We start from the raw sequence: 288,358 nt of genomic DNA on the forward strand, positions 1-288,358 counted from the left end.
CCAGTGGCATTTCTTTGCTCGTTTATCCATCTAAGTACTGACAGTGCTGCAGAGGATGATTGCTGCCTCCTATGTGGTTTATGTGCTGTCATTTGCTGAGGTTTTGTTCACTTTAATTTACAGGGAAGTTCTCTCTCTCTCTTTTCTTGTCTTTCATTCTGTTTACAGTCGATAAATGACTCTCTTATAGAACTTTTGGGTTGACTATGTCCAGAGTGGAACAGGATTGGTGATGACACTGCGATTTGGTAGCTCTTGACACTGAATTGCAGCAGTTGTTTATGGCTCAACGCCCAGCAAAGAATTAGTGTCAGTTTCACTCTAACACATACCTTGGTGGTTTGAACACAAGCACATTGCATCATGCTTCAGTCAGCTTCACGTGCATGTGTATGATGGTTAATGATGATTAATTTTATGTAAGTAATACACCTAGTTACGGTTCTAAGAGGAACTGTGGTCTAGTGGGTAAAGCAGGGGACTGGGAGCCACGAGTGGGACTCCATTATTCTCTTCCTGATTTTGCCACTTACTTACTGTGTGAACTTGGACAATTAAGCCAAGATTCATTAGAAACCAGAATGCATAGTTAGGTAGCTAAATAAGTAACCTGATTTTCAGAAGTGCTAGGCAATGAGCAGTTCCCACGGATTTCAGTGGAAGATGTTCAAATAGATGCTCAGTATTTTTGAAAATCAGTCTTAACTATAGGCTTCAGTTTCTGAAATTCTTGGCATCGCTGTTCAGACTATCCCTGGGTGTCTCTTCACTGGGGGAGTTGGGAGGGGAAATGTGAACTAGCTAAATCAGTTAAAATAGCAGAGACGAAACAGAAACTCAAATTTTAACTAGGGTTAGCAGCTCAAATTAAGCAAACTGTTTATTATTGCATAACAAAAATAGACTATACATCACAGCTCATCATGAATAAGGGACAATACATTAAGACATTCATTTGTGATGCACTTTTCTCCCAGTTGGAATACTGTTAAGGTCAAATTCATCCTGGTCTAATTCCATTTCACAGATTAAACTACGTCTCTGCACAGAATAAAACAAATGTTTTTTAAAAGTTGGTATCAAGTTTGAGACCTAGGCATTGAGCGTTCCCTATAGTAACTAGGTATTGGTTCCACTTTGTAGTTCTTACCAAAAGGGATCCATCAAATTATGGTTTAAAAATCTGGGGAGTTTGTGCTAAAAAACACATGCTACAAGTATGAAACACTCCTATTTGCTATTCATGCATCTGCAGGGCTCAGACACCATGGTGATGGGTGTATGGTGTAAGAATCTGAATGAAACAGAACAGGACATACTGATTTCTCCGTTGGCACTCTACTGCTATAATTGGCTACTCAGGGGGAGAGGGGAGGGTGTCTCACACTTTTTCTATTGTAGACTACATCTCAGTACAGAGATGGTCTCATGACCAGCTCCTCACAAATTCACATTTGCACAGACCACTTCCTTCCATTCATAGTCACTTAACATCTCCGCAACAACCACAGCAATTGCTGATGCAGCAGAGTAATATTAGGGAAGTCTCTACTGCAATTTTTGCTGTCCTTTTATGCCATTTGGGAGCAGGAACTAAAGAGGAAAAACCAGCACAATGGCTAGGATTTTCAAAGGAGACTAAGAGCACTTGCATCCCATTGGAAAGTCTCTGAGAAGTTATGGTCTATATGTACCTTTCTTATTCTCTCACTCACAAAACATTAAATTGTGCTAAAATCAGCAGCAACTTGGTCAAAAATGTGATCAGATTTTTCTATTTCATTTGATCGCTTGCTATCTTGGGTATCACAGGCGTCACTGTTTGCAACCGAAGAAAACCTGCCATTGGCAAGACTTCCCTCATGGTCTCCTCGTAGAGCTCACAATGACACTCTATTGGTGGAGGGCCAAACTGTCCCTCCAGCTCCTAGCTACCTTCCAAGGTACGCTCATCTAAAGGTAAACGAATGGTTAGGGAAATCCAAAGAAGGCGTCTTCTTAAAGACTCACACTGACTCAGTTCACTCTCGGCCAAATGAGTTATGAATATACTTTCTGCTCACTTGTTGTGTCACAGTGGACTTGAAACTATTAGCCCATTTCTGAAAAATGGGCTCTTTTACATCTGCAATAATTGCTCCAATAATTAACTATTGGCACATATTATAATATTTAGACTTCTAACTGAGCTCAACACTTTCTGAAAATCAGGCCCTTTCAAGGTATCAAGAGAGGCACCTGAAAACACTCATCACTTTTGAAAAACCTTAGACGTGCAATCTAACATGTAGACAAGATGAATGGGAGTAAGTTGGGTGTGTGTTCTTATCATGCAGACCTGGTCCTGATCTTTGCTTTGTTTCATCCATCCCAAATAAAGTCAGCAATTTTCTTGAAATTGTGCTCTGGAGTTTTTAAGGGGAGCATGGTGATTACATCCTGAAGAACACTATGCCCAGGGTAAGCCATTTAGTTAACCCATCCTGACAGTGAAAGATGCATTTGCTTCCACCTATCAGTGTTTGGATTTTGTGAAGAAGCATGAAGAAATTATCCAGTATAGCGAGCCAATCAGTTGTTAACCATATTCCATGGTTTTTCATTCTTTCCACTTGCCATTGGCAGAGGAAGAACTGTGGGCAGAAACAGGATATTGACAATGCTCATTTATGTTCAGTGATGGCAACAAAGTTTAACTTTTATACCTGACAATATTCGCCTTCCTTAAAGTTTAAGTCCCTTGTTTTTTTTATGAAGCTATATACTCTGGACACTAATTCAAATAAACAACTGTATGGTTACTGGTGAGCCTGGGACTACCATTTAAAAATCCAAGAACAAACATACTGCATTTACAAAACAGTCTGTCATTTTTCTCTTCAACATATCAGCAAGTTTACACTTCAGAGGTTAAAGATATTACATGCGTGACTAGAGTGGGAGATATGTAAATATAACTAAATAAAGCACATAAATGAATAGATTGGTAGGTATATGAACTCAGTGTAGATTCACTTTTAATAACTGTACTGAAAATTGAAGAAGAAGAAGAAATAGTTTAAAGTTGGAAACCTCTGCAGATGGTGGGTGTTAAGTTACAGTCTCAGGACTCTTTGGATAAGTAACGTCTTGAATTCACAGACAGGGCTTGTTAAAAGTATGACTTGAACCTTGCCAAATGCAAATTAAGTGTCTCTTGGGCCTGGTCTACACCTGAATGTTAGGTCAATCTAGCTCCATCTCTCAGGACTGGGGAAAATTTCATGTCCTGTACAATGTGATTATGTCAACCTAACCTCTGCTGTAGCTGCAGCTAGCTAGGTAGCACCTCTCAGGGTGAAGGATTTACTACAGCAATGGAAAAGCCCCTTCCATCACTGTGGAAGGTGTCTACGCGAGAGCACTACAGCCATGTAGCAGCAGCTGTGCCAAGGTAGCACTTATAGCGTAGACATACCCTTAGTGTTGCTCTACCCTGAAACTGGAGCTGTGAGTGCAGTGTGGGTAGGCTTGCCCGAGGCATAGGTGTGCGTCTCAGCTAAAAACGGAGGGGTCCCTAGAACACAGTGTCACAAGGGGCAGTAGAGCACATTACATTTAATGATGAGCCGTACCCTTTTCACTTGCAGCAGAACCTCAGAGTTACAAACACCTCGGGAATGGAGGGTGTTCATAACTCTGAAACGTTCGTAACGCTGAACAAAACATTATGGTTCTTTCAAAAATTTACAACTGAACGTTGGCTTAATACACTTTGAAACTTTATTATACAGAAGAAAAATGCTGCTTTTAACCATCTTAATTTAAATGAAACAAGCACAGAAACACTTTCCTTCCCTTGTCAAATTTTTTTGTAAAACTTTCCCTTAATTTTTTTAGTAGTTTATGTTTAACACAGTTCTGTGCTGTATTTGCCTTTGTGTGTGTGTGTGTGTGTGTGTGTGATTGTGAACTTCCAGTTCCAAATGAGGTGTGGGGTTGACTGGTCAGTTTGTAACTGTGGTGTTTGTATCTCTGAGGTTCTACTGTACCTTTACTCCAGCTACTCTTCTGTGTGGAAAGAGAAGGATTTTGGTATTGGGCCTCAGTAACTGAGCCACTGAGTCCAGTTTATTAATCTTAATTTTTCAGGGTTCAGTTTTTGCAATTGAACCTCACACAAGTGGAGCAACTAACATGAATGGCACAGTACTCACGAGTAAGTGCTACGAACAAGACAGTTGCAGAATCAGGCCCTCGGTTTTATTTTTAGTACAACACCCCAGTGCCTTTTTGCAAAGGGTTTTCAATACATTACATTTCATTTAAACAAATTGCTCACTTCTCCCTTCAGTATGATATTTAGTCCTTCTCAAAATGTCTGCAACAGATCTAGTGTTGAGAAGCTGTGGGCTTATAATGAATGCCTCATTTTTTCCTCTCTCTCACATAAATCCACAGTTCAGTGAACTCAAATTTTACAGCCTTTCCTTTCCCCAAAGTGGCCGGACTAGATTGCTTATACTTCTGTAGATTTTGTCTTTAACATGTTAACAAGCTTCAAGAGCCTATTGCCAGTGCAAGCCGTATTGCTTTAAGGCTTTATCCACCATGTCACCAGGGAAAATACCTTCAAGTAGCAATTCTGTTTAAAGGGGGAAATACTTCAAATCTCAAGCTCTGAGACAATTAAACTTTCTTTCAAAGTAGAGGTCAGTGTGGTTTTATGTTGTTTGCTGTCCAAGGTAAAAGATTAGTGATTGCAGGTTTCTGTTTTGAAGAGAGTTTCATCTGGACCAATGTGTTTAACAGAATTTGTTCAGCTATTTAGTTTCTTTAGATCTCTTGGATGTGGGGTGACCAGGTGTCTGGTTTCTGACTGGATCACCTGGTTGAAAAGGTATCCTGGCAGCTCCGGTCAGCACCACTGACCGGGCCGTTAACTGTCTGGTTGGCAGCGCCTCACAACAGGGCTGGCAGGCTCCCAGCTAGCCTCCGCACCCCGTGGCTCCCAGGGAAGCAGCCGGCATGTCCCCCCTCTGGTTCCTACGTGTAGGGGAAGCCAGGGGGCTCTGCACCCTGCCCCTGCCCCTGCCCCAAGCATCGCCTCCACAGCTCCCAATGGCCAGGAACCATGGCCAATGGGAGCTGCAGGGGCAGTGCCTGAGGATGGGGCAGCACGCAGAGCCACCTGGCCACGCCTCCAGTAGGAGCTGGAAGGGGGACATGCTGCGGCTTCCGGGAGCTGTTTGAGGTAAGCACTGCCCGGAGCCTGCATCCCTGACTCCCACCCGGGCCCCAGCCCCAGCCCAGAGCCCCCTCCCATACTTCTAACTCCTCAGCCCCAGCCCAGAGCCCTCTCCTGCACCCCAAATCCGTCATCCCTGGCCCCACATCAGACCCCGCACCCACAATCAGAGCCCTCACCCCCCCAGAACCCCAAAATGAGCGAGTAATCAAGGGTTGGGAAATCGAGTGAACAGGGGGCAGAGTCTCAGAGAAAGGGCAGGGCATGGGTGTTCAGTTTTGTGGGAGTAGAAAAGTTGGCAACCCTACTTGGAAGTGACCAAAAGCACAAGCAGTGGCTAGGTTTCTCCTATTTTCTCCATCATCAAAACTCACTTTACAATGAACCCTCCCTCACCAATTCACAATCCACCGACCATTCCAGATGCTTGCATACATTTGAATATAGCACAAAAACAAAAATAATTAAAAAAATTACATTTGTTCTTAGTTTAACAGGGCTTTCAAACCTCAGAAAAGTTTTTTGCATGCAACCTTGGCGATTGCAGGTTCAGATGTGATTTGAAGCAGGAGTGCCAAAATACCAGAATAAGTTATGCTCATACTATGCCACTTTAACCAAAAATTAGGAAGCACTGGGTATTACTAAAGAGAGACTAAACTTGATGGATTTAGACCCCCAGTACCTAGACACATACAGGTAAACTTGAACATTTTGGAGAAACAATAATTGCTATTAATAAAGACTCCGCTCAAAAACAAAAACATTAATGGTAGATACACTTTTAGGAGAATGAGGCCAAGTATTATTGTGGTACAGTAGAACTTCAGAGTTACAAACTGAGCGGTCAATCATACACCTCATTTGAAACCAAGTACACAATGAAGCAGCAGAGACAAAAACAAGAAGCAAATACTGTACAGTACTGTGTTAAACATAAGCGACTAAAAAATAAAGGGAAAGTTTATAAAAAGATTTGACAAGGGAAGGAAATTGTTTCTGTGCTTGTTTCATTTAAATCAAGCTGGTTAAAAGCAGCATAAAGTTTCAAAGCTGTATTAAGTCAATGTTCAGTTGTAAACTTTTGAGAGAACAACCATAATCTTTTGCTCAGAGTTACAAACATTTCAGAGTTATGAACAACTTCCCTTCCCAAGGTGTTCGTAACTCTGAGGTTCTACTGTACTGGATAGCGTTACACCATCATAGAGGAGGACTCCAACACAAGGACTGTCACAGAAAGGACAATGAAGAGTGAAGAGCATTACTGAGGTTCACCGGCTCAATAGTAAGGACAGTCTTCTTTTCTTAATTTCTTCTCCCACTATTAAGTGGCTATTTAAAGTGCCTGCTGGGATTATAGGCATCTATTATAATGGCAATGTTTTTACAGTTCATTGTGACTAAATTCAAAATTTAATTCAACCAACAAAAATTATTTAAGGACCAATATAAACTTCTGTCTTAATTACCTGATGTAGCTGTTAGAAAATAATTTGTAGGCCCATATCAGGGTAGCATTAAGCAGTGGAATTATGCACTCACCATGTCCCTGTTTCTACTGCAAGTGACCCAGCTGATGATGTTGATACAGCTACACCAGAAAGTACATATATTGTTCCAGATACTGTTCTGAGGCCTATGACATTATTCAGTGAGACATCATTTAGTGATAGTAGTATGTTTGTTAGAAGTCCTATAGTATACAGAGATTGTACAGAGTATTTTAGTGTGTACTGACTTCACGTGTGCTTTTTATGTAGCCTATTGTAAAACTGGTTAAATATCTAGAGGAGCTGACTTACCCCCAGAAGATGTCTACATACCCCCAAGGGTACGTGTACCCCTGGTTGAGAACCACTGATTTCATTAAAGGAGGAGTATGTCTTATATAAAAACAAGGTTGCATCCCTTTAAATAATTTGTGAACTTTCTAGAAGTGCTCACCATGTTCTCTGTTTGAGAAGTTGCCGGAACCCAAGTGGAAGCTGTGGCTACATATGCAAAGGAATCGTGTCATAGGACAGGGACACCATGCTAAATGGTTCTGTTACGACTGCATACAGAATATTCTCTGCAGTACCATCACCTCATTTGTGGAAAGTTTTTGACAAACTGAAATAGGTCAAGAAAGAACAACAAAATTAGTTGGGGGCTGGCAGTCCTAGAAGGAAAGATTTTAAAATTTATAACATGGCTCAGTGACGAGATAAGCCTACAGATATTTGAAACAGCTAAACACCAAGGAAGTAGTAGAATTATTTAACACAAAAATTGCTTTAAATCCTGGGATGAAATTCAGAAAGGGAAAACTAAACATGAATATTTGAAGACTTCCTGATCTTGGAATATTCTCTCAAGACGAGTGGTAGAAACCCTACTGCTCAGAGTCAGAACTAAGTTGGAAAACATACTAGTAAATATTTTATAAAGAGAACAGTCCTGCACTGACAGGCAGATAAACAAGATGACCTAATAAGTGTTTTTAAATTTCTAGATTCTTTGACAATCTATCATCTGATGCCTTTGTACCTTTTTCATTTTCTCAAACAGATGAAATTTTGTGCTAATAAGTGCAAAGTAATGCACACTGGAAAAAATAATCCCATCTATACATACAAAATGGGTTCTAAACTAGCTGTTACCACTCAAAAAAGAGGAGATCTTGGAGTTATTGTGGATAATTCTCTGAAAACTTCCACTTAATATGCAGCCACAGTCAAAAATGCTCACAGAAACCAATAGGAAATGGATAGATAATAAAACAGAAAATATAATGGCATTATATAAATCCATGGTGCGCCCACATCTTGAATATTGTGTGCAGTTCTAATCGCCCCACCTCAAAAAGAGATATTAGAACTGGAAAAGATATGAAGAATGGCATAGAACCGCTTCTTATAAAGGAGAGATTAAAAAGATGGACTGTTCAGTTTAGAAAAGACGTGGCTAAGTGAGGGAATATGACAGAGGTCTGTAAAATCATGAATGATGTGGAGAAAGTAAATGGGGAAGTATTATTTACCCCTTCATGTAACACAAGAACTAGAGGTCACCGATGCAATTAATAGGCCACAGGTTTAAAAATCAAGCAAAAAGAACTTCACACAATGCCCAGTCAACCTGTAGAACTTATAGCCATAGAATACTGTGAAGCCCAAAAAGTATAAACTGGGTTCAAAAACAGAAAAGAGAACCACTAGATAAGTTCCTGGAGGATAGGTCCATCAATGACTTTTAGCCAAGAGGGTTGGGGATGCAACCCCCTGCTCTGGGTGACCCTAAACCTCCAACTGCAAGAAGCTGGGACTGGATGACGGGGATGGATCACTCAAAATTGCCCCATTCTGTTCGTTCCCTCTGAAGCATCTAGCACTGGCCACCATCAGCAGACAGGACACTGGGCTAGATGGACCATTGGTCTGACTCATTATGGCTGTTCTTCTGTTGTTTATGACAACGGAACATGTTAAGGCCCAAGTGGTAGCCTGGAATTTTTGCCTTAACTCTCAGATTCCTTACTTTTTTTTCATTTCACCTTCAGTATAGCCTTTTCTTTGTGTGTGTGTGTGAGGGGGGGGGGAGGTTGTAGCTGCGTTGCCCTGGTGATTCAGAAGACCAAATCATACTGAAGACATTGAGGAGAGCATACTTCACTCCAGGAATCCTTACAAATGTTGTAGTCTACCTTATGTCGATGAAAATGAAGGAGAAGGATCTGAGGAGCTCTGTAAAAGGTGAGCTGGGGAAAGCACAAATTCAACAGTTAATTCTACCACCACCGGGGGGCGGGGTGAAGTTGTGCATTAGGAATAAATTAAAAACAAAACAAAACCCAGAACACTGATTTCTAAAGTTCTTCAGCTTTAAGCACTCCACTGTCTTGTTCAGATCAGCTTTCATAATACCGTACTAGAGACTAGAGAAGCAATAACAGCATAGTTCCCTGTGCAAACAGCAATCTTAGGAGCTAATTGGGCTAATTTTCTAGGCTTTTAATACAATTAAAAAAATTCTATCATATGGCATCATGTTGATACCTACCTGGGTCACTAAGAGGGTTGGAACCTTTAGATCCACCATTCAGACATCTGCCACTTGAGTTAACGGCAGAAATGATAGGCGTTGTAGGTTGTATCCCTTTGCAAATCAATGCTAGAGGGACAGACACTGCCAGAGGATTTCACATAATCTGACCGCAGAGGAACGTGAAACAAAGGAATCTTGGGTTCCATTCCAGGCTCTGAAGCAGAGTACAGAAGGTACAGAGACTTTCCTGTCCAGTTCCCACAAGTATGACCTCTTCCTCTCTAACATGTCCTTGATCCAATCCTGTCTCCTCCCCGCAACTGGCTCCTTGTCCCAATCCCATTCTCCTCACCTGGCCAATCCCAGTCTCCATTCCTCAGGCTTCTCATCCTAGCCCCAGTCTTCTTGCCCAGCCAGTCCTAGTCATCCCCTTCAGATTCCTCAACCCAGTCCCAGTCTCCCACCACCACACCCAGTCCTAGTGTCTGCCCCCTGCCCCCAGTCCCAGTCACCCTGCCCAGCGATTCCCAGGTCTCCCCACATCCCACTCCTGGATCCTTGACTCCAGTTTCTTTGTCCAGCCAATCCTGGTCGTCCCCCCTCCCCCGCTGCCAGCTGCTCAATCCAATCAGGCCCTCTCCCTCCCCCCACCCCACCCGCATCCAACTTCAGTGGTTCTCAGTCCCAGTCTCCTCCCTGAGCAATTTGTCCAATCTCAAGGCCCCCCTCCACCTGGCTTGTTGTCTCATTCTCTTTACCCCACAAGCTCTAGTTCTCCCCCTAACCCTTCCCCTGCTTTCTTACCCACACCTCATTCTTTGCCCAGCCATTTCCAGTCTCCCCCTCCAATCTCAGTCTGCTCTCCATGCATTTGCTCCCAGTCTCCCACATCATTTCCCTCCCTCCCTTACTCCAAGTCCCAGTCACCTTGTCCAACTAATCCCCATCTCCTCTGATGCCCCAACTCCCAGTCTCCTTCTCTCCCCCCACCTCAAATCTCCCTCCCCCACAGGCACCTGAACCCAAATCCAACTCATCCTCTGCATTTGATTCATGTGACTTCATCCAGGCAGCATAGACAACTGGTGTCTCCTCATACTGGCACAAGCTACAGGAGAAGACACGTGACCACCCCACATGTCTCCCCTGCCCACTGTGCCCTCCCTCCCTGCACCTAGCCTGGGGCCGCAGCGCTCTCCCCACCCCACGTTACCGTCAGTGGGGCTCTGTCCTTTTCTCCCTGCACCTCCCTACGCACGTTTGGCACCTCACTCTGTAACTTATTCGGACAAAAAAAATCTCTATGAAAGGTCTGTAAGAAGTAGGGCTGCTGATTAATCACAGTTAACCCACACGATTAACTAAAAAAAAATAATCACGATTAATCACAGTTTTAATCGCACTGTTAAACAATAGAATGCCAACTGAAAATGTATTTAATATTTTGGATTTTTTTTATATTTTCAAATATATTGATTACAATTACGACACAGAATACAGGGTGTACAGTGCTCACTTTATATTATTTTAATTACAAATATTTGCATTGTAAAAATGATTAAACAAAAGAAATAGTATTTTTCAATTCACCTCATGCAAGTAGTGTAGTGCAATCTCATTGTCATGAAAGTGCAACTTACAAATGTAGATTTTTTTTAACATATGAACTCAAAAATAAAACGTAAAACTTTAGAGCCTACAAGTCCACTCAGTCCTCCTTCTTATTCAGCCAATCACTCAGACAAACAAGTTTGCTTACATTTATGTGAGATAATGCTGCCGCTTCTTATTTACAATGTCACCAGAAAGTGAAACCAGGCATTCACATGGCACTTTCTTAGCTGGCATTGCAAGGTATTGTGACAGACCCAGACCAGTGCAGTACAGGAGTCTGGTCGAAGCAAATATACTGGCCACTGGATAAACAGTTTTCTGTTCCCTGAGTGACCAGAGCAGGGGCTGCCCTAGAGCAATCAGGAACCTGCTAGAACCAATTAAGACAGGCACGCTAATCAAGACACCTGGAGCCAATTAAGAATTTTCTGGAATCAATTATGGCAGGCAGGCTAATCTGGACACCTGGTTTAAAAAGGACCTCCCATCAGTTAGTAGGGGTGTGTGCAAGGAGTGAGAAGGCGTGCTGCTGGAGGAGTGAAGATTTCAAGCGTGATCAGGCTTCAGGAGGAAGATCTTGCAGTGAGGATAAAGAAGGAGCTGGGGGAAGGCCAGAGGGAAGTAGCCCAGGGAGTTGTAGCTGTCACGCAGCTGATACAGGGAACATTGTAGACAGCTGCTATCCAAAGGGCCCTGGGCTGGAACCCGGTGTAGAGGGTAGGCCCGGGTTTCCCCCATCCCCCCAACTCCTGATCGGGCATAGGAGGAGTTGACCGGGTCCGTGAGAAACACCGGAAGGGAAGGTCTAAATTGGAAAAGGATCTGGCCTGTCCCTGACCTTCTAGGTGGGATGCAGTGACTGCGGGGATTGTTCTCTGTTTCCCCCATGCTGGCCAGTGATGAGGTTCGCTGAGTGGATGGCAGGTTTGACCCACTAGCAAATGTGGCCAAACTGAGGGCTGCTGTGAATCTCTGGGGCAAGCAAATCCACCAATAAGCGCAGGACCCATCAAGGCAGAGGAGGAACTTTGTCACAGTATTTACATACCAGATATGCTAAACAGTCATATGCCCCTTCATGTTTCAGCCACCATTCCAGAGGACATGCTTCCATGCTGATGACGCTCATTAATAAAATAATCTGTTAATTAAAATTGTGACTGAACTCCTTGGGGAGAAAATTGTATGCTTCCTGCTCTGTTTTACCTGCATTCTGCCATATAATTCATGTTATAGCAGTCTCGGATGATGACCCAGCACATGTTATTCCTTTTAAGAACACTTTCACTGCAGATTTGACAAAACGCAAAGGAGGTACCAAAGTGAGTTTCCTAAAGATAGCTACAGCACTTGACCCAAGGTTTAAGAATCTGAAGTGCCTTCCAAAATCTGAGAGGGACAAGGTGTGGAGCATACTTTCAGAAGCCTTAAAAGAGCAACACTCCAATGCGGAAACTACAGAACCCAGACAACCAAAAAAGAAAATCAACCTTCTGTTGGTGACATCTGTCTCAGATGATTAAAATTAACATGCGTCAGTCTGCATTGCTTTGGATCAGAGGCGTCGACTCCATGGGTACTCCGGGGCTGGAGCACCCACGGGGAAAAATTAGTGGGTACTCTGCACCCACCAGCAGCCTAGCTCCCCGCCCCGTCTCACCTCCTCCGCTGAGCACGTCGTGTCCCCGCTCCTCCGCCTACCTCCCAGCGCTTGCCCCCGCCAAACAGCTGTAGCAAGCTCCGGGAGGGAGAGGGGAGGAGGGGGAACGTGGCACGCTCAGGGGAAGAGGTGGGGCTGGGGATTTGGGGAAGGGGTTGGAAGGAGGGGCAGGAGGGAGCAGGGAAGGGCTGGGGGCAAAGGGAGGTCGAACACTGACCGGTGCCTGTAGAAGTCGGCGCCTATGCTTTGCATCATTATTGAACAGAACCCATCATCAGCATGGACGCATGTCCTCTGGAATGGTGGTTGAAGCATAAAAGGACATGTGAATCTTTAGCGCATCTGGCACATAAATATCTTGCGACACCAGCTTCAACAGTGCCATGTGAATGCCTGATCTCACTTTCAGGTAACATTGTAAACAAGAAGTGGGCAGCATTATCTCCTGCAAATATAAACAAACTTGTTTGTCTGAGCAATTGGCTGAAGAAGAAGTAGGACTGAGTGGACTTGTAGGCTCTAAATTTTTACATTGCTTTAGTATTGAATGCAGTTTTTTATACATAATTCTACATTTGTGAGTTCAACTTTCATGATAAAGAGATTGCACTCCAGTACTTGTATTAGGTGATTTGAAAAATACAATTTCTTTTGTTTTTTTACAGTGCAAATATTTGTAATAAAAAATAAATATAAAGAGCACTTTACACTTTGTATTCTGTGTTGTAATTTACATCAGTCTATTTGAAAATGTAGAAAACATCCAAAACTATTTAAATAAATTGTATTCTATTATAGTTTAACAATTCAATTAATAGCAACTATTTTAAAAATCAGTTGACAGCCCTAGTAAGAAGACAATATTTTCTCAGTCTAAGGAGATCAATTATTTTTGTGCATACATTTACTTGTAAAACTGTTTCAAAACCCTAGAATTCTCTTTTCTTAGCAGTTTTTCACTCTTCTAATAGGGTCTCCAAATTTTAAATTTATTGTTGTATAACAGAAAGCCCATTTATTTGTATCACATTTCAGTTACTGGGTAAGATCAGGCATCAACAGCCTCAAAAAATGAATTTTGCAAGCGGGAATAAAGTTATTGAATGGCATTCCCGGCAGGATGCTCATCTACAATAATGATGCAAACATTTTCATCAGAAATTGTTTGTGACAACACGTATTCACACAGTGTTTGCAATTATTACAAGGGTGAAAGTGGAAGATTTACAAGCCAGAATTGACGCAGGAGAGAGTCATTTTCAATGACTATCAAGTCATCCCTAGACCTTGCCTACAGTTCTAACAAAGTAATAAAATAAAAAAATGCAGTTGAAGCAAAGTTTGTTTATGAGAGGAGGAGAGTTCTCTGTTCAGTTCCTCCTGCAAGACGGCTTCTGACGAAATAACTCCAGATCACGGAGGACTGCCTAGAACAATCCAGATTAGATTAGATTAGATAGATTAGAGGAGAAGCAGCAGTCTGAAACATAACTGATTGTAAAAGATGTTGGTGTACAAGCTCTGAACCAATGTCAAACTGGAAAGAAAAAAAAAAGTCTCCCTGGACCCAATTCACCATTACTACTCCAGTTTTACACAGGCGTAACTCCACTGAAGTCTAACACAACAGTGAATCAAGCCCTTTCATTCGGACCATTCTTTGGAACAATCCACTGGCAAATGTTTTTCACCTATCACAAACCACAGCCCCAAATTTGAACTGTCAATTACTGTCTTATTAGCCAAGAGGTAGGGAACTGGCCTTCAGTCTAAAGCACAACACCCTTCTAGCAGGAGAGAAAATCCTTCCAACATCATCAAGAACTAAAGGCCATGGCTCTCTAAGAACTCTTTGGTAACCTCAGTGAAGTTACTGGGTGGTCTTACCTACCCATGAGAAATTGGGTGTCATCACAAGAACCACTATTCCAATTGGTAACTTGTTAGAACAGTAGAGACTGCTATCTTTAGAGACTGCTATCAAGCCCTACCTTATCTCATTGAGAAGAAGTACTCCTTTTGAGGCTCGGTTTGAGAAACATTGGCGAGCTTACATTGTTACTGTCTATGCTGCTCGTGTTTCTAGGACTTCACTTTCCTGAGTTATCAATCTGACTCCTTCCCCTCACTTAGCATTAAAAATGAAGACCGTCAGCCTGCATTTGGAGCTAAAAGGCTCTGCTGAAAGGCAGTCCATGCCAATGACCAGAAGGATACATTGTTGGAAGGAATAGGACTTAATTCTCCACTTATGTCCACCAGTGTAAACCAGGAGTAACCACATTGAAAACAGTGGCCTTATATTGGTACACAACTGGTGTGAGAGGAGAATCAGGCCCACTCTGATGTCAATATACAACCAACCCTGCAGTTCTGAATTAAAACGCTATGAGTTTTTTCAACCAATTCAAAACACCTGCACAGTATGTTAAATTTATAAAAATTATGGATACAGCTCTACCAAGTAACAATAGAATATTGCATACCATTAACTCAGATGCCAAACACAGAGTAGTAAACTGCTGAATGGCCTAGCTACACAGCTATTGATGAAATAGAAAAGCAGACACACATGGATAAATAAGTCATGTCATATAGACAATTATCATATCAAAGGCAATCCTGTGTTTTCTAAAGGGAGCACAGATAGAGGCAAATGGAGAGAAACCACCCTACTCCATAGTAGCATTTTAGATCCTGCCTATAGTCAAGCCAAAGAAACATAAAAGAAACTTTATAATTCAACGCAGAGTTGTACTTTATAAAGAACTGCGAAAAGAAATAGGGTGAAATTCTGTCCCCATTGAAGTCAATAGCAAAACTTCCATTGATTTCGATGGGGTTAGGATTTCACCGATAATATCTAGTCCATATGTGCATCTGCCAACAGTTGTTTCAGATTTGTTTGTGTACCTTACAGAAGTCCCAGTCTACTCTCCTTTGGCTACACAATGCCCCAAAAAGGGGTAAGGATGGGCATGGACTTCCTTGCATTGGCCAATCACGTGATGGAGGAGTCACCTCTGTGACTTTTCATGTCTTTCAACAAAGACAAGTGCAGAGTCCTGCAGTTAGAAAGGAAGAATCCCATGCGCTGCCACAGACTAGGCAGCAGTTCTGCAGAAAAGGACCTAGGGGTTACAGTGGACAAGAAGCTGGATATGAGTCAACAGTGTGCCCTTGTTGCCAAGAAGGCTAATGGCATTTTGGGCTGTATAAGTAGGGGCATTGCCAGCAGATCAAGGGACGTGATCATTTCCCTCTATTGGACATTGGTGAGGCTTCATCTGGAGTACTGTGTCCAGTTTTGGGCCCCACACTACAAGAAGGATGTGGGAAAATTGGAAAGCATCCAGCAGAGGGCAACAAAAACGATTAGGGGACTGGAACACATGACTTATGAGGCGAGGCTGAGGGAACTGAGATTGTTTAGTCTGAAGAAGAGAAGAATGAGGGGGGATTTGATAGCTGCTTTCAACTACCTGAAAGGGGGTTCCAAAGAGGATGGCTCTAGACTGTTCTCAGTGGTAGCAGATGACAGAACAAGGAGTAATGGTCTCAAGTTGCAGTGGGGGAGGTTTAGGTTGGATATTAGGAAAAACTTTTTCACTAGGAGGGTGGTGAAACACTGGAATGCGTTACCTAGGGAAGTAGTGGAATCTCCTTCCTTTGAGGTTTTTAAGGTCAGGCTTGACAAAGCCCTGGCTGGGATGATTTAGTTGGGGATTGGTCCTGCTTTGAGCAGGGGGTTGGACGAGATGACCTCTTGAGGTCCCTTCCAACCCAGATATTCTATGATTCTATGTATGTGTGGGTTGGTCCTCCATGCTGTTTCAATGGTGGTCTCATAAAATTCCAGTGATGCCAAACCTGTAAGCCCAAAATGATCTAAAAATGCCAAATTAAAGGTCCAATCTAAACTCCCATTGAAGTCAAGGGGAGACTTTTCTTTCATTGGCATATGGTCCTGATGCAATTCTAGACCTCAGAGGAGCCAAGGCCAGAGGTATACTCCTCCTTTTGTCTCTAGCCCTTTAAGATTTTATCATACTTACTGCAAAATTCATTAAACTTGAACAACTTTCAATTGGCTAGAGGGCAATTAGGATTTGATAGTCCCTTTTTTGTAATGTTTGACAAGTATTCCCTTATTGTTTAATGTTTAATGCACTGTTTAATATAAATGTTAAGTATTAAAGTAGTGCTTCCTCACTCAAAGGAATGGAAAGCCAGTAAACATATGCCACAAGACTTTGGGGTTTTTTTAATATATGCAGAGACTGTCTGAGCTAATGAGCTTTCAGAGGTAACCCAGTAATTTTCAAGATGCTATCAGTAGATAGTTCATGAATGGAAGGTCAGAGCATTAATTAACCTTCCCATAATATATACCAGAACTTTGTATCTTCCTGGCTTTCCTTTTTTGCAGAAACTCCCTGCAGATAATCCTATTCTGAGAAATGGGTATGAGAGCTTTTTCCTTTTTATATTCATTTGCTTTGAGTCATACAATAGTGATGCACACATTGAGGGGCAAACTTCATAAGGTTCAGCATTTCAGTTCAGCGAAGCCTTAATAGTGAAAGCTATTGGAAAAATAAGCTTTTTTGTTTGAAGGTTACGTTCCGAATAACAGAAACTCTTGATTTATTCACAGGCCAGATGATACAACTCATACCATAATGCAACCAACTGCACAATCACTTGCAATCCTAATAAAATTACAAAAGCACCTGGTGCTAAGAGAAGATTCAGGGTGCATGCTCACTAGTTTGTGTGTTTCTAGCATCAAATTAATAGTGTTCCAATGAATGCATAAAATGTCAGAGGAGACTAATGCAAACAAATGTGAAGTTGAGTCATGTAAAGGAATATATATATTTATATATACCAGGCTTGATTTCTGAACTGTTCATTGGTGTCCCGGCCTCTAACATGTTAGACACTGAGTTGATCTATTAAGTGCACCAATATTCACACAGGCCTGGTTTAAAGTTATTAAATAAACCCCCTTGGGGCCACAAAGTGATCTGAACTGGACATGAAATAATGCACCATTAGTGATGACTTTATACCCAGTAACTCAGACAGCCCCTCCAAATATATAATGTAAGGGTTGATCATTTGTCTTCTCCTTCAAGGGTAAACAAGACATGCTAGGAAAGATTCTCTTGCTGAATATCCACACTTTGAATAGCTGGTGTCTTCTTTTGAAGTGTTTCTGAGCTACATGCAGCTAGCCTGTCATACAAGCAAGATACCACTTTGTGAACTAGGAACAAAGCTATCAATATTAGAACAGGTTTCAGAGTAACAGCCGTGTTAGTCTGTATTCGTAAAAAGAAAAGGAGTACTTGTGGCACCTTAGAGACTAACCAGTTTATTTGAGCATGAGCTTTCGTGAGCTACAGCTCACTTCATCGGATGCATCCGATGAAGTGAGCTGTAGCTCACGAAAGCTCATGCTCAAATAAACTGGTTAGTCTCTAAGGTGCCACAAGTACTCCTTTTCTTTTTACGAATATTAGAACAGCAACTAATTGTTCCTAGAGACATGTCTGCACTTTACTGGCAAGGAGTGTAGCTTTCTTTATGTTTCACACAGAAACTGGGAGTGTTGAACAAATTCATTGTTGTTAGGATGGGGATGGACTGAGAGCAAGTGTGTGGATTTATTAAGAAAACATACAAAAACTCACAGTGAGAAGTTGCCTTTTGACTGTTTATTACGGGGTGGGCAAAATACAGCCCGCAGGTGGGATCCGGCCAGTCTAAAATTTCTGTCCTGCCCACCATGACTAACATTTCTGTCTGGCCTCCTCTGCCCCCTCACGATCTCTGGGACGCTAAAAGTCCCGCAGTACAGCAGGGCTCAGGCAGGCTGCCTGCCTGCCATGGCCCCACGCTGCTCCCGGAAGTGGCTGCAGCCAGCTGCTGCTGCTGGCATGTCTCTGCATGCCCCTGGCGGGGGGCGAGGTGGCTCCACACACTGCCCCTGCACCCAGCACCGTCCTCACAGCTCCCATTGGCTGGAAAGCGGTCAATGGGAGCTGCGGGGGCAGTGCTTGCGGGTGCAGGCAGTACATGGAGACCCGCTGCCCGGCTACCGCCAAGGGACACACAGAGACGTGCCAGCAGCAGCCGGCCACAACCGCTTCCAGGAGCAGCATGGGGCCATGGCATGGAGGCAGGCAGCCTGCCTGAGCCCTGCTGCATCGCTGGCTGGGAGACACCTGTGGTAAGGGTCTCCTGGCCAGAGCCTGCACCTCGCACCCCCTCCTGCAGCCCAACCCCCTGCCCCAGGTCAGAACCCCCTCCTGCACCCAAACTCCCTCCAAGACCCTGCGCCCCAATCCACTGCCCCAGCCTGGAGCCCCCTCTTGCACCAAACTCCCTTCCAGAGCCCACACCCCTCACCTACACCCCAACACTCTGCTCCAGCCCAGTGCTCCTTTCTGCACCCGAACTCCCTCCAAGACCCCGCACCCCCTTCATTAATATAGTAGAAATGTGTGGCCCATGATGACTTACCAAAATTCGTGGAGTGGCCGCCCCTGTGAAAATTATTGCCCACCCCTGGTTTAATATGTGCTGTTTTTCCCTCAGCCACAGCTACGAGCTGCACTTATCTGGCAGGTCACAATTTGGCCAACACTTACATAAAGAACTAGCTAGTGCCTGCTCTGCAATAGGTCAGATGGTGAAGTGGGGCAGCATGACCTTCCTTAGCTGCACATGTGCCAAGAATGTAAAACTGCCTCTCAGGGCTTCCTTTTTGTCCAGGGCTTGTCCAGACTTTGGCTACCTCTCCTGGCATGTTCCTATGTGCCTGTGCAGTCTGGGTCATAAGAACGAGCACTGGAATTAGCCACAATTCCCTTTCGATCACCACGGCAGTTAAAAGGGACAAGGACGGACGAAGTAGGAACAGCATTCCTCAAATGTGGGATAGGCAATAACATCCTTGTTAATGTTCAAGAACAGGTGAGAGAGAGGTAAGAATATTAGAGAGTAATAAATCTGCCAAACACAGTGGGTCCTATTAGATAGTGATGACCACATAGTATCGAACTACCACTTCCTTTTAATTAGCAGTGTTTGATTGTCAAGTCATCTTTTACTCTTCATTGTAGACCAAATCCTGAAAGGTACTAAGCACCTGCTACCCCCATTAAGTTAATTGGCCAAGGACTGGGGTGCTTATTTGCATCTTTGCCCTCATTTAGGCAAACTCCCAGGATTAGATAGAAAACAAATAAGTATCTTTGGATTTGAAAATGCAGGTGCTGGAGGGGTTTCAGGGTTGGGCTCTGGATTAGTACCATTGCCAACAAGCAGCATAGAAGTTATTGAAAAAATCTGAATGGAATTTATAAAGAAGCAAGTGGGACTTCAACATTGACAGCTGTAATTTTTATTTTAGCGGCAGCAAGTGTCTGTCATGGACATTCTGTATTGAGATTATATACGTGGTGTTGTCATCATGGACTGTTGTTTGGTGCGGCTGCACATATGTTTCCATTTCTATAAAAATGATGTAGTTAGTGTCTGCCCGGGGATCAATTAGTTTGTGTTCCAAAAGAGAAAGGATGCCTATCAAATGAGCCTGACGTCAGCTGTTGTTCTAGGACAGCGTTTCTCAACGACTGGTCTGTGGACCGGTGCCGGTCCTTGAGACCTCCCTGCACGGTTTAGGAAGGCAGCAAGCCAGTCCCTGATATCAAAAAAGGTTGAGAAACACTGCTCTGGGACAGAGGTTCTCAACCAGGGGAATTCACATACCGCTGGGGGTTCTCGACTCATCTAGAAATTTGCCTAGTTTTACAACAGGCTACATAAAAAGCATTAGCAAAGTCAGTACAAACTAAAATTTCATACAGACAGTGACTTCTTTATACTGCTCTATATACTATACAGTGAAATGTAAGAATAATATTTATATTCCAACTGATTTATTTTGTAATTATCTGATAAAAATGAGAAAGTAAGCCATTTCAGTGATAATATGCTGTGACACTTGCATTTTTATGTCAGATTTTGTAAGCAAGTAGTTTTCAAGGGAGGTGAAACTGCGGGTACACAAGACAAATCGGACTCCTGAAAGGGGTACAGTAGTCTGGAAAGGTTAAAAGCCACTGCTCTAGGAGTCTGAGAATGGAAAGCTGTTCCCTTCCCCTCCCTGCCACCAGCTTCACTTCAGGAGAGCATCCAGGCAGCCAGAAACCTTTATTAGCATCTCCCTTAGTTCTGGTTAGAGATGGGCTTGACTTGGAATGAACATCTCCAAGTGGAATGGTGCAGAGGGCCTGTTGGTGTGTGCATTGGTTATTTGGGTACTGCAATATAAGTACAGAGATAAAATGGATTAGAAAAATAGAACCAAGAACTAAGTAAGCAGAACTAAGCCCATAGCACAATAATATTTTTATCTTGATCCGGATGCGAACATCCCTAAATGTAAAGGATGTTGATATCAGTGATTTAGATCTGGCCCATTTCTATTTTCACATAATGCACCATTCAGACTCACCACACATTATGAAAAAATGAATAGTTAATAGAATCAATGTCTTCTACCACTATCAAGTCATACAGTACAATATAATATGAGTGTTTTCTCTTTAGAGTTCTATTTATAAAGAGTTAATAAATTATTAATAGATTTTTAATAAATGTTAATTGTAGATTGAGTCCAACAAGCCAATGAATTGCTTATAACCTTGGCTCATATCCTTCTTCTGATGTGCTTATGACCATAACACATACCACTCAGGTTTGTAACATGCATAGAATATCAATTTATTAGCTCTTTATAAACACCTTTATATATAATGTATCTGAAACACTTTATCATATACAGCAGGGGTGGGCAAACTTTTTGGCCCGAGGGCCACATCAGGGTTGCAAACGGTATGGAGGGCTGGCTAGGGAAGACTGTCTCTCCCCAAACAGCCTGGCCCCTGCCCCATCTGCCCACTCCCACTTCCTGCCCCTGACTGCCCCCCTCACACACCTGGACCCATCCAACGCTCCTTGTCCCCTGACCACCCCCTCCCAGGACCCCTGACCCTAACCACCCCTTGGGATCCCACCCCCTAACCCCCACTGCTCCCTGTCCCCCTGACAGCCCCCCAGGGATTCCCACGCCCTATCCAACGCCCCCTGTTCCCCATCCCCTGACTTCCCCCCCCCAGAACCTCCACCCCATCCAACCGCCCCCACTCCCTGTTCCCTGACTTCCCCCCAGGACCTCCTGACCCTTATCCAAACCCCCCCCCGGCCGCCCCGCTTACCATGCTGCTCAGAGCAGCGGGAGCTCTCAGCAGCGATGCCCGCGCTGCCCGGAAGGAGTGGAGGGCCAGAGTGCTGGCAGCGTGGCGCACTGAGGCTGCAGGGGAGGGGGGGACAGCAGGGGTGGGGCCGGGGACTAGCCTCCCTGGCCGGGAGTTCAGGGGCCAGGCAGGACGGTCCCCCGGGCCGGATGTGGCCCGCAGGCCATAATTTGCCCACCTCTGATATACAGGTTTTCATACTGACCTCATCACTGGAATATCTACGTGCACTAAGCAATGCAACTAACATCAGTTCCATAGAGTTCATTTTCTCTCTCACCCTCTCCCTGTGGGAAGACTTGTATATGCAGTGTAGTGTTTTGAGGTGGTCTCTCTTGCCCCATTCCCCATGTGTTTATTCAATTTCACACTAGCAAATCTTAACATTAAAAGCAAGCACTTTCTAGGCTGGCCATTTCCATTGTCCCCTGCACAATCCCTTGATCACAGCTTTTCACAGTGTGATTCTTCAACAAAGTTGAACTCCTGGATTTGTGACAATCGGTTGCCATGAAAAAGAGAGAGAGAGAGAGAACCACCACTTAAACATTATGAGCCAAATTCTGCCACTGCATGTGCAAACACAGCTCCCATTGGGAGATACAAGAGCACATATGAAGGCAGTGTGATAACAATTGGTAAATTCATGCTTTTTAAATGATAACCATGATAACCTCACTCCCTTAAACTTTCTCATCTGTAAATTGAGGATAATGATTAGCCTGGTCCAGAAGGGTGTTGTTAGGATTATTTAGACAGATGGCGCAAGATTCAAGATTTGGGCTCAGTGCCAGACTATCCCAAAGTTCAGAGGCATTCTAACTGGTGATTTTGTCTGGCTCCATGCCTAGTTATTCAAACAAACCTAATTTTATTCTTTGGATGACGTTACATGTTTGGCTGATAAAGGTAATGGTGTCAAGTTCAATATATGTAATATACTTAGGCTTTTGTAAAGCATTTATATACAAGCATGACATTCCGATTAAAAAATTAAGACTATCCAATATGAATGGACACATTAAATGGATTAAGAGCTGGGTAACAGAGAGATCTCAAAGTAGCTCTCAATGGGGAATAGTCACTGAATGAGGGCATTTCTAATGGGGTTCTACAGGGATTTATACTAGACCCAACGCTATTCAATATTTCCAGATAAATGATGAAAATGAATGTAGAATCTCAGCTGACAAAATGTTCAGATGACACAAAGATTGGTGCAGTGGTAAACAATGAGGAGGACTGTGCAGTCATACAGAATGATCTAGATCACTTGGTAAGCGGGGCCCAGGCAAACAAAACTGGGTTTAAATACAGTCAAATGCCAACTTATACATCTAGGAAAAAGGAACACATGCTATACTTACAGAAGGGAGGACAGAATCCTGGAAAGTATGGCCTCTTAACCAATGTTCCCTCTAATTTTTGACAGGCCGTGTGTGCAAAAAAATTTCTTTTGTGCAAATTTTTGAAGCAGAGTTCAAATTTGTGAGCCATGAGGCAAATGCACCCAAGTGAGTAAAATGCTTACATTTAAAAAGTTTTGATTTGCAATTTGTGATAATAATAGTTTTACACCATGTTATTTTATAAATGTCATTTTTAAATACTTAGAAAAAGGAAATTTAACCATTCTTCATGAAGCAGAAGTTAGTTTTAAGCATTACACTTTATGAACTTTTTTATAGACAATCACGAGCATATATCAAACACATATTAACCATGATCATTATCAGTCCATAGGCTTCTGCCCGTTGGTGTCCACTTTCACCTTTCATTCTATACACATGTCCAAAAAGATTTTGATGAACATATAATAAAGACAATTTAATAAGCATGCCATTATGTCAATTTATATGGGTTTTCAGATAGAGACATCATAAGTAAAAAAAGAAAAACAAGAGTTTGTGTTTTAAATTTAAAATTTTCCTAAAAAATATCAATAAATGATTATCAGCCAAGAATAAGATATGTAATTACAAATGCATTTTAATTTCCTTATTGGTTGAAATGTCAAAGACTGCTAAACTAACCTTACTGTTTTTCCCTGCGATCTTTTTCATTTGCCCATTCAATATAAACTCTGTCCAGATCTATCAGTCCTCCATCCAGCTGGTAATTCTTAATATACATCAGCATTTCCAAATGATCTACTTGTAAACGATTCCGTAGTTTGTTTTTTAGAGTGTTCATTAAACTAAAGCCACGCTCACAGTCTGCACTTGACGTTGGGAATGTTCCTCCAATATCCATCAACTTTGCAAGATCCTGAAACTGTTCGTTCTGGTGAGCAAATGTCACCATATCCAGGGAACTTAAAACCAATTGGCTTTTGTAGTAGCTGAAAGAATCAAACTTGAAGTCATTATACTGACTGACGATAACAATCTCTTCAGCAAGAAAGTCTTTGTATTTTGAACATAGGAATTTGACCTGATGAATTCCAAAATTGAAGTCACACTTAACTATTGCTGCACAATCAAAAGCGGACCACTCCTGGACTTCATCCTCTGGAAACCTGTCTGCCAAATGTGCACACAAGTTGTTTATGAAAGTTATTATGGAACTGGTATCAATTTCATTATTTTCTTGAGAGCTCATATCTAAGAGAGCCTTAACTTTGTCACTCCATAAGACTGAATCTCCAAGGTACTGTCTTCTGATCTTGTTCAGTTTACCTCGGGCAAGGTGAAATGCTTCAAGAGGTGTAAGGCCCCGTTTCTGGAGCAGCGTGGATAATGAAGCCAGCTCTGACAAAACATCATTCAAAACTTCTAATGTTATTCGGTATTCCATGGTATTCAGCTTTTTGTGGCAGTATTTAGAAACTGGATCAGTATCTTTGTCTTGCTCAAAATATTCCAAAAGAGGATTATAGTTGCAAATAATTGTTCAAAGTGCAAAGTGCCTAGATAACCAGCGCACTTCATTGAGTGGCCTGAAAGCCACTGACTCACATTCATAAGCATCCACTAGTTCCTGAAATTTGCATTTTCTCCTGGATGACCAACAGAACACCGTGTAGACAGTTCTCATTAAGGTTTCGATGTCTCTTATCAGCTTGATCTCTTTCCATGCATCAGAAATCCCCAAGTCTTCCCGGTGTGCAACGCTATGTTGCTGGACTTAGTGTGGAATATCACGTTTCAGCTGAGCCGCCACACCATTGAGTTTGCCCAACATCACGGAGGCACCATCAGATGTGAACATCACCATTTTCATTAGATCAAGTTGGTGTTTTTTATAAAACTCTTTGATTGCAGACACTTTTGAAACAGCATCACATTCTTGCAATCGTAATAGTCCAAAAGAAGATTTATTGTCTGCAGAATTTATGGATCTACATTTAAAGTAGAGTATCAAGTATCTGTTAATGGATATATCAGTGCTTTCATCAACAGCTATTGCCGATGCTATTTCATGCATGAGGTCATTATGGACAATGCAGTTGATAATTTCAAGAAATCCAAAAGCATAATTTTTACTTCTCCAGCTCTCTAGTATGTGCACATACTTTTCCATGTGGTCATTAATATCCTGAACAGAAAGCATTGAGCTGTTCATTTTAATAGCCAACACCACACTGTCTATAAGTACCTTGATTTCTTCTGGGTTTGAGCGCTTGCATTCAAGATTAATTTGCCTCCTCTGCTTTCAGGCTGGACTTTCAAGAATCGTGCTAACCAATCCCCTCCATAAGGAAGGGTTTTTGTTTCTAAGTCTTGTTACACCATCTATATGAGACTTACTTGATAGATAACGCTTTAAGAAATCCAACGTCCATACATCGTTCCACATTCTTCCTATTGAAAATTCTCCCGAAGCTCTGGCATCTCGACAATATACACAAACCACTCCATTGTCCTAATCATAGGTGACTATTTCACGAAGTTTAACAAGCATTACACTATGTGACTTCGGTGTAACCGTCTCTCTAGTCTCATCCAGCCATCCAGATTTAAATGAAGTCGTTGTTCTTTTATGCTTTAGACCTCAAGACAGTGACATTTTGGGATTGATTTTTTACCAGATTGGTTTATTTAAAATTAATAATTTTATTATATGGCTACAATTTCAATGCACATAACAGCGTGACTCAACAAAAGGGCAAACGGGAGATCATTCAGATCAGGATACCAGAAGTTTGTGCATAGCTTCGATCACATCCATGCATCTGAGGCAAAAAAAAACGGAAAAATGGTAAAACATCATGAGTAAATGTATGAAGTCCAATGCCTTTGAAAGATTTCAACCACAAAAACAACACTTACCTTTGTTCATTTCTGGGAAATCTTTGCAGTTCCCTAGCAACTACAGCCAGGCATTTTGACTTATTCGCACATACTTGAGTTTGTACACAGCCAAATGAACAGACTACAAGGAGATGTGTGGGTCCTGACCGTCCCGACATGACCAACGTTCCACATTCGAAATGCTGGCGGGGAGAGGTACGATTCATTGCCCTCCTTTCCCTTCCCCACCCTTGCCAGCTAATAGAATCTGGCTGTGTTGACAGATGGTGGGCGAACAATGTCAAAAGTCCCCCATAAATGATATTTCGGCCTGGCTCTGATGTAGTATTTCATTTTTTGTGCGCGCAGTGTTTCGCCGTGTGTGCGGGGTTTAGGATTGCACGTGCACAGCTTAGAGGGAACAGTGCTCTTAACAGGATTAGAGATCATAGTGAACAAGCAACTGACCTTGAGCTCCCAATGCAGTTCTGTGGCAAATAGGGCTAATGTGATTCTTGGACGTATAGACCAGGAGTAATGAATAGGGAGGTGATTTTACCTCTATATACGGTATTGGCGAGACAGATACTGAAATATTATGTACAGTTCTGGTGTCTACATTTTTAAAAGGACAATGAAAAATTGGAGAAAGTGCAGAAAAGAGCCAAGAAAATGATTTGAGGGCTGGACAAAATGCCTTCCAGCGAGAGACTTAAAGAACTAAATCTGTTTAGTTTATCAAAGAGAGAGATGATTGGATTTCAGTGTATGAGCACCTTCAGAGAGAAAATACTGAGTATTAAAGGGCTCTTTAATCTGGCAGAAAAAGGCTTAGCAAGAACCAATGGCTAGAAACTGAAGCCAGAAAAACTGAAATTAGACAGAAGGCACAAATTTCTAGCAGTGAGAGTAACTAACCACTGGAGAAACATCCGAAGGGAAGTGATGGATTCTCCATATCTTGATGTCTTCAGATTAATACTGCATACCTGGAAGATTCACATTATACACAACACAAGTTATTCGGCTCAATACAGGGAGTAACTGGGTCGAATTTAATGGCCTGTGAGATACAGGAGGTCAGACAACATGACCTAATGGTCCCTTCTGGCCTTCAACTCTATGAATCTATTAGTTCTTTTTTGTACTGCTCTTTCAAGGATGGGTGTGTGTGTGGAGAATCACACTGGGCTAGATTGTCACAATTCTTATTCAGACATGCAGGGGGCTACAGCCTCTGTCCCTTGTTCCTCTAACCCACATGGTAGGGTCCCAATCTGGGCAGAGCAAGAGCTGCTCATCCATGGACAGAGAAGGAGCAAGGAGCAGCGCTGGGTTTTTCTCCCCACTTGCAAGCAAGAGTAGATGGACTGGACAGAGAGGGCAGAAAGCTGCTCCTCAAAAAGGAAGGCAAGAATTTAAGTTGTCTCCTGAATTGGGGCCTGACTCCTCCCAGAGGAAGGGGGGCTGTGCATGGAAGGGATTGGGATGCTGTGGGCTTGTCTACACTGCCCAGCAGTTTGGACTACTAGAGCGTAAATAGCAGCATGCACCAAAATGCTGGGCTGTAACTGGACCACGTGGATGCTGCAGCCACAAATTAAAAAGCTCCTAGTTGGCTTGAATGTAACCCACTTTAAACAGGATTGCTATAGAAATTATATAACATTGCTATTCCTGGAAAATTTTCAGCATCTGCAATTCTTTGACCTTCGGAAAAGAGCCTGAGTCATAGATCCCATTAGTCTCCATTTTGGAAAACTACAAGTTTTCTTACAATTTAGAACCAAAAATGAAGTGCATTCTCTACAACTAATCAAGAGGATGTTTTCCAGGCACTGGTAATGAAAGAAAATAAGCCAAAAAAACTCTTTAAAAGGACTGTAAATGAAAGGAATTTCTTTTAAGACTAATGTGGCATCTGAGACAAGCAAGCATGACACTTGGAAGTTGGAAGTTAAACTAATTTAATTTGCAAAGGTGTCAGGTTTTGCTTTGAGACGGATTATGTTGTTCTGACTAGTTAAAGGTGATGTCAGTTCAATAAGAGTATTATTATCTACTTTACTCTTCTCAATGAGTTACTTTGGAACGCTGATCTTTTTATATGCCTTCCCCAGGAAGGTTGTGTCTTATATGGACTGTAAACCTAGAATTCAGAGTTTAAATTGTCCCCAAATGAAAGTATTTTATGAATCATCTTATGATTCTCTTCACCTTAAGATAATAGGAGTCTGCCAATTAAATCCCCTGACATTGTTTGGCTGGATAGATACCTATAAATATGTTTTTATATTCTATATTGTTCCTTGTATGAAAAAAGCTGTGGAATAGATGCTGATCCCTGCCCGCCACTCCATGCCTGTTCAATTTTGGATCCGAGCCATCTAGCTACAACCAGGATTAAACACCATTGGTACTAGCAGGCTCTCTCCTTTTACTGTGTTTGCTTCAGTATCCAAGCACCTCAGAATTCTAAAAACAAAACATTATTTTCTTGGATTTTTTTTTCCTGTTCTCACTCTCCTGCCTGTTTTTTTGTAATTTCCACCTACAGGAAATAGCTAGCTCTCTCTGTTCACCTCTTCCCCCCCACCCTTCCTTTTCGTTTTAAACCTTTCCTCTCCCTCCCCTTTTTCCACTGGAAAAACAAAAGGGAGAGAAAGGGGTGGAAGAGAGGGAATGAAAATCCAAATATCAAAATGAAAAAAAAAAACCTGAAACTAAGCAACAAAATTTGTTATATTAATTTGGCTTCTTGGAGGGCTCTGGAGATCATTGTCTTTGATTATTCCTGGGGATTCTTACATCTCATGATTAAACAAATGCATATTTCCAACTTCCATTGCTAATCATAGAATCATTGGACTGGAAGAGACCTTCAGAGGTCTTCTAGTCTAGTCCCCTGAGCACAAAGCAGGACTAACTATTATCTAGACCATCCCTGACAGGAGTCTGTCTAACCTGCTCTTAAAATTCCACAACCTCCCTAGGCAATTTATTCCAGTGCTTAACTACCCTGATAGTTAGGAAGTTTTTCCTAATGTCCAACCTAAACCATCCTTGCTGCAATTTAAGACCATTGCTTCTAGTCCGATCTTCAAAGATTAACAAGAACAATTTACCTCTCTTCCCCTTGTAACAAATAGTTTTTAAGTACATAAAAGGTATTATGTCCCCCCTCAGTCTTCTCTTCTCCAGACTAAACAAACCCAGTTTTTAAAATCTTCCCTGCGAGGTCATGTTTTCTAGACCTTTAATCATTTTTGTTGCTCTTCTCTGGACTCTCTCCAGTTCATCCCCATCTTTCCTGAAGTGTGGCGGCCAGAACACAATACTCCAGTTGAGGCCCAATCGGCGCAGAGTAGAGCGGAAAATTTACTCCTTGTGTCTTGCTTACAAGACTCCTCCTGATGCAAAAAAAGCAAACATTTTGTCAGTGTTACCCTGCTGACTCATATTTAGCTTGTGATCCACTATGATCCAGAGATCCCTTTCCGCAGTACTCCTTCCTAAGCAGTCATTTCGATTTTGTATGAGTGCAACTGATTGTTCTTGCCTAAGTGGAGTACTTTGAATTTGTCCCTACTGAATTTCATCCTATTTATTTCAGACCATTTCTCCCATTTGTCCAGATCATTTTGAATTTTAATCCTATCCTCCAAACCACTTGCAACCCCTCCCAACTTGGTATCATCCACAAACTTTATAAAAATATACTCTCTCTGCCATTATCTAAATCACTGATGAATACATTTAACAGAACCAGACCCAGAACTGACCCCTGCAGGACCCCACGTGATATGCCCTTCCAACTTGACCGTGAACCACTGATAACTACTCTCTGGGAATGGTTTTTCCAATCAGTTATTCACCCATCTTATAGTAGCTCCATCTGGTTTGTATTTCCCTAGTTTGTTTATGAGAGGCTCATGCAAAAGAGTATCAAAAGCCTTACTGAAGTCAAGATACAACACATCTACCGCTTCCGCCCCATCCACAAGGCTCGTTATCCTGTCAGAGAAAGCTATTATGTTAGTTTGACATGGTTTGTTCTTGACAAATCCATGCTGACTGTTACATATCACTTTCTCTTCTAGGTGTCTGCAAATTGATTATTTATTTGCTCCATTATCTTTCCAGGTACTGAAGTTAAACTGACTGGCCTGCAACTACTAGTTATCCTTATTCCCCTTTTTATAGTGGGCAAATACAGTGCCATTTTCCAGAGCTCTCCAGTCTTCCATGACTTTTCAAAGACAATCGCTAATGGGTCAGATATCTCTTCAGTCAGCTCCTTGAGTATTGTAGGATGTATTTCATCAGGCCCTGGTGACTTGAAGACATCTAACCTGTCTAAGTAATTTTTAACTTGGTCTTTTCCTATTTTAGCCTCTGAATCTACCTCATTTTCACTGGCATTCGTTAAGTTAGATACCCAATTGCTACTGAACTTTGTTTTTCACCAAAACAGTCATTTAGCACTTCTGCCATTTTCACATTTTCTGTTATTGTTCCCTCCCACCCCCCTTGAGTAATAGGCCTACCCCGTCCTTGGTCGTCCTCTTGCTTCTAGTGTATTTGTAGAATGTCTTCTTGTTACCCCTTATTTCTCTAGCTAGTTTAATCTCATTTTGTGCCTTGGCCTTTCTAAATTTGTCCCTATATACTTGTGTTATTTGTCTATATTCATCCTTTGCCATTTGACCTACTTTCCATTTTTTGTAGAACTCTTTTTTGAGTTTCAGATCTTTGACGATTTCCTGGTTAAGCCAGGGTGGTTTCTTGCCATACTTCCTATCTTTCCTACACAGTGGGATAGTTTGCTTTTGTGCCCTTAATAATAAAAATAAATGCCTATTTCCAAATTCCATTGCATTGATATCTCACTTTGAAGATTTCTTGATAAGTGAGGGATGCAGCACATTCATAACTCACTGAAATTAGTTTTGATTATAATTTAGATTTGGGATTTAACAGAGTTGATCAACCCTTAAGTAGCATTTTGGCTGCATGCACATAACCTATTTTAAAGGAGATGGGTGTAACTCTCTAACAAAGGTTGTTATGTACCTGGGACAATAAAAATCAACAACATACTAGTCAGATTAATCCAGTGTAGTAACTTTCTTGATGAAGGCACTTTCCCTCAAGGCAAAAAACAAAATTGTTTTCTCCTTACTGCTTTCTCCTGCTAAAATGACCATGGAACGCAATCAAAGTATTGGCTATTATTAAAGTGGCTACATCCAGATGGGCACACAGCTGTCTTCTATAAAGCTTTCAGTTCCCTTTGTTCTAAACCTTTGTGCAATATGCTCAGTCTTCTGCTCACCAGAACCTCTGCCAAATCATTCTGTCACAGAGGGTGGGGGGATCTTGAAAATTGCACATCAGAGCCATATCTCAGCAATACAGTGCTCAAGAAGGTCTTTTGCCAAGAGCTACACAAATGGATAGCAAGCAAGCTTTACTCCATAAACCAGTTCATTCAAACCAGTCAAGTTTCAACAGAAAGCTCCAGATAACTTTCAAAAGCAAGAATGGAGAATTGCATGCTAGAAAACTTATCCATGGAAATAGGGCATTTGAAAGAGTTAAGAGCTATATGTTCCTGCCAAGCCAGGTTTTAAAAGTCAACATGTAATAGAATATAAAAATATTTTTATATATATATTCTTCCCATACTCCCCTTTGACACTTGCATATGCATTTGTATGGTGACACAAAGGGACTCATTTTATATATATTGTAAGGAATCTTGTTTACAATCTAGATTACAAATCACATTGGCATAAGTGTCAAGGACTGAATGATTGAAAGGTGCTTTCTCCAGAACAGACTGAGGCATATTGCTCTTCCAGTGTGAGAAAGCTTGCCTCTTCTATGGGCAAGGAGATTTCATTCTCTAGAGCCTTAATTTTCAAAAGCAACTAGTGATTTTTGACAGGTACCTTAGACAGGCGGCCAGTTTCAGAAAGTGCCAACCCCCCATCCTCTGAAAACCAGGACCCTCTACAGCAGTGCTACTCAAAGTGGTGGTCCACGGACCAGTGCCAGTCCGCGAGCCATCGGCTGATGGTCCGCAGCGCCTGGGACCGGAGGCAGCGCGTTCTGCTCGCACCGGCTCCGCTCCGCTCCTCCTCCACCCCACTCCAAAAAAACAAAGTAGTCCCTTGATGCTGGAAGACAGTTTCGTGCAAGTCTGGGGAGAGGAGGATTCATTACTATTGGTGGTGTTGTTGCGCCGTGAACTTTGACAGCATCTGCACTGATCAGCGGAGCTGGTGGAGGAAAAAGACACTGCAGCAGGTTGTTGGGTGGGAGCGGATAAGCCCCCTAAAAAATGTCCGCCAACTTTTATTATATTCATTATATTGTTTCCGATATAAATTAATATTCCTATGAATGTTCAAATAATATTTTCTTGGATCGTAAATGAATAATACTCATTTAATACTATCCGCACAGACACACAGCCTTTCAGTCAGTCTTCAGTGTGTTTGAATGGGAACATCTCCGCGAGTAGGCCACACTCCCATTCCAATTAATACAGTGAAGAATGTTAGCTTTAACATTTTTTGGAGTGGGGTGGAGGGGTGAGGAAAGGAGAGGGGGCGGAGGAAAAGAGAGGGGTGGCAGCCACGCCCAAGAAATTGCCAGAGATTAATGAGCCTTCTCTTTATTAGTGTGTCCGTGGGCTTTGTCTGCTTGGGGCTGGGCAGGGGGCAGCGTGAATGGATGGCACAATGTCAGGAAACACACACATACATTACACACGCTGCAGCTTGAGCAGCACCTCTCCCTCTCCGTGGCATAAGGGTGAAGGGAGGGGGGGCGACCCGGCCAATGGCAGCGGCCGTGGCAGAGTCGCTGGCAGCTGCTGCTGCGGCGTCCAGGGTCAAGCCTGGATGAGCCAGGGCAGCGCAGTGGAGCCGGCACCAGCAGAACGCGCTGCCTCAGGTCCCAGGTGCCACGGACCGCCACCGGTCCGCGGACCACCACTTTGAGTAGCACTGCTCTACGGTGTCTAAACTGAACACCCAAAAACTGAGCCAACCAAGATTAAGAGTAACTTTGGAAAATTAAGCCTCAATTGGACACCTTTCACCAGCATTCAAAATAAGTTTTAATATTCCTCAGCTCCATTGTGTAGTCAGACATCAGAACTAGGCCACGAGGCATGGTGTTATGCAAACAAAGCTGCCAAATAGGGGCCAATTCTCTCACGAACCTGAGTGAGACTCAGCAGCAGTTCCACTGAAGTCAGTGAGTTGCACTGACATAAGACTGATGTGACAGGAGAATCAGGCCTAGCAGGTGTATTAGTATATTCTAAAAGCAAAATGAGGAGCGTTAAGACAACATTAACTTCTCTATCCTTGTGTTTATGCTGACATAGTTAAAGGACTGAAGCAGAATTCCTTTCCATGCGAAGTTACCTGTGATTACCCACGAAAGCTTGTGCCCAAATAGATCTGTTAGTCTTTAAGGGGGAGTCCAGTGGCACCTTATTAGAGAGCTTCTCCAGAACTGCTTCCTCCAATAAGAATTTTATTTTCAATGAGGTCCACTAAAAGAAACTCATTTTAAAACAACAACTCTTATTAGATGAGTAGTTGCATGGTTATTTCTCAATCCTAAACAATATTTAAAACCTGTGGTTCATGACTGTGATGCTTTTGTTTTTAAGCACTGCAACTTTACATATCTTTAACCCTCACTGGGCATAGTTCCACAGCCATCTTGTTGCTGCAGCCTGTTACTAAAGAGAGACAGACTTTGTGCTTTCTCCTGGAAACTGTACTTGTATTCTTTCCTATTGTTGTCAGACACCACACAGAGGCAGGGAGAAGGCTCTTTGCCAGGAGCGGCAATTCAAAGTCTCCAGGATTGTGCATGAACAGGGATATATTTTCCACACTGTTGGTGTGCCATTGACACTAACATTGCCACTTACTCCACAGTTTACATCAACAAATTTGACCCAGACTTTTCAAGGGAGCCGCACGTCTTTTGACATGGGCCTTGGTGTGGTGTTTGAAACACACTAACCCCCTTGCCACCGCAAGGATGATGTTTCTCTAGTTTGTAAAATAGTGAATAGAACTGGAGAAAGAGGATCAGGTTTCAGGAAGGACCTAGATTGGTGAAGGACTGGAAGCTCAGCAATTTGACCCTGGTGGTGGTGATGTAACCCATCCCTACTCAGTGTGGTACTCTGTCTTCTAGTGATAAGTGGGGTACATCTAGTAGATCTGAGTTTGCTACAGCATGGCCAGCAAACATGGGTCATTTAGCCTAGGCAGAAGAAGTTCATGCTTTAACATCCACAGGTAAGGTTCAGTTCCTGCTGCCAACAAACCACTCAGGAGCACAACATTACACTGGCAGCTGGGATATGAACAGCACAGCCTCAGCATGTTACACCAGCCTCTCACTATGTTTAATAGAGCAGTCTCTCTTACAACTCCTCTTGTCTGTTGCATCACTTGTTGCTGTTCGTTCTCATTCTCGCTCACACACAAACTCTACTGCCAGGTCAATTGGGAAGAAAAATTTGTGTATACATTAAGCTATAGGATCACAGGGCCCCTATCACGTAAATATTCTCCATTCTTTAAAAACAAGTTTGCCATTTCAATACTCAAGCCCTGGCAGAGAGACGAGCTTGACAGGAGCGCCTCATGCTTCAGTGAGAATTGTTATAAGCCTGTAGATTTGCATGTCAGAGGAGAAGCTCTGTTGCACTGTTATTTAATCACAGGAAGATCATAGTTCAAGCATGTAATTTATTCAGAGCAAAGGGTTGACCTACCCAAATATTTTATTAAACACAATTATACGAAAACAATACTGACACCATGGTACAAACTGACACAAGGAAATAGGTCTGGTCCTCACCCTCTCAAGAAAACATCAGATGGGAATTTCCCTTACCTACACTGAGAGTTTTTTCTATGTGCAAACTGCAGGATCAGGCCAAGCAAGGACGGTGTTAAAACTACCATTGTGTCCTTAGCTCACCATATTGTACTTGTTTAGGGTTACAGACAAAATGAAACCTAGGGCCTGATTTTCAGAGATGCTGAGCACCTGCAACTTCATTGACTTCAACTGAAGAGAAGGACCACAGGCCAGATAACGCTCTCTCTTATTCCTGACTGAGACAGGTGGGACTCCGATGGAGTCATTCTGATTTTTTAACATCAGAGTAAGTGACAGAAGAATCTAGCTGCTGGAAAGCAGATGATTACATTTGGCTGTGGAGAGATGAGGCTATGTTGACGCCCCTTTACCAAGAAAAGGTTAAAGAAACTGCACTGTTCCCTTGAAGTCACTACAAGCCAAATCCTGTTTGTGAGTCAAGGGCAAAATTCACAATGACTTTGATGGGATCAGGATTTGGCTTATAAAGGATTTAAAGAAAATGTGAGAAACTTCGGATTTTCTCTCTTGTAAGAGGGATATGTACATTGGACCCCAAGAGTAATCTAACATTATATGGGTGGAACAGTACCTCCATCCCCGCTTGGTTCACTTGCCTGCATCATGCCATAATTAAGTATATTTTTTTGACTATCTCACTGGCTGGGAACATGATGAGCCAAAAGTCATTCCTGACTTAATAATTAAATATTTAACATTTAATAGCATTAATATTGAAATTATTATTATTATTTAATATTTAAATGTGCTTTTATTACTTATTGAAACAGTGGTTTAAGGCAATTTTAATGATCCCAAATTATGAAATATTTGTATCAAATATTGGTCAAATACCATCAAATAGCAAACAAATTTGTAAAAATTAAAATCTTTTTTCAGACAAAGGGAGCCTAATTCAAATTTAAATATTAATACATTAAATATTTAATTATTAAATTATTATGATTAAAATTACTACAAATATTTAATCCCACTGAAGATGGACCAGGGATAAAATTTTCACATTAAGGCCCAGATCCCGCAAACGTTTCCCTCACATGTATTAACTTTATTTACATGAATGATTCCATTAAGTTCAATGGGATTGCTCACATCGAATTACTCAGGTGTTATTAAAAAAAATTTTTTACAAGTGTTTGGAAGACCTGGGATAGTATGTTTCCTCATCCATCTCCAGGACCACCAGGGCTAGTGTTTGCAGTTCATGTGTATCTAAGTAAATTTTTAAAAGTTATTTAGGGAAAATAAAATGTATTCATTCAACAACTCCCAATGACATCAGCAAGTTTTGGATCAGGCTCTTGATTTACAGAGCACATATAAAAATTGTAACTGTCCATTTTTTGTATTGTCAGGAAATGCCTAGAGCTAGAGAATGCCAACTTTCACTTTCCTTTTCCTTTTAGCTTTACATGCAAAACCCATTTCTCTAGAAGGCAGCCACTAGCTAATGGATCTAGTTATGGGGCTCTTGGGCCTTGTCTACACTTAAGAGTTTGCTGGCATAGGTAGAGTGGCAAGAAACCCTTTGCGTAGATGCAATTAATCACTTTTATACCTGTACAACTTATTCCAGCTTGGTGAAGCAAAATAAGCGATACCAGTGTAACTACATCCGCATTAGGGTTTTTACCAGCAAAGCTGTCCATTAGAAACCACACCCCTTGCTGACATGGCTTTGCCAGTAAAACTGTGTATACCAGACCTTTATCCAAGGTGAAAACCTGGCACATGATTTACTAGCACCACCCAGCAATGGGAAGTTGAAGTCACAGTTCTATGGACACTCAGCAGGTCCAGATCTAGCCCCTAATGTTGACATCTCAGCTGAAAGACTGCAAGGCTAGCAGCAATGGCATTGGTGTGCTAGGCAGACAACGCGGCAACTGACTGCTCCACACTTCCTGTAACATCTGAGTCTTCCCTCCGAGGGCCCTCGGCCAAGCACGGACAGGCCATATCCCGTTTAGCTTTAAGGTCAAACAAGAACGAAATCTAAGGTGAAGCCGATCACCCACGGTTACACGTTGTCAGTTTATTGCAGAACAGCACATGTTTTGCCATAAGCATTACAGAACAGATACAATAACTTCACTGGCATTGGCTGGTTACTCAGGCGGCTTATCCCATTCTAATTTGGGAACATCTGTAGTCTGAATCAGGGCAAACATATCCACAGAACGAAGGCAGGCATTTTTTTCTAACAGATGGTTAAATAGTTAATTATGAGGATCAAACAATTACAGATGTCTGGCCAGCAGAATGTTTAACTTGGGGAATAGAAAGTGAAAGTTGTCATGGTCTCCACCTTCGTGGAGCTAGAGCATTTGTTAAACGAACGAGTTTGGGGTTGTAGGGTGGGGGGGGTTGTTTTTTAAACACACACACACACACACCCCCTTGACAGCCACCTGGCAGTGAACAAATCAAAGCCTGCTCCAAGACACAGCATGCCACTCTGTTCTGAGCAGCATTCCAGAACCCTATGAAGAATAATCTTAATTTTCAACTCTCCAGCCACACCCTAAACCCTTGCCAGAACAGCAGCAGCTGCTCCATGCTGTGGCTTAACTACTCCCAATAACACTCTAGAATAACTGCATCAGTACATCTTCTGACTGCCCTTGAAAGCCACGTCGCCCTTCCTAGTCAGCATCACTCACACTTTCGGCGGTTACTGGCTGGCTCCGGGCCCTCAGGCGGAGTTGGAGCTGGAGTTACAAATGCTTTGTGTGTTTTTAATACACCACACTCCCACCCTGTCAGTAATTTGAGAGAGATGTTTATACTTTATGTAACCCTTCTGCCCATCAGAGTTGGCAGCAACAAGGGCCGGGTTCAATATCTAGGGGATTCATTCCAATAACACAATGCAAACCGGCTCGAGCCCCCACCCAGTGACCTGGGACAAATATATACCACCCCCGCTGGGCGCCTCCAAGAGGCAATACTTCCCCTCTCGCAAGCACATAGTCAGAGTGTAGCAAAAGCCTTTTAATAACAGAGAGAAACAATGTGGCCTTATGTTGGGGAAACACCACCAACAGGATTCGTAACACAACCCATGAGCAAAAACCCACCCCAAGCAAATTGTGGCATGCTCTTTCCCTTTGGTTCTTGAGTCCAGCAACCCCAAATCACCCAAAGTCCCAAAAGTCCAATGACCCAAAAGTCTCTTTCCCTGGTCAGGGGAGCCCCAGAGTTCGAAAGTTTATCTGCAGAGCTTTACCTCCCGAGATGGGGGAGGGGGGGGAGAGAGGTAAGGGGCAACTTACATGATCTGAAGCTGACCACCCCACAGCTCCATAGGCCTTCGCTCCGCTCCGCCAGCCGCCCCACGAACTGCTTCGCTCGGCTCCGCTTGGCTCCGCTGCCCACCAGCAGCTCCCGCCGTCCCACAAACTGCTCCACCAGCCGGTCCACAAACTGCTCAGCTCCACGTCCCACAAGCAGCTCCCACCGTCCCACGAACTGCTCCACCAGCCTGTCCACAAGGCACTCCAGCCGTCCCGCAAACTGCTCCACAATATATCTTCAGGCTCCCCCACTACTTAACACAACACTCAGTGATTTCAGCTCTTAGCCAGTTCAGCTCTTTGGTGAATTCAGCTTGTAGTATGGGAGCCTCAGTGCTGGTACACCATTAGCCCAAAGCGAGCTCAGCAGCCTGTAACTAGACTCCTAATGGAATCAAAATTAGCTCTGATATTCCACACTGGAGAGAGGAGGAAGTGCAATTAGCATGTAAGGCCCTCACCAAGGGGCCCATGCCACCAAGTATTAATACTTGTCCCCAGCCTCTCTCAATTCACAGAATTTTGGAACCCATGACCCTTGCCTAGCGAGTGCTACTTAGTTGATGGTGAATCCCTCCATCATAACAAAAGGCCCAGCACAATTCCCATAATCAGGGTAATAACAATTTATTCTTCCTGCCCCAATAACAGAGACACTGGGGATCCCACAGCAGCCAAAGTGACCATTTGGGCAGCTATGGCCTCATTCTAGGCGGGGTGGGTGTGCCTATGCAAATGAGATCGGCCCCTGAAGTTCTTTTCCACAACTTGCCATACCTTACCACCAGATGTCAGGGTGGAGCTCATCCTGACACTGCTTACATCTACACACACATTTTATCCACAAAATGTGCTCTTCACAGATTTTCAAATTATAGGAAGTAATAGAGACACCACACTCCACAGTGACTACTGGATCTGTCAGGATTACTCATTAGGACTTCATTACTCTTACTGCATTGAGACAGCAGCTGACTTTGTCAGGATCATGCACTCTCCCAACTCCTTCTTTTATGGATGTTGCCTGTCACCCTTTTCCCCCCCCTAGTTGTAGATTCAAAAGATGACCAATCATCTCTGTGATGACACAGTGTTCTTAAAAATAAATGGGATTTAAAATAGTAAACACAAATGATCTGATTTCCCCCTCACTTACACTTAGTGGTCAGTTCACTTACAATGGCAGCCAAAGGAAAAGAGAACTTCAAATCTCTCCTCTTTTGGTATTATTACTAAGCTCAGAAAAGAGAAACCTTATACACGACAAGGATGGGATTTTCCAGAGTGCTCAATGTTTGGCCTACCTCTGCTCCCAGCAAAGGGAGTTTTCAAAGGAGTGATGCACCCAAATCCCATTGACATTCTAAAGCAAATGAAAAACTGAAATTTCATGGTGTTTGGGGGCCTCTCTGTTCCAGCCTTCGCCATTGGCTGTAGGAGCAGTTCGGCATTTTTGAAAATCTCAGAACACATCTTTGGTATAAAATGGTCACCCTTCTGTGTCCATCTTTGGGTGACGTCTGTGACTGTTCTCTCACTCACTCTCAGAAGTAGCATTGTGAAAACCAGCTAAGCACCTCTGCTATTTCCAGTTCCCTTTTAGCAGTCCTGAGGGCAGAGGATATCACAGACTCAGAAGTGAGCTGTTGTCTCTACTGCTGCTCTGTCTACCACAGACTGTCATTCTCTTCTTTTCTAGAAGAGATTAACTTTGGCTCCTTTTTTAAAAAAAGCAACTGATTGATATTTTATTAAAATTTCATGTAAACTAACTTATAGCCACTTCTTCTGTTCTTTCCTGTGGGGTTACATACACACACACACACTTACCCCTGCCATCCACCTTCCTGAAAATGCTTCTTGCAGCAAATTTTCCTCAGCTGAGGAGTACTGTCGCATGACCAGAAATGTTTTAAGGAACAGTGGAAAGTGCTGGGCTTTCTGGAGCCATCTAAAATTCTTTTCTGAAGGAAACACCAAGCAAAAAACAGACAGAAAAACCACACGCTCACGCTTGAGTCCCAAATGGGGAATGTTTGGAAAGAGGGACTCTTCCTTCGTCTTCTTTGATTTCTGTACATACTGTGTATTTGATTTCCTTTTTTTAAACACACACACAGTTTGCCTGACTTTTGTTAAGCTGCCAGACCCTGAAGACCCAGTTCTTCTATTGATCCGCAGATAGAGGTCATGAGTTTCCCTACACTGCCCTGCTAATATGTTTAGACTCTGGCTTACTATGCCCCTTTCTATGGACAAGAGGCTAATTTGGTCTTTGACTCTTGTGTTGAGAGAGCCAACAAATGCCATGTACAATGGTGGTTTTGTGATATGGACAGCTCTCCATTGGTCACTTCTAGGTTATATGGGCCACATAGAATCATATAAGTATAGGACTGGAAGGGACCTCAAGAGGTCTACTATTCTAGTCCCCTGCACTCAAGGCAGGACTAAATATTATCTAGACCATCCCTGACAGGTGTTTGTCTAACCTGCTCTTAAAAATCTCCAATGATGGAGATCCCCCAACCTCCCTAGGCAATTTATTAAACTGCTTAACTACCCTGACAGTTAGGAAGTTTTTCCTAATGTCCAACCTAAGCCACCCTTGCTGCAATTTAAGCCCATTGCTTCTTGTCTGATCCTCAGAGGTTAGCAAGAACCATTTTTCCTCCCATCTCTATGTAATCATCATAATATACAAGTAGCTGGACTGAGACTATTCCCTTAAGAATCCCCAAGGTAGACAGTATTGAAATAAAATGTCCATGTTTCATTAGTTTAAACTGTTCACACTTTCTGTCCTAAAAAGTATTACGAAGTGTTCTGTGTTCCGCTAAAGAGTTACATGTCACTACAGAAGTGGCCATGTTTCAGTAATCTGTGAAGTCTCTCACTCACACATACACACGCACGCAGCATAGAAATCAGTTAGTAAAATGCCTAGGGATCCTTCTGGATGAAAGGTGCCATCCATAAACATAAGCCATCATTAATTACACTTTGGCCAATGGTTGCATAGCATTTAAAGTTAAATCAAATAAAACTATTTTTTATGATAAGTGTCAGAAATAATGCAAATAATGATTAAACATTACCTGCTGCAGACTCATTTCTTAATGAATGACCCTCTAGCAAAGTCTAGTAAACTGAAGAGAATTCTCTTGTAAGTCATGTAGCTGAGGATATTTTATTAAAGGATGCTTTCTGTGCTAGCTAAATTCACAGTATCTTCCAGTTTAGGTTATCAAAGATAACGATTTGTAAAATTTAATGAATTTATTCTTGGGATTAAGCGTGGCCTTTCATATTAATTAGGTGAAGCAGACAGCTTGTAGAATTTGAATTCCCTAAAGGGCTACAAAGGATGCCAGTTTGTTTTGGATAGGCCATTATAATCAAGTCATTTGGGAGAAAGATCGAGATTTCAAAACTTCTGCCATAATTTGTGGTGCATAGTACAGACTTCCAGCTATCAACAACATTGCTTTCATGCAAGGCAGCTCTCTTTAACTATCCTTAACTCTTTCCTCACTACCAAAGTGTGCAGCTTCTAAAGCAATTTCCAAATAATGTCTGCTCCAGTGAAGGGAATATCAGAACACGGAAGTTAACTTAATTTAACCTCACAATGTCTTTATAAGGTAATTGATTATAAAGTCCTGAGAGCCTTATATTAAACACCCTGGTTTTTGTTCGATAATTACAATTTTACACTTGTATAAATCCATTGACTTTAATAGTTACTTCTGATTTACACTGTTGAGAGATCAGAATCAGACCCTGAAAACACATTTTCTGCTTGGACTGGATTGGAAATTCCATGAAAAATACCTTTCCTGTGCCATGGTATTGTACTGTTGCTATAGGCAGACACCAGGAAAATAAAGGTACAGCTCAGAGGGAGGAGGAAAAGGTAACCAAAGTTTTCCAAACCTAAAATAAGGTTCAGTGTGTATTTGTTCTGCGTATTGTGTGAAGGCCCAGAGGTGGTTCAGATCCACCAAATTTTCATCAGGACCATTTTCTGTTAATTTGTGCACGCAACGTAAGGGTAGATCTAGAAACTGGCAGCTTTTTCACCTGCACACACACGTTCTGGGCTACCTTTAGGCACAGCCCTGTATGAAGGATGGCGTGAAGCTGCATTGCCCCCAAAGGACACTGGGGGATCAGAGTTCCCTCTGCCCTTTGCTCCCAGCATAAATAATTTACCTTAGCCTTTGAAAGGTGACAGCTCACTTCCCAGCCCCACGCCCCCCACACACACTTGTGACAGCTCTGCATGGCTGGCGGCAAGCTCTGTCCCTCCACATCCTCCTCTCCTCCTTCCTCCGCCACCACCACTTGCTCAAGGGATGGCAAGTAACAGGCAGACAACCCCTGCTTCCCACCCAAGCTGCAAAACAGGGAGCATCAATACAGTCATGCAGCGGGATTGGCTCGTACTCCCCATTATTTCCCTGTGAAGCTGGATAAATAAATATCCAGCCCTCTGTAAATCAAATCTTTTCTCCCAGTGTTCCTTTGGGACAGTCCAGTCGCAGGACCCCGTGTAAAGAATGGTTTAATCAAAGATACTGTTAGCCCAGGAGAGACGGTATCATGGCAAAAGTCTGTCTAGTCAAACTGGGCCGTGTGTGGGCTTAAGAACAGAGATATGCTGAACCTTTATAATGCAACCTGAAACCAGACAAAACTCACCTGGTTTCTGATTTCGTCAGAAGTCCAAAGCTCAAGCCAGCTTCACCACGTTTCACAAGCCTTTCTGTGAGCCTTGGCATTAGTTGAGTGAAACTGGTGTGGTTTATGGTTTCCATGTGGGAGGGAAAAAAAAAAGTGACAATTGCATGTGGTTTGGGCCCAATACATTGAGAGGGTTTAAACAGTTTCACATCATGGGTTTTTTATTTGGTTTATAAATTTGAACATGAAATACAAGCCAAAGTATAGGAAGTGCAGATCCAAGCCCATCAGAGCCAAAGTAGGGCTTCTGCTGATTCACTGCAAACTCAACCCTCCGTGTTTCATACAGTTCTAATGAGGCACCTTCTCAGGATTCATTTCATAAGCGCTTTGTTACTCAAATCACGTTTCATAAGAATAGTCCAAGCCACAATTAAAAGCTTCAGCTACTGATCCAGGAAATGATATGAGCCTAATGATAACTCAGTAACAGAGGTTAATGCAATCCTCCTCATACTTCCCCAGAGAATTTTAGTTACTGATCTAGTGCTGAGAAAGTCTGAAGGATCAGATTCCATTTCCCATAAATAAGCTAACTCATAAAAGCTATGAACAAAATCATAACCAATGTAATGAAAAATTCTCTAGCTAGAAGGAAGAATGGCGGGGGGGGGGGCGGGGGGTCTTGCTGGTAGAGGTTACTTGGTGCTGTCCATTTTCAAGACATCTACTGTGCTGGAGTCAATTATTTTACTGTTGTATTTGGAATTTACTATAAATCAGTGTCCTATTTTAACCTAGGTCACAAACTCTCACGCAACTGTACAACCACAGTCTTATAGGAGTGCTTTGAAAGCGCACACAAAAAAAGAACTCTAACATAGCTTGGTATTTTTCAAGAAATATGGTCAATTGAGTACACACACAACCAGTTTTTGAAGTAAGTTCACAAATCCTGAATAACTTATAGGGCCAAATTGTCAAGATTCAGATCTTGACCTGTGTACACAAGACTCATTGGGAACTATGCCTGACAATGTATTTGTAACTAATGGATATGTGCAGCCATGTTGCAGAAATTGGGTTAATTGTGCATGCTAATAGATATTTGTTTAGGCACTTATGTAACCCACTGGTTCGCTGCGTTAAAGGCCCCCCCACCCAGTGCCTGGTCAATATAAATGGGCAAGAGCCTACTACTGCTACCAGTTAATGGAGTTACTCCATTAACTCAAGTGGCAGGGGAACATGCTTTTAGCAATGCAAATACTGGATCAAGTATGTGCTACTCCTGGGGGAAAGGGTGGGGCAAGAATCTTTACATTCTAGTCTCTGATTTGCAAGTGAAGACACAGAGTTTGCAGGCTCAATTACTTGTGGACAAGTGTATATTCGTTTCAGCAGGAAAAAGTTAGGACTCAGATTTTGCAAAGGAGCAATTTTTTTTTTAAATTGGAATTCCTCCTCCTCCCCACTCCTCCCTCAGAGCCAAGTGCTAGAACATTTGGCATGTGTCCTGTTAACAGTTAAGGCAACAGCAGCAAATGTAGCTCAGCAGTAACAGAAACCCTTATTATATATGTCTATCATCTCATCTAAGAAAACTGCATTGCAAGAGACTGTCTCAGCTGAAAGTAAATGCAAAGTTCTTTAATATTTCAGCAGGCATCTTAACACTTCAATGCCTCACCATGCAATACAGCACTGAAGAACGTGAGAATGTGTAAATTCCAACAGCACTTATTGCCACCTCCTAGAAAGGAGCCTGTAAGAGATGTAAATTAGTTGTCTGCAGAAACGGTTGGTGCTATTAGTTAATTGTGGGGGAGGAGAAAGACCGTGAGCCCTGCTTAAATAGAAGCACAAAACTCTAGAAACAAAGCTTCCCACTACAAAAAACTTGCCATATTTTGTACAGAGATTGACAGGATAGCAAATACAGTAGAATCAGATCCCTACAGTGTTTTAGGATTTTTTAGATGTATGAAAGCCCATCTGGCCACCCGTTCCATATATTAAAATCCATAGCTCAAACGAAAAAACAAACAATGAGACTGCTCATCTTCCCCTTACAAATAAGTATTTGCCAACAAATATAATTGGGATAATAAATCCATATGCCTCCAATACACTCAACCTCCCCAAAAGTAACCTGGGGAAAAGCATGGCCAGAGATCAGTGATGCAGGATGTATGTTGATATAACAAACAGATCTAGAGGAGGTACACTAGATAGCAGTGTTCCTGCATATACAGTCAGAATGCACATATCATGATTAGCACTTTTAAAAAAAAAAGAGGATAAAGATCTTATTGCATGTCAGATTGGTGAACACCCAGAGGGGGCAACGTACGCTAATGCAAACACAAATCAACCTGCAACACAATGAAATGTTCATGTGAATAGACAGAGCGGATGAAGGGAAATAAAATTCCACCTTCTGCGGAACATGAATTTTACAAGACAGAGACAGCCACGAAAGAGAATCATGTTCCCACAACAGTTTGACAAACAAATTAATCCTTAGTTCCAATCAAAGTCTGCACAAACCAACCGAAAAAAGTGTTTATTGCTCAGTATACATGAATGATTCGGTGATGCCCTTACATTGTTAATGCTGTGAAAGTAAAAACCACCAACAGCCCCACTGCAAGTCATTCTTCCCCACTGCAGTAAACTAGATTACTCTTACAAGCAACAGCATGGACCAATGGATAGGGCAATTCGACTGGGAGTCAGGGTTGTAATCCAGGCTGTGCTACTGACCTACTGTGTGATCTTGGGCAAGTCATTTTACCTCCGTTTTCCATTTCACTCTTTGTCTACTTATTGTAAACACCTCAGGTCAGAGATTGTTTGTACAGTGCCTAACACAATGGGGCCTTGATCTCAACGGTAGTTTCCAGGCACTGCCTTAACAATAGTGAAGCAGACAAGACAATGGCACCTTTGATAACCAAAATCATTTACTGTTGTTCTAGCCCCAACATTACTCCTATTATATTACAAAAAAAGTAAGCTTAGATTTTTAAAATCAATAAGTGCCCAACATCAGTTTCACTGACCACACACAGATGAAAAAAATAATATTTCCATCGACAAACAAAATTTCAGATAGATAAAGTCAGAAAAAATGCTGCTTGAGAACTGAGAGTTTAATTGGACAATTTGGTTTAAGCATTATAAATTTTAACTATCAACACCTACTGTCATTAAATTATTGCCTGCCCTACCCCCACAAATTTTCAGTTTCAGGAAATTAAGTGCTTTCAAAAAACACCACACACACACACAGCAGCAGTATCTGTTGAAATGATAAAACAATTAAAACTGAATTCTGCCAAGCCTAAAAATAACTCATTGCATTTACAGTATATTGCTCCTTCAATCTAAATATATTTACAAACCTGTGAGACAGGTCATATAAGCGTTAACAGATCCGTTCCACAGATGGAACCGAGGCACAGATGCAAGGTCAGAGGACTAGGTAAAGAGGTGTAAGTTTACATCCAGTGAGGGCCCGATACAAGTCCCACTGAAATCAATGGAAAGACTCTGCTGAATCTCATTGATTTACTCACACTGACTCACCTATGTTTTCACAGACTTACTGTATAAACTCTGCTGGGATGAATAAACTGTCAAGTTTAAGGGCAGTTACATGCCCAATGTCCATTGAAAGTGAAGGGAGAGACAGGCCAGTCCTTGCTTACAGACAGCCCCCCCAACCTGAAGCAAATACTCACCAGCAACTACACACCACACAACAAAAACGCCAACCCAGGAACCAAACCCTGCAACAAACCCCAGTGCCAACTCTGTCCACATATCTATTCAAGGGACACCATCAGAGGACCCAACCACATCAGCCACACCATCAGGGGCTCATACACCTGCACACCTACCAATGTGATATATGCCATCATGTGCCGGCAATGCCCCTCTGCCATGTACATTGGCCAAACCAGACAATCTCTATGCAAAAGAATAAATGGACAGAAATCTGACATCAGGAATTATAACATTCAAAAACCAGTCGGAGAACACTTCAGTCTCCCTGGTCACTCAATAACATACCTAAAAGTGGCAATTCTTCAACAAAAAAACTTCAAAAACAGACTCCAACGAGAGACTGCTGAATTGGAATTAATTTGAAACTGGACACCATCACATTAGGCCTGAATAAAGACTGGGAGTGGTTGGGTCATTACAAACCTAAACCTAATTTCTGCAATACTAATTTCCCCCTACTGTTACTCACACCTTCTTGTCAACTGTCTGAAATTGGCTACTCTCATTACCACTTCAAATGTTATTTTTCCTCCCTTGGCATCCTGCTGTTAATTGAATTGTCTCGTTAGACTGTCCTCATACTTGGTAAGGCAACTCACATCTGTTCATGTATTTATACCTGCTCCTGTATTTTCCACTCCATGCATCTGATGAAGTGGGTTCTAACCCACGAAAGCTTATGCCCAAATAAATTTGTTAGTCTAAGGTGCTAAAAGGACTCCTCGTTGTTTCTGGAGAGGATTCGAGTGCCTAACTGCCCTTTGAAAATCATCCCCTAAGTGGACAAACATTACTTTTAATGCTGCAAACATTTGTACAAAAAATTAAGGATTTCAAACAACATTGATACAACTTGTATCAGTACGGAACAAAGGAGCCAGTGCTCAAGTAATATGAAGGATGTTTATACCTGGTAATTCTTAAACACTGGGCAGCAATGGAAGGCTGCATCTGACATATTTCTTTACCAATTTTATTCCATTCATTTCCTTTGCAAGATGTATGAGAATTACAGAATGGCATTTCCAAGAACTCGATATTTCTGCTTGGTTTCACACTATGTTACTTTATTATGAGCACAATAAGAGGAGTCAGTGTTATTGAGTTAGCACCTGAAGCATGCAATAAATCATTAGATATTATCCTCAAATCATATAATGCATAATTCATGTAAAATTAAAATCTTTCATGTCACATACTCAACCCATTGTTAGAAAATACGTAAGAATGGAATATGAACATGCATCTGTCCCAGAAAAACCTCAGTTTAAGGATACAATATGAAGTATGAGGGTTTTCAATTCTGTATAAACAACCTGACTTCTCATGCTTCAGACGCACACACACACACACACACACACAAAAGTTTTGCCTTTCCCAATGGTATCAAAGATGCGAAATTCCCCTGTGGACACAAGGAGAATCAGGTAGATAGTCTTTGGTTAGGAATCCTGAATTTGCTCCCTTCACTAAGAGTGGGATTGTCAAGTGAGCCTAACAAATTTAGGCACCTGAATTCTATTAAAATTCAATTTTATTTGGGTGCCTAACTCTTAGACTCTTTTGAAAGACCCACCGTAAGGACCTTAGTGTGCCTTATGGACATAGGGCCACACTGAGGCAACATGGAGCTGCATTACCCCAGTAAGAGATTTTAAGCAGTACTGGTACTTTTAAAGGCACAATGCAGCTTGGAGGTCCTAAATAGCACAGCTGCTGCACCATCCCTTAAGAGGGTACAGAACTAGAGAAGAATGGTAAAGAATCCAGTCCATGGCTATGGGAAAGGACTAGGCCATATATTTCCTGCCCCCTTTGGGGCACTAGCAGCAGCACTTAGCCTCATGCACTCCTTGCAGTCAAGCAAATGCAAGAAATAGGATCATGACCAGCAGCAACATGTGGGCAAAAAAATGGGGAGAGGAACACCTTGCACCCACCCCCTCCCTTGTGCTCCACTCAGGAATAAGGAGCCATCTTGCCCCCTGTGACACCTGTGAATAGCAGAGACCTTTCCAACATCTGTTGCAAACAAGTTTAAAGTGTTATGCTCAAATGCAAAACCACCCTCAAGAATCCCCTTCAGCTACATTTACAGAGCTCTGAAATTATAAAGAACCAAAGATGGAGCAGCTACTTTATTCAAGCCCATTTAAAGTAATTAGACAAACGTCAGACAACTTACATTCCACTCCAATCAACAAACCCATGTCAGTGCAAGTCGCACTGATGACATGGTGGGACACTTCCAGTATTTTCATAATACTAGTGCTACAACGACCCAAGTAACAGAAATTGTGTTTGATGTGAAAGGACTGCCACAGTCTGCTGCTAAATAGCATCCCAGAGAGAGCGGCACTTCCATCGTGACATAACTTTTACACTCGTATGCAAAAATTCAGTGAATTACCTCGGGATCCTTCAAAATGAACATGTTATAAATGAATCATGCAGAAAAGTGTTAAAGTAGAAGCCTTAGACTAGAGGGTGTGTGTGGCATTAGCTCATGTGCTTTTGGGTACCATTAAAATACCCTTGGGTAATTAGTACATAAACAAATGCTCAGGTCAGGCATTCAGTACCCAAAACGGTTACATGAAAAATAGCTGTCTGAGGTGAGGTGGAGCCCCCCAGGGTTTGTCTGCAGCAGGCTTCCAAAGAAGTGAGTTTAGATTCGTGAGATTGTAAGTGTCTCTTTGCAACACAAACTGCAGAGTCCTTTAACGTAAGAGGAAGATACCCGTAAAAGAACTAGCTGCTGAGGGGATTGGGAAGGGCATACAGAACGCTATGCCTCTGAGTCTCCAGTGGCCAAGAGTCACTGCTTTGCAGCCTATGGAAAGTCACTCCAGAGTCAATTCTGAAGTGATGAGGGGAGTGTAATATAGTGTTCAAAATGCCTGCACAGGGGTGTTCAGTAGGGAAGCAGTGCATTCACAGAATTCTGTAGCTCTCAATTGGGCACGGGTGACTTTTTCTGGGTCACACGACGTACCATAGGGGAGTCCCATGTCTTGTTTAAGTCTTGAAAATGGCTAACGTACACAGTCCAGAACTCATCTATCAAAATTGCTGAAACATTGTTGGCAGTCTCCAAAGAGGCCAAGCACTGAGCAGACACAGGGGCTCAATTCTTAGGGATTGCAGAACAGGGCTGAACTACTGAACTGCTGCTGTACCTGTTCTGTAGATAAACAGAAAATGTTTTCCAAGGCTCTGACATGACACCTTCAAGAGCATTAGATTCACCAAAAATGTTTAAGAGCAGAACAGGTGTGATACACCTCACAAACTGCCTTAAGAGGATTCTAAACTGAATGAGTCTCACTCCAAAAGCATAGCTATTGTGTGCATTGAATTAGCTTTGCAGAGCTCCTGAAAAATCCAGAATAACTACGTTTTACCAAACAGGCAGTAGCAAAACTAGAGCTTCCCTTCCCCAGCGTATTTTTGAAATTCAGAGGGGCACTACCGCGGCTAGCCCCCAGGATGATCATCATTTAGCAGTCTTTGATTAATACATAGCTTTTGGGGGGGGTTAAGCAAAATGTATATGGGGGTACGCCAAGTATACAGATAGCTGGAGGTTGGGGACAAGCAACATCTCACCTGCAGATAGCAATATACTTCAAAGAGAAAGACTTTAAAATAAGTTAATTTGCTAAAGTTTGAACATCTATCCAGCGTTGAGAACACAATTCTGCTCCTCTCCTTGTCAAAGACAAATGGATATCAGTGTTACCAGGAAGTAATAATGAGTTACGTCACATAAGCAATCTCCACTGCCAGCCTGCAATGAGTAATGTGAAATGTGGTGCCAGAGTTATCGGCAGTGGCATTGGAGACAACAGAAGCGAGATGGGAGCCCTGCATCTGATGGAGTCCCTCAAACATTTCTAAATCAACTCAGCCTATGTCCAGTTTAGAGAAGATCTCCCAGGTAGGTCTACTTTCCAAACCCATCTTTATTAGAGAGGCTCTTCTCTGTATTCTTAGGAGAATTCTGCCCATCCAAACTGAAGAATGGCAACAGCAGCAGGAAACAAGGAACGAGTGTAAGAGTTTATAAAAAGGAGCAGAGGTTATTTCAGTGAGAAAATAACAATGCTCCAGATACAACACTCTTGAGCCCCGAAGCATTCAGCACTGTTCTGAAAAGAACCAGTGCCAAGGGCTCAGTGATGATATAGAATAAATGTGTTTCTCAACGAAAGGAAAGCTGTGTGGCAGGAGACAAATGCAAATGTACTGAACAACAAAACTGCGCAAGGCAGTTACCGCAGCTTGCAGAAGAGAGTCTATTTTTCCTGCAGCCAGTATTTTAATCTAAATTCCCCTTATTTTGCAATGTATAAACAGACCTAGGTCTCCCATAGGACAAACATTAGATATTCTTCTGCTCCTTCCCACATCATTCCCTTTTATTTAAAATAAAGACCCCAGCGTTTAACTCATTCCTCTGCTCGTCACTCAGAGTCAATGTTTAAAAGAATGCAAATGCACATACGCAACAAACCAAAAATACACAGTCATATGGTTGCCTCCCCTCCAAAAGGTAGCAGTTCCCTGTGGCTTTGCAATGGATGAGAAATAAGTTACATGGAACTTGGGTATGTTCAAAGTGTAACTTGCTTTGTTTACATACATATATACCAGTCCTGGAACAGAGGTTATTGATCAGTACGTAAGGCTTCTTTCAGGAATCTCACCCCAATTCCACTTCCCCAGATCCCAGCAAGTAACTGTCTTAAAAATTGACTCCAAGACAGATAAGCTCTCCTGTTGCTTGGACAAGTCCTTGCTCCCAGAACCCTGCATAACAAAACTACCACTATCACACAGTACGTCTTCCAAGACTGAACATTTGCTCACACACCAATAAAACATAGGCTTGGAAGACTATGTAATTGTGCCACCTGCCATAACAATATTAATTCTAAAGAATATTTCTCATCCATTTGATCACTTGTCTTCATCTCAACCTTTTTGTGAATAGGAAGAACTCACCACAAACTTTCAGGGGTAGAAATGTGCAGTGAGCCAGAGGTGTCTGTACTATCAGTGTTTAAATATTCAGCAGCAGCAGGATGTCCCACGATCTGCTCTTCAGCAACTCATTTCCACATAACCTGTAGGTCTTATTAACAAAAAATGCGCTATTAAAATAAAGTAGAAAATTAATGGTTGTTTGACCTCTCCAAGTGCAGCTGCAATATCTAACTACTTTAAGAATACAAATAGGCCCATCCTGTTCTGATGGGCATCACCTGTAACACACAGCTCTTTTCATCTCAAACTGAAGGATATCCAGATGATTCCACTCAAGCGTGAGTGAAGTGCTAACCCTCACCTGTGTCTCCACACACATTCTCGTATGAAGACTTGCTCCATTCTAAAGAAGGCCAAACTGGATCCCTGGCCCTACACAGCCCCATTAATTGTGTGCATTTATCACTTGACATTTGCAGTCTCTTGACCACGCCTCTTCTCCCATTCCCGCACGTTATCCTCACCAATCTGAGTGTACAGTAGGTGAAAGGCAGGATGTCCATGAGCTCATAACTGTATTCCCTGTCTTGAACTATTTCCTTTTCCCAATGCCATCCATTAAATCAAATGCAAATTAGAGTTCAGTACTGAGGACTACAGCTAGGTCAGTCACTGATTTTTTGGTTTCTCCAGGAAAGAAAGAAAAAGAAAAAAAAAAAAACAACCCTGAAAAATACCAGTTCAGAATAAATTAAACAGCCCCAGTAGTTCAAGAAGGGGCCTGTAACAAAGCCCATGTTTCCCCATTCTAAAACAGACACCAGACATATTGGTTAACAAAGCCCAACCCTCTTCTCGGGTTGGTCTTTTTATTTAGGCCCTTAATGGGATGGGAGGGTGGAAGCAACACAGCAAGGGCCTTTGTACAGAGGGTCACAACACCAGCTCTCTCTTTTACAGTCATTAAACTGCCGTAAAAAAGAATGAGCCAGAACAAAAACTCCCCTATTGGCTCAAACTCTTTCTTGAAAGTTCTTTGGATTGGCTTTACAGCCTCTCTTCCTAGGCAATGTCAGCAGGTTACACACTTCCTGCTGACAGTGTAATAAGAGTCACCCACCATGCTCACCTATTTGACTCTTTTTGGTCCTTGATACCTTCCTGCAGTAGATACAGAGGTTGCATGATTACTCTCCAGGGATTAGTTTAGGAAAAGGAGTTTTAGTAGTAGTAATAATCCGGGAAATTAGAAGTTAAAGACAAAGCACTGAACAAATGCACCAAATCATGTACTCCTGCGTGAGGCACGAGAGTGTGGTGGGGGCAATTAACCTGCCCCCCAAGCCAAAGGCTTTGTCAAACCAAAGCCAAATCATAGACATACTCTAGCTACAGTAGCTACATATACTGTAGCTGCAATACTTGTCTTCTGGTAACAGATCAATGGAAAGAACTGATCTGCTGCAGAGGACTCTTGGTACCCCCGGGAACCCTTTACTTAAAGCTTGTCACCCAGCTGAAGGGACAGTTGGGTTTCCTTTAAAATTGTGAAGTTCACCCCCCTTCACACCCTCTGTCAGAGATGATTTATTAAGAGACTTCTGAGGAGCAAACAACATGCCTTTAAATTGGAACACATTGCACCAGTGTTTTCAAGGAAGTTTCTCAGCAGATGCTTCCCCTTGCTCCCCTCAAAAGGGTCTTCACCTCAACCTTTCCTCATCCTTTTCCAGGTTATATAAACTGAACACTAGGGGCTGCACAATCAATAGACTCCCGTCCCTAGTCTGTTTAGGCACAAAGATAGAAACTTCTAACAAAGGGCTCTTTGTTGCTTCCCACATGAGTTATCAAGGGAAAAAAAGTGTTTTTCTTTAAACAGGGAAACAAGTGAATAGCAGCCCCAAAACTAAGATACACACATATACGTCTATACGCACCTTTACCCTTGAACACAGGGTTTTTAAATCACAGGCTAAGTGGGACCCCCTTGTTAAAACAGTAGCAACACATCACTATCTAGGTTATTACATAGCTCCCATTGCCAAATTATATTTAACATTGAGATACTTAAAGTACACATTAGGGCTGTCAAGTGATTAATCATGCTGCTAAACAATAATAGAATACCACTTATTTAAACATTTTTGGATGTTTTCTACATTTTCAAATATACTGATTTCAATTACAACACAGAATACAAAATGTACAGTGCTCACTTTATATTTATTTTTGATTACAAATATTTTCACTGTAAAAAACAAAAGAAACAGTATTTTTCAATTCAGCTACTACAATTACTGTAGTGTAATCTCTTTATCATGAAAGTTGAACTTACAAATATATAATTATGTACAAAAATAACTGCATTCAAAAACAACACAATGTAAAACTTTAGAGCCTATCAGTCCACGCAGTCCTACTTCAGCCAATCGCTCAGACAAACAAGTTTAGTTACAATTTGCAGGAGATAATGCTGCCTGCTTCTTGTTTACAATGTCACCTGAAAGTGAGAACAGGCATTCGCCTGGCACTGTTGTAGCCGGTGTCACAAGATATTCACATGCCAGATGCGCTAAGGATTCATATGTCCCTTTATGATGATAGGCTCTGCTTGATAACGATCCAAAGCAGTGCGGACTGATGCATGTTCATTTTCATCAGCTGAGTCAGATGCCACCAGCAGAAGGTTGATTTTCCTTTTGGTGGTTCAGGTTCTGTAGTTTCCGCGTCGGAGTGTTGCTCTTTTAAGACTTCTGAAAGCATGTTCCACACCTTGTCCCGCTCAGATTTTGGATGGCACTTCAGATTCTTAAATCTTGGGTCGAGTGCTGTAGCTATTTTTAGAAATCTCACATTGGTACCTTCTTTGAGTTTTGTCAACTCTGCTGTGAAAGTGTTCTTAAAACGAACATGTGCTGGGTCATCATCCGAGACTGCTAGAACATGAAATATGTGGCAGAATGTGGGTAAAACAGAACAGGAGACATACAATTCTCCCCCAAGGAGTTCAGTTACAAATTTAATTAATGCATTTGTTTAAAAAAAAACAAAAAAAAAATCAAGTATCATCAGCATGGAAGCATGTCCTCTGGAATGGTGGCCGAAGCATGAAGGGGCATACGAATATTTAACATAACATGTGCCTTGCGAACACCCTTTCTCACTTTCAGGTGACACTGTAAATAAGAAGCAGGCAGCGGTATCTCCCGTAAATGTAAACACACTTGTTTGTCTGAACGATTGGCTGAACGAGAAGTAGAACTGAGTGGATTTGTAGGCTCTAAAGTTTTACATTGTTATATAACTGCATTCAAAAATAAAACAAATAAAAAAACAAACCTACACTTTCATGAAAAAGACATTGCACTACAATACTTCTATGAGGTGAATTGAAAAATATGATTTCTTTTGTTTATTTTTATAGTGCAAATATTTGTAATAAAAATAATATAAAGTGAGCACTGTACACTTTGTATTCTGTGTTGTAATAGAAATCAATATATTTGAAAATGTAGAAAAACATCCAAAAATATTTAATAAATTTCAGCTGATATTCTATTGTTTAACAGTGCAATTAATCACGATTAATTTTTTAAAATCACAATTCATTTTTGAGTTAATCATGTGAGATAACTGCAATTAAAATCGACAGCCCTAGTAATAATATATTAGAAATAGTCAAATTTTCCTACCAAAATTTTTTCCTACCCAAAAATGGTGGTTCACTGAAAACAAATTTTTTTAAATGAAAAATGTCATTGGACAATTTCTATTTCAGTTTTTGACTGGGAAGTTCTTAAAAAAACAACAACAACATTGAAAACTGAAATGAAACAAACACTGGAAAATTTTCAACATTGTTGGTTCTCCCCACCTCCTACCCCCATCTCTGAATGCAGTAAAATTAATCATGTCCAGGGGATTTTGGAGGGATTCCAATACCCAAATGCACTCCATTAGAAAACTTCCTCAACTTCAGAAAACATATAGCGTGACAAAAGGAAAACTGAAACAGTGTAACTGTGTCATTCGATAACTTTTCAAGAGTTGATGAAGTTGAAAAAGGGGGAAAGGGATAACCCTGGACATTATTTATTTTATGCATTCAAGGCAAAGGGGAGTGGGAGGGATGAATAAGGGGGATGAAGTCCAAAATTTCTCAAAAAATATTTCACAAAAATTGTAAGAAAGTGTTGTATTTCAAATCCTCTAACATGGAAACAATTTTTCAGAGAGCTCTGATATTCATCTCTGTCTCCTCTCCCTCCTGTCAGCAATGACTGGACCTTGCTCATTTTGTATAGGGGAAAGGGGCATTGTTTGCTGGATTTGAGTTAGTTTGTTTAATATGGAGTTGTTGTGGGAAGGCGATGTCAAAGAAGTAGGTTTTGCATTTTGCTCTGAACGCACTGAGGACTCAGGTTCAATTCTCTCATCTATAAAATGGGGCTAACAGCACTTTCATATCAACAGATGTGTCATGAGGATAAACACATTAAAGTGTGAGAAGTGCTCGGATATTACGGTCATGGAGGCCAGGTGAGTACCTAATATAAGATAGTGAAGGGATCTTGAAGGCACCAGTCAATTTGCTCAGCAATCTTGCAGGTTTCATTGTGTGAGGATCACACTTGTGGAAGGTGTTCCTCTCACTTTCCTTGAAACATCTGATCACACCCAGCTGTATACAGTCCCCCAAAGAGCAAGAGGCAGTTCATGATCTGGTCACTTTGGCCAGTCAGTTTTGTCAGATGTCTGGCTTAGACATGCTCCTCTCTTCTAGCTCCAGCTCACCCTTATTGATAGGCAGTACTCCATGCATTATTCTAGTCTTCCTGTAAGACGCTTCTAGCTCCCATTTTCTCACCTAGAAAACCCAGCTTCCTCTCTGTTCTTAGAATCTCCCAATCTCTGGTCAGTCCTTTCCCTGATGGAAACCAAAAACATAATTATCCACTTGCTGTAATTAGGATTGCCAATTTTGGTGAGACGTATTCCTGGAGGTTTCATCACATGACAATCTTCAATTAAAGATTGTTCTTTAAATCCTGAACGTTCCAGGGCAATCCTGGAGTGCTGGCAACCCTAGCTATAACCCAGGCAGTGAGAGTCTGGGGACTGTTCTGATTTCAGGGTTTTCATATGGAAAACCACCACCACTAGCACCAGATCACCAGTGGGAGCTTTGACGAGAGGACAAATATAAGACACACATTCAGACTCAGTCTTGTTGGCACTAAGTTGTTCTCATATAATCCAGCTAGAGACAGACCATGGGCACGAGTCTAACACAATAATACTCAATACTCTACAGGTCAGGACCTACTAGGAAACCGTTTTTAAAAACATCATCCCAGGAATCACTGACAAGACATATTTGCATCAAATCCATCCAGTAGTAGAAGTGTGGGGTGGCAGTGCAGATATGTGGGTTTGGCCTAGTCACCTTTCTGCCAGCTAAATAAGGGGAAAGCTGGGGGGGTGGGAGGAAAAAAGGATTAAAGAGATGAGAAAAAGTGATGTAAGCCATCACATTTTGAGGGAAAGGGAGTGTGAATATGATATTCCTCTTCTCCCTCTATCTAAGCATAGCTTAAAATCCAAATTTTAACATAATTCAAAGCAAGTCTGGGTTGTAGCTTACACAATCGTTGGAGCAAGTATTATAGGGATAGTTATGCAAAAATATTTTCCCTTATTTTCCCTCTTTCTTCAGTTCTCTTTGTTTTTCCTTTTTTCATTCATCCCTTTTATAGTTTTTCCTTTCTATGCTCTCCCAGCACCAACCTTCTTTCCACATTGCCCTAGCTCCCTCCCTCTCTGTGCAGCTTTTCCTTCCTCTTTTTATCCTTCCTTGTTTGTCCATATTTCTTTTTCCTCCTGAATCTCTTTCCTTTTTCCCCAGGTTCAGGCCAGGGGCTGGGGAGTTGTGGCAGTTGCTGTCTCCCGCAGTGTACCAGTGGCACCTGTTATGAGTGAAATTGACTTGATTGCACATTTGCTGTCAGTGCCACTCACAGCAGGTGCCCAGTGCTAAGTGTTTGAGTGGTGCTACACCTCCCCAGCGACCAGCACACATCAGTTTGCAAAGAAAAGATAGACCCACTTGCACCATACTTTCAGTAAAATCTCTTGAAGATTCCTTATGAGTTACAACCAGCAAGATAGGAACTTTTGGACTAGCGCAGTAAAACTCACTGAGGCATGGACTGCCAGAAGAGATCTAGCAGAGCGACGAGGCAAGATGAAAAGTAGAATGTTTTTAATCTCTAAGTGTGTGAGTGAGTGGGAGAAAATAGAAGGAAAAAGGAGGAGGGAGAGATCTGTAGCCAAAGAAAACCACGCAGGGATTGTTTCATTTCCTCGGCTGAGACCGAAATAGGTGCGAGAGGTTGCGACAGGGAGGGTGTTTTTGTTTTTAAAAGGATGACTCAAAAGGGTAGTGACCCTTCCCCATCTAGAGTGGCCGGTAATCTTGTTAGAGATCTATAGGCCAATCAGCAGCTCTATTTCATTCAGGCACAGTCCTTTGCATCTGGTTCTTTATTCTCTTTAATCTAAAAAAAGTTTCAGGTGTTACTATATTGTCCTTGCTGGAGCTGTCCTAGCACCAAAAAGGACGCTACCCCAAATGCTCTCCTTTAAGTGAGGAAGAAAGCTCTGAAGTACCTCAGAGACACTGAACAAGTTATTTGAAAGAGGTTCCAGAGTCAGTGACAGCTTTGCCAGATGTAAAGTCAGGCTCCAATGCTAAAAGCTCCGTTTTAAAATTTGCTGAATTATTTACTTCACAGAAAGCTTGTTTCATTCAGCTAGCAGAAAGCGTTAGGCTGCTGGTTAACTCGTGGGAAACTTCTAGAAGCTTCTATTATTCTGTTGAGAGAGATATTTTTGTTATTGTTGTGATTACTGAATTATTTCTTTTGTGGAGAGAATAATATAAATCCACGTGGTCTATCAGGAGTTGATCTGCTCTTGCTGTAGATTCGTCAGTTGACATCATTAGCCTTATATGAGGGATTCCTTTTCTCCCCAAGGCCCCTGAAATTACAAAAGGAGGGCTTGAAAGGCAGTGAACTTTTGAAATCAAAAATTTCAATTTGAAACTACTCTTTGTTTGGAAATTTCCATTTTATTAAAAGTATGAACACATTAAAAACCCCTCAATCTACATGAAACTTCTTTTGGGTTAAACGAAATGGTTTGGTTGTAGTGAAATTAAATTATTTTCAATTTGCTGAACATCTAAAAATAACCTCATTTTCAGGTCCATCCAAAACTTTTGTTTGTTTCGTATTGCCAGGCAACCAAAATATCAATTTTTGCTCAACTCCAATCAGGACTTCAGTATGCTAGACGCTACCTATGCATAATAAGAGATAGTCCCTATCCTGAAATGCTTGCAATTGAAATGAACAAGAAAGGGAAAGGGGGGATTTTATAGACAGCAAATGGAAACAGGGACATTAATTGATTTATCAATGGTCACGCATGAAGTCGGTGGCAAAGCTAGAAATTGAACCCAGATCTCCTGAGTCCCAGCCTTGTGCCTCAACAAAAAGACCACCCTTCCCCGCAAAACAGTCATGTTCTCTGTCTACAAATCAAACTCAGGCCATGGTAGAGAGAGCACTGAATCCTTTAACAACTAGACTGCCATGGGGCTCTAAAAGGTCCTATATAATCCCTCCTTGGTACAGCTAGAAAGTCGCAGTACTTCTAGCAAGTTACCACTATGTGTGATTGCTAGAATGCTTGCCTGTTCACACACAACCACAACACAGCCAGCTCCAGCCTCCTCACTCCCTCCCCTCAGCACCCCTTTCTTATTTTGTAAGGATGCAAATGTGGTGTAAAACTTACATCAGTGCAATGTCACATCGTATGGACATCTGAAATTCACAAATGGGAATCTTTCTATTCATTTCAATGGGGGTTGCATCAGGCAGCAAATACAGAAATTTGTATCTTATTTATTTGCATGTCTATTTTTAGAGTAGGGAATTATATATCAAAGCCATGTTGCTTACAAAGACTATAATAATTCATATTTCAGTGTTAACAACTTTAGTATATTGTACTTCAAAAGCATAGCATTACACTTGAGTGCCTTTTGTATTTTTCTTTGGATCTGTATGATGCATTATAACTTAAGTATACTTCTCATATAATGAAAGTAATTACACAGTGAATGCGTTGAAGAATAGACTTGATACAATGTCCCAGAAATTGTGATGGTATAAACAACGCTGTAGTAGATTATTATGCTTTGGGGTTTAAACTGGGTGATATCTCTATTCAGCAACAACTAAAAGTGTACTTAAGACATGAATCCAAAACCCACTAGTCAGTGGGAAAGACACAGGCTTTGGAAAGGATTTTTATTGTACTTTATCTGTAACTGTTTGATATTAATTTTAGGGGAGTTCACTGATTTAACTACATGTTAACAGAGTTTGTGTGACAATGCCAATATTTTTAAGCAAGGGAGTTTTTAAAGTGAATTTAGCACTCCCTGGAAGTTATTAGCCCATTTGACCTCAGTTGAGAGACAAGGCCCTCAAAAGAGACTCAGCCTTGATCATCAGACAGAAAAGAAGGAGCAGAAAGGAACTGGAGCAAACTAAGTACATGGGAGAAAGCAAAGATCCAGGATCCACCCATTTAAGTTCCAGGAAGAGGTGGATCTAAGACCATAAGGAACTAATGGCCTGCCTTCCTCAAACTCAAAGGGGGAGGGGAAAACAGAGCCCAGAAACCAAGTAAATGATGGGAACACCAAATGAAAAAACAGGAATGGGAGTGTAGCACAAAGGTTAAAATGATGGAACCAGAAAGGGACACCAAGTAGAGAACCCCAGTCAGCACCCACTGCTCCACAAAGGAGATTGAGTCAGTGGATGCCATCCAGGAGAATTTGTCCCAGAGGAGTGAAACAGGAAATAGAAGTATGCCCTACCATTGCAGAGAACCACTCCAGCAAGCCTCCTCCTCCTCCTGGTCAGATGAATGGCCACCTGGTCAGATGAATGGCCCCAGGATGAGGTCCTGCAGCTTTGTGGCGCTACAGAGTGGGAGTGCACAAAGGAAGAGATGCAGGGAGAAGCACAGCCAGCAGCTCAGCAGGAAGTTCTGGAGGAGCCGGGGGGGGCTGCAGCCTTGTGCACTGCCGGTGGGCTTGTGCCAGCATGTACCTCTCACCACAGAAGGGTCACGTGTCCAGGAGACATCTCCAGGAATTGCACCAACCAGACTCCTGTGCTTGTAGTTCTGTACAGGAGCTGCCAACTTAGAGAGCCCTTGTTCTTTTTTGCATCATCTCCAGAGCCAATAGAGGGGTGCCATCTTCCACCAGGAGACAGTTGATGTGGGATTTTTGGTGTCCTCTACTCTTCCATGATACAGAAGAAACGGGAGCTGCAATCCATCTCCTGAAGGACTTGGATACATAACTGGATAAAGGTGCCCCCTACTGATGGTTATCAAAGGCCCAGAGTACCTCCCACTGCTTCCAACAGTCTCTGCAAAGGGATGGATCAATCCGCAGGTGAACAGCCAGGTGCTTCTGCAGCTACAACACCTTCTGCTCCATGCCTCCTATGACCGGCCCCTCAGGTATATTAATGGCAAAAGAGCTGTGTGCACAACTTCCCCACACCCTGCCACCTCTGCATAAAGGGGAAAGCACTCCTCTGCCCAGACCACGCCAGCCTGAACTACTGGAAGAATGCCACAAAGGCCACAGGCTGTTATTAAAGTGCCAGGAAGGTCTAGCATCAGCCTGATACACTGAGGACTTCAGTCTTTAGTATTACCAACAGAACAAGTGCCCTATGGACAGCAGCTGTAGTATAATGTGTGGAGCTGGTGAAAGACTGTCAGGTTTCAGGAGGGACCTAGTTCAGCGTGACACCAATGGACTGAGGAATGCAAGCAGGGCTCAAGTCACTATCTCCCAAACTGTATCACCTCAACATAACACATTGGCTACACAGCATGCTTAATAAATATCTCTTTTCTACAACCCTACCTGCCTGCTACATTACTTCTTATTAATGAAATACTCTAGGCTGCCCAGCCAATGTTCGTTCCAAGTCTTGAGAACAACTAAGTCCTGCCTGTCTGTGGTTATTATTCAGATCCAAAAGCCACATTAGGCACTCTGAAGATCATCTTGAAATAGTGCATAGATCCTTTTTTGTTTTGTTTTCTGGAATGGTGGGAAACTAGCCTTCCAGCATTAAATCTGTTGAACGCTTGTCTCTTCACAGGTTCTGCCAATACACATTCCACCACCTCTCCTGAGATGCCTTCCAGTTATCGTTTGAGTGTCAGCAGAAAATTTTCTGGCTAGGCAAAGAACAAGCTCAGCCTCCATTTTGAGCAAATGCGTCTTTAAGTGGCAGCAGCTCCCATGAACTTATGGAAGTTAGATCCCCTTCTCCCACCCTCCTTTTGTGCTCCCAGAAGGTATTTTGAAATCTCCCACATGCTGATGTTTGGGGGGTCTGTGCTTCAGTGGGGAGGAGTGCTAGCGTGGAAGTGAGGCAAAACAGCGCAATTGAAAAAAGAGTGATAGTGTGGAATGTCCACACTGTTACGTTTACACTCATTCATTCGCACTGGTTCAACTCCCAAATAATTCAATTATGTAGTGTAGCCACAGCCACAGAGGGGGAAGAGAGAAGCAACTGGTGATGAAGCCAGAAGTTACCCTTTCAGGGAAAGTGCCTCTCTGGTTCTAGCCTATGCTATGTCCTAGGGATAGAAGAAACCCTCCACCCAAAAGCTAGACTTCGATGGAGTTTCAACCATTTACATCAGCAGTGTTCGAGGGGCAGAGGATAGGCGAGAAGGAGGGCATACAGGGGAAGGTTTGGGCACATACAGGAAGGACCGGGACCTATTTTAGAGTTCAGGAGATGGAATATGGCCTATGGATACTATTCTTCATTAGAATATCTCTGTCTTCTCCCCTCTGACCTTTTTTTCAGCTTATGGCATTTGGTTTTCCCTCTGCCCACTCTGATCCATATTTCATCCTATTTTTTCGTATCTTCCCCTCCCTGCTCCTTCCTCCCCTCACTCCAAGCTAATTTAATCAGACTCTGAACTCAACAAACTGGATTGGGACTCCACGGGCCTGGGATCTATTCCCAGCTCAGCCACTGACATGAGCCAAGTCCCTTCACCACTCCATGCCTTCATTTCTGCTCCCAACCTCTATCTGTTTAGACTATCAGCTCTTTGGTGCATGGGCCGTCTATTACTCTGGCTATGTACAGCCACAGCATAATGGAGCCTTGATATCATTTGGGGCTTCTAGAGTCTACCATAACAGAAATAAGGACAAAAGTTAGTTAAACTTCCAAAACCCAAACTGTTCAAAAATAAACAAAAATGAGCTCACTTCCCTCATGCAAGAGGCCCAGTTGTGAATCTCTTACCCCCAGAGGTAGACACTTTCCAATGCCCGTGGTGTGTGTGAGTGCTCCCTGACAAGAGTAAGGATTCCACAATCAAACCCCAAGTGGTAAAGTGCAAGCATCTAGTAAAAATGAGAGGGTGGAAATTTTCTTATCAACCCAGAAAGGCCTGTCTCTTCCACATGGCACCAATTTTCTGCTAAAATCCTCCAGTTAGTAATGCGCATATTTAAAAAAAAGCAGATGCTAGGACCTATTTAATACCTAAACTCTGAATAAGATGTAAACCTATTTAAAATCTCTCAGAGAATAGATTGTATTTTCTTTACAGCACATGGCAATGTAGCAAATTCAGAGCTATCTGCAGTCTGCATGCCGCTTGCAGGAAAGGGCAAGAGGTCTATATTTTGTCTAATATTGATTTTAGACTTGGCAGCGATTGAATTGAAAAGTAAAGTAGGATGGACGAAAACAGTTGAGGTCTGGTACTTAAGGTCAAGAGTGAAAAGCTAATCAATTTTCCCTCTTTTGATGAAGGACTGAGAGAGTGAGTTCACTTACATCCCATTATCTGTACACATGCAGCATTCCCCATCTGTGCAGCTCTAATGCGACTCTGAAGACACCTCCACACACAATGCAGCCTTTTAGAGAACTTTCAGAAACATCCTTCTCAGTGTTTCTCCGTGTCAATCACTTATGGTGTCCAAATGGCATCTCAGCCCCCCAGTGGAAGTCTACAAATAAAGCTTTAAGTTAATGAGTGGTGCATGCAGAAGCAGGGGAGAATATACCAGAGTTAGGAATCAAATTTGTTTACAAATGGTAAAGGAAGTTAGGGCAAAGGAGAAAAGAACATGGACACAATTATTAACCTAGGTGAGAGAGAGTTTTGTTATTTTCCGGTCCCTGCATAAGCTTTTCTGTGTTACAGTTCACACAAATGAAGATGTAATCAACCCCTGTAAAATGAGTCTTAAAATTTGTAGACCTTATGGTGTGTTTTGATGATTTGTATAAAATGATTCCTTCTTTCCTTTCCTTCCTGCACAAGAATTACACAGCCTCAGATCAGATTTACATGACCTCAACCAAATTATTCACCCAGCCCCAGTATTTGAATAATCATTGTGTTGCAGCTATACATGCTAAAATCATGTTCAGAATGTATGATTTTATCATCTAGTTTCAAATACTATGTCCATCACTGTGGCTTTTTGAGCACTTACAGGAACTTAGATCTCTAATGATCATCTGTAAGTGTCCAGAAATAATTACCCACACCCCTGTGCACAGCACTGCACAGTCAGCAAGATTCATTAAGGAAGGGTGTTTCGTTTCTCCGTAAGTATCAAATATTGGTCATTGTTAGATGAAGGATGTTGTGTTTGATGAACCAGTGATTCCACCAAGTATGGTAAACCCTATGTTCCTGTATAATAACCCACACATGATGTATTAGTCAGATTTTCATGATTGTTCAGACAAACTACTACCATTTTGGGAACGTCTCCTGATTAGTGTAACCCAATTTAGACAACTGGAAACCTAAGCACTTAAGTGACTCAAATGCTTTCAGCTCATCTATCAAATAAGTCAGGAGGGGAGGACTGAAAACCACAACCTACTATTCCTGGATAGTCACAAATATCTAAAATACCTAAGAGACAATTTCCAAGTAACACACACATTCCAATACCTGCTGTAATAGTCCAAAGAATGAAGATGATATTTTCAAAAGCTATGAAAAGGGGACTTGTGCATGCAAAACAGTCAGTTTCAGACACTCTCACATATTTTGCACACAAAACAGCAGCATGGGCTTTTGAAAGATCAACGCTGTTGGCCAGATTCTCAGATCCAAACTTCTAATTTTCCCCTTTGTACTTCCAGGGTTTCACTTTCATGCATGTAGCATGATTGAATACAGGAGGAGTAACAACACAGAAACACAAGCAGAGACTTAACTATATTATGGATTCTCTCTCCCTCTCATGCCCAAGCCCTCACATCAACCTTAAGAAATTGACATTCATGGGACAAGATTTAGTAGATCTCCCAGCCAAGAGAAGAGATTGCTAATTTAGGGTCTCTGCTGTCAGATACATTGGTGTATAAATCCAGAGCAGAACCAAATTGTTCTGGTTTGCAGCAGCATAGCAGAGAGGAGAATTTGGCCCTAAGATTTTACAAGCACAGAGTTTGTATGGCAAGTCATGTACCTGAGACATGGTCTCAGCTCTTCAAAGCAGGGGAGCTGTCTTCTGTTTCAGTGAAGTGTCCAACACGTTTGTGAGCACTAAATAACAATTATACATGAAGGATTGTAGTAAGGGCAAAAATGTGGGGAAATTAAGTTGGAGAAAGATGGGAGTTATAAAAGATAAAAACAGGATTTTTTTCCATTGTATTTCAACAATAACATTCTATTTTTAGTTTAGAAACAACAAATCCTATAAACCCTAATAGTCATGCAAATTATCTGCTCCTAATCATTTATTGCTTGACAATATCAATTGTTCAAGGCTTATCAGAAATTTACTAGCTACTAATGATGAAGTTCTATTCTGTGGAGGTTGTGTTGGGTTTGGTTCTTTCTTTTCTTTTTACTTTTCCCACAAAATGCAAGTATGTTTTCATTTCATTTAGTAAAGTGTTTCTAGCTCCATGGGCGAAATGGCTCTTATTGTGAAGCTCTTGAAAGGAGTGTTTTTTAAGCAGTTGCTGCAATACTGTGCAGATGAAATAGCGTATAAATAACAGGCAATGGATGTGTGCGGCTTTTGTGCTATGGAGAGGTTCTAATGAGGTCTCAAGAACCATAGGAGTTACCAAAACCCCAGGGCTGGGAACACATTCCCTTTGTGCCTGTTTTTACATTATATATATTACTATATGTGGGTCCAAATTTGTTAAAACTCCTTTCCCTCAAGGGACACGAGCCTGGTTTCCCTTGACATGTGTTTAGAAGGAGACGTTTTTACCCCAGCTGTGATTTGGATGCAATTTCTTTAGTTCTGCTATGGAAAATTAATTTCACTACTACACTATAAAGAATATGGGCCAAATCTCCAGTTGGTGTACATCAACATAGTATCAAAAAATCAATGGAGCTATGTTGATTTACGCCAGATGAGGATCTGACCTTATGCTAGGATCTGTCTCAAAGACTGGACAAGGCAAATAATGTGGTATCTTCCTTAACACACACAAGAAATATAAGACATAACTACAAATTAATAGTAATTTGAAAGCATCTCATAAAAAAAAAGTACACTGGGAACTCAACTCCTTATTAAACTTAACAGATTTAGTTAAATCAAGGAGCTGGAAAGTCATCTAGTACTGTATTAATTCCTTCCTTTCATCAAAAATTGTTATAGCCTTAAGGGTAAAATCATTTGTTAGATACCAGTTAATATGTGAATGTAGTTTTCCTCCTTAACTGCTTTGGCCCCCGGTTTGTACTCCTATGGAATACTGAACATGTGCCATCTCAGCCAAATCTATTCTGTACATTAATGCACATTATCACAAGCTGATATATTGTCATCTTGTGCCTTGAAAATCTCTAAATTCCACACTTGAAAATAAATACAAACTGAATCAAAGAATGTGAGAACTTCTAGGGCTAGATCCTGAGCCTTCTTCTAGCAATCCAAAGGGAGGAAAAGCTAGCTTAAATACCCAGCTCTATACTTCTCTTGAAGGGGAAACCCCAGGTGCCATAAAACCAACATAGCTAGCTCTATGCCACAGATTCCTGGTCCTCTAACACAAGGGGCCTTCCGGGGAAGGATGGGGCATGGCCATAGTGTGCTGAGTCCTGGCAATTCCCACTGGCATAACAACACCTAGGGATTGCTCTAGCCTGCACAAGAGCCAGAACCAGACTCCAGCTGCCCTTCTCCTACCACATTGGCCCTTTCTCCACCTCTTTTGTGAGTTATTTGGACTTCAGGATATGAATAAGTTTTTCATCTCACCCATATTGCCCTCTTTTTCTACTGGACCAACTTCTTTCTCTGCACTGCATGCAATCACTCTCAAACTCAGTGTTGCCAACAGTTAACTAACATATGTAGGCTTGAATCTGTATATAGATATAATATGTGTTAGCCACATATTATATGTATACACACACACACATAGTGTGGCTAACACACACACACACACACACACATATAGATTAGATTAAGCACAAATATAGTAACAGTGGTATAGCCAAAACTGGCCTATACCATAATCCTGTTTACTCACCCGAAGTATCCCATAACTCCTTGCATTTGCTGAAGTAAGCATATGACATAAGCAAATAGGAAACTTGTCAAAATCAAGATACATTTGTTCTACGCCTTAGCACAAGCGCTAGAGAAGTATCTTCACTTCAAGTATCTTGAATGCTAGCATCCAAAACAAAGATAGGGAAGGAACAGAACAAATAAATTAGGGAACTGGGACAAACTGATGGGTTGCATGTTATTGACATGTTACGAGATGTGTAACTTGGAACATCATCATATAAATACTACCAGCTGCAGTAATTTTGGGAGCACATCTTCTGCGTACAGTGAATGTACCATCACCGCACGAGACTGCTTCCCGGAGACAGGTATCATATAGAACCTTTTCCCTGTGCTACATTATTATTGGCTTTGAGCAATAAACCTGACTGACATTGGTCATTTGGCCTCTTGAATATATTTCATAACAAACTAATGTAGTCAAACAACTGACTATACAATTTACCAACACAGCTCTCATGGTTTTATTGTGATTCTCACATTATTTGCTGTTTTTCTTAAAGCCCCAGCTCCTGGCAGCATGTGATTTTTACCTAGCAGAGAAATCCACACTTACTTTGCATTTTTCCCAATATATTCCTACTCCATATTGCAATGATTTTTGATATGTATATGAATGCTCAAGAGATGTCAATAATCAACTAAATTTTACAGTGCACATTTCCCCATATATCTTAATTCATTTTAAATACCTGTTGAATTAATTTCCAGATGGCTAGAATTCCCCCAAACCACTTGTTTACTGAAAATCATTTTATATCCAGGGTGATTGATAACTCCTGAATGCGAAGGCCCTAATTCTTATTTACACTAAGGCCTCTTTACACTACTCTGGCAATGTAAGGGAGGTTGAAGTTGATGTAACCTGTACACTGCCAGCACAGTGTAAAATGGCCATAGTGTAAATAAGAATTAGGCCCTCGCTCTATAAAAATTGAAACACATTCATATTATCTTCTTGTTTGTTAACTGTTGCTATAAAATCTCTTTGGAATGCTCACATATTTTGTGCCACAAAATCCTGTCACCGTGTAAATTATGTGGGAGAGTAAAGCAGGTTTCCAAACAGGGGAAGAATCCAATTCATTTTCCGCCACCCATACACATTTTCACAGAAAATGTCTGGTCTTTGTGTCAATCAGAAAATCCACAGTTGCTTCTTGTTTTTCTGTTCACCGTGGAAAATAGTGTGATCTTAAATGGCTATGGGCTGAAGCCATGGGTATAAGAGGGACAGAGTAAAAGCAAACCACTAAACTCTACCAGAGTCTTTGGAGGATTCTGAGAGACAGAGCGTGGCAGTGAATTTGTACACAGCATTTGAAATATTCATGTAAATGCAATTACAACAGATTCCATTATTTATCCGGTCCAGTCATTCATATCCCATTACAGACAATATCACTGAGATTTTTACTGTGTAGCCTATGCCTGTCTTCTGTCACCAACTCAATACACAAACAAAAAAAAACCCATTACTTGTTATGACAGGAGTGTACCCAAAATCCCATTTATCAGTGGCTCCACCCTGGCCTGGCAACACATGCTGACTTGACCCTACTCGCAAAGTCTTTTCCAAAGCTAGTGGCTCCACTACTATCAAATTGCATTATGCAGCAGAGGACAAGTATTTCCCTGTATGTAATATCCATATTACAGAAGATGGAGAAGATGTTTTGAAGAATAATGCTCAAAAACATAATACCCCAGCAGGTAGGTAAAAGCCTGAGTACCAAAATGTTTATTGGTCTATAATATAACGTGATCTGTAATGGACAGCTAGATCCAAAAATATGATCTATTATGTCACACTAAACTTGGAGTCAGTTGTGCCTTAAATTTCATGTGATTTCTAGAGGTATAAACTGTTGGTTACTCAGGGCTTGGCTACACTTGCGAGTTACAGCACATTAAAGCAGCCCTGGGCGCACTAGCTCATGACCTGTCCAGACTGGCAAGGCACGTAGAGCGCTCTGACTCCACAGCTAGAAGGCTCCTGGTGATCCACCTCGGTGACTGGAATAACATTTGATGTGCCCCTGCTGGAGCGCCGGGGCACCAGTGTGGATGCCCTAGTCTGTTAGTGCGCTGTGATCGGCCTCCAGAAGTGTCCCACAGTGCCTGTGCTAGCCACTCTGGTCATCACCTTGAACTCTACTGCCCTGCCCTCAGGTGACCAACTGTCAGACCCGCCCTTTAAATTCTCTGGGAATTTTGAAAATCCCCTTCCTGTTTGCTCAGCCAGGCGTGGAGTGCTCTCAGCGAATCTTTCCAGGTGACCATGCCTCCACGCGAGCCCCAGTATGGAGCAATGGCGAGGTGCTGGACTTCATCAGTGTTTGGGGGGCAGAAGCTGTCCAGTCCCAGCTGCGCTCCAGCCTTAGGAATTACGATGCCTTTGGGCAGATATCAAGGGACGTGATGGAAAGGGGCCATAACCGGGACGCTCTTCAGTGCAGGATTAAAGTGAAGGAGCCGCAGAATGCCGACCAGAAAGTCCACGAGGCAAACCACTGCTCCTGTGCTGTCCCCGTGACCTGCCATTACTACAAAGAGCTGGACGCAATACTTGGGGCCGACCCCACCTCCACTCCGGGGACCACCATGGACACTTCAGAGCCCAGTGCAACAGGGCAGGAGGAGGAGGAGGAGCAAAGCGGGAGCGAGGGTGCTGAGGCGGAGGAATACACCCTGGAGTCCCTAGATGCATGCAGCCAGGAGCTGTTCTCAAGCCAGGAGGAAGGTATCCAGTCGCAGCGGCCGGTGCCTGGGGAAGGACAAACACCAGAGGAGGTTCCCGGTAAGCGGCTTTTATTTTGGGAAGGAAGTTATTCGGTGCGGGCTCTTGGGGCGAGGAGAGTTAGGGCTGCGTGCATGCCTAGATGCGGAATAGGGCGTTGATGTGCTCTCTCACATCGCGGTAATTGGCCTCAGTGATCTCTTCAAAGGTCTCCTCCAGACCTTGGGCAATGTGCTTGCACAGGTTTCGTGAGAGAGCCACTGTGGTCCTTCTCCCAGTCAGGCTAACATGTCCTCACCACTGTGCCGTGAGGGGCGGCGGTGGGGGGGACATTGCTGCACGCAGGCAAGCTGCATATGGGCCAGGGCAGAAGCCACATTGTAGTAAAAGACCCTCCCTTGCTTCCCAGGTCACCCTCAGCAATGAGATAACTTCCAGGACGAACTCCTGTGGAAAATGTGGGGACAGTGTTCAGTATAGGGGCCCCCTGCAGCTGTTGGCTCTCCCCAAGGCACAGAAATCCAGAGGACAGTACAGCCATGAAAGAATCAGTCCACCTTTACCCTGTGCTTACTCACCATTTTGGGACTCCCGGGGGTTATGTGCACTTGCTTTGGGACGGGCAAATTATGCTATTGTATAGACTGTGCTTGCCCTCCTTAAGTATGGGCGAATCATTGCTCTGTCTGGTGTGAACAATGCTGCCTGTTAAGTGTTGCATTTTGCCTTTACAGATGCAACCTTGAGATCTCAACCGTCTGTGTTATCACCGGCCAAGAGGCTGCAAAGAATCAGGAAGAGGCCACATAGAAGCAAAGAGGACATGCTGCATGAAGTCATGCAGCACTCCCTTAATGAAAATCAAAAAATGCAGGAATGGCGGGAGAGTGAAAGGAGAGTCCACCAGCAGAATGCGAATCGCCGGCACCAAAGCACAGAGTGGCTGATAAGCATAATGGAGTGCCAAGCGGACTCGATCCAGGCGCTCTTAGCCATGCAGACGGAGCACTACCGCGCCCACCACCCCCACAGCCCTTGTCCCAAAACTCTTTCACTTGTGCCCCCATGTCACCTCCAACCCACTTTCCCCAACATCTGGGTTCTTACTGCCACCAGCTGCCTTCAACACCCATAGCTTCACCATCCAGCCCTGAAAACTACGACCCTTACCCACTGCACTCAACCTCCATCACCATGCAGTAGAGCCATCCTGAAGTGCAGCATTCATTGCACAGCAGTCCAGACAGGAAGGCTGAGTATGGTAACAGGACATATGCAAACCTGTGATTGTACCGTTCCCCACCCCACCCCCTTGCCCTTTCTGTTTCCCAAGCAGTTGTGTTTCTTTTCAATAAATGCATTTTCTTTTCATTAAATGGATTTTTTTCCTTTGAAAACATTCTTTATTATTGCATAACGTAAAAGATACCTTAGCCCAGGAAAGAGACACTGCAAGTCAGTGTATTATACCTAGCAAACACAGATTCCTACTAACATTGGAACCACTGCACTTCACTCCGTGCAGGGCACCAGACATTACTGGTGGCTTTCAGCCTCAAATTGCTCCCTCAAGGCATCCCTAATCCTTGAAGCCCCATGCTGGGCCCCTCTAATAGCCCTGCTCTCTGGCTGTTCAAATTCAGCCTCCAGGTGTTGAACCTCCGATTTCCATGCCTGAGTGAATCTTTCACCCTTCCCTTCACAAATATTGTAGAGGGTACAGCACGCGGATATAACTGCGGGGATGCTATTATCGGCCAGGTCCAGCTCCCATATAGAGAGCGCCAGCAGCCCTTTAAATGGCCAAAAGCACACTCCACAGTCATTCTGCACTGGCTCAGCCTATTGTTGAACCACTCCTTGCTGCTGTCAAGGCTCCCTGTGTAGGGTTTCATGAGCCACGGCATTAAAGGGTAAGCGGGGTCTCCAAGGATCACAATGGGCATTTCGACTTCCCCTACGGTGATATACTGGTCTGGGAAAAAAGTCCCGGCTTGCAGGTTCCTGAACAGGCCACTGTTCCAAAAGATGCCTGCGTCATGCACCTTTCTGAGCCAGCCTGCGTTAATGTCAATGAAACGCTCACGGTGATCCACAAGCGCCTGGAGAACTATGGAGAAATACCCCTTTCGGTTAACGTACTCGGAGGCTGGGTGGGTTGGTGCCAGAATTGGAATATGCGTGCCATCTATCACCCCTCCGCAGTTAGGGAAACCTATTTGTGCAAAGCCAGCCACAATGTCATGCATGTTACCCAGAGTCACAGTTCTTCTGAGCAGGATGCGATTAATGGCCCTGCAAACTTGCATCAACACGATTCCAACGGTCGACTTCCCCACTCCAAACTGGTTAGCAACCGATCGGTAGCTGTCTGGAGTTGCCAGTTTCAGATTGCAATAGCCACCCCCTTCTCCACCGTCAGGGCAGCTCTCAATCTCGTGTCCTTGTGCCGCAGGGTGGGGGCGAGCTCCTCACACAGTCCCATGAAAGTGGCTTTTCTCATCCAAAAGTCTGCAGCCACTGCTTGTCACCCCAGACTTGCATGACGATGTGATCCCACCACTCAGTGCTTGTTTCCCGAGCCCAAAAGCGGCGTTCCATGGTGGTGAGCATGTCTGTGAATGCCACAAGCAATCTCGTGTCATATGCGTTACTCAAGTCGATATCATCGTCAGAGTCCTCACTGTCCCTTTGGGATCTTAAGGAGTAACTCGACTGCCAAACGTGACGTGCTGGCGAGACTCGTCAGCATATTCTTCAGCAGTTCAGGCTCCATTCCCACAGATGGAAAGGGAAGTCAGAGCGCTCAGTGCAAAAAACGTTGAAAGATGGCGCCAATTGTGGACGGAAGCAGAGGGATTGCTGGGATGCGAACCGATGCATCACGGGGCGTTGGGACAGGACCCAGAATGCCCAGCACCCCTCACCCACTTCCCACAAGCCACAGCACCAGAATGGGAAGAGGTGCTCTGTGGGATAGCTGCCCACAATGCACCACTCCCAATGCCACTGCAAGTGCCGCAAATGTGGACACGCCAGTACGCTTGCAGCTGTCAGTGTGGACCGACGGCAGCTCTTTCCCTACTGCGCTCTACGAAGGCTGGTTTAACTCAAAGCGCTCTACATTTGCAAGTGTAGCCATGCCCTCAGAGTGGACAGAATCCTCATCTTCTCTTTACCCCTTATTTAAAAGAGCGTTACTCATAGCCTGGTAACAAAAGGTGCATTTCCCAAATGCTTTCACAAAGAGTAAATCATGTATTCTCAGTCTAAAATGACTTTGTTTTAGATTAAGGAAACCAAAACCCTGAAAGAACGCAAGTAGAGAGAGCGCACTATGTGTGCCTCCCCTTTAACAAGCTACAACATCTCTGAAAATAAAACAGCAATAAAACAGCATCTATCTATAAAACAGCAATGCAGACAGAGTTCTTAGAAATGCAAAGGTGCACTGCAGCGGGAAAAAAAGTCATACACATTTTATGTTACCTACACCACAGGAATGTATTCTAAATAACGGTGGTGTATTCAATGGCTCCATGTCTAGTTGGCAGCCGGTATCTAGCGGAGTGCCCCAAGGGTCGGTCCTGAAGCCGGTTTTGTTCAATATCTTCATTAATGATCTGGAGGATGGTGTGGATTGCACCCTCAGCAAGTTTGCGGATGACACTAAACTGGGAGGAGTGGTAGATACACTGGAGGGTAGGAATAGGATACAGAGGGACCTAGACAAATTGGAGGATTGGGCAAAAAGAAATCTGATGAGGTTCAACAAGGAGAAGTGCAGAGTCCTGCACTTAGGACGAAAGAATCCAATGCACCGCTGCAGACTAGGGACCGAATGGCTAGGCAGCAGTTCTGCAGAGAAGGACCTAGGGGTGACAGTGAACGAGAAGCTGGATATGAGTCAACAGTGTGCCCTTGTTGCCAAGAAGGCCAATGGCATTTTGGGGTGTATAAGTAGGGGCATTGCCAGCAGATCGAGGGACGTGATCGTTCCCCTCTATTCAACATTGGTGAGGCCTCATCTGGAGTACCGTGTCCAGTTTTGGGCCCCACACTACAAGAAGGATGTGGAGAAATTGGAGAGAGTCCAGTGAAGGGCAACAAATATGATTAGGGGTCTGGAACACATGACTTATGAGGAGAGGCTGAGGGAACTGGGATTGTTTAGTCTACGGAAGAGAAGAATGAGGGGGGATTTGATAGCTGCTTTTAACTACCTGAAAGGTGGATCCAAAGAGGATGGATCTAGACTATTCTCAGTGATAGCAGATGACAGGACAAGGAGTAATGGTCTCAAGTTGCAGTGGGGGAGATTTAGGTTGGATATTAGGAAAACCTTTTTCACTAGGAGTGTGGTGAAACACTGGAACACGTTACCTAGTGAGGTGGTAGAATCCCTTTCCTTAGAAGTTTTTAAGGTCAGGCTTGACAAAGCCCTGGCTGGGATGATTTAGTTGGGGATTGGTCCTGCTCTGGGCAGGGGTTGGACTAGATGACCTCCAGAGGTCCCTTCCAACTCTGATATTCTATGATTCTATTATTCTATTCATTAACATCTGATGGTGACAATGCAAGAGAGTTTTGCAGACAAATGACTATGCAAGACTAGAAAGGGATGACTTATTGCCTTGATGGGAAAGAAAGAGGACACACTGTCTGGATAGGAGATGCTTGAGCTGGTGAGGGAGATTGAACTGACCTTGCAGCTGAGCTGCAGAGCGGGGAGTGGAGGGAAGGGAGAGAGACCTTTCCAACCACTTAATATTATGTTTAGCAATATTAGGTGAGTTTATGTCAAATTATCTTTAATGTTCATCTCTATGGAACTTGATTTTAATTAAGCTATCTGAATGAGATGATCTATATCAGGCAATATGGCTGGGGGGGAGGGGGAGAAGGGGCATCCTGCATTCTGATGCCAGAAGAGGTTGAGTGTCAATAAACATAGAATTCATAGATTATAAAGCCAAAAGGGACCATTGTGATCATCTAGTCTGACCTCCTGTGTAACACCGGCCACAGAACTTCCCCAAAATAATTCCTAGAGCAGATCTTTTTTAAAAATATCCAATCTTGATCTAAAAATGGCCAGTGATGGAGACTCCACCACAACCTTTAGTAAGTTGCTCCAGTGGTTTATTACCCTCACTGTTAAAAATGTGCACAAGTAACAGCCTTATCACTGGGTCAAAAGCAAGGGAATAGTGAGAGCCCCCCCCCCCAAAGTTGCTGTGAGAATACTGGCTGAAGTCAGTGTGAGCACAAAGGGAACTTACAGACCTGGAGGTTGCCAAGTGCAGTTTAAGCCTCCCATATTCAGAGATATCTAAATCTTCCTGGGGTATTTACAACATTGGTGGATTTGAGTGAGTGATTATAGTTTATAGAGTACAGTCCTACAGACAACTAACAGGCTAGGAGATGTGTCTTTTACTCTAAAGATGGCATAGTGAAATACTACATAGATTTCCTACATAGTTATGGAGCCATATATTAGACTAAATACATAATGCATTAAGGTATTTGAACTGTATTTATTTTGACAAGTACACACTGCAGATAGCAGAATGTATTCCAGTCCTCGGCATCTATAGATCTGTCTTCTGAATATCTAATGTTTATTCTTCTTGTGCATTTTATGTGGTAGAAGGAAAACATTCTAATCTATCTTAACCTCATGGGTACTGATGGGTAGCAGAGGAAAGAGACACAGACTGAGGTACGTCCAGCAAAAGGCCCTACAAAAACTCTATAGCAGCAAACCCTAATGAGATGTGACATTATTTAAAAAGGAAGCAGTTAGCATACAGTTGGATTATTTTTCTCCTACTCCTTTTCCACGTACTTACATACTGTGCTTTAGTACAAAATGTTCTTGATTAAGCTACTTGAGCAAGGCATAAAATAGAGCTGACTTCTGGTTTTTTGCTCTTCAAAGTGTTCTCAGCGCTAAAATTGTTTGAACCATTTCATGAATCATTTCAATAAAAGAGTGGTCAAGCTTCAATAAATGTTTCTGTAGCTTTGGAACACATCAAAGATGTGGTGCATTCAGGTTCAGGAGTTCAGTTCAACTCATTATGAAGGTACTTGGAATATTTAGAGCCAACTTTGGATTTCAAAACACCCTCAAAATTCAAGAATGTCTGGATCCAGGGTCTTACTTTGGGTCCATTTCTAATTTCTAGCAGTGTGATAAATCAGGCCAGAGGATAATTTTCAAAGTGCCTCAATAACTTAGGTGACTTAGGAGCCTAAGTTTCATTGAAAGAGAAAGGAGACTTCAGCTCCCAAGTGCCTAAGGGCTAGATTCACAAAGGAACTTAGGTGTTTGATGCTCAACATAACAATGTCTGACTTCTAAGTGCCTAGAAAATCACTGGAATTCACAAACCCTGTCTTAGGGGCTCAGGTTCCTATACAATTAATGGAGGGAGATAGATGCCTAAGAATGGGATTCACAGAAGCCAGCACTGCTCAGCAGCTCCCTACCTAAGCTAGCCAATGGGAGGTGAGTTGCCAAACCAAGAGATATATGCTAAATTCCCTCGCACCCTCCCCCGTGAGTTCAGTGCCTAAGTCAGGGTTCGAGGGAGTCACCTATTCTCAGCTATGAACTGTCTATTGGAGTCAGGCACCTAAGGGGTTTCTTGCAAGAAGTTGATGGGGGGGTCCCTAAGCCTCTCCTGCTGAAGCTGTTCCACGTCATATAACAAAAGAGCCACTGGAGCAGAGTGAGTTGATGCTGGGTCTCCCACCTCCTGGCGAGTGCTCTAACTACCAGGCTATAGAGTCATTCTCATGCTTACTCTCTCTCCTTGGCCCAACGACTCTTTCATTATTTAGTCCAAAGTAGAATAGCTTCCACAGGAGAGTCTGAGGGAGCCCTACATTACAACATCCCATAGCTCAATGAAAAGAGCACTCTTCTGAGAGATGGCAGAGCCTCATTTAAATCCCTTCACCTTATCAGGCAGAGAGGAGACTTGACCCAGGGATCTCCCACATCCCAGGTGATCCCTAGCAACTGGGCTAAAAGTTATGAGGGAAGCTCCCCGCCCCCAGGTGTTTGGTGTGAAGTTAGGGGTGCTCAGAGCATGCCTACTGGATTGGGCCTCACAGGCGAGTTAGGCAGAGGAACACCTATCTTCCCCTGGTTTGTGAATCCATGGAAAAATTAGTTTCTACCAGCTCTGCTGATATGCTTACTTCAGGTTAGTGGCCACTAACTTCAGAACTGCAATGAGACTACTCATGAAGTAAGGTCCTATTCGTTGTGAGTAAAACTACCAGAATCTGGCCCATAGTACTCAGAGAAAGCAATGGAAAGATAATGAAAAACATAGTTTAAAATATACAGCTAGTTATTGCAAAAAGAACTACATTTTGCACTTTTAGCAAGATAGTATGGCACAAGTGAAATGTGGTGGGGAGTTGTTATTCTTAAGGGCATAAGGGCTTTTTCTTTTGTTTTTGTTTGAATATGTTAAAAAAACATATAAAGGAAAATTGCCATCAGATAAATGGCTATTCAAGAGTTACTCTCTCTTCTTTTGAAAACACAAGATGTTTGAAGTCTCTATAGTTGATTGTTTCAGTTCAATTACACACTTAGAGTAATTATCTTTTAAAGGTGTTATTTTAAAAATGCAAAAATTCTGCTTTAAAATAATTTTAGAAGGATGAATCCAACTGACAAGAGTGAGGGCATTCTGAGATGAAACCAACATTGCACCCCTAGTTCACTCCGTGTTAAGGTATCACAAAACTGCCAGAATAGTGGTTGATCTGATGCATGGCCTCTCTTTTGCATGCACAACCCAAGAGTGGGTGCCCAATCCTATTTTAGGATGTTTTAATCAAACAGAATATCACAGTATCATAGATGATTTGGTACCATCGTGTTGGTTTTGAGTTAATAACTGTACATTTCCTGAAGCATTAGAAACCAGCTTTAAATCTTTGGTCCCACAAAACCAAATTATAAAGAGGTTTAATAAACTTTACTGATAGAGATCCAATAACACAGAGACCTGTGGAACTTGTTGCCAGGCAGGAGTGCACGTATGGCAGTACCCTCCAAGAGATTTTTAGCAGGTACGGGGTACCAGAAAGACTTGGGGCTAGCTCCCCCCTCCCCGCACCAGAGGGGAGGGTGGGACTGCGCTCTGCTCCTTAAAGGAGCAGAACGCGGCTAGGGCGGGCATTCATTCTTTAAATGGCTTTAACAGCACAATACATATGCTAACAAACTTAAACAAAGGCTTTAAACCAGCTGCCTAAGGAATCTGCCAAGAATTTTGATGAAAATATGTTCCTCATCTTAACAATGGAGCTGAGACTTATCACACATCTGCCCACCTGTATTCGAATGAAGCTCCTTCTGATCTGACAGCTCAGGCATTGTCAGTTTCATCCAGAACAATTTACAAACTTGGAACCTAATCCTGTAAACCCTTAATCATTTGATCAATCCCATTGAAGACAATGGGACTATTTGCATGTCTATGGACCACTTTTGTGGACTGGTAAGAGTTTCAGGAGTCTGGTCCTATAAAGGAAGTTGAATCCCCCATTGAAATGCAATGTTCTAGGTACAATACCACAAAGCAGTTTAGGATGCATTTCTACTTAAACTTTGTCTTTTAATAAGTCATACATATGCTGAAATGGCTCCTCACCCAACTCCCATATTCCATATAAACAGACTGAATACTGCATATCTGGAGGACGACGTGAGTAGTTAGGCATGTTGATGTTTGTATATACAAAGGGGGGCGTCGGAAGGGATGGGGAGAGCATGGGGGTCCCAGGCTGGGCAGGGAGGAGTCACATGGAGGGTCACATGAGGAGATCACGTGCCCCCCTTGTGTCTCTCCCATGAGTACAGTACTGGCAAGAAATTATTTCTACTTGCACCACTGTTGCCAGGGGATGTTATGAAGGCCAAAACTATAACGGAATTAAAAAAAGAATTAGGTAAGTTCATGGAGGATAGGTCCATCAGTGGCTATTAGCCAAGACGCAACCCCATGCTCTGGGTGTCCTTAGCCTCTGACAGTCAGAAGCTGGGAATGGATGACAGGGAATGGACCACTTGATGATTGCCTGTTCTGTTCATTCCCTCTGAAGCATCTGGCATGGGCCACTGTCAGAAGACAGGATACGGGACTAGATGGATCATTGGTCTGACCCAGTATGGCCGTTCTTATCTTGGTCAGGACCTGAATGATGTAATGCTTTCCGAGTGTGTTACAATATGCAAGTCTTGTACGGGGAGAAATTCACAGAGTGACAACCCATTTATTACAATTAGTGATAGGCTAACAAGAGCATCACTGGATCCTATGGTGAAAAAGCCAACAGCATATGAGCACAGATGAATATTTCAGATCTGGTGTAGTCAGATCATATTGTTTTCTGAATGGCTAATAGTAAGTAAGGTGGTCAACAGCTAGTTAGCAGCACCTACATAGATCCCAGCAGCTGATATTCTATTATACTGGCAGAACAAGAGGATAAAGTCATTAGTGAAATATATCTGTTATGTTGTCCTCCCACAGGTGTTCCCTCCTGAAGACGATTTCAGCATTACTAGTTGGATTGTCTCCCCACACAGCTCAGGCTGGACATATTTATGAGGATTAGACTACTATGAGTGGGTCCTGGCAAAGATGTTATCTGGGGGTCAATAATGTCAAGTGCTGCACAAGTCCCACAGCCCAAGCACACTGCTGGTTAGTTTTCCCCATCTATGTCATTCTGGGAAAAGACAGGATGTAGGTTGTGCTGCAGGTTAATAATGTAGCTCTTTCTATTTACCATACACAAATGGCAGATACATACTTTCAGCCTGGATGGCTTACATCAGACTAAGGAAAAAAACTAAAATAAGTCTTCATGAGAAAGAGAGAGAAGCAGTGTGTATTATGCTCTAACAGCCATCTTGAATTGCCTCACTGCACCACTGCCAAGCAGACAGGCAGGAAGAGAAAATGGAGTCTCGGCAACTTCCCTTCATTTGCATGTCTACATACACACCACAATTGGTTTTCACTACTGGATTTAAATCCTGATTAGGTTGTAAATGAATATGGGCTTGATCCTGCACCGCTGAAGTCAGTGGTAGTCTTACCATTGATTTTAGCTAAAGCAGAATCAAACCCTGTCAGCTTTGGCAGTCTCAGCATAGTCCCTTTAGTGTTTATCCAACTCAAATCACCACAACTTTCAGAAACAGTGAAGTGTGGCTAGGAGACTCCATTTGGAGGTAGCCTCCTACCTAGCTAGCTCCTTCCAGTGTTTTTTGGTGCACTTTATTAATTTTTACTAATATGATATTAAATAAAGGGTTATGTAATATATTAACAATTTCAAACAGTGAGCATGAGACAATACCCCCATAGATCAAAACACCACAAACTCAAGAGATTCGTTGAATTTAAGAAACTAACATACAAACACACTCACTTTACTCTAAACTTCTCATAAAATTTCGTGCCACACAACTTTAGGAGCAGAGCCAGGAAGTTTAACTCATTCAAGAATCTACTCTGAACAGTAAATGTTGTTGATAGAAACCTCTTCTTTAGAGGCAAACAGCTGGAGACAATGGAAAGTGAGCAGCAGAAAAACCTGTTTTTCTTCAAAAATCATTCCTGTTAGATTTCACTGCCATCACCTGGCAATGTCTAGTTTCTGTCATTCATGCTTTCAGTTCCCAATGGTCTGCAAACCAAGGGATCAGGATGTTGCCTCAGCTCAAAGGTGTTTTTACAGAAAGCACACCCGCTTAGGAACAACAAAGAGTTATTCAAATAGAGATTTGAGTGAGCAGCCATTCTATTCCCAGTCACTGGATTAATACAGCTGACTCTGACATGTTCTTGGGGAAAAGGTTCACTAGGACCAGGGCTCAAACTGAGAGAGGAGAGGGGCACTGTTCTCCTCATTATGACATTTAAATTTTAAAAAAAGAGTTGTGGAACTCAAAGAAGAGGACAAATAAGTAACAGGGCATTGCCCATACTGCATTTTTTGCCAGTTAACCGCTGCCCAGGATCTCTGTGGAGCACAGCTGTTTCTGCCGGTAATTTCCCTAGAAATTCTATACTGGTCAAGGATACCGTGGTCTTGTGTATCCGTGCAGTGGTGGGTACAATAGAGTAGGGATACGGACACAGGAAGCATTTAATCCCCCATCCCTTCCTTACACCCTTCTTCAGGGGTCAGGCACAATCACAGTGCTTGTGCTCTGCATTTCTCCTTATGAAAAATGTGTGTAGTATTTGATAGGAATTAAACTGATCAAATTCTATTTCTATAAAAATGTAATGGGGTTCTACAAAAAATCCCCTAATTTTCTATAGATTTTAATAGAGAGTGATTTCCTTTCAAAAGGTGCTTTGAATCCTACCACAGCATTCTATAGCAGGGATATCGTTTTCTATTCGGTTCTATAGGGCATGTCCATAAGAGTTAGAGCAGCTGGATTTCCTACTGCCACTTGTGACTCATCCAACATCAGTCTGAAAGATCCTTCCCCAAAATATATATCTTTGCCAAAATATAACACATGAGATAGAGATGATGCCAATACGAAATGCTTTTATCTCATGGAAAACAGCAGCCTGCCTGCCCTGCTAATGAATCCACTCTGCTGGCATAGCACCTCCTGTCAATCAGTGCTATGTTCAAATTCAGTGCAAGAGGCCCTTTCATCATGGCACATCAGTGTGAGAAGTAAGGTAACAAGCTCAATTTGACTTTTTTGAACAAACATAGCAGAGAAGTAGTTTCCCCATAGGAATGTCTATAAAAAATAAATAACTACATTTCAAGAGGAGCCTACATGTCATCATTTCTTAAGGTCTGTGGGTTATCAGGTATCTGTGACATAGTAGGGTACAATCCAGACTAATGAGCAGCTGTGTCACCACTGCCCTGCACCCTTGGGTGCCTTACAATAGCTTGCTGAAGTACCTCCCACCTGGGCATCTCACAAACAGCCTTCCAGCCCCTGAGCATGTGTGTGTAACTGCAGCTTGCCAGCCACGCTAGGGTTACACTCGGGCTCTCACCAGCCTTGATTGTACTGCAAGGTGACCCCAACACAGCCCCAGTCTTAGATTTTCCCCTAGAAATGTATGTCTTGTAGTGCCCAGTCCTCTCCTGGACAATACAAGTTATATTAAGTTCATTATTTCTTTAAAAAGAATAGTATATTGTCACCCCAAATGGAGTTTCCCAGGCACTTCAATTTAAACATACTAGATTAGATAAAACAATAAAATTAGTTTATTAATTACAAAGAGAGAGATTTTAAGTGAGTACAAAGTAATGAGGCATAAAAGTCAGAAATTATTACAAAAAATAAAGAAAAAATGCAACTCGTACCTAACTTAACAAACTGTTAAATTCAAAGCAAAGTTCTCTCACCACATGCTTTCAGCAGACTCATTGACCAAACTTCTTCCAGCAAAGGCTCCGTGTTGCTTTGGGTTCAGAGAATGTAGTGGAAAGGAGAAAAAGAGGGGTCCGTTGGGGTGCTTGTCCCTCCTTTTTATAGTTTCAGTTCCCCTCTTGAAAAACATTTCCATCTAGGCACCAAGAGGCAAAAAATCTACGTGGAAGGATGTTCCCTGCTACTCTTTTCTCACCTATTTGAGGTTCCTGTGTTTCCCTTCCTGCTTGATGGCTTTGTTTAGTGCTCAAAGGCAAATTAAGCAGAGCACAAATTCCTTTGTTTGAGACAGACCTGTATGCCAGTCTCAGTTTGGAACATGTATTAATAACACCATAAAGTGGAATTTTATAACTTCACACACAATGTTGCCACACGTATTTTATCAAGACAGTACAGATCTGCAAATTATGAATTTTCAAATGATAATTTACAAGCCATACTTTGTACAAAGATTATTACAATTGTGTGTAGGATGTGAATACAGGGGTACAATCTGTTACAGTATTCACCAGTGCAGTCACTTGCAGGATCATGTTCTTTACTGTTGTCCATAACTCAAGAGTTTCTTTCCAGTTTTCTTTCATACATTTTTTTTGCTGTCTCCCTCTTCATATACACAATGTGCACAGCTCTAGAGATGAACAATTTTAAGTTTTTACCACCCTGAAAACTGTTCAGGTTTAACCTCCAGCCTCCAAAATGTCACTCTAAACCCACCACACAGAACTGGCTAGTGATTAAACTATTACAGCTAATACGTTACAATAAAAACACTTTCTTTGGCTTCATTGTTTAGTTCCATGCATCGTTGCCAGTAGGTAACAGGTCTAGATGGTTTTAAACAATTCAGAGAAGTTCAGATACTTCTGATCACAGAAATTCTGTGCCACCTAACCACAAAAAGGTCAAATGACAGACTACATGGCCTACCTACCAAACCACTGCTTCTTACCATATTGATAGGTATTGCTGTGGAAAGTATTATACTTGTAATACTTTGGGGACAATTGCCACCTCTGACAATGCTGAGTGATCAATGAAGGAGCAGCCTTTCCAAAAGTATGGTAATATTGAAAATTCAAAATGGCATTCCCAAGTACCCATGTATTTGGAGAGTGCTCATAGCTACAAATAGGACCAGACACCCTATGTCACGCTGTCTGGAGTGGCTCACAACCATGAGTGCCTACCTCAGGGCAGACTGTCAAAAACAGGGCAGACACCCCCAAACTGGTGGTACATTCTATAATTAGATTTCATCAAGCCAGTACCAAATGTGAACTCCTGATTACTATAGTAGTCTTTCCATGGAGTCACAGATAGTCCCCTTACACAATCCAGTCTATCTTGCCACCCAGGCAAGCTGGACTTAGTGATAAATGGTCACTTACTCCAAAAATCATAACAATATTCAGGTTGCTTCCAGTATCAAGAGACCAGTCACTTACCCCAGATCATTTTGGACCTTGGATCTTACATCAAAGATAAACATCTACAGCCAATCCTCTAATAAACTATCTAAAGGTTTATTAATTAGGAAAAAAATAAGAGATTGTTATTTACAGGTTAAAGCAAGCAAACATATATACACAAATGAGTTACCATGTATGGTTTCCAAAGATGACAGAGAGTAGTACTCGGTCAATTCAAAATGTCTTCCAGGGCAGATCCAGGGGTAACCCCTGGAGATCTCTGCCTTAGTTTAGTGTTTCTGGCCTTGTGAGAGTTCAAACGGCAAAGAGATGAAAAATTCTCGTGACCCTATTTTATCTTTTACCTTTAGGCTTTGCCTACACTAGCACTTTTGTTGGCAAAACTTTTGTTGGTCAGGGGTGTGAAAAAACACAGCCCAACTGACATAAGTTTCACCGACAAAAGCGCCAGTGTGGACAGCGCTATGTCAGCAGGAGACACTCTCTTACCAACATAGCTACGGACACTCATTGGGGGAGCTCTCTCTGTCGGCATAGATTGGCTACACAGTAGACCTTATAGCGGCAAAGCTGCGGCGGTACAGTTGTGCAGCTGTAAAGTCCCTAATGTAGACATAGCCCCTAGTCTTCCAGTCTATGAGAAGAGCTCCCTTGCACACAGCATTTACAAGGTATGATAGGGCCATTCACCAATCTTTTGTATCATGATGTTCCTTAATGGCCCATTTAATCTTGATAGGTCTCTTGAACAGGTTGCGGGAGGGGACAATTCCCATGCCTGGGTTCACAAGGTAAGAGCAAACATTTTCAACCTTTTAAAGCAAAACTTACATATTTCCTTATGGCATGGAATACAGACATTATAAGTGAAATTAATGCATTCGGCAATTTACAAGCATTTCAGAGAGCCTAAACACTAAATACATTCTTATAAGACTAATAAATATTTTGAACAAAACTAACACACAGGTGAGCTGGTTTGGTTTCCAGCTATGGGTTTGTCAGTTCTTAGCTAATGCCTATGGCCTTAGTCGTAGCTGGCACTTGGCTTACCAGCATCACATCCCACTTCCTTTACAAGTTTTTGATCCTCTCATTTGTTCCTTTAGTGTCTTCTCTTTAGCCCCAGGAGGTCACCTGTCCTCACCTTCTGTTCAATCCAGGCTTCCATGTCTTGAGATCACTTTTTCTTCTTTATGAAAACTTCTTCCTAAATTCAAATCCCTGCCATGCATGGTCTCTCTCTCTATCTCTATCTCAATCTGCGTTGTCCTTTAAATTTATGTCATCATTATCTTTTCATCCCATCCAGCCATATTAAATAATTATATGGTACCTGTTCCCTTCACAGACCTTTCTGGAAGAATTTCTACCCTCCTGTGCCTCCATTTAAATGGGAATTGTCAGAATTACATTTCATATTTCACACCCAGGTTAATTCAATTTCCTCAGTATTATCAAGTGTCATTGAATGGTGGAAGAGTGACAATATGCTGGCAGTCCAATTCAGTTATGTTTCAAAGAGCCTCTATCCTCTCTGAGGGACACTGAAAAACAATGTTTGTTGGTACACCAGGCGAGTCAATCTCAAATTACCTTGTTCCACAGATCCTAGCAAGGGCCCCCTCATGGGCCACTGACTGGGCTTGTGTGTCACATTTCTGTCACTAACTCTCAGTCTCTTACCCCTTCTCAGAAATGGAGCTCCTCCGCCCACCTGCCTTATGCCCCAGGACTAGCTCTGTCCCCCAAGATGCCCTAGTTACACCCATCTCCCAGAACTCGACCCCCTGCAGTGTGAAGCTTCTGGCAGCAGTTTAACTCTGTCAGGGCATGAAGCAGCTCTGAAGCTGTAAACACACATACACATACACTTTGCACAGAGTCTAACTGTGATGGGGCGGTGCCCCACCCCCAGGCAAGATTGGGCTACAACAGGCCAGAGCGGCTACGCCGAACGGCAGCCAATCAGAGAGGGCCTGTGGGGGAGCCAATCAGTGCCAAGTAGAGGGCAGCCAATCGGGGCCAGGCTAGGCCCTATACAAAGGCTGTCCAGGCGAGATGCAGTCAGTCTCTCCCAGACCTTCGGAGGGGAAGCGCTGTCTCCTGAGTTAAGGAGACCAGCACCTCAGACAGTGCAGTGCTGGGCCGGCTCAGGGGAGCCAGAGGAGAGCTCCAGCCCGATACCTGTCAGACTGCGGGCCCTGACCAGAAGGGCCTATAGGGTGCAACGGGTCAGAGGGGAAGTGATCCAGGGAGGACGGACAGATGAGGGGAGAAAAGGAGGGTGGAGAGGCTGCCACTAGAGGGTCCCTGGGTCAGGACCCAGAGCAGTGAGTGGGCCTGGGTCCCCCGCTTGTACTACACCTGGCCATGGAGAAGTGGCTGTGACAGACTGCAACTGGCCCTTGAGCAGAGGGGCTAGACCTTTGGGGGTTGTGGTTGGCCACTGCGGCTAGAGCAAACTGGAAAGACTGCTATTAAACCCATCCCATCCCCTGGAAGGGGGTGAGGATGGACTATGGGGCACTGTCGGAAGGCAGTGACCAGAAGTGGACGTCGCCGAGCGGGGAGCAACACGAGTCCAGATACCGGCACAGCAGACGACGGATGGGACACCACTAACAGAGGGTGCTCTGCAACGGACAGAGCTAATTCCCACACGTGCCAGTGGGAGGCGCAGAGATGGTGGGTCCTGACCCCGTTACGCTAACACATTAATGCTCTTTTATATTTAATCACAGAAAGTACAAGAGTACAGACCATACAAAACAATCAACATTACACACACATCCCTGCCTCAGTTTCTTCACTACCCCAGGATAGTCTTTGAGCTGGGATCCAAATTTCTTGATTTGCCCAGAATCATTGGAGCCATCTGACCTCAGGAAACCAGGCAGAGCCCTATGCCTCATGACGCTGCTACATGTTGGTTGACCTTGCTCTCTCCTTCCCGACGCATTCCTGAATGGTTCATTATTTAAACCACCCCGGCTTCCTTTGTTCTGTCTTCTGGATAACTTTCCATTGCTCCTTCCCCCCCCCCCCCAGCTCCCCCGCCCTTCACAGGAGTCAGCTAAACTGGTTTTCTAAGGATGCATCTCAACCATTGTCCCAGATATTTGCACCTGAATAGGATTCTTGAATCCTATGCACCCCGCATTGTTTCTGTCTGGTGTGTGCCTGCTACAAGACCTGTCAGTAATGGTGAATCCACATACATAGAGATGCTAATGACAGCAGTTTTCATAATAGAACTTCATATCAACCAGAATTCAGCCGTAGTACAGACAGAGCCCCAGATTGTCACACCTTGCTATTGTTAAATTCTGGTCTCAACGTAAACAAGAATACGCAAATGTATAAGAGATGATAAAATAATTCATTGTGCTTACCGCATATAAGGTTTTCTTTCTGGAGATCTTAAAGTGCGTTAAAAATATTAATGGCCCAGACCTTCCCCTCTTGCAGGAAGGGACTGTGGGGTAGGATATTTCCATGCCGACTCTCCCATTTCCCCACCACCATAGTCAATACAGCTGCCTGGGAAGAACATGGCGACCAAACAGTGCCACCATCACCTGCACAGCTTTCTTGGGGTCAGTAATGGATGAAGAGCAGGTGTCCATTCTGATTTTCTTTGCTCTATCAGCTGCTTTTGATACCATCAGCCACCAACTGGTGCTGATGTGTTGTCAGACCCTAGCAGGAACTGATAAGTGGATCTTTTCCTTCCTTTCCAAGAAGTCTGAAAGGATGGTGCTGTACAGTGAATCTCTACCCTAAGAACAATGTTCAATAGGACTTGTTCCCCTTCTTGTTGGGAGTGTGTCTGGGCCTTTAAGGGAGCTTATCAAAAAGTATGGACGGTGATGTCTTCAACAGAGTGCCTTGACATTTCTGAGCGGGTTTTTAATTATTTATTTAATTTATTTTGCACCGTACCCATAGAATCAGAGGGGATTTTTATAAATATAAACAGACGTTGTGTGTTATATGACGAATAAAGTTTAAATAATTTAAAGTACAGGCTTAGGCCCAGATCCTCAAAGGTATTTAGGCTCCTAACTTCCATGGATTTCAGTTAGGAGCCTAAATACCTTTGAATGTCTGGGCCTTAATGCCATTGGTATATATACTGTGTTGTTGTGATATCCTGGGATTAATATAAAATTGATTCCAGAATCCTACGGAATTAGATTCCCTAATGTCACTAGTTTTCCATACTGAATACACTACTTTGTCATAGATAACAGAGCATTGTTATGGCTGTTCCCCCAGAGAATTGTATGGTGAATTGGGTAACCAACTCTCTGAGTGGTAAACATTGCAAGGGTCTGCCACACAAACTCTCAGCTTCTGAAGGGAAGTCACAATTCCAAGCAGCATTAACAGCATGTGGTATCACACGAGTGATTACAATGAAGTTGAATCTGACAGATTTTCAGACCAAAAATATCATATTCCCTGGGGAACTGAACCTTAGGATCTCAGACTGGCAAATGGTTCAAAGGGCAAATGTTCTTTATTGACAGGATTGATGCCACATTTCAGCAGAGCACTTACCTTTCACCACAAAAAAAATCCCTTCCCTATCCAGCAAACCATTTCTGCACAGCTAATAAATCCCACTGATTTCAGTGGGACTTAAGCATGTGCTTAAGTGCTTTGCTGACTCAGGTTCCGTAGCCACATTACTGTGCAATCTCTGAGGCTGCATTTATTTGCTTGTAGGCAGTGATGAGCTGCCAAAATCTTAACAACGGGTTCCCTCCTCACCCCGCGAGGGGGTTGTTGCCCACCCCCGCCCCCGGGACTCCTGACCCATCCAAACCCCCTGCATTACTTGACTCCCCTCAGGACCCCTGCCCCATTCACCCCCTCCCCTGTCCCCTGACTGCCCCCAGAACCGAGCACTGTAGTGGGTGCCCACCCCACCCCTAAGAGCCAGAGGCACCTGCCGGGGGGCAAGATGGGGAGTCCCAGAGGTGCTTACCAGGGGCAGCTCCCAGGAAGCATCTGGCAGGTGCCTCTGGCTCCTAGGGGCGGAGGAGCAGCTGCTCCCCCACTGATCACATCAAAAGTGGCACCTTAGGCACCGACTCCCTGTCCCGCTCCCGGTCCCAGCTCACCTCACCTCTGCTCTGCCTCCTCCCCTGAATGGGCCACCCCGCTCCGCTTCTCCACAACTACGCCCCTCCCCGGCTTCCCATGAATCAGCTGTTCGGCGGGAAGCCTGGGAGGGCTGAGAAGCAGGCAGCAGCAGCTTCCCTCTCAGGCCGAGGGTGGCGGAGGTGAGCTGGGGCGAGGAGCGGTTCCCTTGCGCCTCCCCCACCCCCAGGTTACCTGCTGCGGCGCAGGCGGCCCTCCTCGCGCCCCCCCTCCCCAGCTCACCTCCGCCTCCCTGGGCCTGAGTGCAAAGCTGCCGCCTGCTTCTCAGCCCGCCCCGGCTTCCCGCGCGAACAGCTGATTCACAGGAAGCCTGGGGGGGCGGAGAAGCAGAGCGGGGCGGCGTGTTCAGGGGAGGAGGCGGAGCAGAGGTGAGCTGGGGCCGGGGGTGGGGCGGGGAGCTGCCGGTGGGTGCTCTGCACCCACCAAATTTTCCCCTTGAGTGCTCCAGGGCTGGAGCACCCATGGAGTCAGCGCCTAAGGCGCCACTTTTGGCCGGTTAAATTTAGAAGCCCTTTTAGAACCAGTTGTCCCTCACGGAACAACCGGTTCTAAAAGGGCTTCTAAATTTAACAACCGGTTCTAGCGAACCGGTGCGAACTAGCTCCAGGTCATCACTGCTTGTAGGCATGGCTACCTTAGGTAATCATGCTCTCCATCTCTCTTCATTGAATTGTAACTGTTTTACTTAGTAAAAAAAAGATACGTTTTGGTTTTGTTTTGACCCTCTTATTGTTGAGTTGCACAAAGTAAAGTAATAAATGGGCACTACAGACAATAAAAGGCAGGGAGACAAGTACTAAAATGCCAAGAGATTCTACAACATAAGCATTACAGAAATTTCTTTCTTCATGAGAGAGGCTAATTACTGCATTTGATGGTTCATTTTGTGCTTGACACAACAAGCTTTTATCTTATTACGTACTAAAGAAAAAAAGGTGAGTTAAAATTGGCTAAAGAAATCAAATACATACAATAAATGTAAAGTTCTTGGTTCAGCCTTGTAGCAGCGATGGAATAAACTGCTGGCTTAAGTCAAGTTTCTGGTTGCTTCCAAATTACTGGAAAGTTCTCAGTCCCTTGGTTAGAATGCTCCTGTTAGTATAAGTCCATAGTCCAGAGGTTTAAGCAGGAAAGAGGCAAAATGGAGATGTTTCTAGGGCCTTTTATAGCTTCTGCCATGTGCAGGGAAACCCATTATTTCAAACAAAGCCCTCAGCACAGCTAGTGAAGAGTTACAGGTAGCAAGATGGTGTTTGGAGTCAGATGGGCATACATGATTTCACTTAGTCACAGCAGGAAAGTCCATTAAGAGTAGACAGGCATCTTCCACTGTAAATTAAATGTTCTTTAATGGGTCATTCTACTTGAATAGTTCCTTCACAATGTGCTGGCTAATGTGGTAGCTTGTTGGTGCTACCCAGAAGCAAATACCTTAGAAATACAGGTACATAGTTAATATTCCTAACTTCAGCTACAAAAATGATACATGCATACAAATATCATAATCATATTCAGCAAATCATAACCTTTCCATAGACATCTTACATGCCATATTTTGTACAAGATTTGTTGCAACTATATAACAGTGGTAGCTACAATGATCTACATGGTCATAGTTTAATCAGATAACATCACAGTCTCTATGTAGGTTTCAGAGTAGCAGCCATGTTAGTCTGTATCCACAAAAAGAAAAGGAATACTAAGTCTCACCTTAGAGACTAACAAATTTATTTTCTCACTAATTTTCTCTAAACCAATATTTAAAAGAAATTCAGAGACCAAAATAAATCTGTGAAGTTGAGGCACTGGCACTGGAAAGAGTTTAGCGGCAGCATATAAATTCTTCTACAGTGTAATCCTGCCTCCATTGTAGTTAATGGCAAAACTCCCATTGACATCATTGGGACCAGATTTCCCACTCATATTCAGGGATGACCCCAAGCAGAGTTTAGCTTCCTGCTAAGTGTGGTGTAAAGAACAAATGTTAACAGACAAGAAGCTATATGGTAGGATTTTGGATGATTTGAGAGCAATTACTGAAATGAAATTAAATGGATTTGAGAAAAGTGAAGAGGAAAATATGTATTGGCCAAATCAGTACCCATGAAAGTGTTAGGGCAACGAGTATTCTCACTTCTGTACTCAATGCCCTTTGTTCCTATAAGTATAGTTATGAAGCCTGTAAAATTATATATTCACTGATTTATCTGTGAAAACGTAGTGCCAGGAAAACGTACAGTTCCACTTATCTGCTATCTACTGCCAGTTCTTGCTACTTTGTTATACACAATGAGCCATATTCATCCCTGGTGCCCTGGTGCCACACAGTAAGGATAAAGTTCCCCCCAGTGTACCTTGTTCTTAAGCAACAGGGTCTCAGTTAAAAAAAATCCACTAATGCAAATCAGAAAAATACAACACTTAAAGAGTTTAAAATGTAGTTTTTGGCTACCCTCCCAAACATGAGGCCTCCTTAGTCCCATACAACAGCCATCTGGCTTTATTCTCTGTGATACACCATCCCCATATGCTTATGCTTAGCAGTACGTAGTTAATTTTCTGATATAGAATGTAAATGCCTTTGAGTCTGAAGCCATGCAATAAATGATAGAGCTGTATGTTCCACTTCTGTCTAAAAAACCATCCAACACAGGCACAATAAATTGATGTGTTGCATTATGCATGAAAACTATGTTGTTGCAAACAACAAGTGATATTGCTAAGAAAATATATTGCAATGAGACAAAACCCACAAGTACTTTGCATGGAATAAAGCATAGCATAGCACACATGTATCTGCTGCTGTAAAAAGGAGGCCGGGTGTGGGTAAGTATGTAGTGAGCATTTCTGAGTTCGTTGCCATCCGAGGTAAAACTCACACCCACACCATTTGTAAATTACCCTCTCCCTATTCCTGGAGAATTACTCTGTGACACAGCAAACTGTCACAAGGAAAAAAGGATGGAAAAACCCAAGCCCTTTAAAAAGCAAGGGTAAACGTTGGATAGTTTGTGACTCTTTCAGGCTAGCAAATGATCCAGCTGGTTTTACTCACTGAGGAAGTGAGGGAGAGGAGACCTGGCTATTAGTACATCTTAAGACCTGGCTTAATGCTTTCATTAAGAATGCTGTGAATGGGAAGAGCCTGGGGCCTCTAAAATAGAGTCTCTTCCTGCTCAGTTGGTAGGAGAAGAGGTAGTACTAGAGAAAGGTGTGTTTCTAAAGGAGGGTTTAAAAGAGCTGCACCTGAGTAGAAAATGCTGTCCGAAGGATGCTGGGAAGATTAAACCTGTAGGTAACATATACTAAACACTAAATACTCCAGGGAACTTGACTCCAGAGTAAAGTCCAAAGAGTCACCAGTGGATGAAAAGTACAGCACATCCTGCTACCATGAAAGGGAACTTTGATCATCTTGTTGTATAGGTCCCAGGTCAGGAAGAGACAAGCTCATGAAAATAATTACTCCATCTCTGTCTTCCTTTTTTCCTACCATACCTGTGGTAGGCAGAACATCCTGACCAAGCAGTGAGTGCCTGGTGGCATACTGACACACATGTTATGTGCCACTGTGATGTAGGTGTTTGCTAGTGGCATGTTACTGATGCCTAAGTTGACAGTAATTTACAATATCTTTCTCTGCATCAAGCTTCTTTTCTCTTAGGGGTATTGCAACCAGCGTGACTTACAGCTGCCCTTATGGACCTAGTGTAATGAGGATCAGGAAGCTGCAAAGGTGGTTTACAGCCTCCTTTGTGCCCCCTCCCCAAGCTATGTTGGGCACCAGCCAGCTTGTCCTAATTATCTCTACTGAAAGGAAAGTTTTACACCAAGAACAAAAGAGTAAAATTTCAGAATATTCATGCAAGGTACAGCGCTCTCAATTTATCATGTGCTATATCATAGTCCTTACTAGGCGTTAACAATTGTTCAAAATATGTGTGACAAAATGTGACTGAGTGAATGTACCCTACAAAGTGAACAGTTAGATCAGATGTTACAAACAAAACAATCCTAGCAGAATGGAAAAGGATCACAGAGTGGTCCTCTGGATTCAGATAGAAATTATTTTAGAAAAGAACCTCACAAATGGATTATTGTTACTTATACTACATATGAGATGCTAGACAAGCTAAAGATTAGGATTATGAAAAGATAAATTCTTTCCAACTCCCATCAAAGTAACAATAGCTGCATATTTGCTGACAGTAGACTCATTCCAGATAACAATGGAGGACATCATTTAAATTAGCTATTGAAGTAATAACGACACTGGATGTGCTATATCCAAGTCCATGAGAACAGTTTAAGATTTGTGAGAACTCATTTAATGCACCCAGACTCATATTCCATCCTATTGGATCCAAAAACTATATTAGTTTCTCCATGAGGATATCATTTTGACCCTCTTAAAAATGCAAAGCTCTCCTCAATTAGTATGCATCTATAGAGCACCAATAGAATGCTTGATGCAGTGCAAAAATTAGATAAAAAAATAAATAAATCAGAATAGGATCTGTAGGAATTCCATACACAAAAATAGATGAAAAGAAAGTTAAGGTTGCAAAATGAAGCATTCAGAAATCTGGAAATGTCAAAATTAAGGTTGCTATTTCCTTTATGCAGTCTGTAATTATATTATCACACACTGTATTCTCACTATTTTTCCTTATTTAGTATGAAGGCTGGATAGCAAATGTGGCAGGGATCTGCATTCAGTATGAGTGAATGAGGCAGAGATAAGACTAAAAAATAAATATTAAATAGTTGCCTCATTAACTGAGTACTGCCCAACCCATGCACAGAACAAGGCAGAGGCTCCACGGGAAAAATCAGTATATGATCATGTAATACTATACATCTGCATAGGTACACATATCTAATATATGCAGATATGATACAAGGGTAAATATACAATGGACATTCATATCTTCTCCATTTGTTTTTGTACAATACTAAGCATACTGCTAGTGTTCTCATTTTATGTATTTTAGACCATCAGTATTAGAACCTTGACTTATACCATATGTTCATTTGTTCAACAGTACACACAGCACTCTCCATTAGTGCAAAATGCCACAATTTATAATTTATAATTAAATTAATATATATTCCACATCATATTGATGTAATTGAACTCATGTAATTATATACTATAGATGAAATTCATGCTGACACAGTACATGTTCACCCAGATCAAGATTTTTAACATTAAATATTTTATATATAAACAGCACAATTGTCTGCCTTTCTCCTCCCTCATTATGTTCTGATTAGCGATAGCAGGTCTTCCCCACGGACTGAGTGTAGTCATTATGGTATGCTCCCTATTAGAATTGTCATTGTATTGCACTTTCCCAGAAAGTTTGTGCTATTTTTTCCAGCTAGCCGCTGGTTGTCTGTTTTGTTTCCGTAATAGTAGTGATCAGTTTAATCAGTAAGCCAAAACATTGAAACCGACTAATGAGGAATGCACTTGACTTGACAGAGGGGACAAACTCTTAGAAAAGGAGACAGCTCCGTTAGCAAATTACTTTGAAGAAAAATGGTGAATCTATTTTAAATGCTGCTCTTCTTTCCCCCTTCCCCTATGTATGCATGTTATTGCCTCTCTCCCCCCCTCTTGCTCTGGGCCCCTTCTAGATCTTATTTTTTAAAAATTTCTTTATGTTCTGTTGACAGCCTCTTTATCCTCTGGCGAGGATGTATGAGACAAAAATCAGTTTTCAGGTCAGTCAGCAACACTGGCAGTCACAAAAAATCTTTATGATTGAAAACCTGAAAATCGTTGCCAGAGAATATGAAGCCCTATAATGTCATCTTTAGAGTCCAGCCACACATGGAAAGAGCAGGCAATAGCGCTCCCATCGAACAGGGACTGTCTCAGGCAGAGGGAAGGCTATTGGGAAGATGCTGTCCAAGGTGCTGCCTTCCCCATGGCTAACTGTAGTCCCATCTCTCTGGGAGCAGTGTGTGATGAAGAATCAAGAGATGGAAAAGGCCTACTAGGTCAGGAAGGGTATGGCTGCACTGCATTGTATACCTGGATCTGTGGGACCCTTGCTTGTGGAGCTGGTGTCTCCAAGCCCTACTTGAGCACCCACGCTATGGCGTAAACCCGGGTTTACAATTGCTGGACCTGGGTCTCACAACCATGCTAACAAATCCATACTGCATGATGCTGATCTTCTGCAAAATGACAGGGCTTGGGACACAGCGGGACTCCAGCTCTGATCCACACCCCTAGGCGGGTCCTAGGACCTGTGTCCTGAATGCTTGCTGACTTGAGTCAGACTGATTTGTGTGTGGACAAAATGGGGGGGGGGGGGGGGAAGGGTGTTCAAACTTGAGTCAGAGCCTGGGGTGAGTGTGTAGACACCCCCCTCGTCCCGCACTTCACCAAGGCGGGATTGTTACCTACAAACTGGGTGCAGGAGAGCTGACTGGGGGGGGGGAGGGGAGTTACAAGGAGGTCACAACGTGCTGTAGGAATCGTGTGAAGTTGTGGCAGAGGATGAAGCGGAGAGATTTTTGGAGGGGGGCGATCACGTCCCCTGTCATTTCCATAGGAGCCCCCTTTCCTCGTTTCTATGGAAGGGCCCCCCTCCTGTTTTCATTTGTGGGGGGGGGGTCCTCGCTTTCCCCTGCTTCACTAAGGTTTCATGGAGGGTCCCCCCACGGCCTCAGTTACCAGAGCTGCGGCTGCTTGTGCAACCCCCCCCCCCCCGGCCCCGCACGACACGTGGGTCTCAGGAGAAGCCCGGGCTCTTGAAAGGAGAGCAGACTGCGCTGACTCCTTTCCGTACCGGGGGGGGGGGGGGGGGGGATCACACTCTTGTAGTCTGTGTCTAGATTAACACGAGGCGAGGCGAGGCCAGGTCGATTTCCAGCAAAGCAGCCCCACGCGGTGGTGGGTGCCTTATTTATAACTAGTGCTGGGAAACCTAATCCGCCCCCCCCCCCCCGCCCCCAGACCCGCTGTCCTCGGAGGCACTCCGGGTCTGAGCTCCGGAGCGGGGGGGAGGGGGAGATTTTTCGTTCCTTCACTCGGGCGGCCCGGAGCTCAGAGCTCCGTCGATCCGGCCGCTGAGGGGAAAGCCGCTCTGGGGTTTCTGAGCCGCCGCTCTCCGGTCCCGCCCCACCCGGAGCCACGCGGCTGAGCCGTGGGCGACCGCGGCCGAGCAGCGGGCCGGGCCGGGCCGAGGCACCCAGAATGTGACCTGTCAATCAACGCGTCAGTCATACTGGCGGGGCAAAGGGCCGCGCGCCTGGTGCTCAGCGCTCACCGCCGCGGTTCGCCAGCGGGGCCCGGGCTCCGGCTCGGATCTTGCTCTGATCCCCCCCCCCGCCCCGCCCCCAAAGAGGAAACATCTGCCTTGGGCGTTTCAGCGGCTTGTACGGGACGCTAGCGAGGGGCAGCCGGTTCTGTGGCGCATGCGGGAGGCTGATGCTAAAAGCTGGGGAGCCAGAGGGGTGCGGGGGGAGCGGGCAGGTGATAAGGGGTAGGAAGAAGGCGCGGGGGGGCGGGGGGGGGGTGCCCTGCTGGGAACGTGACCCCGCCCCAGCGGCACGCAGATCTGCTCCCCGAAGGCAGGCGGTCGGACGGGACAGGAGCCGTGCTGGCTGCACGGGGAAGGCGGGGTGGGGAGAGGGGGTGCAGTGCCAGGTGGGTAGGAAAGCGCCGGGCAAGTCTAGATTTCCATCCCCGCGCCTTCTCCCGGGCTCCGCCGCCTGTTTGCTGGCCGCTCCAGCTCCGCTCGCTCGCGCTGGGCAGGGGGCGCGCAAACACAGCTTCACACTGGCGACGGAGCCGTAACAACGCCCCTCTGCTCTCAACATAAAGCGTTTGGCACATCAGTGGCCTCTGGAGCCCCCCCCCCCCCTCATGCCACCGGAGTAGCAAAGCCCCAGGAGCCCTCGGACTCCGCGCGTGTGAATATTGCAGTTAGAGCGGACCGATCCTACGCCGCTTGTTGTCACATCCATTCCTTCCTTCGAGCAGGACGGTGCCCTTGGGGTGAGGAAACCCTGATCCTGTCCAAGAACCCCTCCCCCCTTCCCCCCCCCCCCCCATTGCGCTGGAAAATGAACACGCGAGGAGCAGGGTGGAGAAGGCCACACACAATCTGTTAAAACCATTGTTTTAGGGATGCAGAGGAGAGAGAAATTATCCCGCACTCCCTCAACTTCCAGCGGGTTTGGAGTGGTCTGGACTGTTCTGTACGGTTCCGATCCAGCATCGCTTCCTTATTCTACATCCTAGAAACGCACGATTTGTAGAATCCAGACATAAATAAATAAAATCAGCCATCGCTAATTAGTGCCCAGAGCTCGGCTAGTCAGCGTTTGCGTTTCGCTGCTCTTCGTGCCCAGGGTTTGCAAGCAGGAACCGCTACTTGAAGTTTTTAAGCATTGGCGGGGGGGGGGGGGGTGTTTGAAAACCACATTTAAAGGAGCCTTATCAGCCAAACAGCCTCTGAACACTTCTTAGGTGTGTTATATCTGGGCTAATTTTAGATAGATGCAAAACAGTCTCTCTCTGGGTTTGTCTCTCTCTTTGGAGGAGGGAAAAAAGTACTCATGTTTCAGAGTCAGAGCGTTATTTCACTGCAAGCGGAAATACAGACACTGCACCCTAATTAAGGTGCTTTCTTTCTGGGCTTTGAAAGGGTAGAGTGGTGAAAAGACGTGAGTGTCCCCACCCAAAGCAAAGTCACTTGCTTAATTAAAACTACAATAGTAGTGAACGAAAACGCTACTGGCACCGATCACGATCAAAGAAGCTCTGGCGAGGAAAGGGTTAAGAACGCAGAGCTTCTTTGTTAGCAGATTTTTTGTCCCCCTTCCCCATCACAGATAAATTAATTTCTTACGAAGTGATAGCATCCAGTTGAGCACGTGATGATCCTTCATCTGCGTCAGACCTTTGTAAACAGATGACACTACAAGCAGCACTGGGCTAGACTATTTAAGGAGCAGCATTTCAGACTGTTAGAACTTATCTAACCTGAACACTAGTCTCTCTGATTTGAACTAGGAAAAAGTATCTTACTTAAAGGTAGGAGATGATGGGTCAGTAACTTTTTAGCCATAGTTTGGGTGAATCTTTGCTTGTAGAAAAATGATGTGACTATTTATTTGTCTACTTATTTTTTAAAATGTGAATTTTCAGGGTATTCTTGTCATGAATATTCTCACAGGCACCTTCACTAATGAAATTTAGATCTTTAATATTCAGGACATAATGTTCAGCTCTTTAATATGTCTTGGCAGGGAATAATACATATTTCTATTGTTCTTTTTACCAACATCATTATGTCATTAAACAAACTATTTTATATCCTTGAAAAAGACCCTGGAAAGCAAAATTATGTTTTAGTTTTGTAACTGAGCATCTAGCTCTCTAGGGTTGCACAGCATTTGTGATGGGAAGTGAAAATTAATTAGGTAAAGAGACATAAAATCATGAAAATGAACTGATATATGTATTTAAATATTGAACTTTATGTTCTGAGTCACTCTCATTAGATGAAGTAGCCAGGTGAGAACACCCATCTCTACATGAAAAGAATATAGAGGATAGGCATTTTATAAGTAGCAAGGATGTACTTGATGCTTCAGTGATAAGGTATTAATTATGTTGGGGCTGTAGAATCCTGAAATGTTACCACTTTGAAACTTTTCTTTCATCTCATAACAGTTGTGATGGAAACCTGTTTGCCTCACATTAAAACATTATTAACTCTAATGTATGTGATGGGTAAATTTGTTTTAACAGTTCATATTTGAGACAAGTTTTTTCATATATATATTTTGTTCAATAACTTGTAAGTTTTAGGGGCTCTTAGCCATGAAATATTTCATATACACATATAAAATAGCATTCTAGCATTAAGAAGTATCCAGTTCAATATTTCCTCTTGAACAATGGTCTGTTTACAAACTGAAGACTTATGTTACATTTCTAGAAGAACTCTATTTCAGTTTATATAATGATTTAATGCAAATCTGTGTATTATAGTTTAAGATATGTAAAGTAAGTCCTATGTTTGGATTTTATAGAAGCAAGAAAATGTCCATAACACTTAAATTCTCTGTTTTACATGAAGACACATATTGTTCCAAATCATTCTAATTCTTAAACAGCTTTGAAAATTCACCTGAGACCCAAGTTTATTCCACAGTTTTTCAATTGTTGGAGTAAGATTTTGTTTTCTTTTCCCTTGGTGATCTTTCCCCCTCTCCCCCTAAGATATGGTAGAACAGCTGGAACAATTAAGCACAAACAAAATACATGTTGCTAAAATAAACATTCTTTACCAGCTTTTCAAAACTGAATATTTGTATCACTTGGATATTTTAACAAGATGGTGAAATACTGAAATGTTTTGTCCTGAGATAGAGGAGGAAATATAACATAGAGAAGGCAGTTCTTCAGCAAAGAGCTTTGCAATGGATTGATTATATCTCTACTTGTACCACTATACAGCCCTATCAGTCTACTGCCTCTTAAATCAAGAAACATTTTACCTACCTGTCAGATATTCTCTTGCCAATCTTCTCCCATTTAACACTGTTCCTTTGTTTCCAGTACACTCTAAAATCTAGTTTGTTCAGAAGTTTTTTAAAAGGGAGGAAAGGGGATAGTATTAAACACAGTGAAGTTCACCATTCTAACAACCTCAAATTTCTTTTCCCTCCAGCTATGTACAGTGGTATCTGCATCTACATGTTCCTTGCTATGCTGTCAACAAGCTCTTTTGGACAGCAGGCTACAGGCTCACACAATGAGAACCCTGTGGCCACTGAGCTTGGGCAGAGCTTGACAGAACATCACCGAAATGTTCGTGTCCCTTCATCAGCTGGCCAGCTGAAACCTATCCAGCGGCTGGATGGAAATGTTGACCAAAAAGCCAACATTGGAGCTTTGTTGGCCAAATATCTCCAGCAAGCCAGAAAAGGTAATAGTCAACTTATTATGCCATGTGTCTGTGTCAAAAGAATTCCTTTTGAGATTCAGTATTTTTATAGATTCATAGATTTTTAAGGACAGAAGGGACTACTATGATCATCTACATTTGTAAAGGAAATATTGAAAAATATTAATAAGGAACTGAGCATTTGCTTTCATACATGTACAGTAAGAATCTATCTTACGTTTCTAGTTTCATGATTGCTTAGAATAGAATAGAATTGTACAACTGCAAACCTCTGTGGTGTTACAGCTAGGTTTGCTGCATACAGTATCAACGGAGTCGTGCAATTTAAGGGCTTGATTCTTCAAACTCTTACATTAGTTGCACTTACCCACCTGAGTAGGTAATGAGACAACCTACATGAGTAAGGATTTGTAGGCCAGAGGCCCACAAAACATGTATTTGCACAAAATAAAGTGGTTTACAGTATATACCTTATAGTATATACCGACACACACACACACACCACACACATAGAATGACTTTCAAAAAGGAATGCTTTCCTTCTGAAAAGCTAGATATTTGTTCTTCCAAAAGAGATACTGGATTTAAAACATTTCCAAATAGTTGTCCATTCAAACTTCCTGGTACGGGGTTCATTCACCCTTTTTTTTTTTTTTTTTTTTTTTTTTTTAATGCTCTGTTCTGAAAAACTGCTCAGTTTTGTATCGGAATACACCAGACTATTGCTCACATATTCTCAGGGGGCAGGCTACTTGCAGAGCATTTCCAGTGAGCAAGATGGCTGCCAAATGCAGCAGAAAGTACTACACATGGTTTCAGAGGTCTTTTCATCTGCTACAGTCTCCCTATATTCTACACCCTGCATTGCAGGAAAGGAGGACATCTTGAAAGTGAAGGGAGTGGGTGTCAGGGCCAACGGGAGATTCTTTGTCTACTATTACACAGCTGTTTTGATGTCAGGCAATTACTTCACGCTCAGACCAGAATTATCTCCCCTCATGCACTTAGGATGAAATTCACTTCACCCAAGCAGTGGCCTGCCCCTTTCATTCCCCTTCACATTGGCCTATGCAGGGCTGACAGAGACCTCTTCTTTGTCACACGTTCGGAGGCCACTTCACTTGTGACCTGTCCCTCCACACAGCCTCATTATGGAGCTTATATTGAGCTGGCCTCCACACTAGGTTGAATTTCTTCCTTACTCCCAATAGGACGCTGGAGTAAGAGATGCCATGTGTGTTATATACAGCATATATATTGTCTGTGTTTTCACACACACATTCATACTTACATACATAAAATGGTCAAGTAATAATAAAGTTATAAGCAACTGGAAAACATATCACTTCTGAGCATGCGCTGAAGGCATCTGAACAGCGCCTACTAATGCCAAATCTAATCCTGTCCATTCTGGAGTCCAGTTTAACAGTAAAAGTAATATAAGGAGGAGAAGATCTGATGTTCATTTAGAAAGATCAGTGCTATAATTAAGTTATTTGTGGGACTAAGCATTATTATTACAGGAGATCTGTGAAACAGAATCTTAATTATATCTCTTGAGTTTTATATTTCCTTCCTTCATTTCCTGAAAATCTGCTGTTTGGAAGTTTATCTATTTATTCTGTTTCAGTATTGTTTCATAGTTTGTGCATTCTCCAAAATACCTGACTGGCATTTCAACTATCTCAATCAGCTATCGTGAAAGAACACTTTGGCTTTATCTTAAATGTTACCTGACAGAAGATATCCTGTATCTTATTGATTTAGCTCAGATTCCTTAATCCCCACCACGCACACACACACACCCCTACCTAAAAAAGCCCACCTATTTTTAGAAGTATGTTCGTAGTCCTTAAAGCCACTGTAGGCATATGATACAATACATTCTTGTGACCTGGTAGAGGTCAAGCTTGATTCTAGCCCATCGCAGACAGATGGTTGGACTTGGACATGTTAATGAACTTGTAACAGGAGAAGATAAAGAATTCAGAGTGAAAGGACAAAAACATGTAACCTTTGTATGGCTGGATCTGATGAAAAGCATATTGTGGCCTCTCATTTACTTCCCCTTCAAGCCCATTATCTACCAATTATATTATCATCCTTTAACAGAAGACCCTTATGGCTCTAGGAGGAGGAGTTGCTCAGTGTTGTAATTTCATCAAGATAATATTGCTTTTAAATTTAAAAAATGGCTGATATGAAGCTTCCATCTGATATATGATGAGAAATCTCAAGACCTCCCCTCAATTCCAGTTTTAGTCACTTTGGGGATGTTCAATCTATACCTACTGGCAAGAAGACACTACACATATTGGGACTTTTGCTGTGCTAATAATGATTAGGGGTGACGTTTGTGGTTATGGTTTGTGGAGAGGCATTGCCAGTTATAACTGTGGGGGAAAATAAGTTATCATCTCATGAGGTTAGGGTTGGGTTCTACCATCTTTCAAAAATGGCTGTAATTTGAAGCTGAAATGTTTGAAGGCCAATGGCTGTGTAGAGAGTCTACAGGCCACCTTCAGAGATTTGAAGGTAATTAAGATGACTTCTATTTTGATGTTAAGAAATTCAGTTTACTGTGCATGACCCACTAGCTCTTTGAATTAAGTTATCCTAAAAGTGTTCGATCATGTATCTGGCAGCTGGGTAAAGGAGACACATTGTGGCCGTCAAGTCAGAGACACATGAATTAAAAATGCTTTGTCAGGGCAGATCACAATGTCTCTAAAAGAGCCAATAGGGCCCAGTGGGTAATCGAGTTTCAAACTCAGAAGTCTTTTAAGTAGAAACCATCGCTCAGATTAGGAACTATCTGTTCCAAAGGTATCAGACTATACTGCCAAGAAACCACATTCTTGTCACCCCTTAATTACATACTTTGAATTATGTATGTGAATTTCTCGGCTTCTGAGCATTTAACAGATATCCTTAATTTGTTAATCAATCAGACTTTTTAGTAGTTAAATTTTTGCCATTTTGTTTTAAGTAAATGTCTAAAGGCTGGAGGAGGGGGATCAATTCAGTTTATATGTAGTGTCCTCTGCAATCATCGATAAAGTGATTACGTTCCTAACCATATGTTCATTATTTTATTCTGAGTCATTTCCATTTGTAAAGAAAACTCCATTCACACAAAAGTACTGTGGCAGCAGGTGTTCCTTTAAAATATACATTCTTATATAGTAAGAATACTCTGTAGATTTGAGGACTTTTTTAATTTTGTAAATTTAAAGACTCACAGATCTGGGTCAAAACTAAATATTAACAATATACTCTATAGTGTTTGTTCCTGTTCCCATTAAAGTTAATGGGACCTTTGTCATTGACTTCAGTCATAGAAGGTTTAAGCTTATTTTTATAATTACAGTATTACTGCACACGAAGTTAAAATGTATCCCTTGAAGTGCAAATTTTCACATTCTTTGGATAGAAGCAGAGTCAATTAACATTTTAAAATTCTTTCAGTTCTAATGATGTAACATGTTAAGACAGATAAAGACCTTTCTTTTTCATCTCTGGGGCTTGATTTACCACAGAAAATGTTGGCCTTACAGCCTATTAATGCTTTAAACATAGATGGACAAAAAACCAAAAGCAATAGCAGAGATCAGCACTCTAATACTATTGCAGAAGGAAGCACGGAAGAACCTTAGCTTGATAGCAGAAGTTATCCAAAAGTAATAGTATTCAGAGTTCCAGCACAGTTGTATCTGTAAGTTCTAGCCAGACCATTCTCACATACAAACATGCCCAACTTCTCTGGAAAACCCACATGTCTGAACTCCATCCCACTCCTAACAAAGGTACATTGTAAGAATATGTATTCTCGTACTCTGCACCATCTGTGGCTCTTCAGGCAACATAGAGGACTGTCATGGAGTCCTCATCCCAGGCATGATCCTCCTCTCAAATAGATTTAGCTCATCACAGAGCATTCCACACACTGCCTGACAAATCCCACTATATTTTCCACTGTATGCATCCCATGAAGTGAGCTGTAGCTCACAAAAGCTTATGCTCTAATGAATTTGTTAGTCTCTAAGGTGCCACAAGTACTCCTTTTCTTTTTACGGATATAGACTAACACAGCTGCTACTCTGAAACCAGAAGGAGACATCATAGAGAACACTGAGCAAATGGGCTGAAGCAACCAGGTCCCTCCTCATCCCTCTAAGTGGCCATGCAATGAGGAAGAAAGAGGAGAAATATGCCCACATTCCCTCCCAGCAGCCAGGAATGGGGATGAGGAGAGGGAGGAAATGACGTGCCAAATGGAGTCACAGAAGAGACCCTCTAAATAGTTAATCCAAGGCTACAGGTTCCACAACATGGGAGAACCCCCATGCGCTGAGAGAAACATGCAGATTATTAATCAGACTTCTCCACAAATCATAATGCACACAATTACAAATGCCTGTAGCAAATCTCCGATGGGTATGCTTTTTATTTTGAATCCAAACAAGTAATTCTGAGGACATTCCCCCCATGTTTACATTATTTTCCAAAAAAGCGCTGTAAACATCGTATGAACATTAATAAGTGACAGATACAAAAATGAGTTTAGGGGAAGCTAAAAACTGAAGTCACTTATTCTTTTCCCCTCATGTCTCATCTGCTAGGTCCTACTGGAAGGATCTCAATTATGGGAAACAGGGTACAGAACCTTGACCCGTCACACAGGATAAATGACAGAGATTACATGGGCTGGATGGATTTTGGACGCCGCAGTGCTGAAGAATACGAGGACTCCTCTTAAAGAACATCAAACTATCTCAAAAAGAAGAATCCTACTCCCTTTTCTGTACAGAAGGAAAAAATTAATTTGTTGTCCTCTACGAATCAGTGTTTAAAAAAATATATTATGTCCTTGATGTAAATTTGTCTGTAAAACTATACAATGCAATATATACATATGCAGAATTTTCCAAAAAAAATGTTCTCTTTCTCCTATGGTTTCTTCTCATACACTGTTGATATTATATTAAAATTATTTCATTTATTCCCTTCTTGTCCTGTCACAGCAAGTTGCTGGGTGTCTTACAATAAACTCAAGCAGGAAAATGCCTTCATTCTACTAGGTAAATATATTACATGTGTTAAGCAAGCATACAGGTGAAAAACCATTTTTAAAATAAACCTTGCAGCATTCTCTTTGGTTGTGGACTCTAGAGGTAACCTGTCCAAGTGTCTATCTAGTAGCACAGTTTTGCCACAGAAGGTCAAGTATCTTCATGGTTACCCCATTTGTAAAGGATTCAGTTATACAACAAAGTCACATGTTTTCAGTGAATGGTCAACAGTGCTAAGTCTTTAGGAAAAACCTTACATCTTCTTGTCTCAGTTATTTTCTGTTGTGAATTAAATGTGAAAATTCTGCTAACAGCTATGAATCATGGAATAAATAGAACATCCCTTGCCTTGTGGTGAATTACACATTTGTTTTGGGTTTGTAAGGTAACCCTGTAGCTACAGCTCTTTCGAGGGAGGTGGAAGGGAAGTGCCATGTAGTCTATATCATAAGAGTTGTAATTATTACACAGTGTATATCACACTGTTTTCTCCTATGAGAGTACTTACATAAAAGTAGGATGAGTCTTTAAATCATAAGTTAGAAAAATACTTCTATTGACTTAAAACAGGAACAAAGTGCACCTCAAATGACTTCAGCCTGAGCCCAACTATTGCCCAGTCCTGCTGTCTTTGTATCAAGTGAAAACTCCCATTGATTTAAATATGATTTTGCCAGAGTAAGGACTTCAGGATTGGGCTCAGTATCATTCTCTGTCCCATTCCATTGAGATAAATCTCAAGCTATGTACAATATTTTTATTATTTATTTAGATATTAAATTATAAAGCCATCTATCTGCAGTTCTAGGTGCCCTGACATTAATAAGCATGCAATAAATACAATTAAATTAATCCTCGGCAGCACCAAAATCAGTTCTACAGAATGTTGGCCAACCAACCCCTCTTCATCATTTAGGAAGTATGGCCTCAGCCTTCTCCAAAGACCTCATCAAACTTTCAGTGGTATCAAAATCTAGTCACCAGGGCATATAAAACTTGTATTTTCAAGGAACAGGCAATGACATGGCGGTGAACTTGGTGAAAAACATTTCAGTACATTTTTACAGAGGAAATAACCTGTTACTCTTAATAACGTTACCATTGCTTCTTTATGAGGAATGAAAATATCAAGTGACATGCAGCAGAGAAATTGAAGCACACAGCTAGGAGCTAGAAGGATTATAATTCTGGCTGAGACAGTGATTTAGACTATAACCTTGGCGGAAGACATTGTGTTTCCTTTTGTCTCACTCAGCCCAGCTAAACCACTGGGTAAAATATAAAACTTTTTAGAAAAACCAGATGTTGCATCTGAACAGAGCTTTACTGGGTAAAAAATGTAAAAATATAACCAGACCATATCATAAACTGCTAACTTCTCTACTGACATACATACAATTGCTGACATTCAACTTGCTACCAACACTGCGCATCGGAGAAAAATGTGGGAATAAGGAACGTTGTCAGAAAGTGCAATGAGAGGATGGTCTGAAATGTACCTGCAAAAATGACATTGTGCTATGCTGTATTTATTGGATGAAACAGTGACATGACTGAAGTCTGTGGCAAAACTCCCCTTGATTTCAATGGTGGGGGGGGGGTGTCAGGATTTCACCCATTATCTCTCCATGATTTTCAGATCAAATTTGTTCAGTTTACAAGCCCTGAGTCCCTGCATGATAATTCAGCTGATGATTTGAAAATAAAGTTGTGTGTTTTCCCTCTTTATCACCCTTTCTACCACAGCTTCTGCAATCAGACCTCAGATGACATGTCATTCATGATACATAAAGTGGAATAAAATCCAGTTTCTGCCTCTGGGCATGTTCTGTTCCACTGTATATTAACTATGCATTGTCCTGGAGAACGTGAGTGAATGAGAATGACTCTATAGTTCAGTGGATAGTATACTCACCTTGAAGGCAAGGCACCACTGTTCATATCCCTTCTCCTCCTCAGGCAGAGGGGGGAATTGAAGTGGAGTATCCCACACCCTGGGTGCATGGGTGGTGGGTATCAAAGCCAGGGGAAGGCTAAGCCTCCCCAAACTGCCGGTGTGGCCCCACCCACACTCCACCGGGTTCCGGCTGGGAAAAGGGGGAGGGGCAGGGCCCCGGGCAGAAGGGGAGGGCTAGCTGGGAGCTAGCCTCCCCAAGGCTGCAGTTCACCCATTGCCCATGCCTGGGTGAATATCCTATCCCCCGAGTTAAAGGTTATAATGGAGGCCTCTTCCTCCTCCCAGTTTGTGTGGCATTAGGCATGTGCCACCATCTCTGTTCTTGCAAGAAAAGACTTAGGTACCTGACTCAAAGAGAGGGTTCTTAGCTGTGGATCCAACCTCCCCCCAGTCTAGGCACCTAATTCCCTGAAAGGGACGGGGCTTAGGACACACCCCTCTCTTCAGCATCTGCTATTGGTTAGCTGAGGCACTCCCCAACAAGCGTACCCTTGCTCCTGTGGATCCCATTCTTATGGATCCCATGTATCGTATAGGCAGCCTCGGTGCCTAACTCAGGCTTTGTGAATTACATGCTTGGGGAGTTGGATGGTTATTTTGTTAACGAGGCTTGGTGGCTGTCAGGGTTCTCTCCCCACTCTGAACTCTAGGGTACAGATGTGGGGACACACATGAAAGACCCCCTAAGCTGATTTCTACCACCACCGAGTTAGACAAAGATTTGGGAAAAGGACCACTTGGAGTTCCACCTGGAGTTTCCCCAGAAATATCCCCCCAAACCCCTTCACCCCCTTTCCTGAGGAGGCTTGAGAATAATATACCAACCAAATAGGTAAACAAAGTGAGCACAGACCAGACCCTTGGGTTTTTAGGACACTAAAAACCAATCAGGTTCTTAAAAACAGAATTTTATTATAAAGAAAAAAGTAAAAGAAGCACCTCTGTAAAAATCAGGATGGAAGGTAATTTTACAGGATAATAAGATTTAAAACAAAGAGGATTCCCCTCTAGGCAAAACTTTGAAGTTACAAAAAACAGGAATAAACTGCCCTCTTAGCATAGGGAAAATTCACAGGCTAAAACAAAAGGTAATCTAACACATTTCCTTGCTATTACTTACAATTTTTGTAATCTTGGATGCTTATTTCAGGTAGGATTTTAGGAGATTTTTTTTCCTGTCCTGGTCCCTCTCTGTCCCAGAGGGAACAACAAAGAGAGCACAAAAAACCCTTCCCCCCACAGATTTGAAAGGATCTTCTTCCCTTATTGGTCCAGTGCCAACCAGGTTATTTGAGCTTCTTAACCCCTTACAGGTAAAGGAGGCATTTTACGGTACCCTTAGCTGTAGTTTATGACAGTGGCCCAGAAGGAAGAGATGTGAAAATGTTCTGTTTCAGCTAGCCTGTTGACTTGACCCGGTTTCCCGACTTAAGGTGATTTTGTTGGTGTACTTTTAGGTGCCCTCTCATACCTAATTGTTGCTATGAGCCTTGGAATTGAGAACTTCTGGGAGTGGAAATGCTCCTGCAGAAGAACCTGAGTCAAGGCACTGGCTGAGAGAGGTGAGGGAAAAGCCTCTCGGAGTTGTAGTCCAGGGGAGTCAGAGGAACTACTTTAGTTCAGTATTTTGCCTAAATTTCTGTTCAGCCAATAAAATCTGCTCTTAGGTAAGGGCCGGAAACAGAGCCTGCCTGGGCTGGCAAGTTAGCTCTCCAGCTTACAATTTCCTTTATCTTTAAAAGCGTCAGCTGTTTCCAAAAGGTAATGGCAGACCTTCTTTCTGACACACATTTATTTCCAGCAACTCCAGGAAAGGATTCAGGTTTTCTTCCCACTTAATTAAAGGCAACCTGCAATGAAGGACAAATTCTATGGCACTCCATCAAGTTAGGCCTTCTGTCTTTTGCAACCCCTTTGAGACAGATTTTTAGCACCTATTCCAAGCACAAGTCTACCTTTTACAACCTCATTGCTCTCCTCAAACTCAAAGTATTCAACCAGTTGCTATAAGTTTCTAAAAAAGACTTCAACTGTGTCCTCCTTCACTTTGGAGCAACTGATGAAAATATGCTCTCTCATGTTATATTCCTCTTATGAACAGGACAGTCATAATGCCTTTGGAAAATATTATCATGATCACCCTCATCTTTTCTGCTGCTAAAGTGGGTTGCCTTAAAAACCAACCTCCTATTTCATTCTTTAGCTTCGTTGCATCTCTCCAAGGCTTTGTAGCTCTCTCTCAGTATCTTTATGAGGCCATGATGGAAAACTCTACAGATTCTTCCCTGGATTAATCAACCTTAGTATTTACATTGAAAGGGGACATCACATTATTGTATTAGGAGGATAGACTTTCCATACATCAGTTAAACACCCAGAGTGAAGCCCTGAAGTAAGAGAGAATCCCAAACCCTGCACTAAAATATGGCTTAAGGGCTTAAAATAGGGTCTCTGTGTTTTAACCCTGTATTTCCCTATTCCATTGTTCTATTTACATTTTAATGAAGATAAATAAAAATCCAAATATGTAATAAAAGCAAAGCAGAATTTCATTACTTTATGGAGATGCATTAACTGAAATGATGGATGGTTAGTGGTTAAGGCATGGGAGGGCCTTTCACTAGCTTTTAGTTCAGTTCCCAGTTCTGCCACAGATTTCCTGTGTGACATTGGGCAAGTCAGTTAATTTCTATGATGCAGTTGCTCATTTGTAAAAAATTAAGCTAATGTGTCTTTTCGCCACATATGAATAGAGAAGACAGGGAACTGATCAAGTACACCTGACCAAATAACTGATTTTTTTGTTTAGTAGCTGAGCCAAAACATTTAAAAAAAAAGTTTCAAACTGAAACTGAATTTTTTCAGGTTTTCTCACCAACGTAATGTCGGTGAGGTTGAATGAAATGTTGTTTTGAATTGATATTTCATTTTCAAAATGTCATTTTTAAAATATCAAAACAGCTGATTTCAAAAATGGCAAACCAAAACCTTTTGACATGTCTGGGGGGAAAAAAATCTGAGTATATTTCATCCAAAACTATTTGCTGAATTTGGTCTGAATTTGCAAATAGTTAAAAATGTACTCTGTTTTGGGGATCAAATTTACCATTTGCCAAAATCTTTTTTGCCCAGCTCTAATTATAAGCTCATTGGGACAGGGAATATCTTATGCCCAGTAATTTGTACCTAGCATAATGGAGGTCGAGTCTTGCTTGGAGTCTTTAGGCACTACTGTAACACAAATAATAAATAAAAGAAAATATACTAATTTTCATGCCCCCCCAAAAAAGACAATAAAATGTTAAACTTAAGACATGTACTAAACCTACAAATTCTGAGTTAAATCTAATACAGATGTCCCCTTTACCAAGTCTCAGACAACCATTAAGAAATATATAGAAAAGTATATTTAAATCCATTTAATGTGTTATATGCTTTTTCTTCTATTTCTCTTCCCATTCGGCCAAACAGAATACTAATGTGTAGAAATCAACAGCTCTGTGGGCAATCTTTGTGCAGAAGGCATGATCCACACTGCTGCCCAGGATTTTGACTATGTGATGACATACATAGAGGGCCTGATCCAAACGGAAAAATTAACATGTCATCATGAGATCACAGGTGATTTGTGCTATATTAACCCATTTTTTCCCAATCCAGCTATCCTATGAACTATAAATGTATAGCTGAGACACAAGCTATAAGGCTACTAATTATTATTAAGGGATTGTGGCATCAATATGGAAGATACGTTTTTATTAATCATGGAAACAGGGGTTCAAGGCAATTTCAGTGATCATTGAGGCTGAGCTATCAGTAAACCAGTTAATTCTGCAAGTGTGTTCTTATGACCCCTTGGGCCACACCTGACTTAATCAGTCCCCCACGTTGCTAAAAAATTCAATCACCCAATCAGGGAGCAGAAGTAACACCACGTGCCCAATCACACAACCCAAACAGCAAATACTTGAAGCAACAGTTGTGGCAAATCATGTACAACACAGAGGGTGAAATCTGTTTGTATCAAATATTGGTCAAATGCTTCAAACAGCAAACAGATTTGTAAAACTTAAAATCTTTTTTCAGACAATGGGAGCTAAATTAATCAAATGTATTGTTTGGTGTGAATAGTCCACTCATGATCTACAGATAGCAGCTACACTAAGAGATCCAAAGAGGAGATTTCTCCCTGCACAAGCCAGTGTGTGCTGCAAAAAGCTTTCCTTAAGCAGATGTCACCATTCTTTGATTGTGAAACATCTTCCAGATGTAGCAGAAAAGAATAGCATCAAAACAGCAGGTACCTACCTAATGGCAAACACTGGTAGCGTGGCCAGGCAGAGGGCTCCAGAGAATTCAGATAACTTGTGTTCAGATGGTTACAATACAGCTAAAGGTTCTGATTCTCCTCTGCATGAGGGCTTTCATGGGCCACTCCACCAGCACAAATCAGCCCTAGAGTGGGCATGGCCAGCTGTTGGAAGAACATCCCTCACTGGGATCCCCAGATGGCCTAGAGCTACTGTAGCAGCTTCTGTGATACCCCTCTGCCTACAGCGGGTGCAGAGGTCATGACTGGTGGAAAGGGGTGGGGCCAGCAAGTCATTGCATATCAGTCTCAGGTGCTGTAATGGCCATTATGGACAGCTTCTGGCAAATGGCATAAACTGAAGAAGTCCTTAGTCTGCTCTAACTTAAATCAAGGCAAACTGGTTTGGAGCCCAGCAGGCTCAAGATTGGAGTCCACAAAGGGGACTTAAAGCCACCTGTGCAGCTCCTCTCCCTGAATGCCAATGTTTGCTCTTCTGCCACTTTACAGGATCTGGGTTGAAAATATTGTGAGAATTTCTGTACGCGCTGTATGTTGGCATCCTTTGGTTTGCATTGGAGAGGCGTTTACTAGCGCTGCCAACCTGCTGATATTGAATTTAGCATCACATAAATTAGGCCTTACGGGAGATTTGAATGAACATTGGTGAAATGGCAGATCAGTCCATTTCACAGATAAAGACACAATCTTTCTTTGTAGACCCGATTCAATGAATTTTATTCCTTGCTTTATTCATTTAATTTCAAAACAGGTACTGTAGAACATGAGAGAGAGAGACACTGGCAACAGTGGATTGAGCCTCTATTCAGCACTCCCACAAAGACAGAGAACATGGAATCCTGGGCCATATTTTAGATCACAACGTTCTATAGCGTATCTGTAATACAATAAAATTACTTTAAAATGCTCAATTATTTAACACAGAAGGGAGGGCATTCTGGGAAGGAGCTGATGGACCTGTGCATTTGTATAAGTCAGTTGCTCTGCCTCAGAGAAACACATCATTAATTCATGGTGTGGGCAGTCTTTTAATACGATCTTTGAAATGAATGAAAAATATTCACCCTTCTCTTAAAATACAGCTCTGCTCTGCAAGATGCCTGAAAAGCAGTGACAAAAGATGGGCTCCCCCGTTGTTCTCTCTTAGTGGTTTCCCCTTTGGATGTGCTTTGCTTTTGCTAAGTTATCGCTTGGCAATCTGCCCCGAGTAAGGAGCAGCACATAGCTGTACTGTATTTTAGGGGGGAACTGGCCTATATCAGTAGCAGATTACATCCACCTCTGCCAAGCTCAGCTGGTCTGAGTGGAGCTTTGCGGATGGGAACAGAACCAAGGCTCTGCACATGCCCGCACCCAGCTCAACGGCTTGTTGTTCGGCATGGACAACTTTCCCCTCCTCCCACCTCACTGGGTCCCACTGGTAACTTACCCAATGCTGAGGACTAAAACCCTCTTGCTTCCCTGTGCAGGTACCTTGCCCTTTGTAAGTATTAAGTCATCTGATCGGCAGCATTGGAAACTAAAGGCACGTTGTCCCCTCCTAGAAAGGGGAAACTGAGTAATTCTCTGCAGGGAGTTTTCGTGTATTACCCTTCCTGGGGTGTGCAGACAATAACCCCAAGCAGAGGGCAGAGGTTATGGCCCTCTGACCGTGTGGATGCCCTTGAACCAATGGGAGGGATATAGCTCTCTGAGCCACTGAGCAGAAAGCTAATCCCTCCAAACTACCTAAGGTCCCCCTTCTGCCGGGCAGCAGCACTTATTCTTAGTTGGCTCAAATCCTAATATGTATTTGAATGGGACATATGATGATGGGCTATCAGATAGTAAACCTTCTTTGTAACATCAGTGCCATATTTTTAATATTACACTCAAAAAACCAGTGCTAAAAGAACAGGAGTACTTGTGGCACCTTAGAGACTAACCAATTTATTTGAGCATAAGTTTTCGTGAGCTACAGCTCACTTCATCGGATGCTCATGAAAGCTTATGCTCAAATAAATTGGTTAGTCTCTAAGGTGCCACAAGTACTCCTTTTCTTTTTGCGAATACAGACTAACACGGCTGTTACTCTGAAACCTGTTAAAAGAACATTATTGAAGTTACAACGTCAAGAACTCAAAAGTTTAGGAGATGCCAGAATTAAGGTTGTCTGTTGAAGGCTGGTGTGTGATTGTCCCACGCCCATCCCCTCACTGTCAGGCTCTTGGAGAGACAGGTTCACTGGTCTCAATTTTGTTGCCTGTCCACAGCACCAACCCAGAACTGGGAAAGTCTTGCCTGCAGGAGCATGTTCAGTGTGGACAGAATCTTCAGAATTTTTGGCTGCAAAACTCTGCTGAGCATGTGCAAAGCATGTGATTTTTTTTCAATAGCTATACCTTGACCAAATTTGGGTGAATATTCACACAGATGGCAAAAGGCTCACCCCTAACACAAAGGACTCCTCCAAAGAAGGGTGTGCTAGAGTTTGTTTTGTTTTGTTTTAAAGAAAAGGTTGTCAGGACTCTCTATCATGGGCAAAGCAGTATATTTTTCCCTAGCCTTGTTCTTGGAAATGGATGACTCGGTTTGGCTGACACTTTCAAAAATATTCACTCGGAGGCAGACACCCAGCACAAACAATTTTAGCCCAAATGGTTAAAATTTGGCAACGTTATAAGCAACCGAAAACCAGGTCATACAGTGTGGACAACCAAATAGGAGGTGCTCCCAGCTCTGCCTATAATAAATATGACCCGTAGCATTTTCTTTAACTTGTTTGGAAGCAAAAATTACCTATGAACACTTTGGAAAAATCTTTTAGGAAAAAAGACAGTTTTAATGGCTTTATACAATATCACAGCCTAACCCTAATTATAAAATTGCAGTCAGATGGAGAGGAAGACTTTCTAACCTAAATTTCTTCTCTCATCTGGATTTGCCTTGCTGCATACTTTACGCACAGTGTGTGCGAACTTATTTAACACATTAGCCTATCACCAGCCTAAGAGCCCATTCATCCTTGTCCCTGTCACACATAATGTCAAGTACGGTCAAAGCTGTCTGTCCATCTTCCTCTCTCCCCCCCACCCTTTTTGCAAGAAAACCTCTGCTTGTGTCTTTCGAATGGTAGAGAAACTTTAGTTGGGAAATGTTTTGTAGAAAATCTTTCTTTATTTCTTAACCATTGAAATGGCAAACCATGTTGAATGGCATATTTGCAAGAATTTTAACTAAATGCAAAGCATCTAATATAATTTCCTAGCATCATTCCTATGTAAATGGTAAAATGCTTTATGTACCCCACATGGAGTCTACTGAGCTTACTAAACTAATTACTAATGTAAGAAGACATTTAAGTATAGAATATTTATATTAATGGGGAAATTAACTAATTACTGGCAATGCTCAAGCAGCTTCCTCTCCAACTCAGGATGAGTTCCTTACATGGCTCTTTCTAACTAACATTTAAATATTTTCTTCAATTTCATAGGATTTAGTTGATTGCTTTCTTTGACCAATTAAAAACTGGCTGATTATTAATAATAACCAGACACCTCTCACCTGCCCTTAAACAACATTCTTTTGCCCACTTGTAAACATTCTTAGCTATCAAAAGATACACTAGCCCTGGACTCTCTATAATTTTGGGAAATAAGACCCTGGTCTCAACTTCCCAAGAGAAAAAGTACCCCACCAAAGGTCAGCCTACTTGCAAAGATATAATCTCTGCTAAATTTTCTCCACAGAGAGGCATGCAGAAGATATTGTAATGGAAGTTTTATCATTTGGGGTCAGTCATTTGTGTAGTTTTATCTAACGTTTTCTTTTCCTTTAACAGGAAAATATCCATGGTTAATTAGTGTTATTCTTTTGCTTGGTTTTAATCATGGTGGCCCCAAAGGTACATAAAAGAACCCCTGTGACTAATATAGCGGGAGTTCAATCCCTGAATTGGCAATAAGGGAAACAACTTGGAAGAGTTTCAGAGTAACAGCCGTGTTAGTCTGTATTCGCAAAAAGAAAAGGAGTACTTGTGGCACCTTAGAGACTAACCAATTTATTTGAGCATAAGCTTTCGTGAGCTACAGCTCACTTCATCGGATGCATACTGTGGAAAGTGTAGAAGATCTTTATATCTTCTACACTTTCCACAGTATGCATCCGATGAAGTGAACTGTAGCTCACGAAAGCTTATGCTCAAATAAATTGGTTAGTCTCTAAGGTGCCACAAGTACTCCTTTTCTTTTTGCAACTTGGAAGAGCTGGCCTATCATTTCTTGTTTCTTTGAACTAAATATTTTAGTAATTTTTAAAATAAAATCACTTGGTGGCCAACATTTTAAAATGATCTCTTGCCATGCTACATGGAGGTCTCCAAAGAAAGGTCAGATGGCCAACCTTTGTGTAATGACATCCATCATGGGAAATAAGTGGGAACTGAACCCAGGACTTTCAGCACTGGTCTCGACCTACTTGAGCTAGTAGCTAATAGCAGTAGTAGGCTATTATCCTCTACATGGGCAGTCCATGGAGGGTCACACAACACACAGCCAGGGTCTTACAGTTGCAACTCAGCCACTGCAGCATTTTGCTTGGGTATAATATTCCAGGTGAAGGAGATATTAATTACAAACCAACTAGCCTAGTTTTGCTGTCTAACTTGAATTTACTAAGCAGACAAAAGTAATTTAGGTGTTTGAATAATCTCAGGGGGGCATTATCAACATAGATAGGAAGTTTTTTAATGTATGATTTTATCTGAACAGAGTCCATTTAAATTCTCTCAAAGAAGACATCCAATCATCATCAGATTTGCAGATATTTTCTGGTTAAGGACTGAATTTTTCATGAATGCCTGTTAGCTGAACAAAAATTAGCATTCAGTACATTAGAGGTACACTTCAAAGAGACTGGAAAGATTGGTGTAATCTAGTCAGTATTTTTTGTTATTTTTTGAATATTCATTTGAATACCAGCATACTGCCAATGTTACAATTGAAGGAACTCTTAACTACCAATATTTTTCGGTACCATTAATTATCCTTTTTGTATTTTATATGTTAATGTATTCAGTGACCAGAATTACAGAAGGTATGAGCTGGGCCCAGTGCATTATCATAGCAAGTCTGATTTGCATTTAAAGGAAGTTTGGGACTTCTGTAAAATCTATTAATATCAGAGTGTCATGTTGTGGTGCCAGATAGTGACTGAGGGATATAGAAATGAAGGGAGAGAACGGATGGTATTGCAGTGAAGGCATTAGAATGGGACTCACTCAGGAGACTTTGGTTCTATTCCTGGCTCTGCAACCAACATTCTCTGTGACCCTGGCCAAGTTTCATCAGGGACTTAATTTCTCTGTGCCTCAGCTCCTCAGCCCCCAGAGACGGATAATAATTCTCCCCTGCTCACAGGGGTGTTATGAAGATGAATTCATTAATGTTTCTGTGATGCTAAGATACTACAGTGATGGAGGGACATATCTATCTAAACCAGTGGTTCTCAACCTTTTTACCATTGTGGGCCACATCCAGTACTACCTGTATGGCCCTGAGGATGTCACATGGGTTGCAGCTCTGTGCTAATTGGGCCACAAGCAACCTGTGGGCAGCAGGTTGAGAACTACTGATCTAAACAGATGGATTTCATGAGGTAATGCAGACAACAGTTTCAACCTGTCCTCCCTACGTTTACCAAATCTGCTTTTAAAACTTAAACAGACCTTGCTCTTGGAGGGGAAGTGGATATCTCCAGAACAACAGAGGCAGCTTGAATGTCAGTCGTTGGAGGAAAAAGACCTGCAGCAGGTCTGGCAGGATTTGAAGCCAAGGGTTTTGTGCATAAACTGTTAATTGAAGCTACAGATTGAGGCCTGTAAAAACACCAGGTTTCAGAGTAGCAGCCGTGTTAGTTTGTATTCGCAAAAAGAAAAGGAGTACTTGTGGCACCTTAGAGACTAACCAATTTATTTGAGCATTAGCTTTCGTCAGATGCATAAAAATGGAAAATGCAGTGAGGATGTTTTTATACACACAGATCATGAAAAAATGGGTGTTTATCACTTCAAAAGGTTTTCTCTCCCCCCACCCCACTCTCCTGCTGGTAATAGCTTATCTAAAGTGATCACTCTCTTTACAATGTGTATGATAATCAAGGTGGGCCATTTCCAGCACAAATCCAGGGTTTAACAAGAACGTCTGAGGAACGGGGATGGGGGCGGGGGATAAACAAGGGGAAATAGGTTACCTTGCATAATGACTTAGCCACTCCCAGTCTCTATTCAAGCCTAAGTTAATTGTATCCAATTTGCAAATGAATTCCAATTCAGCAGTCTCTCGCTGGAGTCTGGTTTTGAAGTTTTTCTGTTGTAATATCGCAACTTTCATGTCTGTAATCGCGTGACCAGAGAGATTGAAGTGTTCTCCAACTGGTTTATGAACGTTATAATTCTTGACATATGATTTGTATCCATTTATTCTTTTATGTAGAGACTGTCCAGTTTGACCAATGTACATGGCAGAGGGGCATTGCTGGCACATGTTGGCATATATCACATTGGTAGATGTGCAGGTGAACGAGCCTCTGATAGTGTGGCTGATGTTATTAGGCCCTGTGATGGTGTCCCCTGAATAGATATGTGGACACAGATGGCAATGGGCTTTGTTGCAAGGATAGGTTCCTGGGTTAGTGGTTCTGTTGTGTAATATGTAGTTGCTGGTGAGTATTTGCTATAAAAACATCCTCACTGCATTTTCCACTTTTATGCATCCGATGAAGTGAGCTGTAGCTCACAAAAGCTTATGCTCAAATAAATCAGTTAGTCTCTAAGGTGCCACAAGTACTCCTGTTCTTTTTGTAAAAACACCAAGGCCCAGACTGGGCAAACAAAGGGAAGGGAAGGGAGGGGGTAGCGCCCAAGTACTAAATAGTGCTAAATAACAAAAAGATTTAAATATAAAAGAAATTTCTAACAAAGAAATATAAGAACAACGACAGAAAAAGCAGTGAACTGTGTGGCTAGCTATAGTGAACACAGCAACGCTTTGTCTCAAGCTGCAGGAGGTTGAAAAGGAACTGGAGTGGTGGCAGGTCAATCCTCCCCAATATATCCTCACACTGGAGCATGAGCTGTGTTGGACACAGGTGCAGACCCACAGACACTGCTGATGAAAATCTCTGATCAAGAGCGCACATCCTCAAGTGAAGCACCCTCAGGGACACTACTCAAAGCCACAGCAGGGATCAACTGCAGGCGCAAAGGAGAGTTCGGACGTTAACAAAATATTACACATTGTTCTTCCTTCTTACTTGGCTTCCATAGCATAGTCCTAGTACAGATACATGCAATTATTATTCCATATATTTCGACCCATCAATCAACATAGTCACCCTGCTGTTCAGGAGTGCACAACTAAGGAGGGGCTGGTTGTGTGCTGGGTTAGTCCCCCAGCATAAGTGAAAGCAGCCTGCAGCTAGTTATAAATTATACTGCCATGGCCCTGAGGGGCTAACCACCAGGGGACCACCAAAGTGCAGGCAAACCCTGGCCACGTCACCTTTTTCTCATTCATGCTCACTACATCTTCCGCAGGGAAGGCGGAGGTGCAGGAGCCAGCTGCAACACTGTCTGTGCCACCAGAGACTCCTCCTGCACCAGTGTTAGAACCACTTTACCACCAGCAGAACAATGCCAAAACGCCCTAATTCAGCCCAAGATTAGGACCAGTGAAGCATACGCGGACCATCAAATGTGTGACTTTTTGCTATTCACTTGACCCCAAAACCTCCACTTGTAACAGCGTGACCAGACTGGCTGAAGAATCAAGCATTACGCTGCACCTGAAGTGCCTTAGCAGACCTGGTGGAAGCATTTCTTTATTTCCAGACATGGACAGGTCTCAGAGTGCCCTCTGGTGGCAATACGAAGGCAGCGGAAAGCACTCTGGCTGCTCTGGTACATCACTGTCTTGAATGGAAACAAACAAGGAGGAAGAGTCTGAAAAATAAATTATTACACCTGTTCGTTTTGAGCTCAAAAGACGGTAGGAACCTCGAGCCTAAAATAAATTCCACTGTGTGTAAATTTTGTAAAACTGGAGACAAATTCCATGAGGAGTATTAAACGTTAATGTTATTGACCCCAAAACCAGCCATGTGGTGTTAGATAGCTAGGTTAGGGGTGCTGAGAACCCAACTTTTTTGTAAACCTTTGGGATTATTTAAGTGCGTGTCTTAAGATCAGTACCTTAAATAGGTATCTTCTCTGAGGATGCTGCAGGAGATTTGTCTTTCTTAAAACCGGCTCCTTAAGGGCCCCAATGGGTAGTTAGTATCTCTCAAAGTGTTATCCAACATGACAGCACAGTTTGACTGGTTTGGAACTGAGGTGGAAACTGCACTATTCCCAGTGAGGCTAATGTTCCTCTCATACGCTGTAGCACATATTATTGATTTTACAAATCCCTTCCTTGAGTGTTATAGTGTAATAATTTTACTTTAATAATTTATACAGTAAGTTCATTTGTTTTGCCTGTCCTGCTTCCTGTGAAGATTACTGAAGCATCATCCCTTGCTTTTTTTTCCTTAGGTCTCTGCAGTAGTATTCTTTGCTCCATCACAGACAGAGGCTACTAACAGAACTCGAAAAATCACACAAATCCACCTGGTCAAGCGGAGAAGTTATCATGGGATGCCAGAAGATCCAGACTTCATCCACTTCAATATCTGGAGAAAACACACAAGGCAATGAAAGAAGAGCTTATCTGGTATACCGTCTTACTACTCATAGTTAATACTTTATTTTGATGGACGCATAAATGCAAAAAAACCCTTTTACAGACAAGTAAAATAAAATGTCCCTTCCCAAAGAGCTTAATGCTTTGATCCTACAAGGAAAGGGATACAGGCTGGTCCCTCTATTTGCACAAAGCCCCATGGACTTAAATGCGGCTCTGCATAAACACCTATCTCTGCACATATTGCAAGATGGGGCGTAGGTGTAACATGGTGAAGGATAGTAAACACTGTAGGGTAGGGAAAAGAAAGCTTATCAATGATTAGATCATGTGGTTGCTTTGCTTAGAGACTGTAAATCTGAAGAGAGAGATGTGGGAGTAGGTATTAATGAAACAGTTAGTAAAAGAGAAAGAGTAGAGTTTACAGGCCACAATGAATTAGTGTTTTAAGGAGTGGGTAACATTGGACAAAATGAACTGGAACCATAAACTCGCTGAACATTAAATCTCACCAAATGAGGGTAAATCCATCCTCATCATCATATCCACTCATTATACTCCACACCTGAACATAGCCATTATATGAACAACATACCCTCATATCTCAGTGTCTGTACTTTGACCCGTTAACCTTTTACCCCCAATCGGGGAGATTGCAGATTATGTATTCCTTACACCATCCGATCCTAAATCGAACTTTGCACCCCTTGATAATCTGTACCTTATTCCCTGATAACCAGAAACTTCTACTCTTAAACTCTGTACCATTTCAACACCTTAATAAAATTATTAAATCTGATACAACTTTTTTATCCCAACAGGAAAATAAGCCAGTTTCGGCATTTGGATTTTTAGATAATCTCTTGAAATGTAGGGATTCACGGGACCATCAACATTAAAATCCAGAAAAAGAAAACAATTTTCACAAATTACACCCTAAAAACTTACATACAATGCTTGCAAATTGAACATTTTTATCTCTTTTTGACCCAAGTGGTTAGCCAATATTTGGATTCTTGCAGGTTGTTTCCAATAAGGGGAGAAATTGATGAGAGCCAGGTATTTTTTTGATGCAACCTTATTTATTTACAAAAAGTGTACACAAGGTCCTGTTTCCCTGAACACAGGCAGAATCAAACAACTGAAGACAGTTTCTTTGCTCATAGTTCCAAACCTCTTTCCAGCCAGCACTTTACCCAAAGCTCTCAGCTTTTTCTCAGGATCATGCTAAAAGTGCTTTTTTGCTGTCTCTGGGCTTCCTTCTCTCAATCTCTCTCTCTCGCTCTCTCTCTCTCACACACATACACACACCAAACAATATGCAGCCTCTTGCATTTGCAATCAGTTCCCAGTGAAACCCTTCTGCCTATATAGCTCAGATTCCTGACTGACCTTGCCAGTAGCCTGCATTTTGGGCAGAGGCGCCTATTGTTTCTGATATCTATTCTATTAAGGAGCTTAATTGCTTTTTACATTTATTCTGAATGAAGGGCAGCTGTTCCACCCACCAGCTTCAATAAATTTTCAACCAACGCCCTGCATAACAATACATTATTTTCTCATTCTGCACCATTTTCTGCTATTGCTTGTGAAACTTCAGCAGCCTTGTTAACACCTTGCTAAACCCACACATGAGTACCACTCTGGAAGCCATGCTTTTCCTCCCACTGCTTAAGGGAATTGCTTTTCATTTATGTCTGCCATGTATATATCATACGCCCTTACAATGTATCAGAGGGGTAGCTGTGTTAGTCTGTATCCTCAAAAACAACAAGGAGTCTGGTGGCACCTTAAAGACTAACAGATTTATTTGGGCATAAGCTTTCATGGGTAAAAAACCCACTTCTTCAGATGCCCTTACAAAGCTTGTCAGCTTCCATGTGCTGAGAAAGTGGGCATGGACAGGCTGTAGGAGAAACAGGGTCCAGCAGAAAAAAAATTAAAAATCTTTCAAGGGACAAGAGGGTTATCCCACAAGGAAGAGCACTGAAATTCCCAGAGTTTTCTGTGAAGATAAAAGAGTTCCAGGCCCTTGTTTCTCTACATGAGCTAAAGGAAACAATTAATTCCATGACATATGAGAAGAGTTCTGGTCCAGGTTTTACAGCCAGGTGTTTCTGGACAATGTTTTTGTTACTGTACAAAATGAATTCAAAGAGAAATTCTTTCTCTGGGAGACTGAGCTCTCTGATTATAAGTAGAAAAGATTTTAACAGAAATTTGAAAGCTTAGCCCTAATGATCCCTCCTAAATCAGAATTGTACCACTCTATGGAAGACTGTTCTGAAATGTCAAAATAATTTCTAGACCATTCACCCATCGTGACCCATTAAGATTCCTAAAAGCTAAGCAGGCTGATGTGAGAAGATTTCTTAGTAGCTTAGCATGAAGCTTGCTTGACTGAGAATCCTGTAGAGGCCTTGGATGCTGAGCGCGCCTTTGACACTGAGGTTTGCAAGGGGGACCTTTGCTATCTTTCAGAAGGATTTGGAGTGAACTTTAGAGCATATTCTAATTTGCATTGTACTTGTGCCAAGAGGCCATAACTAGGTTGGAGCCCCATGGTGCTAGGTGCTGTTTTGACCTCTAGCAAAAGGCAGTCCCAGCCTCAAAGAGAGTTTATAACGTAGTTTAAGACAAAAACATAACACGTAGGAGGAATAAAAACAGTATAGGGGCTATAGTACAGTATACTCCTAGTTATGGACCCCCCTCAAAAACTAAAAATAACTTCCCATTTACACCCTTCAAATGGCTCACTTCTATCCCTCCTCAACACAGTCATCTCTGAGCTGAAGTTGTACGAACTTAACACAATCTGTTCGCATAGGTCGGTCCCTCCAGAACACTCTTCACTGAACTCCTTCCAATTAATCACTCTCTTTGATAATGAGATTCCTAGAACGGAACACAATTTCTGGAGGAGTTGCAATGGAGCAGCAGAGAGGAAATCTATTACCCTCTATTCATTGATAGCATGTCTCTATGTATGCAGCCTGTAATTTCACCCATCTTTTCTTTGCAACTGCCACATCACATTGCAAACTCATGTCTAATTTGATATGATGCAAATCCTCCCAAGTCTCTCTTGGCATTACTTTTCTCCAGGTTTCTTCCTCCCCAAAGAATATCTGGCATTTAGATTGTTTCTTTCCAGATATTTCAGACTGCATTTGTCCAAGTTGAATCACACTCTGATTCTCTGTCCATCTGTCTAATCTAATCTAATGGATCCTTTTGTTTTATTACTCTGCCCTCACTGGTATTTGTACCATCTTTCAATTTAATATTACTTGCAAATTTCATTAATGTAGTGTTTATTTCCTCTTACAAATCAATAATGAAGATACTAAATACGACTAGACCTGACCCAGGTCCCTGCTGGACTCCCCTGGCCTCACACACCATCTCTATACTTGGATGTTTAAACATTACCATTTTTATATAGCCCATAATCAGGGAGAGTTCATGACCTGCTCTGAACAGAATATACACACACTGTATAAAGTCCAAATGTATTATCTTTCTGGGGCTTGGGCTTTACTGGACAAAATGTTGAAATTAAAAAACAAACAAACCAAAAAAAACCCCAACAACCAAAACTTCATCCAGTTCTCTACAGCTGGTTGAAAAATACTGGGAAAAATAATTCCCGTTCCCTTTTTTGGTTCTTTTTAAACCAGTTTTATATTTAGCATACTTTAGTCACCACAAATATTAAAAGCCACATGAGCTTACATTCCTTTTGCTCACTCAAGAAGCAATATGGCATTTTGAGGTGGAAGTATTTATCACCTTAAAAACCCAAGGATAAAACTGAGTAATACACAACAATACCACATTTATTTTATTTTATTGATATTCATTAGTGAAGAAAATTTAAATTTTATCTTTCTGATGTGTTACATCTGCTTTCTGGTGATTGGACAGCTCCTATTGTTTACTTAAAGGCTAAATAATAATATACTTTCCAAATTGCATGATTAGCTTTTACATTTTTAATTCTCATATGGTATTGCTCTCTCTCTCTGGGTACATAAAATGGCCCATAAAAGTCAATGATTTTTCAGATCTAATTGTTATTCTATCTAGTTTTAAAGATACATTCAAATAAAAAGATTTAAAGTTACTTGCAATAAGTGCACGTATACAACAGCAAATGGAGCTGATGACATTTTACTAAAACTTTTTTTAAAGTTCACAGAATAAATAGAAGTCTTCAAACACATGCAGTATTTGGCTCATGTGTTTTCTCTCAAAATATCACTGCACTATTGTAATATCTACTTCATTCAAAGGCATCCTTCTCTTGTAACAAAGACTAAAAGACAGTTCCATTCATACAAGAAATTATCAGTGCTAATGATTTAGTAACAGTCTGGTACACATAGCAATTTGCGGCAATTATATGTAGTGCAGTAGTGGTGGCAATAAATAAACGGGCTGCTTGGTTTTAAACTTCACAGAGACTACAAGGAAAAAAGAAGGTCCTGATTTTTTAAATGAAAGCTCAAAAATAATCTTTTCTTGGCCACGGGAATAAGATCTTTTTTGTCCATTTCTATTTTAAGAGCTAAAAAATATTCCTGCAAGCACCTAGCATAAAATTGGGAGGGACAGGAAAGAAAATTCTAACAAATACTGGGCTTTCCTGATTGAAAGCATATGGGCTTATCATAGCAGGGGGGATAAAAATGTTTTCAAATGGCTGTTACTTCTGGCAAGTTTACAACACCTGGATGGAAACAGGTTTCTATGAAAAATGATGAAAGCTAAGTAGAAAATATTCTCACCCTGTTATAAAACCACTTAGTGGATTGATTTCTTTAGATATATAAAACCTGTAGCGAAAAGGTAAATATAAGATCAAAAGCTTCTTTCCCTTGCTTGTACCATATTCTGTTACTAAATACTTTTGTGGTTCTTCCCTGCATGATATTTCAAGCACACACCTTTTTCAAAGACTGCTTTTGCTAAACAATCTTTTCAAACAAGACTGTTTTCCAATCTATTCAGTGACTCTGGCTCCCAGGAAGTGGTTGCCATGTTATCTTGTGAAGTGTGAAAACTAGTCTCTTTAAGGATAGTTTGTAAGGTGTGATTTTCAGTATCAGCAAGAGAACACAATGTAAAGCATTTTTCCTTCCACAGTCCAGTGCAATATTGAAAATAATAAAGTGAATCACACAGAATACAGATGTGCCAGAAGAAACAGCAGTAGTGGAAATGTGTCATTTTTCCAGGCACGTAGCAGGCCCGTTGACCTCAAAACACAGTACTAGTTCAAGTTTATCATACCAGGAAAAAAACCAAAACAAAAAAATGTCTCATCTATTCAAGCATAACAGCCACACGCTCGGATAACCCACTTCATCCACAATGGCAAAATGAAATTAACACAGATGCTAAGCTGACTACTTTGTTTAGCACTTACCAAAGCACAAATGCTCCCTGCTGCTGTTATTCCAATGTCTCAGGTAACATGGTCAATAACCTTGCTATGCTAGGTCAAGTTAGGCTAGCTACAGAATTCATTTTCTTCTATCCGTGGATTGTTGGGTTCCTCCCCCCCCCCCACACCTTCAGTGCATCTTTAAAAAAAAACAACCACCTTTCAGAAGGTTAGCAAGTTAAACCCTAATACAGCAACTGCAGTGTCAGAACATTTTGCACTCAACTGAACAGTAAAATAAACAAATTTGTTACAATATATCTGGTACATATTTACAAATTGTACAAAGTTTACACACTTCTCCCATTAGGCACAAAGTTGATTTGTCAAACTCAGGAGGCAATGGAAGAAAAAAAAATTGCAGGCGGGTTCTTGGTATCTCTTTAAAAGACTAGCCATAAAAATTAAGTCCTTCATCGTAAGCTAGTTTGCTTAGGGAGCTTGGCTCCCATTAGGATGCCAGAAGTGAGAGTTGCAGGGCCCTTCATCTGCATGCTCGAACCCACCATGGTTGGGAAGCTCCGATTCCTTCGAATGCCAGTGTTCAGCTGAATACCGCCAATGGCACTTGTTGCAGAAGGGCAGCCCAACTGAAGGCCTTCTGGGGCCAAGCCTCGGGGAACAAAGGCCCTTACTGGTCCTTGAGCCCCACAGAGAAGAGGTCCCTCGTCATCAGTTAAGGGAGGCGCTTGCGTTTGCCCCGAGCTAACTACTTTGGCAATTCCAAACCGCTTTACTTTGTCCACAAGGTTAAGGTTGGAGACAGACACATCGGTCTGACTCTCACTGTTCCTGATGTTCTTTTTCTCTCTCACCTCCTTCAAAATGGAACTCGCAGGTTTGGAAGCGAGGAAGTTGTCATAAGGAGGGCTGGTGCACTTGAACTCAAAAGTGGGTGGGGAAGAAGAGGGAGTCTGCATAGGTGAGTTTGGAGGAGTGGAAGGAATCATCGCCATTTTAGGAGAGTACGGGTTCAGGATGGTGCCCCTGCTGGCCCTGTCCCAGCTTTGTGGATTGTACACTGCTGCTGAGATCCCTCGTTCTTTAAGCAGCCACACCAGGCCCAAGGATGTGCTCATCGTAGTTGTGGATTCCCGAAGGTTAGTGAAGGATTCTGCCAAGCTTAGACGCCGAGGGGTGCATGGGGTAGCGACCGGAGTGCCTTTTAAATTGCCAAGGCTGCCGCAAGCTGGAGTAGGTGCCGCATTAAGGCTGAAAACAAAGGAAGAAAAGGTGAATTAATGAGCCCGGGTAAAGATTTTCAACAGGAACAAGTATACCATTTATAAGGGAGCCTGAAAAACTGACGCAAAAGATCCGCCGACTCTTGGGAACGCTGGATACAGGACATTGAGTTCTAAAGATCATCATTTTGAATGTCTGGAGCTCAGCTTTAAACATCATTTTTGTCCAGCATGGCTGGATTAATGATTTCCCAGCACCCCGTGTCAAACATCCTTTGACATAACCACAAATAAATGGTCTTTAATAATTCAGCTGCTAGAGCGTTTCCTCTTCGGCTCAAATGGGATCAGGACTTGGCCCTAACTCCCAATGACTTCAATAGGGCAAGGTTTAAGTAAATTGGAGTTTGACCACTGACTTCAATGAGACCAGGATATGGCTCAGAGCGGCAACTCCCCACCCACCAAACTGCTAATGGTTCCAGTAATGCTGTATCTTGCTATCCCATGAGTAGCAGCAGGTGGGTAGCAGAAACCGTTATGATCAACTGGCTGCAGAAGTGGTTGTAACAGAGAAGCTGGGAGTTGGTATTTTCACCATCTGTCTGATTAAAACCAGCCCTTTTATTAAACTGAGGAAAAAAAAAGGGGGGGGGGGAAAGACTTGTGCCCTGATTTTCAGAGGTGCAGACCACTCGCTACCAGAAAGACTCCCATTAGGTACTCCACACCTTTGAAAAAAGCAGGCCACTGATTATCAATAGTTTGTTAGTTGAGTAATCGATAACTCAGTAGCAAACCAAATACTATATGGGTGAGTTTTATTGTTATGTTTGGTGTCCACAAATTTCATGCTTATTTGCATAGTCTTGAACCAGGGAAAGCATTGAACATCCACTGCCCAACCCTCTCCCATCTAAAGAAACAAAACAATCCCAACAGCAGGTCAGAAGGTGCAGGTCAGGAACACCCAGCACAGTAAATATAAAACACCGGCAACAAACACTGTAAACACACATGCAGGCATATTTCTTGGATCTGACCAATAGCATTTTTGATTCTATTGATTAAAAAAAAGGTATAACCGGTGGCACTAATTTTGAGGAGTTTCCCTCTCCCCAGTGGCTGGTCCTTCTCACATGAATGAGGATTCAGCTTAACTTGCATTTCTGAAGAATTAAAAGTACAGTGGTGACAAGACGTACAATCTGGATCCAGTGTGCCTACGTGCAAATTTTGAGGCCCCACAATTCTTCAGCACCCTGCTGGCACACTGTGGTCACCCTTAAAAAACTTGCTGTCTTACAGAACACCTAACATAACAAAATAACTTTGCCTCTGTAAGAGCCCTATTGAAACCTACTGAAGTCAAAAGGAGGGCTCGTATTATCAATGTATCCTGGGTAATACCCCATTCACAGTGTTCTAGGCATTCCCTACACAAATATAGATAACACTTCAAATACACATCTTCATACAGGTGTGACAAAGTTCCTCGTCTGCCTTGGTGGGTCCTGCACTTATTGGAGGATTGGCTCGCCTCAGAGCTTCACGGCAGCCCTCAGTTTGGCCACTTTTGCTCGTGGCTCAAACCTGCCGTTCACTCAGCTAACCTCATCACTGGCCAGCATGGAGAAAGGGAGGAGAACAATCCCCGCAGTATCTGCTGACCCACCTAGTGGGTCGGGGGATAGGCCGGGACCTTCCTTTCTGGTGGGACCCACACTCCAGGTCACCTCCTCTTGTCTCAAATAGGGAGTTGAGGGGGATGGGTGGAAACGGGGCCCGCCCGCTACTTCGGGTTCCAGCCCATGGCCCTGTAGATTGCAACTGTCTACAGTGTCTCTTGTAACAGCTGCGTGACAGCTACAACTCCCTGAGCTACTTCCCCATGGCCTCCTCCCAATATCTTCTTTATCCTCACCACAGGACCTTCCCCCGGCGTCTGGTAACGCTTGTACTTCACAGTCCTCCAGCAGTATGCCTTCTCACTCTCAGCTCCTAGTGCCTCTTGCTCCCAGCTCCACACACGCGCCTCACTAACTGAAGTGAGGTCCTTTTTAAAACCAGGTACCCTGATTAGCCTGCCTGTCCTAACTGATCCTGGTAGCTTCTTAATTGGCTCCAGGTGTCCTAATTAGCCTGCCTTAATTGCTTCCATCAACTTCCTGATTGTTCTGGAACAGCCCATTATCTTACTCAGGGAAAAGGGACCTGCTTAATCTGGGGCTAATATATCCACCTTCTATCATGCTCCTGTAGCCATCTGGTCTGACCCTGTCACTCAGGTGAATTCCAAAATGCTTTGCAGACTTTAGAGAGTCATTTCCAACTATAGGGATCTCCTCACAGTTTACTGAAATGCAACCTCTTTGGCCATGTCTCAATGAGCAAAAAAATGTTTTTTCAATCCAGTTTAACTCCCCTTAATGGCTGCATAAACAGAGTTTAGTGCCTTTAAGAATGTTTGAAAGGGGTAAGCTGTGTCTACACGGACACTAAGGGGGAGGTTCAACTGAGCTAAGCTAAAGGCTTGTCTACTCTTCTAAATGTACCAAAATAGCTATTCTGGAATGATTATTTTGGTACATATCCAACTGCAGACAAGCCCTAAATCAAAACACGCACCTTTTTCTCCCATGCAGACAATATAGTAGGGTTTGCTGAGACTGGTCCTGTTTTAACTCTAGGGGCAGGTCTACACTTCAAACAGTGCATTGGTGCAGCTGTGTCACTATGGCGGTTTAATGAAGATGCTCTACACCAATGGGAGAGAGTTCTAGTCAGTATAGTTAATCCACCTCCCCAGAGGCGATAGCTATGTCAATGGGAGAAGCTCTCTCGCCATCATAGTGCTGTCTACCCCGGGGGTTAGGTCGGTGTAACTATACTGCACAAGGGTGTGCATTTTTCACACCCCTGAGTGACGTAGTTATACCAATGTAAGTCTGCAGGGTAGACCAGACCTAGGTAATGGATTGCCAATTAACTTAAGTTAATTTACACTACTTCAAATGCAAGTCAACACACTCCACAAATACTTCAACTCAGCCTAATTGGCATTTGGAAATTAATTAACTTGAATGAAGACAGGACCACAAACTCTAGACTAGACATACCCTGAAGGGGTGTAAAATGGTGGCTTTTTATTTATTTATTTATTTATTTAAGACAGTTGTAAAGAACCCATCATTAAAAGCACAGTTTTAAAGCTTATAAGTACCATTTAAGGAAGTCCAAGTCCTTTCCCTTTTCTGTGGCCACGTAAGGCCTCCGCAAGCAGGACCAGCATAGTTCTGCTGTGGAAGATCAGGTAGCAGCCCAGGCCCTGCACTCTGTGCTCTGCTGGGATTCCCTGCACCTCAGCAGTGGACCCATAACAACACAGATCTGTTGACTATTCTAGAAAGAGAACATGTCAGTCCCCAGAGGCTACTCATTTTACTTTGCAGCTGTAGTTTGTCAAAGAGAAACCCAAATAAGGCCAGATATGAAGTGCAGTAAAGCACGGTGTTTGAATAGCTAAAGCAGTTTATCCATCATAATTTGAAAAGCATCCTCTCTCAGCTACTATGGAATGTATTTCCTTGCACCACCTGGTGGCTTTTACCTGTAAGTGCAGCACTTGTCTCCAGTGCCAAATAGCTTGACATGCAGATGTACTGGGTTTAGTCTTTACCTATTACATTTCCTCACTGCTTGTCTGGGCAGTGAGCAATGTTGGGGGAGGACCTCTCATTGTAGCTGGGAAGATAACACATGTCACCAATGTGTACACACACACACACACACACACAGTGCAAGGCTGTGAAAGGGGGGAGGCTAGTGAGGAACTTTTCCTATGGCAATAGATTAAAGCTGAAACTTCATACCTCTGATTAGTTTGGCAACATTAAGAGCAATGGACAACATGACAAACACTATAGTACATCTCCTCAATTGGCTAAGAGTAGGGGTACAAAAGCGTGGGGGCTGGGAATAGAGAAAACAGGAGAAAGTTTACTCTGTGAACTGATTTTTAGTGTGAGACCAAAGAAATGTTGGAAACTAAACTTGGGACACTACAGATAATGGTCAATTTTTAAAGACGTCCTATTTAAAAAACAAACAAACACACACACACACACACACCCCCCACCCCCCACCACTGTCATAGGTATTCTGTTTTGTTTCAAATTATGGACTAAATTGCTTTTGGCCTCCTTAGTGACTACCTTATTGTCAAGTATGCCCTCTCGTCACAGTCCTTCCAACTCCAATTTGATTTTATTTCTAGAAACTCAGGCTCACATTTCTGCTGCGCTGTCATTGCAGATACACATTAAAATGCAACAGAGAGCCAGTGCTGCATGAAAACAGCTTTTATATTGGCATCACTTCCTTAGCATTGCCTTAATTGGGAATACTGTGCCGACCCAACAAAATCACTGCAGGGTAGCCCAAATACAATCACGAAAACAAAAACAAATAAAAACCCAATGGGGCCTAAATGCTTCAAACTAGGGACTGCTTCAGGGTAAGGTCAAGGAAAATCAGCACCTGGCTTTGCTACATGAAATTTAGTCCGATTAGAATGTAACCTGGGTTAGAATGTTAGGTCAGAATGTAACCAAGTGGGTAAATATCTACGCTTTTTGAGTTAGCTGGTGCCACACACACTAGAATTTCTTCTACATGACCCTGCCAGCACAGACACTGCTGTAAGTGTTGCTCACCCCCTGCCACGTTGGGTCATAGTGTCTGCCCTATAGCTCCTCTCAGCATAACGTGACATAATGTAGTTTCATCCTCCTCCTCACATGACCTGTGAAGAATCATTTATAGTTTAAGAAGCTCCTCCTCACCAACAGTTCTGTTGACAGCATCACATATTTCTGAATGAATGGTGCCAGGGCAACCTAAGTCCCTGAGAATTTGCTAAAATGAAGCTGAGTTTAGTTACTGGTTGTAGGAAACTTGTTAAGTTTAGTAACCAATGAATCTCAAGAAGATTGTTAAGGCCATTATTAACAGCGCTTCAACAATGTCCACATTTTAGGAGAGATGTTGAAGCAAAACAAAAGTAACTTATTTAAATGGTGGTGCTGGAAGGGAAAAGCCACTCATAGCACGGTTCTTAATTTATACCACCCAGAAGTGTAAGTGTAAACAGTTCCATTTCCCATAATGAATTTGTACTTCCTTTCCAAACACCCACAATCCAGCAGGTGTTCACATTCCCCGAGTTCTCAGAAGTTCTGCTTTGGCCACCAGTACTCGGAGCCAGTCTGATTTCTAAGCACTGCCTTTCATGAATCTAGATCTCTGAATTGGCTCATGAATGAGGAAAACAGTGGTACTCTCCCTTGACGAGGCTGAAGATGGTGGAAGGGGGAGAAAACTGGGTGTAGTCTTTCTAAATGGAAAAAATACTTTACACACCAGCCTCCAACTAGTTATGGTGGGTCCATCTTTAGGTGTGAAGTCCATTCACTGTCTTTAGTCATCAAATCCTAACGCTCTTGACTAACACTATGCCTATTAGTGCCAATTATTATGAGACGACCTGTTCACTAGGGACTAGATTGAAACCATCAATTCATTTTCAAACAGTCACTCTGATGTGTGGCAGGGGGCCCTCAGCAGCTTAAAATTCCACCATCAAATTGAAGAGAGCGTTTGAACAATTTCTTGGCTTCTTGTTGAGACCTTTCCCTCCCCACATCTAGCCAGCACTGAATCCTCTCTTCAGGAGAGGAGAGTTATCTCTGGAGCTTCTAAAATTACCTCTTTGCTTTATTTATTTATTTGCTCCCCTTGTACCAAGGGCCAGATATTTTCAAATATTTTCCTGAGGAACGTATAATACATTCTTAGTCTCGCCAATGGTTGTTTAAATGAGATAACAAATGAATAGACTCATTAGTCCCTCACTCTTCTCTACAGGTGAAATGTACCCCTGTGCAGAGAGGCAGCACAAAGCCTGTGTGCCACTTAAGTCTTACTTAAAGCATATTTTGAGGGTTTAAGTGGACATAGGGCTCCTTGTGCTGGTGCTCTGTGCTGGGGTGAGTTTCACCCTCAGACCATTCACACGTTTGGTACTTAGGATTTATAACCAGTTCAGGGGGGCAGTGGGTACACTTTTATGGAACACCTTTGTTCAAATACTGGTAGTATACCACTGGGCTAAGAGACTTGCAGCTTTTGACCTGTGCCAGATTTGAATGGCAGAAGGTAGATTCTGCAATATCTCAACTGGCTTGGTAAAGCCAGGCATTACACCTCCTTTCAGAACAGGAGGCGGTTGAGAGATTTGGCAGGGAGCTGGAGAGAACACATTTCAGTTTGTTATTTCCTCTCTCCGCCACCCCCATGCATACCATTACTATTCCCTTGCTTATGCCATTCCTTTGCTTTTCCTCCCCACGGGACTGTGGCATCCCTGAACTGTGTGTGTGTCATTGAAAACCCTTACCTTGGAGTGACTCGTGTGAGCTCATCAGAAGGGTGCAGAATGCGGCAGGTGGTGAAGGTGAAGGTGGAGTTGGTTTGTGACATGCACTTCCCAGGATGATGTACTAAATTAAAAAAAAAAAAAAAGGCAAATTCTTTGCATTTATATATAAAAAGAAAATAAAAAGTTCGGTGTGCTCACAAACAGATGCAAAAAGTGATGTGATACCTTGGACTGGATCGATGCAGGGAAGGTGAAATATACAAGCTTACTGGGTTATTGGAATTGGCACCCATTCTGCAAACCAATCTCCACAAGTCTAAGTTTATTATGACAATATAAAAATAGTTGCTAAATTTTCCCACCATTACTTTCACCAGTCTAGTTTCACTGGTGCTGTCAAATCTTGCTCCAAACAGGTTCAGATGATACGGTACTTAAAATGCCAGCTGCTGCCACCACCAACACCCTTGACAGTAGCAGCAACAGTGGGAAATTACAGGAAAACATTCCCAGTGCAGACAAGTTTTCAGAGCATCTACAACATACTGAACACTCATGCAATTCAGCTTCTGGATTGATCCAGGTAAAGGCATCCCCATTACCTTTCATTTCAGTAATGGATCCAGCTATGCTATGTAGGCTAAAGCTACAGAAACCATTACTAGTAAGTTTCAGAATGTATAGTGACTCCTCTCTATCCAACTTTCACATCCATACAGAGGATACTTTTAAAATTTTGGATCCAGTACTGTACATCTGTGACATTTGTTTTTTTAAGACAGAATATCCTCAGCTGCAAGAGATAGCAATTTTTGATTGTTCATAAGTATATGCTGTGACAAGTATAGAAAAACATTTTGGTACCGCCAATGGTTACTTAATTGTAAAAATGTCAGCTCTTACATTCTGATCACAGTATAGATAATCTGGGAAAGGGGATGATCTGGTTTGTAGGGAAAAGAAACATTAAGTGGTTAAGCTGATGTACTTAAGTTCTTAGCAGAGTGGTGGGGTTTTTTATTTATTTTTTATTTGCTATACAATGCAGCTGTGGAATATATTCTATTGCAAACTAATCAGAAAGTTTAGGAGCCATGCATCTGAAAAGCTTGAGGAACAACCAAAGAAGTTAAATACTATAATAAAAGATATCATGATTGCATAGGTTATTTACTATCTGAGCTTTTAAAAATTAGTGGTGGCCAAAACAACATGCACAATAAACCATGCGTGTGATTTCCTTCCCCACCCCAGTCCTCTGCGGCATTTCCTGACTAGGCCACATTTTACTGTTGCAGTATGTGACTGATTGACAGATTGCCTGGAACAGACACCACACACCATTCAGAACTTCCAGAGAGTCTCAGAAATAAGCAAGGCAGGTTCTGATTGTGGCTGTATTTCCTCTTTCATTTGAAAAATATTACAGCTCAAATACTCATGTGCAGCCAGGCAGTCCTCAAAGAAAGTAGGATATCCACAGGGTATAAGGTGTAAGAAAAAGCATGAGCAAAGTGAAAGGTGAAAACAGAAACACAAGTGTCTAAGCACGTGACAGGTGATTCAATATGAAGCTAGCTTCTCCATCTTTTTAATAATAGGAAACATTGCCATGTATTAATGGAAGTTAATGTTTTTGGTTAAACTCACTGGGGTATCCTGTTAGGAAGTTTGGTTGTTAGTACAGTATTTAAAAAAAAAAAAAAAAAAAAAAGGCCAACCAGCTCTACTTCACCTCCACAGATGATAATTATGACGGTTCAGGAATCCCGTTGCTTTAGAGATTAGTGAGAGCAATGTATTTATCTACTGTATAAGTGAGCACAGCCTAGCAATCATGATTCTCTGCATATCGTTGAAAATTAAAATAAAAGCTGGAGAAAGATCTCAAATAATGGACATGAAAAAAGTTATTTGGTGAAAACATCAAAGGACAGAAAGTTGAGATAAAACAGTTCTTGCTAGATGACGAATAAAAACAGAACAATGCAATGCTGGTTTTAGATTGTGAGCCCAGCCCAATTATGCACATGGCTACAGAAAAGTAATCATATTTCCCTCCCCTATTGATTGCAGTGGTCACTGAAGAATACACCAATTGTGCTTCCCCTCAGATTTGAAATGGGCACATTGAAGATATAGCTGCATTAGCAAAAGCAAAACTTGTAATTAATGAGTCTGTGAGATAGGAAAAGGCTGCTAAAAGTACAGCGTCACTGATCCCAGTAGTAAGGGATACATCAAAATGATTAAAGAGAAATCAATATTCAAAGCCATAGATTTAACCCTCCAAAATACCACTAGGAGAACGTGGACCAGCTTCACCCTCCATCAGTCAACAAAGAAGTCTATCAGATTGCCGTAGTATTTTCCATCCTTTGAACACAATATGAAGAGAGTAAGAACCCATCATTGTGAATGATCAGTACTACCTAAAGTTCAGGAAATGCAAACAAAAGACTTATTCCTAAGCGAACCATCCTACAGAACATGAGTCAGATCCTGAGCTGGTGTAAATTGGTGTGGAACTCAAGGGGACTATGTAGATTTACACTAGTTGAGGATCTGGCCTGTTACATTTAAAATAATACTTTTCTGCAGAAGTCATCAAATTATCAAGATACAACAGCCAACTGCATTTAAGAAGAGGAAAATGCTCTGCTCTCCCCTGCACACTCCACAACAAACATCTGCAATGCTGATGGATGGCAAGGTATCTTCAGAATCCTGCCTCAGTCTGTTTTATATATTTCATTACAGGTTTCAGAGTAGCAGCCATGTTAGTCTGTATCCGCAAAAAGAACAAGAGTACTTGTGGCACCTTAGAGACTAACAAATTTATTAGAGTATAAGCTTTCAAAAGGGACACCTGCTAGAGCCCCTGACCATTTCTGTACTTTTATTAATAATCCTTTTTTAAAAGACAATAATTAGCAACTAAAATTCACAGTAGGATGAAAACAGAGAAATTATGCAAAACACAATTTGTTTAAAAAAAAAAAAAAAGAAAAAATTATCTTGAGGGGTAAAAGTGATTTTATACCAATCAGTGCAGTTTAGAGCAGCTCAGGCCTGTTTCAGGTTCAACCTGGATATCTAAAGCCTCAAGGAGCCATTCTACCAGCTAGATACAGCACAGCCATGCTCCCAGTGCTAGGGTAATACTCAACTGGCCATTTAATCTGGTTTTACGGCCCCTCTGTGCCACCAGAGCCTAGGGCCTGCCTCACCCGCAGAGCACTGGTAGACAAATTTGGTTAGCGGAAGAAATGAAAAAAAAATTACTGAAATTAACAGAAACGCATTAACATATAAAACTGGGTCCAGACTCTTGTGCTCCATTATGCCAAGGATGTTGATTGATCTTGTGAGAGGCTGCACTGAGTGGAATGAATTGTACATCTTTGCACTGCAGAATATTTCTCTCATCAGATCTATAGTTCCCCTGAAATAGGTGGAGGAATTGGAGAGGTGAATCAAAGTCTTAGATGGCCACAAGACATCTAGGAGAACTTAGAAACTAGGTTTGTGTTTTTTAAAAACTGGAGTGAGCCATTCTGTCCAGCATTTCGTATGTGGGCTTGTGCTGAGGAAAGGATCTAGTTCCTTGTTTTTGATTAGACCGTGGGATCACCTCCCTCACCATTCTTCCGCAAAAGGACACTTGCCCTCTTTAGGGCCTGAAGCCACATTCACGTTTGCCTTCTTTAGCAGGGATTGGCTGGAAGCAGGGATGGGAGAGTGAACTGTAATTGGGAGGAACTAGCTGATCTCTTTGGTGTGGTCAGTAGGTGTTTAAAGCATTAAATATTTCTTTTATCACTGCAGTGAAATAAAAGTCATGGCTACTTTAGAGGGGATAGTAAGGAAGGAGGATGACTAGTAATGCAAGATCCCTGCGAGGGCATCTTTTCTTCGATGGTGCTATTTTTATATGAAATATGGAGTCCAAGGGCTCGATATCCATTATTAGTACATCATCATCAACATACCCCACAGGGGAGGGGAAATGCTTGAACCTACACAGCCTGGCAAAAAACATCGTCTGTGTCATCAAGTGGCACATGGCAAAGCAGAATGGATGTTTCAGGTACTTCCTATAACTCAGCATGGCTTATTCTCCTGGACAATGGAAGATGGTAGCTCTGGCACGGAGAGAGAAAGGTCCCCTCCAAGGGGCTTTACCGTCTCTGTTGCTGGTGAACCTACAGCAGACTAATTCTGCTGATAGGAAACAGGGCCAGAAAGGGGAAGTTAATGGCTGAAAGCCTAGTTATGTCTGCTGGAGTCAAAAATCAAACAAGGACAGTCTGCCAGAACCAGCCCGCGTAAAGGGGGCTGAGATCACGTTTTGATTATCTGGGGGTGTCTGCTGTTCGGAGGACATAACCCTGACTGACCCACTGGCAAGTGTCTATATGACATTTTTTCTGTGATAACCCACAAAATTGACCATTTTGTCATCTATTATGCACTTCCATGAGCAAAAAATATTTGGATGGAGAGGAGGGCAAGCAAGGTACTTCTACCTTCATCCCTCTTCAAAAATGATGGTCTGGAGCTTCTTCTCCACCCACCATTCTGTGCTTGAGCAATGAATGGCTCTCTAAACAGCAAGCTTTCTTGAGTTCTCTATCATGAGTTAAAATCCTTAGACACAAGAGGAGGAAGGACAGAATTACCTGGCTTTGGTGGAGAGACTGAGTCAAAGACTCAATATTAGTAATGTTCTTTTACTTGGTTATTATTAATGGGTTTTATAGTAAAAACCCACCAAACAAAAAAAAAAACCCACTCCAACTCACATCTTAACAATGCCTAAGATGGTATATCAATAATTTCTTATTTGTGATACGTAACACATTAATTATACCTTGCATTAGAACCAAAGAATAAAACATAACCGAGCAAGGATGGTTTAATGAGTGAGCAACTGTTCAAAAGAATGGCCTGTAACGGAAGCAGATACATTAGTTCAGCAAGGGTTCTGGTATCAAACACTATTTATGTGGAATCTGTATGATTTTTCTAGGCTGTTATTGACTGAGGTCTGCTTGTCACAAAATATACAACCATACAGTACAGAAATGAAGAAGTTTCACATTTTTTAATCATTAATCTGGCTTCTACCTGACTGTAGGCAGGCTAGGATATTTGAGTCAAACTGTAATACTTTTAACAATAAGCAAAAATTAATATTGACAACTCTTCCTTTTACAAAACTGCCTTTCAAATATTTATACCATCTTAGAAAAGATAATACAAATGTGCATCAGCACTTTGTTTTAAATAGATATTAGTGTATTTTTATTCCTTTTCCATATATTGCTAATAATCTCTTGTAGGCATATATTAGTCTTCCTAAATACAACCAGACTTACGGCATTCATTATGTACTTCCACCCTTTTAGGCACTTGTTTCGAAAATCTCCCCTTCTCTCTACCTTTAAATGCCAAATTTTGAAAAAGAAATGAGTGCATGGGCCTGATCCTGGAATCCTCCTTCACACAAGTAACCTCATGCAAATTAAGAGCTGCAGGATCAATCCCTATGACCCTGAATCAGCCTACAGTTAAATATGCACTTAACTTTAATCATAAGTAGTTCTGTTAACTGCAGTGGGGCTACTCAGATGCTTAAAAGTATATTAAGTCCTTTGCGAGCTTAGGGCCTGTATAAGGAAGTCTCCATCTGAAATTGCCTTCTGTCTCATAAAAGGATTCTGTCAAGTTTTAGACCAAAAATGAGGTTTTTTATAAATATATTTCTGTACATTCTTTAATGTGATTTTGTTGCAAAAGTTACTTATCCCAGGAACTATGCTACATATTCTTGAACGCCACCTACTGGCACTTTTCCTATTAACTAATTATTTACAAATATGAAGAATAGAACACTCCTAATCAGCCTTTATTTCAGTGAAACATTCTTTAGTGGTTCTGAAAACTTCAGCGAAAGAGCATTGTCCGAGTACCTCAACCAGACAATCTGACTACAAACTAGAACTGACTAAGTCTGGTACAATGAAGGTTTTAAAAAAAGGAAAGAAATAGCATAAAAGGTGAAAAAAAATAGACATTTAAGTGCTTTCAGCTTTAATAATCTTAGGTATTATTGGCACAAATAAGGCTATTTTTTAAAATGTATTGGGTTTTAACTTGACAGTACCCCTTTAATATCCTCACTACTTCAATTATGTTGAAAAATCTCCATGTAAGAGAATCTGGATATTGTTTACGGCCCTGATCGTGCAATTTACAATGCCTGGGCAGATGGCTGTTCCCACATGTAACCTGGAGTGCTCTGTGGGCACAGTTCACCCATATATTGCAGGGTCATGGGCTCAACTAGTACTGAAAAATCTTAATACCATGACCGTAAGTATTACTCTGGTCCCATGTGCGGAAGTTATTCAAAGCATTTACATTTGCTGCAGTTCTCAAACCTGGAGAGAAAAATCTAAAAAACAAAGATCAGTCACCCTTTAGTCAGCAGAGATTTATGTCCCAACCCATCATCCAGACAGGAGGCAAATTGCACTGTCCTTCCTTTTTTTGGGCCATAAGACGTCTTCAGCACCCACCCGAAAGCATCAGCCATATTTGCTCTCTTGAACCTAGATATTAGCACTTAAAGAGAATGATCATTGCAAGTGCTTATCAGCAGGCCACACAAAGCAGTCATAGCAGCTCACTTTAGCTGCCCGTAAAGATGTCAACTGGAAATGCTCCTCACAACCATCTGATGGAAGGATGTGGTTCTTGGAGGTAGAAAAGACCTCTCTCATTCTTGCAGGGCAGTATGTAATCCTCAGAAGTAGACATATATGATAAATTGACACGTAGCCAAAATGCTAAGAAGATCCTACTGTTGCATATGATCCTGTAAGGGCTTATTTCCAGGAGTTGTAATATTTTTATAGCCTGCCAAGACTCATTGTAAGGAAGGTATTTTCTTGCTTCAAACGTCTCTTAAAGTGGGTCTTCCACAATGGAAAAAACTTGAGTTTTTCCACAAAATGAAATTTGATCATCCGGATTACTTTCTATATTCCCTTTGCTTTTATGTCAGTCATGTGTTCTTAGAGAAGATTTTATTCCCTGATAGCCTAGCTTCTCCACTTGCTTGATCTTGTAATGAAATCAGCCTTGTTTTTGTGACATTGCTGTACTCTCTGATGGAATGAAAATGAATGGAAGGTCACAAATAAATAAATAAATAAATAAAAATCAGCATTTGATTTCACTGCAAGATCAAACAAGAAGAAAAGATAAGTTGAGAAAAGCAGTTTTGTCAATATTTAAATACAGAATAGCTTTTTAAACTAATCAAAAGTAGAAAAAATATTATGAATCTCTCCCAACAAATCCTTTTGCAGCGACTGTCCCTAAAAGATAAACACTGATTGTGTACCCTAGATTTAAAATGTGCACAGCTGTAAGTAAAGATTTATTTTAAGGACACTTTTCACTATAAACTGATCTGTTTGAGAGTTTCCCCAGCATGGTAGTCTCTTTGTAATTGCTTCAAGTAAGTGAATGTTCATCAGGCCCTTTTCATTAAGGAACCACAGTGCCTGTTATAACCCTTTTGCTTATATGAGCCATTGTTTATCCAGTCTTTCAGGGTTTACTCCTGCCTCTTTGCAGGAGCTTTTCCTCCAGAAATTTCTTTTTCTTGAAAAGGAAAGTGTGGAAGTAGGTGTATAACTCATGACTGCTGAGGTCAGACAGATATGCTCTGAGAAGCATGAGGAGTCATACCAAAGCTTCACCTGATATCAGCTACATGTTTCATCCACATTTGTTAAGAGATGGGAGTGGTTATACAGCTCCATAAAAAAAAAGTACAATAATGACAATGTGTTGGCAACGTAAAGTCTGCATTCCAGTCATCTAACAGCATAAGAGGTGGTTGGTAACTTCCAAAGTGCTGAATTATTCCAATGCAGAAAAAAGGGAGCTGCAATCTCTCATTCCTTCACTTGAATGAGACCCATAGCAACTGCAAATCTGGCTGTGGTTCACTAATGCTGTTAGGTCCTCCACAGTGGGACAGAACAGGCTATACCAAAACCTGTGCCATTTGGAGGAGGAGTTGGAGATGGAAGACAGTTCAAAGTTTTCCATGGATTTCCTTCTTCGACTTATTAAAGTTGTTTCTTCGCCTTCATTCTAAAACATCTGGTAGCTTTCCCCCAATTCAGCAATGTATTTAGGCACATACCTAAACTTTAATGTGAGTAGTCACATTGTGATCAGGGGGACCACTAGTGGGACCCGTCACACATTTAGCATTAGACACTTGCCAATTTCTTTGGCATATTCAACAATTTAGGAAGACTGTTTGAGATGGTGAGAGTCTCCTGGATCGGAAGGGACTGTTCTAATGCCTTTAAACCAAACTGACAAAGAAAGAAAAAATTGCTTTCTTGTCAAGCTTACTTACAGCTAATAATAGTTCCACAGATACTTATTTTCTTCATAATAAATACCAGTCACTAGACAATGGATTTCAAAGAGTAAAGTCCATTTTTGTAATTGCAATAGGAGTTGAAAGCATTTGGCACCTAGCAGATTCCTGCTACAATCTACAGGGAGAACTGCATCTTATATGAAGTTAGGGCACAATACTGAGAGGTGCTGAATTCCCATTCACCTTTATGTGATCTGAAGGTGCTTAGTACCTCATGGCAGGTTCAAAGCACCTTGTAAAATCCAGCCCTTAGAAGCCATCTAATTTCCTATGACTTCACACACAAAGTATAATTTCATCCAAAAGAAAAGTGCCATTCGGAAAAATGACTAGATATAAATGATTTAGTTTCATGGAAACATCAGTTTTGGCTGGGTTTGTCACCGATAAAGAACCATGTTTAATATGAAACCATAAAACCAGTGAATTGTCAGATATAAAACTACTCTTCCCTTCCAAACTTAAATCTATTTTAAGATAAATTTCAACATACCTACATTGCAAGAAAATTTGTAAACTCTGTGTAGCCACAAACTGTGACATGGCTCACAATATCCAGTGTATAAAACACTATTTTGAGTCATTTAACATATTCAGTGATGCTTTGAGTCCTAAGGATAGAATTTGGGAGTGGTTCAGTGGAAGGGAAAAACTAGTGTTTGTAAGGAAAATCAGATGTGATTACTGTATCTTCCACATACAAAATACCTTTAATTCTTAGCTGGATGACAAAAACCTTTATGGGCTAAATTTTAAGAAATGTGTATTTAAGGTAATTGGACACTCAATTTGGAAAATTCCTTTGCTTAATTTTAAGTGAAGACACATTTATTTGTTTCACAAATATAACTTAGAAGCACTTTTTTCAACATTTAGCCTTACAGAATCCAGCTTTTTCTAAACAAGAATTAAAGGAATGTGGCATTATCCTTTTTGAATGTCTAGAAAAATATTATGTAAACACATAGAACGCAGTGTATATATATTATGTATATGTACACACAAACATATCACAAACCCCAGACTCTCTCTCAATCATTTGAACGAACCACTTCCTTTTAGCAGCCTTCTCTTATCAAACTAAAAAGGAAAAATTAACCATGTGCTTTAAAAAATGTAAAACAAATTAGAAAATTTGTTAAAGAAAAACATTTTGAACTAATGTTAGAACGGGCGTATTTTAATTGCCGCCCACACTAATGTGCAGAAGCTACACACAAAGTGACACTATGGTTGATGCTCTGGAGAGATGTGAGAACAGCCCAGTAATCAATATCCTGTAAAGATGTCAATTTTACTGGACTTAATGAGGTTCCCTCACCAGACCCCTCATCATCGGCAGTCGTGGACTCCTGCATCTCCTCTGTGAAAGCCTGAGACTGGCTTGGATTATTCTTGCTGTCTGAAACAGTCACTTGTGCTTGTGACCTCTCACCTGAGGTCTCTGTGTGCTGAATTGGCGTCGAGGTAGTTAGGCCCTTGTAAGAAATGTCACCTGTCTCATCTTCTTCATAATCATTAAGGCAGTACACTTCATCGAGGTCAAGGTCCAGAGTTCTGAAGCCTTTAGTGACAACCCCAGGCCTTGGGTCTAAGATTCCGCCCAGGTGAGGCTGAGCTAGCTGCTGCCAATGATGCAGGGTGGCTGAACCTTTAAGAGGAAGAAAAAAACAAAACAAAAATCAGCAAGCAAGCCTGAGTATTTCTCTCAGCTGAACATCTGGATATTCTCATTTCACTCATCTAGGGTTCAATCCTCGTCCCACTGAAGCTCTGCCATTGGCTCCATGATTCCAGGATTTGGTCTTTAGTTCTTGTATTTATAGGATTGTACACCACCACAGAATTATGGCTTTTAGATTGTCCCAGACCACCATGAAATAAAGCAGTGACAAACACTAGACAAAGCCAGTGGGCCAAATCTTCCTTATTGTAAAGAGGGTAGGTAGTGCCATCCTCTTCTCAGACCATGCACGCTGGGACTAACAATACAGAATTAAAGAGAATATACATTTAAACAGCATACTAATCACCAAAATGGGCAAAGTCAGAAAAATGGGCACCAAAGATTTCTGCCCTAAGAAGGGTGATATCAGCACACACTAGAATTTACTACTGGGGACTAAGGGGAGGAGAACAATTATATAGCGGATGCTAGAAAATTATATCAATTCAAGTTTAAAGGAAGGAGGAAAACACTAATGATTTGTTTATCAATTCTAGGTACTTTTACAGCCTCTATACTACTGGAATGCACTAGTACATAAGCATACTCTACTATACCTGCAATTTCATCCTTGGGAAGTAACATTTTGGGTGTGAAAAAGGTACACTTTTAAGAGAGCAATGAAACATGAGACAATGAGCCAGCAAGAGCAATTCATCAGTGTACACATCAGTCGAGGAGTGCTGGTTACGGACCTGATCCTGCAACCACTGAAATCAGTGGAAGATTTATCATTATTTCATTGGGAGTAGGATTAAACCCTACATCAAAACCCAAGAACTCAGAAATTGCACTCTGATCAGCCCACATCAATTACTCTTTTATAATGTATAGAAAAAATACTGAGGTAATTTGCTTCAAATCCCATGCTGGTGACATACTTGAGAACATTCCTGTTCACACAACCAAGAAAATTATTCAATTCTTTTTACCAGAAAATGGTGTTTATTCAATGTGATACAATGCAATAAATAATGTGTTTGGTTTCAATGTGGTATTTAAGACTATCAATTTTCAGTTACTTGGTCTTCTACATGCAAAACCTAATGGACCATAATATTGTGGAGGGGCTGTCTTAGATGAATTAATGTCATGTGTCTGAAAATACCCACAGAGTAAATTATTACTTTACATCAATAACAACAAACTACATAAAATATATTCTGGATAGTAACTGGACTTTTGGGAATAGTGAATGTAAAAAGAATGGGCCATATTTACTCTCGGTTTAGCACTACTGAAATAAATGAGTTGCCCCAGGAATGAATCTCGCCCACTGTGTTTTGAAATCAACATTTTCAGCTTATATCAGAGAAAAATCAATAATAGAAACCTTCAAGTATTGCAGTACAGACAAAGATACACATTTTGGATTAAACTGACCCTGGTACAGAGGGCCAGCAAAATGCTTATGCTCTAGCTACGTCTCTCGTTTGATGCACTACATCCAATGGAAGTTGCACATTGGCCTTGGGGTGGCCCTCTGCACTAGGGTGAATGTGACCATTTGAAAATAAATAGTTTATGGGCAAAGAAAAGTAACATTTTCTCCCCAATATTTATTACTGTGCTGTTCCACGTAAGTTTTCCTTTGTGCAGACTCTATTGCAAGAGATGGATAATAGAGGTGTTCAGATATTGGTTTGTCTTTTATTAAAAGCCACAAACACCCCACAGGATGTTTCAGAAAGCAAATGACAGAAACCAAAACCTCTCCGTACATGCTATTGTACAATTCTATGCAGGTTGACTCCTTGACTCCTATTCACTCCTTACGTTAAAACTTTTGGAGAAATACCCTTTTCACGTGAGACCTCACCAAAATCCACATCTTGTAGCAACTTTGTAGAAAGAAAGCAGTCAGTGGGCAAAATGAGAGCAAAAAAAGTCAAAGCCAGGTAAACTTCACTGCACACAGGAGGAAGTTTCAGCTACATCTGCATTGTGAGGAGCTACACAGTGGTATGTTATATCTCTTTCATTATAGGTTTTTTTAAAAAGTGAAAAGTAATAATGTTCTGGATTTAATTTTTTTCCTGAAAAATTATTGCAAATGCGGAAGGCAACATAGTTTTTCTCTTACAGTTAGATATAGGGAAAGCAATAAAATGCAGAAAATTGTTTTAAGACCCATCCATCATTCAAAAAACAATGAGAGTGGAAAGCAGTGCTGCTTTAAGAAGCATCTGCTACACGAAATTCTTGTAAATTATTAATTATCAGAAGGAAAATCAGAGAAAGTGGAACTATGGAGTAGAACAATTAGACTTCAGAATCACTGAGGAGAACTGAAATTTTATTTGCTTTATTCGCATGTGTAACTGTTCACGAATTTACTGAGGAAGATCAAAGCTGAGAAGCAATTTGATCTGTGTACTGTGTGGGCCAAGGGAAGCCAGAAAACACCATGAAGGTGCCAACACTGATAGATGGATACTGAATGACTGAGCCAACCTCAAGGCCATATTTCATGAATGTATACTCTCAGTGGATTTGGGGAGTTACACATGGAACTTAAGGTACAAGATGCTATGGATACAGAAAACTAAGGAAATTGGACCAAGAAAAAAAAGATGAACCAAAAATGAACAATCTGATGCAATGCAAAGAGAGAGTCCCACTATCGTCTAAACGTGTAACAAAGCCACTTTTCCCTTTTTAACCAAACCTGATTAAAGGGAAGAGGAGAATGGGAATAATGTCTTCAACACTAAGTGTAATCCACTATTTCTTTTACTATAATTTACAACACTGTTTCAAAGGAATAGAAATCACCTAAATTTGAAGTGGATTAACAAAGCATTGACTGTAATTTGTTCAATTTCTATGGCACATATACCCTTAAGATAAAAACACACTAGTAACTACTGAATAACAAAATTCAGTAAAGATATAGTGAATTACACTTATGTTAGGCAGGGGAAAAATATTCAATACTTATTTGCTCCACAATAGTGATCCATGTTTTTCTAAATTTAAGAAAAAAATGTAATCCTTTCTCCTGAAGAATCTAATCAGAGTGGTACATGGAATCAAAATCACTTATTTTTTAAAAGACAGTAAATATCATTAAAATTAGAAAATGGACAGAGATACAAGCACATGTTACTAATGGACTGTGAAAGACATGCTGAAAATGTTCCAGAAATTTCAAGGAAAAGAGAGTGATCTGGTAAGAACAATACACCTTCCCCGCTCCCTCACAGCATGCCCCGCCCCCAAAGAAGAACCTGGAGCAAATCTGAGAAAATTAAAAAGACAGACAGATAGAAAGATCATGAAGACTGAAAGAGTTTATTGAAGGAAAAAGCAAGGATATAGCTGGATGACAGAAATCTATTACAATGTTAGCAACCAATATATATGTTAAGTGAAGTCTGAACATCCCTTTTCTAAAAGCAATATAAGAACTTCAAATGGTTACTATATGAAAGCAATCATGAAAACAGAAATGATACCACATAAAAAGAGTACTATGGCTATAGAATCATCTGAGTAGGTACAGCATGCCAATTTCTTCATGGAAAAAAAATAAGCTTTATCTCCATTGAAAATAATCATGAGAAATGCTCTGTCTGAGAAACGCTGCTTGAAGATTCATTCATTTTATTTTTAAAGGAAATGCTGCAAGTCACTGGTGAAATTAAAACGTGCATGAACCATTTCACAAAATAGTACAGTTCTGTAAAAAACAAAATCCCCAAAACAAAGAACAAAAACACTAAGCAGAAGGGAAGCTCCTAACAGGATTTACATAATTGCACACATGAAATCACACTATGGCAAAACAGCTGATGAAAACTGAAAGCATTCAATAGAGCCAGGCACACACAACACACCGATGGAAACATGCTTTAAGCTCTGAAAAGCAACAGCACTGATATTCTAGTTCTGAGTACAGACCACCAATTATCTTGCTTTGTTTTGTGATGGGGAGAAATATAAGAAGCTTGGCTGAAATCAAATAAGTCATTTACATGTGAGACCAAAGCCTTCAAAGTTTTCGAACTCAGGTCCAGATGTAAAAAAGTTGAGACCCAATCCTGCAAACACTTACTTATGTCAGTTGTTCCATCAAAACTAACTTCATGAGAATAAAAATATTAACATACATACCCATTTTCAGGATTGGGTCTGATGCTCCCCAGGTCTGCTCTGATAAATTTAGATACTTTCCCCGCCAGCCCTCAATACTCTATGCATATACATGATGTGCATGAAACATTAATAATGGGATTCATTTCAGTTATACAACAGCTCTACTGAAATATTTTTGAACTATGTGTTCTTGACTATACTCTCTATGGTGTGGTTTATTTGTTTTTATGCAATGCACCTTCTTTAAGGCTTATGGAGAAATTTACTTTACTTTTTAAAAGAGTTCAAACCAACAACGAGGATGACTATCTTTAAAGTAAAAAGAGTATGTATTATGGAGGTTTCCTGCTTTCTGGTGATGGATCAGAGACCACAGAGAGTCACTAAGAATAACAAATAAAGGCCGAGGCCCTTTATTATCACCTTCAAGGGGCTTCACAATCTGAAGCTTCTCTGGCAGGTAGGAGCGACTGCTGATGGACATTCCTGAATATCCAGTGAATTCTGAAAACCTGGAGTGAGTTCCCAATGACATGATGCTCTCTGTTGGTGTAATGGAACCACTTCTCCCTTCACTCTTCTCCGCCAGTTCCCGTAACTTCCTGTCTTGTTCTTCTTCAAAGAACCTCCGCTCTGAGAGGTAATTCTCTCGCCGAAGGGACAACCTTCGAAGAGCTGTCTCCAAGTCACTAGAACCAGGTGTCCCCGGAGTTCCAGGCTTCTTATTCTTGTCTTCATTTCTAAACACAACAAGAAAAAAGAAAAAGAAGGAAAACAGCTTAAACTTCATCTATTTCCCAGGCATTCAACCACCAACATGGTTTTACGCTCGTCACATCTCAAAACATGCTAGTCTTACAGTGAAGTCTGAGAGGACACACTTGTCTTGTCTTGAAAATGGTGTCCAATTCTGCATACCAAGGCAAGGACATGAAGTAAAGTTAATTTTTTAGCCTTGGAATGCATCTTCCACTACTTAAACTCATCTGCTTCTGATGTACAGTGGAAACCTCTTCCCTGCCACAAACCACGATGGAAATAGATGTGTCAATTGAAGACCCAATCCTACAAAGAGTTGAGAACCTTCAAAGAGGTGCTGATTTCCCCCCACTTTCCCAATTCCAGTGAAATCAGTGGGGACTGAAGGTACTCAGAGCCTTACAGGAGCACCCAGATTATCAACCACCAAAGGAATACATTTTGCTGGTAAATAGCCACTTGTTTTGTGAACTGTTTAATAATAAGCATTTTACTAGAAAGTATGCTCCGTGTTGTAAAACATACTGGGGAAAAACAAATATTGAATGAAGAGCAAGGCTCTGACTAGTTTTACTTACAGGTTTTTATAAGTCACCTTCACGTTCTTTAGGATCGAGAGAGTTAGCTATAACTGCATGTAGAACAAACCTCTCACATGTTAATTCAAACTGGTGAAATATCATTTGTTAAGAATGTTGGCTTGCATTTTCAAAAGCGACTAGTCATTTTAGATGCCTCATTCCGTTGCACTGAAAATCAGGCTCCCTTTATCACGCTGTCTCAAGTTGAGTGCTCAAACATTGATGCACACTATCTAGCAACTTTATAAAATGTAGGCCATTATGTTAATCTGTGACAAATGATTTAAAGGGAAGAGATAAATATTAAAATGCTTTGCGTGCCTCATATATATTAGAAAACAATTGTGCAGCCTAGCTAGGTAGTACTGACCCAATGTTAGAGGATTCTGTTTCTAGAATGATGCTATTGGTCTTGTTGTCTATCACATTGTTGGAGATGTCTCCCCCATAGAAACTGGAACGTGGAGTGCTGGTACAGCTAGAAATGACTGAGTTCATTGCAGAAGACTGGTTAGATCCTGGGATATTCATTGGAGATGGAGTCAGGGATCTCTGCTTGACAACCTGGTTTATGTTTCTCACAGTCTCAAAGACCCGCTTCTGGTGACTGATAAAATACACATACAGTCAGTAACCACAACACCAAGCAAAATTGTGCCTTCAAACACTGAGTATTAGAGAAACAGGAATGGATCAGTACTGATCAATTATATCACAGTTACACATCCAGTCTTGACACCTTTCCTAACATACTTTCGGTCTGATACTTGCAATAGTCAGGTTTCCAAAACATGATTTGTGCCAAAACAACATTCAAGCCAAACCATGCAACATTCTCTCATAATTCTGAAGTACAGTTCAATTTTGAAACATTAGATGTTGACCTTGTCTTTTTTTTTTTTTAATAGTCAGTTTATTTTATATGCAGGAAGAGGATACAGCAAGTCAGTAGAGACTGTCAAGGTTGGTAAGCTTCAATTCTGACTTACTTTTAAAGTTCTCTCTCTCTTTTCCCACAGTCCTTCTGACTTTATAACTGTTTTCATTCAAGAGTAAAATAAGGGGGGGTAGGAATTTTGACAGAGATTTAAAAAATAAACCTGTTCTACCACAGGTGGCATGTCACAAGAGGCCCCACCGCGTGGTTCAACCAGAACTCAGACTACAGACACTTATCGAGCCCCCTCCCTCATCCCTCCCCCTCCCGCCAGCTTCCATTTTCCACAGCTTTGCAAGGGTATAATAATTAATCAGGAGATTCACACAAGCGCTTTGTTATGATTCATATTTGTTTGTTCAATTGGTGTGTACTGAACAGCTGTGTCCTTAGTGCAGAAGCTCTACAATAACATGCCTTAAGTATCTCAGAAAAGTGTGAGCATCCCTAAAATAGCATGAAGTTGTCCAAGAGGATTTTTTGCCTTTTTTGTTCACTATTAACAAAGGCAAACATACAACAGGGGGAATGTAAAAAGACAAAGTGGATAATAGAGATAATATTTCACTGACAAATAGCTGGATGGGGCTGGTAATAGTAGCACAAAACATTAATTAGATGCAGTAAGAATCTGTGGATGAAAAGGTACATTAAATAAGACGTACAAACTTATTTTGGGGGGGGGGGGGTCTTATCTATACTAACGGAGCTTGATTCTCTTTTCATTCAGACAAACGTAAGTCAGGCCTCAATGGAGTTATATCAGTGTGTGAGGAGAATCAGGTCCCATGCAGTTTGTATGAGAAACACGTGGCTTCATTTTGCTCAAGCTTCATTTGTGCCTATAGGCTCAGACTCAAAGTGCACTTAAACAAAGTACTTGAAGTTAAGTGTTTTGTTGAATCAGGGCTTCATCTTCTACCCTCCCTCCCTTCTTTGGAGAGCTCAGGCTAAGTCAGGATACAGCTCAATCAGGTTCTCCTATTTAACATTAGTTTACTTCAAATTATCTCACCTATTTATAAAAGTGTAGGCTGGTTAGACTTGTTGCAGATTATATACAATTTACATCAGTAGGGAAGGCCCTTTCTTTTCTGTCAAGTGGTCCCAACCTTGGTCTACAATGGATTTAGGCTTTGGAATGAACAACAGTGCTGCACTAACCTCACCTCAAACCAAGATCTTGTTTACAGTAGGGAATTTTAGCTAAACATATTGTCACTGCTGCTACCACTCCTAACAGGTTTAATGGACATGGGAGGAAAAAATGCCAGAATGTGCTGAGGCCTTGTCTGCATGAAGACTCTCACTTGAGATGCACAGTCAGTCAGCACATTGTTGGGAATTTCTGCTATTACTCCCTAGGGAAGAGAGGGGACCAAGTGACTCATCCCAAATCATTACTCAGGCAAGTCTAATAGGGTAACAGTTCAAGATTATCCCTTTCACTCCCTGTTTCAGTATGCACATTTCCATCACATAAGAATTAAAGCAATAATTTCTGGGGGAAATATATAATTAAAAGCTCACATCTTCCTTCAGGGGGACCTACAAAAAAACAAGCAGGCAATTGGTTTCCACTCCTGCCTGTGCCCAATAGATTATGGGCAAGACACCAAACTTTTCCTTCCAAACCTCCAATTTAGCTATTTACTCTCATCTTTCACAAGACCAACACAGAGAAGTTTACAAGAACTCTTAGGGCAAATTTACATAGCAGATTTTACAGTGCCATGTGGTAGTGTTATTAAACACTTTTCTGTAGATGGGACCAAAGAATGTTGCAACCTTTCAACTGATCTGTAGAAATCCGTAAAGTGGTTTTAACACAGTTTAAATCTGGTCTACACAGGCAAGCCCAAACTGTATTATAATGTGACAGGTCACCTAAAGTGTTCTATCAAGAGGCATGGTTGTATTTATTGTATTAAAAAGGCCCTTAGAAAGCAGGACCCTTGTAAACTTTACATTTAGAATGAAACAGGAAAATGAGGAAACATGTTAAAGGAACTCATTCACCCATCAAAATGCATGGCACAACTGACAAGTCATGCTTTCAGCCTGCATCCTTTCTGGAGAAAAAGTGATTTTATGTTTCATTAAAAGACTGCTTTATTTTTAAATTTCTCTTTTTTAAATATGGGTTTAGCACTACTGAAAAATGTAAGACAGCAAAATTGAAGATGAGAGTCCTTTATCCACAACAGTGAAAGCTCCCCCAAACCACGATGTCAATGTTCCTCAACCCTGACCTAGAGGAACCACCTCTAGGGATTAGAGGGCAGCTCAGCTTCCAGGCCTACTGTCTTTTCTTGGAAAAAACAAGTAAGCAACTACAGTGATGACAATTTTTGTGATGTGGGACAGCAGTCCAATAGGAACTGGATTTAGAAAGTCTTCATTTCACTCTGGGGTCACTATTCTTCTGTCAAACAATAATACATTTTGGATACAATCAACTGCAGCAACTTTTTTTTTTTCATACAGAATATAGGAGCCAATTGTATTGATCCTACGTTACGTCAGGAGAGTCTGGCTCATCCAGTTGCAGTTCTTTTCGCATTGATCCTTCTATCTCTGCTGCCAAAGAGTCCTATCAAAAACAAACAAACTCTTGTCATATCATGAAATTAATATTCCCACAATTTAGTAAGATTTCTAGCAAGAAAAGAAGTTCTAAAATTAAAAACAGATTTCAGTGTTGGGAGACTAATCAAAAAATCTGAATGGCCGATGTAATAACAAATAATAATAACTATTTTGTACTTCTATAGTGCCTGCCATCGGATGAGTGCTTTACAAACATTATTGCAAATGGCATCACAACACCCCTGCAAGGTAGAGAAGATGAGACGAGGAAATGGAGGTACAGAGAGGTTAAGTGACTTGCTCAAAGATGCCAAGAAAATGTATGTGTACAGGTGATAACAGAACCTACATCTCCTGACTTTCAGTCCTGTATTTCTGACAAAAAATTATGCTTCCCTTCATGTACAAGTCATTACTTATTTAACAATAGAGTGGGTGAGTTTTCCCCCCACTTTTTCTTTCACACATTAAAACTAGAATATATTCATAGGTTTTCTTTCTTTAATGTACTGCTTATAAAATTGTAATGGCTACCTTGGCACAATGTGTTTCCAAGGTTATTAGTGTCTCAGCAGTGTTTAAAAACTCTGGGCTTCATTTTGGGCCATTAAGTCTTTATAGCTGGACACTAATCCCCTAAAATGGACCAACATTTTATTATTGCTTAGTTAAACACTAGTAAGTCCCCAGGTCCATTAAATGCTTAACAACCAACATCCTAAGTGACTTTCTTTTCCCTAATTAATCATTTGGAAAAAAAAATTGTAACAAAGTATACAACTCCTTCTTAGCTCTTGCATTTCACAAGCAGCTATACGTGTACAATAACCATCCGTACTTGAGGAGACCTGCATCTTAAATGTATTTTAAACTGGCCCATACTTGATATTAAAAAGGGAATGTAAAAAAAGCAAGCTCTAAACTTTACTGGGGATCTACTATATGTGTACAAAGATGCTCTAGTCACAAGAAGTTTTTTATTGCTCTCTCTCAATAGTGGGAAATGGAGAAAATGACAGAGCGCCAGATTCTGCTGCTAAGTTACACTGGTGTAACTAACACATCAACACATCTTCACTGCAGTCACTCGGTAAATCTGTGCTACTGTCATCAATGGGATTACTTCAGAGATCCATACCAGTGTAACAGGGCAAAATTGCTCTGGAAAAGTTTTATGGAGTGTTTTTCATTATTTGTATTGCAGTAGTGCTTTGAGGTTTCATGCTGATCATAAACCCAATACACTGGGCACTGTACATGCACATTTAAACATCTTCTCACCATGGGGAAGAGGCCTAGCGAGTGATAGCGACGTGATATGGCATTTGGCATGGTCTTGTTCCGAAGGTTCTTCAGCTCCTCCTGCGCCTCATGAAGCATTTCCATGCACTCTGCATACTTGTCTTCCAGCTCCCGCAACTGTAACAAGCATAGTCAGAAAGATTCCAACACACTGTGGGCCGCACAATTGCCCTGCAAGTGCCACAATTACTTTAATTATTGGGGGTGGGGAAACTGTTTAAAAAGAGAACAAATGCTGTATTTACACGTAAATTGCAATAACTAGATATTATTATATGTGCATATGGAATGCGCATGCAACAAGTATAGCAACTAGAATGGAAAAAACTATAAGAGATAAAGAACATTTTAATGAGATTTTTAGTGTTCTAAAGTATTTAGACAAAATCTTAAATCAAGGCCATCCTAAGACAGTTTTCCATAACTACTTATATTATATGTTAATCTAATATTTAAATAGTGTCCTTTAGCATAACTTGTGTGTGTGTGTGAGTGTGTGTGAGTGTGTGTGAGAGAGAGAGAGAGAGAGAGAGAGAGAGAGAGAGAGAGAGAGAGAGAGTGTGTGTGTGTGTGTGTGTGTGTGTGTGTGAGAAAGAAAGAATGTAGTGCCCATGAGAGGTAACTGATGGACAATTTTGGATTGTCCTTTGTGAGTACAGTAAATGCAAATTTCCCCACGTTGTCCCCACTCTGCTAATAGGCCTAACCCATAATATAAAACCAACCGTGACAGATACAGAACCGTGACAGATACCTCCTACCCTATTTCAATCCTTGTTTTCCCAAGATGGGCAACAAGATCGCCATTTCATGTCAATTTTGTGTGCTTGGGGGCACACTTGTACACATGAGTATAGGAACAGGGACCTGTCTGAGAGGAATGCACTGGGGCATCGAGAAATGGACTGGGACCAAGAACTCATTTCACATAGACCATTCATGAGGTGCCAACAGCTTTTTTTGTTATTAACAGTCTTGGTTGGATTAAACTAGTAATTTAGAAGTGAAAAGCTGCTGTTCTTTTACCAAATCACTCTAGTATTTTACTTCTTGATACTTACTTCTGCCGTGAGCTGACGCTGGGCATCTTTAGCTGCTCCCAAATGCTGGACAAGTTCTTCATTTTCGACTGCACACTAAAATATACCAAACAATGGTAGACACACTAATACGATTACATAGTTTTTTTTCCACGACAGCTGTTAATTATGTGAATAGTGAAATTCTCCCACCCTCCGCCCTGCAGGACATTTATATTATATATGTATCCACATTGGCTAAAACGTCATGAGACTGCATCTAGTATTAAAATATTTCTCTCCAAATTCACATCTAGGCCCTGGAAATCAATGGATATCTATCTGAAACAGCTGTGGTGAATCCTACCCTGCTGAAATCAATGTCAGAATATCACCTCTAATTACTCAAGATGAATTTAACCATTGTTTTTGATGCATTATATTTAATATGAAATGGGAAAAAATCAGGTATCCATATCTTCCTATAAGAAAAACCTTAAAGGCAGGTCTGCTTTTTACATTAAAAAATGACCATGCAAAAGATTTAAGTCAAACAAGACTGCCACATGTGGGAGAGTAAGGAAAAGTTCCTGAGGGGTGTAATAAACATTATTGCTTACAGATTTTGCCTTTTTCTGCAGATCAACTATCTGAGAAAGGAGATGGGTGATCTCTTCCTGCTGCCTGGCAGCATCTTCAGTTTTCTTTGCTAACTCCTCCGAGATACTGGAAATCTGGATGTTTGCATCCCCTTTTAACAAGAGAGAAGCAATCACAACTCAATGCCCACTGTCTATACAAAGAGGAACTTTGTGCAGAATGTTGCTTAATTCAGTAGAACCTTTTTCCAAAGCACAGAAAGATACTTCCTCAAAGAGACATTAATAAATAAAATAAAATAAAGTAAAATAAAATAAAATAAAATAAAATAGAGAACCAATGCTGCAACGTGGGCTGTATACTTGCTAACAAGATTTCCTATTGTGGGCAAAATTGCCATCTTGCAAATACAGTGAAGATGGTGCGCCCAGGCTGCATATTATACTGTGATAGAAACAGTAAAGTTGAATGGTAAAATTCACTGTAAAATTGTTTGCACATTGAAATGCACTGAAAATTTGAAACTTTCATTCTGTTTCACTGTAACTGGGTTTCACTGTAATATTAAAACATGTTAAAGAGCCAGGCCAAACCTATCTTTCCCAAGAACAGAAAGATGGGTACATTAGCTTAAATTGCAGCAAGAGAGATTTAGGTCAGACATTAGGAAGAACTTCCTAACTGTCAGGGTTGTTAAGCACTGGAACAAATTACCTAGAGAGGTTGTGGAATCTCCATTATTGGAGCTTTTTAAGAACAGATTAGACAAACACCTGCCTGGTAAGTTCCAGATAGTACTTAGTCCTGCCTTAGTGCAAGGCATTGAACTACATGACCTATTGAATCATAGAATCATAGAATATCAGGGTTGGAAGGGACCCCAGAAGGTCATCTAGTCCAACCCCCTGCTCGAAGCAGGACCAATTCCCAGTTAAATCATCCCAGCCAGGGCTTTGTCAAGCCTGACCTTAAAAACCTCTAAGGAAGGAGATTCTACCACCTCCCTAGGTAACGCATTCCAGTGTTTCACCACCCTCTTAGTGAAAAAGTTTTTCCTAATATCCAATCTAAACCTCCCCCATTGCAACTTGAGACCATTACTCCTCGTTCTGTCATCTGCTACCATTGAGAACAGTCTAGAGCCATCCTCTTTGGAACCCCCTTTCAGGTAGTTGAAAGCAGCTATCAAATCCCCCCTCATTCTTCTCTTCTGCAGACTAAACAATCCCAGCTCCCTCAGCCTCTCCTCATAAGTCATGTGCTCTAAACCCCTAATCATTTTTGTTGCCCTTTGCTGGACTCTCTCCAATTTATCCACATCCTTCTTGTAGTGTGGGGCCCAAAACTGGACACAGTACTCCAGATGAGGCTCACCAGTGTCGAATAGAGGGGAACGATCACGTCCCTCGATCTGCTCGCTATGCCCCTACTTATACATCCCAAAATGCCATTGGCCTTCTTGGCAACAAGGGCACACTGCTGACTCATATCCAGCTTCTCGTCCACTGTCACCCCTAGGTCCTTTTCCGCAGAACTGCTGCCTAGCCATTCGGTCCCTAGTCTGTAGCGGTGCATTGGATTCTTCCATTGAGTCCAATCCCATTCTACGTTTCTAAGTTAGAGCATTTTTTTAGTGTCTTGCAGTGGAAATTAATGCAAAATTTTGCTTTATGCCTATCAATAATTTCATGGCTACTTTCCTACTAACTATGTAGTAAATGAGATCCAGTTCAACTTAATACAAGAAGTTTTAGAAGTCTGAAAATAGTTTCATTTCATGCATAAACTTGCGATCCTAATGGTTTAACTCCTGCTGTGTTTTAAACTCTTTTGAGCCTGATGCTTCAACTGATAGAAAAGTAAGAACATATTTAGAGAAGATAGTTCTGTAACACTGGAAGATCCAAACTTTGCCAGTGGGGACCACACTGTCAGCCTGCCAGAAGCCTGAAGGCTGCACTTAATTTAAACTAAATGGAACAACATGCAGCATCTGTCATCTATAATACATAGGTGTGGCCCAGAGAAACTGCAAGTCCCAGCAGACACTGCTCCATCAAGTTCAAGCAGCTACTGTAGAACTGAATGACCTGCACTTTTGCTACCTCTGCATATATCATAATAAAGCTGAACTGGTATTTTTGTGTTAACCACACGGATGAAATGTTAATGTATTTACCTAGCCTCCCTCACTAAAGAAGAAGAAAAGGATCTTCAAATTAAAAATGTTATGCACATTCTCTTTAAGCCTAAATTGTCTGATGTGCATTGGTACCTAATAAGTATGACTGGAAAGATGAGATTTTTATGAGTAAATGTCCATTTCACTGTACACATACAAACCAATGAAAAAATATTTCCATCAGTGATAATCCAAATTTACAGACAGCCAAAGAAAAAAAATGCTGCTTAAGAGTCAGAACCCAATGATTTTGACTTTTGAATTATGTTGGTTACAAATGGACTAGTCAATGAATAGCAAAAACAGGTCTGATTTGTTGATTTAATTGTATTTACTTTTTATATTTTGACGTGATGTTGACAGTTTGTGTTTAATAGTTCATAAAGCTTTATTTTTTTTATCCTCAATGTCATTAAATAATTGTCTGACTCTCCCATATTTACTCCCAACTCTGAACATATAAATAAAAACCCCAAAACTTAAAACCCATAATTTCACACAACAGTGAAAATTTAAAATGGATACAATGCTTAAAAGTAAACATTGATGTTATCAATATTATCCACTGAAACTATATAAACAAAGTCAAATTCTGCCAAGCCTACTAATAAATCATCTGAAAGTTTCTATCTCTTTCAATGCCTGATCATTATGTCTTCATTGATGACCCATATGGATACTCTAGATATATTCTAATGTTACATTTTAGTTCAAGGACTTGTACTTTAAGCTGAATTATCTTGATATTAAATGTGGTCTTAAGTGATGTAATTCCAATATGAAATGTAAAACTGACTGTCTGAAAGATGGCTCTGCCTTTCTCGCACATTATTTCATAAATTAAAGGTACAAAAGTGACAAGAGTGCAGGGACTTTTTAGTCTTTTGTTTCTCTTCCCATGAGCAGTCTTAGAAGAGAGACAGATAATACTTGTAAGGAAATGAAGGATCACACAGTAAATTACTCTTTTAAATGACTCATTTGTGAATTTACAGCTCATTCTAAATGTCCCTGAACACAATAATTACAGAGACAGGGGTGGGTGAGGTAATATCTTTTACAGGACCCACTTCTGTTGGTGATAAGAGGCAAGCTTTTGAGCTACACAGGGCTGTTCCTTAGATTTGGGAAAGGCATCCAGAGTGTCACAGCTAAATACAAAAATAGTGCCTTTTTCAGACCTGAGAAAGAGCTTTGTGTAGCTCAAAAGCTTGCCTCTTATCACCAAAAGAAGTGGGTCCAATAAAAGATATTACCTCACTCACCTTGTCTCTCTAGTATCCCAGGACCGACATGGCTACAACAACACTGAGCACAACAATGTCAGGGGAAAAGGAGGGGGAAAAAAGGACATACTCAGCTCTTTCACACAGTCATTTACAAGCTGCTGTTCTTTCTCTTCGTAAGTAATTGTTTCAGTCTTCAGCTGACAGGCCTGTTCAAAAGGTCCACATCAAAATATGGCACATTAGCATCTTGGTTGTTTTCTAATCTGCTGTAGTGTTTCCCTTTGCTTCAAAAAAGCAAATCCTTTTTTCAAATTGCAACTCCAGGAAGACAGCAAGAAAATCCCCACTCCCCCGGTCTCCCCTCAATCTCTAAAAAAAAAAAAAGGGGGGGGGGCCAAATGAACATTCAGCATCCACAGATTTGATGCAGAAATTTGCACCCACTAGGTGTCACTATTCTAACAGGAATGAAGATGACCGTAACAACATGCATAGAGTGCACAATGTATAAATTGATCACCTGAACAGATACGTTTTGAGATCTTTAAAACAGATGAAGATATTACATGTTTAAATTAAACACTACATTTTACATTTCATCAAAAGCACTGGATACGCAATTGGACTTAAGTGTAAAGTGTTCTTTTATAACCCCTGAAGCCAGAAGACTCACTTCCAGCCCCACCTTAATTACCCTCACAATACCCACATAACATAATATTTACACTACTTATCTTCCCTGAGTGTTTTCATAATAAAGGTGAAGTAGACAGCACTTTGATCAAAACATATTTTATAAAAACATGACTTACATTTGTAATGGAAAGTTAATGAATTTGTGAACCTCAGAATGGTATTTCGTCTAAACTCCAATGAGAGTTTGCAAATTATAACATACCTCCAAATACTGTAAGTTCAAAAACTGAATTGAAAAATCACAAATGTAATTACTTATCTGCTACATGGCCGTCACAGTAAACATATATTAACTCTGACGGACTCCATCAACCCACAAACATGTTTTTTATTCTTTTGAACAGTGCCAAAATAAAAGGAAAAATATGAATCCACAAAAAACAATGTTAAAATAATGTTAAAGACCTGACTTGAAACTCACAAATTAAGGCCATTTGGAGTTTAAGCTAATACTTACTGCCTCTCTCTATATTTAAGTAAGACATTTGTGCCTATTGCTAACACTGGTATGGGTTAAGGACCTATGCCAACCTGCGGGTTCAAAAACACAGCAAGGGTCAGTCATGTTCCAATATCTTTTTTGTTTTTAGTGTGCATCAACCTTTCAGGTTTTAGGCTATAATACTGTCCCCTGACAGTTATAGAACTATGTTGTCTCTTCCACATGAAGCCTTTGCTCTGAATTTCCTGAAATTTATACGTTTCAGTTGGACTCCTAACACTACTTTAAGATCAAAATTGGTGATTTGATATATTACAAGGGGATATGTCATGTAAGATAGCCCTCCCCTGTGAGGGTTTCCATTAAAAATATTTATTTAACAATCATCATCAGAGCACTGGTTTTGAAAGGGAGAGGGAAGCAGGGCTGCAAGTGTTAAAAACGAAGTATACAAGGGAGTGATTTCACCTCTGATCTAAGCACAACATTCTCCTCTTCCAGGTCCTTGAGTTTCTTTTGAAGAGAATCCAAGTGAAAATAGTTCTGGACGGAGGAGGAAGACTCATTCCTCTTCAACCTGGTAACATAACCATTAACATTTATTTTAGGCCCATTTTACTTGAAACCTTGGAAATGACCAATGGGAAAAGGCTTAACAGAGGTTGCAAAACAGCCAGAGCTGTGTGGAATTAAGCCTTTTCACTTTAAGTTATTTGTGACAACACGCATTTTCATCTAATTTTAAAAGCGTACATGACAATTTTCCTCGTTCCTCCCACTTCCTGTGGGAAAGTTATTCATCCACAGATATTAGGAAGAAAGCAACCTTCACATGTAGACTTACAAAAAATAATACAATAGCTTCATGAATCATATTGCACATGCTCCACCGGAATGCTGCAATAACTCTGCAGACAAGTGGACAAGTTGCCATCAAAGTCTGCCGTACTGTGGCATACTGCATCAACCTCAAAGTCTGCCATACTGCTCTGACAGCTAACGGTCTGCAAAAGACTGTAATCCATGTGTTATCTCCTCTCTCTGCTGTCAATAGCGCACAATATTTTAGGAATGCCTCAAGTCTCTGCCAGTCAAAGCAATGTGAGTATGGAAGTTAGCCTTTCATCACTCAGCCAGATTTTCCCCTGCAGACAGAAAGATGGTACTGTGGGGAGGTACATGTCAGGTGGCTCACTGATCCTGTGAGGTGGTCTGTGCCAGCCCCAATGTGAGTTAGAGTAGCCTATGGTGTCATATGCCACTGTCCTCCTTTTTCCTTCCCTCCCCACATTGGAATCAGTCCAGTTGCTTCAATACAAAATGTGCGGCACAAGTTGGAGGTTTAAGTTATTAATGTAACTTCATTCCATTCAGGATTAATTTTGCCACCACCACCAAGGGTATCAACACGGCTCATAAACTTCCTGGTAGTCTCCCTGAAGGTTCAGATTCAGAAAAAGTGAACTGATCTGATAACTTACGGTGTTGAGCAGATGGACTCTGGCTCACTTTCCTCAGCAGCACTGGTATAAAACTGAAGCAGCTCATCCTTCATGGACAGTTCATGGCGCAACTGAGAAACCTGAGCAAAAAAGAGCGTAAATCTATCACTTCACTTCCAAGCACATTAATATTTTTAATAATTAAAATCAATTTGTTTTTCATCTTTCATATGTTTCCTTCAGACTAGTCAAGAGCCCACTGTACCAATCTGACAAATGGACTGGAAACAATTCTTTAACTTCTTGACAGGTTTCAAAGCGGTAGCCGTGTTAGTCTGTATCAGCAAAAAAACCGAGGAGTACTTGTGGCACCTTAGAGACTAACAAATTTATCTGGGCATAAGCTTCTGTGAGCTAAAACCCACTTCATTGGATGCATGCAGTGGAAAATACAGTAGGAAGATATATATATATATACACATACATATACATACACACACACACATACAGAGAACGTGGAAAAATGGGTGTTGCCATACGCACTGTAATGAGATTAATCAATTAAGGTGGGCTATTATCAACAGGAGAAAAAAAAAACTTTTGTAGTGATAATCAGGATGGCCCATTTCAAACAGTTGACAAGAAGGTGTGAGTAACAGTAGCGGAAAAAATTAGCATGGTGAAATAGTTTTTACTTTATGTAATGACCTATCCACTCCCAGTCTTTATTCAAGCCTAATTTAATGGTGTCCAGTTTGCAAATTAATTAATGACAACACCCATTTTTTCACCTTCTCTGTGTATATGTATCTTCCTACTGTATTTTCCACTGCATGCATCCGATGAAGTGGGTTTTATCCCACGAAAGCTTATGCCCAAATAAATTTGTTAGTCTCTAAGGTGCCACAAGTACTCCTCGTTTTTTTTTCAACTTCTTGAAAAATCTTTAAACAGTCATTCGATTTTTTTGTCTTTCTTTTTAAAGAAAGCAAGAATCCAATTACCCACTGCTATTAAAGGAAACAAGAGAGGCAAATGGTCTGTCTCATTTTATTCCATGACCCTGATTCACCATCCCAGGTTTACACCAGCATAACTCCGTTGATTTCAATGGAGTAAAGCAGCGGTAAATCAGGCCTAGCATTTCTTTTCATCTGCATTTGACACAATGATTATAACCATCTCACTTGGACATGGTCCGGCCACCATTATTATCCCTGCCTTTGTGATTTTCAGACTGGATTATCATAATTCTCTTCAGATAGGGTAACTTTTGGACACCACTCTAAAGTTTTAGTTGGTGCAGAATGTAGCAGATCCACCGTTCAGTAGGTTTTGCCATAGGGTGCACATTACATGAATCCTGCATAGACTGCAGAGAACTATTAGCTTCTGATTGCACTCTGAATCTGAAAAGTGATTCTACAGAAGTGGTATCATGGAATCCCATGTTTATTATATCTTACTCTGTATCAAATGTGCTCATTTTAGGAATGAAAAGGTGCCGTTTTTTTCTCCCTAATTGCCAGCTCTGCAGAATCAATCTAAAATCCAAAACCCATTTTATAAATCCTCACTCATGTGAGAGGTCCACTAACCATGAGCAACAGTTTGCAGGATGAAGCCCATTATTTCTCCTACACTGTAGGACTCTAAATATTTATTAACATGAAAACATCAATTCAAAATGAAGACAACTAATTACATCACATATTTTATTCATTAACTAGATAGAGATCATCTTATCTTTCATATGTTACCTTCTGCTCTAGTGGATTAAAAGTTTTTTATTTCAGAGTAGCATTTTCCCCCTTCTGACTGTAACAGAGGAAATGAAAACTAGCTCTGATGAAAAACAGCCTGGAAAGGCTTTCAAATGAGTATGGTGGGCTCAACCCACCAAACAATGAGCTTTAACAAACATCAAACACTAACTCAGGTGCGATATCTAGCAATTAACATGAAGATTACAAAGCTCTACTGTTTAAGAGTGACCATAAACTGCTGGTCCCTGGGCTGACAGTCTCTGCGGAGGATGAGCTAGCTAGCACTGCATTAGCTGCTGCAGGAGCACAGAACAGAGATGACTAGAAGAGGAAAGAAGTTTAGGGTTAAATAAAGTAAGTAGAATAACCCAGAATAACTAGGAAGAGCAAAAACCCAACAATCTCCTTCCACTCTAACCTAGACTGACAGTTCACTTTACTCTGGCTCTTAGATCAGATTTCAAAGCAGACAGGATTAGGTTGTACATGCTAATGTCATATTTCAGCAAAAGGACAGAAATTTTGATCTTGGAGCTGCAGCATCCTTAACTTTTAAACATTGCAACACAGCACTGGGTGGGCAGGCTTTACTTGGGAAGCTACTCTCATTTGTGCTACCTAAAGGTTGAACAGTTATTTCTGCAGTCAAAGCAATTTATAATCAAGAGAATTTTCCCAATACAACATTGAAGACTTTAGTAAAATACTTCCAAAACAGCAGGTACCTGGTGACTAAAGTGCACCAACATACAGTACAGCATTTGCTTCAGTGCACTCACCTTTTGTTCTCTAGTGCCAAACAGTAGGTCTGAGTCTCAGTTTTCATAATTTAGTACTACTGGAAAGAGTTGTACAGGGTAGAAATTAGAAGCAATTAAATAAGACTGGGGAGGGAAGGGCTCTGTCCTCTTGACAGAAGTAAAAATGAAATTCAAACTGTTTTGAAGTGATCACACAAAAGCAGCTTGTTGCAGATGAAGGAGACATTGGTATTTAAGAAGGGCAAAGTAAGAGACAATATAAAGAGAAAAACTGGTCTGAAACGTGGTTTAAAGTCACACTTTTCATCAGAACATGATCAGAGTCTATTCCTCACAATGATATTTAGGTTTGAAAATGTAAAATCTAGATGTTAATGTGAAGGTAACACATGTGTATCAAATGAAGAGTCATGGAATAAACTGATACATGATAGTGTGGCATAAAGACTTTATTAGCATGAATATGGAATGGCTGCACTACTCATGAGTAAAAAAGCCATGGCTGAGTTACACAGGTCATCCCATACATGTGCCAATAAAATCTATATATCATGCTCCACCATCAGGTATGCTGCATGTGTCACATGCTGCACTATTTTAGGAATGTTTTAGAGAGTTAAAAAGAAAATTATAGGGACTATATATTGTATCCCTCTGGCTGCAAGGTCAGTTGCCTTAGTTATTGTGACTACCAACTGAACAGGACTCAGAGGAAATCTCAAAACCTGCTAAAACTAACCTCTGATTTTCTACACACAAGTGTGATGACTTTAACCCCTAATATCATGTGCTAACAGCAAGTTGTTAGTTGCACTGGGAAGCTGGCAATTTCCTAGATGAATCATGACATTCTTTGTTTAAGAAAGCTGTTAATAACGCAGCCAAACTGGCAATGCTGTCAAAGGTGAGTGAGTATTTAATTTGTCACCTGCCTTGGAATTTCTCCCATTGAGATCACCTCCATATATTGGGTGTATTTCCATCCATCATGCACCTGTGACTGCCTCACCCACAACTTGCTCATTATACCACTGCTCAGATTTACCCTAACATCATGAATTCCAGAGAAGCTTCCATAAACCACCATTTTCTAAAAACCAACCTGTTTTCAACCTCTCCCACCAACTGTGGAATTTCTCAACCTTTCTTAATCTTCCCCCAAGAAGTGCACCCTCAAGAGGCCCAGGATGGGCAGGATTCAGCTCAAGGTCACCAAGTGTTTCTAGGAGGGATCCAGCACTCACTTTTAGCTCTTCAAGGCAGCAAGCTAACAGACGTTACGTTGTGACATTTTTAGTTAATCTGGCTCTCTACTCAAGGAGATACAATAAATAATCCTGATGATAATTTTCAGAATTCTCAATGTTTCTCAAAGACATTTATAGTACCCCATATGTAGCACATACAATATACATTATAATGTTCTATGGTGTTTTTATTTATTTTTTTAAATCAGTACTCATTCGGGATGACCTGCACCATGTCATCCTATATACAGATACACAATATGTATACAAAAAACCTACCGCATTACTATTGTTATCCAAAATTGTAATATACACACACATACATATCACAAAAACCTTCATGCATACACATACACCACCAGATTCTTCCATATTTTACTGAAAAATAGCAAAACCACTGCACCATAAGCCAGAAGGTTTTAACAAATCTAGATGGGAATACTAAGTCCCAGACCATTAGTTCTGTTTAATATCTATTTCTTTAAACCAACAAGTCACTTCGCTGCTTTCTGAAGCAGACCGTATGCTGAAGCAGCATCATTCATCATGTCATAGAACCCACACAGTAATTTATCCTGAGCCACCCAAGCAGCTGATGGATATGAAACTGGGTATGTTAAAGAGGCATGATACCGGAGGGGCACAGAAAGTACAATGCACATGACTTCAGTCATCACGGATCACAAAAATCTCACTTTATATGATTACACCTTAAATAGAGTGGCATGATGTTCATGCTCATCTGCAGTAGGGGAGCATGTTCAGCTTTTAAGTGATTTTATTTAAAAACCAAAACTGAAATCAGCTTGAAGACAGAAAACAAGTTGGGGGTGGGGGAATGAAAAACCATCTCTTACAGGTGGGAAAGGAGAGAAACAAACCAAGAAGTGAGAATCATTGAGCTATGTGGGGAGAAGAAACAAAAGGGAAAAAGCTGAAGGTTGTGGAAAGACAAGTGCAAGCAATGAACCCAGGTAAAAAGGGAGCTAGAGACGTGGAAGGAGAGATAAGTGAGAGAGAGATATTAGAAAGAAAGGGGGGGGGAGGAAATGTAGGGAAAGGAGGGGAATACGGTCAAAATGGGGTTTGAGGAAAGTGTGCGGGTGGGGGGAGGGGATGAAGCAAAATAAAATAGGGACAAATATGTCTAAGAAAAGAATTCGGCCTGAGGTGGAGCAAAATCTAATGGCCCATAGTTTTCTTAAAATTTCCCTTTTTTTGAGCTCTGTAGGCCAAATGATTTCATCAATCATATTTGTAGAATGAACTTTGTACAATATCCTACAAGAATCACTATAGTTCAGATTGGCATCCTATACACAAGTCATCAGAAAGTTAACTACACACAAGCTAAAGCTAGAAGGAAGAGTTTTTCTGGACCCGCAGCATCATTATGTGTCGAGACAGTACAAGTATGTATGACCTTACCTCTTCCCTGATATGCTCTACTTGTTCCTCAAGGAATTCATTTCTCTCGGTTAGTGATTTATTCTTCTTTAACAACGACTGGCCAATTCGAGCAGCTAATTCTAAATCCCGCTCTTTCTGTAAAAGGAAAGAAAAGAACATTGATTTCCCATGCTTTTGTTCACTTAGAAAATAACTGGTTCTCCCATGTCAAAAAAGGTTAAATCTGTGCTAGACAAAAGGGAAGAATGAATATTCTTCAAAAACAAAGAAACCAACAATTTTTGCTCATTTTTTTGTCCTATTCCTGCTTAGACTACACCTACATAATCCAGAAAAATTGACATGTACAGTTAATGAACCATACAAATGAAAGCATAACCTTGCTGTCTAATGTAAAAATGTTAATTGAAGCAAATCTAATTCCAGCTCTTTTATTCTATTTGAAAAATTACTGTCACTAACCACTCAATTTTCTCTTTGCACTTTTTGTAGAGAGCTTGTAGGCAGCTTACAGATTATATTTTAAGAGCTTCAAAAGCACAGCAAAGCACAGATATAAGCAGACAGAATACACTTGGATATGTTAATGTGCTTCTCAGTTTCTCCTCTGCTCCACTTGAAAACAAATTCCAGTAAGTGTAAAATTTACGCAGCAGCTGTAAATGTGCACTATACTATCTTTTGATAGCTTCAGAAAGAGAGGTGACTATGTTAAAGTCAGTAGGCCAAACTATAGCTTTAAGTCACTGCCTCCTGCACTCCGATAGGGACACAGGTGGAATACTTAGAGGGAGTTGATCCAGCCAACATGCCTGTGGGAGCTCTGAAGGAACTCCTGGAGATGTTGAGATGAAAGAACTCAGCTGTAGCAGCCATACCACCTTTTGAAAGGGTGCAATGTGCATTACCATCTCCCTGGATTGGGCCAGCTCTGTTAGCATGCCCTTCCCTGCCCCTCCCCAGGGCTGGCTAGCCCATCAGTCACACAAGTCTAAAGACATCCTGCTTCCTCCATCCAAGTGCCCAAGGTAACAGGAAGAGATTCTCTACGCCCTCTCCTTCCTTGCTCACGCACACAGGACCAGCCCTACCCTGTGTGGACAGTAAACCACGCTAAATATACTACAGATTGGGGACATGATCCTGCTAACGAACATGCCTAACATTAAACACAAGTGGTCCCAATTGATGTAAAACACATGCCCAAGTATTACCAGGACCAAGGCATTAGACAGTGAGCCCTTTTGGACAGGGCAATGAATTTAGGGTCTCTCAACTTTGCAGCACTTATTATATGATTTTGAATTAGCAAGATGCATTTTTACTGTGTTATATTTGCAAAAGTCTACGTGCATTAATGGTACAAATTTCCTGGTATATCCTTCTCTCCTCTTGTTCAGTTCCTTCCTCTTATCCCTTTCAGTTTATTTGCTAAAAGTAGCTATTATGTGCTTGTTTATTTTAACTGACAAATGTTGCACTCATTATTACTAAAATTTATTGACTGTAATATGGATGATAAAGACAAAGTCTATCAAAAGAAGCTAGTGATTCATTGTCAGTGACGTGGGTTCACAATAATTTCATGTATTTCAAGTGCCTCCATGCAATAGAAGAGTAGAAAAGTAGATAGCAATTACCAGTACTGATATAATTCTTAAATAATTTAAGATATGTTTTTGATAGTTTGCAGATCTGGTAGTGCTGTCTCTAAGTGATTTCCAATACGTCAAGCTCAGTCTACTTTTGCATTAGAAACCAAGGACCCTATCCAGCCAAAATTATGCATGGAGTTCCAGACCATGAAAGTTCCAGAAGGCCATAGAAAATATGCTAATGGTGTGTAATAGGCCAACATATCCAGCTGGCCCACTGCACAAGGTCAAAATGAAAAAGAAAAATATTTGCAGAAGATAGTACTCAGAGAGGAAGGAAGGCCCAGTGGATCCCCTGCCCAAGCCTGAACATCTACATTGCCATTAAACAGCCCCTTAAGCCTAAGCCACCTGGCACGGGTCAGCCATGGGTTTTTAATAGCAGTGTGCACATACCTTTGGATCTCAATTTGGGACTGTGGAGATAATAGCACTTCCCTACCTCACAGGAGTGAGGATAAATACTTTAAAGATTGTGAAGTGCTTAGATACTGTGACTTGTAAGATCAAATTTGAGGGGTCCCTCCTTACTATCACCATTTGGGGGAGAGGAGTGTACGCCCACGCATGTACGTATGAGAAAAAGAAATTTAACATGAAAATTTGGCTCAATGAGCCTCATATATTCTCTCACTGTGCAACACTAGTGAATTTAGCAAAAGATGCACCATTGTTAGGTCACATGGCCTCTTTAACAGCCAGACAGGGAAGAAAGAACTCCCTCTGCTTTAGACTGTTGGTTCAGTGCATCCCACACTGTTCCCAGGGGCTAGACTGCTACAGCTCTATAGAAATCAAGCTCAGGGAGGAGACAGGCTTGGGCAAATGCAAAATGTCCAGCTCTGCCACTACTAGAAGGGGTGATGGAAGGAACTACCACCTCAGAACAGCCAACAGGCACACAAATGATGTAAATAAACAACCACCACGTGCCTCTGGGGCTATGAGAGAATTTAAGAAATTTTCATATTCAAAGAAAACCAGAGGATATTTGTAAGTTTCCAGATGGATATAATACCTGCTTACAAAACCATGCAAATGAATCTAAGCAAATGAATAAGCAAAAGGAGCATGACCTGAATGCATAATACAAGGGTAATTAGAAGAGTTATCAGTGGCGTGCTACAGATATAATAATTCTAAGTGAAGTATCTGGGGTTTATCATGAATAGTACATAGGAAACTGTTTTTAAAGATTTCAGTTGAAAGCATAACCAAAGGCCTCAATTCTACAACCAAGATACACTAATCCAGGCCCTTGTGCTCATGCTAATCCCTTTGCAGCTTCGCGGTCAAAGAATGCACCAGTTCAGGTACTTCGGGTTAGCACTGCATGAAATGGGTCTGCTGTACTAAGAGAGCTTTGTAGTGCGAAACAAATGCAGCACTACCACAATATGAAGCAGACCAAAATACAAAGGTTTAAGTTCTAAACCAGGGATCGGCAACCTTTGGCATGCAGCCCGCCAGGGTAAGCCCTCTGGCAGGCCGGGCCGGTTTGTTTACCTGCTGCATCTGCAGGTTCGGCCGATCGCGGCTCCCACTGGGCACGGTTTGCCGCTCCAGGCCAATGGGGGCTGCGGGAAGCGGTGGCCAGCACATCCCTCGGCCTGCGCCACTTCCTGCAGCCCCCATTGGCCTGGGACGGTGAACCGCGGCCAGTGGGAACCGCGATTGGCCGAACCTGTGGATGCGGCAAGTATACAAACCGGCCTGACCTGCCGGGGGCTTACCCTGGCGGGCCACGTGCCAAAGGTTGCCGATCCCTGTTCTAAACTGTCAAGAACAAAGACCGCATTGTTAGTCTTCATCTGAATAATGCCTTGCAAACATAATTTCCAAAAAATATTTGCTTACATTTACTTTAAAAATAGAGTTTGTTTTGATCAATTAATATTAAGTTATTAGGCTATTTCGTGAGTACAAAAATTTTATCCTGTAGGTCATTTTTTTCTCTCTGTTATTACTTGAAATGTTTAGCCTCAATCACAATAAATTAATGACCATATATTACAGTGGCTTTATAAATATAAAGGCACCAGAATGCAAGAAAGAAAAACTTGGAGACAGGGCAGAAAAAAGTACATGGGAGAGAGGGAGATGTTTGTTTATCAACTGGTAACTATATATTTTCCTAAAGGTTATAATCATGGAGATATCAATAATAAATATTATATATAATATAAATAATAAATAGACTTGCGAGCTTTATGTGCTTTTTTTTTTTTTAAACAAACCATTTATAATACTGTGCATATTTGGAAAACAAAAACAAAACAAAAATACACTCCCTCTCACTTCCCCTCCTCCTCCCCACAACATCATGATTTCATGTAAGCCTTAACTTCTTTCCTCACATCATTCAGCATGGTATGTCACTTTTTGTATTCTGGCAATAGTGAGATAAATCTGCTTTAGCTATATATGAACATGTGTGGTGAATTTGTACAAATTATGTAAACAAACTAAGCACCTTTTATTAATAAAGTCATGTCCCTTACCAGTGAGATGTAGTGAATGTGCATTTAGAATATTTGTTTCACCATGACTGAAAACAAATGGGGCAATTTCTATCAATACAGATTCTTTCATAATCTATATTATGTCTTTGTCATAAAGTGAACAGCTGTGTAAAAGAATACTTGCCTCTTCTAGAAGTCGTGTAACAGCATCTATGTCATTGTATGTTTTAGTCATCTGGCCCACTCTTTCAGCACATAAAACTGTTGGAAAACAAGACATGTAAAGTCATTTTATCTGCCACTCAAACTAAACAAAATTAAGAATTAATTGCAAAAAATAAGAATCTTAAACCTTAATCCTAAAATTAATCTAAAATTATATCTGTTTACTGAATTATTTTAAGTTTTGGGAAAACATTAAGAACTATGAAAACAATGAATTTAACAAGAAAAAAATTTAATCTTTAGTGTTTCATATTGAACTGAGAAGACTGGCATTTCTGTTTTGTAGCAGGCATTTGCTTTTGTCAATTTTTTTTTCAGGTCCTGTTATGTACTGTAATCGTAGGAATTTTAAAGGCCTTATGATCAATCTGAAGTGTTTTTAAAGTCCAGACATATTCAACTGTTCAACACTAAAACAAATTCAGAGTCTCAAACCTGGAATTTTCTGTGTAAAACAGTAAAATTTACTTTTGATTCAATGCAAATTGAAAAACTTTTTTTTTAAAGGGGGAAGATGGAGTCACGACAAAACTTTATAAATTTCTCAAACCATTAAGAGAGAATCAATGAACAAGTATGCTAAACTCAGTGCAAAAACATTTTAAGTAAAAACTAACAAAAAAAAATGCAGAAACAAAGGCTCATTGTGTCACCTCTACGTTGAGCCATGACTTACTCCATTAGTCCCTACTGGAGTAGAACCAACAGGACAGCTCATAGAAGATACTGCTCTGTGTGAGGTTGGCAAAACTGGGCTCTATCATACAAGACTGCATAGTGCATATAAATATATACACAATTCTGCTTCTGAATGACCTAAATATAATAGCCCTTGTAATGTATCTGGTAACTAAAGCATGTCACAAAGACTGTAGTATTACTAGCTAAAGCAATGCGTAACTGAAATGGATGTGACACACTTAAATAAAACCAGTGTTATTACCCTGCTGAATAATTTGGGAAAATTTTTGTCTGACTGCATGACTTTTTCTTGAAGGACACATAGTGACCTTGGCTGAATCTCAGAGATATTGAGATTTCTAAACAGAACACAAATAAATTTGAAAAAATAAGATCAGCAGCTCCTGTTTTACTCGTATGCATCCTTCTTTTCCCTCCACCATTGTTTTTATGGCTTAAACATGCCATTCTGGAAAAAGGGACTGTTAATATAGAGTTATATTAGTTGGTTACATTGATTTCTGCAGAGGAGACTGCTGTAAGGCAACTTTTGTCACAAGTGGATTTATCTTTGACAGAGTTTCAATTACGGCTGATGCACAGTTTGGGTGATGATGTTCTAAGGTGGTTAATTCTGTAAAAAGAAATCAAGTCCAAATTACTTAAAAATAATTGAATGCTGTGTGGTTAAACCTGACGCCACAGATTAGGTGGCATACAACTGACAACAACTGCTACACACCAATGAATAAAAATAGTAGCTGATTAGGCATCCTGTTGCCTTACCAACCCAGAATGTCAAAGCATTTTAGGACCAAAACCTGTAAATATTTATGTACATGCTTAACTTTTTAGCCTTGCAAGCAATCCCAGTGAATTCCATAGGACTGCCTGCAGAAAGACTGCAGAATTAGGGATTTTAGTTTACACTACTCTAACCTAATTAAAAAGTTAGCAAGTGCTAACTAAAAGCTTATAGCCAGAAATTTACACCCCCAAAAACTGATTAGATAAGAGAATAAAAATGAAATACACAACGAATATATGCTATAGCGTAAACATAAACGTGCTGCATTTACAAACTACATGTTCACAGAAACTGTTTTCTGCCAAGAAACATTTTAACTTGCGAAAATCAGGAGCATAGAGGAAGCAGGAAACTGGGGTAATCATTGCACAGAGAATTTTTTCATGAAAACTTAACCGAAAGAAGAGAGATTTGCATTAACTACGTAACTTTAAAATGTCCATTCATAAAGAAGTTTAATGTAACCATAAAAACAAAGTTTCCAACACAATAATACATAAATCAACACCTAAAATGCCTACTGTAAATACTGACACAGACCAACATTTTATAATCCCAAACAACTATTCACTAGAGTTTCCTTGGCTATAACTTTCCCTCAGCAATGTTGGTAAATTAATGTTTGGGATTGCCATTAGCAAACCCTAACACTGCCACCGTTTCTGACTAAGGCAACATGACACCACCCTAGTGACCGCAAAACTATAATCATCTTGATAAAATCCAAACAAGTAGATAACAGTGTGGTGTTCCCATGGGCTGAGCAAGGTCATCTGATTGTGAGAAAGGTTAACAAAGGCTGGTACGTGCAGTTGCTAACTCAACTATTTCTTCAGAACTTGCTACGCAACCTTTATCAGCACATTCTGCTATTAAGAAGCAATGTCAAGACAATCAAAGTCACACAATGCATGACTGAAACAGTCTTTTGCACACACAAATCAAAATCTATCATCTTCAATAAATGTTTTCACGTGCACAGGGGGTATGAGCTTAACACCCAAAGACATGAGATAGTCAAAGTCCAACCTTCCCTTTGAATTTATACATATATAATATATAATTTTATATATATATATATATATATATATATATATATATATATATATAACTTTGACAGCAGGCAATATGTTCCAGAAGCTAGCACAATGGTCTTATAAAGAACACAGAATGTAAAGAAAAAAAATCAATCAAGAATAAACCTGATCACCAATGTCTTTATGGCCTCATTAAACATGAGCAACCATGAAAATTTAGATGAAGTCTCTGGACAGTTTTAACGGCCTTCAAAGTGCAATTTGAGTTCTCTTAATAGCCAGTCTAAATGAAAATTCAGGCCCGAGACTCCAGTCAAAGACCCAACCTCCAAGGCCGCAGCATTACCGTTTCAGTTAAGCCCCTTCCAAAATCTCACACCCAGCTAAACCACTACGGAGGATAAACCAAAGCCTTTACAGAAATATTGACTAAAACAATAGATTTAACAAGGATTGCTGCTCTGGACAGGAAAATTGACTTTGTATATAACAGCGACGTATCAAATGTACTGATACCCTTCAATGGAGTGGAGACTACAGTCACAAAAGCTAAAGAAATTGGTTTCAACATAGAGGGGAGGAACATTAGAGGATTAATATAAAACTCACTGCTTCAACAAGAGAAAAAGACCAAAGCCATGAATCAAATACAAACAGAAGCCTGATGGGAACAGAAAAAGATATTTTGATTACACAAACTTCTCCTGACTTTATGCTTTAGCCAATGAGATATGTAAATTAAAAGTATATTGCCCTAATGAATATGGTTTCTGGCGTGTACCAGTTCCTGGTGAACACTAGCCTTCTAACACTATTGTAACCACATGGAAAGGGCAAATGAAGGACAGTGCACTGTAGTATAAAACTCACATCGCACAATTACTGACCTCCTCTTCCACACTGGCAAATCAGCAGTATTTTTATTCAGCATGATAGGGAGGGGGTGATGTCTGTGCGTACACAATCATAATATCCAAGTCAAATGCACTTCCGACCTCTCAATTCACATCTAGAGGAATATCAGGCAATAAAATGGTCGCTCAAGTGAGGAAAAAGAAATCACAGGATTCCAAGAACAAAAAGAATTATGTACAAAATTTTGGCAGTTGCTTAGAAAACTGCTTTGGAAGCTGGTGACAACCATTTAATACAACATTATTATATGTCACAAAAAATGTAAATACATGAAGATCGCAGACTTCCTCTTATCAAGTTTTCAACTCAGATTCATGATAATCATTGGGGCTCTGTTTTAGTTTTGGGGATTTTACATGCATATAATGAAATGTACATTTAGTAATGGCAACAGAGATCATGAATTCCTGTCATGCACAGACTCTGAAACACAAACCAAAAACTTCATATTCTCCCACATTTTATATCAATTTAAAAGAGGATGTGGCTGTATGGGTCAATGTTTCTTTCAGGGAGGTTAAAAGACTAAGAAATGGTAAAGTCCCCAAGAGACCAGGTTTTGGACATGCAACAACTCAGAAGGAAGGAGCAATGCCCAGTAAAGACATGGCTTGAATCTTAAATTAGGGTGGGGTACCTGAGGTATTTGCATTCTCAAGAATGTAAGATGTATTCTTTACTCTTTATATCAAAATCTCCATCTAGTACACCATCTGCTAGGGCTTGAAAAAATTTACCAGATTTTAATAGCTTGAGGGAGATTTTAAAAGAAAGGAGAGAGGGAAGAATAAAGGGCTGCTGAGGAAGCCAACCTGCTCTTTCCTCAATCCTCACCTTCCCAATTCCAGTTGCTGGGAAATGGAAGGGGACTAAGATTATGCCCAGGGTAAACTGACTTGGTACCTTTTGTCTTGAATTAGACTTTGGGATAGGTAGCAGCATGCCATCTGACATGGTTTGCACAGAGTCTAACATAATGAGGCTCCAGTTCCATTTGGGGCCTTTAGGCACAGCCCTAATACAATTATTCTTATTAATTATTAACAATAATAGAGTGCTGTCGATCTCTAAACCTCTGGAGACTGGGTGTCTGGTAAATTTGAAGCTACATCTCCTTCTAGTTGCTGGAAAAGAGAAGAAACTTTCTGTCTCTTGTTCTCTCTCACACCCTCCCTCCTCTGATTGCTGGGAGGTAGGATGGTCTACGCTATTCTATTCCTCTTCTTGCCTCTGTTTTTGAGAGATCCTCCCTCACGAATAGCTCCAAAACCACTTTCCGCTGCTGCTCAGAGCTTCTCAAAACAGCAGAAGCTTGAAGGTGATTCCTGACCATTATAAAAGCTACACACGGTGTTTGCATAGCAACAGTCAAACTTACCAGCTGTGTTCAGTTACACACTGCTACTGCTTGGCAGATAAGCAGCAACAGAAGCACTGGAATAAACTCAGAAGCACAAACACTGCATTGGTTTACATTCACTTTACTTTTTAAAGGTTATTTTTTCAAACTGAAGGGTAGAAACACTTTTTAAAATTGAAGCTTAAATTCTACAGTAGTAGACAGCTTAGGTCCCAACAGTGCCCAGAGAAAGCTTCTCATTCTCATGAGGGAGTGGATGTCGGATTTTTCAAGCCCTGCCATGTATATATCCTTTGCAACTCCATCTCAATGATCCTATCTGTGGAATTCACTGTCATCCCCCATTTTGATCCAAAACAGCCATTAAATGCTTTCAACAAGCCTTTAAACACTGCAAGACTAATTTTTTCGGTAGCTTTTAAGGAAGAGGAAAAATGGTGAGGCTGGTTGGCCTGGGGTGGATGCTTAAATTCTGTGGTTGTCAGGGCATGTTTTCAGGGAAGTGACGGAATGAGTATTTACTTGTATAGCTGCATATTTTCAAAGATTGTCATGGGTGCACAGAGCTTTGGATGCACATTTGTGTGTGCTGTTACAAGTCAAAATAAATAGAATATATGCACCTAATAAGTCCTATAGCCTCACTTCTCTCATTTTCTGCATATACTTTTCTGCTTTCTTTCCCTCAACATCCTAATTCACCACCGTTTTTTATTACAAAGTCCTTAGGTTAAGGAATGGTCTTCTTCAGTGTTCGTATAGTATCATGCCTAGTGACAATGTTCAATATATACAACTTAAACCTACAACACAACAAAACTATCTTCTCATTGGACAAAAACACTCCCCATCCCTGAAATGCTGCAAGCCAGTCATTTGCTGTTTAGAAAAACATTATTATTATTAAATATTTGTATTGTGGTAGTCCTTAGAGACATCCATTACTGTTCAGGGTTCCATTGTTCAAGGCACCATGCACCCACATAACAAAGAGAGTAACTGCCTCAAAATGCTTTGAATCAAAGTACAAGACAAGAGGTAATAGGTGGATATAACAGTGGGGGAGATCACCACGTGGCAGTGAAAAAAACTATTAGTGTAATAAAACTGTGGTCACAGCACATCAGCTGCCTACCCAATGTCAAGTCACCATCAGCAAGTAGATACAGAAGCTATTTTTTCCCACTAAGTTACAAATTCTATAAGCAATACCACCAACACACAGGTCAAAATACAACAAAATAATAATCACATTCTATGCTTGCTGACAGTCTAATTGTGCACTTTACAATGCAATTTTATACGAAGGAGCAATTATTTCTTCCTCTGAAATTTGTAGAAGTTCTAATTTTTCCACCTAAGATGTGATTTAAAGGGAGTTTAAGATAAGGAGGATAAATGGGAGAACAAAAGGCGGCTCTGCTTGTACTGCCTTCTCTGTGTGTGGCACTCAGGCCTTGTCTACACTACCGGGGCAAGTCGACCTAAGTTATGCTACTCCAGCTAGGTGAATAACATAGCTGGGGTCGACGTAGCTTAGGTCGACTTACTGCAGTGTCTTCACTGAACCGTGTCGATGGGAGATGGTCTCCGGTCGACTTACCTTACTCTTCTCAGGGAGCTGGAGTCTACTGGGGAGCGCTCTGCCGTCATTTTAGCAGGTCTTCACTAGACCTGCTGAAACGACACCCACTGCATCGATTGCAGCAGCGTTGATCTCCACAATAGTGAAGATAAGCCCCCAGTTTCCAATTGCTCAGGTCTTCAGAACTAGAGTGGAATCCTGTTTATGGAAACTAATTTGGGAAACCTCTAATTTGGACAGTTACATCCAAATGATCCAGGTCCATAAAACAGTGAAACTTCTCAAATCAGACCTGCACAAGAACAGCAAGTTCTGCAAGGCATTTTAATACCAAACAGGTCAGTCAGATGTTTGGTTTTCCAGCCCCATTGATTCCCTCCCAGCCACTTATTTTGCTATTTTTGCCTCCCTTCTACATCTCTCCTCCCTTCCTCTCCATACAAGATTGTACTGACTTTTTCACACTACAGATCAGCTTCCTTCCATGTCTCTTCCAGAAATTTCTCCTCCTTCTCACCCATCACCGACACAGATTTCTGCTCTGCTCTCTACCTATCTCTTAAGCCCATCTCCATGCCTGCTACTACTCTCCCTTGATCCACTTGCTGTCTGACTCTCGCTCCTCTGCATCTTTTATTTTCTTCTGGACTCTTCCCCATCACTGGCATGCCCTAACCTCCCCTCATCCACAAAAACAATTGTGTTCCCTTGATGCCACTTGTCTCTCCAGCTACTGCTCCCATCTCCCTTCACCATTAACCTTACTGGATATACCTGTTACAACCATTCTCATATTCTTCTCCTCTAGCTCCATTCTGGACCTCCTCCACTATACTGAAACTGCTCTCCCAGGTTTTTCCCCGGATAAATCCTTGTACTCCATACTCATCTTTCTCAACTTATGTCTTGTTTGACACTGACAATCATACATTTCTCTCTGAAATCTTGTCCACCCTTGGTTCCTGATTCCATTGATCCAGGTTTATTCTCCTGCCTTTGTGATCACTCCTTCAGTGAATCCTCTTCCTCCCATGCCCCACAATCCATGGGGGTCTTAAGGTCTTGACCCTTTCCTATTCTCCAATCACATCTTCTCTCTGGACCATCTCAGCTACTCCTGGATGATGACACTCAAGTTACCTGTCCACTCATTACCTATCTCCATTCATCCTCTCTCATCTCTCTGATATCTCATCCTGGATACCCCTCACAATTCTCCCTATTCTCAGTTACTTTTGATACCACCACAATGTTCCCTGTCACTCAGACTGGCCAACCTGGGATTCATCACCACCTGACTCTCTCTTACTCCAACATCCAGGTTGTGTCAGTGCTTCCTTGGTAGCATTTGAAACCTATTCTCTTCCTTACACCCAAACAGCCAAAACTCTTGTCCAATGCCTCATCACCTGGGTCTTGACTATCCTAGACTCCTCCTTTCCACCCTTCCTACAGGCCAACCATCCACCTCAGGTCCAGACAAAATGCAGTTGTTAAGATCCTCTTTCTTGCCCACCACTCTGGCCACATCACGTCCACATGAATCCCTTCTACTTGCTAAACCATTTCACTTCATTAAGTGCAGGCTTCTTGTCCTCACCATCAAGGCCCTTCACAATTCTACCCCTCCTTCCTATTTATTTACTCTGGACTCTTTCTGCATTGTCCACAACCTGCTGCTGCTTCTGCTCCCCCAATGCCTCCAGCCTTATCATTAGTTGGTCATGTATGAGCCATATCAGATGGGAAGAAGAACTTACTCAGACACATGTGAATGATAACTGGGAATAATTTAAGAACACCTTACTATAATGCCTAAAAAGCCACAATTTAGGAAGGAGGCTGTGCTGGTTAAAAACCTGGTTTAGAGGGGAAGTGAAGGCAGCTGTAAAAAAACCCAACAATTATGTCTATAGGAAAAAAAAAGGAAGAAAGGGGAAGTTGATAGTAATGAATATAAAAAGCTGAAAGCTGATGTTGTGCCAATTTTTAAAAAGGATAAGCAGGATGTTCCAGGTAATTACAGGCCTGTCAGCCTGTCATTGAACCCAAGCAAGATAATGGAGAGGCTGATAAGGGACCTGATTCATAATAAACTAAAGGAGGATAATGTAATTAAGCCAATCAGTATGGGTTTATGGAAGACAGACAGAATCTTTTTTTGATGTGGTTTAAAGGGAGTTTACAACCACAGTTCACCCACAGAGCGTTCCAACAACTTGGTTCCATGGAGGCTCCAATAGTAAGGTCTCAAATACAGCAAACTAATTATATGTTATATTAGTCATTCTAAAACAGGCGAAAGGGTTTGGGAAACAATTAGGGCATGGGAGGGGGCACAAAAGTGTGAGATGGTAGCCATTTTGTAGAATTCTCCCTAAGGCAGGGTATGCACTGGAAGAGTCTTCCTCTGCTACACTGAGAGAAGTTTTTATTTTTTTTTAAAATGAGATTATAAGTTTGGTTGATAAAAGTAACCGTGTTGATGTAATACACTTGTACTTCTGTAAGGCATTTGACTTGGTGCCACATGACATTCTGAATAAAATACTACAATGATATTAAATTAACATGGCACACACTAAATAGATTAAAACCTGGCTAACTAATAGGTCTCAAAATGTAACTGTAATCAGAGAATTGCCACTGAGGGGGTATATTTCCATTAGGGTCCTGGAGGTACTGGTTCTTGGCTCTATACTATTTAATATTTTTATCAATGGCCTGGAAGAAAAAAAATCACTGATAAAATTTTCGAATGACACAAAAATTGGGGGAGTGATAAAAAATGAATAGGACAGGTCACTGATTCAGAGCGACCTGGATCGCTTGGTAAACTGGGCACAAACAAACGCTATATATTTTAATATGCTAAATATAAATAAATAGATCTAGGACCAAGGAATGTGGGCCATACTTACAGGATGCTGACTCTGTCCTGGGAAGGAGTGACTCTGAAAAAGGTTTGGAGACTGTGGTGAATAATTAGCTGAACATGAGCTCCCAGTGTGATGCTGTGGCCAAAAGAATTAATGCAATCCCGGGAAGCATAAATAAGGAAATCTTGAGTCTGAGTAGAGAGGTTATTTTACCTCTGTATTTGAAACTGAAGAAACTGCTGCTGGAATACTGTGTCCAGTTCTGGGGCCCACATTTCAGGAAGGATGTTGATAGATTGGAGAGGCTTCAGATAAGAGCCATGAAAATGATTAAAGGATTTAAAAACATGCCTTCTAGTGATAGACTCAAAGAGTCGAATCTATTTTGTTTAACAAAGAAAGAGTTAAAGGGTGACTTGATCAGTCTAAGTACCTACAAGGGGAATATTTAATAATGAGCTCTTCAGTCTAGCAGAGAGAGGTATAACATGAGCGGCAAGTTGAAGCTAGACAAATTCAGACTGGAAATAAGGCATACATTTTAAAAGCAAGGGTAATTAAGCACTGGAACAATTTACCAAGGGTTGTGGTGGATTCTCCATCACTGACCATTTTAAAATCAGGATTGGATGATTTCCTAAAAGATCTGTTCTAGGAATTAGTTTGGGAAAGTTCTATGGCCTGTGTTGAACAGGAGGTCAGAGTATATGACCACAGTGGTCCCCTTCTGGCTTTGCAACTTATGAATCTTCTCACAGAACTACATACCTCTTTATACACTGACCCTTATGCATGGATTGCTCTCTGGGAAGTGACCTAAATCTGAAAACCTCCAAATTTCTTCAAAAAACCTATCCCCACTTCAATACCTATAAGAAATTAACCAAAAATGGCTTGAGTGGCATTTATTTTACCTACATATATCTTTGAAAAGATTTAAAATTGAAAATGTATATAAATTTGATTGTATTCCTCCCCCAACTATGTCAATTCTTTTCTTAGATTGTCAGCTCTTTGGGGCAGTGACTACAGCCACATATGATTTTCTGTGCCTGAGTATTTGAGGATCTAACCTGAGACTCCTTAATGGGGCCTGGGTTTTCAGCATATGAGTGTTCAATTTTTGAAAGTCAGGTCCCTTTACAGGGTGTCAACATGGGCCCAACAACATCACTGCCTCCAAAATCACTAGTCATTTTTTAAAACCTTGGCTTGAGTCATGATATGGATTTGTTCAGCATTTATCACAGTGGCCCTGCTACATGCCATGATCCTGACTCAGGCCTCTGGATGTGATTGCTACATAAATAATATACACTGCAGTAATAATAGTAGGCTCTCACTGGCACTCCCAAACAGGTAACAATCTTTATCTGCAGCTAAATGACATGGAAAAGGTTTTGAAATTTTCTCCTATGTTTGAAAATAAGTTTGATCCAGTCTGCCAGACCATTGAATAGCATAAGGTGAGGGGCTCACAGATCAGTAAAAAGAGGGACCAGCTTTTAGAAGTTCGTTTTCTATCAACAAAAGCTGGAATGGTCACTATAAGCCATGTTCATTACATAAAATTCCACTGTAGTCAGCCCACATAAAAGTACTAAAATATTCTCAACCCTTCCCCACTTCCTGAACAATGAACATATGTTGTCCCACAAATAACAGTATACAAATAACATGGTGATGATCATCACTGTACTGTGTCTACATCTAGCTGAAGGTTTTTAGGGAGTACGTAACTAATTGCTCCCAGTACATAAAACAAGACATATCTAACATATAAAACTGGCGCCAAGTTTTAGTCCTTATTAATTATACCAGAAACTGGTATGAGGGCAATTCATCACAACATCTAAAAATTGCTGTATAAACCACATCAGTCACTACACCAAAATTACCTACACAGTCAAACAGAAGCATTCGGCTTGTCATTCTCAATCAGATGGGCAATGGAGCTCTAAAGACCCTTCGCTCAGACACCTATCTCTATAACTCACTGTCCTTAACATACTGAAGGAAATTTGGAGCACACAGCAAACACTCTATGAACGGTTCCCATAGACATAGGCTATTATCTGTCAGATTCCCTTTTCTGCCAGCTTACTAGCAAGAAAGAATTGGATGTTTCTCCTTCGTGGTGTAGAATTTTGTGCTTGTGTCCTCATCTGCCTCCTCTCTAACAAACTACATAGGTACTTTCTGTTCTTTTAAAGCTTCCTTTTTTACCCATGTTTTCTTACACAAACAACCTTTTGTCCACAAGTTTAAGGAATATTGTAGCCTTTTCTTGCAACCTCAGATAATAAATGGGGTGGGTTGTTTTTTCAAGTGGTGGGTAAAGAGAGGTGGTACTGCATCATAAGAGGCATATATTTGATTCAAAAAACAAAAAAATCACATGAAACACACAACAAATGGAAGTCCCATGCAACAGGAGCATTACCATGTTTGCCCTTAAAACATTTCGAGAGAAACTTTTTTTAAAAACTCCTTTTAAACAAACCAGAGAGTTTGACAAGATGGTCTTGCTTTATCCCCCACCCTTGAGGCCATCACGGTTAATATTCTTCTGGCCACGAAATACTCTCTTTGTACTCAATCGACTCTTATTCTTAATCTCTGTTGTTCTCCCCTGCAGTCTCTGGATGGCAGCATGACAGGATAGTGCTCTTTGGAATGCCAGCATTCATCTATAAAGCTGCTGCTTCAGAGGGAATGTTGTAGCATGTAAGATGACACCAATGACATGTTTTGCTCAGTGTATCAAGTACAGTACAGGAGGCAGAGCTTAACTGGCTGGAGGGATCACTTGAGTGACAAAATCTCTCCCTGTCTACCTCCTGTCTCCCATCCCCAGGCAAAATATGCTGTCTCCACAGCAGCCAGGAGACCAAAACTGAAAATGCAATGACAGCACTAACACAATCATCAGCACTCCCTCTCCAAACTACCAGCATGCCTTCTTGTCTTGCATTGCAATGCATGTTCCATCACAAATAACTTTTTAAAATCTTAAGATCACACAATCTTGAGATATGAACACACTACATTTTAGTTTACATACTTAGGATTCCATAATTAAGTCTGAAGTTTGCATTTGTTCTAAAACTGACCCACCGTAAGTAACCATAAAAACAAACACACAACCTCTTCCCCCACCCCTCCAAAACACACACATACACCTGCCATAGGGAAGGGGGGGGAAAGCAAAAATATTTAATCTACAAGTAGTTGAAAATTATTCGAAAAGAAGAATTTCCAAGAAGTCATTTTTATTACTAAAAGCGAATTACTACTTGAGCTAGACAAACTACATTTGTTGAATATATTTACTTTTTTTTTAAACCCACAAAATTAAGACTCATCTTATTCAGATTTAATTTATAGTGCAGCTTCTCTACAATCTTCACTCACAGGAACCAACCAACCAATCACAATCTGTTTCTAGATGTGATTTAAAACCTTGAAAAAAATCTCTAAACTCACTTTACATTAACTATTTCATGTCCTATTTTATTAGCATAAAAAGTTTTAGACTGAACATAAAAAGTACCTTCTTCCAAGATATCAAGGTTTTCATTGTGAAACCTCTGTGGGTTCCCGTGTTCATTTTCACAGTCACATTCAAAGCGTTCCTCTTCATTTACAGATTCGTTCACTGACATTGCTAAAATCATCCCAAGGCAGAAACTGTCCTATACCAAGCCATCTCCTTTAAGGCTACATTTGGAAATGACCCAAGTAAAGTCCCCATGGAAGAGGTACCATCTTCATCAGTTAACATACTTCAACTAAAACTACTAGCTGATTATTTGTGTATGTCGTCATTAATACAACACCTTTCAAAAAATACAGAGAAGAGCTGTGTATGAACCATCTAATAATTACTAAAAATATTATATTGTTCATCATACCAGACTCGAAAGTTGTTACATTTATTAAATAGCTCTATTTGCACATTTCACATAAACAACAATTAGTGTGCTGAAATCTCTCTTTAAGAATCAGTTCATTTGACAAATTTCTATCCCCCTATTCAAAGTGAATGGTAGCTTCCTGAAAGTATCATAGCAACAAGGAAGTACAAACTGATACTTACACTGCTACACCTGTTTGAGGGTGGGGACTTTACTAAGTTAAGTCACCTTTGTAAATTATTGCCTTATGCCATTAGTAACAGGTTTCACAGGGCTGTTGAATGGATAGATCTTGGAAACTTGCTGCTACTGTATATTATATCAAATGTTTGTTTTGCCATAAATCTGACTGCAATATTAGCCTTAGGGTAAAAACAAGGTCAAGAATTCAGCTTTTCATTGATCGCAGAGCAATAAAAAACTTTCAAAAAGCAAAAAAACCAAACCCCACCCCCCAAACCTCCACCGCCATACTACCCTTTAACCAAGCTTTTAACTTGCATGCCATATTAATCCTGCAGTGCCCTATTTTCTACTGTCACCTTTACTCACTGTGTATTCTACAACCTGTCTGGAAATTGAAATATTGCAATATCAGAAATGCATGTGTGGCATCACAGCATATTTTCAAGGACAGGGCCGGTATAAGGAACAAACTAAAATCATACAAGTTCTCAATTCTAACGATAAACAGGAGTTTCCAGGAGTGGACAGGTTTGAATATCTGTGTTTGCAAAACTTTTTATTAAGCACAGAGTCTGTATACAGGTTAACTTTCTTCTCTAGTCTTTCACAAATTGTATTTAATGCTCTCTTAACTGATTCATGAACGTGGGTACCAATCTCAGGGCAGACTGTTACAAAACAGGGCACAAACTCTAAATTGGTTGTCTGTTCTATAATTAAATTTCACCAATCAAGTATCAAATGTGAACTCCTCAAGGTCTATAACAGCCTTAACATTGAGTCACAGACAGTCTTCTTGGGTACTGCGGTCTATCTTGCCACCCAGGCAAGCTTGCCTTTGTGATAAATGGTCCCTTACACCAAAAATCACAATATTCACGTCACTCCCAGTCCCAAAGGACCAATCATTTATCCCAGGTCTATTGTAACTCAGATCTCACACCAAAGTCAATGCCTGTAGCCAATTCTGTAATAAACTAAGTAAAGATTTATTAACTAGGAAAAAGAAATAATACTTAATTACAAGGTTAAAGGAGGTAAACATATACACACACAAAGGAGTTACAGTCTTAGGTTTCAAAAAGTATAGAAGCTGCTGTAACATGCAAGCTCTACCTGTCCTTTAGGTCTAATCCAAGCTAAACAGCTTGGGGATCCCTTGCTTAAGCTTAGAAATATTGACCTCTCCAAATTCCAAGCCAGACAGCGATACAGTTCTTTCTGGTCAGAGATTTTCATTCCCTTCCCCCAGAGTTCAAACTGTGATGGGACGAGCATTTGTGCATTTCCCCTCTTCCTACGGGTGGAGCAGGAGCAATCAACAAAGTCTTTTATGCACTGCTGTTCCACAATGGTTTGTCTGGTGTCTATCGGTAAGGTTAAGATTTTGTCACGGTTATTTTTAGTAAAAGTCAGACAGGTCACGGGCAATAAAAAAAATTTCACGGAAGCCTGTGACCTATCCCTGACTTCAACTAAAAATAACAACTGTGACAAAATGGGGCTGAGCCCCAGCCCTACTGTGGGAAAGGAAGGGGGAGTCCAACACCCGCTGTGGCTGGGAGCTCTGGGTCCCCCGGCATCAGCCTCAGCTGGGAGCTCCAGGGTCCCCCAGTTGCCCACAGCAGCTCGGAGCTGTGGGGCCCTGCCTTGGAGCTCAAGGGTTCCCCCGGGCACCTGCAGCAGCTCAGAGCTGCGGGGTCCCCCCCCCGGCGCCATGCGCAGTGCCTCGGAGCTGCAGGGTCCCTCCCACACCGTGCACAGCGCCTCAAAGCTGCGGGGTCCCCCCACGCCATGTGCAGCGCCTCAGAGCTGCGGGGTCCCCCCAAAACAGCTCAGAGCTTCAGGGCCCCTGCAGGCTGACAGCTCCAGCTCCATTACCCTGGGGCTGAAGTGGAAAATGTCATGGAGGTCACGGGAGTCATGGATTCCATGACCTCCATGACATAATCTTAGCCTTATCTATGGGCCTTCTTTTGTTGGGCAGATGACGACACCTCTTGTGGAAAATCAGTATTTCACACTTGGTAATGCTTCTCTCTTGACTGTGGGTGTTTCCAGTTACAAAGCAAACATTTAAATATTACCTTATAACATGGGGTACAGATATGATAAGTGAGATTAATACGTGCAGCCACTCACAAGCATTTCAAAGTCCAAACACTAAACACATTCTTATAAACTTAACATCTGTTTTAACAACACTAACACACAGGTGAGCCAGACTAGTTTCCAGCTATGTGTGTGTCAGTGTTCAGTAAGCCCTTGAGCCTTAGCATGAGCTGGCACCTGGTCTGCCAGCATCACAAAGCATGCAGTCTATACACAGGATAACTTTCTTTTCTAATCTTTCACAAATGGTATTTAGTGCTTTCTTAATTGTCTCTCTTATTGCTTAATAGCAGGAAGATATCCCATGCTGACTGCAGAAAATATCACTCTCACTCCCCACCCCAGTCAGGGAGGTGGCTCCTCAGCCTAATCAATGGAGAAGTTGTTGTATTGTGGTAGCAAAGCAATTCGTGCAGGTGATGACAGCATATGCATATGACAGCATCAGCATCTTCATTCTCACCAGGGTGTAACAGACAGTACAGTAATTGAGGGAATAAGAAGGGCCCAAATTAATGATCATCTGTCCGGATCCTTTTACTGAAAGCAGAAAGAAGACTGAGTGGGGCCAGAAAATTTTACAAGAGATGTATTTGAAGGGAATAACACCAAAGAGGGTGAGGAATTGCTTACGGTGGTAAAAAGATATATTTAATATAAATGAGATGAAAATAAGCTAAGAAAAATTGAGGTATCTGTATTAGAAAGAACTTTACATATGAACATAAAAATGGTCATATTGGGTCAGACAATGGTCCTTCTAGCTCAGTGTCCTGTCTTTGGACAGTGACCAATGCCAGGTGCTTCAGAGGGAATGAAGGGAACAGGGCAATTTCAAGAGATCCATCCCCTGTCGTCCATTCCCAGCTTTTGGCAGTAGGAGGCCTAGGGACTTCTGGCGCATGGGGTTGCATCCATGACCAACTTGGCTAATTGCCATTGACTAATTGCCATGGGGTTGCCATGACCAACTTACCTAATTCTTTTTTGAACCCACTTACATTTTTGGCCTTATCATCCCATGGCAATGAGTTCCACAGGTTGACTGTGTGTTATGTGAAGAAGTACTTCCTTTTGTTGTTTGTTTTAAACCTGCTGCTTATTAATTTCAGCAGGTGACCCCTAGTTCTTGTATTATGTGAAGGGATAAATAACACTTCCTGCGATAGGGAGTCCATCCCACACAGGACTGACAGATGTTTAGATGGACAAGTAGGCCAATTAACTCCATAGGCTGACCTGGAGGAGAAGCCAGGGAGCTAACTGAAAGCAGGCTCAGCTGGGCAGGAACAGACTGGGCCTATAAAACCAGGTAGCTGGCAATAGAAGTGGGCTACTGGGAAAGGGGCAGTCACTCCCTGGGAAGAGGGAGGAAGCTTTGGAGCTGGTACTCTTAGAGTAGGGGGGAAACCAGGAATAGTAGGAAGCAGTCCAAGGAAGGAGCAATGAGGGCTGGTAGAGGAAAGCCCAGAACTGCTGAGCTGAGGGTCCCTGGGCCACGGTTCCCCTACCGGCCACTGAGGGAGTGGCACTGAGACAGTGGAAGGGAAGACTGACTAGAACTGCTAGGGGAAAGGGTTTTTCCCTCCAGAGGTCCCTTCCAACCCTGATATTCTATGATTCTATTATGCATTTACAGGGCCTTTCAATGTGAGCAGCTAAATAATAACACTATTAAAAAAGTTTTTAAGAAAGAAAGAAAAAAAAACACATTTTCAGAAAACATACTGCTCCTCCCATGCAGGCACATGTATACAACTGGATAAGAAAAACATAGCCATTTGCTTTGCACAGAGCAGCAATTTTTCTTTCAAAAAATGTTAATTATTAACAATTAGTTTATTACCACTTACAGCCTGATCCTGTTAGGGGCTGGACACCTTCAGCTTCCATTAACTTCATTTACAGTTGAGAAAACTTGGCACCACAAACAGTCTAGGCCCCAAATTCAATTTGACCGTTAAGTAATAATTATCAACTACTTTTGTTTAATTAATGGTATAATTCTTTCAAAGCCACTACCTTACATATTGCATAACTAAGCAAGGAAGGATTCAATGTTCTTATGAATTTTGACAGATAATATTAAGGTGTTTTTCCAATTTTTATCCTCAGATCTTTGCACCATTGGGAAATTTAAAAATTCATTAATTCAAATGTATGCGACTGCAGAACATTCATAACAGATTCAGGAATAAAAAACATTTGATAATTATTTTATAATGATGGCATAATATCTTGCCAGGCAGAACAGAGGGGCACAGAATGCACTGGTTATCTTCAAATGCTATGCCCTGTATTACAGTTTTAATCTCTTTTTTTCAGAGTTTACTTAAAAGTTTACATGAATAAGATGGAAAAATATTGCAAGTTTTTGGGTGGAAGAAGGACTCACCTACTGCCATTTACCAAGTCCTGATTCTGCAAAAAACTTACTGTTCTATATTGCAGTACTGGGATAATAAGTGTTCAAAAATTACAAGTCAGATTCCCAGAAAATCATGATTGGCCCCAAAATGATGAGCATGATTTTTAAATAATAAGTTTTGGGTTTATTTTAGTTGCCTTCTGGTTTCTGAACCTTTAGGGTATACTTTCTTCATGTTTTCAAGCTTATCTCAACGAATATGAAGACTAGATTTTTTTTTTCCTTCAAATGAAAGCTAGGATTCTTAAATAATTTGCTTCTGTCAGCTGGTGCATTAAGAAAAAACATCAAATATCATGAGACTCGCAATAAAATTCATGAAAGTTGGTAAGACTGATGTAGTGTTTATTACTGTCAGGATCTCCTTTCATTTCAAAGGGACTACTCACAGACAGAGAACTTTGCTTGCTAGTGTTTTCAGGATAGAGCCAGAAATCAAGCATTCCAAGCCTGCATGTAATATCCTTCTCAGTTAATCTAGGTTGTAGCTGATAAATCATTTACGATGGCTTTTGTTCACTGAAACAGGAGCACGGTGGAGTGTGCGCGTATACAGCAGGGGCTCCATCTTGCAACCCCTCCATATCCATTACTCCCATGGATTTCGGTTATTGTTTCATGCACAGTAGGCTTACAAGCTGGACACTCCGTTCTGATTCTTTAGCAGAGGTTTAGGATATTTGTAGGAGCTCTTTTATGAGAAGGGTTGCACCCACATATTTGAAATACTTGCTGGCACTACCACACCAGAGTATATCGACAGTGTTAATTTACCAGACAGATTTTAATTTTTATCTCTAGATGGAGAATGTTGTTTAAAAAAAGCAGCCAAAACATTAATACTCTTCCAAAAATGGGAATGTCAAAGTGATCTTGTTAAAGTTGTAGGGGGGAAAACCCAACATCATCCTACCCTAACATTTGTCTCATATTTGAGCTTCTACCACCACACCTGCAACCTTGCTGCAAGCAGGAAAAAAAACCACCACACCTGCTCAGCTTCGTGTGCATGTCATTGTGAAAACAAACTGGCGGATGTGATAAGTGCTGGCATGTTTACTTTGAGTCACATAATAAGTCCGATAAAACAAGGGATCCTGAGAGCAAGAAAGAATTTTAACGACTACTAAAATAGCACGACATTGTGTCCTCTTGATAGTATAATTAAAGCAGGACATAATGTTGATGTTGCAAATTCATAAGGGGTAGAGGAATACACTGCACTCTAAGTCTACTGCCTCATTATCAGTGAAGTTCTCCTTCAGTCATTATTAACAGGCATGGGGTAGCTGCACCGTAAACATTAGAGACGTGTTTATATAGGGAAGATGGGACTGAAAGATGTCGAGAGATAGGGTGATCCCCACCCGACAGCATTGCCCAGCAAAGGCACATATGCTTGCTGACCTAAGATGCAATGATAGGATCTTCAAAAGGTAGGTGGCATGTCTGAACACACATACTTATCAGGCAAGGCTGGAGGAGAGGGTTTCAAATACAACAGGTGACCACAGAATCAAAGACATTACAAACAACTATAGGTCAACGTACAAGTACACAGAGCAGATTTATTATGATCAGGTTTGCTCAGTGCAGCACACTGAACAAGCTGACAGAGAGGGAAAACCTGCTGGGAGGTGCAAGAACGTCACAATATATCAAGCTTGCTGGTCACAGAGGCACATATTTCTCTTGTAAAACTGTATCTCTGAACAAACAAACTGTGCCACTAAAGAGAAAGAAATCAGCAGCTACAAACTACGTCTTAAAGGGTTTGATCAAAAGTGATGGCAACATCCTTACCTTGACTCACTGTTCACAAGTAAATCCAAATGTATTAATGACCTAGCAACCTCCTCTTTATCAGCAGCATCTAGTTTTGTGTACACATCACCACCACAATGAACTCTAATGACAACCATGCTATTTTAAAAGCAAAGGATTTCTCCACACACGTACTAGTTTTACAACACCAGCTACAGGTGCAATAATATCCCCTGGGTTTTAAGCCTGTTTCCTTAAAGATGGTGTTTTCTGATTTTCACTCACTCACTCATCGGAGGATTTAAAAAAGAGATCTAGAGTCAAGCAATGAAGACATTGGGCAGTTTAGATCTCTATACATTTCACATACTTTTCAACAGCCACACACAGATTTGTCTGCCTACTGCATTATTGTTATTACTTCCATTATTTTTATGATCGTAGCTCCTAGGAGCCCCAATCAGGGAACCCTTCAGCTAGGGGCTGTACAAACATAGAAGATACAGACAGTCCCTGCCTCAAAGAATTTATAATCTAAGTGTAAGACAAAAGGCAACAGCTATATATATATATATAACAAACAAATGACAGAATACCGGGGGGCGGGGGGGGGGGGGTGAGGGGGGAAATGAGATCATCATAATCAACATGATAAGCAATGGTCTCAGCACATGAGCAGCCTAGCCGTTGTCAATTTTTTTGTAGGCATCATGGTAAAGGAGAGTTTTGATGAGGGATTTGAAGAAGGCTAATGAGCTAGCTTTGTGAATGTTTACAGGGAGTTCCTCCCAAGCATGATGGGCAACGTGGGCGATAGCACGAAGGTGGTATGTTTGAAAATTTAACAAGTGGGTGATGGACGCTGGCATGATGGGCTGATCAGAGACAGGAGTTGACATCTTGATAGTGAATGACAGGTAATAGATAAGGTGGGGAAAGGCCAACAAGGACATTGAAAGAGAATTAGGTTCTGTTTGACGTGATAGAGAAGGGGGAGACTGTGGACGGATGAAAAGAGGGTCACATGGTCAAAGCAACAGGCTCAGAAAAAAAAAATTTTTGCAACAGCATTCTGAATGAGTAAGAGTGGGGCAAGACTGCATTTCTGAAGGCCAGAGAGAACGATGTGGTAATAATCCAGACGCGAGATGATATGAGCCTGGATGAGCATTTTATCTGCATGCCTGGACAGAAAAAGATGCACCTTAGAGATGTTATACAGTAAGAATCAGCAAGATTTACACATAACCTGGATATGAGGTCCTAGAGAGAGGTCCATGTCAAAGATGTCACTCAAGCCTGTACCCTGGATGTCAACAAGGATGGTAGTGTTGTCCACAGTGACCAACAAAGGAAGAAGAGGGAGGCTTAACAGGAGTGGGAGAAGGTGAGAGAGAGATTAGGAGCTCTGTTTCAGCCATGCTGAACTTGAGCTAACAGCTAGATATCCAGAAGGAGATATCAATGACAGGCTGAAATTTTAGTCTGGATAGAGGGAGAGAGGTTTGGAGCAGAGAGGTAGATCTGAGTCATCTGCATAAAGATAGAAGTTGAATTCTTTACATGACGAGATTGCCCAGAGATGAAGTGTACAGAGAGAAGAGAAGGGGACCAAGGACAGAGCCCAGTGGAACTCAAAACTCACTTTTTAACAAGTGAATCCATCTCAATGAACCTTAGTTCTATCTTTCACAATGAAAAGGAATAGTATAAAGATTTGGAAAGGTTTGTAAATCCTTTTTCTCATGTATCTACGATATGTTCTTTTAGAAAAAAAGTCATGAAATAAACAGGTAACTAAGTAAGGTGTGGGTACATGAAGATATCCCTGCCAACCCGCAACTCTGGGTCACCCCCAACATCCTTTTCTTTTGCGCCTGCTCTCTTGCCATGGAATGTCTCTGACAGAAATCCCATAGTCAGGCTAACTTCCTCCACTACAAATTCATTCCCTCCTCTTCAGTTCTTCCTCTACATTCTTAAACTTAGTGAACAACATGCCCACAATCCCAGTGTCTCTCTCTCTCTTTTTTTTTTTTTTGGACTCACTCCTCAAACCCTCCTCTCTCTTGCCTCTATTTCTCTACCTGTGCAGGATCTCACCTATTTCTTCCAACAGAAAATTGAGAAAATACAATGTGACCTTTCCCCCTCCCCTTGGCCTACTTTTCCTTCCCCTCCTACAACACTGTCATCTTTCTCCCCTATCACAGACATTTTCCTCTGCTCTTCTCCTCTAACCCCTCTGTTTCCTCCAGTGACCCCATTCCATCTCCTGTTCTCCCTCGCACCCACCCCCTCCCTTACTCTTCTCCTTAAGCTCTCCTCTTTGGCTTTTCACCCCTTATAATACAAGCAAGCTTTAATCTCTCCTACCTTAAAGTAACGCACCTTTGACACCACTTCTCCAGCTACCACCTCATCTCCCTTCCATTTCTAGACTCATTGAATATGCTATTTACAATACTGTAGCTGTCTGGAATTCCACTCTTCTGATTCCATCCTAGATCCTCTCCACTCTGGCTTCCACCCCTCGCACTCCATTGAAACTACACTCAAAGTTTCAAGTGTCCTCTTCCTAGCCAAACCTCAGAACCAGTAGTCCATCCTCATGCTCCCTGACCTGTCAGTTATCTTCAACCCAGTCAACCATACTTCCGTTCTTGAAATCTTATCCTCCTTTATCTTTCATGACTCTCTCTCCTTTCCTGGGTCTCCTCCAACCTCTGTAAATGCTTGTACCCTTTGGAGGATTCTCACTGTACCCTTTGGAAAATTCTCCTCACCCCCCCTCCAAGTTTCTGGGTGGGGTCCACAGGGTTCTGTCCTTGGTCCCCTTTTCTTCTCTCTGTATACCTCATCCATGTAAACAAATTTAACTACTATCTCTATGCAGATGAATCACAGATTTCTTTCCTATTCAATTGCCCATTCTCCCCCTTTCATAAACATACCATTCCTGCAATTTTAAAAAATAAATCTGTGCGACATATCTGTGTATTTGATTAATGCCAATTTTCATGATGATTCCCGTTTCCACATATTATATAAGCATCTAGTCATTATTCAAAATGAAAGCATTTCTAAAAATACAGCTCAATATGTCTTTTGTTTACAATATTTTCAGTTAACAGAGGTACTGGACTGAAAGATGGATGATTTGAGCTTGGGAGATGATCAAGAGAAAGTAAGATTTTATTGTATAATCCTACTCACTGTTACCAAAAATATACTCAGCAAAAGCCATTATGTAAGAGATTATTTCAAAATCCCAACAATTTACAAATGTTTCAGGACTCTGTGACACGTTTGAGGGCTTGTTTGTCTGGGGGTTTCTTGCAGCAGGTGTTCAAAGGCAATAGTACATTTCACAAGCAGAGATTATCAGTATTATGCCCATGGAGTTTAACTACGGGTAAGGTAAGAGAAGTGTAAGGACTGCATCTGCTGAATTCAAACATAGCCAAATGATGAGCAATTTCTTTTGTGTATCATCAATGTAGTGTTTTAGGGCATTTTCTGCAGAAAGCAAAATAAGAAGTCTTAGCAGTATAGTACAAGGAAAACATTCACGAAGGTTAAAAGAAGATATTGGACTCACATCTTTGACAGAGGAAAAAAGGGTGGTATATTCATTTGTACTAGAGAATGGTTATGTAAACCTCTTCTTGAGAGGTCTGATTTTTAGTTGCATCATACTGTAGATTAGATTACTTTTATCTCATCCATAAGATGAGACGAAGTGATGTCTTTAAGAAGTGTTGTGCTATATTTTTGTAAAATTTCAGTTTCCTATTGTACAGTGTTTTTAAAGGTACTGCGTCCAAACACATCCAAAAATATTTTTCATCCATCTCCCTCTACATTTTTTAAATGGAAAAAATTGACTTAATTTCAGACCCAAATTCATGTATCAATATGGAACCCTGAAGAACCTGCTCCCCTCTACCAGTACAGGAACACCTAAAGCCTGCAAGACCCATTCAGTCTTAACAGGTCACCACTAACCTAAGGAACTGATATAGGACTGACAGCACCTCCCAGCATACAACTGGATCATGATGGACAATCACTGTACTTGTTGGAAGCAAGCATGCCTCGTATAAGGAACAGACTACACCCTTCAATACCCAAAGGCAGGCAGAGTTCCCCCCATGCTTACAAAAACACTGTCTCTTAAGCCTAGCAGACCCCTGAGAAGCCAGGGTCATCCATACAGTGTGCCTGTACCGACTCACTGGTTCTGGTCCCCAAAGCCTCCTCTCTGGCTTTCCCAGCAGCCCAACTCCATTAGAACTGGGCACTTTCACCAACCACTGCACCATGTTTCTGTCTGCACACGGTGACCTACTGTTTTGACAAGCAATTCCCAAGATTGCTAAATTAAAGGATTTAAAGAAAAATTGTCCCCCTCCTATTTAAGTTTTACTTTCAGTTTCCCCTTTTGTCTCTGTGGGTTTAGACATAGCAAGAGGGGGGAAAAAGCATGGTATAAAAACTGAAAAACGTGATTTTTACAGGAACAGAAACCAGCCAGGTATTTCAGGGACATGTGTACCACTTAGAACTACATACAATTCATTTTGTTTAAATGATTGGATTTGAAATGACTGTGTCCCTTTAAATGTTTTCTTCCACTCACTCCAAAATCTTAATTATAATTGCTTCTCTATAAATTTGTACGCGTGTATTGCTAGATAACCCATCTTCTGTCAAATGTACAGGAAATATCAAAAATTCATCTCACTTTTAGATTTTAATGATCAAAAATATCTTAAAATTGTTAGAGCAGCAGATTCAAGAAAGTGGAACCATATGATTTAACAAGAGTAAACCTTTCTATTTTCCTATCTCCATAAAACAAGTTAGCAACTTTGTTGTAAAAACACTGCTAACATTTGGAGCCTTCTATACACAACTATATTTTTTTTCATTTAAGGAGAAATGAAAAGTCCACCGCAGTCTGTCAAATACACAATCTTCCAGAACTGGACTAGAGCATCTTCCAGAAAGGAAGAGGATAGAGACTCCCACTATTACAAAGTTTTGTGCCTTGCTTCTAATTTGAATTTGTCTGGCTTTTGGTCAGCTCCACACTAGAAGTATCTTGTCAGTATACTAATGTCAATTAGGAATGTGATTATGCTACTGAATACTGAAAGACTGGAAGGATATTAGTTACGGCTCTTTCCTACCTTAGAATTTTACATCCCGCTTTAAAAAAATCATTATAAATTAGAATTATCCCAGGCATTTGAAAACAAACAAAGGGGCAGGGAATTGTAATTGTAAGGATGGGAACTGTCCTAAGCAGAAGGCTTACCTTAAAATGGTGATCGGTTACTTTAAAATGCTGTACCCAGGACATATTTTTAAGTAGTGCTATGGGAACCTGGAGCATATAGATAGCTGCCCTTCATTTATTTTAATGTATAAAAAAGGATAAAGGGCTACAAAAATTTGGCCATTAGTTTATCTTATTTTCCTATTAAAGCTCAAATCCTGGAAGGAGCACAACTGAATGGAGTCCTGTGCTCACCTGGTACCGCACTGAACTCTGGGTCTTCCCCCTGTGGTGCTCTTTGCTGGACCAGGGCCTAAGTGATGGTTACCCCACTGAGCCTGGGCCCTAAGTTATGGTTGCCAGGCATTGAGGTTTTCAATTGGAATGCCCGATCAAAAAGGGACCCTGGCGGTTCCAGCTGACACCGCTTACCGGGCCATTAAAAGTCTGGTCAGCAGCACAGCAGGTGTCTGGGGCTAAGGCAGGGTCCCTGCCTGCCCTAGCTCCACGCGGCTCCCAGAAAGCAGCCGCCCATGCACCTAGGGGCTGCAGGGACCTGGCGGCCGCTTCCTCGCAGCCGCAGTAAGCGCCACCGGGACCCAGCATCTCAAATCCTCTCCCACTCCCCAACCCCTGCCCCAGCTCGGAGGGGGAAGAGCAAGCAACAGAGGGAGGGGGGATGGAGCGAATGGGGACAGGGCCTCAGAGAAGGGGCAGGGCATGGGCAGGGCCTTGGGGTAGGAGGCGGGGCAGGGGTGTTTGGTTTTGTGCAATTAGAAAGTTGGCAACCCTACCCAAAATATGTCACACTCTGCATAAAAATTAAGCATACCACTTGCTTATTAAGTGGCTCTCATAGCTCTGATACTCATTCATGCCACATTCTTGCATACACTCCCATTTTGACATGGTTGACATTAATCACAAAAAGAATTATGGAATACATTTATCACTTCTGTTCCCCAAAAATCAAACAAGGTCTCTCTGTATTTACCGCAGAAATCAACACTCTCTCTTTTTAATGGTTATATGACTGTGCTAATTCTTAAGTTTCCTAAACTGGGCCAACTCATCAGTCTGTTACATCAATCAGATGCTACAGCATTTACTAGGGTTATAACTAGAGGACAGAGTTACATAATAGAGTCAATTCAACTGAAAAATGGTCCAACTAAACACCCCTCTCAAATAGGTATATGGATATGTCCCACACACTAAATACATACAGAGAAATATTAATTTAAAAATAGAAGTTCTCCAAGTTCAGAAGCATGTAAGTCTAGGGCCACTTTATACAACACAACATAGAAAAACAAATTAAGCATGTATGTGTGCTATTATAATGCCAGTCACAACACTTCAGGTGAACAAAAAGCTCATATTTTGGCTTATAAACACATTGTTCATGTCCTCTATCAGCCTCTCTGATGCTATCACAAAAATCACCATTGTCCAACCCATATTCTCTCCCTACCACTGCCTTTTGTCCTTAGTCTCATGCCCTGGTGATCTAGGACTTGCCTTGCTCACAAAAATTCCAATATACTACAAGATCATAACAGAGTGATAGATACATTTTGTTTTAAGAGTTCCACCTGGCTGCTATGGATGGATGAGGGAGTTTGAATTTCCCAGTAAGCAATCAATGCAATTTTGGGCTTTCCTCCTCCTCCCTCCCCATACACCCTCTGTCACGAGACTGATGAGCGCATTCAGCATTGTGATAAAGAAATTACCACCTCGAAAAATGGCAGAAAGCTCACAAGGAGCTCTAGGGAACTTGCTTGCCAGAGTTTGCAATTTGGCAGTTCTAGCAGCTAGTTTGCTGCAGCTCTAAGCAGCAGAGATTTTATACATAAAATATTCTCTATATATGTATCTATGAAAATACACACACACACAAAGTATGCTATGTTATAGAAACATATGTACATATTAGAGGTTCTGCCATGCCTCTATAATGCACAAGCATTCTTGCACACACACATACACACAAAATGTAATTCAGTGCAAAATTCATTATAGCAAGGTTATTGCAATTTTAGCTTGGTTCTTAATATTTATAGAGTTGGCACTTCTCAGTTATTTGCTTCTGCTGAGGAAGAGATTGTACAGTAATTATGTACAACTGCTGCTCCCACTGAAAAAGAGAAAGCCCTACAGCAGTCTCCTGGAACATGCTTCCAACGGATGCTGAGATGTTACAGGCCAGACATCTCTGCTGCACCAAAGCGCTGCCTTTTTCTTCAGTTTCTTTTCAAAAGGGTACAAACCCCATGCACTGGTCTTACAAACTACAAATACTGTATCAACAGATTACAAACCAGAATTACCATCCGTGCAGTCTTCATAATACCAGTCTAGTTCATAGTAATCCGCTTCAATAAATTTCTGCATAGTCAGTATCCTTCAGCAATGTAGAAGATATTTCACTGTGCTGAGGTCAAGTGAAACGCAACCATGCCTCCCTGCCTTTGCAAAACACTGAAGTGCAAAGACGCTGACAGAATGATGAAAATGAGCTGCACATTTTCAATGAGAGGCTGGAGCCAAAATACGAGAGGTGGGGGGGGGGGAGAAAAGGGGGAAAGGGTGTAGGAGAGAGATTTCTAAAGCAGATGCCCTAGCAGCTGCTCTAATAAAGAAGCTCTGCACAGCAGCCTTGGATGGGAGTTAACAAAATCATCCTATCAAAAGACTGGTATACTGACGTTAGGGACACACACCACTACTTGGCTGTTTCTAACTCATTCCTTTCCTCCCCGGTCCTCACATACCTTTCAGTCTAACATGTTGCCATGGAGACTGGCTGGCTCTGAAAGAGATGCTGAGACGGAGGAAATGTATTCTGCTGTTTCTGGCTTCACAAAATTAAGGAGTGTCTCTCAAAAAAGAAAGAAAGAAAAATTCCCACACAGAAAAAAAAAGCTCTTTAATATAATACAAACATACCTTTTCTGTTTTGCAATATCATAATCTTGTGATCCTTTGTGTATATCCAATGCCTTAATAATGTAAATCAAGTGCCTTACCACCTCCCATCCTGTTTTAGAAGCTCTCCCCCGCCCAAGTGGAAAATGAAGCTACAGTACTATTTTGCACTGTTTTAGTAGGTTAAGCGCTAATTTTGCAAAAAGAAAATGTCTACATTAAAGGTGAAAGAGCGGAACTAGAAAACCAGACAGTAACACATTCCCCCTTTGGATAAGCTCATCTACTTTTGCCCTCTGCCTTCTCAGTGAGCCAGCGACCTATTTTCAAACATCTACGCCCCTGTGGCAGAAAACAAGGGGATTATGGCAAACAGCAGCCATTCTGTATAGCTAAACTAGTTACACACAACTGCTCAGTATTTTTCATTTCCAAAATATCTGGTGTGGAGAAGGATTCACTTTTAGGTACCTCACTAGGCTGGATTTAAACTACTGGAATTATAAAATATTTCTTCGTGGAACAGAATTTTAATAAATTGGTATTTATAACAATATTCAGGAAGTCAATTAAATCTGCAAGTGGGGGGTAAAAGTTATTACAATGCTCAGACATCCATTCCGTTCTTATATTCCACTCACATTCCCCTTTCCCCATCTTTTATGGACTCCACTGGGTTCTTTACGAAAGACTTCAGAGACTTGGAATGATATATTCTATTTCAATACATCTTTTGTACGTGACTGTACAGTGCCTAGCACAATGGGGCCCTGGTCTGTAACTGGACCCCTAGACTCTATTACAATAGAAATTAATATTAATATCATTACCATAAAACATATATTTTCCTCTATCTAGATATTAACTCCCATGACCACAGTATTTGAGCCTTACAAATATTAAGGACTTTATTCTTACACCACTTCAGTGAGCAAGGGATGTAATATCCATTTCACAGATGTGGAACTGAGGCACAGAGAGACTTAATGACTTACCCAAGGTTTCACAGAAAATCAGTGGAAATGCGAGGAACTGAGCCCAGGGCTCCACAGACCTAGGCAATGAGAGCTCTCTAGTGTAGCTGCTCTAAGCCAACAGGAGAGAGCTTAATTACTCCAGCCCCCATGAGCAGCGGTAGCTATGTCGGCAGGAGAAACTCTCCAGCTGACATAAGCACTGATGTGGACAGTGCTAAACCGGCATAAGTTAAATCGCTAAGGGGGGTGGCTAATTCATACCCCTGAGCTACAAAACATAAGTCAGAGTAAGATGTAGTGTAGCAATAGCCCTAGCCTAGTGACTTAAACACCACACCGTCCTAGCTTCCCTTTGAGAGAGGAGTTGTATTATGTTTTCTACTGATTTTACACTGTATTAGTAAATTTTGAAAAATTCTAGTACATATTTTATCCTTCCCTGCTTATAATAGAAATTGCAGGTGACACACAACCCTCTCTTATGACCCTCAGTTGGGCAAACTTTAGATGTGCTAGTTTTGATAAGAAAAAAACCCTGAATTATTCCTATTAAAAAAGTATCAGCGTAGAACTGCGGTGTCCTGGTTTGCGTTTTCATCTGCCCAGTCAATCATGTTGTAAATAGCATAATCAACGTCAAAAAATTAAAAAGTAGGGAAACTACAAGGCCCAGTTCTTATGAATCCCTTGTTAGCTCTTACAGTTTGGTCCCTGACTCCATGAAGATTATGATTTGCCATAGCCTAGCATGCCTTCCAGAGGTAAAAAGTTCAATAAAACCTCAGGTTTTTGATCTTTAAAGAGTTAAGTAAAGTTGTAGCCAGAGGCCTTTAAACCATAAACATGCTTTAATTCTACAGATCAGTGTGTTGCATGGTACGGTCAATATTTACCTGAGAACAGTAAGGTATGTACATAAACTACAGGTAAGTAAATTTCAAAGGAATATAAGATGCCATTAAAAAGCCCTGTATAATCTTTCATACAGAGCAGTAATACAATCATTTATGGAACAGAAGAATTCACACTTTGAAACTAACATTTTTTAACTCATAAATGTGTTTTCTAACTCAGTTTATGTGATTTTGTTATATGCAAGAATCTTGACTACAACTGGATTTCTATAGAATCAATTCCATCTCACTTAATCACACAGTTTTGATAGTTCCTTAAGCACACCCACACACACAGTAGGTCAATTGCACATACAATTAAAAGCACTTTTAAGGCTGCACCGTTAAAATAACATTAGGGAATACAAAAATGAAGGGTCCTACAGAAACATTAATTCAACTACTTTACAAATATGCCCTCTGTTTTATTCCTAATTTCCTTGCTATAGGAACTTCTGCATTTCCTAACAGTTTAAACTTAAAGGGCACCATAACATAGTATAAGCTTTTCTTTTTCTCCAGTATTTAATTTCCTTTTAAAAAGTAGCTTTGCTTAATACTAGGATTTAAATGGTCACAATTAAGCTTCGAAGTTCATTCTCAGTGAGATGAGTAAACACGGGGTAGGAAGGGAGTTCAAAAAATGCTTCTTTTTTTTTTTTTTTTTTTAAATTCTGCAGACAGTATTCTGCAAGATTGGGTTAGAGGTCAGAAACATCTTTTTACATTGGAAAGGATCTAGCTTTCTCACAAGAAAAACAATTAACCCTCACATACGGCTTTACAGAGACGAAGCATGTTACAAAACTAATCACCACAACATGCTTATCAAGTAGGGTAGGTAAATATTATAATCTCCACTCCATAATTGGGAAAATGGGGGGCACAATCACCCTATCATAGTGAGAAAACACAATGGCAGGGAGAAGAAATTCTATAGAAAGAATCATCCAGCTGGACAACACCTCCTTAGTTAAGTGGAGATGGTAGTCTCATAAAAGTGGGATGGACAATTTAGGTCTGGAACTTTCATGAAACATGCCTAATCTTGGACCGGCCAATGGAGGACCTGTGGTATCCTTGGGGAATCCTTTTCTCTCTCTCTCCAGCCCAAGCTCCTCCTCTGGGGCTGCTTATCACAAAACCCCATGTTATGGTGTATATTCTGATCACATTTTACTGATGTGCTATTGTGTTACTTATCCAATGTAAAAGTAATCAAATATTTGAACATAAGGAAATTCAGGCAATTATACTGCAAGATATAGGAGGAGTTCTTTACCCAGCAAATATTTTGAAGTAAGTTATGAGCACACTATAAACTCTGGATTGTATAAATGTAAGCTGCCCCGCTCACACTTTGGAGAAGCTTCCCATAAATATCTGCAAAAACTAACTCCTTAAAACTCTTCTTTCCTGCAAGGCCTACAAAACACTTGACAAAAAACATAACGGTTAGCCTGCTAGTGCTGAGACCACTGTCTGTCATGCTGATCAATATTGTCTCATTGTTTCCTTGTAGTCCCCGATTGGTCTATCTTATCCATCTGTTGTCACTTGTCTTATTCTTGAGGTTGTAGTCCCTTTTGGGCAAGGACTGTCTTTTCATTCTGTGTTTGTACAGAGCCTATATGGTCCATGACTGGGGCTCCTAGGCACTACAATAATACAAATTAAAAATAGGGTTTAAAACTTCCTAATGTTTTTAGGGGATTCTCAAATTCATTTATATCGTGTTTTAGAATGATAGGGATTTTTAAAAAGATAACATGTAGTTTAAAGGTAGGAAGGCATATTCCCCAAAAGGAGAATGTGAGACAACATTTCAATTATAGATCAAGAGTCATCATAAAACAAATCAATCAATCAATCACAAATTACAAGGTAGAAACATTGTTTTCTGTTGCCAGTTGTTAGTAAACATAAGACTCCCAATATCTGTAATGCTAATATGGAAAGAAAAACATTTATCAAGTATATATAATTTATAATAGTCAATCGTAAATAGCAATGGTAAATGATAGCCCGCTCCCATATCACAAAATGTAAGACAAATCACCCTCTGGCTTCACAGAATCAAAGAAATTAGGAATGGACGGACTTATTTTATTAAGGCACCTTGTTCACCACCTTGCCAGTGCCGGATTACTGCCTACCCTGTATTTTTTTAGCGCTTTGTCAGTGTTGTTTTGAACAACAACAGGCTAGTTTAATAAGAGATTATATTGGGAAACATTTTTTTTAAACTTCTCGATCCAGTTTGTATCTTATGAGAATCAATTATTATTTTAATTAAATGGCATGCTTCTGGGATGTTATATTTTGAAAGTTTAAGATAGAAAAAAGTTATAGTTACACTTCAGGGTATCGTCCGTCCCTCATTTTGTGTATGTACCAAATGCCAACAGACACAAGCTATCACGAATGGCGAACTTGTTGCTAACATTCTAGTCTACCACCTCTCTACTTCTGAAGTGAAGGCGCAAACAAAAAAGGTACATATGGGCTTGTGTTCATTAAACTTCCTAGACAGGGCATTCTACAAATATGGGGAGCCCAAACTTTTGAACACATATACTGCTAGGACCTGGCTAAGGTTGTTTTAAGTAGATTTTGCTGCTACAGATGATATTCTAAATTTTTACCAATTAATCTTGTTTCAAAAAGGAGAACATTTAGCTCTGATGAGAAAGCAGATAAGTAATCAGAGTTAAACTATTTAGTGTGCTAAGATGTACCTTACCTATGGAAAGTTAAATTCTATAAAATATCCCTGAAGTATACTATTGTATATACACATTCCTCTCCTGAAAAAAAAAAAGTAAATACAGCAACATGTTTTGGCCTTCAGGATCCCAAACATAATGTAGTCCATGTAATTTACACATCAAATACATTATACATAATTAGCAAATAATATAAAGCTCATTACAGCAAAGGGCATAAAAATTCATGAGGCTAAGACTTTATATGAAACAACACTGAACACTCAAATACAAAATATACATCTTCCCTTGCAAATTATGCTACTGTCCCCCAGGGGATGACGTAGATGAAGCATTAGAAATAATTGCAAACTTGATTTTTTGTAAGCAGCTGCCTCTAGAAATCCTGGAATTTGTAATATATAGTCTGTAGTTCTATTTTTCAGAAGCAATGAACACATTTGTGAAATTAGGAAGAGATTTACAGCATGTTTGACTGGGCAGATGAAAATGCAAACCAGGACACCGCAATACTACTCTGATACTTCTCGAAAAAGAAAAAAAAACCCTGAATTATTCCTATCAAAACTAGCACATCTGAAGTTTGCCCAACTGAGGGTCATAAGAGCAACATGCCAAAAGCCCATGGGCTGTACACACTTTGCACTAAATGCATCAGATTGTAGCAGCCTTGGTCTTTACACTGAGAGCGTAGTTCATGGAGATTACAATTCCAAGCATGTGGTGCTCCATTTTGATCCCAACAACATGTAGTCAGACCAAGACAGCCTGCATTTTAGGAACTGTAGCCTCCTTGAGCTGTACCTTGATACTGAAGATGAAGATGGTAATTTGCTGTATTGTAGATCTACATGGCAGACACTTTGGCCACCCAGTTGAGACTTTTGCCCAACAGAGAGGAAATCCATTTATGACTTGAAGGTTATTTCCCTGATAGACTGAGTTATGTTGATAGGTAAAGATTTGACTGTGTTTTGGTTAGAAGCAGAGCAATCTACTTTGGCCGTCCTTCAAGGAAACTGGCAGTCTTTATTCTTCACAGGCTAACTAATGAGTGAAAACACGTCTTGCCTACTTTTGTTTCTGAATGTAAAAGAATGTCTGTAGTTCCAAAATGTCAAGCAGTAATTTTCAAATGCATTACTATCTATCAAATGTGGAGACTCCAATTTGTTTGACTGTCATTTAATTAAAGATTCAGATTAATTCTTCACATTCCCTATCCCAGGACATAGAGAGTTTATATTCAAAAAGGGCATGCTAACAAACTGAAGCTGTTTGGTTGTGTAAACCTTCATCTTCATGCCATAGTATTTAAAATTTCTTGAAAGGAAAGGCCAAGTGGCTTGGTGGCTGTGCTCTAGATGCAACACATACTCACCAGGGGGTTACATACTTTGTGATGGCCGCCATCTTGGTCAACACACTTTGGACTGAACTGGGGACCTCCAAACTCCATGAAAGGCTACAACTTGAGCTAACAAGCCACGGTTCTATAGCTTGGCACTGTAATTACCAATCCACAGAGAACAGGAGTCTGAGAGGGGAACCTATAACACATGATCACCAGTGGGTTACACTAGAATGAACCTCATCATTTGGACATATCTTTAGAATTCCTGTGCTGCAGGCAAGTTACAAATCAAATGTTTTTACCCTCAACTCTCCAGAGAACAGACTGGAATATGCATGCAAAATTAATGTCTACATAAAGATAAAATGTTGTCTGTACATTGGACTAAGTACTATATTAAAGTCGGTATTAAAGTCAAACACCAGCTGTTTACATTCTTTGCTATACTTCCTGTTACAGGTCTTCTAAACTCCAACCTGAATGAGCAAGCAGTATAAAAAAGAATCACACGGGAAAGCAAAAGATAACTCTTAATATTCTGCCTAGAAGTTTTGCTCCAACTCTGGAAGAGAGATTTAACATGGTCAAATACTCAGCTAATGCATAGCTCCTTTCACTGCAACAGAGCTATGCCAATATACGCTATCTGAGGCGTTCACCCACAATATCTAGTAATTTCTTTAGCAAGTGGATCTTTTGGGACAGATTTCCTTCCAACAGGATGGAGGGTATTTAGCAGCACAGCGCTGATGCTTCTGAGAACTGTAGGATATGACTGGGCAGTAGGCAGAGTGTTAAAAAACTACAAGATTGTATACATCTCTGATCATATTAAATAAGTGACCTGTAATGAAGAAGTAAGGCTGCAGAAGGACCCAAGAATCTAATAAAAGTGGTGCTGAAAAACAATAAATCCTCTTTCCCAGAAAAGTCCAAAAAAGCAGCTAACAATGTCTTATTCATAAACTTGTTTTGAAAACTTGGTTTCAATTTAAGTTTGTAAATATTAACTGAAAAGGGCAGTTGTCAAGACAGATATCATCCAGTGGATGGGGCACTGAAATAAAAGGTAGAAGAGCTTGCTCTTTTCCCAGCTCTGCTACTGACTTGCTGACATTCAATAAGTTACATCTCTGTGCACTGGTTTCCCCTTCTGTAAAACGCAGACAATACTTACCTCCTTTGTAAAATACTTTGAAATGTATGGATGAAAACAGTGATGTAAGATCTAAGTAGTAGTAGTATCAAAGATTCAGAAGCCTGAAAATGGGATTAGTAGATTGACTTTGGCTCATTTCATGGATGCTCGTTGCATTGTCTGCCCTGTTTTGTCTTCCTGTTCTGCTTTTGAGCCAATGCATGACAAATTACACTATGTCCTGTGCTCAAACTGTCTTACGAGACTGGAACCAGCAGGCAGAGTACAAGTGTGAGCTTGTTTCAACCCACAAACAAAAACAAGCTGAGCAGTCTGGATTTGTTGTTGGTGAGTTGCTAAGCAGAGAAACTGGGCTTTCATCCATGATGAAGCCCATGCCCTTTGAAGAGCATAATGTGTCTTTAATGTCCTCCATTATTATTTTTAAAGAAAGGATACTGCTTTTCACCCTATCAATCTTCCAAACTCCTATAACTATTGATAAATGTTTTAATTTTATTCCTTCTCTCGTAACATTCAATAATCATTTCATTGATAACCATGGCTATAAGCATGCCAGGCAGGTTTCCGTGGCTGGCATTTTAACTCTAAATCATGAATAAAGTTTCCAGCTGTAACTGAAAACCAATCTGCATTATAATCTCTCTAAAAATCTCCTTAATATTGCCGCAAACAATTTTTCAACAGAGTATAAAAAAGCTTACAACAAGTTTAAAAGATTTCATAAAGAAAGAAAAAAGATTCTCTTTTATAGGAAACGCTTCTAAACAGTAATTAGCACAAGTTCCAACATTACTGCAATTTGGCAGTAGTTTAAGGAATGCTTCTCTTTAGTAATAGGTCATATTGGATGAAGTATTCTGTGCTACATAGAGTATCTAGGAGGAAATAGATCCTAGCCATCAATTTGCTGCACATAAAGCTTTCCCACCCCTAAAGAAACAGCAGGGAATAACAAGAAACCAGATCATCATGGTTTGCCCTTTGTAATAAGTGTCTCAAAGTAAGAATTTGCACTGGAGGTGGAAATCAAAGCAAAACATCCACCATAAGCACAACACCATCACAGAGAGACTGCCCAGACTTTTCAGTTTATCTGGTTCATAAATTACTACACTTGCAGTACTTTCAGAGGTACTGGGTGCCTTAAATTACTCAAGAAATTGGGCTGGGGCTGGAGGAAACATCATCTTACACAGGATGAGAAAGCAGTAATATAAAAGTGAGAGAAAATAAATGAAGAAGTAGTTGATTTCTTCTCTTTCTCCAACCTGACTCTCTCCAAGGAGAGGTCCTCCGAGGTGCAGAAAACCAGTCCGTTTACCCCCAAGTAAACACACATTTAAAACCATGCATCATGATTGCTATCCTGCTAGTAAATGTAAGACAAACCCAAAGCGTATCCATTTTGCTCCAAAGAAGTCAAGACACACTGAATTAGAGGTTTGTCTGCCCCCTCCACTTGCCAAACTAGGAGACAGCATTGATGTCCTGAACCTGTGCTGCTATTGGATCTCCAAAGACATACAAACCGCCAAAAATACCCTTCGAGACCTACAGCAGGCCAGGAGACTAGGCCCCATTTCCACAATTGTGGACTCTGCCACAGTCACCTAATGCATTTGCGACCCGCAAACTTGACTAATGCAACATATCTACCAGGGTGAGAGAGTTCCTTTGCTCCTAGGTTTCAGAGTAGCAGCTGTGTTAGTCTGTATTCGCAAAAAGAAAAGGAGTACTTGTGGCACTTTAGAGACTAACCAATTTATTTAAGCATAAGCTTTCGTGAGCTACAGCTCACTTCATCGGATGCATTCAGTGGAAAATACAGCGGGGAGATTTATATACATAGAGAACATGAAACAATGGATGTTACCATATACAGTGTAAGGAGAGTGATCACTTATGGTGAGCTATTACCGGCAGGAGAGCGGGGCGGGGGAGGGGGGGGACGGACGACGGGACGGACCTTTTGTAGTGATAATCAACGTGGGCCATTTCCAGCAGTTGACAAGAATGTCTGAGGAACAGTGGGGGGGTGGGAGGGGGAATAAACATGGGGAAATAGTTTTACTTTGTGTAATGACCCATCCACTCCCAGTCTCTATTCAAGCCTAAGTTAATGGTGTCCAGTTTGCAAATTAATTCCAGTTCAGCAGTCTCTCATTGGAGTCTGTTTTTGAAGAAGTTTTTTTTGTTGAAGAATTGCCACTTTTAGGTCTGTAATCGAGTGACCAAAGAAATTGAAGTGTTCTCCGACTGGTTTTTGAATGTTATAATTCTTGACGTCTGATTTGTGTCCATTTATTCTTTTACGTAGAGACTGTCTGGTTTGACCAATGTACATGGCAGAGGGGCATTGCTGGCACATGATGGCATATATCACATTGGTAGATGTGCAGGTGAACGAGCCTCTGATAGCGTGGCTGATGTGATTAGGCCCTATGATGGTGTCCCCTGAATAGATATGTGGACACAGTTGGCAATGGGCTTTGTTGCAAGGATAGGTTCCTGGGTTAGCGGTTCTGTTGTGTGGTGCGCGGTTGCTGGGGAGTATTTGCTTCAGGTTGGGGGGCTTTCTGTAAGCAAGGACTGGCCTGTCTCCCAAGATCTGAGAGAGTGATGGGTCGTCCTTCAGGATAGGTTGTAGATCCTTGATGATGCACTGGGGAGGTTTTAGGTGGGGGCTGAAGGTGACGGCTAGTGGCCTTCTGTTAATTTCTTTGTTGGGCCTGTCCTGTAGTAGGTGACTTCTGGGTACTCTTCTGGATCTGTCAATCTGTTTCTTCACTTCGGCAGGTGGTTATAGTAGTTGTAAGAATGCTTGATAGAGATCTTGTAGGTGTTTGTCTGTGGGGTTGGAGCAAATGCGGTTGTATCGTAGAGCTTGGCTGTAGACAATGGATCGTGTGCTGTGGTCTGGATGAAAGCTCCTAGAGAACGTTTCAGTTACTAAGCAAGCATCTTGTCAATGTATCTCCCAAATTATAGCTAACAGGGCAGCGGGATTGTAGGGAAGTGTGTCACTAGAAAGCTTCTGCTCTTCTGTTAGCTATGGAACAGTCTTCCACAATAAATCTTACCACCTTCAGGACAAAATTAGACGTGAATCTTTCATTTAGCTTTCGCCAGAATAAAACATTTAAAAAACAAAAAAGCCAGTCCTACCAACCATTTCAGTGGAATGGAGAGGAGAACCAGAAATCAATTATTAAACAGCATGTCAGATTGGTTACATTGTGTATTGTACTCAGATACCTGGATAACGAGTAAGGTATGAACACCTAGACAGATTATATAGATCTTCACTTGGCAAATCTTGCCACCCTGGAACTAAAGAATCAAATTAGTCAAACTTAAATCCCTCACTATATACAAAATGAAAAGCAGAAAATAGCTTCTCTTCATTTTGCACTCTCTCACTGCCTCAGTTCCCCCTCATGCCCATCTTCAGACTCACCTGTAACAGAAACAATATACTGGTACTTAAGTATTTGTTTTTCTTTACTTTATAAAGAAGGTAGTGAAACTGTAGGAAATAAAACAGTGTGGAATTCATAGATGTCACATTAACTTCTAGAACATCAACACTCCCATGCTCTTTCGAAGCTATGGGTGACAAAGCTTATTGCAGGCCTTAATAAGGCAAACTTTAATTGAGCATAATGACATATGGTGCATACTGTCTCTGAGACTCACAGGACCTCATAGTGGAAATTAGTGGAAAGTGGAGCTAACAAGGTAGCAGGTTTATGAGAAAGGGCGGGGAGAGAATGAGTCCGCCCCCACCCCTCACGCCCCAAAAAAGCCCAGAGATGGGGCCGGCAGGGGGGTTAAAAATGGTTTTACTACATACTCAAAATGGTAGGCCATTTTCCCACAGTGGTTTTTTTGGTAGTTTTAAATCAGATCCTTCCACTGTGAAGTACTTTTTATGATGGAAGATTACATGGCAAAATCCACCACAAATAGGCACTGACTTCTTCTCTACCCAGGGGGTGATCTACCTCCCCTCTGACCAAGGCCCAGGCCCCACTCCACCCCTTCCTCCAAGCCCTCACACCCCCGCCCCACCTCTGCCCATCCCTACTCCATCTCTTTTTATTTCGGGTTGGAGTTCAGCTCCTGTGTTAAGTTGGATCGTTATTTTTAAGTTCTGTGGAAGTTACTAGGGCCTTTTGGGAGTGTTTTAATGGTATTAAAATAGATAAATAAAATAAATATTTAGAAAACCCATCATTCTGTTTCATCTGTCTGCTGTCAAAATGCATACCAAGTAATCCAGAGGGTATGGGATCGGAAGTCAGGAAATGTGGCTTTTTTCTAGCTCTGACATTGACTTGTGTAATTCTGGAAAAGTCAGTTAGCCTCTCTGGGCTGCTTCCATGGAGACGCCCCATCTTTCACAAGGGACAATATTTGTAAAGTGCTTTGAGAGCTATGGATGAAGAGTGCTGTATAAACAACAAATATTGTTATTTGCACAGGAAGAAAATAAACAGGGAATTGCAACAAACAAGAATGTGGCACTCTCACATCAAGAGAGGCTAGATAGGTACCAAGATAACTTACTAACCTCTTTTAGTCTCCTCCCTTCACAAAAGGTTGCCATTTTTTCTAAAGGAATAGTCCCTCTTCCTAATTCCAATTTTACCTGGAGGGTGGCTGACATGACCACAAATTCACAACAAGTACTTTGTCATCACCAAAATCTTATTCAAACATCATGAAAAGTAACTTTCCATAATCCCACGTTCCTACCAAACACTGAGATGTAACTACAGAATTAGGTTGGAAATGCAATCTCCCTAGATAAACAAGCAAAAGGGCTTCACAAATACTGTCCAATATATCTGAATTTGGACACATTTCCAAAATATTTGGAAAGATAAGCCTGTATATATTTATACAGGGGACTTATTCTGACAGCATATCTTTACCATGTTATTGTTTGGAAACCGCTTAGTAGTTTAGACACTACAGTGATGGGGACCACATCAAACCTAAACAGAGAGAGATGTCTAATACTATACCTGAAGTATTATGTGCTGTCTTAAGTTTAAATACCAACCTTATTTTATGTACTTGAAAAGCACCAAAAGAAAGCTGAAGAAAACAGAGCACCGAACTTTAAACGTATTACTACATTTACAATGGGAGCATTTGTTTTGCTCAACTGAAGTCAAATTTCTGCACTTTCCCTCATTATTAGTGGTGCTGCACTACCTTAGTGCTGAATTTCATTATCTTGATTTCATTGAACCTTGGAATGCTGACCCACATAGCCATAGCTAATACTTTTCATACTCATGCAACTATCCCTGCATCATTTCAACTGTTCTGTACAAGTCCATTTATTATTCTTGTATCCCACAATTAGTGTTTTGCATGCTCCTTTTGGATCCTGGCAAATGATTTAGTAAAGCTATAATTAACCCAATGATACACAATCTCATTTACTGTGAACAATTAAAATTACAGTGCCACCAGGCAAAGAGTTATAATTCTACATATGGTTTGCAGAGGGGGTTGGGGGTTTTTTGGGGGACAGAAGGGGAATGAGATTGTGGTATTTGGAAGAGTTTCCACAGAATTCTAGACAGTCCCTCAAGCTGCGCATATCCACAATTTGTGTCAGTTCACCACTCTTTAGCCAAAAGATTTCATCTCAAAATTACAGTTCCCTAGACAAGTGTCAGTGATTGCACACACCCAATGCTAATGACTTTTTAAACCTTACAAAAATTGTAAACTTGTGCAAGAGTGTGTGTTTCAGCCATTGCATTTAAAACAGATCATTCCATTAGCAGTCACACTCCTGGGGACATTCCTGTAGGACAGGTGTGGCAGCTCAAAGATTTTTCATGCTGAGCTATTTAAATATATAACTTTACACTGTTTGATATCTTTTGATTTGGATGAAAGAATGGCTAATAATAGTAACAACACTTAACATTTATACAGTGCATTATAGTTTCAAAGGGCTATGTTAATATCAATCTGTCCTCAATTCCCATATGTGAGGTACAACAGTATTTTAAATTTTATCTCTACCATACAGATATGCAAGGCAGACACAAAGATTACATGATTTTTCATGGCAACAGAGCAAGTCAGCAAGAGAGCTGCAATCAGAACTCCCAATTCCCTGGCTATCAATGCAATGCTTAATTCAGATAAGGTTATTTTTCTCCCTCTCAAAAATACTCTCTATACCAGTGGTGGGCAACCTATGGGGGGGTCAGGGTAATCCGCTGGCGGGCCACCAGACAGTTTGTTTACATTTGCATGGCCGTCCGCAGCTCCCAGTAGCTGCGGTTCACCATTCCCGGCCAATGGGAGCTGTGGGAAGCATTGCCAAGCACATCCCTGTGGCCTGCGCCGCTTCCTGCAGCTCCCTTTGGCCAGGAGCAGCGAACCACAGCCACTGGGAGCTGCAGGCAGTCATGCAAATGTAAACAAACTGTCTGGCGAACATCTGTATAGGAACCATTCACTATTGCTGCTTCTTCACGTTAACTTTTCCCAGTGAGCAGCTCTAGTTTCTCCCTATCCTCTGGCTAAAGCCTCATAAAGCAAGCAGAACACAAGCCACAGTTTTGTGCTCCTAAAAAATTTAATGGGTGGAGTCCTTGCCCACACCATTGTGTCAGGGTCTGTAGTCACCTAGTCTGCCAGCGCCTGTTGAGTACACAAGCTGGGAGAAGTGAAGAATTAAAGGTAGTGGCCACTGCTGGATTCTCATGCCGATTTGAGGCCACATTAGGGTTGCCAACCTTCCAGGAATGTCTTGGAGTCTCCAAGAATTAAAGATTATATCATGTGATGAAATCTCCAGGAATTCGTCCAACCAAAGATGGCAATCCTAGGCCACATAACCTCATGTTGTGCACACTGACTAGCCATGCCGATGGTTCTCTGCCGCTTTGCAGAGGAAATCTGCTACCCTGGTGGGCATTTAGCTTTAACATGCTTATATAAACTGGCTCAAGGTTTAGCCCATGGCTTTGTAGAACTGAATTCATCATAAAAATATCCCGAATTCAGCAGTTAGCATTTATCCAGCCACAACAGACTTTGAAATCTGATATTTCAAATTTTTTATTTAACCCAACTTCAGTGGACGCTAGCATATTATTGATACAACATCTCTTCCTCATAGCAATGTAATTTAACCAGCTCTGTAGACCTGCTGCAGTTGTTGGCTATTTTTAAATTTTGCATTATTTCTTTTGTCCATTAGTGAAGTTAATGCCACGTATCACTGGCAGCAACACAAGCATATTTAAGGGATTTATTTCCTAAAATATAAATTACACCATTTTTTAAAGATGAAAGATATTTAATTTGGTGTTTGGATGACATGTTCTCTTACTGTCATGTGCCCTTTAAAACTAGTCATAAGAAGCAACAAGAGCTTTGTTCTTTATAACCTAAATTCAGTAACTGCCACACACTGCAATAAAATCTAACACATCATACGTTAGTGAAATTTCAGGCACTGATCCTATACTGTAATCCAGGCTGATTGCTTCAGTTTGCAGGATTGGAATTTAACATTACAGGTAATTTTAAATGTCACAAATTCATATGTGAAACAAACCTATAGTTTAATGCAAATGGAAAGAAAAGGACAGTTACCTTTTCCCGTAACTGCTGTTCTTCGAGATATGTTGCTTATGTCCATTCAACTTAGGTGTGTGCGCGCTCGCTACATGAACTGGTGCCGGAAGTTTTTCCTTCAACAGTATCTGTAGGGGACGAGCTGCAGCACCCCCTGGAGCAGTGCTCACATGCCACGCTACATAGGGCGCTGCCGGCTCCTCCCACATGCAGTTCCTTCTTGCTGGAAACTCCGACAGTGGGAAAGGAGGGTGGGTTGTGGAATGGACATGAGTAACATCTCGAAGAACACCAGTTATGGAAAAGGTAACTGTCTTTTCTTCGAGTGCTTGCTCATGTCCATTCAACTTAGGTGACTCCGAAGCAGTACCCCTCAGAGGTGGGTAGGAGTTCACGGACATGTAGATTGTAACACCGCTCTGCCCACCCCAGCATCATCCCTGGCCTGCTGAGTGACAGCATAGTGGGCCGTGAACATGTGCACCGAGGATCATGTCATGGCTCAACAGAAGTCATGGATCGGGAAGTGTGCCAGGAAGGCCACCAAAGATGCCTCACTCTGGTCGAGTGGGCTCTGACGATCGGCGGCGGAGGGACTCCTGCCAACTCATAGCAGGTGCTAATGCAAGAGGTGATCCAGTCAGAAATCCTCTGCGTGGACACTGGGAGGTCCTTCATCTTATCAGCTGTAGAGATGAAAAGCTGAGCCAACTTACGGAAAGGCGTCAGGGGCAGAAGACCAGAAGGAAGATGTCCTGGCTCATGCGGATTTGAGGCCTAGAGCCGGAGATCTACGTCTCGCATTTGACGAACGGTACCAGGATGAGGAGCGGGATCGGGAATCGGAACAGGCCTGGTGCTGGGAAGGGCCCACACGTGGTGATGCCCTCCTAGGGGACTGGTGATGGTCCGAGGAATGGTAGTGTTGATCCCTCAACGGGCCCCTGAAGTAGAACCGTTGTCTCGGAGATACCAAGTGCCAGGACCGTTACCCCTACCAGGGAGCGCATGCCTCCAGAGGTCTGCGCCCAGTCACCGGCGAGCTGTGCCTCGAGCCTCTCTGCCTGTGCCCAAGGTCTGGAGACTGAATGGGACTGCACCGAGTCTGCCTTTCACAGTCAGAGGTGTGGCTGCTTGGGAGGGTGAGCACTGGCAGGACGTCCCCTGCAGTGGGGAACGGTGCCGCTGAGGTTGGGACCGTGACTGTCCGAACGCAGATTTACCCTGTGACCAGGGAACCGCAGGAGCCGCTGTGGGCGGCACCGGGAGGGTCATGATCTCCTGTGCTGCCTGCAGGGCCTCCGGCATGGACAGTACCCAGAGCTGATGGAGGCCTCTGCCACTATCTGGGGTGGCCAGCAGGGAGCGGGTTGGACTACATCGCTCCACCGGAGCTTGAGCCTGAGATCCCGACAGGAGTGAAGAGTTGCCCAGCATGGGACCTTGCTTGCACCCTGTATTATCCTTTCTCTTGCAGGAGGCTGGAGACGGACCTCGCACCATCTTCTTGGGCTTCTTGGTCAGAGCCACGGATGGGGACTGGTGCTAGTCAGTGGACGGTCCTGGTTGGCGCTGCATAGTGAGGTCACGGTGCTTGGCCCCGAGTCAGAGCATTGCTCTGGTGCCGGGGTGAGGGCTGACTCCGTAAGGAGTGCTCTTAAACAAATGTCGCACTCCTTCTTAATCCTTTGCTTGAAGGACTGGCAAATCTTGCACTTTTCACTAATGTGCCCTTCACCCAAGCAATGCAAACAACTGCTGTGTGGATCACTAACGGGCATGGGCCTCTTGCAGCGATCACAGGGCTTAAAGCCTCGGGACCGGGGCATGCCCCATCCCAAGGCAAAGTCCTGTTCGGGACCTACGGAGTCTCTAAGTATAGCTAAGGGATTTACTAACACTAACAGGAAACTATATACACTATAATACAAGGATTAACAAGTTTGTACAAACAAGAATGCAACAGCGCTAACTGAAGCAGCAATAGTTCCAGCACCGTCACTGGTGGCAAAAAAGAACTGAGGGTGGGGGGAGCTGGCGGTGCCCTATATACCGCGGCACATGTGCACCGGTCCAGGGGGTGCCAGAGCCAGTCCCCTACAGATACTGCTGAAGGAAAAATTTCCGGCACTGGTGCATGTGGCAAGCACACACACATAAGTTAATGGACATGAGAAAGCACTCGAAGAAGAACCTTTATTTTATCACAAATCTCTTGCTGAATTACTAAATGACAAAATCATTCGGATGGCCAGAGGATTTATGTTTGACTATATTTGTATAGGTTTTCCTCACTTTGAAAACCCTTCCCTTAGACAAGAGTGAACAGAACATTAAGCTAGGAGCTATTCCTACAGGTGTAATGGTCAGCCACTGTTTGCAATGTCATGAAACTGGACAGAAAAAAAGAAAAAGATGAAAGGACAAACTCTGTGAACTGACCATCCCTTTAGGGTTGCTACTAACTTCAGTTCTTCCAGGATAGTCCAGAATTGCAGCTCTCTCTCCCAGAAGTCTAAGCTGCAACATTATTACTTGATTTCATGATGCCTTGCCAGGACACCCTAGCATCATCCACCGTGCAATGTGTCAGCAAATGAAAAATGCAAATATAGTAGGCAGCAAGCCTAGGCCTAGCTTTTTGTATTTTATGCTGATGCTTGGTAACAGGAAATTGCAACTGCCACCTTTGAGAGTTAAAACAAAAAGTAATACATTCCAATTATAGCAACCGAAATCCAGGAATTTAATGTTACATACATTTCTTTTTGATCAAACATTTTTTCCTGGTTTTCCTCTTGCATAAGTTCTGATTTAAAGGAAAAGTATGTTTAAAAAACAAAAGCAACTACTTGAAAGTTTCTTCACTCACCCAACATTTAGAGCTTTCACATTAAACCTGTGGAATGGAGAAGTAATTTCAATATGAGTAGACTATGTTAACCTATAGCTGATTAAAAAGTCCTCAAACAAAATGCATACCCACATATATTCAAACTCCAGATATTTCAGGGACTTTCCAAACTTCTGGAAATTGAATTGAGGTGTGGATCTGAGATTTAGGTGTTTTTAGGGTTTTTTTACTGTATTTTTTATTAAGAGTCTTTGTTACTTTCTCATCCTAAACAGAATTTAATCCAGGGGGATAATCAAGAACATCTCTCTTGGATGAAGCTCTGCATGTACAAACTACAAGTGCAATTACTATTTTGTATGTTCTAATCTTTCATTTAATATTTACTTTACCTTCTACCCATCAGAAACCTGTAATACCGGTACAGAAAACAGACCAGCTTTTGACCCATTATTCATGTATTTATTGCTTTTGCCACAGCATTGTAACAGAAGGCTGGTTTAAATTGTACATGTAGCTTGGTCCGACGCCACTCATGCTGATCCCTAAGCACAGCTGCTATATTGAGGGCCTTGTGACAGAGAACACTAGTTTAATTTTCAAGCCACATTCTTGCTTCGGTACAACTGTCAAGTTTTCACTTACGGAAGTATTTCAGCGTCTCTTCTATTTGCTCAGTTGTTAAGTCGATACTGGCATCAGGAGAAATGAGAGGCGTGTGAAGCCAGTCGTCGTGGTCATAACCATAGATTGTATCTGCTCTCAGCTTGTAATGGGGCAGCTGTTCTTCCAACAGACTGATGATTTCAACTTCAGGAAGATCAGTACTATTGCACACATCTGAAAGGAGGAAAAGAAACATATAGCCCATGTTAATTATTTCAAATACCTGAGCTCTTATGTTTTAACATGAGCCAGGTAAGCATGTCCATTTACTTCAGTACTGGCAAGAGTTTCCTAAAAAGAACAGTGAGCAATACACATTGGTTTGGAATGCATGACTGAGTGAGGTTGGTAACAGGAGAAACAAGAGCCGTGTAAGCACAGGGTTGGCGACTCATGGGATCATAGAACCATAGGGTTAGAAGTGACTGCAACGGTCATCTAGTCTAGCCCTCTGCCAAGATGCAGAATTTGTTGTGTCTACACCACTCGAGACAGACAATTATCCAGCCTCTTTTTGAAAACCTCCAGTGAAGGAGCTTCCGCAACTTCCCTAGGCATTCCCTGTCCCATTGTCCTACTGTTATAGTTAGGAAAGTTTTCCTGAGATTGAATCTAAATCTGCTATGCTGTAGTTTGAACCCATTGCCGCTTGTCCTGCCCTCTGTGGCAAGAGAGAACAACTTTTCTCCATCTTTTTTATGGCAGCCTTTCAAGTATTTGAAGATTGCTATCATGTCCCCCCTTAATCTCCTCTTTTCCAAACTAAACGTATCTAGTTCCTTCAGCCTTTGATCACATGGCTTGCATTCCATTCCTTTGATCATTTTTGTCACTCGCCTCTGGATCTTTTCCAGTTTCTCTGCATCCTTTCTCTGCAGCAGTGACCAAAACTGGACGCAGTACTCCAGCTGAGGACTAACTAGTGCTGAGTAGAGTACTCCTATCACCTCCTGTGATTTGCATGCTATGCCTCTGTTAATGCAACCCAAACTGCATTTGCGCTTTTTTTTTTTTTTTTTGGCAACAGTGTTGCACTAACAACTCACTTTGAGGTTGTGATCCACCACTACTCCCAGATCCTTGTCAGCAATGCTGCTGTGAAGCCAGTTATCCCCCCCCATTCTTTATTTGTGCATTTCGTTTTTCCTCCCTAAGTTTAGCACCTTATATTTGTCTTTGTTGAATTTCATGTTGTTGTCTATAGCTCAGTTTTTCAATTTATCAAGATCCACACAGTTCAATTCTAAATTACTAACAAAATGTCCTGCTTTATAATCAGAAAAAAGGCAGAGCACTAAATAGCATTTTCAGATTGGTAGGGCAGAGTTCTATAGCTAACCTTAGCTGAAGCAAAAATGTGAGAATGGGAAGCTGAAACACAAAAAGTTCTTCTGAGCGGGGATTACCAAAATCTGTTTTACCACATGCCTTTCCTGCACACAGTTTAATGAACTGCTAATATGCTGTGTACATATGAAATTTGTGGCCCCTGAATTCCATCTTTAACCAGTGCCAAAGGTCTCAGAATCTGGCATTGGTAGGGCAGTGACTCACTTCACAATTTACTGTAAATAAAGCAACCCTGTTAGACAGAAATGACCTCAACACCGTGTAACTGATGCAACCCTCCAAGTTAGTGACAGACAGCTTTTCACTGGAATACATCTCTACGAGCCATCGGGGAAGAAAGATATAAGAGACATTTCATTATTTTCCATAGAAAGTTTATTTCTTCATTGTTCTGTTTCTTGAAAAAAATCTTGGTTATTGGCTACAGGGACCATGAGGTGAAAATAGGGGAGTAAGACAGGGTCTTTCAGGATGTGTGCTTAATCTCTGCGTGGCTGACTGCATGGGAGGAGGAGGTAGGTAGAAAAGGAGGGAGAGGAAAAAATGGGCATGGAAGGAAAAACTAGAAGGGAGAGATCGTGAGAAATGAGAATGGAGAGAAGGGGGTTAGTTAGAAATTCAAGCAATCATTCTGAAATTTTTTCATAGCATGGACCACATCTTAGACTGCAAGTCTTATATGCTATCCACGCTCACAATCACACAAGCTTCCTCCCTTGTTCCAGACTCATAGTCTCTTGGATATCCCCACTCTCTTCTCCCCCACACTATTGAGACACATCCCTGGGGGAATTACAGAACTGTAGCATGGAAAATATTAAATGTATATTTTAAGCTGCTTTTAGTGACATTTAGGAGTTGAGCACAAGAACCTAAGCCAGTATCATATGACCAGGCTGCTCTCCACCAGGCCAGAGTGAAAACAGCTGGAATAGGTAATTACTAAAAAAGGGCAAGGGGAGGTGACAGAAAATAGTGAGAGAGAGGAGAAAGACTGCAAGGAGAAAGGGGATATACAGGTAGGTGCCACATAGTATAGACAAAGATGTAGGGAACCCTATTCCAAGAGATAAAGTGGCTGGAAAGTAAGCTTGTTACATTTTTTTAATTCTCTGAAAGTGTTGTGTTGTGTGGTGTGGTGTTTTTTTAAGATTTTCCAGCTGAGGAGTCCCAGAACTGCTGGTTGCTTGGAAATAACAATAGAGACACAGAAAAATACATTTATAGAGCACCATATATCCTGGGGCGTGTGGGAGTATCTCAAAGGATTTCAGTAAAAGAGCACAACTCATCCCTGCTATAACCAAGACAGTGCAGACACCCCTTGTAGAGAATGAATCAGTCACTTCATCTCAGGCCACCCCTTAATTCGGATTCAAAATATTCTGAATCCTATTTAACAAAACAAAACCAAGCCATATCTTTTCCTCCCTTTATTTCAGGGTTCAAATTATTTCCTATTTGACTACTGAATATCATGATGGTAGATATCACCACCTGGTGTTTAAACAGACTTACTGTAAATGAACTAAAAGAATTAGAGACAATGTGAGTGAGGAAGTATCTTTTACTGAACCAACTTGGTGAGAGAGAGAAGCTTTTGAGCTTCACAGAGCTCTTCCTCAGGGCTGGGAAAGGTACTAAGAGTGTTACTGCTAAATGTAAGATCCAATGGCTAGTTTAGCATATGTAGTTAGCACATATTCACCTTGAATGCTCCCTTAGAAGCAGCCCATTGACACCCCTGTAGTCACAGGACAAAAAAGGGGAGTTAGAGGGTTACTTTATTGTAATAAGGCATAAAACCAGTGTCTTTATTCAGACCATGATTTTTAGTGTCTAGCAAAGTTATGAATTTAAGCTCTCAGGCTCGTCTTTTGAAAGTACTATGCCGGGCTTCCTTTGAGGATGAGGCCACTTATAGGTAAGATATAGTTATAGAGTAATCACTTTGTGAAAAGTGTTTACCCAGAGGTGATATGTTGTTTTTGTCTTATTTTCCTGTGAGCTTTCATTTGAGAGCATAGTGATTGTCTGTTTTCGGATACCACAGAGTATGTTTCGAGGAGAAAGTCCAGGATATACCCCGATCATCAGTTCAGAAGGACTAGCGGTCTGCGGTACTCGCCTGTTTAATTTTTTTTTCCACCCTCCCAAGACAGCTTTTTGAGCAGTTGTATGGCATAAATTATTTGGAAACCAGTTTTCTTTGCCCAGATGCTAGGATCAGTCAGATCTTTGGTACACTCATCCGCCTGTAGCGTCCCCCGCAGATTTATACACGGAGTGGTTCTCCACACAGAGATCCCCATACTGCCATTCCAAAGGGCACTTCTCAAACGTCAGGGCTATCTGAGAAGAGGTCTGGCTGGAGATGGGGAGGGTTAGGGATGAGTGGGAAAACACCATCAAAACAATACAGAACTAGGCTGTGTTGCCTTTTCTGTGAATCTCTATTACCAGCGCCCATGACAGGGAGACTGAAGTGGGCGAGGAGAGTTCCTGGTGTCACAGTCCCAATACAGCCATGATACCTGGAAATTGCAGGTTGGGGAAAGGGACCAATATTGGTCTGGAGGCAGGCCTACGGTCTCCCGCAGGTCTGTTAGGTTTGGTGGCAAGTATGGGGACGTGTTGTGCTGTTCTGAATCTCTGTTAATAAAGAAAGTGTTCAGAAGAGTCCTGTGCCATTGTTTGAAGTGCAATTTTTGCCTTCCCCAGCTGGTCCAGCAGCTTACACAGAGCTATTGTATCCACATCAAATCTACGGGGAAGCAGTAGATGCTAGACACTAATTTATTAATTACTTCACTATCTGCACATATGATCATTACTTGCCTCGTAAAAGCAGATCAGATATGCCAACAAGAAAAAGAAAATGAATCAGTCTTATTGCATTATTTTCCTTTCTTCTTCAAATTTTAGACTAATGGGACAATGATCTGTATCAGGACCACCCTGCACTATCCACAGAGGAATCAGAACTTCATAAAATCTTGTCACAATTTCTTACTCTCCCTCTTCTTGTATAACCACTAATATCCCAAAAGAAATAAAAAGAATAGGAGGCAGAAAGGGGAAAATCATATGAAAAGGGACGGGCAGAGAAAGATGAAATGGTGAGGTATAAGAAGGCGGCAGCCTCATGAAAGGAAAGAAAGAGCAGCAAGAGGAAAAGGTTAGAAGAGAAAGCAGGGGGAAATGGGTGAATTCATAGCTATTCTTCTGTACAGAGCCTCCTATTCAGTTTCCCAACCAGTTTTTCTCTGTCCCATCCCACCCTCACTCCAACAGAATAATTGTAACACAAGCTTTAGATAAAAGTTATTCTATATATTCCAAGGCCAACAAATAACTTAAAATAATTTTTTTTTAAAAAGGAACCAGTTAAGTTTACATGCTCAAAATCATACCTGAAAAAGTAACTCAGTGAGCCAGAGCAGAAATTTTCATTTAATTAAAAGCAAGCTGTTCTGTAGAACAGTGTTACTGCCTGGAGGCTAAAGTCCAGTCTCATGCAACACAAAACGTTAAATGAACTTCATGCTGTTCAGAGTTGACTGCAAATGTGACACAGTTATGATTCACTGCATATTTCATAAAACTAATTTAAAAAATGGGAATTAGGAACACTAGCTGGTAACAGAAATGGAGTGAGTTCTCCTTAACAAAATTGATTTTCAGATATTATATAATAATACAGTATATTTATAAACATCTGTAATTATATACAAAGAACTTTGTTAAACAATTATTTTTAGGAAGTGGTCAGATTTATGGGTGCCCATACAACTTTAATTCAACTGTTTTCATGCATCCACCCTGGGCACTAAATTAGGCAGGGGTTCTGTGGGAAAACTAGTGTGTGATTACTTAATTAAAGATTACCATAATGCATATCAAGTTTCCCTGGTGTTAGAGTCTAAACCTTTAAATCAAATGTTAAGCATAAAGCTCAGCACAAAGGAAACAGTCATTAATTTGTGATAAAGAACCTTTTGTTAATAAAATTAATTAAGGACTTTTTCTTTGATAAAGTTATAAGCTGTTCAGGAACTGTTTGGCTCGAAGTCTTCTTTAATATATTGTTTCCTTAACTTTGCACCTCACTGCAGTAGAGGTCAGAAATTCTGGCTAATAAGCTTTCCATTTTATTTTCAGAGAACTCTGTTTCTGTTTGAAAATGTACCTAAACATTGAACACTAACACTTCCTTACTGCCGTCACTTCACTGAATTACCCCCTCAGCCAATCATCACTGCAATTGATTATACTTCGTATTTAAGGATTTGCTTTTCCTTCAGACAAATATTTTTGCTCCTTTTTGGCTGTGATTATTGAGAGTACATTTTCCATACGAGCATTTCCTACGTGTTTCAGAAGTACGCCTTGCTAACAACGCAGTGGCATCAATTCCTGCATCCTGGCAGTGTCTTGAGAAAGATAATGATTGCTTCAAGTTTTGTTTTTGTTTTTGTTTTTTTATTGTGGGGACGGGGCAGTGGCAGAGATGGAAAGAAAGTTGGGTTCATAATATAAAGCTTAAGCTATGCTAAAAATACCCAGGTTCATTCTTTGAAAAGTGCTGTTTAGAGGTTTGTTTGTTTTTTTTATTACTACTACTGTTGATAGAGATCCTGAAGTAGCAGATTGATCTGATGTAGCACTTACATTTGCAGATAGGAAGAAAGGAGAGACTATACTTAAAGGACCCTTCAGGTCTCAGCCACTTGTCCTTTTGAGAACAGTGTTTTGAACATTTAGAAGTGACCATGGCTCACCAACAGCTACACAGCACACAAACTTAGCTTTCATAAAATGTCTAGGTCCTTAAAAGAAGAAAATATCCCATGTGGAAAAAGTAGTGTGTGAGGAAAAATTCACTTTCCATATGGGAATTTTGCTGCTGAACCCCCGTCCTAGCAAGAAGGGAGGAGTTGTTTCTCAAAATGTTTTCTGGTGATGGACCTGCATGTCTCTCTTAAGAGAGGAATGAAATTTTTTCCCGGTAAAACAATTCGGCATCAGCAAAAGCCTTGTTACGCTGGACTGATAAATCTAGGAGAGGCCAGAAACTATGGAAGACCGTCATTCACACAAAGGTGCTCTAATATAGGCTGACAGCCAACCAAGAGCTTGTGTCTGCAATGAGATTTTCCTCATTGATCAGGTTCTAAGCCTGATACTATTCCAGAGATGGAATTCAGAATGATAGTCTTTCCCTCAACCACTTAACAAGTGATAAGTCCTGGAGGCTAGCAGCAGCATGCTACAGCTTAGTCTTCTGATGCTTTTCTACCACTTTAGACAGAACCACAGAATGGAGAAAATTAGCAGTCAGCATATTTGCATGAAAATCAAAATGGGGGCTGACTTTCTGACAGAAGGCTGGGCATGAAAGTTCAGCCTTGATATTGGTCTATTTGTTGGTCAGCTAGAAAGAAGTAAATTTGTCGTGTTGCTGATGGCTTGAAGCTCAGTGAGCCAACACTCAAACATCACATATGTTATAGAAGTGCTATAACTCTGGAATCTAAGGGTTTGTCTACATGGCCCCGCAGTGCAGACTACAGAGGTGTGAATTGCTGCATGTACTGCAGTGTTGTGCTGTACCCACCCCACACAGACCCTACTAGTGCGAACTAAAAGATATCTAGTTTGTGTTAACATAGTCCCATTTCAAACAAGACCACGTTAAAGGTTCCATCCTAGTTTGTGTTTAGTTCATGCTAGCAGTGTCTACACGCGGTAGTTATAGTGAAACACCTTAGCACACACCGTAATCCTCACTACAGGGCATCGTAGACAAGTCCTGAGATGCTGCTTGATATCACCGAGGACAGGTAATATTGCAGGCACTTCAGTAACAAGCCACACAATCTATTAAACAGAATTCAAAGGGCTTCTAATCAACTTTAGCTTTGTAGAGGGAACTGAATGGTGGGTGGTTTCTAAAGTGCACTTCTGTGGTACTGCTCCTGATGAGAAGGGAAGTGGGACTGTACCCTACAGCTTTTATATAACATTTATTTTTAATTTATCAAATGTGCCTGATTTTCAACACTCAGAGGGCTTTAAAAAAGACAAAAGGCAATTACTAAAGAAAGAAAAGCAGAAGAGGACAGACCTTTCTCCCAACTCACTAAATACCAACCCACTAATTCATCTGAGAAGAGAGATGGGCTTTGCACAGCATCCTAGAGGCTGTTGAGCTGGCTGAGAGCGCAAATTCCAACAGCGTTGAGGACTCTTTAGTTGGGAATGCCATGCCACCAACTCTCACACATTTGAACAGAGTCCTAACTCAACCACTTCATCTGATCTCAACAGCCCTGGTAGCATGTGTGGGCAGAGGAGCTTCAGGAACCCTATCTACTCTATAGAACCAAGAACAGGTTAGACTACCATTTGACAGAGAGGACCTGGGTTTACTTGACTCTGGCTCAGCACACAGGGCTGAAGTAGCTGACTTCTTGAGGAAATTTTTTTTTTGCATGAAGAGTTGAAAGCCAAAATATTTTGACTCTCAAATGCCACTGCAGTGCTTCATGCGAGTTGTACTTTGGTGCCTCATGTTTCCATTCTCAATAGGCCAGACTTTCTGTCAGGACTGCATCTCCCAAGATGCACTGTAGTCTCTCGTTCCTGGTGAGGAGAGGCAACACATCATGGCAGCCACAGGGCCATGGTGCATTATGGAAGAAGTAGTGGCCTATAGAACAGAAAAGGAGCATGAGGCAGCACAGCAGCATTTTGGGTTTTGATCATTCATTATTTTCACCCAAAAACACATCCCACAAAAACTGAAGCTTTGTATGGAAAGCAGACACTTTTTGCAAGAAGTTGTGTCTAGTCAAAATCTAAATTTCCCATTGAAAAAAATCTGATAGAAAATTGTTACCCAGCCCTACTTCTAACCCACCTTGCATTCACACACAAAAGAACCTCCCTTCCCAAGGTCATAAGTAATTTTTGTATCAAAATAATGAGATAGACTTGCACTGTACAAATGTATCATAGCTCTCCTTTGCTGCCAAGAAGTATCTCTAGGAAGGACAGCATTATCCCACACAGCTCTGAGCACTCATTTTCTGTTAGCATCCCTGTGTATAGAAAATGTCCCTTCAGTGTGTCATCTGCAGGGGCGATTCTACTAAAGTATGGCAGTTTAAAACATTCTGAGGAGCCAAGTTGGAGGAACAAGTTGGCTCACAAAAGAGCTCCAATCAGAGCTAGCACAAGAAAGTAAAGGCTGAGCTAATGTTAAAAGTTCATGAAATTCTCAGTTCCTATGAACTGAACTGTTTTTTATATTTTCCCCCTCTTATAGGTTAAAATATGTTACAATCACTATGCTTTCATATCAAGTTTCTTTAAAAAATCCCAGAATTTTCGTATTTTGGACACACAAAATTTAGATCAGACGATAATAAAGCATTCACACTAAATGGTAATGTCCCTATTGTACACTTCTCCATAAAGCAGTTTTAATTTTGCCCCAATATGCTAAAATTCCCCCCCCCCCCCCCCCCACCTGGCCAAATAGAACCATATTAGTGCATTTCCCTTTGCAAAAGAAGAAAAAGTAAACATGGCTCCCAAAGCTCATTCTTCTACAGCAGGAACAAAAAGTCATTCACACATCAGCTGGATGCTGGCAAACCAAAATTTAACAGCAGCAAGAAAAAATAGTTTCTTTATCCATTAGGGTTTTCTAAACCTGAACAGCCAAGACTAAGACTACGTATGTCTGTCAAAAAAAGCAAGAGGCACTATTGATAAAAGAATAGAATATACACAATCCTAAAAGTAATTATCCTATTGTTTCTAGGCTTCAATTATGCTACAAATTAGCAAACAGAGCCCTCTAAAGAATATGCTCAATGAATTTTTAGAATCATAAACGAATGTGCTTGTGATAAATGCAAATGATAAATGCAAATGTGATAAATGTCCCTTTTACAGATACCCAGCCAGCTAGCTAGCTATAAAATCCCTCTTAGTAGCTGTTTTCTATTGCTCTATACGTAAAGGGTTAAAAAGTCTCACTGCTAAGCACAGGTAAAAGGAAGTGAGTGGACACCTGGCCAGAAGAGCCAATGGGAAGGCTAGAACTTTTTAAAATTTAAAAATGACTCCCCTTTTGTCTGTCTGTTGTGGTTCTCCCGGAGAGAGGGGACAGGGTAGAGCTATGCTGTGAAAAGCTTGGGCCACGTATGAAAAATCGTCAGTATCATACCTAGAACCTACTCATTTAAAACTCCAGACATGTAAGTAGATCAGGAAATGTTTAGGAAGATGTGATTAGATTTATTCCTTTTATTTCTTTATGGCTTGTGGATTTCTCTGTGCTAACCCCAAGTGCTTTTGTTTGGCTTTAACCTAGACCTCAAGAAAACTATTCTTGATGCTTACTCCTTGAAGTTTATTTTTTGTTTTTTTTTTTAATCTAGCAATAGCCTGAGTTTCCAGGTGTATTTTTTTCTCTTTTTTTTTATTAATAAAATTTACCTTTTTTAAGAACAGAATTGGATTTTGTGTCTAAGAGGTTTGTGCACATCATTTTAATTAGCTGGCGGCAACAGCTGATTTTCTTTGTTTTTCTTTCTCAGCTCTTCCCCAGAGTGGGGGTGAAAGGGCTTGAGGGTACCCCACAAGAAGGAATTCCCAAGTGCACCTTCCTGGGCTCTGAAAGGCATTCTGCACTTGGGTGGTGGCAGCATTTACCAATCAGAGAGAAGCTGTAACCTTGGGAGTTTAATACAAGCCTGGAGTGGCCAGTATTAATTTTTAGAATGCTTGCGGGTCCCCACCTTCTGCACTCTAAGTGCCAAAGTGGGGAATCAGCCTTGATAGTGCTGATAGATTGTAAATTGTTTTAAGCAAGAGCCTACCCCTAAGGCCAAATCCCCAAGTGATAAACACTTGCAACTCCCAGGATTCCTCACCAACTCTCAGGATTTGTCCCTAAAATTACACAATTAGGGATGACCAATAAGGTTGGTGAAGACGGGCATTAAGGAAAAGCTGAGGGTTACAACAGCAAAAAATAAGATATGTTTGTACATACATTCATGCTTTTATTGTGAATATAGTAGTTAGGTTTAGCATTTTTACTTAAAAAATAAGTTAATATAATACTAGCTTGAGGGGCACAGTCAAGCAGGAGGGCAGGAATAATGGAATAAGTCAGCTCTGGAAGGCTACCCTAACATAGCAAGTCTTGAAGAGATTTAAAAGGGTGAGACTGAGATTGCTTTGTGCACAGGATCAGGGAGGATATTCTGGATGAAGGGGCTGGCATAAGAAGCAGCATAGAGTCCCATGTGGGAAAAAGAGACCGTCAATTTTCATTGAATTGGCAGAGCACAGGGTTCAAGTTGGGACATGGTGGATGAGATGCAAACAGGAACAGAGCTTAAAAGGCAAGAACGAGAAGCTTAAAATTTGATGGGGAAAGAGACAGGAAATCCATGCAGGGATTCAAACATGGAGAATGATGTAACTGGAGCCGTCAGCAAAAAGATTACTTTTAGTTACAGCATGTTGGATTGACTTGAAGGCAACAATTAGAGAATCAGGGAGGCCAGAGAGGAGGGGTCTCCAGTAGTCAAGCCAATAAATGACTAAGGATTCATCCAAGATTTTAATAGTAGGGGCAGATTTTTTAGGCACTATAGAAGAAGAATCGGCGGGATTTAGCAACCATTTGGATGTTGATGCAAAAGGAGAGGTGTAAAAGAAAATGACACCTAAGATGTGGGCCTGGGTAACAGGGAGGATGGTGGAATTATTGACAGTGATAGCAAAGGACAGGAAGTGAGAGAAGAACTTCATTTATACCATGCTTAGTGTGAGTTGGAAGCTGGACTGCCATCCTAGAAATGATGCTGGAGAGTTTCATTTGCAGGACTGAAGAGATGTGGAAGAGGCAGAGTCGAAAGTAGTCATCAATGATGAGGTGATGACAAGCCATGAAAACAGATGATGTTGGCTACAGAAAACGTGTAAAGGCAGAAGAAAAGGGTGTCAAGAACAGAACCCAATGCAGAGAAGGAGAGAAATTCAAGTTATTGCCACCTGATGGATATTTTGTGGCCTCTGCAAACGAAGGTGATGGATTCCTGTCCATGTCATAAAAGTCATCATCACAATGTGGCACTGATTAGTACCGTTGTATTGCCAGTCTCAATACAAGCACCAAAATCAGAATGGCCATGGAAACTGAATTATCCTGTCAAATCACAGACATAGGCTCTCCATAACAAGATTCGGGTATTCTGGCAGCTTTGCATCATTTGCATTTATCACAAATTGGCAGTTGCCAATTTCTGTGCTGTAGAATTCTGTGAATAAGACTGAAAACTGAAATCAGTCCTCCATTAACTCTCAAACAACAAATATATATATATATGGAAGAAGTAAAAAGAAAATGAAAAACTGGAAAGTAAAGATTGCAGATACTTGACATGTGCATGAAATAAAATATCAACTGTAAAGTAAATTATTGAGAGCAGAGTGTGTTGCCTTTTGTCAAAGGAAGTCACTGGTTAAACCTAGCAGATTGTGTCATCGGGGCAGAAATATTCTGTATATGTGGAATCTGCTTTATTCACTTTCGCTTTATTCCTGTTTTATTCCCTTCTTCATATATAAAAAAAACTGAGAAAGATTTTCTTGTATCCAGATGAGTCTGTTGAGAACTTCTGTCATCTTCACTGGTCTGATGTTTTGGTTTAGATGGATGCAATGACTCTTTAGTTCAAGAAAACTGCCTTTTTTCTTATATAGAATTAATTTTAAATTTTTTAAACTTCAATTTAAAAAATAAATCAAAATTTTGAAAACTGAAAATAAAATGAAAAAAGTTACAAAGTTTGTGTGAAATTTTCCTCTGTGTGACCAGCTTCAGAGTTGGTAGAATTTTTTTGAGTAATTTTTGAAAAATGTTTGTAATTTTTTTTCTCTTTTGACCAGCTCTGTCCTTGTGTTTGGAAGGGACATAATATTTTCTTAACTTTTTTCAATCTTTCATGAAAGTCAATCCATCAGTTCTTACAGCTTATTATACTATTTCTAAGTATTTGGTCCTTTGTTTTCTAAATATGTTCTGATTAGCTAGAAGAATTTATATTTCATTTGGTACTCAGCCTAATACTTAACATCTGCCTACCTTTACAAAAAACATTTTAAAGTTGCTTCATGTTGTATTCTCTTTGCAAGAGAATGACCACCACTACTAGAAGTGTGCAGAATTTCAAAAACTATTGCGACAAAACCTGAAGTCCTTAATCAGAAAAAACTCCTATTGCAGAGAACAAAGGGATTTCTGGACCTGGATTTCTGTATATAATTTCCCATCAACGTAACCTTAAAAAATTCTCATGTGAATCCTGTGAAAGGCATGAAATATGAACAAAATAAGCTTCAAAATAGCTCATCTCCATGAGAAATGTTCAAATCATTCACAATGCCAATCTCTCAGAATCAGTGACAGCCAAAGAAGTAAGGAGTACTTTCATGCATGTGCCCAGAACTGAAAATTAGGATAATGAGTGAATCATGCATAGTTATGAGAAAATGACAATTTAAATCACAATTCATTTATCCTTTCTCTGGTTAGTGAAGCCCACTGAAACAAACCCACATCATCTTAACCAGCTGCACTCTCTGGATTACAAACTATAACATGGCAGAGTAATTCTAAGTAGAAGGGTCCTCAGATCTGAGGAACAAGACTGAACATTTAATCAAAACAATGAAGGTGACTGGAGATAAGGAGACAAAGATGGCTAGGAAAAAAATGACACATGTAACACTTCCCCGGGGGCACTTAGGGTTGTGAGGCACCTGTCCTTAGCATGAGGAAGCCTTGTCCATGCCTGCTGGGGATCAATTCCCCAACACCTCCAACCGCTGGCAACACAAGCATCTGTCTTCAGAGCCGGCAGAGGTCTGGCTCTCTCAAGTTAATGGTAGGCACACTCCAACCCCTGGGCACTCCAAGCATCCCCCTTGAGTGACCAGCACCTGATCCACTCCCAGAATTTCCAGATCTTCTGTTCATAAAGGAACAGTACACCACAGCTTACCAGTTACACTATACAACACATCTCTGCTTAAGACCCAGCACTCAGATTTGTTTATAGAGAAAGAAGGTATACGTTTATTAAACAAAGTTCAGAGATTGAAATGATAGCAAGCAGAACGACTGGAAACAAAGGGCTACATATCACATAAAATCATAACACGCATACTGGAGCTTAACTTAACCAATAAAGACATTGTCATTTTATAAGAGCAAAAGTTTACCCTAAATCCTTCCAGTGTATTACACACAGGGTTGGCTGTGATCTTCTGTTCATGAAACAAGCTCTGTCTTCTTGCTTTCTCAGTGGAACAATACTAAGTTTTTCCCTGTCTCTACAGTTATAGTCCAAATATCCATTGTGTGCACCCACTGGATAACCCCTACTGCTTGTGTTTTACTGCCCAGGGTCTCCTCTGGAGACTTTGCAATCATTTGACTAGCATTTTGCTCAGACTGTACATGGGTACCCACTGTGAACCATACAATACTCAATTTACATGTGGACAGACAGACACACAAACAGCCCTTGCCTGAAAGAAACCTGTTTCTCACCTTTTCTGGTGATCAGCTCCAAGTCACAAACCTCAAGAACATAATTCTCACTGTATATATAACTCCTTACATATTTTCTGTACATATATCTCACAGTGATCATGATGATCATTAGAGAGACCTTACATGACACTTTATGGTGACCTAATATATACATGCCAGACCGAGGGGATCCCTGTAACCCTGATGCATCCCTGTGCTGTGTGTGCCCTCTGCCACCTAGCACCAATAGTTCCCTGGGTCACAACATGTAACAGAGAAAAGCCAATACCCCCATGGAAGACATGGAATGAGGAAAATTTCCCTTCTGTCACCTAATATAGTTTGAGCTTTGTGTACACAGAGCAGTCTGAATCTCCATTTCTCGAAGGATAGATTTGAGTGACAGCTACTGATGGGAAGGCAAAAGCAAGAGGGATAAAAGGCTTTTGCAATTTGCAAAATTGGAGTAATTAGCAACTGACATTTCTAGTAGCAACACTCCATTTTGTCTTGCCAAGATTATATGGCTCTTTGTCTCTGGAAAATGGCAGCAAAAATTGGAAAGGATGAGGAAGCTTCCCCCAAGATGTCTTTTTTCCATCCAGCACCTGCCAAGGACTAATATTTAATCCTGGACTAAAACTACAGTAATAAAGAGCAATGGTAATTCTCAAATAGAATTTTTAATTTCTTCTTTGATGAAATTACACTAGATGGTGCTACATCCACAGCTATATCTCTGATCACTCATCTGAGAAGGTACATACAGGAGAGGAAAAGAGAGAAAAGTGGGCAAATACAAAGTGAGAAGAACAAAATAATGGTGCAAGTAGAGAAAGCACATACACATAGTAACAGATTATCCTTTCCCTGCTATACAATGATGGTCCTGTTATCCAGAAGCCAGTACCAGTAGTAAAGTCTAATTCTACCAGTCCTATTTGCCTGTATTAGTCATACCCATATTATGGGGCTGTCCAAAGAAACTCTATAATTAAGGCTGCGTTGAGCTTTTCAATGAAAGCTTCATTAAAACCCTCTATTACATACTTCAGTGACTGAATTTAATTTTCAAATTTAACACAATTGCTGTTTACAGGATAACCGGCTATTCTGTAGCATTTTTTGTATAACCATGGCTCACGTTCCCTAAAAAAAAGAAAAAAAAAGATTTAAAAATTATTTTCTTTCAATTTGGCTCTGACAGTCTCACTATACCTAAATGGTCACAGACACACACACTTTTTACACTGACCTCCACATTTTAGTTTGGCCTTCTTGTCTCTATGAAATTCTGCAGGTAATAACTTAAGCTATCTATCTTAGAATTGCAGTAAGTACCCATCACAGTAAGATTTATGCACTTCAGTCCTGATTCAACAAGGTACTTCAACATGTGCTTTACTCCAACCCAGTCTAGTATGTATTTAACTTCTATGGAAATCAATGAGACTTAAGCACATGCTCAGTATTGTCAACCCTCAATTTTTTTTCTCCCCTAAATGAAAGAAGCAATTAGGTAAGAATCTCATGCTTCCAGAATCTGAGGCTTTAAGCAAAACACCAAATATCGATAGACTTGTGATCAAGTCTCACAAGTTAGCAACTATGCATGCATAAAGCTAAGCATATGCTTAAGAGCATTGGTGAACTGGGGCCTGAGTGCACTCCTGAAAGTGAGATTGGAGTGGCAATGAAGAAATTCTGCTTCCTCGGTTGCAGGGCCGGCTCCAGTGTTTCTGCCGCCCCAAGCGGAAAAAAACAAACAAACAAAAAAAACCTTGCTGCTGAACACAGAGGCAGAGTGATGGTGTGGCTGCCGAATTACCAACGACAACCGAAGAAGAGTCGTGTCCCTGCCGCCGCATTGCCGCTGAGCGCGAAATGTGCTCTGACGGAGCGGCCGCCAAATTCCCGCCGCGAGCCCAACCTCCTGCTCCAGAGCCTGACCTCCTGCCGCCCCTTTAAACTTGCCGCCCCAGGTACCTGCTTGGTTCGTTGGTGCCTGGAGCCAGCCCTGGTCAGTTGAGGACACCTAGCATAACTACTGAAACATCAGATATAGTAGAACAGCCTCCAAGGACAGCTCAAGTAGAATGTAATTCAATGGTTTGAAGGACTGAATTAAAAACTATGTCATGAAGCTAAGACAGGAGAAAAACATCTGTATTGCACAAGGAGAGAAGCCAAAAAGTTATAAAGTTTAATGTGTTTGGTTATTAACGCTCTTGAAACTATAGATCTGATACAGGTCACAAGCTAATAAAAATCAGAGGTCTACAAAAGGTCTCAGCTCCAGCACTTTTTTCACCCAAAGCTGAAATCCAGCACTCGTTTGTTCTCTATACCTGATCCAAAAAGGCCAACAATTTTGTAGCAGCAATAAGTAAACCAGATTTGGCAGAGAATAAAGCAAGTCTTAGACACAGGAAATCCAGAAAGATTGCTGTGTTTAAAAGAACTAATGGTGCGAAATCGAACACTGACCTCAACTTGTAAGAGGACTTTATTAAAAGAAAAAAAAAATACTTTTCCTTCTGTGTATCATTATCAAGAAGATATCTATATTTGTGACAAAACTGGAGTGCTCTGGCATGCAGTCAGAAACAGGACAACGACTTAAATTTCACTGTCCCCCTGAGGGAACATTCTGAAACAACAAATCACAAGAGCTGTTCTCCTGCAACATGCCTCGAACAGATACGAGATGTGTTATTGTTACTAGAAATTCTGTAGTATCTCCATATTTTTGTAAGGTTCCTAGTCTATCTGTTAAGTTTAGATGCAACATAAATGCTTGGGCAACTGCAGTCAAGCTTAGAGACCACCTTATAAATAAATACCTCAACAAGCCTGGGCATCAGTGGTAGGGGAAAAAAATGATAACAGGAACTTTACATGCCCAATAGTACGCCAATTCTGAGACTAAAGGGTTGGCTTCAGCCTCAGTGCTACTGGTAGTCATGGCTGCTGGACTTCGTACTGCAGGAAGCTACGGCCTTTTTGAAGAGTCAGAATTCCGCTCTTGGGAAATCCAGCACACAATTGTGGAACTGAGCAGCTGTGTTTGGCAACTATCTTGTTAGTTCAAAGGGTTGCTGGCTTTCATTTTTTTAAATAAATTGATTCACATTACAATTTAAACCTAATTAAAAGGATATGGAAGGGAACGATGGCAGGGATTAATGGTTATTGGTGGAAGGCTAGTTGAAGACCCTCATAAAACTCACTTCTTTTAGGAGGAAGGAGAAGGTTACTCCAAGGGTACTGGAGGCTGCTCCAACTAATTTAATACATAGTGGTGCAAATCTAGATTACTCAATTTAATCTGAAAAAAATCTCTAGTTAGAGTGTTACATACTTTATAACTTCTGTAGGTCAAACTCACTGCACACAGCAGGGGCTCCTTGCATCCCTCCATTCTCCCCCACAAGCTCTCTGTATGCCCTCCCCCTGCCCATTTCCCCATGCTTTCCTATCATTCTTCATTTCTCTCTTGCAGGGTGTCAACATTTTAAAACTCTATTCAGAAGATGGGCAGAGCTGAGATGGGCGGGGAATGGTGTTATGATGGAAGGTGCCATCCACCAGGTCTTCGATCTATAGACAATTACAAAGACGGTTGAAACTGCTGGGTCTGCAAGCAGATGTCATGGCTTCTGTGTGCTCCCTATTTCCCCATTCTGGTTTTCCATTTTTCACCAAAATCAATAGGGTTCTACCCACTGATACCTAGAACAGTCCCTGAAATTTTGGAATTATTCAGTGTGACAGGGTGTTGGCTAAGGAAATCCGAGCCAGGCCTCTTCATGCCAGCCCCAATCAAGAAAGGGGAATTGGAGCTGGCGGAATAAGCCCAGGCCTGACTGGCAAACCAGGAACAGCTGCCGGCCTCGTTAACCAGGGGCTATATAAAGGCTGGCAGAAAAGAGGCCAGGAGAGAAAGAAAGGGGAGGAGGAGAATTAGAGGGAGTAGGAGCTCTTCTCTGCTGGCTGCAGGAGCGAGCAGTCCCTGAGGCTGTAATACTGAAGCTGTTTGTAGCTAGAAGGTGGTGGGAAGGTATACTGTAAATAAAGGGCACGGGTGATTGAGCCAATGCAGAGGTCTCTGGCTGGTTTGTGGGCGCATCAGAAGAGAGCGGGGCCTTACGGCACCTCACCACATTCAGATTTGGCGTTCAACAGTTATCACATTACATCCAAAACAGAGAAATACAGTTAAGTTGAGCATAAGGCCTCACAAGCTTTGCCAATAAAGGTCTTGGAAAAGAAATTTTTATCATTTGATGTCCAGATCATTGATTACGTTCAGTTACACTAACCATTAATATACAAGGAACAAACGGCTTAACTAGTTTTGAAATTCAGGCTCTACAGGGAAATGCATTATCTCTTACAGTACCAGAGCTAACACAGCAAAGATCGAAACAGAGCATAACCTCCCTCTGGTTGCTGTTTTGAGAGGCAAACACGACAGGCATAGCATCGGACACTCTGCAACTTCATTTCTTTCATCTGGCAATTGTTACAGCTTTTCCACTAACAAGAGAGCCAAGTTACAGTTAGTAACGTAACTAAGTATTCCCATAATTTCTGGCAATGACGTTATGTTGAGCTTCAATATTTTTAATTCCTCATTTTCCGGTTTGTTTTTAAACTTGAGCTCCAAATTGCCTGACTTTCAAATTTGATTTTTTAAATGAAAACTACAGTAATCTAATTATACAGTTGTAAATTAATGGCCTATTTGCAAAAAGATGAACTCTTTTATAGTGTTGTGACTGGGAATTCATTTAAGATTCAGAACTCTTCAACACTACATCCTAGATGAGAAAACACAGTATTTTTAGAACAGTAATGGATTTATTATGTATGAAGCTGCTATGTCAGCAGTTGCTTCATTAAGGAAAAGAAAACTTAGCTATTGTGTACCTATCTCAAGAAAGAGGTAGAATAATCTAGTTTATTGCATACCAGTAATGGTGCAGGCATCTCTGTATTCTCTGTAGTCCGGCACATCATCTTCCACTGCTTCACTTACATAGTGCACTTCATGGATGCCTGTGTCACAGGCGAGGACTGCATGGTTTGTTGGCTCTGAAGGGGGCACAGTGGCAGCCAAAGTGCAGTCGTGCAAAGCTGTGGCGTCCAGCTTGGCAGGTTTCACAGGGATGTACAAACTGCCATCAGGGGGACCAGTGCTGGAGACTGGGTCTGGCAAACAGAAATGCAACCCTGTCTCTTTCTAGTGTTGGGTTCCTTGAGAGGTCTGCAAAATACACAAGAGCAGCATATATTAAATTCAGGCAATTCCAACCGAATTAGTCAGAATAGATTGTTAAATATTCTATTAATTCCATGATAAGTTCAGCAAATATTACAAGACAAATATTCCACATAGACCAGCTGCCACACTTAGTATACTGTGCAATCACTTTATCCACAGAAAGGTGTTAGGCCTATTACATCAATATTTGAAATCGTAGGATAAACAGTAATATTTTTCTTTTTTGTCCAATCCTCCCTAGAGTTAATATAGTCCATCAGCCAAAGAACATATTGTGATGAACATGCTAGGACATTACCACCATCCCTCCCCCCTAACCAGTGGAGGGCACTATTTTACCCAATTCAACATTCAGCCTGTAGAGGGGTCCCTATTCCAGAATACCAAAAAAGGAAGTAAAATCCTGACATCAGAGAGGATCAAGTTAGGGAGACAGTTAGAGACTGCATGTGAGCAGGAACAGTAGCCTGGGATCAGGCTGCAAAGAGAGGGCTCGGCAGGGCTGTAGGGGGAAGCAACCTCAGCCTGTTACTTTCAGGAAGCCAGCAGAAGAACAGAAAAATATATTGCACTGGCTTGCAAGCAGGTGTGAATGCAACTGCAAAAATGACACCACAGATGAAAGACCTGAGCTCTAACCAATGAGGTCTTCAAGTGCTTCTTTGCCTTCAGGATAAGGACAAATCTGAGGTACAGTTAACTTTATACACTTGGGGGAAGTTGACAAAGTGGTTGACTTGTTTGTAACTGCTAACGTCCTTGTGCCTGGGGTATTTGCATATTTTATTTTCTAGCACTCCCTACTAAAATAATCCTCTTACTTTCTTCGATTGAGTGTTTATGGGAACTCACTGAAGTCTGTAGAGCCCAGGGCTAGAAGTGCCTACAGCACCTGCCTCTAAGCTCATGGTATAGGCTTGTGGTCCCACAGAGAACTACCAGACATATAGAGGGGGCAGGGGTACCACAGCACACATAGCAACATCCTAGACGCAGTTACAATATTTTATGGTCTTTCACATGTGCGCTTTTTTCAGCCTAACCTGTATTTTTCAACAGAGATGAGTATTAAGACCCAAAAAATCCAGAGCCCCTGCACAACTCATATTTACATTAACATTACATTTACATATTTACATTTACATTACCTTTAAATCAGAGGTACAGTCAGTCTTAGTTCTAAAATGTCTCATAATTTATCGTGATGATTTATGCATTCTGGCATTTTGTCAAGTCTGAGTAACCTGAAAATGAGTCTCAGATTCAAAGGCACAAAGCTGATATTGCACTCTCTTTCCACTACAGTCACCACGGGACAATCATTTTTCTCTGTATTAAAATGATAAATTTATCATGGCATATCCTTAAATGCAGTGTTCCTCTGCCGTAGCAGCCATATAAAGGGAAAAGTCCCCAGTGAGTGCTTTAGCAGAAAGCTCACAGCTCTTCTGCAGAGTATCCTTTATTATGTAGCTATCTATGCATGCAGCTTTGCAGAACAACTGGGTCATTTGTACTGGTTATTTTTAAACTTGTCCCATCAAGTTGCTGTGCTGGAATAATCAAAGAGAGAGATGATTGCCGATATAAATTTTGTATTTAGGTGAAATTAGAATTAAGGAACAATCTCCATTCCTTCTTTGCAATTCATGTAGAACTGTTTCAAGGCACAGCAAAAGAGCACACTGGAAACATACTGACTGACTAAAAAGCATTTTATGTCTCCATTTCCTCATGATCCCATCATTTACCCATGAATCATATTTGTAATAGAAAACTCCACTGGGTAAAGCTCACCCTTTGTTCGCAGCAACAATGAAGTCTGGGGAAACATCTAGTAACAGCAGTATTTATTCCCACACTCCCTATCCCCCCACCCTTATGAATCCTTCCTTTTACAATTATAACGGATTGAGGAACCTCTCAGGCACGGCTTGTAAGAAGTGTGTGTCCCTAAATTACACTTCTATTGATCAAACATGTAGAAGTGAGTTTTCGAACAGATGAGACATTTGCACTTACAATGGTCATGGATACTAATACAGTATCTGGTGTGAATACAGTCATCCTCGGGGCTCCCTTCTCCCAATGATTTTTCCAAACCCCTCTCCCACATACCCACAATCACTGAAACATTTGCAAGCAGTGACCAGAATGTAATACTGCAAGTTTCATTACATCTGGCATCCCGCCAACATAAGCCTCTCCATTCATCTAGCATACCACCTAGGTCACTGCAATAAGGTCACACCAGTTCTCTCCACCCCAGACAGTCTGAGATCTGAAAAAAGCTCCATTTCTTACATCACCAGCCACCTGCAAACAGAATTCAGTCCAGAATTTTGTTGACCTCTGGAAGAATATAATGAGATTTCACTTCTGTAGCTACATTAACCCTGTAGTTGGGTAGAAGCTGGTTTTGGTCAATAATAGAGCTGTGTGGATAATTCACAACAGATAATTCAACACATTTCATCTTTTTATTTCCTACTTGAAAATTGTTTGCATGCAGATGACAATTTTCTTGAATTTGTTATTCAGAATTATTCAGCAAGTAATTAATGGTCTGTGGAAGCTCATTTCCAAGAAGTTTGCTACAGGTATGGTTTATTAAAAATTTGAGATTTGACATAGATCACTGGTCACACGATTGGTTACAGGTCACACAAGAGTGTAGATTAAACTCTTTTCATGAGTATTCCTGACAGCAGACTTCTTCACTAAACTGTTCACAGAAAGCAATCACAAAAGGGATACTAATGTGGCTGGAATTAATTTATTAAAAATGCCAGTGGATATTCATAGAATTATTTTAGTAGTATTTGCCCAGACCAGATCAATACTCAGATTGAACTCAAAGATACATAAGAAGCAAATATGTTGAATAAAATTATGCTGTTTGTACTTGGACACTTTTGTGAGGAATCTGTTCTTCAAATTCAGTCTAAAACAGTTAAATATATATTTTTAAAATGTCCTGCAAGCAGCCATAACAAAACAAACCCAAAATTTACTACACATAGTAGTTAAATGTACCATAGTTATTTTCTGATCTGAACATAGAAAATACATGATAAATCAGTGCCCGCCAAACATCTTAGCTTGACAATTTTTGAAATATAGCACAATTCCAAAATTAAGATGACTCAATGTATAACCATCATAGAAATGCATATGAACTACTTGTGTCATCTGTCAAAATGAAAGATTAACACTCATTACATCTTCATTTTAACTTAGTGGTGTTCAGCATCTTACTATTTCATATTACAAGGCCCTGGCCCAGCAAATCACTTACGCACATGCTCAACTTTAAGCTACGAGTCATCTGACTCACTGGGACTACTAACATGCTAAGAAAGAAATGCTCAAATCATCAAAATGCATTCCAAATTTTATTTTTCTACGCTAGAGCCAAACCTTTACATTTAAAAACAAACAGATAGTTATCTAGGGCCATTAACAGTTTATTGCACATCAAACTTCTCCCTCTTATATTTTAAATGTATCCATAAATCTAGATGTATTAGTCTTTTGTTGGTTCAGGACAATTTAATAGTGTCCAAAGTGATTCTTTTGAAAATTTGTAAAAAAACAAACAAACAAACGAACCACCTAAAATAAACTGTTCCACTGCAGGTTTCAGAGTAGCAGCCGTGTTAGTCTGTAGTCGCAAAAAGAAAAGGAGTACTTGTGGCACCTTAGAGACTAACCAATTTATTTGAGCATAAGCTTTCGTGAGCTACAGCTCACTTCATTGGATGCATTCAGATGAAGTGAGCTGTAGCTCACGAAAGCTTATGCTCAAATAAATTTTTTAGTCTCTAAGGTGCCACAAGTACTCCTTTTCTTTTTGTTCCACTGCAGAAGCCTAGTTTTAAACCAAACAATACCCAAGATCCATCCATTCCTAAAACAGAGTGGTTGTAATGAAAACATAAGTAGTTTGAGGCTTCTTAATGGAGAAACCTGTAGATTCTACAGAAGCAGCATCCCTATCCTTCCCTAGGGGACAACAATCCTAGGTTATAAAATACACACACAAGCACATATTCTTTCGTAGTTCAATAATTTCTTAAAAATTAGTTCATCCCATTTGGCCCATCACTCCAAAAATAATTGTCAACAATTCTGTTTCTCTCTCATAGAAAAACCTAACTAAAAATAGTATTTTTAGGAATAGCCCAAAGAGTCCTCTGTACCCCTAGCCAACTACACCCATTTTACTCCCACATCAAAATAGCACTTGGAGTCCATCACTGCTGTTTCTTTAACCAAACAGAAGGGATATCACTATTGAGCAATGTGAAGAACCCTCTCTTCAACACACACTGACCAAGCTTCCTCTTTAGCACTTTATCTCTACTGGTGTGCCTCAATAAGAGCCAAAGAATGGATATTGAACCCATGGCTATGCAGAATACAACAAAGTTCATTCTTATCTAAGTTTAAAGGGCTGTTTAAGAAAAGATCTTGTGATCATGTCAGTCAATTTGAGTTTCAGTTTTTTAATTTGCAGTTTTTATTGCGTCTTATACCACAATACATACAGGCCATTCCTGTGTTCCACAGGAATACAAGATGAACCTCCTCTGCAGCCAGTACTAAAAGCAACTCTGCTGTAAATGCATTACTAGCCTTGGCCCAAATACCACACAAAGCATTTTTTCCTGGAAGAACAGAAAAACAAAGACTATGTGATGTACCTATCATGGGGACGCTTTGTGGTCCTGTTCTATTGAGTAGTCAACATTTTTTAGAAAAAAAATTGGTTTGGATTTTAAGGAGCCAAGAATCTTTCCATACACGTGGTCTAAGACATCTCTGAAGTTGGAAGGGTCCTAAAACTTAAACCTTTTTATGAGAAAGGATGCCAGTCTCTCCAGTACATATTTTTGAAGATAAAAAGAAACCAACCTAGTGACCACATTAGAGGCTGATAATCTCTGGCCACCAGTTCACATGAGAAAAACAGAACAGATAGAATACACTTCTCAGCCACAAGGATTTGAGGGTTTTTTCTCAGCATCACCAGGACCAGGAGTTCTGTTTCTGTCTATTTAATAGGTACACTAGCTCAGCCTATTAAAAAGTACATTGGGGCTTCGAAAGGTTGCAGGGATTTCCAAGAATTTTTTTTCTTATAATGTTCCCAAAAGATCCCCTGAGGAAACTCTCTGGCCATTTTATCTTACTCTGGACACCATTCTCTGGGCCTCTCAACACTGCTATTTAATAAGGCAGTGAAGTTACTATAAAAAGATCTGAAACTTTATTAAACTTTATATTTATCCAGCCACTTCTCCAGAGGCTGAGCATGTTGTCCCCAACCATGGGAGCAACAAACTTAGACTAAGAATTAAATCCCGATCTTCTATGTGGCCAAGATGAGTAAAGGATTAGGCCAGACAGCAATTCCACAGTTTACCCTTTTCATTTCATAGTTTGGAATGCACTACTGAAACAGATCAATGCAGGGATTTTGTAAAACACAAACTCAACAAGACTTGCTTCAAGCACCAGATTGTGTGATTTCTTTACCAAAGTCAAAACCTGCATTCAGAGGTATTTTATTTATAATGTTTCCTTTTCCCAAGTGAGCAGGTTGACTTTATAAAGCAATCGTTCAAAAGGGCAGCCAAGTATCATAAAGTAGATCATAAAGATTGGTTCATTTTTAAAAAACACTTACATCCTATTAAACCCGTATTGTGATTGACTACAAAATAACTTATATTTTCAATAGCTTGCAACTAGACCTATTTAAAAGTAAATAAACGCATTCATTACCCTTCAGATTAAGCCTGTACTTTGCACTATTTTTTCTGAAGTGTTTTAATCATGTTTGCCTTAATGTTTGCCTTAATGCATGCTTTACGTTTTCTTTCTAGATTCTCCATAAGAAATCAAATTCATCTTTCCATATAGAGTTTAGCTTTTGACACCCACAATATTGATTTCTCATTTCTATTCATGCCAGACCAAGTTAACTGAACAAATTTAACCATTGTGAGACATTAATCAGGAGTATCATAGTCAAGTAGTGGGAAATGGCAAGTGGATTGGAGATGACTGCGGATGATGAGAAGGGCAAGAATGAACATGCCACAAAAGAAGACAGCTCATAGGAGAGGCACCTGAAGAACTGTCCTGTACAGTAGAGCGCTTATAAATGACAGAGAAGACAGGGATTTGGAGCAGGGGAAGCATAAGTGTGGAGGGTCAGAGCCCAAACAGAGCTAGGAGAGGAAGGCGGTGGGGCAGCAGGGGACAGGGTAGTGTCAGCAAAGGGTGAGAGCCAGCAGCATGGAGCCTCTAGCAGAAAAAATGGTCCACTACCCACTGTCTAGACAAAGTTGCCTGAAATAATGCTAGGGGCTGGGATACCCACAGAAAGGCAGGGAGCAAAGAGGAGTCTGTCACTGGAGGTGGGTTCTCTATTTTAGGTATAAATCTAACATTTCCCATATTAAAGTGACATCAATTTAAAAAATCCAAATACATTTGTCTGAAAAGTTTATTCCTGATATCATTACAAAACAGCTTCTAAAAGGCTTGTATCTGAAAGATTAGAGGGGAAAATATTTTTTCCTGTTTTTTTCAGTTTTTACTTTGCAGATTGGAGAACACCGCGTGCCTAGACAATTTCCCACTATTGTCAGTTAGTCAATTTCTTTTAGCGGTGGATGGGGGAGGGTTTTTGCGTGGCAAGGAGATAGAACATCTACGTTAGAAAAATAGGTTTATAAAACTGTGACAGATATTACAACTGCATGCAATATATACAGGGACCATCGTGTATGAAGTTTATGAATGGTTTATGTATCACTGCGGGCTAGGGAATGTATGCAACCTCAAGAAAGTCAGCCCTCATACACTAGACAAACACTTTCAAAATACAGTATACAAATGTCTTGCTTGATAAATAAATACATATAATTTCTTGTATCATATGTACTACAATAGAGTACTCAAAATGAAAAATGAACTGGACAACATATTTTCTGCTCTGACAACATTCCTGGTTCATCTTTCTACACAGTAAAGATTTCAGGGTTTTCAGTTACAGTTTTTCATAAAAAGACCTCCTAAAGAAGATACTGAACATATGAAGGCAGCTAAAAACAATCCTAGGGAAACTGCAAGCGACACAATGAAATCATTTACATGAAAAGTCACTGCTACAGAGAAAAGCTAAAATAGCAACTGTACGGAGTGAGCAGAGAAGGGATTCCTTCAAAGAACAGTGATTTTATTGGTAGCTGCCAGTGCTCAGCTTAAAGACACAACAAAGTCACCTCAAATGTGAGACTTTAATCCTCATTCCTTGAAGGCTGCAGTTGTGTTCTCACAACCTCATTTTAACTGCTATATCAAACCAAGATCTTGAGTTGTGCTTTTTCAAAAAGTAATTAAATAATGCATGCAAAGACATCTTTATTCTTTAAAATTAAAAGCCACACAATAAAGATAAAGAAAAAAGGAAAAGCTAATCTCTCTCCCACATCCCAACTACATTTCTCACCAGTGAAACGCAGCATCATGTGTGGGTACATCAGTATATTTCCTTTTCCTCTCAAAACAGGGACAGTGGAAACGCCCTGCAAGACAAACCCTCCATATGACCTTCACAGTTGTGTGCATACAAGTGTGCTTTCTGAGAGCTTTATGTAACACTGTCCCATTCACTGAAACTCCTTGCAGCAAATGTTATAAGAGAGTCTGTAAATTTCTTCTCATGTAAGGCTCACATTATTTTAGCAACCTTATGCAGCTATTCTCCTTCTGTTTCACCTTAGCTACGGCCTATTTTTACCCCTACATACCTACCAGACAATTAAAAAAATCAGAACAATTAAAAGCTGGCTCACTGCCATTTTAGTGGTGTGCTATACTGCAGACTGAGGGACCTTAGCTAGACACATCATGTACTCATTTCAGACACAGAGAAAAATTAATTCTTAATACAGCTGCCAGGACACAAGGTGTGAGAACTGCAGCTATAGTAAGAAGGGAAGAGAGAGTAGATTAAAAAAACCCTTAAATTATAGCAATATAATCTATGCTCCCCTTTAAACTATGCAGTGTGTGTGTGTGTCTGGGAAGGGTCAGGGTATACCTGTACAAATACAGCACAGAAGCACAAAGATGTGTGTATGCACAGGGCTTGATCCAGCACTTACTAAAGTCAAACTAAGGACGGTTATTGGCTTTATTGGCTGTTGGATCAGGACCTCAATGATACACACTTTCATACAACTTTCCAAAGCCCGAATATCTGGATATGAAAAATTAATTTCCCAGATACATAAATTCCAAGGCTATAAAGGCCCATTGTGACCATCTAGCCTGACCGTCTATGTAACAATTGCCATAAAACTTCCCCAAAATAATTCCTAAAGCAGATCATTTAGAAAAACATCCAATCGTTATTTAAAAATTATCAGTGATGCAGAATCCACCATGATACTTATTAAATTGTTCCAATCTTTAATTATCCTAACTGTTAAAAAATGTACACCTTATTTCCAGTCTGAATTAGTCTAGCTTCAATTTCCAGCCATTGGGTCATATTCTACCTCTCTTTGCCAGACTGAAGAGCCCAATATTAAGTATTTGATCCCCATGTAGGTTCTTATGGGCAAGTGTTTCTCAACCAGAGGTACACAGAGATCTTCCTAGTGGTATGTCAACTCATTTAGATCAGTGTTTCTGAACCTGGGGGTTTAGACACCAGGGGTTCTCAGGACCGAGTGGGGGGGAGGAGGGGAGGGGAGAGGAAGAGCAGGGCCAGCATTAGCGGGTGACAATTCGGGCAAGTGCCTGGGGCCCCATCCACAGGGAGCCCTACAAAGCTAAATTACATGCTTTAGCTCTGCGGGGCAGGGCTCAGGCCTCAGACTCCTGAAAGGGGTATAGTAGTCTGGAAAGGCTGAGAACCACTGCTGTAGACTGTAATCAAGTCACCCGTTAACCTTCTCTTTGTTAAGCAAAATAGATTGAGCTCTTTAAGTCTATCATTATAGGGCATGTTTTCTAATCCTTTAATCATTCTCGTGGCTCTTCTCTGAATCCTCTCTAATTTTTCAGCATCTTCAATTGTGGGCCCCAGAACTGGCTACAGTATTCCAGAAGTAGTCACTCCAGAAGTAGTCACTCCAGTGCCAAATACAGAGGTAAAATAACCTCTGAACTCCTTCTTGAGATTCCCCTATTTATGCATCCTAGGATCGCATTAGCTCTTCTGGCCATCCTTATACATTTAGCAGTATTAAACCACATATTTTTTGCTTGCATCCACTTTACCAATCAATCCAGATTGCTCTGTATTGGTGACCTGTCCTCTTCATTATTTTACCACTCCCCCACATTTTGTATCTCCTACAAACTTTATCAGTGATGATTTTGTTTTCTTCCAGATCATTGATAAAAATGTTAAATAGCACAGAGCCAAGAACTGATTCCTGCAGGACCCCACTGGGATACATACCCACTCACTGACTATTCCCCTTATTTTACAAAATCCTGATTTGAGCAGGAGGAGCAGAGGGTTATATGCTATATGTATTTTTATGGACACATCAGTAGCAATTCCATAGTTAAAGGATGCAGGGAGGATTACACTTAAAAGGAAGACTAAAATTCCTTTACTCTTTAATGACAATTTATTCTCCAAATATAACAGAGTATTATTGTATTTGGCCCTAAAGTAAACCTTATGAAATGATGGCAAGTGTCATGGTGTCCTAAGTTTCCCCTGCTAATTTGTCACCATTTCAAGCTTAACTAGGTCTTTAACCCCCATCCTGGTCTTCTTTGAGGAGACCACTTAAGGTTTCAGGCTTGCTAGCAGGACAATGGCAGAGCCATAAATAGAACCAAAGTCCCCTGTTCTCTATCCACTGGGCCAATAATGGTGGTAAGCTGACATGGGCAACAGTAAGTGGAGATGCAGTGATGGGAATATGGGAGCAAGGAGCCTATATGCAAGTACATCAGTTGTTTGACATTAAGAAAAGAAAATGCCAGCCCCAGTATATACACACACACTTCCATTAAAAGGTGAATGATATATATAACACCCCAGAATTAAAAAACAACAAATTCACCAGTCCAAGCCAAACATAGGGGGGAGGGATAGCCCAGTGGTTTGAGCATTGGCCTGCTAAACCCAGGGTTGTGAGTTCAATCCTTGAGGGGGCCATTTAGGGATCTGGGGCAAAAATTGGGGATTGGTCCTGCTTTGAGCAGGGGGTTGGACTAGATGACCTCCTGAGGTCCCTTCCAACCCTGATATTCTATCTATCTATCTAGCCACCAAGCCATTTAGCACCTGTATCTCGGGTCAAAAGTAAAGGAGTGAGAGTGAAACTAGGAAATATAGCAGCTGAAGGGCCACGTTGCAGCCGCACCAACCCACTGCTGGTTCAAACAAAGGAAGAAACAATTTAAAAACCATGGTCAATGAATTAGAGCCAAGTTTTCACCTCAAGCAGACCCCTAGATAACAAAGAAGAAAAAGGGGGTAGCCGTGTTAATCTGTATCCACAAAAACAACAAGGAGTCTGGTGGCACCTTAAAGACTAACAGATTTATTTGGGTGTAAGCTTTTGTGGGTAAAAAAACCACTTCTTCAGATGCATCACATTGTGGCTCACACTATAACAAAAGACAGCAGGATACTGTAGCTGAACTAGCGACATGCCAGGTCTAAACTACAAACTTACATCGGTATCACTACATCACTCAGGGATGTGAAAAATCCACACCCCTGAGTGATGCAGCTAAATCAACCTAACCCTCAGTGTAGACAGCACTGGTGACAGGAGGGCTTCTCCCATTGACATAGTTACTGCCTCTCACCAAGGTAGACTAACTGTGCTGACAGGATAAACTATCCCATTGGCGTAGTAACATCTTCACTGAAGTGCTACAACAGCACAGCTGCACCGCTGCAGCGTTTTAAGTGTAGACCTGCCCTCACACACAAACAACAGAACCAAGGAATGCAGGGTATTGCAGCCAAGCCATTTTTGTTGCATCCATTTCCCAGACTGGAAAACTGGGGCCAGGGTTAAGTAATATCTGAGGAACTGTTGAGATCAGTCTTGTCTACAGCTATTCCTGAATAACTCCATGTGTGGATGAGCCCTAAAACTCAGGAGTCCGACTCACAGTGCTCAAGCTCTACCCACTTTGCCGTTCACCCTCCCTCAAGCAACAATCATGAAGGGAGCAGGAATGGGAAGAGAGCCATACCTGAGAGTAGAGAAAGTCAGTGATGATGTCCCCAATGTCTGTGGGAGGGGGTGGGGGGAGGACCCAAACCCACAGGCATAAAGCTTCTGTAGCAATGGCAGCAAGATGAGAGAGAGAGCGAGAGCCAAGAGACTAACCCCAAAGAGGAATTGCAGAGCAGCAGTAGTATCTTGCTACAATATCTTGCTGCAGTGGACAGTAGAGCCTACCACCTTGCTTGCTAATATCAATAGCCCTATGCCCCCACCAACCAAAGCTAGAGCCTGTTGCGAAGACCAGGACTACCCAATAAGAGCTACCGTTCCACCGGCTGACCATTGCAACAGGGCAACCCAGAGGTGTGCACTGCCCTCCAGGATCCATCCCTCTATCTCTAAGCGCCTTATATATCACTTTTCTCTGGTTGCCATTAAAGGTAGTAAATATGGCGACTGTTTGGAGCCACCCATCTGATATTTTTTTAAACTGATGGCAATGTGTGTGTCTAGTGATTGATAGAGGTGTATGCATGTGTTTTACACAGAGCCACATAGAGTTATTCTCTCTCATCCTGCATGCGTAAAGGTTAAAAACTGCAACCAAAACCAGAATCCCATAACTGTTCTCAAAAACAGAAATGAACAGCCCAATGCTAAAATATAATTAGAGTAGCTTTCTACAAGAGAAAACCATTTTTGTCATTTTCTGAAATTGCTCAACCAGTTATGAAGCGTGAACATTACAAACATGCTCTAAAGATCACGTAGGAAAACTATGAATTCAATGTTTAAAACTTGTTCTGTGTACACAGACAGAAGCTGCATTGTACCTGGAACTTAGAAATGTTTGTTGTAACAGGGTGTGGAATTTAAGGATACTGGGCCAATTCTCCACTGGCTTAACTCCATTAAAGTCAGAGTTACGCCAGCAGAGAGATTGGCCTATTTAGTAGGCATAAGTGAAGTTAAGATGTGTCAATGCCACATTGTTCATACTCTCACAGCATTATATCAAAAGTCTCCTTACAAGGGAGAAGAGCATGAGGAAGCATTTTCTTCTTCTTCTTCTTTTTTTTTTTTTTTTTTTTGCAGGGGGGAAGGAGGAATTAACATTTTTTTATTAAAATCCCTTTGCTTAATACACATTTGGTGTGTTACCTGTTATTGCTATAAATATTTAAGCTTCAACAAAAGCTTTACTTACAAACTGAACTATCTTGCTTGATAATGCAATGAAATCATCATTGGCCTAAGTTTGTGACACTTAAGAATGTTGCTAGCAAAAGGATTGAAATGCCAGAATTATGGCTTCCACGCAGGAAGTGGGAAGAAAAAAAAAAAAAGAATGAGTGGGAAAAGACCCTCCCTGCAGACTAAGATCTTCATTTATTAGCAAGTTTGGATATGAAACTTGGAAAACTCGTAGATTTGTGTCTATACTTTAACACTGGTGCTTTTGAAAGTTTCAGAATGAATTTCTGTTTGCATGCACTCTCAAACTTACCCAACTGAAGCTTCTGCAGACCAAACTCCGCTACTCATCCACAGAACAGGTACAACGTAGGAAGTAACAGATGAAGCTATCACAAGCCATCCACAATGCACTCCCCTCGAGCCTCCCTGTAAATCACCCATGAATTAAGAAGAAACTAAACTCCATTAAGTAGAATGGGCAAGCTGACCTGCTTACAGATCAGTCAAATCAGGTTTTTTCTTGCCAGTATTACACCTATGATTTATTCATGGCTCTTCCTATTACCCCGTCAATACAGATCATACAGCATACATTCCTATTTTGTGCTTATATACAGCCTGAAACAAAGCAGCCAAAAATAGCTTTGGGCCAGGACCAATCATGCTTAAGGAAAGCTTATTGACAGGTTCTATAGAATGCATGAGAAGACTACTTAATTGACAGAGTTCCGCATTTCACTGATAACTCCCACTTTCTTCACTCACTACAATATCAATAGTAACCCTTGAGTGGATGGGGAAGGATCAGAATTATTCATTACACTATCAGTGATAATAGGGTTAACATACTGTTGTATCCATTAGGACGCACAGTGATTGTAATTTATACAAGCCTTCATAGCCACGTGTAGGCATATGATCAAGCTAGTTCCAAAGAGTTAGAGGAGTTGAAGCTTTTTCTGTGTGCCTTTCTGCCCCCTTCCCCCCCATGTAACAATTGGGATAAATATTAATCAGGACTTTGCTTGTTTTTTTAATGAATTCTGTTTTTTCAGTAAGTGAAATTGTAGAAAAACTGGAGAAATTTTATGACATTTTTCAACATAATCAAAAATATTTTTTACGCAAATCTATCTGGATCCTTTGTGGGGAAGGAGTCAGAGGAAAATCAAAAAGGCATGTCAGTGTCAGGACCAGCATTAGATGCCATTTTCTTGACTTCCAGGCCTATGCATATTTCACTTGACACAATGGCCCTGATATAAGGTTACAACTTTTCTGTGCCTCAGTTTCTTCATGTATAAATTAGGGGTAATTATATTTGCCATAAGTGAAATCTGAACATGGATTTAAGAAGCCCAGTCACAAGTAACTAGGCTGAGACACATTTCCACCACATGGAAAAATCATGGCAACTAAATTTTAGAAATATTAAGTGATTGCTTGGCAATCCCAGATGGGTGTTTGCTTTTCACATTTCCTACTTCTGTTGTACAGTAAACATCCTACACAGGTGATTATAATCGTTTTAGAGAGCAAAGAACAAAAGGGAAACTTAGGGCTATGGACACAAGAAGGGGCATAAAACACTGGACTTCCTGAATGGAATTGACCTCTTATCTACTGTACATACCCCTGCACAGAGAGCCCATTTGGCATATACATTAGGCTGAAATCAAAGAGGTAAAGGGAAGCCAACATCTGACAACTGGAGTCCATAACATTTAAAAAAAAAAAAAAAAAAAAAAGCTCGGTCTCAAGGCACCATCTCTAAATTTGATCACTTGAAATTTGATCACTTGACCTTTACAAAAGAGCATTAATATCAAGTTCTCTTTCCATTATGTTCCACGGACACTGCAAGCATCAAACATTAAAACTTCATCTTGCTGATGACAGATATATAATAGAGCCTAATCTCTTCATGGCTATTGAAATGTAAAAGTATGTACGGGCCAAGAAAACTTTTTAATCATTGCAGTGCTGCTTAATATATCAAACACTAGGGGCTACTAGTGCTGCCCCTGCACATTGTATCACTTCAGGGGAGAATAAGCACTTTCAAATATGCTTCTGCAATCTATTGTAACACAGGGTATGTCTTCCCTGCAGAGTTAGCTCATGTGTTTGCCCAAACCACTCTGGCAACCCCTCACAAAAAACCTGACCTGGTTTTGATGGTGCTTTAAACTCAGGCTAGCTTATACACCACTTATATAGGCTTCAGCCCGGGTTCTGCTTTAACCCAGGGTAACCCATTAGGCACTGACTCCGTGAGTGCTCCGGGGCTGGAGCACCCATGGGGAAAAATTAGCGGGTGCTCCACACCCACCGGCAGCGAAGCTCCCCCCTTGACTCCTTCTCCCCCACCCTCAGCATGCTGCGTCCCTGCTCCTCCCCCTCCCTCCCAGCACTTCCCGCCCCACCGCCGCCTAACAACTCTTTGTCAGTGCTTAAGACTTTCCAGGAGGGAGGGGGAGGAAAGCGGGACATGGCGCATTCAAGGGAGGAGGCGGAGAAGAGGTGGGGCGGTAGGGGGATTTGGGGAAAAGGGGAGGAATGGGGGAGGGGCGAGGGCAGGGCTGGGGGTTGAGCACCCACCAGGCAGAGGGGAAGTCCTCTGCAGTGAGGACACAGGATAATCAACATAGTTATTGATAGTCCTCTAATGCCTCCCCACAATTCTCCCTGGGCTGTATTTTCTTCCACTCTACCTTCTCTCTTCTTTTGCACATGACCTGCTACATTTCTACTTCACTTCTATAGCATGTCAACAGAGATGCCATCTGAAAAGCGATCTTGCACAATGTTCTGCCAGCTAGCCAGATACTGACACCAAGCTTCTGGTGAACCTCTGACATGAGATCAGCAAGAGGCAAGATTTTATATAGATATCACACATCTTGCAGTGTGCTTTTTCCCCCGCACTGACACTACCATTGAAGTGTTTTCGGAGGCAGCCTAGACATTAAGTTCATTGCATGACCTGTGACAGTACTAAGTCCTGAGCATTTGCAAAGTCTCTCGATAGCACAGGCCTGTCTGGCTTGGGTGGAATGGGGACGATTGCAAAGGCACGATTACAGTGCTACATTCTAGTTACATTTGCCTGAATTTTTGTCCCCTCTAGGGATAATGATGTAGGCAAACTTCTCATACAGAAGGAACTCCAAACAGTCTGCTGGGTTGCTAGGCACAATAAACTTCTCCCGCCCTCCTTTATAGCTCAACAGACCTCTCCAGGCATTAATCTCCACATCAGTCACCAGGTGATGAAAGATCTCCATGAAAGAGTCCTGGAACAGCTGTTTCCTTTTCCAACCCCAAATTTCCAGCAAGTTGACATCTTCCAATGGCAGCACTGCCTGAAATAATGCCTGAGCACAGAAATGCAGAACAATGGAGGAGACTGCATACCAACAAGATAAATGTTGCAACTTTCCTGTTGTTGTGATACGGAAAGTTAAAGAGAAAATTCCCCTCTGGTCAGAAACAATGTGCTGTGTCATTCCTCTGCATGGACTTCTACCCGATGTCACTGGGAGGGTGTCTTGAGTCAAGACACCCACCCAGAGCACTGACACTCAGCGAATGGGATTCTCAATCTCCAGGGGAAAGAAATGGGATTCTCACTCTCCAGGGCCAGAGATTTTGCAGGAGGATGTTGCCAGTAGGTCCAACCATCTCTTGGGACTGTAAAGGTTGAAGCTGATGCAGGACAGTCATAACGAGGTTGCAGCACAGGCCACAATGGAGATGGAAAAGAAGATGATACACTATATCAAGCACGACTGGGCAATGAAGTATCAGGACCGCCAGCAGCAAAGGGAACTGTTTGACTGGCTCCTTGGCATGATTACCAGCAGGCAGCAAACTACAGTCCCTGGCCTGATCGAATGGCCTCCCTTCCATGATACCACATTATGCAGCCAATAGTCAACTCTACAGAAAGATGCCTAGCTGCTAAGAATTAAGAATGAGACAGTCTGTGCAGCCCATGAATGGAAGTGCACATGGACAGATGTACCTGCTGCACTCAACTCCACTGCATCCACGGGGGGGGGGGGGGGGTTAAGAAGAACAGATGAACTATGTGCAATTCTATTACATGGGACCTTGCACTTCTGGGTTTTAGTTTTATTTTCTTTGCATCTGGTTTACAATTTCTTGCTTGTACTGTCTTTAGTTTGTGATAGCTGGGCCATGTAATCTTAAAAATATTTCCATTTTTAAAAGACATTATTGCTGCTGTTCAATTCCACAGTATGAGCATGCTTAGGAAACAAAGACCCATGGGAAATTTGAAACAAGCTTTTAATAAAGACTCAGATTAACGATACATAAAATTGATTAAGTTGATTATCTCATAATGATGCTAATGACATGCTCACATTTTACATTACTACAGTGACATTATTCCACATTATCACAAGTCCCCCCTTTTTACTTCCCTCACTCTCTTGGACCCAGCTTCAGTTATCACAGGTGCACTTTCTAGCTGTCTGTACTGGGCTTAAAATCCAGCACTTTCATGGACACACAATGGCAAATATACTTCCTCTCTCCTCCTTACAGTTTGCACAGTAGGCCCCAATAACACGAACAATATTTTCACAACGCCATCCAAAGGGGTTTGTAGGCAGCACCATCTTGCCTTCAGTGAGCCAAATGAACATCTCCCCACCTTCCTGTAACTGCTCAGTGTAGAATTAAACCATCTTCTGCCAGGTACTCTGAGATCAGAGTAGGGCTTCATAAGCTGGGGCAGCAGAAGATAGGATGGCTCTCCCCAAACAACAGTGGGCACAATCACCCAGTGAGATCCATATTACTGGGCAAGAATAAGGTTCCTGATCATCCAATTTGGAAAACACTGGATCTGTGGCATCATTCACCTGGCATGTGCCTCCCATGTCAGGGTTCATGGAACTCCTCTACAGCTGACGAAGGCCTGCATGAGGAAATAGTATCCTTTCCAGTGCAAATTTTCATGTGTACATGGGGGGAGTGAGGGACAGACAATGGGCACATATATGCTATCAATGGCCAGATCACAAGTTGCTCAAAGCCTGCTATTGTTTTGGGGACATTAGCAGAGTTGACCACCCAGTGGTAAAACACAGCAATAATTGCTTCACAAACCACAGGTCAACTGTTGTGCTATGGTAATGGAGAACACTAAACTGATTAGCCAACGATCTGTAGTAGTCTGAAGCAGACAGTTTCCAAATGGCAACTATAACCTGCTTATGGGCTGGTACTCTCTCATGTCTATGACCTGAGACTGAAGAGCTGGGGTGAGCTCCTCACACAGTTCCAGGAAGGTAGCCTTCTGCATGTGGCACTTCTGGTCATCCCGGGTCTGCATGACTATGTAGTCCTACCACTCTGTGCTTGTGCTCTTATTCTAAAGCTGCCAGTCAGCACTGGGGGGGATTCCACAGCTATTCAAACCCACATCAGCTGTTCACATTGCTCCATGCATGCATGCCACTGCCTTCTCAGGAAAACTATCACAATAAATACAGACATATTCCCCGCCCTTCACAGCTGACAACAAGTCAAGGCCTTCATAATCTAATCCACACAGACAGATATCTGCAGTCCCACCGAACTCTGAGAAACTCCACCTGGGGCACAAGGGTCAGCCCTCACAAATCCAATTTCAAAGTCCAACTGAGACAACGTGCCTGGAGACGGTTCAGGATAGGGCGAGTCTGGTGGGTACTTAACGTGAAAAGAAAGGAGGGATTTTTCTGGAGAGATGTGTTTTAAATTGAGAGAAAATGAAGTGTTTATCAGATAAGGACCCAGAAATTACTCCTGATATGCACAGCAGCATGATAGAAGGTACAAAAGTTGACATGAAGGAGAACGAAAAGGGAGATTTTTCAACTGCTACTTTAGCATTTTTTCTGGCAAAAGTTTGATTTCACTGGATGTTATTTCAAATACTGTAGTGGCAGAAAATGAAGGATTTTGGCTTACTTTCCTATATCAGGATGGTAGCGAAAAGTTACCAAGCTGGAATTTTGCTGTTCCATTGCAAAGTTCCCATGAATGTCATCTAAAGCCAGAATTTTCAAATAGCCTCAAATTCATTTCAAATTCTACATATGAAATTTATGCATACAGCTAAAGATTACAGTAATTCAGTTTTCCAATTTGTATGTGTAAAATTGCAGAGTATTTCATGAATATTCGACCACTGGTGTTTCTCATCTATATTATGACAAACGGTCATAAAAGCTGCTAAGATGCAGTAGGGAGAGCTCGGAGAGAAAAAATGCACACCATGTATTCTGAAGTCTCACTGGTGTGATTTTAATTCATCACCAATAGTGGTGACTAGTTAGCTGGGGTTTTTTTTGTAATAGCGAGAAATTTGGAATCCATAGAGTGGAGCAAGTTGAATGCTCAATATTTTATTGGTTGCCTGGGTCTCAGATCCAGGACGATTAATTAAATTCAGAGTTCAGTGAACCCATGCATTTTTAGTGATCTTGTGGCTTCTTATATTGTGTCTCACACTTTTTAGTTACTGTGGAGACAGTTTCTGTGCAAAATGACCAACAACATACAACTGGAATCAAGATAGTCTTTCACATAACGAGCAGATGCAGCACACATACATTATTGATGCCACTCCCGCTCCATTTAGCCTCTCTCAGGTCCTAGCATCTCCATTAAATTGCAGTAAGAAGCGTAGTCCTTACAAAGTAAGAGACATTTCAAAACAATTCCCATTTCAAGGTCTGTGTTCAAAAGAATGTTCCCAAATCAGGGCTTTCATCTCTAGTTCTACTTTCCCAGCCCAACACGGCTTTCCCCCAGACTGGCAACATGAGAAAGCTGTATTCAGGTTACATCACACCGGCCTGGTCAAACTTTTAACGTATCTTTCCAATTCCAAGTGATCCCTATTTCCTTTGTTTCATTCGGAATCATCTGCAGTGCTTGCCTATAGCACCGTGCCAGGACTTTGTCCCTTAAGGACTGAGGGCCTAAGCAGACTCCAGATGATAAAAATAGCTCTCAACTACAAGACATTTACACAATCAGCAGAAAACAGTTCTGCAAACTTGGTGACAGCCTAACAGTGCCAGCTGATGGCACAACACGGTAATGAGGCAGTCTACAGAAAAAATTGACATAAAAAGGGAAGTTTTTAATGTGGATGGTAGCATAGTTAGCTCCATGGCCTTTAAGGAGAGAAAATGTAACACTACTTTATAAAAAAAAATAGCTACACAATACAAGTTCAATGGGACTGCTTGTGGAGCAAGGTACTACTCCACATGAGTAAAGCTATTAGAAGCTGCACTCATATCTTTTGGTTATTAAGTCATGAACAAAATATTATACTCTCTGAAACAATAATACACACTATATCAGGGGTCAGCAACCTTTCAGAAGTGGTGTGCCGAAATCTTCATTTATTCACTCTAATTTAAGGTTTCGCGTGCCAGTAATACATTTTAATGTTTTTAGAAGGTCTCTTTCTATAAGTCTTTAATATACAACTAAACTATTGTTGTATGTAAAGTAAATAAGGTTTTTAAAATGTTTAAAAAGCTTCATTTAAAAATTAAATTAAAATGCAGAGCCCCCCGGACCAGTGGCCAGGACACAGGCAGTGTGAGTGCCACTGAAAATCACCTCGCGTGCCGCCTTTGGCATGCGTGCCATAGGTTGCCTACCCCTGCACTATATTTTACCAAACTGTAATTCAGTTTTTCCCATCAAAAGGGTTTTAAACATGCATGCAATAAGCACAGTAATAAATACTAGTACTGTTAATACATAACAATTTTCACTTGGACACAGTACCTTTCAGGTCAGGATATCAAAACACTTCACAAGTACTCCTGTGAACTAGGCACTATTATTCCCATTTTACAGTTGAGGAAACCGAGGCAGAAAGAGGTTAAATGACTTGCTTAAGTCACTACTGGCAGAAGACCTATGGTGAAACAGGTAAATAAACCCCAAACTCCAGACTCTTACTCCCATGTTTAATCACTAGACCATACTAATTACATTCAAGGGCCTTTGCTGTTCAAAACACTGTGGCCGCAGAATAGACGGCCCGTTTAGAAATCTTTTGTGGCCTATGAAGTGGGATATTTCAATTTAATTTTAAGAGGGCAGAGAAGCTTTAATGGCATCACACAAAACAAAGACCACATTAAAAACAAAATGGGGAATCAGATTAGCAACATTATTATTTTTCAGTACTCTGACACACAAAAGATCAACAAAGAATTTAATTGATTAGTTTTTAACATTAGCCCAAAAACTACAGTATGTTTGCTTTGCATTTTGAGAGACAATGATAACAAAATAGCCCAGGAGGGGCTAGGAGGGATGACTTTAGGCAACATAAGATGCTCTTTAAACATCTGGAACAATAACCATCTTGCTAATGGCAAGAAATGATCAGCTCACAAGCAAATCCATGAGGGTTTTAAAATTTTTAAACAAAAAAGTTAAAATGCTATGGTAACTGGAAGAGGCAGATACCTATGTATTTAACACAAATTAAGTATCCTGGAGGAGACAGAGAGTGCACCCGGTGCAAGAAGGATCTGAACTGTAAATTTGATGGTAAAATCCTTGAATAGCTGAGCACCATTCTCAAGATCATTTGAAAACAGAAAACCATGGCCCAGAACATCTATGTCCTAGAGTTTTCATCTAGGAAAGAAAATGGTGCCCCTCAGGAATACACAGGAAAATTTTAATCAATGAGACATTGAAACTTGAAACCTAGATTGACCCTGCCTATGTAGAGTGTGCTTATCAAATTCCCACCATCTTCTCTAAATGAGAGACTATACCATGACTGGTACTTTCATGAAAGGCATTTAGAATACAGGTTCTTGAAGCAATGAGAAGGTGGGGGGACGGGACCCTGAAACATTACATAAAAGCCCTCAACACAGTTTTCAGTCTCAACGCTGATATGCAAAGTTTATGAAGATTACTAGTTGAGGTTGAAATGAGCTTTGTTTATAAGGACAGTATAATGCTACATATATGAAAAGAATACCACCAATTTGAAGGCTAGTCAATTTAAAAACCTAAGTTAAAATCAGCTTCAGGTACTATACCTAGCTCACCTCTCTCAATTGTTGTGGTTTTACACTCCTGTTTTAAAAAATATTTCTCTCCCCCTTGTTGCGGCATGAAAGACTTGTATAAAAAAACCCAGGGGAACACACTATGAATAGTCAGTGAAATGGGTGTTCGAGGTTCTGTGGCCTGCAACTTGCCGGAGGTCAGACTAGATGATCATGATAGTCCCTGTTGGCCTTTAAGTCTAGGAGTCCATGAATCTAGATAAATTCTGTCAAATGCACAAAGTAAATAAATTAAAAAAAATAGATACAATAACTTTCCCAAATCTTTCAGTTACAGTAATCTTAGATTTTACTTGTAGTATACTAATAGGAAATAAAAATTCAGATAAAAGTGTGACTTAAGTTGACACTGAGTAAAATGTTCTAAAGCACCTACCTAAAGCATCTCAGGTGCTTTTGAAAATTTTACTCAGTATCCCTTTAAATCGTCTGCTAAATTCCAGGTAAATTATTGCAAGAAATGCCTGCCTTCTGAACAAGAACCAATGGATAAAACGTGGAAGGAAAAATCTGATAACTTCTCAATGAAAAGGGAACAAAAAAAAACAACAACAAGAGTATATTTATATTTTCGGTTTTCTGGCTTGATCCTGTTGTCCTGTGCAAATATTTGCAAATCCGAGTAGATTTGGGTATAGATTCTAAACTGGGGAATCATCACAGCCTCAATTACTATAATGTTATTAAAACAGAATCAAAGGTTTCTATAGTAGACCTCTGTAAAGGAAGAATGTAAGGAGCATTTCATTTTTTTTCCCCAATACTCAAGTCTTCATAATTTTTTCCTTTAGAGAAATGAGATTGCAGGACAAAAGCAACACTACGTTGTCAATACAGAAGTGAGGTTTTAGTTGAACCACGGTACTGTTAGTAGCACAACCTATCTTTGCCAAAATACGATGTTATTTTAAATGTTTAAGCTACTGTAACAGAATATGTAAGGCAGCATGGCCTAGTAGATAGACCACTGGATGGGACACAGGAGATTTGGGTTCTACTCCTAGCACTACCACCAACCTACCCTGTGACAAAGGTCATGTCATCTGCCTAGGCCCATTTTCCCTTCCATACTTCATCTAATTCGTCTACTTATACTGTAAGTTCTCCAGGGATAGGGACAATTTCTCATTATGTTTTTATACATGACTAGCCTAAAGGGGCTCCAATCCCAGATGTACTTCTAGGTACTACTGTAATACAAGCAACCACCATTATCTTGTACTCACATAATATTCATCCGAGAATCTTGACGTGCTTTACAAAGGTTAAGTATTTTCAGCCTCCATTTCTCCATCTGTGCTTTGCCCAAGAATACCCAGGAAGTCTGCGGCAGAGCTAGAAATAGATTCCAGAACTCCTTACTCTGTCCTCTGCTCCAACCAACCATCTGATCATAATATGAGCCAGGTTCTGTGACCACATGTATTGAAAGAGTTATATTAGTACAAAACCCAAACCTCCTAATCTTCCTCCATGTGTGTTCCTCTTCCCAGTGCCTCCCCGCCCACGAGATGGGAGGGGGAAAAAGATAAAACCTGAAATGCAACTTTTTCCATCTGAGAAACATTTAGATGTCTGATATGTAATCTCTGACTCAACAAATACTGACCAAACATTGCCAGATCACCATTAGGCTGGTGATACAAAACAAAACAAACACCACAACAAAGCAAAGGGAGCCATAAAAGGACCATTTTTCCCTCCTATAACTTTTCTGTTGTTTTATTTCACATCACTTGAAAAGACTTGGAGAATAACTCTCCTGTAAAAGTATAAATAGTTCCCTTCCTTATCACTGTACTTTTCACTCACCATCAGTAAGGCTACAATTTAGTCACGGAGGTCACAGCAGTCATGGATTCTGTAACTTTACTGGACCTCCGTGACTTCTAGGGCTTCAGGAGGCGGCGGCAGGACAATGCACCCCAGCCCTGCAACTGGGGCTGGCTGGAACCAGGACGCTGCAGCCGCAGCCCTGCAGCTTCTGGGGGCTGCAGGTGGGGCCGTGTGCCCTTGCCCTGCGGCATCCCAGGCTTGGTGGGGGCTGAACACCCCAGCCCCGCAGCATCCCGGGCTTGGCAGGAGCTGCAGCTGGGGCTGTGTGCCGCAGCCCCATGGCTTTCACTGTGGGCTGCAGCTGGGGCTCCATGCCCTCCGTCATGGTGGAGGGCTTGGCCTGTCAGTCCCCCCGACTCCACTCCTCCCCCCCCACCTAGCCCTGCCCCCTGGTTATTTTTTAGTAAAGTAATGGATCATGGGTTCCATGATTTTTGTTTATTGCCTGTGACCTGTTCATGACTTTTACTAAAAATAACCATGATAAAATTGTAGCCTTAAGGATGAGTAATGGTGTGCAAGAACAGTTTCTGGCAGTGAATGATCAATTAACATTGGACGTCATTGCTGAAGCTCTTTCTAAAACTCTTGCTGAAGCTCTTACTACATAAAATTTAATCTCACTGGAGAAAAGATAATCCTGCTTGTTTTAAAATGTACCTTTATTTTGTGTAGGTGATGTGATATTTTACTTCTTCAGTAAGAAGTAAAGAGTAATCTGTGGTAATATGTAACATTCTGTATTACACCTTGAGAGTTTTCCCATTGGTATTGGAAACTATACACCCATGTACACTGAAAGGGTTAAAGTGAATTTCCTCAGCTTCCAGTGATTTCATGGCCATGGAATTTTAAGGTTCTGAAGTGAATAGTGATTACTGCGTGCTTGGAACTGCAGAGAGTTACATGTTTTAAATGCCACAAAAGTAGCATTTAATGTATTATAGTTACTTCTCTTGCCACTGAAATCCAGACCAGTGGACTACCTCTAAACCATTGTTCCAAAAGTAAAACATACTCAGGGCATAATGACACTGTAATTATACACAGATATACAAACTGAGATATCACACTAACGTATGTTTATTACTTCTAGAAAACCAGAACAATTAAACATGATTTTAATATGCCCTAGAATTTAGTGAAATAGTACTTTCCATAGCTATCCTGAATAATAGAAATCCTCCCCCCCTTGTTTTTCCCATGACACTTTCATTAGAGGGCGATTCACACTGGATACATGTTGAACTTTCCATTGACATTATGTTAATGACCATTCCAGAAACAAAGTTACAGGAAAGTTTCTTGACCCAAGCTAACAATTACCATGTTGCTCATACATATTTAGGATTTCAGTTTAGAGCACGGGAAAAAAATCATACAAGTAAATTGGTGTATTGATAGTTTCATTCTGCTTGAATGGACACTCCAAACAATATCTGTCTGCAGATTTGGTTTGGTGGTCGGGGTTTATTGTTATTTTGTTGCTGGGTTTTTTTGGCAGGGGGAGAGAAGGAAGCAGGAATCCTGCTCTCAGCAAAACCACTAGAGTCTAATGGGAGAAGAATCAGGCCAAAACATTTCCTTTGCAGTGTTTGCAACCCAAACATTGTGGTAATACATGAGACTCAGAAAGGGAAAATAAACAGTAATAGACTACTCAATTTCACTTTAGTTTATAGGTATTTTTCAACAGCTGAGAAATGCAAAAAGTAAACAGCACAAATAGTAAAAAGGTGTGTGTAATATATATAAAATTAGGATGCACAGTTTGAATAATCTAAGGTATTAGTAGACCTTCCCCCAGAGCAAAAAAGGGCCATTAAGTTAAGAATCATAATTTTTTAAATTGTCTAATATGCCACATCTCCCCACCTCCAAAGGTCCATATAGTCTCAAGAATCTCTCTCTCTCAGTCCCACTTGACAATTCTCCTTGTACCTATGAGATATGGATGGAGTCCACTTAGGAGCCCATCAACACCACTTCTCCGTAAGGAGTTGCTACTCAGTGACACCAGTTACCCTTGAACAGGTTACCTCCACAGAACTCCTAGGACCACAGTACCCAGTTAGAATATTGCAGACCAAGGTTATCTTCTTCCTGCTGTGAATCAGGAGAGACTCCACAGAAAGTCAATTATAAACTTGAATACAGTCAAGCTCAGATGATTGTCAAAAGTCTCATCTGATGGGTGCTGTGACAGACTAGTGATCTTGCTATTCTCAGTGTATATGTTAAAATTAGGATTAGCTGCGCATTCAGATTAATGGATTGACTGCATTTCTAAAGAAGAAAAAAAATCAACTAAAAAAATCTGGCTTGGAACAGGCAGAAATAAATATAAACCTGAAGTCTCTTGTATTAATACAGGTCTAAATTGGGATTTCCACATGATATCTAGGCTGTCTATATTAAGCCTCTCAGGCCAGCCTTCCACTAAATTAAGCTCGAGTGGTTTATGGCTCACATGATTTTTAGAGCCTCACTAGGCAGCTGATTCAGTTCTTGATGTATCTTCTGTATTGAAAATTTCCTTGTCAGCTTCATTTTTCAACTGTTTTGTTCTGCCACGTCCAGTTCCTTTTCCTCTCCTGATGAAATCCAGTGTGAAGACAATTACATCACAGACCATAACCTAGTGGTATCCTTACTAGGATAGGAGATACCATTATGAAAGGAGATCAGAATGACAGACTGAAAGGGAAAGGTGCATGATAGGGCAATTTTCCACTTATTAAGATGCCAATTTTAACACTGCCAATAACCACAGAACAAAACAAAACAATACGTCCGTTAGCATTTCTTACTTATTTTAAAGCTTCCCCACGTAACTACAGTGAGATTTAACAATGCCTAGAGCTGTATCCTAAACAATATCATTGCCAAATTAAATATATCTGTTTAAGCATTTGGTTTTAGGTGGGATTATTCTAAATATACAAATTGCAAAACTAGAGAGGTCTTACTAAAAAGGATACAACTAAATGTTTCTAATAGCATTATAAACCATCTATAAGTCAGTGTAAAAATTGCAGGAAACAAAGTTATTCTGCTCCCCCTCTGCCCCCCAAAATACTGGAAACCAAGTATTTACAGTAGCACCCTTTATGGATTTGCTTGCACCTACATCATCAGCCCATCTCTACCTTCACCCCTGCTCTCCTTCACTTGACTAGCACGAGCCTCCTCTGTCCCTTAACATGATCTCAAAACTACCAGTACTGAAGTCCCCCTGAAGTTCTTAATTAGGACAACCTCTCCCCATTCCTTCTCTTTATACATTATGTGTGTTAATTCTTAACTCTCTCAATTGTTCTGTGATACAATTTGTTGGAATGGGACAAAATAAAAAGCTGTATTGCAGTGTATACTACTACCGTACCAGGGACTGTGTGCTACAGTCAGTTTTCATGGAGGAAAGCTTCAATACCTTTGAGAGTTAGGCAGGTATTACCATCTATATTTTATAAATAAGGAAACAGAAATCAAGAGGCAAATCTTGAATCCTTCATCATGGGTGTCGAAGGCCCCACCTAAGGGGAGAACTGTTGAGGTGAACTGGGGGAAACTCAGGAGGTCAGCAGAGGATGTACATATGCATAGCACAATTCAGGAATTTGTGGGTGGAAAGGCAGATGAGCCAGAAAATCCACAGGATTTTTCAGATATTCCAATCCACCCTCTATGGAAAAGAGTGGGCACTAGCGCATCTCCAGCTCTTGGGTTGGCAACATAGCAAGATGAAAAGTGTACTGTAGAGCAGGTCAAAATTTTTCAACAGTTGAAAAAAATTGGCACTGACATTTAAACAAAAAACCTGTTAATTAAAAATAAAACATTTTTATTTGACAAGTTGTAGTATTACCAGCGCTCATCTTAAGTGATCACTCTCCTTACAGTGTGTATGGTAACACCCATTTTTTCATGTTCTGTGTGTATATAAATCTCCCCACTGTATTTTCCACTGAATGCATCCGACGAAGTGAGCTGTAGCTCACGAAAGCTTATGCTCAAATAAATGGGTTAGTCTCTAAGGTGCCACAAGTCCTCCTTTTCTTTTTGCAAACACGGCTGCTACTCAGAAAAATGTCCAACTAGTTTGCAGAGTAAGGGATGCTGAATAATAAAGTGATACATGTCATATTCCACTCCTTCTTTTATTCAACTTAAAATGAGGATGGCAAAGCCACTGCATAACACACTTACTACATTCCAACAAAACCCTACTGAGAAAGACAGTAAATAGCATCACAGCGTTATACTCTGTATCAACCCTTCTTGGGCCTGGTTTCCAATCCCTTTGTTGTTGATTAACAGCAAAATATTTCATTTGTGGGCTGTTTTTGAATCTTCTGTCCTCCTCCAGCACTTCACTGAAAGCTCATTTGGCTCACAGCCTCTTTTTATTAAATGCTGCTTCTATTTGTGCCTCCTCCCACCCTTTCTTCCTCACAGTTTTTTGCTGTAAGGTCACTTGACTGTATTTGTAAATTTGGCTCAGGTGCAAGTCTCCTAATCCTATCCCTCAATGTTTATCTTCTGACAGAGCATTTATACCACTAAACTTTGTCAAAGAGCTTTTTCTTTTACATTATTAGTACTCTGAAGCATTAGACTCTTTGCTCCCTTTTCCATTTCATGATGAAAAAAACAAGATCCAAATTCTCAAGCAACTTTTGATTGAAGCCTGGGTACCTGGCAGCAGAGACATCACGATTTAAAATCTCCCTGCACAGTTAGTATCTTAATTACGAAGAAAACAAAGGAGTTGGCAGTTATAGAATATGCTGAAAGGGGGGTGGGGTGTGTGTGTTTTCTTTAAACACCTACCAGCTGAATCCAGTGCCCATTAGTCAGTCGTGAGCCTTTCCAAATCAAGAATGTAGAACCACAACAGAACTACTGACCTATTGAAGTCAAAAGGTTTACTCACAGGATGAAATCAAACAGTACTTTAAAGCTATACATACTAGATCAAAGACTAAACCTCTTGGCTGCTACATCTACACTTCAAGACCCCTAGAAGAACAGTTCTCTCAAAACACCAAATGCGTCTACACCACTAAGTTCTGGGGTGCTGTTTTGGTCCTTGGAGGGAAAGAGCCGTAGGTCCACCACCCCGGAACAAAACCAGCATGCTTTACACTGTCCAACAAAAGGTGTTTTTGACATCCTGAACAATAGATTTCTCCTCTGAGCTACTGAACTACGGAGGGGTGGGGGCTGTTTTGCTTTGACTCCCCTTACAGGTTGGACCACAACTGCTGTTCTCCAGCTGTCTCCTTTTCCACACCAAATGTGAGCTAATATTTGGGCGATCTTCTTTCCCCCTGCCATCACTGAGTCTCCTTGAAGATTTTGGTCCAAGCTCTAGAAGGGCCAGCTCTTAATAGTCACCATGGAAGATGCCTATTCCTCCACAGGCCCTGTTTGTCTAGGTTTATGGAACCCTGGTAGATAAGGAATGAAACTCCCTCACAAAAAAAAAAAACCTCTCCAAAAATGTCTGCTCCTTGGGAAAGTTATGAGGGGCCTATAAACTGTCTGGTACTCAGACATGACTCCAGATTGACCTATGTTCAACCAACTCATTATTCCTCAGTGCTAGACTGAGTACTACCACCTCAGATCAATGGCCCTGTAGCTTTCTGTGTCACTGGCCAGCCTTGGAGACAAGTAAATAGGAGTTATATTATTAACAGGACTGCAGATGGTCCCAACAGACATTTCCAGCCACTGTTTGTGGCTTGATGAGAACCCTGATCCACACAATTTTTTATTATATTATAGTGCAAAGAATTCTGCTGTCCGTATCACAAAGGTGAATTTTAGTCATATATAATTATGCTAAGTACATAAGTTAACACTGCAAAAACTGCTGAGACTTTCATTGTCTGCTATTCATTTAAGTTTGCAAATTTAATACTGCCTTCATGTGGGTTTTGTGCATTTAATTTTAAACACGTATGTTTTAATATAAGTATTTGCAACAGAATAAAAGTGCTTTGCTAACTATCCCATATCTAATAACAAAAGAAAGGGAAAGCAATGATTACACAAGTATTCCAAAGAGGTAACAGATTATTTCATAGGCCCTAATACTTGCGGAAGGTGGGAGGATGGGTTGTTTTGTTTTTTATTTCAAGTGAAAACTCAGTCTGAAGGAACCATACACACTGATAACTATGGAATTTGAGTAAGTAGTATAGGCTGATGCTTTTCTTACTCAATGGGATATTATTATTATTATTGGTAAATGCATATTAAAAATGTGAACTTACTTGCACAGGTAGTTTAAAAAGAAAATACAGACAAACCTTACAGAATACAGCACGTACCAATTAGTAATGAAGCAGAACTTGTGTTTACAGCAATATACAAAATAGCACTATAAACAATCCGGGTGTGAAAGAAAATTTGCCTTTTAAAGGGTGAGAATATCCCTTTTCAGAGTAGCAGCTGTGTTAGTCTGTATTCGCAAAAAGAAAAGGAGTACTTGTGGCACCTCAGAGACTCGGGGGGGACGACCTTTTGTAGTGATAATCAAGGTGGACCATTTCCAGCAGTTGACAAGAACGTCTGAGGAACGGGGAGGGGGGAATAAATATGGGGAAATAGTTTTACTTTGTGTAATGACCTATCCACTCCCAGTCTCTATTCAAACCTAAGTTAATTGTATCCAGTTTGCAAATTAATTCCAATTCAGCAGTCTCTCATTGGAGTCTGTTTTTGAAGTTTTTTTTGTTGAAGAATTGTCACTTTTAGGTCTCTAATCGAGTGATCAGAGAGACTGAAGTGTTCTCCGACTGGTTTTTGAATGTTATAATTCTTAACGATTGATTTGTGTCCATTTATTCTTCTACGTAGAGACTGTCCAGTTTGACCAATGCACATGGCAGAGGGGCATTGGTGGCACATGATGGCATATATCACGTTGGTGGATGTGCACGTGAACGAGCCTCCGATAGTGTGGCTGATGTGATTAGGCCCTATGATGGTGTCCCCTGAATAGATATGTGGACACAGTTGGCAACAGGCTTTGTTGCAAGGATAGGTTCCTGGGTTAGTGGTTCTGTTGTGTGGTGTGTGGTTGCTGGTGAGTATTTGCTTCAGGTCGCGGGGGCTGTCTGTAAGCAAGGACTGGCCTGTCTCCCAAGATCTGAGAGAATGACGGGTCATCCTTCAGGATAGGTTGTAGATCCTTGATGATGCGTTGGAGAGGTTTTAGGTGGGGGCTGAAGGTGACAGCTAGTGGCGTTCTGTTATTTTCTTTGTTGGGCCTGTCCTGTAGTAGGTGACTTCTGGGTACTCTTCTGGCTCTGTCAATCTGCTTCTTCACTTCAGCAGGTGGGTACTGTAGTTGTAAGAATGCTTGATAGAGATCTTGTAGGTGTTTGTCTCTGTCTGAGGGGTTGGAGCAAATGCGATTGTATCGCAGAGCTTGGCTGTAGACAATGGATCATGTGGTGTGATCTGGGTGAAAGCTGGAGGCATGTAGGTAGGAATAGCAGTCAGCAGGTTTCCGGTATAGGGTGGTGTTTATGTGACCATCGCTTAGGCCTGAATAGAGACTGGGAGTGGATGGGTCATTACACAAAGTAAAACTATTTCCCCATGTTTATCGCCGCCCCCCCCCCCCCCCCCCCCCCGTTCCTCAGACGTTCTTGTCAACTGCTGGAAATGGCCCACCTTGATTATCACTACAAAAGGTTTTCTCTCCCTCCCCCTCCCCCCGCTCTCCTGCTGGTATTAGCTCATCTTAAGTGATCACTCTCTTTACAGTGTGTATGGTAACACCGATTGTTTCATGTTCTGTGTGTATATAAATCTCCCCACTGTATTTTCCACTGAATACATCCGATGAAGTGAGCTGTAGCTCACAAAAGCTTATGCTCAAATAAATTGGTTAGTCTCTAAGGTGCCACAAGTGCTCCTTTTCTTTTTGTGAATATCCCTTTATTTGTGGGTTCTTATTATAACAGCTATATGCCTAAATTCTCCGCAGGATCTTACAGACTCTGGGAATCCTTTGCAGAATTGTGCTTTTCATCACTCCACTGTGGAGTTCCTGAAGTCAATTTTCCTGATAGTTGAGGCACTTTAAACTGGTATGGATTTTTTAAATTTTTAAATCAGCATGTGCAATTGCCATCTTCAAGGAAAAACTGCCTGTCTTGATCAGGCACACTAAACAAGCCAGTCTCCACAAAAAAGTCTAACTAATTACAGTCAAGACTGTGCAGACAAGACTGCTCTACATGACACTAGTACACTTTCAGCAAGTTCACCTCGCGTCATGCTCTACATGATCTTGGTACACTTTCAGCATGATGCATAAGGATTTAGTACTATAAGTGATTAGCCACTGAAGTGCACGTAGTATTTGATAAATTTACCATATACTGTAAGCAGCGGCTTACAGTTAATTTTCAGTGATTCACTCTCTCTCTCTCACACACACACACACGTTTTATGCAGTTATGAGGCAATATCATTAGAACAGCCCACTTCTGATCCTCACAGCTTTTTCCATTGTCATTTTATTCTCTTCCTAGCGAAAGAAATTTGCAGTTATTTAAAGAAGTTCCAGAAATGTGTTATCAGCTATTTCCCTCATGTTCTGAGAAAAAATAAAATTAGTAAAGGCACTCACATACCGCAGCAGTTCTTAATAAGATTATTTGATCAATATCCTGCCATTGGGAAATATGCTAACAATGGTATATTTTACATTCATAGAGTGCCTTTCATCCTTATAAATCCCAAAATGCATTTCACACAACCTACGTGCAGCACATGCAGGGATTACTTCCTCACTGAAATGCAAGCAGCTCAAGTCATGGATGACAGTCAAGTGATAACTAGAAGAAGAGGAGAATGGGAAATTATAGACAAGAATATCTAGGGTATCCCCATGTTTTGCAAAACATGCCACTGGATCTTTACAATATACACAGAGCAAACAGGACTGATCTCAGAGAGACACACATGTGATTGCATGGAAATCAATGCATACACTTCTCAAGGAGGATTCAACCCTGGTATTTAGCCTTATTGTTTTAGGGAGTCTGGGTATTCCAAACCTGATACTTAGACCACTAATTCAACCCTTAAGGGCTTTGGTTGCTTACTACTTCCTCAGCATGTCCATAAACACTGACTTCAATAAACTGCTGTTAATTTTAATATTCAACAAATGCTTCAAACAGAATCTTAATTTGTATCAGCCAGCTATTTAGACTATATGCCTCAAGGCAGGGACCATGTCTTTCTCTGTCTTGGAAGGTGGCAAGAACACCCGAGGCACTTACATAAAAGGAATACTGGTTTCAGGAACAGATATTTTGTTTCATAACAAGTGAGGCTATGAGCAACATTTTTAATAAAACAAACATGCACCCCATGAGGCTTCTCAATTTCCTTTTAGCTGCATTTACCCAGCCCTTTTAAACTACATTTTCATCTTCATTCAAATGTCTAAAGATAACTCTAGGCAATAGTGAAGGTTAGGAATAATCATAGTCTTCATTAATAATCCATGGAAGAAGAGGAATCAGAATGTTACTGCTTAATGCCTGATATCGTGGCTCTAATGCAGGGTAACAAAAACTTGCCCTTTATAGCAATTGTCATTAAGTAGGGTAATTTTTAAGACTCCAAGCTGGAAAAATGTATTTAGTGATGTGCCAAGAAGCTTTACAAAGCAAACTGCAAAAATTCTCTTCTTATAAAGAGCATCCCCTACACAGCTATTTCACACCCACACAAATGTGTTCTACATATCCTTCCCACTTTCTCTGAAAACACATTACGTAGGGAAGACAAACTATAATTTGAGAGACCTGAAAAATAAAGTGCACACAAAGAAAGAATATATACCCACACACAGTCAAATATACAACAGATAGTCTGTATTTATAATGTTAAAATACACTGCTAATTTGCTCAGAGAGTAAATACATTCTGTGGCTATTGTAAAATATATTCTACATATACAAAAAGCTTCTCAGAACTTCAAAAAAACAAACATATCAGGATCAGATGTTTGAAAAACAGGGCAATGCCCTATAAAATAAAAATGTTATTGAAACATTTTCCAACAACCTTTTTTTTAACAGTTAAACTGTTAAAAAAAGATATATTTTCCACAGTCAGATCAGAACATCTTGCTCCTTCTTATATGGTCACATATGGTTCCGGCCAGAAAAGAAAGAGCACTTCCCCATCTGCATAATTTAGGCAAGGAGTCCATGGCATCAAAAGGAAAAAAAACAAGTCATGCCACCTGCATGCCGGGGGGCATGGCCTGTGGGGCTCCCTATGCCACAGCACAGGGAGGAGGTGGGTTAGCAATGTGAAGGATGGACCAAGCCAGGTGAACCCATACGGACATGTATCCACCAGCCGTTCATGGAGAGAACTTACATAGGCCATGGGAACACATAAGGCCTAGCTAAGTCTTCAATAGTTGCCTTTGAATAACTCTACTGATTCTCTACATTTTGAGGAAAGAAATAGAGTTTCCTTCCCTTCTCCAAAGCCCTGAAGAACATCCCAAACTCTCTAGCTACCTGAGATGTTAACACTCTTAGACCAACACTCATGCACATTATCATACCCATTATTAGTATGCACGAAGCAAGCATCTTAAATTTACAGAAGATAATTTTATGGTAACAACTTACAGTTCAACATTAATAGGAAATGGTTTGGAAGACTTGTCAATCATTCCTACATAATATCCTTGAGTGGAAATTGTTCCTAGAGAGGGGGATTTAAAGAAGTATTTGTTACAAAACAGCAGGGGTGGATTTGATTTAAATCAATTTGATTTAAATCACTAGTCAGGAAGACTTGATTTAATCATGGATTTCTGCATGAAAGTCCATTCTTGTTGGTTGTTATAACCTTAATACATATTCTTCACAACTCAGAGATAGATAAGATAGAGGAGATCCAAAATGGGTCTCTTTTATGGCCTGCTGCCATTATAGGTTTTCCCTTCTAGTGAGAGAATGGTATGGTAGATCTCAAATCAATGAAGGCTACACTCAGAAAGACCTCAAGACTTCTGGAATATGGTGCTCAAACAGTTTCACTTTTGTTTTGACTGCCTGTCCCTCTCTTCTCACATATATCTCCAGACTTCTTCTTGTCTGAATCTATTCCACCCCCAACCATCTTCTATTCATTGAATTTTTTGAAACTTTGCACTTTTAGAGAGAGGTAAGGGACTGACTCTGTACACCAATTTGCAGAGGGAGAACAGAGTTGAGGTCTGTTATTTCTCACCTCTATATATTATTTATTTAAAAGCAGTTTTGCTGTTAACAAGCATGTTATCTCTGGAGAAACAAAGCCACAGTTTGAAAACTGCAAAAGTAAGCATCTCGGATGGTATCTTCTAATCTAGACTTAGCACGGAGTCCCATAGGGTAGACAGAAAGATTAACCTAAATAATCTATACAGAAGCCCTTGGAACCCGATAAGATTGGGTCCCTAATCCATGAACTACTGGAACTCATTTACAAAACTTTTCTTAAATTACATGAATATATTGTCTCATACTATAGAATTGGAATTTATAATCCCTATTCCAAGATGAAATATTTATCTTTAGATTGCTCTTTGAGGAAAAAACCTTTTTATCAAAAAAATCCAATTTAAATTTAAAAAATCCATTTTTTTTTATTTTTATCCACCCTGCAAAACAGAGGTTTTGTGTGATGACTAATATGCTCCACAGCTAGAGTCCTACAGAGACGACTCAGCTGGGGAGTTAAATGACAGATTCAGGCAGAGACAGCCTGGAGTAGCAGCAGCTGCAGAAGGTAACATTACACATTCAGTGCACCAGTCTCCATCCACATACAGCCCTGCTGCTCCATATGGCAACCAGGTCCTGGGAAGCATCTGGAAAGCCTTTCTGGAGTCAGATTGAAACCAGGCTACTAACTGAGCCAACATTAAAGACAGTGTCATCTCTGATGCGCTTAGGGTCCCTAGAACAGTGTCATGATGCTGCTTTGCAGACCTACCCAGAGTACGCACGCGCGCACACACACACACAGTATTTTAAAAAAATTGGTTCACACAGATAGTGCCTCTGGACAGTGAATATATATTTAAAAACCTTAATTAATGGAGTCAAGATTAAAAGCAAAAATAGACATTTAGCACTGGTAAGAAGTTCCCATAAAAGATTATATCAATGTTGAGGTACATAGGCTTTTGGGTAGGGTACTTAAGTGAACACTTAACTGGACAGCCCCATGTTGAAATGTTTTTAGCAAAATTGAAGATGCAGTTTCAACTTGCTCCTATATTCATTTTGGGTGTACGCCACTTAGTTCAGCCCTTCTTTACCAACCCGGCCCATTACATTGATCGCTTCATTTTTCATTCACAAGTCGTAACACTGAGTTTATTAAACAGTTTAGCAAGTTGACCAAGGGCCAGATTCTGTTCTCAATTACACCACTGCAAATCTGGAGTAACTCCACTTAAATTAGTGGAGTTACTCTAGATTTACACAAGAGTAATGAAGTAGAATTTGGTGCCAAATACTTATTAAATTTTCTGTAGATAAAGACCAGTAGAACATTTAACCATGTATCATGTAGGTACACACAGATTTTTATAAATTTCAAATCTAAATCTTTTGCTTTCCCCGAATTTGTAACAACATAACTTGCTAGCACCCAAAGAAACTAGCCCTATCATGAATGAGACAAGCTAGAATGCATTATTTATACTCTGGCAATTATATCTATACAGGCATACCAACAGAATAGCTTCCCTCTCCAATGACACCACAATGTTGTACTCAGACATGGAAGCATTATAATTATGAATCAGATCATAATTAGGAAAGAAAAGAACAGTTTAGAGCCTACTGCTGTGTAACGAGCAGCATCTTGTTAGCTGTGAATGCAGTTACTGTACTTATTAAATCAGGAAGCAACAATTATGAATGTACCATTAAAGAGAGCCAGAAATGCTGCTGCTTCATGTAGCTTGATCATCTGTTCTGCTCAGGGACTGAGCAACCAGTGAAACATAAATACTGCACCTTGCTGTCATAATAATAATAATAAACTGGATATATTGGCTATGTTATCAAAGGGAAAATCCCCAAACATTACAATGCCATTGAACCAGGAAAGATGGTGGGGGTGGGGGGGGGAAGAGTAATTTTTAAATTGAATAGTTTGGTGTATAAGCTTGCTCAATGCTGTCCACATCAAGGAATACTGTCAAGCTAAAAACCCAACCCTGACCAATTTAGGAATAATCTCATTTATAAACAGCAGCATGCACTGATTTGTTTAAAACAACAAGCAAATTCCAGAGGAAAAAGTATTTTTAATCTCTTATTTTGTTCCTCCACTTTACAACAAACAGTAATTTTTTTTATGAAAAGGGGTCACATAGTAAAGCATGTATGCAAGAGGTTGATTGGGCTGTCAAGTTCCTGTTAGAGTCTCACCAGAGCAAAAAGCAGAAGACCTCAGTCCTTTATTTACTGTATGTAGTGTAGAAGGTGTTTCTGTATCAAAATGCCCTTTTCCAGCTGTCAAGTGTCAATCCATCCATCCCCTCACATGCATGTGTACACACATACTTTTGTTGTTTCTAATGCAGTTACACATTCACAAATGCAAAGCAGGACAAACTCACGGATAGTATGATTTATTAGGAAAAACTCTCTGAAACGGCGGTGTTTGCTAAGCTTACTTGTCTATGAACTAGCATCACCGTTATCACCAGGAACACGCAGAGTTCTAGAAGTTAAACTTAAAGCTAATATTGCTTAATAATAGGAGACCACCACATTATTGCATCTCGCTACAAAATGACTTATTTTTTTTAAAGCACATTTAGAATCACAAGACAATTTTCCCTCCCTCTCACCCACCACCTTCAGTATACATACCTACAACAAATGGGTGGTTCATTTCAGGACTCAAGAAAAGTTAACTGTTTTTAAGTGCAGGACTCACAATAATGCTCTGTACAAGAAAGTATAATTTTAATCTGGTAATTATTTTTCAGTCAAAGTATTTTAGATTTTAAGCGGATATAATGTTGGGTTTTATTCAAACAATGATTGCCATTTATCCAGAAGGTGCTTTGTGTGTGATGTTGCAAGCGCCTTAACTCCCGTCTTCTCCCAGCCATAGGAGAAAGCGTGTGTTGCTGGCATGGTCTGCTCATCTCTCACTTGGGTAGGGATCTCCTAATTGGTAAAACAAAATGCTAATCAATCACTGGACTTGTTCAAAACCCTCAAAGTCCAGGATAAAGTCTCTAGAGCTCACCCAAAAATCATGATTTTCTCAGTTTTCCCAACTGAACAATCTTCAGAAAGCATCCTCCTGATTAAGCAGACAGGCTTAACCCAATGCTCAATGACTAATCCTCTTCAAATATCCGTGGCCCCTGCACTCTAATCTGAATTAGGAAAGAGGCATTGTTCATTTCTTGGGGACTGTGGAATATGACTGGCATGCCTTCTCTCACTTGTATTTAGACAGCAATTCATTTAGGTTTCAGAGTAGCAACCGTGTTAGTCTGTATTCGCAAAAAGAAAAGGAGTACTTGTGGCACCTTAGAAACTAACCAATTTATTTGAGCATAAACTTTCGTGAGCTAGGGTACATCTTCATTGCAGAGTTAATCCAGGTGATCAGCTGCCAGGTATGAGCATACAATTTAGCCTAGTTCAGGTGGGACTGGCCACGCCACAAAGCCACACTCAAGTTACAGGGTCTACATTGGCATTGCACTCACCCATGACAGGCACTAGGACTTCTGGGATCATATCTCATGGTTCTTAGCATTGCACTAAAATAAGCCACGCTATGATTCTTCCCAGTGAATTGTGGGAGAACTTGTCCTTCTGGGCACATGGGGAATTGTGGAGGCACCAGAGGACTATCAACAGTTAAGTGGTTTTGCCTGCATTCTCACTGCAAAGTGGCCAGATTACCAGCACGAGTAAAAGCAGCTTTAGCCTATACCCCCAAATGAGCCAGCTAGGCCAGGGTTTAAAGCAACAAAAACTCAGGTCAGCAGTTTGTGTGTTGGGATGGGAGCTAGGCTGGGGCAAGACCCAACCAAGAGCCCAAGTTAATTCTGCAGTGAAAACATACCCTTAGGGCAACAGTGAATTTCCTACTAGGTACCATATGGAGTATAGTTGTAGCAAAGGCATACTATGGAGATCGTGTTACTGAAATCTCAAAAGACTAATCTTTACTTCCAGAAAAAGGCGCACACAGTGAATTGTACAATAAATTCCTATGCAAACTGGGCACGGGAAATCTGATTAGTATTCAGTTGTAGACCATTCCTCTCCTACTAGTGGTATGCTTTCATCATGAGAATAACCATATTAAAAACACTATTTAGGATAGTTGCCTGGTCTAACATATCCAGCCCTCAGCTTCCCAACTTTGAGATTGAAGTTATCATAAAAGGAAAAGGTCACTTACTACTCCCCATGTTTTACCACTTGGTATAAGGCATCAGCAGCATGTATTTTAAATATATAAACGATTTTAACTCAAATAACGCACACTGCATTTTCTGAGCAGGCAGGAAAAAACTGAACCCTATGAAAGTGTTAATATCACCAGAGTACTGCTTAGTAACGATATGCTCATAGGGCTACTAATTTCAGAACACAGGAAATACAAATGCATGTTACTCAGATAGTTAACTATATAAAATTAGCAACATCCTCTGGGGCTCCCCAGTGAGTGTGTGTTTCTTTTTCTGTCTATTCAGATTTTGAGCTTTCTGGGACAGAGAACATGCCTTCTTGTGTGTCTTATACAGCACAATGCACATTATCAGAGCTTAAACAACGTGCAGTGAGTAGTTATGTTCTGTATCTTCCTGAAATATTTGAATAGGTTGATTGACTTCAATATCTGTGACATAGACTCAAATTAAAAAGCAATCTGAGAAGCATGCTCTTTTCTTACTGCTATAAAAACTCAAGAAACCAGAGTACAACAGAAAACCCCACAGTATTATCTTTGTAAACAGAACTGCTGCTTGTTATACTAACCTTAATCATCACGTTGCTACCTTGCGCTGCTCATCATACATTTGTTGTATCCAGCTCTTTTCTCTTGTCATGTAACTCCCAACCTAGGTCCCTCACAAACAGCATGCAAGTCACATCCTGAATGTCTGTCTGTGTATAGCTGCAGCCTGCCAGCACACTCCAGTCACACTTTGGCTTCCACCAGCCTTGGTTATCATTTTCTGAGTGATTCCAATACACTTCCAGCCCCAGATTTTCCCCCAAAACATGTGTTTTACACTGTCCAACCCTTTCCTAGACAGTCCAGATATGAGAGGTCCATTGCCCCTGTAAAGGGTCTGTCATAACCATAAGGGTAGCCTAAAATTCCTCCTTACCTGTAAGGGGTTATGGAGCTCAAATAACCTGTGGTTAGCACCTGACCAAAGGAACCAATGGGGACAAAAGATACTTTCAAAACCCTGGGGACCAGGGGGGTGTGGGGGGGGAGTGGAAGAGGCTTTGTTTTGGGTTCTTTGTTTCTGTGTTCGTTTGCTCTTGGGACTAAGAGGGACCAGACATCAATCCATGTCCTCCAAACCATTCTGAACCAGTCTCTCATATTACAGAAATTGTAAGTACAGCCAGACAAGGTGTATTAGTTTATCTTTGGTTTTCTCAACTTCTGAATTTTCCCTTTGCTGGAGGAAGGTTTATCCCTGTTTTGCTGTAACTTTGAAACTAAGGCTAGAGGGGGGTTCCTCTGTGTTTTGTGCATTTTTTGTTACCCTGTAAAGTTATCTTCCAACCTGATTTTACAGAGGGGATTTTTACCTTTTCTTTCTTTTTTTTTCCCTTTTTTTTTTTTAAATAAAATTTCTTTTAAGAACTGACTGATTTTTTTCCCCAGTGTCCAAAGATCCAGGGATTTGGGTCTGTATTCACTTTGTAACCAATTGGTTAGGATATTATTCTCAAGCCTCCCCAGGAAAGGGGGTGTAAGGGCTTGGGGGGATATTTTGGGGGAACAGGAACTCCAAGTGGTCCTTTCCCTGATTCTTTGTCTAAATCACTTGGTGGTGGCAGCATACTGTTCAAGGACAAGCTAGAATTTGTGCCTTGGGAAAGTTTTTTACCTAAGCTGGTAAAAATAAGCTTAGGGGGTCTTGCATCCATACCCCAAAGTTCAGAGTGGGGAAGGAACCCTGACAGGGTCAATGGACAACAATTTGCTACTTTAATTGGAGTTTCCAAAAAATTCAGTTTAATCACAACACCGGGTTAGTTTTGATTAAAGAATAAAACAAGTTTAACTCCAAAGAGATAGATTTTAAGTGAGTAAAAGTACAAGGTATTCAAGTCAGAAATGGTTACAAGAGAATTAAACATAAAACGCTTTCTACTAACTAAATTTAAACTAGATTTGGCTCAAGGTAAAATGTTCTCAACAACAGGACTGAGCAAATTTTCAGGTAAGAACCCATCCCGAAGTCCAAAGGCTGGTTCCTTTGTCTTCTCAGGTGAGAGTGAAAGAGAAAAGAGACTATACCTGGGAGTTTTTGCTCCTCCCTTTTATAGTCAAGTCACCCTTTGAAATGAGTTTTCCTGAGCATTACTCCCAGATAAAGTTCCCTCCAGCTGTGAGGATGGAGACAGGGGATCTCCTGGTAAATGAAGTTCCATGTTGTTGTTTGTTAAAATGCAAATCAATTTGTTCCTACCCCCTTCACTGCCAAAGAATGGCCACTTGACCAATTGCCAATCAACTTTGATGACACCTGGGTAGAGGCATCAGTTTGTCCTTTGTCTTTGAGGAACTAGTTCACCCACTCCCCAGACTTGTCTGGTAAACATATTTCAGTCATAACTTCAGATTATATTCATAACTTTACATATAATGTTGCTATACACATTGCACCATGATAGTACTGACCAGCATAATGGGTTCCCTGAGTGGAACCCTACTTGCACTACCACAATACAACTATAAAGTAGGGCTGTCAATTAATCACAGTTAACTCAAGCGATTAACTTGACACAAATTAACTGGATTAAAAAAAAATCACAATTAATCGCAGTTTTAATCGCACTGTTAAACAGTAATAGAATACCAATTTAAATTTATTATAAACATTTTAGGATTTTTTCTGCATTTTCAAATATATTGATTTCAATTACACCACAGAATACAAAGTGCACAGTGCTGACTTTAGATTATTTTTGTTACAAATATTTGCAGTTTTAAAAAGATAAACAAAAGAAATAGTATTTTTCAATTCACCTGATACAAGTACTGTAGTGCAATCTCTTTATCATGAAAGTGCAACTTACAAATGTAAAATTTTTTTTTTTACATAACTGCACTCAAAAACAAAACAATGTAAAACTTTAGAGCCTACATGTCCACTCAGTTCTACTTCTTGTTCGGCCAATTGCTAAGACAAACAAGTTTGTTTACATTTACGGGAGATATTGCAAATAAAGTAGCGGGCAGCATTATCACTTGAAAGTGAGAACAGGCATTCGCATGGCACAGTGGAAGCCAATGTTACTAGGTATATATGTGCCAGATATGCTAAACATTTGTATGCCCATTCATGCTTCGACTTGTAAATTGCATTATCTTTTATCTTTTTTACAGTGCAAATATTTGTAATAAAAAATAATAAAGTGAGTACTCTACACTTTGTATTCTGCATTGTAATTGAAATCAATATATTTGAAAATGTAGAAAAATATCCAAAAATATTTATAATAAATTTAAATTGGTATTCTATTATTGTTTAACAGTGTGATTAAAACGGAGATTAATCACAATTAATTTTTTTTATCTCACAATTAATCGCAATTAATTTTTTTTAAAGTGCTAAAACAAATCTGAATGAATGGAAAAGTATATGTATTTTCAGATTTAATTAAGTACGGACTCTGTCCTGAGAGCATATTGTTATTTACTTTCTTTGCCCATACATGTTCATATTTATTTTCATATCACTTTCACCCTTATACACTATTACTTTGAATATTTCAAATTATATTGGATACATGCAGGGTAACATCTAAGGAACATTTTTTAATTGCATGGGAAAAATGTCTGTTTATTGCATAGAAGAACAATTTGTCAGATGTCTCTCTTTTTCCATGTACTCTATTACACCATATGTGGGATGTAAAATAGACTGGAAGAGAGCCTAAGAACATCTGTTGCAGACTTTAAAACCCCTAATAATAGAGCAGCTGGTGTCCCCTGTCTAATGATCTCACCACAGACTCATGTGACCAGTCCTTCTGATTCTCACCCCAATGAGGAGGAGGAGGAGAAGGAGCTAGGAAACATTCAGTAGTTTGGCACATTCATTCATTCACAGCTTCATTTGCATTTTATAATAGAATCAGTGCAGAAAGTGAACTTAACTTCCACAAAAAAGCAGTTCAACAGTGGCAGTTTTACATAGGAGTCCTCATCTTAATTTAACAAAAACTATTAAAACAGTCCTCCCATATTCCATAACTGGGCAGACCTGTCAGTTTAATAATCTGAGAGGTAGATATTTTACGCTCCTAACCACATTTGAACTGTGACTTTTTAAATTTATAGTCTAACTGGGCAAGAATGAAAGTCAGTTACCTTGAACCAAAGCCAAAGCCTCTCGCAAGAAACATTCTAAAACTCTAAAGCGTGCTATGGCAGTTAGTATTTAAATGGGTGTTTCTTTATTAGAGGGTGAGAGACTAGGGGACCCAGTAAGGGGAATCAGTATTATTTTATAGCACCCAGTAATGAATCAACATCCGAGATTAATAGATCTTTGTTGTAGAGAAGCTTCACAGAGACATTCTAGCTTTCCCACTACCATTGGGTGTTGCTATGGGAAACAGTATTACAGACTTACTGAAAGTGGGAACAAAGTAACGTCTGGTGGGGGGTGGGGATGGTTAGATTTACATTACACTTGGATCTCATTCTCTCCTTCCACGCTCTCATATTTAAACGAAGTTTGATAGTTTTAAGGAAATGTTTAGGACCTGATTGGCATTAGTTCAAATTTTAGTATATATGTATGGGGAAGAAGCAGTACACCAAACCAGTTCCTCTTAGGAAAGAGAAGATAGCACTTTCTGATCAAGTTTTCAGTTATTGGTGGAGCATGAAGGGCAAACTCATGTCGGCAACATGACCGTTTCCACAGTAATTTAGGAATGAATAGAGGACTATAGATTCCAGTTTCGCCAATCCATCAATCTTTATAAAGCACCAATATGTGACACTAACCTTCTAATTAGGGACAATGCCTTGATCTTATATCCCACAGGGAAAAAAATAAAAACACCCACACAGGGATGGGTGACGAATTATGAAGGGAGAGAGAAGGTATATAAAACCCCAGTAATGTGTAACAATATTTGTCTGTTCTAGGATATAAGCTCTCTGGGGCAGGACCTTGGTCTTCCTCTTTGTTTGACCATACCAAGTACACCTTTGGTGCTCAAACACACGCACACTCATTCCGTATGGGCACATTAAACAACTTCCTTGCCATGCCATAAATATGCTACTCTGACTAAAGTAATGCCACAAGATTTCCCCAGTTACAATAAACATTACGACCAGGACAAAAATATATTATGTAACAATGCATTAGTTGCATGTGCGTTAGATGGACAGCACAAAAGTAGTTAAACATTAACTTTTCTGCTGTCATCAACACAAGATTATAGTAAGTACATGCTAGGCAGCATCCTTTCCTCATTTGGTTCCCATAATTAAGATATTAAGCTATGTATATGCCCTTCATTTTCTACTTCAGTGCAGAATAGTCAAAACTGTAATCTTTGGACTGACATCAAGTATGTAAAAGTGCCATTAAAAATAAGCTAAACAATACCTAAAAATAAAAAGTATTCTAACTGGATACAGTAATTTATTTTATAATTTAATTGGATTCTTTCACACATGCTTTTAAAAATCCAATTATTTTTACTAATGCAAAAACAATTCTGTGTTATTTCTCAAGATGTTAGATTCCTATGGAATAAGAATAAAATCAGCTATGAAGTCTCTGATCTTTGGGCCACTTAGTGACAAATGTTTTCTTATTAGGGAAATCTTATTCATTTTGTGGATGGAGCCCTATATTGTTTCCAGCATCCAAAAGTTTAATACACCTTTGATAGCAAAAAACAAGAAATTTTACTGATAGACTTTTACAAACTTTCTCCCCATTTTTATTCTGAAAGGCACATTTTCAGACCTCGAGAGGCTATAATGGTGAATATATGTCCTAATATCAAGAGGACATCCTTTCAAAACTCTTGTTCCTTGAGGCACAGGAAAATTTAAAAAATAAAAGACTGAAGCATTACTCCTTGATGAATTCTGCGACACTGTGCACGTGCAGAATCTCCCCCCGCCCCCGGGGCAGAAAATACATTCTGCCAGAAAGATGCTGCAGTTATGCCTTTTGCCCACCAGAAGCCACTGTGGCGCCAGAACACAGCAGCTGCTCCCGGGAGGGAGCAGCCCCAGCTGCAGATAGGGAAGAGAAAGAGGCTGCCTTCCTCACAGCACCAGATCCAGGTTAGAAGGCATGGGATATAGGAGGACAGACAGCATGGGGCACATGGGGCTGCTGGGGGGTCACAGACTGGGGATTCAGAAGAGCTAGTGAGGGGACAGATTGGGGAGTAAACTGAATGGGAGTGAGAGTGCAGAGATGCATTGGGACAGGAAGTGCAGGGCTACATGAGAGATGGGAGTGGCTGAGTGGGGGCACAGGGACACATGGGGATGGGGTGCAGGCCCACATGGGAACAAGGAGAGGGGGGTGCAGGGAAACCTGGGGATGAGGGAAAAAGAGATGGCTGAGTGGGGGTGCAAGGACACATGGAGACTGGGGCAGATGTGCCTGACTGAATATGAGAGGCTAGGAACCAGCTAGGGTCTGCATGGTGGAGGCTCCCCAACAATCCCTCCCAACCACCCCAAAAAACATGTTCCATACTTCTCCCACGCACCCCAACAACCCTCCAAGTTGGCACACAGGCTTCTTCCCAGCAATGACTTCCCTCTCCCTCAGCTCCCCCATTATCCCTGACTGCCCCAAGCCTTTGCACTGCTTCTGAAGGGTGTAGTAAATAGGTTTCTGTATTGTAGTTTAAATGAATCATTACTCAGAGTTCTGTATAAATATGCCTAGTAAGGAATCTATTTGTCAAAAAACATTTCCTGAATCTTTTTTGTTGTCTGTATTGAAACTGGAGTAATTCTATTGTGTAATTTTGACAAATAAAATATGCAGAATTTTAAAATATTGTGAACAGAATTTTTAATTTTTTTGGCACAGAATTCCCCCAGGAGTAGATCATGAGGAAAATAAATGAGGCATCATAATATTATAGATCAGGGGTCAGCAACCTTTGAGAAGTGGTGTGCCAAGTCTTCATTAATTTAAGGTTTTGCGTGCCAGTAATAAGTTTTACATTTACAGGGCCCCCCCCGACGGAACCCCAGACTGGCAGCAGACTGAGTGGTGCCAGCAGCTGGGACCCTGGCTGGCAGGGGCTGGCGGACAGAACCCCAGACCGGCAGCGTGGGCAGCAGACAGAACCCTAGCCGGCAGCGTGCTGAGCTGCTCAGTCTGCTGCCAGTCTGGGGTTCCGTCCACTGGCCCCTGCCAGCTGGGGTCCCAGCCACCAGCCTCTCTCAGCCCGCTGCCGGCCCAGGGTTCTGTCCATCCAGGCAGGCAGCGGGATGAGTGGGGCCGGCGGCCGGGACCCTGGCTGGCAGCAGAGTGACACTAAAAATCAGCTCGCTTGCTGCCTTTGGCATGCGTACCACAGGTTGCTGACCCCTGTTATAGATGTACAGAATGATAAAATGCAAATATTGTAAAATTGCACAGAAAAGTCATTGTGTACAAGTTGCATCATTCCCAAATTCATTTCACTTCTCAACTCCTCTTCCCGTTTACATGGGGTCAAAAGTGACAACAGTTCTTTGCCACTCCTGCCAGTCCATGGCCCAGGTTCAGAGGTCCTGGGGTTCTAGTCCTTTCCTCTTCAAACATCTCTTGAAAGAGTCTTTCCATGGTATCCTCAGTCTTCCATGTCCTTTCCTAATGTCATGGTTTCCTCTCATGGTTCCTTTGCTGGGAATTCTTTTCTCATTCCTACCTAATGTCCAGCTCACCTCAAGTGTTCGTACACTCTCCAGCCTATCACTGAGAGTCCCAAATTGTTTACTGTAAATATGTATCCCTACCCACGGCAGTTCCCATTTTCCTGCAACAAAAGACTCTCTCCTCCCTTTGTTGAGGTTTCGGTTTGTTTATAAAGAACAGGATTGTACTCATTTCCAGGTTCTCTGTGGTTATATTTTGGTATTAGGTAGATATTTAGTTGACTTTCTATCCATAATATAAGTTATCAGAGCACTAAATTTTGCAACCACAAAGCAGTCTCTGGGCCTTCCTCAGGTAAGGGGGCCAAGCGATCACTGAACTTCGTAATCTGGCAATCCTCCACCATACTCAGACTACCTATTCAGACACACAGTCTCAGCATTTGTTCTCATACCAGCTGATCACTTGTATAAGCAGGAACGGGTGCATGGCTGGAGTGGAAATGTCTCAGTAGAGCCCAAGACCAACAAGGGACAAGTGCTAGAACACATATGATATTTGGCCTGTTATGTTATTGCTACCCATAGCCTCTTTCCCATTGGGTATGCTATTCTGCCTTGATTAAAATTGCTAAAAAGCAAGTTCAAGCCCACGTATGGTGATTCTTAAGTCTCACCACCAAGATTTAAAGCGGCGTTCTGGATGTTCAGAAGCATTCTAGTTAAGTTGAAATGGTTGGTGAAAGTTGCCAGCACATTAATAGTACTACCACTATGTAATGGTTTTGAGATTGGTCAGCTCTAGAAAGTAAAGCAAGTCACGCTACTTAGGTGGATCTAACACTGTGCAATTATTTGCGCTCTCACATTCAGTCATGTTTCCAAAACATTGCTGTGGGCCAGCTGACTCCAAGGGCACAATATTCTGGAGCAGATTGCAACAGGAGTCATCTGTAGAGCTTCAACATCATCAACCTAAATGTTATTTGCAAGCCTAGAAGATTAGGCTGTTTTATGTTCCCACTTCTTGCTGGCCTTTTCTAAAAGTTCATCAAATATGACAACTCTAGACACAATAAAACCAACATACTTTGAACAGAGCTCCTGACAGAGGAGATCCTTTAACCTGAAGGTCAAATTGTCAAATACTGTGAAAGGGAAAGTAACTGCTGACATTTTGTCAGGCTGAGATTACTCTGCATCTCCAGAAGAAAGTGTTAGAATCCAGAGGTCACCACTTAAAGACAAGCTCAAAGTGCCAGGAGTCCAGAGTGTTATGGGAAAAAGAGAGATAACAGGTCATCTAAACAGTCTCACTTGCATAATGACAGGTTTCAGAGTAGCAGCCATGTTAGTCTGTATCTGCAAAAAGAAAAGGAGGACTTGTAGCACCTTAGAGACTAAAATTTATTTGAGCATACAGCTCACGAAAGCTTATGCTCAAATATATTTGTTAGTCTCTAAGGTGCCACAAGTCCTCCTTTTCTTTTTACAGTCTAATTTGTTTCTCTGTAACCAGGATATCACTTTAGGAAGATGTTAAACACCATTCTTAATTTATATCTCTAATTATTGGTTCATTCTGAAGTATATTTTAGATTTAAAAAACATTGTATAAGGCCCCATCCCAAGCGATGTAAAACATTGTATAAGGCTCCATCTCAAACTCTGAGCATCTTCACGAGTTAAAATCCCACAGTCATTTTGTTTGAATATCACACAGGGGACTGTTCAATTAGCTCTTAAACACCAGCAAAACAAAACTAACTCCCCCTCCCCCTTCACAGCAGGCATTTCAGGGCTCTTCATCAAACAAATTTGCACTGAAACAAGAAGTAAAAATTACCACCTTTTTAACTGTGTGTGGACATTCTGATTTTGAAACAGAAGCGACTAATGTGATTTAGTTACTCAGTTTGTTATTGACCTTAGCTACTTTTGTTTTGAAATAAGAGTGTTTTCACACAGAATTGCACTGGAAAAGACTAATCAGTTTTAATTCACCCCTTTGTTATTTCAGTGCAAGTTTATATTTACATCTGCCCTCAATAACCACCTCCCCAAATGCCAAGGCGAAAATATAACTTTCTGAACATGTTGCAAAAAGTCTAACACCTTTCAAGTTAGTAACCAGCAATCCAACAGTTTGGACTGTATCAAGGGTCCATTTCTGATAGTTTTGTTAGAACTTGATATGCCACACTGTATCACAGCCATCCCTTACATATCAGTAACAGCCCCACCAGCCGTCAACTTCAATTTATATCCGTTCTCTATCAAAAAATCAGTGAATAAACTTCTAAGAGATGCTGGTTTCAACCCACAATACTGCTTGTTCCAGGGGAGGGAAGTAAGGGAAATTGACTAAGTTGGATCAGTTTAACAGGCAGATATGAAACTTTTGTTAAGAAATCTTAGGAAATTTCTTCCTTATAGATTAAAGAAATTTAAGCAATTTAGTCTCTTCTGCCACCTCACCCATCTCTGGAGATTCCATAAAAACAGGGATAAGGAATGCCCTGTTAGCTAGTTTTGATTTTTTTTTCTTTTTTTCTTTCTTTTTTTTTTTTAATGCCAGAAGTCTCATAGCAATTTATTTTCTTCAAGATCACAGCATGAATCATATAGTTCTCCCAAAACTGTGTGTCATTGTGAAGGAAGTGAAAGTGAATAAGGAAAAGTTATTTACTTGTTCCCATAATATAAGAACTAGGAGCCACCAAATGAAATTAATGGGCAGCAGGTTTTAAACAAATAAAAGGAAATTCTTCTTTACACAGCACACAGTCAACCTGTGGAACTCCTTGCCTGAGGAGGTTGTGAAGGCTAGGACTATAACAGGGTTTAAAAGAGAACTGGATAAATTCATGGAGGTTAAGTCCATTAATGGCTATTAGCCAGGATGGGTAAGGAATGGTGTCCCTAGCCTCTGTTTGGCAGAGGGTGGAGATGGATGGCAGGAGAGAGATCACTAGATCATTACCTGTTAGGTTCACTCCCTCTGGGGCACCTGGCATTGGCCACTGTTGGTAGACAGGAACTGGGCTGGATGGACCTTTGGTCTGACCCAGTATGGCCATTCTTATGTTCTTATTGCTCACCCCAGACCAATAAACAAGTTGTTTGTTTGTTTGTTTGTAACTAATACCAAAAAATTGGTATTACACTTTGTGGGTTCTATTTAAAAATAATATTTGTTTGTTTGTCCACATATTTTCATATAGCTTTGTATGACTGGATTTCTTAGTGCCCTTGATAGTACTAGTATCTGATCTGCTTGCAAAAGTAGTAGGCTTGAGATGACCATCTGCCTGTGTCTCTCTGAAACACCAACCCAGCAGATGACTTCAGATTTTTAGTAGGCATCATATAAATGCTAGCACACAGAACATACCTGAAGCAATGTTGCTGCAAAAATCACAGAGAAAAGAGCAGAGGCAGAGCAGCTCAGTTGGAAAGAGGGTTCTATAAAAGACCTACCACAGACATGTCTCCGTAGTGGTCTTTAGGAGTGTCTAGAACCTCAAAATATTGAGTTAATGGGAACTCTTTATTCCTAGCATTGGTTCAATGCTGACTTCAGTTATACCAGTTAGCAGGACTGTATATTTTTGGTTTTGGCCAAAATGGACTAGTGCCTAATTTCACTGACCGTTGAAATCACATTTGAAGCCTAGTCTCTAGAGTTGAAAGTTTAATACACATGAACCCACTTTACCACCTAGGCCTATCATCAGTTTTCCAGCACAGAGCACTGTTTCTAATTACAAACGAGAAAAACTAAGCAAACACTTCTTCCACGCAGCAGAGAAACAAATGAACTGTTATATTAGAACTCAAATCAGAAAAAAAAAACAAATTTCCTCGCTTAACTCTCATTCTATTCAAACCCAAGAGGTAGAATTTTAGGGACTGTAGTGGCCTTATTACTGCAGCTGTTGGACCTAGTTTGTTAAATCAGGATCATAAAGAACCTTTTTCCACCTAGCTTAGAATATCTGCTTGCATATTTTCTCCAGTTACTCATTTTCCTGACTCTACTCCACCCCTCCCCATTTCCTTCTACTCATTCTCTTCCTTCATTCTTGTGTCATACTTTTATCTCTGCGCTCTCTCCATAAACCAGCTACCATCAAAAAATAATTGTATTTAAGCTTTTTTGCTGGGTGAATTTAGGGATTTCTTTATTAATGCTCCTAAAGATAAGAGGTAAGTAGTGCTACCCTATGGTCTTGGATAATATGAGTCAAAGTGGCGTCCAAGTTTCCCAACTCATTTCTATTTAGAATTACATTTGAAAATATCACAGCCTATGTTAAGACCTGAATTTACAATAAACTATTAAAACCATTTTAAATTAAAGTTAAAAAAATATTCAAGCAGTAAATGTTTGCTGCCAAAGTTTTAAAGAAAGTCAGACCAGTGAACTGATGGATGTTACTGGCCAATACTCTTGGAATCAGAGTTTTTGAGCCAGCTTTTGACAGCAGTAGCCTTTTCTGCAGGTGCAGAGAGAAATTTTCCTTCATTTCAGTTTATTCAACTAGTTCAGCTCAAAGACTAGGAGGTTGTTAATGTTGCAGAGTTTATGGAAGAAGTCAATTGTGTCCTGGAGGAAGGTGGCCCTTTGTTTCTGAGTCCTGATAGTCCTTCAGTAAGAGTGACATGACCATATATGATGGGTCTGCCAGGATTCCCTTCTTTGTGTATCTTGGAAAACATGTAGAAGATCCCTGATCAATACCAGCCACAACACACCTTTCAAGATCCGGAGGTCCTACACATGCCTATCACAACACATGGTGAACCTAATCTAGGGAAACTAAATGGTGCAACAATAACTTTGTGGGTGAGACCAGACAATCACTATATTATCAAATGAACTCACACAGAAAAATGATATAAGACAAAAAACGCCGTATCACCCATGGAAGAACACTTTTCACAAAACAATCACTACATAGCTAACCTCTCAGTCCTTGTCCTCAAAGGAAACCTGCAGAACACCTTCAAAAGATGAGACTGAGAGCTTAAATTTGTATCTTTGCTAGACACTAAAAACCATGGTCTTGATGCCATGGATTTATGGCTTATTACATAATCTGTAACCCACTAACTCCCCTTTTTTGTCCTATGACTACAAGGGTGCTAATGGGCCACTTCACCTTGAATAATCCCCTTAGAACGTGTATTAACTACTTATGCTAAACAATCTGTCCCATCTTGTATGTCTACACCGGGGTGGGCAAACTTTTTGGCCCAAGGGCCACATCTGAGTGGGGAAATTGCATGCAGGGCCATGAATGTAGGGCTGGGGCTTGGGGTGCGGGAGG

General features: G+C 41.0%; 2 protein-coding genes across 12 annotated transcripts; one reads left to right on the forward strand and one right to left on the reverse strand.

Annotated features, from left to right (window-relative positions):
• Nucleotides 1-97,965: 97,965 nt before the first annotated feature.
• Nucleotides 97,966-105,298, forward strand: CCK (cholecystokinin). Of its 2 annotated transcripts, none has more exons than XM_007067334.3 (3): nt 97,966-98,428; nt 100,060-100,317; nt 104,919-105,298. In XM_007067334.3, exons 1-3 carry the CDS (start codon nt 98,422-98,424, stop codon nt 105,053-105,055), a joined length of 402 nt encoding a protein of 133 aa, XP_007067396.1. In that variant the 5' UTR covers nt 97,966-98,421; the 3' UTR covers nt 105,056-105,298. The 2 variants fall into 2 exon arrangements, with proteins under 2 accessions (XP_007067396.1, XP_037747565.1); XM_037891637.2 differs by having other exon boundaries at nt 97,979-98,414.
• Nucleotides 105,299-124,211: 18,913 nt separating this feature from the next.
• Nucleotides 124,212-236,413, reverse strand: TRAK1 (trafficking kinesin protein 1). 10 transcript variants are annotated; one of them, XM_027829555.3, is made up of 17 exons: nt 236,143-236,413; nt 217,173-217,367; nt 171,014-171,090; nt 166,731-166,847; nt 161,568-161,668; nt 160,555-160,663; nt 159,076-159,154; nt 155,558-155,688; nt 154,980-155,054; nt 153,898-154,035; nt 152,544-152,620; nt 149,461-149,697; nt 148,174-148,490; nt 143,362-143,577; nt 133,469-133,571; nt 131,727-131,815; nt 126,917-127,039 (listed from the first exon to the last, which is right to left on the reverse strand). In XM_027829555.3, exons 3-16 carry the CDS (start codon nt 171,062-171,064, stop codon nt 131,743-131,745), a joined length of 1,824 nt encoding a protein of 607 aa, XP_027685356.2. In that variant the 5' UTR covers nt 171,065-171,090; nt 217,173-217,367; nt 236,143-236,413; the 3' UTR covers nt 126,917-127,039; nt 131,727-131,742. The 10 variants fall into 10 exon arrangements, with proteins under 10 accessions (XP_007067394.2, XP_027685354.2, XP_043396690.1 ...); XM_007067332.4 differs by lacking the exon at nt 131,727-131,815 and having other exon boundaries at nt 124,212-127,039; XM_027829553.3 differs by lacking the exon at nt 131,727-131,815 and having other exon boundaries at nt 124,212-127,039; nt 143,248-143,577.
• Between the last annotated feature and the right edge of the window lie 51,945 nt (nt 236,414-288,358).

Source organism: Chelonia mydas, chromosome 2 (genome assembly GCF_015237465.2).
Source record: "Chelonia mydas isolate rCheMyd1 chromosome 2, rCheMyd1.pri.v2, whole genome shotgun sequence".
NCBI classification, from domain to species: domain Eukaryota; kingdom Metazoa; phylum Chordata; order Testudines; family Cheloniidae; genus Chelonia; species Chelonia mydas.

Coding starts and splice junctions, on each gene's coding strand:
- TRAK1 (XM_027829551.3), bottom strand. CDS start 183,996: ATGATTTTAGCAATGTCAGTGAACGAATCTGTAAATGAAGAGGAACGC. Junction 161,669..166,730: donor TAGAGCATATCAGGGAAGAG/GTAAGGTCATAC, acceptor TTTTTTGCTCAG/GTTTCTCAGTTGCGCCATGA. Junction 143,578..148,173: donor GATTGTGAAGCCCCTTGAAG/GTGATAATAAAG, acceptor TTCCTCTTAAAG/GTTCAGCCACCCTGCATCAT.
- CCK (XM_007067334.3), top strand. Junction 100,318..104,918: donor TCTCCAGCAAGCCAGAAAAG/GTAATAGTCAAC, acceptor CTCATCTGCTAG/GTCCTACTGGAAGGATCTCA.